The sequence below is a fragment of the Xenopus laevis genome, chromosome 3S (assembly GCF_017654675.1).
Source record: "Xenopus laevis strain J_2021 chromosome 3S, Xenopus_laevis_v10.1, whole genome shotgun sequence".
In the NCBI taxonomy this organism is placed as follows: domain Eukaryota; kingdom Metazoa; phylum Chordata; class Amphibia; order Anura; family Pipidae; genus Xenopus; species Xenopus laevis.
Genome location: NC_054376.1, coordinates 15,858,866 through 16,092,702, shown reverse-complemented (window position 1 = coordinate 16,092,702; position 233,837 = coordinate 15,858,866). Strand labels below are relative to the sequence as shown.

The window sequence follows — 233,837 nt, the reverse complement described above, 5'->3', positions numbered from 1 at the left end:
CTGGTTACGCACGGTTATGCAGTGCCGGGCCTGGCCCGGCACTGCAATAACCTACCTTGGGTCATAGGGTTTGAAGCAGTTAATCCTTTAGATGGGCCTGAAAAATTAAGGAAGAGATTATTCAATTTCCTGAATTGTGCTGATTTAGACAAGTAGAATCTGTTTATCTTGGAATTTTCTCTTGTAGCCATGAGATCCGTAGTTGGACCCCATTGATGAATCAGCAGTTGAAAGACTGACGGACTGAAAGACAATTCCCCAGGCATTACCAGTCAGTGGCTTAGAAAATCTGCTCTGATGTTGTTTGAACCCTTTATAAACACCGCCTGCGGCGTCTGCAGATGCATTTCTGCCCAACACAAGATTCTGAGCATTAGGAGTCCCTCCTTGTCTGTTCAGGTGAGCCACTACAGTGGTGTTGTCTGTTCTGATTTTTATTGCCTGGCCTCTGGTCAGGTGTACCGTTGCTTTGAGAGCCCTCCAAACAGCCAGGAGCTCCCGGTGATTGGAGGAGAGAGACGCCTCCTAAAGAGACCATGGGGGAAATTCACTAAGGTGCGAAATGGTGAACGCTGGCGAGAATTTGCCAGCATTAAGTAAGTTCGATATTTCACCTATTTACTAATGGGTGCTGGCGAAAATACGCTAGCGAATGAGATAGACTCTAGCGCAACTTCGCACTCTAACACCAGGCGAATTTTCACCAGGGCTAAAGAATGTTTTTACGCAAATTCACTAAAAAGTTGATTTTACTGAACGTTACCTCTGACGCCAGACTTGCCTTCGCCAGCTCAGACCTGGCGAAGTGCAATAGAGTAGATAGGACTTAAAAAAAAAAAGTCCCAAAAAAACGCTGGCGTCTTTTCCATTTTCATGGGTGATAGGCTGCAAAAGGGTGAAATTTTTTTTTTGAGTAACCTGCTTCCCCCCCACACATATGGCACATGACATAAACTATACTCTGGGCACATGTGAAGGGCAATAAAACATCTCTATTTGCATTTAGTAAGGTTCCCTAGGCTTGTGTAGTTTTATGTATTTTCTGTAACATATATACGTCCATTCAAAGGTTAAGTTCCCGCCGTATGCAAATTCGCTTTGCCTGGTGAATTTTCGCTAGCACAACTTCGCTACCTTTTGTTTCACTGGGCGCAACTTCACATTTTAGTGAAGTTGCGTAGCGCTGGCGAAAATTAGCAAGGTGAAGTGCAATGAAGCGATCGCTGGTGCAACTACGCCAGTTAGTGAATTTGCCCCAATGCTCCAAAGTTGCTCCCCACCCTTGCCTGCTGGCATCGGTGGTGAGAATGAGCCACCGCTCTATGACCCATGGAACTCCCTTGGATAAGTTGGGGTCTTTCCACCAACTGAGCGAGTGTCTCACATGAGAAGGTAGCATCATGGGATTGTTGAGAGAGCTCTCTGTGCCATCCCAAACTCTCAATATTGCTCTCTGAAGAAGCATCATGTGCAGTCTGGCCCAAGGCACCGCTTCTATAGTTGCTATCAATGCTCCCAGGGCTGACATGACCTCCCTGATCGAGACTTCCCTCTGCTGAGAGAGACTCGACAAGGCACTGCACAGGCTGACCTTCCTCAACTGAGGAAGGAAGGTACAAACTTGTTCTGAGTCCAGCAGGACTCCCAAGAACTGCTTCCTCTGAGACGGAACAAGATCTGACTTCTGGTTGCAACCTAGGGTCTCTAGACAGGAAATTGTTCTCCATAAATGCGAAGTAGACTGCTGTAATATGCTTTCAATAGCCAGTCATCCAGATAATGAACAATTGGAATGCCTTGGGTTCTTGGAAAGGCTACTACCACCACCAGGACTTTGGTGAAATGCGAGGGGATGCCGACAGCCCGATGAGCAGAGCCGCAAACTGATAATGAGTTGTCTTGTGCTGTTAGCAATTCTCAAGAACTGTTGATGTCCCTCCCAAATGGGAATATGGAGGTAGGCGTCCTGAAGATTGATTGTCACTATGAAATCTCCTTCATGCTAGATTGAGACTGCTGATCTAACCCTTTCCATCCTGAAATTAATCTTTTTCATGAAAGTATTTAAATAAATCAAATTGATTATAATTCAAAACTTGCCTGACAGTTTGGGGACCAAAAAAAATGAAGAATAGACTCCCTTTCTCACTTCACCTCGAGGAACAGGAAGTAAAACACAGGAATGCGCAAATTCTTTAATTCCCTTGAGAAGATATGTTCTCTTCACAAACACTCTGGGAATTCTTGTGCAAAGAAAACAAGGTTTTGGGTGAGAGGCCAACTCTAGCCTATACCCTTCCCTGATAATACTCAGAACCCAAGGATCGCTGATGATCCTTGTCCATTTGTGAAAAAAACAACGAAGTCTTCCGCCCACAAGTTGGCTTGAGAACTGATCCATTTTACGAGATTCTTCTGACATATTTCCTCTCCTCTGAGGTTTACCTGGCCTGCCATAGATGGAACGAAAAAAGGTCTTTTTCCCTCTCTCTAGGTCCTTTGGACTGATTTGATGGGCAAAAAAAATTCCTTTGGGGAAAAAAACTTTTATCCTGAGGCAGTTTTTTTCTCTCCTAGTTTAGAAACCAGAGCTTCCAACTTAATGATTTCCATTGAAGATTTCATATCTTCATGAGAGACCGCATCCTCCATATCCTGATCCAACTGAGTGAGCCATAGCCTAATAGATCGGATGACACAAGCTTTGGCCACTCCTGGCCTAAATCTTGAAAGCAGCATCCACCTTACGATCAATAGGATCTCTAAAACTGGCTCCATCCTCAACCAGAATAGTCGTCCTCTTTGCTAATCTGACCACTTTCACATCGACCTTAGGCGACTCCTTATCAAATGGAAATAATGCCTTTAATTTCCTTGGCAGCATCAATCTATTTTCAGGCTTCACCAATCTTTTTGAAATCATACTCAAAATCACCTCATGCACCAAAAATACTCTAAGTGATTTCTTACAACCCGAAAACATCATGTCCTGTTTGAGCGTGGTTTATCTTAAGATCCATTGAGGATCTGACAGTTTTAACAAGATAATCTATAGTTTCTACCACAAACACTACACAAATTATCAAGACTTCATGTATTTATGGCACCTCCACCTGGCTAGCAGCAGAAGTTCTTGCCTGTTGCTGGGATTGGGCAGATGCTCTAAACGTATCAAAGGTTGGTTGTATAGTAGACTTGAACCAGGACATGAACTCCGTCATAGATTCTGGCACTACTTTTAAAAATTATCCTTAAAACAATCTGGACAAATCCTCTAAGGAAAATCCCAAGAAAGCCTGGTCTTGCAGAGTGCATATCTTTTAGACCCCTCTCTATCCTGATCTCTAGCTTCAGAACTGGACGACATGACTATAAAACAGAAAAAATGGATGTATAAGTCTAACAATCTATACAGTCTAAGCTGCCCCAATAGCCAAGCCTAGCTAGCAGCAGAAGCACAAAGTTAATGCTTACCAGAACCAGTAATCTACATACAGCAGTCGCAGTTTAGGGAGGATATACCAGTAACTGAAATTTCCAACTTTTCAATTTGTCGGCTGTCACGTGACCTGCAGCTGCAACCCGGAATTGAAGAAAACCAAGTTTGCAAGCTAGCGTGAGTGCCGCACTAGCCTGTTCCACAGCCGCACAGATTTCTCAGCACTGGCTGGTGCCTGTATGAACTAACCCAGAACTAACTCCAAGATTCCGATCTCAGCCTGCTCTTCTGCTGCCTTTGGCTTTGGGTGGAGCCCTCCGCTACTCAGATGCCACCAGGACTTATAGACTAAGAACAAGGAAGAAAGTTCTGGGCAAGCATGAGAACCAAATGTATATGAATAGTAGGGATGTCGCGGACTGTTCGCCCGCGAACTAATTCGCGCGAACATCGACTGTTCGCGCCCGCCGAATGTTCGCGAACGTCGCGCGACGTTCGCCAATTTGGGTTCGCCTTAGCTGGCGCTTATTTTTGACCTCTCACCCCAGACCAGCAGATACATGGCAGCCAATCAGGAAGCTCTCCCTCCTGGACCACCCTCACACCCCCTGGACCACTCCCCTTCCATATATAAACTGAAGCCCTGCAGCGTTTTTTCATTCTGCCTGTGTGTGCTTGGAAGAGCTAGTGTAGGGAGAGAGCTGTTGAGTGATTTGAGGGACTGGCTAGTAATCTACTTGATACTGCTCTGTATTGTAGGGACAGAACTCTGCAGGGATTTGAGGGACATTTTAGGTTAGGTAGCTTTGCTGGCTAGTAATCTACCTTCTACTGCAGTGCTCTGTATGTAGCTGCTGTGGGCACTGCTTCTGATCTCTCATCTGCTGACTGCTGCCTGTAACCCAATAGTCCTTGTAAGGACTGCTTTTATTTTCTTTTTTGTTTTTTTTTACTTTGCTACTGTAAGAGCCCAGTGCTATTAGTCTAGCTGTGTTGGGGAGTGGGACTGGTGTGCTGCTCCTCCTAGTAGTTCACCACTACCAGCACCAACCAGAGTCAAAATTGTTACAAAGTATCTTATTTGCACCTGTTAGCTGTTCTGAGCTCTCTGCCAAAAGCTAATTAAGTTAGAAACTGTTTTTTTTTCTGGCTGTTCAGTTCAGAGAAAAGAGGGACTGGTGTGCTGCTCCTCCTAGTAGTTCACCACTACCAGCACCAACCAGAGTCAAAATTGTTACAAAGTATCTTATTTGCACCTGTTAGCTGTTCTGAGCTCTCTGCCAAAAGCTAATTAAGTTAGAAACTGTTTTTTTTCTGGCTGTTCAGTTCAGAGAAAAGATGGACTGGTGTGCTGCTCCTCCTAGTAGTTCACCACCACCAGCACCAACCAGAGTCAAAATTGTTACAAAGTATCTTATTTGTGCCTGTTAGCTGTTCTGAGCTCTCTGCCAAAAGCTAATTAAGTTAGAAACTGTTTTTTTTCTGGCTGTTCAGTGCAGAGAAAAGAGGGACTTTCCAGTACAAAAGAGGAACAGGGGGTTGAGTGGTCAAAAGAGGGACAGTTGGGAGGTATGCAAGTGCCACCTAGCTGTGTGAGCTTTTTCACATTCTGTCTAAATAACAATAATAATTCCGTGTCCGTAAACATCACCTGAGTGATGTTTTTACAGCAGCAATAATATATTCCGTATCCACTACTGTATATGTTGCCCTTGCAGGCATTGTTTGCCCAGTCTTTAACCAAGTGCCACCTAGCTGTGTGAGCTTTTTCACATTCCGTGTCCAGAAACATCACCTGAGTGACGTAGTGTGATTTCTGCCCTTTACAGCACAAAACGCAGCGCTGTGTCAACAATGTATTTTTCAGATACATTTTTGCCCTTGATCCCCCTCTGGCATGCCACTGTCCAGGTCGTTGCACCCTTTAAACAACTTTAAAATCATTTTTCTGGCCAGAAATGTCTTTTCTAGCTTTTAAAATTCGCCTTCCCATTGAAGTCTATGGGGTTTGCGACGTTCGCGAACCGTTCGCATTTTTGACGCAAGTTCGCGAATATGTTCGCGAACATTTTTTCCGCCGTTCGCTACATCCCTAATGAATAGGACAGAGGAGCAGTAGCATAGTCAGGAACAGGCCAGGTCGTACCACATAGGTAATGCAGTACCAAAGCGGAGATCAGAAGAGTGGTTGCAAAACGGGCAGAGGTCAGTACAGGCATAAAAAAATATTTTCCCGGATTGAAATGGAACCTTGTTTTTTTCAGAATGGGTGCCCTTGTATCTGTTGGACACAAGTGTTATAGAGATTATTATATGTTTTCCTTTTATTTTTATACATAGTTATCACTTCACGTCAGCCAGTGATTGGAGCATCAACAGATAAGGAAGCAAAGGGAGTCTCTGTTCTTCCAATTGTTTGTACTCTTTGCACAAATCATTAGAACAATGAAAAGGTGTCTGTGTGTGGCCCTGCCCTTGAGCTCGCTTTGTCAGGTTGGGCAATGAGCTGCTGGATCTGAGAGCATACAACTCTTCTTGCACTTCTTTATAGATTTTATGTATTTCAAAAGAATTCCATTTCAGGGCTGAGGACCAAAACAGCACTGCATATTTGATATAGGGCCTTAGCAGTGTTTTGTAATGAATGACACTCTACTTACGTGAATATATATGTCTTATAATAAAGGGCAAAAATTTGCAGGCCCTTTCTTCTGTTGAATGGCATTGCTTTCCACGGCTACATTTATTCATCCACAAGAACCCCCAGGTCCTTCTCCATCAATACTGAGCTGCTCTAGCTCATACAGGGGATATAGGTAGATAGGCTGGGTGAAAACGATTAGCAACTGCAGATACTATAAACTTCCTGGCAGTTTCCTTGTTCTATAAAGGGTTTAATGGCTTTTTATTTGCTTTATTTTTCTATAAATGTTCAGTAAACCAAAAAGATATAAGACCCTGAAGAAATACAGTATGTGTGGAAATTATCAAATCGTCTAAAAAAATTATAAACGAAAATACAGGCAAAGAATACAATTTCCAGAAACCCATTATCCAGAAAGCTCAGAGTTACGGGAAGGCCTTTCCCACAGACTCCATTTTCATGAAATAATTCAGATTTTTTAACTGAATTCCTTTTTCTCCATATTAATAAAACAGTGCCGTGTACCTTATCCCAACTAAGATATAATTAATCCTTATTGGAGGCAAATCCAGCCTATTGGGTTTATTTAATGTTTACATGATTTTCTAGTAGACTTAAGGTATGAAGATCCAAATTACAGAAAGATCCCTTATCTGGAAATCCCAGGTCCTGAGCATTCTGGATAATAGGTCCCATCTGTTTATTGACTTCACCAAATGATACCTTTTGAACACAACATTTTTAAAAGGAGTACATCTGTTTTACTCAATATTAAAAGCCATAAAGTGTGTGCTTGTCTCAAAAACCACTGGTCAGGATAGTGCAGGACTCGTCTTCCAATCATAGTTCTTTTTCTGTTTTCCCTCAGTTTCTTTTGACTGTATACTTTTTAAATAAAGTAAAACAATACATACATTAAAGAGTGATCCAAAATATGTCTTTAGTTTTTATCTGTTTAATGTTTATAATCATTATATAACACAAAGAGCCATAAACAGTGCTTAGTAATGTTATCAGTTGTGATTTGTGTTTGATTTTATCTGTTTTAATTGGTACTTAGTGGTCCTATGATTGAAAATTGCATACTACAGGTATGGGAAACGTTAAGTTTAAACTCTAGAAATCTCTGAATTGCATGAAGGCCACCTCCAATAGACTCCAATATAATAAAAAAAAAATTCCCTTTTCTTTGCAAAGCAGTACATTGTACTTGATCCCAACTAAGATATAATTAATTCCTTATTTGAGGCAAAACAATCCTATTTTGTTTATTTAATATTTACATTATTTTTAAGTAGACTACAGGTATGGAGATCCAAATTATGGAAAGATCTCATCTGGAAAAGCCCAGGTCCTGAGTATTCTGGATAACAGGTCCCATACTTGTAGAAAAAAATATTGTACTCCCTGTTGTACAATATTAAAGTTACTTATAGTCCAGGTCCTGTCAGGCTGTTGCTTCTAGCCTTTGCCAGAGGAATATACTTATGGGTAGGGTACCCCATTTGAGCATAATACTGTATTTGCTTGGATCAGGATACAGTATTAGGGGATGGGGATCAGAGTAGAAAAAAAACATTAAAAATAATGAAAAAACATCAGCAGAGAAAGTGGCACAAGTACCAAGGCCTGACATTGGTATTATCTTCTATTACATAATTTTCTGCTTGTGGGCTGAACGCTGCACATTTCTCAGTCCTTTGGCCCCCTTGGAATCTTTCCCTCAAAAAACTCAAGGTACATGACCCCAGAGCTCCAGAGTGTCAAATATCCACATTTGCTGCTCTTGCCTTCCTGATAACAGTTCAGGTTTTAATGGCAGCTGCAGCCTCATACATGTTAGGGTCTGACCACACGGGCAGATTTGGGGAGATTAGTTACCAGGCGACAAATCTCTTCTTCGCGGCGATTAATCTCCCCGATCTGCCTTCCCCTGTCTTCCGCTGGCTAAAATGTAAATCGCCTGGGGGCAGGCACATGGAATGCTTCGTTTTCTGAAGTTGCCTGCAATTGCCTCACGAGGAAACTTCGGACGACTTCGGAAAACGTCCCCAGGCAATTTTAATTTCAGCTGGCGGAAGGCAGGTGAAGGCAGATTGTGGAGATTAGACGCCGCAAAGAAGACTGGCGACTAATCTCCCCGAATCTGCCCGTGTGGCGAGACCCTTAGTGTTACATAGTTACATATTTAAGTTTGGCTGAAAAAGACCAAAGTCCATCAAGCTCACTCCTTCCAAATGAACGTCCATACATCCATACACTCACATAAACTTTATATACCAAGAGGATCGCTCCGGGGTGCTCAATGGAATAACCCTGGGCCGGTGCAGTTTTCTGCTGATAGAAGCACCGGCCCAGGGTTTCAGGTAAATAAATACATTCACTTGGGGGTGCCTAGCATTTGGCACCCCCAACTGTGAAACGGCTTTCCTTCTCTATTAAGCCCCTTTTAAAGGCATTAACAGAATCAGCCATCACAACATCATCCAGCAGTGCATTCCACAACCTCACTGTCCTCACTGTGAAGAACCACCTAAGTTGCTTCAAATGACATTTCCTTTCTTCTAGTCTGAAGGGGTGGCCTCTGGTGTTGTGATTCTCTTTATGCGTAAAAAGGTCCCCTGCTATTTATCTCTAATGTCCTGTAATGTACTCGTAAAGAGTAATCATGTCCCCTTGTAAGAGATTTTTTTCCCACCGTAAACAACCTCAAGTTGGCCAGTTTTTCTGTATCTTTCTGTATCTATTAGCAGCTTAGTTGCCTTTCTTTGGACCGTCTCTAATTCAGTGATATCCTGTTTGAGCACCAGAGATATATGTATATTCTAAATGAGGCCTTATTAGTGCTTTGTAAAGAGGAAGAATGACCCTCCCTTTCCTGCAAATCTATGCCCCATTCAATACATCTTAAAAAATTATTTGCCCTTGCCAGGCCCGGATTTGTGTAAAGGCCACCAAGGCCTGGGCCTAGGCTGGCAGGATTTTAGTGGGCGGCATGTTGCCCAACCACACCCGCATTGGTTCAGAAACAATGGGGGTAAGGAGATAAAATAGTTTTTTAAATGTCCTGTGCACCAATCCCCATTGCTCCGGTCCAGACTATGGAAATTTCCATGAATAAAAGGGAGGGGAAGGGGCAGTGAACATCAGAGGGTCTAGGGGTGCCTGGTTTTTAACTACGGCCCTGGCCCTTGCAGCTATATAGGATAGAAAATAACCACTGCATTTTTGTTTAAAACATAAAGTCTCCTTTAACTTATCCCAGCCCAGTATAAGCTTTCTGATATTTCAGATCTTCTGCAGTGTATCTTGGCCCCCCAAAAACAAAGTTATAATAAACCATATAACCTAACCACATATTTTGGGCATACTGACACCTGCAACGTTTGTTTTACTGGCGACAAAATGAGAACATATGAAATGAAATGACAGATGTGAAGTTCTGTCTCTGTTAGTAACATAAGAGACAACTTCCTGTTTTCTGGTACATTGTTTAGAAAAGAGAAGTTCAGAATGGGAAAACATTTCAGCAAATAAATACTTTCTGTGTTTCACTTTATCATGAAAAGAAAATTGAAGTTGTACGCAACTATCCAATATGCAGTAGTCAAAAAAGTTTAACAGTTCTTTCTATATGTATATTGAACATTGTTATTGGATACTGGCATGTTGCTTAGAATGATATTTTCTGGATACTGTTTTTTCTGTTCACCCTTAATATTCTTTCAAATAATTCCTACATCCAGATTAAACACTGCTAAGACAATTCAGACATCCCTGTTCTTTCCAAGCTCTAAAAATATCAGCCTGACCTTCACATTCTGTATTTCTGCTTTTATAATATAGTAACGTGGGAAATTAGCTCTACTTCAATTGATCACATTCCCATATGCTGGAGGCTTCAGTAAGATTCAGTTAGTTCCAGGACAGGCCTTTCATTCAATCAAAGGGGTTGTTTGCCTTTAAATTAACTTGCAGTTAGATGTAGAGAGAAATATTTTGAGATATTTTGCAATTGGTGGTAATTTTTTTGTGTTTTTAGTTTAAATTTAGCTTCAGTCTGCAATTTCAGCTGGTTGTTTAGGGTCCAAAATACTCTAGCAATAGGAGCAACCATGCATTGATTTAAATAAGAGACTGGAATATGAACAGGAAAGGGCCAAATAGAAAAAGTAGTCAGAAAAAGTAGCAATAACAATAGAATTATAGCCTTGCAGAGCATATGTTTTTTAGATGGGGTCATTTGAAAGCAGGAAAGAGTCAGAACAAAAGGCAAATAATTCAAAAACTATATAAAAAAGAAACAATGAAGGCCAATCAAAAAGTTGCTTAGAGTTCTATAACATGTTAAAGTTAACTTAAAAGTGAGCCACTCTTTAAAGGTTAAGTAGAGCCTGTTACTAAATTACAAAATATGAATTGGAGCATAAATAAATGGCATGGGGAGCATTAACTGCCAAGTTCCTTCTCCTAGCAAATTCTTCCCCATTTAAATGACAGGCCCAACACCATTTACAGTCAGGCACTTTTCAGGCTGTAATGCGAAAAATGCGCTCTCTGCGCTAGAAAAGCAGAATTTCAGATTTAATAACTGGAAATTCGGCTCTTAAAGTTACCAGGAACGGCTTTTTGCCACCCCTGGTAACTTCTGGGGAGCTGCTGTCTGAACATAGAAACAAAAATTTCACTTGCACTCGAAGGCTAATCAACATAGGGATATACCCTTACACTTTATTGGCAGAAAGGTGCACCGTTTCGGGGATATCCCCTTTGTCAAGCATACAATATTGTGAAAGAATTAGCAATTTAACACATCCACTAACTTTCACTATATTTTATGCTTGACAAAGGGGACATCCCCGAAACGTTGCACCTTTCTGCCAATAAAGTGTTAGGGTATTTGGAGGGTGCCGATCCCTCCTTCACCATGCGCTCAGGATCGAAGGCCAGGGTGTGCGAGCGGTTCTCTACATCGAGCTGCTGTCTGAGGCAGGTTATTGCCTCCACAATATTGTGTGGAAAACTTTATTTAATACAATTTTTTACGAAAGCATAATGACAAAAAAACCTAAGCAACAGTATCTGTATGTATATCATGAAATGTGAATTTAAAAAGAGGAGTCTATGCCATGTTCTAAATAATTTCAATGCTGAACATACTATTTGCTTGAGAGAAAATAATACTACTCCATGTTCCTAACTTCCTGGTTCATGCAAGCTATAAATGAATCCAGCTTATCTGTAAGCCAAAATGGTAGCAACAAACAAACAAAGAAATGGGGTTTGTTTATAGTGATGGGCGAATTTATTCGCTAGGCGCGAATTCGCGGTGAATTCCCAAAACAAATGCTCTGAAAGGCTACACATTTATTGTTATTGCTTCTTTTTATTACTCATATTTCTAGTCAGGCCTCTTTTGTTCATATTCCAGTCTCTTATTCATATCTATGCATGGTTGATAGGGTAATTTAAACCCTAGCAACCAGATTGCTGAAAAAATCTGGAGAGCTGTTGAATAAAAAGCTGAATAACTCAAAAGCCACAAATAATTAAAAAAAATTAAAACCAATTGCAAATTGTGTCAGAACATCATACTAAAAGTTGGTGCAAAGGGGAACAATCCCTTTAATATTTTTCCCTGCTAACTCTCCACCAGGGCCACCTCATTTGGAGGTAGATTTTCTTCGTTTACTGTTCTCTCTTTTTTTTTTTTAATGCTTTGATAAGGGACTCATAAAGAGGCTGGTGGACATAGTGGATAGAATGGGTTGGAAATCATGCTGCTGATGATTGGGGATACCTGATCTTTTTTTTTATATATGCGGGGATGGTATGTTCTGTAAATTTGGTAACTATGCCCTCATATTTTAAATTACTGTTTATTTTAGGAATAGTGAATGGAAATGGAATGCTGCTTATACAGGGCATTGATTTTATCTTTTAGATAAATCTAAGCACACAAATTTGACGTGGACACTATTAACCTGTTTATCTATGAGTAATTCACCTTCACACCCTGACCAACATGACTAAAATAGGACACCAATAAAAGAAGAAGAAACATTCCTAAAGCAAACACACAGTGGTCCATGTGCTTCACACACTATTGCAACACTTCAGGAAAGACTATTTAACAGCCCTGTATAATGCTATTAAAACAATTGAACATTTCCTTTTTGGAAGCTCAAGCATATAGATACAAATCTTTATGAGGGACTTTTTAATATTTGTACTCTTAAAATATTGCACATTACCCTACAGTAAAAATGTCATATAAACATTTTAACACTTTTCTGATTTGTAACAATATAATTGAAATCTTATATGAATGCATAGCTCATGAAAGGATCTCTGTACCTAAGGCTTGTGGTGCCCCATTCACATTAAACATCAATTGAAGTGAATTCTACATAATACCCATGGTAAGTCCCAACCAGCCAACAGCAACTACATTTTACAGAGGCAGCAACTCATCAAGGGAAGTGAAAAGTAGGCATGCACCAAAATAAACCCTGTATCTGGTTTGAGCACCAACATACTGGCTGAGACATCAACATGGAACTGTGATGCACTTGGGTTATTGGCAGGGCCCAATAACTTTTTCTGTGAAAATTGTAGTTGTGGTTTGTCGGAAGGGCACAATGATGTTGTACATGTGCCCTTCAGACTGATTACTGGCTGCCCAATGAACATGGGCACAATACCATTCATGGACCAAAAATCTCTCTGCAAACTTCTCAACTCAACAGAAAAAAATCCAAAAACCTGGGGAATACCATATAGTCAAAGGAGGCCAAGGGGGTCTAAAACAATGGAACTCCCAGGAAACCCAGGGAAATTTAGGCTTTCTACATAGGCCCGAGGCTAAACAGAGGCCTTGGGAGACTAATAGGAACAGGATCTCATCAACATATTAATGCAGTCTTTTCACAAGGGATTTTCTAATCTGTCTATTAGATATCTCAATGATTTTTAACCAGATATCAGTCTCAAACTGGAGAACAGTTTGAAGGGAGATAGATTTCCCCTTGGTTCATCTATTACTCCCATTTGTACAGCAGTCTTGAGTGGGTTAATTTCTCATCTGGGGATAATTAGACTCTTTGAAGGTACTATAACTCGGTGGAGTTTTACATTTATGTTTGCCTGGGAAGCCCAGTAGGGGGCCGGTAGTAAAGAGGGAAAATACCCAGTGTGTTAGTTACAGCTCAGGATTGGCAAGAATTTTGTTTTATTTTGTACCTGTTCACTCCCAGAATCATATATTGTGAATAATGAATTGGACATTAACCTCTATGGTAGGCAGGTAAGCTGAGGATCAACATAAAGTCACGGCATACAGGAACGCAGTTCATTTGCGTTTTAACATCACGTATTATGATTAAATTATGATTAAATACTTTCCACAGGACAGCCTTCCTGTGGAAAGTGAGCTCCAACATGCGAACTGGACCACTAAGCCAGCCAACCAAATCCTTCTCTCTCTCCCCCCCCACATATTAATTCAGGCACCAACCTTCAAAAAACCAACCGCATCAGGTAAAAGTTTAATATTGTTGCAGCATATACCCCATGCCTAACCTACATATAATCACTATAATAGGCAAAGGCCCCCTCATTGGAGATTTATTGAAGGTGCACCAATAACTGTCAGTGTCTGCAGTCTAAGGCCTATGGCACTCTCTGTGTTTTCTCAGCAATGAGAAAAAAGGAGAAACACTGTTTTAGGTCACAGGCTTACAGAAGGCTATGGAAAATGGTTTACTGTGGGGTCTGTAGAGGCAAATTACAACACTGGCTAACTTTGCCAAATTGAACTTCCTGATCCAGAACTGGAATTCTGCTTTCCATGGTGGCTACTGGCTTGTGCAACCTGTTCCTTCTCATCGTCACTTGAAAAGGAACTGAGAGAAATGTGCCAGGAATTTCAGATTTAGAGTATGATTTTTTTTGGCCACAACAACCTTTTCTTCTGTGTTTGCCAACCCTGATACAACTTCTTCTCATGCAAGTGAATCATCCATTTAAGGTGAAAGTGCTGTGCCTTATTACTGTGTTTTTTTCCCCGCTGAACTCTGTTGATGTCAAACATTCGTATATTTCATTAACCTCTAAGCCAAATACAGTTGAGGAAGTGCACACGTGAAGATAAACCAGTGCAGCCAATGCAGTCATCAATGGCCCATATCCAAGTATTGAGTTATTGAGTCTGTGCACACACAGGTGGGTGTAAGCTTGGGCTTGCAATGCATTTTAGAACTCATAAAACTGTGTCTTTGTTAGAGCTCTGAAATTCATATGGAAAGTCATGTGTGTATAACATGTAAAGAACAATGTTCTTGGCATACATTGACTCTCTATTAGGCTTGCTTTTAAAATATATATCCTGACTTAAATAAAACACTGTGGGGCTAACTGACTTAGAAAAATGGCAAATTATTTCAGTACCATTACCCATAGGAACCAATCAGAGCCTTGCATTTTTGTTAGATTTTGTAAATTGACTGAAATTAATTGATGATTTGGTAGCAAGGCAGACTTGTGCAACCCATGGCTTTATGAAGGCTAGATCATGTCCGATAAATGTGGTTGCTTTTTATGATGAGGTAAGTAAGATGCTGGACAGTGGGTGCAGTAGTTGTGATCTATTTGGATTTAGCCAATGTGTTGATATCATGCCCCTACAACAACTGCTTTCTAAACAAAGGTCTGTTGGTCTTAATGAAGTCATTTGCACATGGATAGGAAACTGGCTAAAGGAGGGTACAGAGGGTGGTTGTTAATGGTACATTCTCTACTTGGAGAAAGTTCTTAGTGGGGTCCTTCAGGGCTTGGTATTGGGTCCACTTTTTTTTAACTTGTTCATTAATGACTTAGGGGAGGGTATTGTAAGTAATGTATGCAGATGACACAAAACTATCCAGCCCAATTAATTCCAGATCTTGACAAACTGGCAATCTGGGCAGCTAAGTGGCAAATGAGATTCAATGTTGATAAGTGTAAAGTCCATAATGAAATAGGACCTATGATAATTGTAGACCTTTGTAGATAATAAACTTGGCTTTAGCAAGCAATGCCAGTCAGCAGCATCAAGGGCAAATAAGGTCTTGAGCTGTATTAAAAGGGGCATTGATTCAATGCAGGAAGGGGTCATTCTTCCACTTTATAGAGCACTGGTAAGGCCCCATCTAGAAATTTGCCGTACAGTTTTAGCCTCCAGTGCTTAAACAGGACATTATTGAATTAGAGAGGGTACAGAGAAGGGAAACTAAGATGCTAAAAGGTATGGAAAATCTTAGCTATGAGGAAAGACTGGCCAAATTGGGGATGTTCACGCTGGAGAAGAGGCGCTTAAGGGGTGATATTATAACTATGTATAAATATATAAGGGGATCATATAATAATCTCTCTAAAGCTTTATTTACCAGTAGGTCTTTCCAGCTGACACAAGGTCACCCATTCCAATTAGAAGAAAGGTGGTTCCGCCTAAATATTCGGAAGAGGTTTATTATAGTAATAGCTGTGAAGATGTGGAATTCTCTCCCTGAATCAGTGGCTGATACATTAGATAGCTTTAAGAAGGGTTGGATGGTGTTTAGTAAGTGAGGGAATACAGGGTTATGGAAGATAGCTCATAGTACAAGTTGATCTGGGGACTAGTCCGATTGTCATTTTGGAGTCAAGAAATTATTTTTTCCCCGTCTGAGGCAAGTTGAAGAGACTTCAAATGGAGTTTTTTTGCTTTCCTCTGGATCAACTAGAAGTTAGGGAGGTTAAAATAGAGTTAAAAGTTTGAACTTGATGGACGTGTGTCTTTTTTCAACCTAACTTACTGTAACTATGTAACCCACATTTGAGATGGGTCTGTAGCAGTCAATCAGCAGGCAGCCTTTTCTAGTCATCTGTTTAAATACAAACATATGATTGGTATGTTACACTGCACCCGGGAAAACTTTTTTAATAAAAAAACAAGGGGTTTGTTAGTAACAGTAGAGGCAGTAGAGCCGGCCAGAGAAGAGCAACTACAGGACTTCAGACCTATGCTCATCTCAGGCTGTGGAAAATAAAATGATGAAAATCCCAGTGGGAATATGAAGAATCACAAAACATGTGTGTCATGGCCCTAGCGGCATCTGTATACCTGGCAACTCTATATTTTCATACAAATGTCATCAGCGACATACAGTGGTGCTTGAAAGTTTGTGAACCCTTTAAAATGTTTTATATTTTTATATGAATGTGACCTAAAACATCATCTGATTTTCAAACAAGTCCTAAAAGTAGATGAAGAAATCCTAGTTAAACAAATGAAACAAAAATTATTATATATGTTCATGTATTTATTGAAAAACTTAATGATCCAATAACATATCTGTGAGTGGCAAAAGTAAGGGAATTGTTATCATATAATTTGAAGGTGAAAACAGAGTCTGGTGTTTTCAATCAATGGGATAACAATCAGGTGTGTGTGAGAGACCATGTTTTATTTAAAGAATAAGGATTCAGCAGTCTGATCACACAACACATTTGTGGATGTGTATCATCGAACAAAGGAGGTGTCTGAGGACTTCAGAAAAAGAGTTGATGCCCATAAAGCTGGAAAAGGTTACAAGACTATCTCTAAAGAGTTTAAACTCCACCAATCAACAGTCAGACACATAGGGGCAGATTCACTATGGGTCGAATTTCGAAGTTAAAAATACTTCGAAATTCGACCCTCGAATTGAAATCCTTCGACTTCGAATATCGAAGTCGAAGGATTTAGCGCTAATCCTGCGATCGATCGATCGAAGGATTTTTCGTTCGATCGAACGATTAAATCCTTCGAATCGAACGATTCGAACGATTTTAATCCAACGATCGAAGGAAAATCCTTCGATCAAAAAAAGGTTAGCAAGCCTATGGGGACCTTCCCCATAGGCTAACATTGACTTCGGTAGCTTTTAGCTGCCGAAGTAGGGGGTCGAAGTTTTTTTTAAAGGGGAAGTACTTCGACTATCGAATGGTCGAATAGTCGAAAGATTTTTCGTTCGATTCGTTCGATTTCGTTCGAATTCGAACGAATTTAACCAATTCGATGGTCGAAGTACCCAAAAAATACTTCGAAATTCGAATTTTTTTCATTCGAATCCTTCACTCGAGCTTAGTGAATCGGCCCCATAGTGTAGAAATGGAGGCAACTCAAGTTTGTTGTTACCCTACCCAGAAGTGGTCGACCATTAGCGATAACTCCAACCGCAAGGCATCTAATAGCCCAAGAGGTTACAAAGGAACCCAAGGTAAATTCTATGCAACTGAAGGCCTGTCATTGGCAAATGCTGATGTGCATGAGTCCACCATCAGGAAAACACTGAACAGCAATAGTGTGTAAAGCAACGTAGCAAGGAGAAAGCCATTGCTTCCCCCCCAAAGGGAATCGATGCGCAGGACTGATCAACAGTTGCCACAAACATTCAGTTGAGGTTATTGCTATACAAAAAGGTCACTCCAGAGAGAGAACAATCCACTTACTTTTGTCACTCTCAAATATGTTATTGGATTATTTACTTTTTTCAATAAATACATGACAAAATAAAATATTATTTTGTTTCATTTGTTTAACTAGGTTTTCTTCATTTACTTTTAGGACTTCTTTGAAAATTAGATGATGTTTTAGGTCACATTCATGTCAAAATATAATAGATTTGAAAGGGTCCACAAACTTTCAAGCATATGTATTTTTCATTGAACAAGCAAAAGAGAGCTGTGCATGTCCTTTTGATCATGTCTGATTACAAGTGTAATATTGAGCTATAATCTTCCTATGTTAGAAGGATGTATATAAAAAAAGGTGGACCAACCCTCCCTAATTTTTTACTTTACTATTGAGCTAACCAATTGGTTTATGCATGGTGGCTAAATTCCGACCCTAACAATCAGGCCAAGGTGCTTGAATTTGAAGCAGCAGTAATTTCATCCTTTGTGGCCAATCAGCTACACAGGGGTCTCCCCTCAATATATACCCTAACACCTGCCATGAAAACAGATACCCTAATTTTCAAACAAACAGTAGTGTCTGCCTGCAAGGATACAGGTACCTGGGCTAAATGATCCCTACTCTGGGGTAATAAAACTCTCCCACAGTTCCAGTCCCTTCCAGATGCCAGTGTCTGGGCCACAGCCGGAATTAATCATCGAGGGGATCTAGTAAGTGCAGGGGAATTCAAGCAGTTTGCCCAATTAAAAGAAAAATTTGGGTTAGATAATTACATGCTGTTTCGATTCTTCCAACTGCAGCATGCATTCTCTGCCCAATTTCCAGAAGGTGCCCCATCTATTACTCAATCCACCCTAGAAGGATATCTTCATAGGCCAGAACTCCCCAAACCTTAGATATACTATTTTGCTCCAAGGTAACTTTGACCCAATAAAACAAATATGTCATAAGTGGGCTCAGGAATTTCCATCCTTAGATGAAGGAACATGGAAAGATATTCTGGAACAAATACCAAAAACTAATATATCAGTAAGAGACCGCTATATACACACTAAGTTTCTTGATAGAGTTTACTTGACTCCACACAGACTGGCACAAATATACCAAGGGTATTCAGACATGTTTTAAATGTAATGCAGATAGTGGTACATATATGTATGTATTTTGGGTGCACCCAAAAATTCAATAATACTGGACTGTAATTCTTGCATTCATTAATACCTCTTTGGTGCTTCCAGAAATTTGGACACCTGAATTTTGCCTACTGGGACATTAGGAGGGACTTACTCTTCCACACAGTGGCAGATTGTGTTTACAGCAGCTTCTGCACTATGGAAAAAAGGCTATTTAGCTTACATGGAAAGCCCTGGAATCTCCTACCCTAGCATTCTGGATAAAAATCATCAATGACATACTACCAAGCCACAAACTGACATATATAACATGAGGATGCCTGGACAGGTTCTCTTCTTCTTTCTCTCTTTGACTTTCTTCCCTTCCTTTCTTCTTAATTTTCATGGTATGTTTAAAATCAATAAAAACAACCTTTCAAAAAAAAAAAAAAAAAAGATAGTCAATATGGCTGACACAGCATCAGTAAGCAAGATCACTGCAGAGCCCTTATGTATTTGTACTGAAGTTTGGGTTGGTCAGTGGAATAGTTTTCAACCCTTTTAATCCATCACATTTAGCAGGTACTGCTTCCATTAGTTCAATGAATAGCCAAGAAAATCCCTGGGGGTGCAGACCATATGGCTTCTAGGGGCCAACTGTGTATTTGGGGGAAGCTAAAACTAGTAATCTCTGTACCCCACAAAAGCATAGGTTGGAACAGATGAACAGCAGATTATATCATGCCTGTAAATGAATTAATGGTTCAGGGCTGGTACATGGATATCCCATTGTCACTGTTAGGATAATGAAGTGAATGAAGAGATAATAACAAACAGCACTTGTTCAGCAACGGCAATTATTAGATTTAATACTCTTACATCTTACAATTACTTTTCAGCTGCCAGGCTTAGAGGAACAGCCAATGGGACTGTGGCCTTGCAAGGAGCTGTCCAATCATGGATTTCATATGTGACTAAATTGTTTAAAAGGTTTTGCCTGTGTAAACAGTGTCAAGGTCAGAACGAGGATTCATTCCATCCATAAAATTTTATTGCCCCTACAATGCAATAAGCAATTTTTCCATAAACTCTACTTTTATGACTAGAGGCTAATGATTAAACCATGTGCGCTTATCAGTGCCATGGGTTCCCAGAGCTGCCCATTAGACTCAGGCATTTCCCATCACCTGTACAGAAAAAAAGGAACCCGGCTACCTTCCAACTTTCGTAATCTTTTGAGAAATGCAGTCCTTTCTCATTAAACAATGTGGGACATAGGGAACTTCAGAGTTACCGGCTCCATGCAGACTCATATTTACTGTCTGCAGGCTCCAGCTGTAATTCCGCACACTTAATGGAGTAGTTTTATATAGGTTATGTGAGTGAAAAACAATGCAGTGAGTATCAAAGAGAAATAGCCACGTTCTTTTTATAGAATTTTATTCTCATACAACTGAATTGGTTTGAACGAGGTCAAATATAATTTGAATTATAATCTGATGGTTGTCAACTGTCATCTAGTTTGCTTGGTTTGCATGTGTAAGGGCCCATGCAGTGCCAAATTTATACATTGGGGGCCCCAAGGCGAGGACTACTCTTTGCCCCCAGCATGCATGCACAAGTCTTATGTAGTTGGGTTCTCAGTACAGGGATTGGTGCACAGGAGATTGAAAGAGCTACACATCTCCTGCATTTCTTCAGTGCTTCCAAGCCCATTGCAATGTGGTTGGGTGGCATGCCTCCCTAGGCCCAGGACTTTGTGGCCTTTCCACAAATCTGGGTCTGGAGCGTCCATGGCACTGAACAATGGTGAAGTTTCGCTAGCGTTAATTTGGCAAGCATTGGCTAATTTGCATACAGCGGGAAGTTAAATTTCAATGGACGTATATGTTGCAGCAAATATATTACACTACACAAGCCCAGGGAACCTTCATAAAAGAAAATAGAGTTGTTATAATGCCCTACACATGAGCCCAGTGTCTAGTTTATGTGCCATATGTAAGGAAATGTAGGGGGGAAGCCGGGTACACTAAAAAAATTTACGATCTTTTGCAGCCTATCACCCTGAAAAACTGAAAATTCGCCATTGTTTTTTTGAGGAACTCCTATCTACTCTATTGCACTTCGTCTGGTCTGAGGTGGTGAAGGCAAGTCTTTCGCAAGAGGTAACATTCATTAAAATCCGTATCTTAGTGAATATGCGTAGTTATGTCCATTCGCCAGATCTTACGCCTGGGGTTAGAGTTCGAAGAAGCGCTAGAGTCTCCTTCGCTAGCGAATATACACCAGCACCCGTTAGTTAATCGGCAAAGTCCCAAAATGACGTCACGCTGGAGAATTTTCGCCAGCGTTTGTCACTTCGCCCTTTAGTAAATTTGCCCCAAAGAGTGGTGGTAAATGGAACATTGTCTAATTGGACCAGTGCTGTTAGTGAAGTTCCGCAGGACTCTGTACTTGATCCTTTGTTTTTCAACTTGTTTATTAATGACCTGGCGAAGGGCATTGAAAGTACTGTTTCTAGCTGCCCCCCCCCCGGAAAATGCCCCTCTTTACTTAACCCTCCATGCAGATTCTGTGCAGCCGAGTTCATGGGCACCATCTTCGGCTGCTTCGGTAATCTTCAGAATCAGACCGGCGAAACAGAATTTTTTTTTTTTTTTACATATAATTTTGAAATCTGACATGGGGCTAGACATATTGTCAGTTTCCCAGGTGCCCCCAGTCAACTAACTTGTGCTCTGATAAACTTCAGTCACTCTTTCCTGCTGTATTTCAAGTTGGAGTAATATCACTCCATCTCTTTCCCTGCCAGCAGCCTAAAAATAGAACAATGAGAAGGTAACCAGATAACAGCTCCCTGACACAAGATAACAGCTCATTGGTACATATATAGCACTCAACAGTAAAAATCCATGTCCCACTGTGACTCCTTCAGTTACATTGAGTAGGAGAAACAATAGCCTGCCTGAAAGTACTTCCATCCTGAAGTGCTGGCTGTTTCTGAAAGCACAAGATCAGACAAGATGACTGAGATGGCTGCCTACACATCCATATTACAACTGATAAAATATACTTCAGGAATAATGTTTAAAATGTTAGAGTGAATTATTTGCAGTGTAAACAATTTAATTTAGAAATAAAAACTAAACCATAAAAATCATGACAGTATCCCTTTAATTACAGATGCAAGAATACTAGTACTGTTAGTGCTGTGCCAATCATCTCATTGTTACCTAAAATAGATTTCTGGGTGCAGTTTTGCCTGCCAATATAACACTGTAATCAAACCTGAGATAGGTGGATATAGGGCTATTTAGGTATCTAGAGCCTTTTAAGTATCAAGTGTAAATAGAGCAGATAGGATTCTCATTGGAGGACCTTATTGCACCAGATGGGCTACTGGTTCTGAAGAATTTATTGTGCAATGTTGCAAATGTATGGTTGATGGACTGCAGACAGTTACTATCTGCTGCTTGCTGGTAATTGTAAGGGTCCGACTTTGTTAATGTAAAATTAGGCTCTTTTAGTATAGGGGACTAGTGATGGGCGAATAAATTCGGCAGGAACGAATTTGTGGCGAATAAGTTTGCGAAACTGCTGCGAAAATCCGTCGGCGTCAAAAAATTTTGAATGTGCGTCGGAAAAGTCGATCGCATCAAAACTTTAGTGTGCCACAACATTATTTGGACGCCCATTGACTTTGACTTTAATTCAAGTGAGCGGCAGAATTTTTCAGCGAACCGAAATGGGACAAATTCGCCCATTACTGTAGTGGACTTCACTTGCTCTTTCTAGATTATGGTACTTACCCACTGCATACCCTGCCTGCGTCTGAGAAGGAAGACAAGCTTTTATTAAATGTTGATGCTAGCATCATGGGTATCTGCGGGAGATTTTCCTCAAATATTTAGACATTTATTATGCGCCAAAAGCTGCTAAAAATCACAATTCAAAAATACTCCAGCTAAAAATCTGTTGAAATCACGTGGAAGTCAATGGCAGATGGTCCCTTTAACAATTGAAACATGTTTTTTACCTTCAGGATTCTCTATAGTTTCGGGCTGTTTGTGCTGGTTTTCATTTGATAACCCGATAAATTCAGGTTTGCTGAGAACAATTCGAAAAAAAGGTGCATGATTCGAACTGATGAATAATTGTGTCACGACTTTTTGTCACACAGATTTTATCGCTAAAAATTATTGGTAAAACATAGAACATTGGGAGACACCACTTCTATTGTGGAATACTACTAAAGCAGTAATGAGGGGAAACCTCATATCCCACATGGCCAAACATCGTAGAGAGGAACATGCTAAATTTCGCCAATTACTAAGTGCAGTTAAACAGACACATAGAGATTATATAGACACTCCAACGACAACCTCCAAGGAAAAGTATATGGAAGCTAAACAACTCCTGGAGACTTATGCCACATCCAAAGCCAAAAAGAATCTAGAATATACTAAGTACAAATTTTATAGGTGGGGGAACAAGACGGGGAAACTCCTAGCTGCCCTCATTAAACCCAGATCCAAAGTCAACCATATTCTTAAACTACAGGCATTGGATAACGGAATACCCGTTTGTACTCCTCAGGCTATCAGAACGACACTTGAGCAATATTTTAGAGATGTATACTCAGCAGAGGACCCTCCGGAGGACCTGATTGCTCATATCTTACATAAGGCCTCCTTATCGGAGATAACGCAGACCCAAAGAGATACGCTTAATGCGCCCATAACTGACGAAGAAGTCACTACCACAATTCGAAATTTGGCTAACAATAAATCCCCGGGTCCGGATGGCTACACTGCTGAGTATTATAAAATTCTGAGTCCCGCATGCCACTCGGCTATTGACAAATGTTTATAACGCCATATATCAGAAAGGGGACATTGCCAAAGAACAGATAGAGGCTTACACCACATTACTCCCCAAACCAAATAAGGACCCAACCCACTTAAACTCTTATCGCCCAATCTCCTTGTTGAATGTCGATCTGAAAATTTTGTCTAAGATTATAGCCCAAAGACTCCAATCTTTATTGCCTGATCTTTTAACGCACCACCAACTGGGCTTTGTCCGCCATCGACACTCGACAAAGGGAATTCGAGCAGCGATAGCAGCAACATTAATCTCCACGAAACACCAAAACACAAAGAATGTTCTTTTAAGCCTTGATGCGGAAAAGGCATTTGACAAAATCTTATGGCCTTTCCTGTTTCGAATTCTGCAACATAGAAACTTGGGTGACATCTTTGGAACATATATACACAACTTGTATACTAATGCCCAAACGAGGCTATTACTTAATGGAACCATCACAGATCCCATCAACATACATAGAGGCACAAGACAGGGATGCCCATTATCTCCCCTATTGTTTAATCTGACGTTAGACCCCCTTTTGAGAATCCTCCAAGACATGACGAGTTTCCACGGCATTAAAGTAGGAGACCATGAAACCAAAATCACAGCCTTTGCAGATGATCTCCTCCTATATATTGCAAATCCTAAACAGGCTTTACCACACATTCTTTCCGTGATCCATCAATACGGGCAAGCATCGGGATACTGCATCAATGTTGCCAAATCGGTGATTTTGCCGTTAGGAAATAAAGGGAAACCTCGCTGGGGTAACACATATGATTTTACGTGGACCAAGGACGAAATTACTTATCTGGTATACAAATACCGAAAAGGCCGAATGAACTCTACGCCCGTAATATAACTCGTTGTATAAGGGGAATTACGCAAGACATAAAAAACTGGCAAACTTATCACCTTTCTGCAATGGGGAGGGCTAATCTGCTCAAAATGGTGGCATTCCCCAAACTCTTATACAACCTTCAGAGTCTCCCCATCTTGGTACATGATAGGGATATCCAATCACTCTACAAACTGTTCAGACATTTCATATGGAATGGGAAAAAGGCGCGAATTAGTCTCAAAAAACTCCAACAAAACACATTAAATGGAGGCCTTAACTTCCCCAATATCAAACAATACAACATGGCAGCCACTATGAGACATTTAAAAGACTGGATCCATAACTCTGACATATATACTAATACCTACCAGGAACAACAGTTCATCCCGCAGACGAACCTACTATATATTCTACACATGCATAGAGCTGAACTTACAACTGACATTATAGACAATCCCTTATTATATTCCACTTGGCAAACCTGGAAGGGCTTGAGAAAACAGAGTTGCTTAAACAGTAATCACTCATTATACTTACCTCTTCTGTCCAATCCAGACTTCCGGAGTGGGCGGGCATTGACAATATATCAGGACTGGGGTAAAGAAGGGGTGACAACAATACGTCAATTAACAAAACAGGATACTCGCAAACCACTTACGTATGTACAATTACAAACCACATTTCCCTCCGTAGTGCATAATGTGTTTGCATTTTTACAAGCTCAGATGTATACTAGTAGGACTATCAGACTTCTAACGGATAAGGATTGGGATAACTCTTTGGATAGGTTTCTTTTACGGGTCAACTCCACCAAGGGAACCATATCGCAGAACTACAAATTTATGCAGGTTAATACTGACTATGACAGCATACCCAAAGGACCTAAACAATGGACTGTGGACATACCTGACCTAAGCATGGAAGTTATTTTTGGGATGTATAAACAACTATGGCGCACCCTACCCTCTAGCATCTATAGGGAAATGTTTTGAATTTGCTACACAGAACATATCTGACTCCAGAAATACTTTATAAAATGCAGCGAAGGGACAATAGCAATTGCCCGAAGTGTGGGCAACCCGGAGCTGACCTTATGCACTGTTTATGGTCTTGTCCATACATACGACGGTTCTGGAATCAGATAAGAGATTATGCAAATAGACACTTAGTGAATTTTGTCCCACTATCAGCAGCTTGGGCACTTTGGGGCATAACCCCCAACGCCCATACCAGAATTACAAGGGGTGCAAAAAGACTCTTATTAATCATAACAGCAGTAGCGAAAAAAACTATATTACAGGTTTGGATAACAAACTCCCCCCCCACTGTTAAGCTCTTCCTGGAGAAATTAGTGCGAGTTTTCTACATGGATTGGATAGAAGCATCTCTCAATAAAAACGCAATTGTCCAAAGGTTTTTCGAAACTTGGGAAACGTTTATTGACATAGTTCCACAAACAATAAGGCTTAGACTCCACGAGTGCTTTTTCTGCACGGAATGGTATATCACAAGGACAATACATGGAGACCCTCCAATTAATCTGTGACTAGCAGGGGCTTCCGGCATAGCAGCTTCAGAGACGAGACAAGACCTATAAAGAGAGAGAGAGAGTAACTGCAATGATCATCATTTTCTTTTCTGTTTATTTATCTGTTTTTTGTTTTTTTTTTCTCCTGGTTTATGATAAGGTTAAATTGCTACCCATATCCACAAGCTTGAGTACAGCAATCTGATTATCTATTTGATACTGCATTGTACACTTCACCATTCCTTTTATAGTTGCATTACTTGTACGGAAAAATCCGACTGTATGTTGCTTTATGTAATCGAGTTATGTATATTCTATGAATAGAAGGAATGCACATATATGTATGTGGATATGATTGATTTGTATTGACCAACTGCTCGAATAAAAAATGTTTCTTTAAAAAAAAAAAATTATTGGTAAAATTAAGGGCATTTAGGTGTGGGAGTTTGGACAAATTAAAAAAAAATTGAGAAACAGTTCAGTTTTAGTAAATAAAAATAGTGTGTAAATAATAAATGCATTGGCAAATGCCAGGGGGCTGCTATAAGATGCCATAGACAGTGATGAGCGAATTTCTCACGTTTTGCTTCATTCTATTAAAATTTTATTCATGGCAGCCTAGGTTCAATCCCATATCAGATCCCTGGGAACTTATGTAGTTTCCCTACACTTCTGGCACCAGCACTTACACATAATAGCACAGATGGGTGAAAAGCTGCAGAACTCGTTGCTGGTGGTTCAGGCAGCAGGGAAACAAATTCTTCAGATTTCATTCCTTTTTGGAGCAGCAGAAAAATAAAATAGTTCCCATTTATAATGTAAAACAGAGGATCTGGGGTCTCAAAAGCAGTGCCCCTATACCTAAATACACAAATATATCTCAGTCTCTGCTATACCAATATCACATACATTATATAATACAGTTTTTCTCAGGAGAAATGTTCCTCTGACCACAAAGGCTGCTTAATGAATAATGAATGTGGCTGCATAATGAATGACCAGGTGCCAGGGTCTGACTCAGCTGGCGACACACTATGAGAAAACGTGGTGGTTCCTGGCCCTCATGAGCTCCTGCAGGCTCAGACCCACTCCTCTACCTGCGCTGCTGCATCAAAGATTAGAGCAAAGAACAGGACTTAAGTGTAGCAGCATGCTCACACTCACTTGGGGAAAGGGGGCTTGTGGGTACTTAAGTCAGGAGGGGGTCCTGGAAATTGTGAAGTCGCAGCACCGGTGGGCACTGGTGCGGCTGTCATATTGCAAGTTAAGAAACTTGTATCAGGTGGCAGCAGCCCGCAGGTTACCAGGGGCAGCAAAAAATCACTGCTGGTAACTTAAAGGAGAACTAAACCCTAAAAATGAATGTGGCCAAAAATGGCTTATTTTATACACTGAACTTATTGCACCAGCCTAAAGTTTCAGCTTGTCAAAAGCAGCAATGATCCAGGACTTCATACTTGTCACAGGGGGTCACCATCTTGGAAAGTGTCTGTGACACTCACATGCTCAGTGGGCTCTGAGCAGCTGTTGGGAAGCTAAGCTTAGGGGTTGTCGCAAATTATCAAGCAGAAAATGAGAATGACCTGTAATATAAGCTGATGCTACAGCGCTGATTATTAAATTCTGATGCTAGTTGCAATGGTTTCTGTGCTGCCATGAAGTAATTATGTGTATTAATTACTAAACAGACTTATATTGTGACATTTCTATTCTATATGTACTGTATATTGTGAGTGGGTTCCTAAGTTCAGTAAGTTACAGCAGCACAGAGCATGTGCAGTGAATCAGCAGAAAAGAAGATGGGGAGCTACTGGGTCATCTTTAGCGACACAAATCTCTACTGCTAAAGGGCTGTGGTTGGATTTGGCTGGTACAGAAGCATTTTAAAGAATGAAGAACTGATGAAGCACATTAAAAGGGCATGTAAAGGCAAAAAATTAAATCACATTTTTACTTTCTTTAATGAAAAAAAAACTATCTCCAATATACTTTAATTAAAAAATGTGTACCGTTTTTATAAGAGTGTATGCAGTGAAATTCTCCATTCATTTACTTCTGTGGATAGGAATTGTCAGACGGTCCCTAACTGTTGAGCAGGGAAACAATCATACTTATGAAAAGCAGGGGGAGCCCCCACCTTAATTCCCAGCCATGCAGAACTCAAGCAGCTTTGTTTATGACAATCCCTAAGCAGCCCAGACCACACTGAGCATGTGCACAGTCTTAGTCTTGCAAAAATGTTTAACAAAGTTACAAGATGGTGACCACTGAAACCAACTTTGAAAGTATAAATTATTTGTTTGATTAGGCATGTGGTGCAGTAAGTTCATGTTTATATTTAGTATACAAAATAAAGCATTTCTAGCCTTATTCTATTTTAGACTTTACATGCCCTTTAACATTTTTCAGTAAGCAAAAAGATATTTAAAGGCATCAATATATTTTCCCTTTATATCTTTCTTAAAATTGGCAGCGTGGAAACAGTGTCATTGTGACTCATATTGCTCCCATAGATATGACCCATTGAACACATTTTTCTAAGAGGAAGAATCTTTGAGGGATATGATAAAAAGATTGGTATGAGATAACGAAGGAGCAAAGACTAGTAGGAAGCAAGTAGCAGGGCCGTGTGTACGTGTGCTGGAACATGTGGTGTGTTGCGAGCATTTGAACTCGTATGTAATCTATTAACCAACGCGTTTCCGTGGGAGTAGTGTCCTGGAGAGGGACAAGCAATATACTGATTCTGTAACACAAGGAAGAAATGTAGTAACAATAAAAAAAAAAAACACAAAATGGGTAAACAAGGAAATCCTTGGTTTATAGGGGAAAATACTATTCAGGGGATATATCCTGTCCTCTACAGGCAGCTTTAAATAGTGCAGTTAAACAAAAAAAACTAAATTTCTAATTTTCCCTATTTATTCTGATGATCTGCCCTCATCATGAGATGTCACTCCTGGTTCTTAGCGTTGCCACTTCCGTGTCAAAGTGGAGGGCTGGTTGAAAAACTGAAATTTGCATTTGGGTGGATTGGATAGCCAATGGCAGATGACTATCTATGGATCGGTGGGTTTTGTTCGCATTGTTGCATGGTGGGTCGGGCACAGGCCTACTGATCTAGACCCACACATGACTCTAGCTGATGTGTTTAAGGTCGACAAACTTTTTAAACTTTTCAATTGGTCACCTTTTTTTTATAGTTTTTGAATTATCTTCTGATACTTTACTGCTTTCAAATGGGGGTCACTGACCCCATCTGAATGCTCTGTAAAGGTGGCCACAGACTCAAAGATCCGCTCATTTGGTGAAGAAAAATGTCAGGACTCTCCGCACACGGCCCGAAAATCGTACGAATCCTCGATTTGTACGATAGGATCTTTGCGTCTATGGCCAGCTTAAGGCTACAAATGTATTTTTATCACTCATCTTTGTAATCAGGCGTCTTCCATTCATATTCCAGTCTCTATTCATTAAATGCTAGTTTGCTAGGGTAATATGGACCCTAGCAACCAGATTGCTGACATTGCAAACTGGAGAGCTGCTGAATAAAAAACAAAATAACTTGAAAACCACAAATAATAAAAAAAATAAAAAACAAAAGCAAATTTTCTCAGAATATCACTCTCTACATCTTACTAAAAGTTAATTCAAAAGAGATCAACCCCTTTAAAGCAACAGAATCCTGCAATAATAATTCTGCTTGCTCAACACATTTCTTCTATCCCCCAAACACCTAAACAGCATTGTATCTGCCCGTCTGATATTTTATTACAGTGTAAAATAAGAAAAAAGAAATTGCACAGTTATCTTCCTTCCATAGATAACAGATGGAGGATTTTCTATCACTCAAAGGGGAGTTCATTGTATGATGCAGACAGTAATATTCTAAGATCAACTGGCTATCAATTATTATTGGCTTAGCTTTATTAAATATATTTTGTTTTAGCAACCAGACAAAAGCTAGGAAGGCCAGAACAGAAGAGGAATAAGCAATGAAAAAGTGATAAACTAAACTTTTAAAGTCAGTTTGTCATTTGGTTGCTGGGCTCAGTGACTGCAACATCCAGATAGAATTGCGTCGGTTGTAGACTAGATGTAAGCAAATAAAAACCAAAAGACCTCTTTTGCTTAAAACTTCCGCTTTCAAGGAGATCTAAACCTTAAAAATTAATTTAGCTGGAAATGCTATATTTTATATATTGAGCCAGCCTTAAAGGAGAACTAAACCCTCCCAGAGAGAGTCTTCGTCCAGTAGCCCCCATTTGCCCCCCTCCGTGGTTCCATCCTGCATGGTCCACTATTTAGAAAAGTGTAGCAGAAAGTCGCACAGACCTCCCAATGCAGAATAGCGCAGATGGCTGAAAAAACTGAATATCGGGAGAAAGGGTCTGGCCCCACGGGGGCCCATGAGGCTGGTTTAGTAAGTGACAGCAGCACAGAGCATGTGCATTGAATCAGAAGAAAAAAAGATGGGGAGCTACTGGGATATCTTTGGAGTCACAAATCTTCCCTGCTAAAGGACTGTGGTTGCCTAGGGCTGGTATAGTACCCCAAACCCTAATAGACAACATTTCTAGCGTACTTCTTTAGTTAGGTTTTATTTGCCTTTTAGTATGGTTTTCATTCTTTGGAAAAAAGCATGGAAGAGTGTTATAGAAGTTTAATCTACAGTCACATGTAGCCATACATAGACTAAGTTTTGATAGGGGTTATGGTTTGGAGTAATTTCAGTCAAATGCTCATTGTGCACTTTAAATACATGGAGCTATACCATTATGACTTGCACTATTGAATATTGAGTATTAGCACAACATTTATATGTATAACTCATGATCAGGTGTGTCAAGATCAAATGGGCACTGTCTGAAACCCTTTGCAGTGGCACTGGCACCCAAGCATGGAAGATGCCAATTCTAGATTTATGATGACGACACTACCAGATTTATGGGGAGTGATGGGTAACAGGTGGGAAATGAGTACAAATTAAGGCTGCAGAACTGGGTGCAGATCTAGCATGGTCTTCTTGGCCTCTAGCTGATGGGGGGGGGGGTATGGGGTTATTTAGCTAATTAGTTAGAGTGGGGATGTTGGGAGTAGTATTGAACTATAAGAAATGGATGATGTGATAAAATACTAAAGTGTTAATTACCTGTTTTACATTTTGGTGAGGATGTTATTTTCCTAACAGGGATTTCCTGTCTTGCACTTTATAAGGGTTGTATAGGTATGGGGACTGTTATCTAGAATTCTCAGTACGTGAGGATTTCTGGATAATGGATCTTTCCATAATTTGGATCTTCATACTTTAAGTCTGCTAGAAAATCATGTAAACACTAAATAAAACCAATAGGCAGGTTTTGTTTCCTTAGTTGGGATCAAGTACAATGTACTGTTATTACTAAAGAGAAAAAGGAAATAATTTTTAAAAGTTTGGATTATTTTATTATAATTGAGTCTATGGGAAAGAGCCTTTCCATAATTCAGAGCATTCTGGATAACGGGTTTCCGGATAATGGATCCCATACTTGTACTGCATTATAGTAATTTGTGACTGCTGAACCCATGCGCTTGAGACTAAGGTCTGAGTACTTCGAAACGTAGTGCTGTTTGGGTCAGAGATTTGTTTTTAATACATGGGATTCTTTATCAATATGAAGTGAGTGCACTATGGCAGTGACAGTTTTATGTAGTACAGCATGTTTTTTAACTATTTGCTTATATATGGCCTTGGTCTTTATTTGAAAAGGTCAAATCTGCCGTATTTTCCTGCTGCAAGGTAATAGTGCTAAACATAATTCTACTGTGCATTCCACTTACCACTAAGCAAGTCCATGGATTGCGTTTGCACTTGCAATTTTATAGATATTTCTACAGAATAAAGATCATGGCTTAGGGTCAGGACACACAGGCAGATTTGGGGAGAGTAGTCGGATCGACCGAAGACAGCCGAAGTTTCCTCGTGAGGCAACTTCGGGCGACTTCGGAAAAGAATCGCTCGCAAGGAAGAAGAGGAGATTTGCTGCCAGGCGACTAAGCTCCCCGAATCTGTCTGTGTTTCCTGACCCTTAGAAGGTTTATTTTTAAGCTTGTCTGTTCCTAATTACTGAAAAGTGATCTGAGGCAGACATGGCAGCACATGGGGATACACAATTATGGAGCCTTACCATATATGTGTTCACACTGCCATCTTCTGGGAAAAGTGTTTTTTTTTTTTAACGCAAAATAATTCAGGATGAAGCAATGATATTTAACCTACCATTCTCCATTTTCAACCACAGGGCTTACACCCTCACAGCCAGAGTTACAAGAACCTTTTATTTAAAAAGACCTTTCTCTATTTGTGGTGGGTGAAAATGCCATAAAAATAGCAATGCGTTCTGAATTCTGCATCCAAAGGCAGTGCCCAGGTCTTGTGTTCACCTCCTACACAGACAACACTACAGATATTTATGGTCATTAAGTACAGGTATGGGACCCGTTATCTAGAATGCTCGGGACCTAGGGTAACAGGTCTTTCCGTAATTTGGATCACCAATTACTGTCCCAGAAGGCAGATCCTGTGGTTGTCGGGGAGGGGAGACTGTAATGTAGTGGGTCCAGTAGTGCCCCATTTACTGAGCAATGTCAGTATATCTTGGCAGCATTGGTCAACTTAGCAATGTTTGGGGGCCTTAAATTTAATTTGCTGTGGGGCTCTAGTTTCACCACTTTCTATGAACCTTCTATTTAGAAGTTCCCCTAGCCTTTAATCATGGTCCCCCCCACACCCCTTAAATTTCTACAAATATAAGAAATTATTGGCATGTTAGTCATTCAGTCATAGTTCCAAGAATATCTAGGACAGACAATACACGTTCAACCCAAATGTCACCTTCACTGACCTTCAAGCAGGACATTTAGGTGTATCTTGGAGAGTCAATGGCTATTGACTCCAATACTCCCCCTATCTGGACTTCAGACTGAGCTTTTGCATCACACCCTGGGGTTTATCGCTACCATTTGGAATCACTTAAACATGCTGCAATGAAAGGCAACATCTGTGATAAAACATGAAACCACCTGTTCTTTTGGAATCCATGAAGACAGGGACTATAGAAGTAGAATGTAATATGGACATTAAGAGGGTCCTGATTAATTGTTTAAGACCCAGACCCAGAGAACAGAAAGAGATTAAACAAACATTTCTTTAAACTACAATTACATTTATAATTCACTTAAAAATCATAGGAACATTTTAAATTAAGGAGAGGGAAAGGCAAATCACTGGTGCCAATGATTCTAGGTTGGCTCTCCTTTTCTTAAAAAAACACTGTACTGTTTTCTGAGTGTTGTGTCGCCATCGTCTTCTGCTGTCTCCCATTGTGCTTGAGCAGATGCATACAGCACTTCTTCCGAGATTTATATACTGTGCATGTGAACTCCTAGAACTGAGGCAGAAGATGGCAACATTGCTTGGCAAACAGTGCCCCTGGCTGTGCATGGCAGCTAGGGTAATTTGGACCCCAGAAAACCTGATTACTGAATAGTTTTTGAATTTTTCATCTGCCGCTTTCCAATTTTCAGAAACAGGTCATTGACCTCCAGCAGTCAAAATGCTATTGCTCTCTGAGGCTACCATTTTTTTGTAATTTTTATTTTTTATTACTTGTCTTTCTATTCAGTCCCTCTCATATTCATCTTCCAGTCTCTCAATCAATCAATCAGCTCAATCAGTCTATCTCTATTCAATCAACTGCCTGGTTGCTTAGGGTAGACTGGGCCTTAGCAAACTGGAGAGCTGCTGAACAAAAAGCTAGATAAATAAAAAAAAAGACAAGAACAGCAAATTGTCTCAGAATGGCACTGTGTGAATGGCACAAAGCGAATTTGAATGTGAATTACCCTTTAACATACATAACGCTGAATAATATTGCGTCCAAGTGTCTTTTTAGGAGTCCAGAAGAATGAACAAAACAGAGTCACCATTTCTATATTGCACAGAAACAAATTTATTTAGGATTGTGCCATTTATTGAAATCAAACATCAAGGATAAAATATACAGCCAGAAAATGCATCATTAGGATTTGTTTACCACAAAGTAATAAACCTGAACAAATACTTCTGCAACACGTTACACCGGTTAACGGTTTTAAGTCACTTACAAAAACGAAAGTTTCATCTTTTTTTTGTTATTTTGACTGCTTTTTATTTTTTTCATATTTTTTTAAGTGTAAAACAGAGTGGCTGTTGTGCTTTTGCCCCTCTACTGTTGGAAAGTCAATGCCTTTCAAAGACTGTTTCTCTGGCAAGTACTAAAAGCTTGTCACTAGTTCCAAGGAAATCTTGTTAGAGTGCCATTACCTTACCCATTGTCACAATCAGGGTTTAGTGGTTGTTACTGCTCTATAGAAACTATATACACATGCTGATGGGTAAAGGACAAAGAAAAGCATGACCACTGAGGGGGACCAATTTGTTAGACCTGCCAGCCCCAAGTAATTATAATCACTACATGGGATGCAGAGCTGATGCGTTTGTTTTGCTGAAAAATGCCACGTTGCCATCGTCTTTTTCCATGTGTGATAACCTAAACATAGAAGCAAAAAGCCATTGTTTGCCTCTACTGAGCCTGTGCACACAGCCTGGGACCACACAAAGGATCTATGAAGAGGAAGAAGATGGTGATGTGCCACTCCTACAATATTACCCCAGGCAAGTGCAAGTTTTCAGCAAACTAAAGCACCAGGCTAGAGTTACAAATGTGTATCCTCCAGTGATTATGTCTTTCCTTCTCTTTTAAAGGTATACTATCATCAAAGGAACCATTGCCAACAAATAAGCTGTTTTAGAAATTATAAATAACAATAATAATACATCTCCAGCACTATTATTAGGTATATTGCTCTTATCTAACATATAGAGACCACTGCAGTTTTGTTGCCAAATGTGAATATTACACTGTAATAATATATCAGAATGTTGAGCATAGTGTTTAGGAATTCCAAGCAAGAAAAAGAAATGTTTGAAAAGAGAAGATTGGGGGAAGGAAAATGCAGGGTGTGCACACAGCAGCATTAATAGGGCCACTGGATAGCTGAGCGAGATTCATTGAGCAATGTTGTTCAGCCATGATGTTTGTGTCCTGCCCTGAATTACTAGGTACAACTCCCAGCAAGCTTTAACCCATAATAAAATTTAGGAGAAGCAGAACAACTATAGAAGGTTTGTAACATTAAATAAAATTTGAAAGATCACTAATCCTGTCAATGTAGACTAAGAAGTGACTGCTTGATTTACTTTAAATATTTGTAGTAAAATGAAATTCAAATAGAATTAAGGTGACCTTACATTGGTTTATTCTGCAGCTTATTGGCCCATGTTTTGTGCCTTTAGGTGCAGGGGTGAGGTGATTTGAAATATTCGCCTCAGGCGGCAGTGCCCAGCAGGTTACCAAGGGCAACAAAAAAGACACGCCTGGTAACATTAAACCAGAAATTCTGCATTTCTAGGGGAGAGAGAACAATTGTGTTCTCTGCACTAGTGATGCTGACCCCCTGCCATGCTGGAAAGGTAAGCGCTGGGGAGAAGGGGGTGGGTTTGCAATAACCGCCTCAGGCAACGCCTGCCTTTGAAATCCACTACTTAGGAGGACCAAGACTTCATTCATTAGTGCGGTTTTGCCTTCCTGGTTAGTTATTTATACAGCTGCTCATTAATAAATGGTGATGGATTCAAGGGAATAATAGAAAAATGATCAACACAAGTATAGATTTTCTATTCATAATGCCAGAAACGTCCATGAGTTGGCAGCTTTTTGGTCCACATATCTTGCCCTTTGGAGGACCTGCCTAATATTTGGGCTAGATATATTTGGACAGGTTTAAAAACCCCACATTTTCAGTGTGTCTCAATAGATCCCCATTGTGATCCAATCTGTGGGTTGGGTTGTGCATTGGATCATTTTGATTTGTCCCATCATATTGGTGGCCAAATCAGGATCTACTCATTTGGTGACTTAGCTAAATAAATGCTTAATGTGTATGCCCAGCTTAAGCCCCAAGTTAGAAGAGATAAGGTGAGTTCAAGCAGAAACTAATGATTTGGATATAAATACCATCAATAATTGATTTGGGGTTGACACTGTAGATTATAAACGTGATTAATAATCAATACATATAAATAAAACATTCACTTTTCGCCAGGAACTAAAATATATTTAGCTATCCTTCCTATAGCATAAGTAATTGGCTGCTTGTGAGCCCTTTTTATTCTAGACTGTGTATTGTGCTTGAGAGATGTGTTAAAAAACAGAACAGCCACACAGCAAAATGTCCCAAGCAGGGCTTAGCTCTGAAACTGTAAGGATGTCCTTGTGTGGTTGAAAAGAAATGTGTCTGATATTTATTCAGTGGATACTGCATGCAGAGACAAACTATAACAAACCCATTTCATAGTCATTGACAGTTCCCTGGTGTTCAGGTAAAAGACCTATCATTAAGCCTCTTTAATATCTTAAAGCACCATCGGAACAGTCTTCAAATGCATTGCTCTGCAGCAGACGAGAGGTTATTTGCTGAAGCAGAGGTATAACACCATGTATTTTATTTGTTTATCAGTACAATATTCGGAAGACTATAAACAAGACATTCTGCAGACAAACCCTGTCCCCAAATGTATCCCCAAACAAGAGAATGCAAAACTGTCTAGCTTTAGAGATATTTGAAATAACCCATTAATGAGCAACAGAAAAAATATCATGCAAGCATTGCTTGGAATCTTCAGAACATAGAAAAAGCCTTGTCATCAATCAAAGCCAATTTCAGTATGAGTTTAAGTATACACAGACTGGAAAGGTCAGAAAATGTATTTGCCTGCAATACAAATTTTCCCACATCAGCTGGAAATGGCAGACACACAAAATAATAGAACCTGTCAGTTTCACTTCTATGATGAAGTTAAGAATTTCCCCAGACTCCGGCCATTGGCGTGATATCCAATCTACTAGATTACACAACCTCTCATCAGTAACGAATGGTGGCCAATCATATATAATTAGCAGTGACATATATTTCCAAGGCTAAATGGCAGTCATGGGTTCCAGCTGGTTAACAGGGAATATTAGAAACATGATCAACACAAGTAAAGACTTTCTGTTCACGGTTCCAGAAACTTCCATGACAACGATCAGTCAGAAAAAAAGTATTATATGTTGCCGTTTCAATACTCCATTGTCCATTTGTAAAACCTATTCACATATACCTTAATGCTTGATACCATTGCGTTTCATTACAAAAGCTTGAAGAAGCATCTTGAAGCCTGAAGATGATCCAACGATGAGAACTTGACTTTTTCAGTTCAACTAAAAACCTGCATATTTTTCTTCTCAAACAACAGAAGCGCAACTGCAAAAAGCATTCCTCTTTATAGTCCCAGCACTAAATGTTGGCAGGGCATTTAAAACAACTCCACTACTAAAAGCAAGAAAATACAGATAAGCACAAAATAATTTTTAGGAAAAATTTGGTTCCATGAAATGCAAGGATCATCATGTTATCTTTCATATAAATGCCATGACTATTTATAGCATCATAGCGCCTGGAACATAAACCCTTGGTAGAAATTTATACTTTGAGATCTGCAAATTCGGAAAAAAAGTAGATAACTGTCCCACACCAGGAAATCTTGAACCATTTATCATTTCATAAACTGTAGGTTGATATTTATACTTTGGGTTGTCAGTGAATAAGATAAAAAGAGAATAAAGAATAAATACAATGACTGCAGGAACCTACAAAATCCCTTTTAAACATAAAAACTGATGTTATTGGCTCAACACCAGGGTGATATTTGAAATATTCTAGATCAGGTCCAAATAGAGGTCCTCCAAGAGAAATGTATAGCCTCTGTCATGAACAAGATCTTCATAAACCTTTTGACATCATAAATTATCTGCAAATGGGATGAGAAAAACCCAGATAACTAGCCCACTCCAGGGCAAATCTTAGTCTTGATAGACTAGATTAGGTCAACCGTAGTTTGATATTTATACTTTGGGTTGTCCATGAATAAGATAAAAAGGGAATAAATACAGTTACAACAAGAACCTACAAAACTTAGAACCTTCTTAGAACCTCCTTTCAGTTTTCTGGCAAACAAACAACTATCAAACAGGCAGTAGCAAATTAACAATTGAAATAAATGAATCGGCAGTATTCCAGTCTTTCTGCAGAAGGGCACGTCGAGGAATACGCTGCTCCTCCCCACTTCACGAAGAAAAAAACCTCATTTTAACATTCTGCACTTAAGTTATTGTAAGAATCTTCTTTAAAACTTCTATAAAAAGCATGCATATAATAGATTTGCAATAGAAATACGTATTTTTTGTTTTTTTTGTTTAACACACGGATTATTTCCACAAAATATATATATATGTGTGTGTGTGTATATGTGTTTATTTTTATATTTATTATTACTCTAACTTGCATGTTCTCTCTCTGCATTGTTTTTTTTTCTTCTTTTGAACTTGTTTGTTGCTTTAGAATTACTTAGTGGTACTGTATATTTATGGCACTTTCACTGCAAAAAGAAATTTACATTCTAACAGGCGATGGTATGATGCCTGTAAAATATCTGATTAGAACAATTTTTATTCATCAAAAAAAAAAGAAGCAAAACCTGCAGCTCTGAGTGTTTCTGGCAACCTTAGTTAATGCCAAATAAAGTAGAACAAGTAACAGAGAGTTCATTTTTCTGGATAAGGGTGAACAGACTTCCCAGCTAAGAACAATATGAAAACGTTTCTTGAGGCCTTAACTTGTGCTTTTGGTTATCTTGTTGCTTCATCACACACACAGTCGGGATGTTTGTGGAGTAGCTTTTCCTTTGAAACCCATTACAGAACTGCTAACCGCTGAAGGCCTTTTTAGTATTTCAACAGATACATAATACTGATTAGTCAGTCGGTTCTGTAAAAGTCCTTCATAATTCTCTATAAACACCCCCAGATCTACTGTTGAGAAAACAAATTCAAAGGTCTGTGGGGTTGAATTGCTCATAAACAGCATAAATCAGTTTTCCCCATATTTTGTAAAATAGATTTTCAGAGAAGGCCTATCCCCCTCTCTCCCTGTTCTCTTAACAGTGGCATGACATTGCTTATACACAGTAGGCTTGCATACACTCACTCGAGTGCTATGTTGTAACTTGTACACAGCGGCCATGCCTACACTCGCACACATATGCTCATATCAGTGGGATGTTGTAGTTTGTACACAGTGGGCATGCATACACTCACACATATGTCTTCTTGTCAGTGGGGGGAACTTGAACACAATGGGCATGCATATACACTCTCACAACACATCTTCTATCAGTGGTATAACACAACCCTGACGCACATCTACATACTCTCAAATATTTTGAACATGTCAGACACCTGGTCCCTCATCGGCAAAGTCATGAATAAAAGCATGGCTGAACCAGTGCAATAAGAGCGGAGCAGAGAAAGAGAGGGGGGCCGGGCTTGCAGAAGATCAAAGTGGGCTTCCTCTTCTTGCTATATTAATGAAAGCCCTTGTTCTTTGCCAAAATTTCAGCTGCAAGAAAAATGAACAAGTCATCAGATTATTTCTGTTTAACACCTGGGGGCAGATTTATCAAAGGTCGAGGTGAAGTTTCGAAGTGAAAAACTTTGAATTTCGAGCTATTTTTTGTGTACTTCAACTAGGGAATAGTCATACTTCGATTCGAATTTGAAAAAACTTTGAAATTCGAAGGCTGAATTTTTTTGAAATACTGTCGCTTTAAAACTTCGACTTCAACCATTCGCCACCCAAAAGCTGCCAAAGTGCTGTTTTAGCCTATGGAGGCAATTGGGGGAGTTTGGGAGATCAAAGGTCGAAGTTAAAAAAACTTCGAATCGAAGTACGATCGTACGATTTGAAGTAAGATCGTATGTTTCAAAGTAGGCCGAATTTGGCCCACTTCGACCCAAAAAAAACTTCAACCTCCATTCGATTGGTCTTTTTTAATTCAAAGCTCAAAGTTTTTTTAACTTCGACCTTCGACCTTTGATACAGACCTTCAACCCTCTCAAACAGAGAGTTAAAGGGGCTATTCACCTTTAATCGTAAACTACTTTTTAAAGGAATAGTTCAGTGTGAAAATAAAAACTGGGTAAATAGATGTGCAAAATAAAAAATGTTTCTTATATAGTTAGTTAGCCAAAAATGTAATATATAAAGGCTGGAGTGAACAGATGTCTAATAAAACAGCCAGAATCCAACTTCCTGCTTTTCAGCCGTATAACTCTGAGTTAGTCAGCGACTTGAAGGGGAGCCACATGGTACATTTCTGTTCAGTGAGTTTGCAATTGATCCTCAGCATTCAGCTCAGATTCAAAAGCAACAGATATGATCCATGTGGCCCCCCCTCAAGTGTCTGATTGGTTACTGCCTGGTAACCAGGGTAACCAGTCAGTGTAAACCAAGAGAGCTGAAAAGCAGGAAGTTGGCTTCTGACTGACAAGTTATACATGAAATCACTCCAGCCTTTATACATTACATTTTTGGCTAACTAACTATATTAGAAACATTTTTTATTTTGCACAGCCTTTCTATTTACCCAGTTTTTATTTTTACACTGAACAATTCCTTTAATATGTCTTCATTTTAACTTTGTTATGGTTCTTTCAAGCTTTCAGATAGGGGTTGCTGACCCCCATCTAATAAAAAAAAAAAAAAAAAAAAATATATATATATATATATATATATATATATATATATATATATAATCCAAAAAATGAAGGAAGCACTCACGGCAAATTTTTCTTGAAAAAACTTTTTACTGGATCATGCAAACATCAACGCGTTTCGGTACCTCAAGGGACCGTCATCAGGATCACATCCTGATGACGGTCCCTTGAGGTACCGAAACGCGTTGATGTTTGCATGATCCAGTAAAAAGTTTTTTCAAGAAAAATTTGCCGTGAGTGCTTCCTTCATTTTTTGGATTGTATGCTTTACTTGGCTAGCACCCGGCCTCAGTGACTATTGGCGAAGGTGAGTGCCGGCTTCACATGCTTTTATATATATATATATATATATATATATATATATATATATATATATATATATATATATATATATATATTCCATGGAATGGGTGGCACTCCACTTCTGAACATCACCCAGTTGCACGGTTAAAGTTTAGTATAATTTCAAGAAGAACCAGCAACACAGGGTTATTTATATTAATGGAAAATGTTTATTTGGTAAGGCATGCATAGCCAATTACCATGCCATTATATATATATATATATATTTGAAGTATAGCACTCATCAGGAAAACTACTAGTAGGCTCAAGTGTCAGTGGACACCATTTGGCCTATTTATGGGACAAAATGGGAAAATAAGAGTACAAAAATATAGAAAGTAGATATAAAAAACTAGGAAAATAAAAAGGTTGAGTGAGGAGAGGAGGAATAATAGTTTGGAAAGTGGGCCCACGGTCTAAGGTTTTATGGACTATGGTGTAAGGTTTTCTGGTGGGCCCCTGGCATCCCAGTTCAACACTGAGTAAGGTCACGGTCAGTGTCTGAAATGTTCGGCTTTAAAGAAACAAAAACCTATGTCCATGTTTTTTTTAAGAAATGCCCAGTTTAGTTAATAGGACCAGTGATCCTATTAACTAAACTAGTTTTGTAAAAAGCATCTGAAGGGTTTATATATTACTTGCTATGGTTTAACTATCCTGCTGGGACAAAGGTCAAGCAACAACATGTTCCTAGAAGTTGTATATATGTTGACAGCCATACAAGCAACTTTTGTGAACAAGAAGCCTTGGCTGAACTAAACCTCCTGCATAATTCCCTTCTGAGCACACAGTTGCAAACCAGATACAATAAATACAGTCTAAGCTGTAGTTATTCAGATTTGGTCAGGAATTGTCAGCTATACTACTAGACCATATAAGGGCATAGTTTGTCTTAGAGATGGCAGGTTTTTCTGATGGGTCTGTCGCTTCATATTCAGCCTCTCAATGATGGCACCCAGTCTCTCAGGGGTCAAGATGTGCTTCACATCTAACATTACGTGCAGCTGGGGTCCCCAACCTTTTTAACCAGTGAGAGACATTAAAATGTAAAAAGAGATAGGGAGCTACACAAGCATGAATAATGTTCCTAGGTGGTACAAAATAATGGCTTTGATTTGCCATTTGGTAGCCCCAATGTGGACTACAAAATGGAAAATCACATCCCTTATTTGCACCACCCAGGGACATTATTCCTGTTTGTGATGCTTCCCATTTGAAAGTGGCCTATAGGAGGCTCTGTTTGGTAGTACACTTTTTTTTATGCAATCAAGACTTTCCTCCAGGAATTTCCAATAATTCTAAAATAATCACCTGCTTTGAGGCCACTGGGAGCAACATCCAAGTGGTTAGTGCGCAATATGTTGCTCACAAGCCACTGGTTGGGGATCACTGCCTTAAAGGGGTGGTTCACCTTCAAGAGAACAACTTTTAGTATGTTATAGAATGGCTAATTCTAAGCAAGTTTTCAATTTGTCTTCATTATTTATAGTTTTTTAATTATTTGCCGCCTTCTTCTGACTCTTTCCAAATTTCAAATGGGGGTCACTGACCCCATCAAAAAACAAATACTCTGTAAGACTACACATTTATTGTTATTGCTGCATTTTATTACCCAGATTTTTATTCAGGTCTCTCCTTCTCATATTCCAGTCTCTTATTCAAATCAGTGCATGGTTGCTAGGGTAATTTGGACCCTTGCAATCAGATTGCTGAAATTGCAAACTGGAGTGCTGCTTATGATAAATAAAAAGCTAAATAACTCTAAAACCACAAATAATAAAAGATGAAAACCTATTGCAAATTGTCTCAGGATATCTCTCTCTCTCTACATAATACTAAAAGTTAATTTAAAGGTGAACAACCCATTTAAACCAATGGAGTACACTGCAATGTTAGAGGTACAGTTTTTCCCAGCAATTATTTTCCAAAAGTAATAAAAAAAGTGATATGATGAACTAAAAACAATTGCTGTTTTGAAACATACAGGTGATTTTTAAAATTGTGTGAGATCTAAGTTTGGGCAGGAAGCACAAAAAGCACATAGATTGGAGTCTTCCAGCAAAACACAGTGGGGCTCATTTATCAACACTGGGCAAATTTGCCCATTGGCAGTTACCTACAGCAACAAATCAGTGATTTGTTTTTTAAAGCCAGCTGCAAGTAGAACAATGAATGCGGCAATTTGATTGGTTGCCATGGGTTACTGCTCATGGGCAAATTTGCCCATTGTTGATAAATGACCCCCACTAGGTCTTAGACTAGAAAAACACCAAATATGGTCATCATATGCCCAGTCACAACAAGAATATCATAGACTGAAATATAATATAATAAAGAAGACATGTAGAATCAAATAAGACTCTTACTGTGGGAGAACAGATGGAGCTCCTGACCGGTGGAAGTGCACATTTTGCCATTTCCCATCACGGCGGTGCCAGATACATGTCTCCTCTGACTGGGCAGTGCGAGGCACACCACTAGCATCCAGGTACTGGGTAATTCTGATGTAGGCAATACAGGCAGATTCATCCCCCATCAGGTGAATGTGTGGGTTCAAGATGGTAGTATGTAAAGGTTTATTGCTCCGTGACCACACTGAAAGAGATCCGAGGAATTTTGCTCTTATTTAAACTTTACAGAGACATAGTAATAGTGGGAGGCAAAATGCAAAACGGAACTCACAATTCTCAAAGTAGAAACGATGAAAGTCCAGCCCTTCTACTAGATTTCCCAATGCTTCTGGCTCAAACGCAGTCATTCCAGGGTCACACATTTTACTGGGATTTAAGACAAAGTTAAGCACATAAATTATATAAATACAATACATTTACAATTTGCTGTCAAGCAAAAAAGCATGGAGGAGCATGATATATGGGGATATCACAAAGGGACAATGTTAACTTGCTATAAGCATAACAACTGTCTTTTAAAATGTGTGTTCCTTTTTTCAGATTTCTTGAGTTGGGGTGGGGGGGGGATCAAGGGGATATCAGTGTAGTGAAGAATAAAGGAATCAATGTCCCTTGTTGAATGTTGTCCTTACGGAATATTTTTCTAGGGCTACAAGTAATATTACTTACGTGTAACATTCAAAATCTCCATTGCTAATAGCTTCTATCAGCTGCTCTGTCACTTTGATGATTTCCTGCTTTCTCACTGCAATTTCGAGACGGGGGAATTAAAAGCAGAAACAGTATGTTACGTATTGCTGTTAGTTTTTAATCCAGTTTGGGATTTTCCTTGCATTTCATACATAAGGAGTAGCATAGTCATAAGTGCAATACAGCCTACACATCATTATAATGTGGTATAACCAGTGATAAATAATCTCAAATCAAACCGCATGCTGGAACTGACATGTAATGGAGTTATCACACTAAACATTTCCTATATATGAACTAGTTATTCATATATAGGAAAATTATTATGTGGCCTCTCCATTGTGCAGTATTTTATGGGGCCACTCTTTAAGCTTTATTTTATCTAAATGTGGTTTATGTGGAGGATTCACAATTCAACCAAATCTACTGAAGTACAAAGAAGACGGAGACATGCAAATTATTGGGTGGGCCAAACAGAGCTCTCCTACACTTATTTGCCCAATTCAAGGAAAACCACCATGTGGATCCAACACACAGCTCAGATCCTAAACCTATTGAAATGCTCAGGACAGACTAGAGTTATATCTTACAAAAAGTACTTCCAAAGAGTTTTTACGAACAAATTATAGCAAAATATATTTTTAGGGTGTTATATACAGTATTAAAGGGGACCTGTCACCCTAAGAAATAATTCCAAATACTTTTCTATGGTGTTTATCAAACTGATAAAATGTTATTATACTATATGGAATAAAACTTTATTTTGTCTATAAAGCAAGCTTTGCATCATCCGAGCATCCTGTTTATGCTCCAGAACGGGAGACAATTAGACAGTAAGAAGGCAGAGGAAATATGAAAGGTGTAGTGATATCTCATAAGTACTTAATGGTAGGTGAAAGTAAATGCCTGCCTTGTAGGGGCAGGTAACATATGATTAACAGCTAAGATTTCTAAATGCCTTTATAACAGCTATGAGGGATGGGCGAATTTGACCCGTTTCGTCAAAAATTCGCCGCCGGCGAAATGACGCAGACGCCCATTAAAGTCTTTGGGCGTCAAAAATATTTTGTCGTGCGGCGAAATTGTTTTGACGCGCGCCTTTTTTGACGCACGCCGCCATACAAGTCTATGGGCGTCATTTTTTTGACGAACCTAGTCGAAAAAATTCGCCCATCCCTATAGGTACTTTAAAAATAATTTGGGTTTCATGTTAAATTTAAAACGGAAACAAGTGAAAAGAAGTAAAACCATTCACTACTTCAGTGGTATTTCAATAACTGGACTATCCACAGTCATTATCCTAATGAATTTACTAAGATAGTATGTATTGAATTAATGAATCATAAAATAAAATAGTGTCCTTGTTTCAAATAATATATTCAATAATCCCTTAAATCAATCATGAATTCATTCACCTTAATTTGTGTATTAATCGCTCTCAATAATATAAGGATTAGAACTTGATTCAATTCCCTTTAAAAAGTCAATTCATAAAAAATACTCATAATGAAAAAGTGGAAAAGGACAATAGAATAGAGGTGGAGCTGTCCCGGTTGCTACTAACTGATTTTTTTTTATCTAAACCCTAGATTTACGGATGACTCAATATCGTTGATTGACCCTTTATTTTAATAAAACACAATACAACATTTTGGATGAAAAAGGCCACAGCTTGTTTTTATTAAACTCACCAAGCTTAAGAAAAATTATCCACCCACATACCCACATTATTATTATAACAAATGCATAACATGAATAAGCTGTGACATTGTAAAACAATAGCCGCTTAAGGCTGCATAACATTCAACGGTAGCTTATAATGAATTAACATTACTCTTCATAACCAACCCGTTCTCCAGCCTAAGCTCCAGCCTCCACCTTAACACTCCAGCCCCCTTTTTGGCTACCCATTAGGGCAGCCCCACACCGCCAAATCTGCGACAACCTACCCCTTATCCTCCTTAATGGGCGGGCGGGAAACACTGCTTCCCTTGACTTCCAACAGGTAAGACTAATTTCTCCCGCACTTTCTCCCCCTCTTATAGTCTCCCTTGCCCCTCCTTTGCTCCACCTCGCCTACAATCCCCACAATGCACCACCAAACCATTCCTCAATTCGTATTCGTCCTTAAGTCATGCCTTACTCCGTTCCACCTGTCCCAGGGTTCCTCCATAGGCCTCTGGGAAACCACACGAGGGAGTAGGCAGGACATGGATGACTGTGGTAGCAATTGTTTACTTTTCCTAATTGTTGTAGTGAGAACTACCTCTTCTAAAAAAAAACACAAATCGACTGAGCCTTGGAAAGGAATATGATTCAGAGAATAAAATACACAATAAACAAATCTATAAACTTCTATTAGATTTAACCGTGGTCATATGACAATTTACAGGAGCTGATCAATCAGTGTGGTTTACAAGGACATCAATTCTTTTATTCTCTGAATCTTATTCTTTTCCAAAGCGCAGTTGATTTGTGGTTATAGGAGATGTAGTTCTCACTACAACAGTTAGGGAAGGTAAACAATTGTAAACACAGTCTTCTGTGTCCTGCTTTCTCCTTTGTGTGGTTTCCCAGGGCTTAGACAGAAAAAACTTAAATTACGGGGTTATTTATAGGTCAAATTTTATGTGAGTAATGTGAATTTTTTAAAAATAAATTTGATTTTATTCACAATTTGAATGGAATGTTATTTATTAGTCATGGATGAATTTATTCGCCAGGTGCGAATTTGCGCGATTCGCCACCAGCGAATAAATTCGCGAAACGCCCCCGAAAATTTGCCGGAAAAAATTCACCTGCATCAAAAAATTTTTTTGCTGGCGTCGAAAAAAAATGGCCGCCGGCATCAAAAGCGAATTTTTTGCCGTTTTGCGAATTTTCCGGCGAAGCTAAATGCCGCAAATTGCCCATCACTATTATTTATGAAAAAATTTGAATGTCATGAAAACTCAAATTGAATTTCAATCAAATTCTAATAGAGTTTTCCTCTGGAAAAAAAACTCAACTTTTGCAGTGGCAATTTATTTTGAAATAGTTCAAGGGACCTCTGCTATTGATTTCTATATGAACACAGCATATTTTAGGTGGAGAATATTCGAATTAGAACAGTTTCCAAGGTTGTTCCAATCTCAAATTTGAATTCAAATACAAGTTAGTGCTTTTAAATTCCAATTTGTGAGTTTTTACCAAAAAAAAAAAAACTTTTCAAAAATTCGAACTTTAGTAAATCTGCCCCTTAGTAGCAACCAGGATATCTCCACCTCTATTCTATTTTCCTTTTCCACTTTTTACAATATGGGTTTTTTTTATGAATTGACCTTTTAATAGGAATTGGATCAAGTGCTAATCCTTGTATAATGGTGAAAATTGTTAACACTTTATTAATAGTGGAGCTTGATAAAGGCCCCAATGTGGGCCGAAACGTTGGACACAGAAGTGATGTGTGAATAAAATAATTTGATTGAAAGATTTCTGGAGTGCTGGTCCATTCTGAAGGTTGTATACTACATTTGACAGAGCACCCATAATGGATTGTGAAAGGAAGAGTGCAGGTACTTTCAAAACAAATATATACTGTATATATATATATATATATATATATATATATATATATATATATATATATATATATATATATATATATATATATATATATATATATAATCCCATTGGTGGCCAATAAAAGGCCAACCAAGTTTGGGAGTTTTACTTTGAAAGCAGCAAGTACATTGCGGGTAAAACTTAGTCCCTTTGCAAAATGTATAGTGAAGCAATTGAATTCTTAATGAATTAGATTAAAGTTCAGTGTAGGACTGGCAATACCAGGGATGACTTTGACATAGTTGGCCAGTTTAAATATTATATTGCATTATAATAGCAATAAAAGCACTTTACTTAATTAATACACAGATTAAGGTGAATGAATTCATGAATGATTTAAGGGATTATTGAATATATTATCTGAAATAAGGAAACAGTTTTCTTTTATGATCAATTGATTCAATACAAGGAGTCCTCGAGTTAAACTGGCCATAGACGCAAAGATCCGATCGTACGAATCGTGGATTCGTACGATTTTCGGACCATGTGTGGAGAGTCCCGACATTTTTCGTCCGTCGTAGATCGGTCGTTTGGTCGATCGGACAGGTTAGAAAATTTCTGTCGCCTGCCGATAATATCTCTGCGTGTATTGCGATTTTCAGTGGGAGACTGTCACTAGTGTTGTCAGACATAAGTATCGTACGATTGCTGTCAGGGGCAGAACATTGGGTGATCTGTTCTTATTTGATCGGAATGGTAAAGACTTTGATCTGAATGGTTAGTGGAGGGTCGGGAGATGGGAAAGTCCAATCGTACGTTGATTCGTACGATCGGATCTTTGCGTCTATGGCCAGCTTTAGACACACGGCTTACATACAGCTCGTACTTACAGACGGGGCCAATTACCGTAACATACTATGGTTTGCTTGACTTTTATTAGCATTTAGCTTTAATAAACCACCTGCCCCAATCCCCTCTGGTGTGTGTTGCCGAGCACAGAAAGGTAAAAATAAATATGCACAGAAAGGTAAAAATAAATACTATGTTAAGACAGACATCACTCTAATTTGCATTTAATAAGAAAATGTATATGTGTCAACTTGCATATAAATTCACTTAAGAACAAACCTGAAGTCCCTATCTTGTATGTAACCGGGGGACTGCCTGTACATAATATCAATTCATAAAATCAATTATTAGGATAATAACTGTGGATAATCCAATTATTGAAATACAACTGAAATCGTGAGGTGTTATACTTCTTTTCACTTGTTAATTTGAATTTGTCATTTTACCCTATCACAACTAAGTGTGCTGTTAACAATACAAATGGGAGTGTTTCTTTTATTGTAATTTGAAAATAATTTTTATTTTACAGATTGTTTTGTCTGACAGGTCCCGTTTAATTCTATTTATGGGAGGCTATTGGTGGAGATGAGAAGATTTTCATAATAATATATTTAAAATGAGCAAACAATGAACTGTTTTGAAATGCTGCACCCACCATGCTGGCTTATTCAGACTATTTAACGTCAAAAATAACACTACACAATGCTTTGCCATGCAGTTTCAATCATCTTTTTTAAATTCCATACATGTTCATGTTTACTGTTATAATCATTATTTATACTTTATACCCATAAGACATCATAGATTTCTTTAATTTTAGAGTGTCTCATCATAGTCTTCCACCAAACATTAGTATTGTTTTTGTTTCAAAGTCTAAATGGTAGCTCATTACCAATAAAGACGGTAAATGCTTTCATTCAGTTTAGCCTAATAATTATTCTCCCAATATCAGTATTTCTCTCCCTATGGGAACTAAGTTCAGGATTCACAACCACATAATTATAGGTGAAAAAAAAAATATTTCTAAAGACAATTGTTGACTTCTAATTGTCTACCCCTGTAATATCTGGTGTCAATCTCCTGCAAGCCTAATGGCCACATGGTAAGTGTAAAGAAGGATGAGAACCTAAGGCAAGTGCTAATTGCACAGGTCAGGTCACAGGTGAGGGATCACCAGTGGTTAGTCTTCATACCATGCCATTCACAGACAAGACTGACAAGGAAGTTACACAGCACTCTGACCCCATGCACACAACCTGTTTGTGAAGGCTTTTTGGGTGCGATTGGATTTTCAAACCCTGATGCAATGTTCACAGTTTGAGCTGCCAAAGTGATAAATCTATGAAATCAACCATCAACAGATTTCCCTTCGGCATATTATTTGGCAATATATATTCAGATCACATAAGGGCAAATGATAAACACAGAATTATTGGTACAGGCACTTTCCTTTTTGGGTAACTGGTCCCCAAAACAAAATATTTTAGGGTTTGTCCCATCTTCTTACTTTGGTGAGATGTTTTGTTTTGCATAACAATATTAAAATTGTTCATTAAACAGGATCCCCAGTGCATCCTTTATGCTCCTAGGTCTCTTATTTGGTAGGTCTGCTTTACCCGAACCCCTGCTCTTTCATCCACAAACTTAGAGAAGTTTCTTTCAAATTTTGAATTGTAGGAAGAAAATGACAATGTGACCTAACTCAAGTCATTATGGAAATAGTTTTTAGCTCTAGGTCTCCTTTGCTGCCTATGAGTTACTCAACCATACCATTACTTCATAACAAGATTACTGATGTCAGATCGAAAGTCCTGTTATAATTCAAAGAGCACACCACATTGGAGGCAAGTGTCAACTTCCAAAAATATCTAGGACAACAAATTATTACTCATCCCATATCAACTACTGACTAACCTTCAGGCTTTGCCTCCTTTGCCAATTAGGAAGCCAACCCCACAGTTTGGAAATGTAGGCATTAGGGGCTCACATTAAACTACAATTAGGGGCTCAAACTAAACTACAATTTCCTGCTTTAGATTTCAGTGCCTGGCTACTGAGTTTCTGCTTGCCCTACTATAACTTACAGTATATGCCTATAAAAATTGACATCTACTAACAGCAGACCTGAGCAATTTAATTCAAAATTACCTTTAGTGTCTTCATCCTCAATGGTGGTGTTCGTACTCTCTGATGATTCCTGGGCAAAAACCAAAAGTAGGAATTTTTGTGTTATTTTAACAAAGTCAATCTACCCTGTTTCTTTATGCCAGTCACTTGTTCTGGAAGAACAATATCTATACATATTTGCTTATGGATTTCCCTCCAGTGCAATGTTCTGTCCATTCGTGGCTGCCACTTGCCAAGAGGAAAAAATATGTTAGGAACACTGATGGTGAGGAATGTGGAAATCATCAAACTTTTGCTGCTACCATTTGCATTTCCCCAGCAGGATAGAGATTTCAGATAGGAAAAAAATTGGTGCTAATATAGATTTTGGTGTACAGTGAAGATGAATTGTGGTATCTTTGTGTACATACAGTATATGTACAGGCCATATGGGAATTCAGATAGGATACCCAATGCTCCTATATATTAGCCTAGTACCAACTACACCTACTGACTGCGCACAGAGCTGTGGATACAAACACAGCTGCTCATTCCTCTGTGAGTCCATAGTTAGGCTGGCACAGTTCTGGGCACAAAGGCATTTAAGAGATTAGTGGGCACAGCAGTACCACTGGCTTTCTTTAGTTAGTGCCTTATACAGCCTTCGCCTTGGTAAGTGCTGTTGAGAGGACATAAAATGAATACTGTTTAGACTGGCACAGATTGGCAAAACCCACAAAAGCCTGCAGTTCTTGTGGTATTTTGATTCCAATACATTAATTATATAAACCTGTGATCCCCCAACCAGTGGCTCGTGAGCAACATGTTGCTCACCAACCCCTTGGATGTTGCTCTTAATGGCCTCAAAGCAGGTGATTATATTTTAATTTCTGTTTTGGAGGCAAATTTTATTTGCATAAGAAATAGGTGTGCTCCCAAACTGAGCCTTGTCCATACAGGTGATACTAGTAGCTAATCAGTAGCTATATATTTGGGACTCCCAGGAAACTTTTTTCCAGCTTTTCTCCAGCTTTTCATTTACATTTGAATATGGCTTACAGAAAAAAAGGTTGGGGACCCCCAATATAAATCATATATCCTTATCAACTTTGGCACATAATGACTCATTGTTTATAACAGTGGTCATTCCTATTGGTACACAGCAATAAATGATAATTGTGTCCTTTTTGGTAAATTATTTTAGTTTTTTTATAAAGTCTTTCAGGCTAGAGTGCCATGCAGGGTCATATGAAGAGGATGATGTCATTTAAGCACCTAACACCTTTGAGTTATCCACAAAATGGTACATTTAGGGAGTTATTTATCAAAATCCGAAAAGTTCTCACTATTTTCTGAAAACTACTCCAATCAAATCTGCATAGATTTTTCCCCCCTATTTATCAATACATTTTTCTGAAAATGTATTGTGAGGAAAAAAACTCACGAAAAAATCCAAAGCGTATAAATATTTTGGATTTGTCACCAAAACCGTTTGGCATCCGAAACCACAAAGTCTTCGGATTATTGAATGAAACCCAGAGCAGATCAGATATCAACGGGTCATCTGCCATCGACTTCTACATGAACTCGGCAGGTCTGGGTTGAAGTACTTTTTAATTTGGACTTTTAACACCATCGGGATTTACCAAATTTTGAAAAATTCGAGTTTTGTTTCTACAAAAACTGTTTTTTTTTCTCTTTAAAAGTCCAACCAGAAAAAAATTGGACTTTAATAAATAACCCCCTAAAAATACGGAAGACTCATATACTGGGTTTTCAAAGTATTTACTGAGGTTTTTAATCTGTTTTGTGTAATTGTATGATTTTATGCTTTATTAATCAGACATATGAGCCAAGTTATGCCATAGTCCAGTAATCTCTAGCAAGCCAATCAACAGTTGGGTCTAGTGTACTTTACCCTAAAAGCAAACACCAAATTGGATACTGCCACTAAGGAGTGATCATCTCCCTATACAGTTTGGATCAGATACAAAATAGACAGAAGGACAATTTATAAAATAATAGCCATTGACTGGCTCTTGCCAAAACATATGGTACAACATGGGGGCTCTGTGTATCCCTGTGCTTCTGTGCCAGACTGAACAGGCTCTATTCCTCTATGGGACGCAGAGGAACCAGCACTGAAAAAGACAAAACAAAGACTCACCATCAACTGGACACTGGAACTTGACTTTCTTTTCTGGAAAAACAAGGAGAACAGATAGGAGGAAGAGTGAGACATGCAGCCAGCAGCACAGTGACCATAGGGAGAAGCACAGGGGACAGCACACTGACCACAAGCAGTAGCACAGACAGCAGCAGCAGTACAGACAGCTGTAAACATAGAGAACAACACACACACAGAACACCAGTTAGATTGAGAAAAGAGCTAAAAGCAACAAGAATAGCAATTGATGGAGAAAAAAAGCGGGCACATGTAGCTAGAAGCATATGGATATGTGCTCATAGACTCCCTCAGGAAGCAGTATTCACACTGCGGCCTGTTGGTGAACTCACCAAGGGTAAGTGAGTCATTGAAGTTTTCCCAACACCTACCACCACTGCACAATCTGAAAATATTATCATCTATATGTCTATGTGGCTCATGAGTGCCTGCATAGATTTCCTGGTCAGGCTTCATGGATGAAATTGTGACTAGAGCTTTTTTTTATTTCAAATGTTTTTTTGGAAAACATTTGTTGGCCTAAATACACCACAATGCTTTGGAATATTATGTGACAAATGAAGGCAGTCTTAAATGGTGATATCAAGGGTCATTTAGACTCTTGGGTCATCATTTACTACAGCAAGCAGAAGTGCTGGGCACAAAAACAAACTGAATTGTCAGGGAAAAAACACAGCAGAATGCAACAATGTTTTTAACTTTGTCCTGTTGGGTTTTAACTCATTCTAACACTGGCTTTAGATAATATTGGTTTATATTTAATTGGGTAGTTTCCCTAATTTCAATCATACTTCCCCAACAGGCATATTGTCATCTTGTTTCAGCAGACCATTCTGCAATGGAATTGAATCTGTTTAAAATGAAAACTTCATCTTGAGATGCACCATGACTTTATTTTATTTTTAGAAAAATACAGATGAGATGGCAACCCTATGTTTTCATAGTGCACTGGCTGATAAAATTTCAGTTCACGCAGCTCAAATTCTATTATGGCCACCTTTATGTTACCTTGGGGGATCTTTTTGACAGACTATACTGTGATTCTATTGGATCACAATTGATTTGGTTGTACAGTGCATCAACGGTTTTAAGAGGAGCCACAACTCGCAGGGCCCATTGATCAGATACAATGAAGGTCAGCTGGTCTGTGGCCACCTTTGTCCAGTGGCACCTCAAATAAAATAATTAGAGCAATAATATGGTTAAGGAAATAGCTGAAGATCTGCTATTTAACCCATTTTTACAAAAAACTACTGAACACAAATAAAAAGCCCTGCTACACTTTTTATATCAGAGTTAACTGATTAATAACATTACAGAATGGTAATAAGTGGTCGCTTTAACTTATTTGACAATACCACTATGGCGAAAAGTATAGGACATATCCAGCATAGAAGAAATAATCTAGCCCCGGAGGCACATAATATATTAAAGGCAGTGGAATGTTGGGTGCCTTCTTTTTAAATTGCCTATAACTGTGGCACCAAAGTTCCAATGCACTTGTTTTATTGCTAATAATATTTTCTTGACTAGTGGTGACACAAGCACTCACAGACAAATTACAAGAGTAAAGGGAATTGTGTCAAGCTCATGGAGGTCATTGTCATTGTGCCATTGCCCTACAGGAAGAAGAAGGGGCAAAGAGAGACACTCATAAATTAAGAATGCAATCAAACATTCAAGCTAATGCTCAAAATAGTAAGACTATAATATAACAAATACAGAGTGACATACACACAAACATACATATCCAGAATAAAAAGGGAGCATAGATGTTATTTATTGAAAGATGCACCAGTACATAAGACTGGCAGTCCTCCAGTTGTTGGGAACATCTCCCCCTCCACATGCTGGGAGATGTAGTTGACAAGGAGTGGTGTAAGTTTCTTTAATAACAAATTATTTCATATGAATAGCGCAGGTCAGCAAACCCATAGACATGAAATAATATCCATATTTATAATATGATGTGCTGGATTGAAGCTTTTTAGGCGTAAAATGTTGTAGACATTTTCAAGGGAAAAAAAGAAGCTAGTTAGGCAAATGATTTGCTTCACAGTTTAAAAAAAAAAACAAAAAAAACAGCAATTGCAAAATAATATAGATATTGAAGGGATTCTAAGGGAGAACCCACTTTTTCTTAAAATTCTTTATGCTTTAATGTTGGAAAGACCATATTCGCCCCTGGTGGCTCATAGTACTCATTTAGACCTGTTTCCTATTAAACATGCATACAAGGTTAAAGGCGGAAATAGCAGCTAATTGACACGTGCACAATTAACAGAGAAATGAAACACAATGTGGAGTATGGAGAGGGAACATTATATAATACAGCTCTGATGCACATGTCCACATCTTCAAAAAGATTTTTTATTAAGTTGCAATGCGTCTGATGAACCAAAAAAATCTCTGAATATGTGTTACTCCGAGTCAGTGAATCCGGTGCCTTTACTGAGTTGGTGGAACATACAGACCGATTTGCTCCCTGATGTAAGTGAGACTTAAGGAAAAATCTGAACTACATTTCACACTTGCCTTAAATATATTTCATGTTGACATTGCTGGTTTATTTTTTTATTGAATTCACTTTGTAGATAAAAATCCTTATAGAAGAGAAATGTTGTCAAGTTTTTTTACAGACTGAGAAGAGACTCATCATCAACAGGGGCCAACATCAGCATCTAGATTAAGTAGGCATCTTATTTTGTGTATGAATGCGAAACTACATGTTACCTAACTAATATCTGGCTAGATATCAGGTAGGTCCAAAAACCTGAAGCCTGCTTAAGGCATTCATTCTTTCTAAAAAACCTTACCATTGGCCTGGAGGTCAAACAAGAAATTCTCTTTCCAAATATTGCTAGCTTTAAACGGAAATGATGCCAGGCCGAATTTGCGTCCAGTTAATGGCAAAGCACACTCACAATTGCGTCTGTTTTGACAAATCGGACACAGATGCAGCTCGTAAGAGTCAGAGGCAATACAGTTGCATCAGATTCAATGCAATGATTCAGGAATTCAGAGGAACAAACGGTGCATTATGTGAAAAAAAACATGGAGCCTGCATATGAAAAAGCACTTTGCTCACTGCATTGCTCACTGAGCCCTAAAATTACCTCTTTGAAGCAAAATGCAATAGCTCCAAAAACCAACATATATGTATATATATATATATATATATATATATATATATATATATATATATATATATATATATATATATATATATATATATATATTTATCTATACATATATATATATATATATATATATATATATATATATATATATATATATATATATATATATCTATATATATATATATATCTATATATATATATATATATATATATACATACACATACTGTATATATGAGCATTGGTAAGAGTATTAGAAAAAACATCAAGGTTAAAAGTGGGTAGTAGTAGTTCACCAGATCAGCAGAGGTGTGCAGGTTTGATGGCTATCAATTGCAATATGCTTATACATTAACCAATTGAAAAATTAACTCAACACATCCTGATACCTTGCCTACTTTTAGGACGCCATTCTTTACTCCAGCAAACTGAGGCTCTCCCATCTGAAGAACAGCTGGGTATTATGGTTGATTCTCCTGACCTCTATAAAGTTTTGGATCACATTCAATAGTTGTGGACTGCATACGGAAAGGATTTAAAATGATTCCATTTTCAAGAGTTCCATAAAATAATGAAAATTCTGAGCCAATAACATATGAGTCAGAAGCAGATTTGACCCTTAAAGGAGAACTATATTAAAACCCCCTACCCACCACCCTACATAGTCCTCCCCAGTCCCTGCTTTACCCATAGGTGATAACCCCTGAAAGTGCCCCTAAGACATTACTTAAAGGAATTGTTCAGTGTAAAACAAAAACTGGGTAAATAGATAGTCTGTGCAAAATAAAAAATGTTTCTAATATAGTTAGTTAGGCAAAAATGTAATGTATAAAGGCTGGAGTGACTGGATGTGTAACATAATAGCCAGAACTCTCTGCTTTTCAGCTCTTTTGGTTTACACTGACTGGTTACCCTGGTTACTAGGCAGTAACCAATCAGAGACTTGAAGGGGGGCACATGAGTCATATCTGTTGCTTTTGAATCTGAGCTGAATGCTGAGGATCAATTGCAAACTCACTGAACAGTTATGTCCCATGTGGCCCCCCTTCAAGTCGCTGACTAGCTCAGAGTTATAGAGCTGAAAAGCAGGAAGTAGTGTTCTGGCTATTATATAAGACATAAAGTCACTCCAGCCTTTATACATGACATTTTTGGATAACTAACTATATTAGAAACATTTTTTATTTTGCACAGCCTATCTATTTACACAGTTTTTATTTTCACACTGAACTATTCCTTTAAGTATAGGTGCAGTGTAAGCCAGCGGGGCTCATGGGCACCATCTTCCAGGTCTTTGGAAGATGGTGCCCATGTCATGAGTAATGAATTGGGGCACTTTTAGGGGTAATCACCTATGCGGGGGGAAGCAGAGAAGAGGGATTTTGTAGGGTAATTGTTTTTATTATTGGGGGTTTAAGAACTCCTTTAAGGGCAATGGCAAACATGAGGGCTCATTTCTGTTCACAAGCAGTGACAAAAAATGTGAAAAAGTGAAATTCGCAGAGCAATCACTATGTTTGCTTCCCATAATACAGTAATCCCCCCATCCCACAATTCCAGTGTTGTTTTAGTCACTATTGTGCTCGCACTTTCCCATAAATTGGATGTGATTGTGCTGAAAGTTATGCAAGTCTGGTTTCCATTATCTATGGGGTTTGGTGCAAGACTGACATATGTGTGACACAAGGGCGCTGAACCTATTGAGTCAGGGTGCTGAGGGTCCTGGTCTGGAATGGGAGGCAGGAAGGACTGAGTAGTGCACAACTATAGGTATTTATAAGAAGACCCAGAGGATTGAAAAAGTCAGAATCCTAAAATTCTGTCATCTCAAACCTACCCGAGGTTGTATATAACCTAAGTGCGAGAGGTCCCTATACTATTTGGAAGTTTCTGTGGTCTGCGCTGGAATTAGCCTGAAAATCCGGGGTTTTCAGGCAAAAATGCGAAAAATTCTGACTTTTTGCCTGATGAAGAGGTCTTGGTGCTTGTTAGCCAATATAGGTATCACTTCTACAATACTTTTTGTATTTGTTTGTTTTTTTTATTTGTTATTTTTACACAGATATAGAATGTATTCTTTTCTCGTGCAAAGATGAGCACTTTAGTGGAGTTTATAGGACTTTTATTGCAAAAAAATATTTTATTTGTAGATGGCAAACAGCCCGATATTATTGTTAAATATATATTTAATATTTCCATTTTCTAAAGAGGTATTAGTCAACTGATCGTAACTAGCTATGAGAGTAAGAGGCAAATTTACATTTTTACCAGACCCTACTTTTAGCTTCTCTGATCCAGTGTGTTTCCTGTTATACATAATGCACTTTATATCTGTTGATGAAACTGAGGCTATTTTGAGCAGGCATTGGCTTATAAGGATAAAGGAATGTGGGACATATGTTTAGCCAGCTCTAGTAAAGGAAATTCCTACTTTGTAAGTGCACAAGTGTTGGTTGCTGCTATTGCTGTCCCAGTCTGAGACGACCATTGTGTGATGTGTCACTTTGGCCTCAGTCCGCACACATAGGTTCTATAAAAAGTGACTCCGTATTCTACACGGACCATTAGAAACTCCCCCCTGACCTCCAGTCCCATTGGATTTGGCATATATCCCAGGAATCAGAAAAAACCTGATGTAAAATGTCACGACTCTTGGGAATGGTGTATATGAGTCACTGGAAGCAGCTCCTGTTGTTTGTGCAGGGTATAAAAACTGACTCCCAAATACATTATTTTTAACATGTTTTCATCTAAAAACACACAGCTTAGGCACACTCACTGTCTGGTAAAATAGGTTAATATATTTAGTGCTAAGCAGAAGCTTCAAAGGGGTGGTTCACCTTTAAGTCAACTTTAAAAATATAATAGAATGGCTATTTCTATGCAACTTTTGAATGTGTCTTTCTCACTCTTTCCAGCCTTCATATGAGGGTCACAGACCCCATAAAAAATGCTCTGGAAGGCTACAAATATATTACTCATATTTTTTTTCAGGTCTCTCCTATACATAGTCCAGTCTGCTGAATATAAAGCTAAATAACTCAGAATATTGATATCTGCATCATACTAAAAGTTCATTTAAATGTAAACAACCCTTTTCACCATAATCTAAACTATATTTTTCCATCTTGCGCTGATAATAGAAACTTAAGCTTATTTCTGCCTTATCTATTCAGGAACTCACCTGTATTCTCAGCCTGGTCTTTTTCAGCCAACAAAGAAGTACCTGAACTCAGCGTTGGAGCCTGGCATTAGTATCAATTAAAATGAGATTTTGGCTAGAAAACATGTATTTGAGTGGTTTCCATTAAAATTAATATCCTTTGTAGGATTGCAGTGTTTGTCTACCAATGAAAATTTGCCATGCACCATCAGCCTTAAAAAGCAAAACATCAGTACAGCATTGAGGAAACAAATGTTCCTTCTTGTTGTTTCTGCATTCATAGACACTGCATTGTGGTATAAGCTTCACTGCACACCAAAAAAGAGTGTGTACCATAATCTAGTTTAGAAGTCCCCTCTTTTTTAATGGTGGAATGCGGCAGGACAGAGAAAGTGCCAGAGGGTAGGGGCTATTCCCAGGCTAGCAGGCTGTGATCATACAGTTTGGCTTGTGCAGAAACCTGGGGTAAGGACCACCATGGGGCGCGCTGAGAGAAACCAGGGAGAACAGGGCAATGGGCTCTGGGCTCCTCCTTGGTGGATGATTTTAAAAAATTACAGCAGATAGCGGCATAGAACATATATGGCTCAAGCTTCGCTGCACACCATATTATAGCATGAAAAGAGACACTAATATATTAAGGTCTGCTCTAGAAGAAAATTAAGAGACATTAGGGGTTAGGAAACAGCAGGGGATGGAGGCCCTGTTTTTACCACTTGCATCCCCTGGTGCTGCCCTCTGCACCTTTAGCTGGATTTTAATCTGGCACAAGCAATATGTATTCATACACATAATCCAAAAATTGCTTTCCAGGTCAGAGTGAATTTGATGCCTTTTTTTGTGCAGGAAATGGAACATACAGATGGATTACATTACACCCATATTATGGTTATTGCCTTCCACTGCATTAGCTTGTTGGTGTGTTTTTCAATCTCACTTAATATGTAACTACATATAGTAGCTTTGCTATTGGCCTGTAACTGCTGCTGCCAACTCAAGCACCACATGTCTGGGTGATCTGAAGAAAGCAGAAAGAACCAAGCTTGCATTGCTTTGGCCTGCAGTGTTATGTCACATAAGAGGCAACACCAGGTTTTAGCTAAGTTGCATACAGGGACCATAAGCATATAGGAAGTGACACAGTAGCTTTGTGCCATAAAGGTAATAGTGGCCCTGAGCCCTAAGATCAATGAAAATGTCAGGTTTCTTAGGGGCTTTTTTATTGTAAATTAGAATAAACATTTTACATAAAATTGATATACATCTGAATTTCATGTGAGCCTGTAAGGAAAAGGGGTGCAGTAAATCCCATCACGGTGGCCAGTAACCTAAATAATGTAACTTATCCCATGCTACTATAATAATGCAATGTTAAGAGTAGTAAAATATAAATCACCATTGACCAGTGCAAAATGTGTGCATGAGGCTTTAGGGAAATTAGCCTATTTAAACGCAACTTCTACAAGCATAGTATTTTATGTATATCACTGGGTATAATATTTGCAGCCAATAGTGCTGTATGAAAAATAAACTACTGTCTTGCAAACTACTGTCTAGCAAACCACTGTCTAAAACAATTATTAAATATTCATCTAAATGCAGTAGATATAACAAGGATGCACCTAAACTTATTTTAAAACCTCTGTTTGCTGGGACAGAAATAGCACAAACAGGGGCAAAATATTACTTCAAATGAGTATCTAAGATACAATGTTTACCTACTTACAAAAACATCTTTTAAACCAGGCCATTTCATTGTTATTTAGCATGTAGGGAAAACAGTATCTCTTTGCAGCCTTTTTCTATCAGCACCTCTGGTATTTTTGCCAACTGGGAATGTATTCAGAAAATAAGGAGTGAAATGGCTGCCAATGTGCCAGAGAGCATTCAAGCAGAACATTTTGATAAAGAAATGAAATATTTTCTATAATTTTTTTGCTGTAGTTTTAACAGGAATGGAAAACTTCAGCACTACCGGTCTCAGCATCCAATGGCCAGCTGAGCATGCTGGGAGACTTAGTTCATGAGAGCTGAAAGGAGAAAAGGTTTATATCCCTGCTCCTGTATTCTTGTTACATTTCAATACATTATTATTATTATTCCAAAGTGCATCTTCTTACCTTGACTCCGTCATTCTTCTTGTTGCTTCCACTCTTGCCCCCTAGGAAGAGAAGGTAGGCGGTAAGAAGAACCAGGCCAGGAACCACCAGAACACATAATGTGAGGAGCAGCATAGTGAGGAGCAAAGATGGAATTATCCAAGAACTAGCTATAACGTGAGATGCACCCTCCCTGCATTAATGAGGTTTAGCACATCCAAAAGGAAATATCAAATGACTAGTTGACAGGTGTAATGCTCCCTAAATCCACAGTCCAGTCTTTTTCATTGAATGATGTTCCCTACCAAACTGTGTCTCTTTAGTGCCCTATACAAATATAGTTTTCTGTTTCTTATCTACTTTCCTGGCCCTTATCTTTAGTATTAGTTATTCTTGTTCTGCTCCTTGCACAGATTGCATTTCACTTGTTCTGGTAGCCTTTAATCACATCCACTGACACTCCTGAGAAGTCACTCTGACGTCCCTTGTGTCACTTGGTTCTGTTCATTAGGAGACTGTATCTTCTTCTGTCTAATCTGCTAATTCTCTTTCCCTGCAGTTCCACCTCGCTTGCTCTCTCTCTCTCTCTCTCTCTCTCTTTCACTCTGTCCTATCCTTCTCTAATTTTAGACCAATCATTTCTGTGGTCATTTGAAGCAAAGATTTTCTGAAGACAGCTGCACAAGTGCATGATAAACAGTTGTCCTCCAATGCCTTTTCCACTGACTCATACAAAGCTAAAGTCTGATTCAGCAGGTTCCTCAACTGCATTCAGGAAGCCCTCCAAGAGGCAAGTAAAAGAAAAATATAGCCTTTATCTAATTAGGCTTTTCCTTCCAACTATTTATCCTCATACAGACTGCATAGTCAATTGAAGAGCTTACTGTACTATAGCTCATTGTTGTTTCATGCCGTATTAACATAATAAAGACATTCTTCAAAGAGCCAGAATAGGCAACCTCCAACCCTATAGATGAACACTGTAGTTAAACTACAAGATCTATGTACAAAAGAATATCTGCAATATCTGTATTTATTAGATGCAGTTAATCACAACAGCCAATCAGTGCATAGGTAACATTAGTCTTAATAATTTAGGCAAACAATGGTGTATGTTTATTGTCTGTCAATCACAAGTTATAATGCCTTAGAAGGCTCTTGGACTCTCTTTGCATGGGAAATAACTGATAAAACCATTGAGGATAAAATGTTCTGGCTGCTGATAATTTGTCTAAATGAATGGATGCAAAGTGCCATTAAAATAAATTCTATCCAGTGAGATAGAAAGCCTTTGCTTGTATTGCTGTAATTTGGAGTTGATCCTTGGATAAAGCCACTTGTTTTGTCTTCCTTGTCTTAGCTAATATGAACAGTCAGGCATTGGATTAGCCTGTCACCACACACATCGCAGATTTTTGAGCAAAAAATCAGTCCCATTTGTTCCTGTCAGTAGACACACAAAATGGGTTTACAGCAGCTGGCCAAGTGACACTGGTGTTACTGAACTTTTACAGCTGGTTCTGTTTTGGTGATTCTGTAAAAATGATACATTAGCTTTAATGACTAATATTGATACCTATAATATGCTTTAAGGGGTAGTTCTCCTTTAAAATAACTTTTTAAAATAAAATAACTTTTTGCATGATAGGCAGTAATATTGAGAATATTATTTGCAATTTGTCTTTATTTACTATGGTTTTTAAAATTATTTTGCCTTTTGTGCAGCAGCTATTCAGTCTGGAATTTCAGGGGCTACCTGTGGCTAGTGTCCTATTCACCTTAGCAACCAATGATTGGAATAAGAGACTGGAAGAGGAATAGGAGAGGGCCTGAAAAGAAAGAGAAGTAATGAAAAGTAACAATAACAATAAAATCGTGAACCCCATTTGAAAGGAAGGTAGATCAGTAAATAACTATAATGGTTTATTGGGTTAATGATCTTATTATATCATGCCATTATCAAGTGAACAACATAATTTAAAGGGGTAGTAAACCTACTACCACTACAGCATGCCTTAACCTTCAAATGAAGGTTGAGGTGTGCTGGGAGCTCTAGTGTAGCAACATCAGGGTTGTATTCTTAAAACAATATTGCACAAAAAACTTTTCTGACACTTTCCCCAAATCTCTAAATGCAGCAACTGCTTTAAAAAGCCAAACAAACCCTCCAATGTGAATCCAAACCGATCTTTGTAAATCTGGCAGCACTGAAGTCAATGGGTGTTTTTTGGAGCAACATTTTTCACTTTTTTTTAACTATACATTAGAGTGGGGGGTACCTTTTTTTTACCTGTGTGCCACATTCAGATTTAAAAAGAGCCGGGGAGTCTGATTCATTACCTCCTTAATTGGCTATAAGTAAATATGATCCAAACCATGACAGATTTTGATAAAGAATGTTAAGTGCATGATATTTTAAAAGACAAGAGCTCATTCCTATGATTGCAAAATCTTGTTAACTGCCTGAGAAACCTACCTGAGAAATTCCGAGTTGCCAGCATTGTAGTCAAAATGGCCCCCTAAATTTACAGGAGAAAAAGAAAAATCTTATTAAGAAATTTTTGTGGTTATTCAGCAGGAATCTGCATGTTTCATACATATACACTATGGGGGTTATTTATTAAACTCCGATTTTTTTTTCTGGTCAGAGTTTTAAAGAGAAAAAAACACAAATTTTTAATAGAAAAAATATATATATATATTTGTGATTTATTAATCACATGCTGTTAAAAGTCAGAATAAAAAAGTACTCCATCTTAAAACTGCAGAGATCATGTAGAAGTTATTATCATCTGCGCTGGGTCAAATCCGAAAAAATCGTACAATTCAGATTTATTTTGACTATTTTTTTTTAGACTTTTGAGTTATTTTATTATTAAATAAGGTAAAAATGTGCACGGGAGTTTGGTTGAAGTGTTTTTATGAAAATAGTGAGAATTTTTGGGATTTTAGTAAATAACCTCCTATCAGTATACCTTGCAACCAGATTTTTTGAATGCCAGTAATGTAATATTGGTATCAATATGTCATGGTAAAAAAAAAAAAAATGAGGCAGCAGCAGACCCACAAGTGCCACTGGTCACTATGAAATTCTTAGCATTTAAAACTGAATTTTGATAGTAAATGTGAAGATGTGCTTCATTTGGCTGGCACAGTTAAGTCTATGTCATCATGCCCAGGCTGGGGGGCCAGGACTAAATTTGGCCATAGCACAATTACTTTAGTGTGGTAGAGGATTCGCTGATGGCCCACTGAGGATTTGAGCTTGTTAGCCCTTGTATGTGGCCAAGCAATTACACTCAGCGTTGGACTGGGGGGTCCTGGCCAAGCAGGGCTGCCACTGCAGGGGCCCCCACACACCCCCGGGCCAAGTTCAGGGGGCATCGCACACGATTTCAGTCGGGAAGCGGGTCTAGGTTGGCAGGTTCAACAAGGGCAGAGGACCACTGTGTTTTTTCCTGGTGTCCTGCACTGGCCCAGTCTGACCCTTATTACTCTTTTTTTTACCAGGGTAGAGCACCTATATTTTTTGTCATTGTTTCCATCTTTTTGTTATGAGCCCCTAGATGCAGTTGCATACATATAGAGGAAGCAGACCCTGCAGTCATGGGCAGAGCAGCCATCAGGGGGGGACAGGGGGGAGAGTTGTAGGGGGCCCCAAGGGTAAGGGCGGCCCCGGCCACGCCACACTTACTTGATTAGCCGGGCCCCCCATCTTTCTGAGAGCTGCTGACTTCAAGAAGGCATGGACGTTTAAGGGGCCCTGGCCACCAATTTTCTTATAATGTGGGGGAGGGCCCTGGCCACCAATTTTTATTTCTCATGTGGGGTCCTAGCCACCGATCTTTTTGAATGGGGGGGCCTGGTCACAAATGTTTTTTTATGGGGGGCCCTGACCACCAATATCTTTTTATTTTTTATTAACATGTGGGAACCCTAGCCACCAATATTTTTTTTGTTTTTTTACTGTGTGGTGGGAAGGGCGGACCTGTGGGTGGGGCTTGCAGTGGGCGCAGCCCAGGGGGCCCAGGAAATTTTGTTGTACGGGGCCCTGAGATTTCTAAAGGCGGTCCTGGTCATGGGGGGGGGACCCACATGGTCTGCTTCCTCTATCCCTGGCTATTATTCGAGATGCAAGGGTAGCTCACACAGGGAGGGAGCTTGCAGAGAGGGCTGGTGAGGGGATCAAGGGAGCAGGTGTGGAGTAGGGTGCTGCATTGTGCTCCAGGCCCCTCTGAACATTTTTTTGTGTGGCTGCCTTATGCACTGTAGTTATGCCACTTCCTGGATGTTATGTTCTCTGGTGAGTTCAAGTAGACCCAGTCTCATCATGGGCTAGTATGTACCTTCTGCCTTGCCTTGTTACTTGCCTATGCCATAGTACAGGTGTGTTCCTGTTTGACAGCCATCTGTCCAGCCTGTGTTTCAGTTCAGCTTACTAATTGACCCTCTCCAAACACTTGTTCAATGTGATAGAAGTAAATGGGGCTGGAGCTGAACATACTTTTTGCCTACTGTAACAAATTAGAACAACAGAACAATGGGAAGGTAACCAGATAGCAGCTCCCTAACAGCTGCATTGTTACAAATGAGGAACCAGTAAGTGAAGGTTTCTCTTCCCGGTTTGGCCGCAGCAGTTGAAAATTTTTAGGTGCGCAAGGAGGTGGTGGCCATGGCAAGTGACAGCAAGGAAGGCGAAGGTACCTCTACATGCAGTGTTCCATCTCCCAAGCAAGTGAATACCCTGTATGTACAAGCCCAAGTTGCTTCAGAGAGTTGCAGTTCTGCTGTGAGAAGTGGCAGTTCTGAGGCATGCTGGGAGCCAGGAAGGAAGTGCTGCAGGCTGTGAGGAAGCCATGGAGAGTGCTGAGACCACATGCTGTGTGGCTATAGAGGTGGCTGAGGTGGTGCTGAGAGAGAAGCCCAATAGAGATGTCGCGAACTGTTCGCCGGCAAACTTGTTCGCGCGAACATCGGGTGTTCGCGCTCGCCGGAAGTTCGCGAACGTCGCGCGACGTTCGCCATTTTGGGTTCGCCATTGTTGGCGTTTTTTTTTGCCCTCTCACCCCAGACCAGCAGGTACATGGCAGCCAATCAGGAAGCTCTCCCCTGGACCACTCCCCTTCCCTATAAAAACCGAAGCCCTGCAGCGTTTTTTCACTCTGCCTGTGTGTGCTGAAGAGATAGTGTAGGGAGAGAGCTGCTGCCTGTTAGTGATTTCAGGGACAGTTGAAAGTTTGCTGGCTAGTAATCGTTTTGATACTGCTCTGTTATTGGAGGGACAGAAGTCTGCAGGGGTTTGAGGGACATTTTAGCTTAGGTAGCTTTGCTGGCTAGTAATCTACCTTCTACTGCAGTGCTCTGTATGTAGCTGCAGTGGGCAGCTGTCCTGCTTCTGATCTCATCTGCTGACTGCTGCAATAACAGTAGTCCTTGTAAGGACTGCTTTTATTTATTTTTTTGTTGTTTTACTACTACTACTACTACTACTATAAGAGCCCAGTGCTATTAGTCTAGCAGTGTTGGGGAGTGGGACTGGTGTGCTAATCTGCTGCTCCTAGTAGTTCAGCAGCACCAACTTTAATTTTTTTTTTTTAATATTCATTTTTTTTTTATTTTACTTTTTTTTATTTTACTACCGCTGTAGTAGTGTATAAGTTGACCTTTTAGGCATTATTTGCCCTGTAGGCATTATTTGCACACTGTTTTCTTCAACCCGCCATCTAGCTGTGTGACCTTGTTCACATTCTGTCTAAATATCCATAATATTACCGTCTCCAGAAAAAACACCGGAGTTACTTTTTTCAAGCAGCCATAATATATTTTACATAATCCGTATCCACCGCTGTAGTAGTGTATACGTTGACCTTGTAGGCATTATTTGCACACTGTTTTCTTCAACCCGCCATCTAGCTGTGTGACCTTGTTCACATTCTGTCTAAATATCCATAATATTACCGTCTCCAGAAAAAACACCGGAGTGACTTTTTTCAAGCAGCCATAATATATTTTACGTAATCCGTATCCACCGCTGTAGTAGTGTATACGTTGACCTTGTAGGCATTATTTGCACAGTGTTTTCTTCAACCCGCCATCTAGCTGTGTGACCTTGTTCACATTCTGTCTAAATATCCATAATATTACCGTCTCCAGAAAAAACACCGGAGTGACTTTTTTCAAGCAGCCATAATATATTTTACGTAATCCGTATCCACCGCTGTAGTAGTGTATACGTTGACCTTGTAGGCATTATTTGCACACTGTTTTCTTCAACCCGCCATCTAGCTGTGTGACCTTGTTCACATTCTGTCTAAATATCCATAATATTACCGTCTCCAGAAAAAACACCGGAGTGACTTTTTTCAAGCAGCATTCATATATTTTACGTAATCCGTATCCACCGCTGTAGTAGTGTATACGTTGACCTTGTAGGCATTATTTGCACACTGTTTTCTTCAACCCGCCATCTAGCTGTGTGACCTTGTTCACATTCTGTCTAAATATCCATAATATTACCGTCTCCAGAAAAAACACCGGAGTGACTTTTTTCAAGCAGCATTCATATATTTTACGTAATCCGTATCCACCGCTGTAGTAGTGTATACGTTGACCTTGTAGGCATTATTTGCACACTGTTTTCTTCAACCCGCCATCTAGCTGTGTGAGCTTGTTCACATTTTGTCTAAATATTGATAATATTATCGTCTCTAGAAAAACCACTTGAGTTACTTTTTTTCAAGCAGCATTCATATATTTTACGTAATCCGTATCCACCGCTGTAGTAGTGTATACGTTGACCTTGTAGGCATTATTTGCACACTGTTTTCTTCAACCCGCCATCTAGCTGTGTGACCTTGTTCACATTCTGTCTAAATATCCATAATATTACCGTCTCCAGAAAAAACACCGGAGTGACTTTTTTCAAGCAGCATTCATATATTTTACGTAATCCGTATCCACCGCTGTAGTAGTGTATACGTTGACCTTGTAGGCATTATTTGCACACTGTTTTCTTCAACCCGCCATCTAGCTGTGTGTATTATCGTTTCCAGAAAAACCAACTGAGTTTTTGTTGTTGTTGTTGTTTTTTAAAAAATAATGCCAGGCAAAGGCAGGCCGCCACGCAGAGGCCGTGCTAGGGGCCGTGCTGCTATGCAATCCTGTGGCCCTAGCAAATTGCCCAGTTTTAAAAAGCCAATGACCCTGAACTCCCAAAATGCTGAAGAGGTAGTTGACTGGCTTACACAGCACACCCCATCCTCTACCGTTTCTAACTTTACCACAACATCCTCCTCATCCTCCACTGCTATGGCCACCCCACGTAACACTTCCTCCACCACCGGTGCCCCTTCTTCACTGGGGTCAGAGGAGTTATTTTCCCATGAGTTTCTTGAACTGAGTAATGCGCAACCATTATTGCCAGAAGAAGATGAAGGAGATGAGGACCTTACACCAGATTTAATTCTGGCAGAGAACACGACAGAGATGGACATAATGAGTGATGAGGAGGAGGTCCCCGCTGCTGCTTCCTTCTGTGATGTGTCAGAAGAAATTGATGCATCTGAGGAGAATGATGATGAGGAGATTGATGTTTTGTGGGTGCCTAGTAGAAGAGAGCAAGAGGAGGGTAGTTCAGATGGAGAGACGGAGAGTCAGAGAGGCAGTAGGAGAATAAGACTTAGAAGAAGCAGGGAGGACAGCCCGCAGGGATCAGTAGGGCAACAACATGTATCGGCACCTGTGTTCAGCCGGCCAACGCACCCGCCATTGCCGCCAATGCCGCCAACTTCTACTGTTACCGCCAGATCGCACACTTCCAAAAAGTCAGCAGTGTGGGATTTTTTTAATGTGTGTGCCTCTGACAAAAGCATTGTAATTTGCAATGAGTGCAGTCAGAAACTGAGCCTTGGTAAGCCCAACAGCCACATAGGTACAACTTCTATGCGAAGGCACATGAGCGGCAAGCACAAAGCACTTTGGGAGCAACACCTCAAAGGCAACAGGCAAACTAAAAGCCACACTCCTTCTGGTCCAGCATCTTACTGCTCTACCTCTGCTCTCCTTGACCCGTCTGAACCACCCTCCACTCCGCCTTCCACCTTGACCACCTGTTCCCATTCCCAGTCATCTGCCACCAGCCAAGTTTCTGTGAAGGCCATGTTTGAGCGTAAGAAGCCAATGTCTGACTGTCACCCCCTTGCCCGGCGTCTGACAGCTGGCTTGTCTGCACTCTTAGCCCGCCAGCTTTTACCATACCAGCTGGTGGACTCTGAGGCCTTCCGCAAATTTGTAGCAATTGGGACACCGCAGTGGAAGGTACCCAGCCGCAATTTTTTTTCTAAAAAGGGAATACCACACCTGTACCAACATGTGCAGAGCCAAGTTACCGCATCTCTGTCACTTAGTGTTGGGCCAAAGGTCCATATGACTACTGACGCATGGTCCTCCAAGCATGGTCAGGGCAGGTATGTCACCTACACTGCCCACTGGGTGAACTTGGTAATGGCTGGGAAGCAGGGAATGGGTAGCTCAACAACAACAGTGGAGTTGGTGTCACCGCCACGGATTGCACGCGGTTCTGCCACCACCTCTACTCCTCCATCGCTCTCTACCTCGTCTTCTTCTTCTTCTTACTCTGCTGCTGGGTCCTCCTTCTCCTCCTCCACACCTGTGCACCCCCAGCTCCCCCTAGGCTATTCGACGTGCCAGGTACGCCGTTGTCACGCTGTCTTGGGGATGACGTGCCTGGAAAGCAAAAACCATACCGGATCTGTACTCCTGTCATCTCTGCAGTCACAGGCCGATCGGTGGCTGACCCCACACCAACTGCAGATCGGAAAAGTGGTGTGTGACAATGGAAGCAATCTGTTGGCAGCGTTGAGACTAGGCAATTTAACACATGTGCCCTGCATGGCACATGTGTTAAATTTAATAGTCCAACGTTTTGTCTCCAAGTACCCAGGATTCCAGGACGTTCTCACCCAGTCCAGAAAGGTGTCGGCCCATTTCAGACGTTCCTACACAGCCATGGCACGCCTTGCTGACATTCAGCAGCGCTACAACATGCCAGTCAGGCGTTTGATTTCTGACAGCCAGACTCGCTGGAATTCAACGCTCCTTATGTTGGAACGTCTGCTGCAACAACAAAGGGCCGTCAACGAGTACCTTTTTGAACTGGGTGGTAGGACTGGATCTGCACAGCTGGGGATTTTTTTCCCCCGTTACTGGGTGCTTATGCGCGATGCCTGCAGGCTCATGCGACCTTTTGAAGAGGTGACAAATATGGTCAGTCGCACCGAAGGCACCATCAGCGACCTAATACCCTTCGCTTTATTCCTGGAGCGTGCCGTGCGACGAGTGACAGATGAGGCTGTAGACCAGCGTGACGAGGAGCTGGAAGCGCACGATTTCTGGTCGGAATCACCAGAACGAACCCAGGCACCTGCTGCAACGCAGGGAGAGGTGCCAGAAGTGGAGTCAGAGGAGGAAGGTGGCTTTGTGGAGGAGGAGGAGGAGGACCAACAGGAGCAGGCTTCCCAGGGGGCTAGTGGTGACCTTTTGGGGACCCCTGGTCTTGTACGTGGCTGGGGGGAGGAGACCGTGGATGATGCATTCCTTGATAATGAGGAAGCGGAGATGGATAGCTCTGCATCCAACCTTGTGAGAATGGGGTCTTTCATGCTGTCATGCCTGTTGAAGGACCCCCGTATCAAGAGGCTTAAGGAGAAGGACCTGTACTGGGTCGCAACGCTACTAGACCCTCGGTACAAGCATAAAGTGTCAGAAATGTTACCAACATACCACAAGTCCGAAAAGATGCGGCATTTACAAACCAGCCTGCAAACATGTTGTACAATGCTTTTAAGGGTGATGTCACTTCAGGAACTCATCAACATTCCAGGGGCAGAGGTGCCAGTAATCCTGCCACGAGCACACCTGCAAGGACAAAGCCCTTTGGCCAGTCTGTAACGTCAGACATGCAAATGTTTTTCTGTCCAAGGCAGCGCCACAACCCTTCTGGATCCACCCTCAAAGAACGCCTCGACCGGCAGGTAGCGGACTACCTGGCATTAACTGCAGATATCGACACTCTGAGGAGCGATGAACCCCTGGACTACTGGGTGCGCAGGCTTGATCTGTGGCCAGAGCTGTCACAATTTGCCATGAACCTCTTGTCTTGCCCAGCCTCAAGTGTGCTCTCAGAAAGGACCTTCAGTGCAGCAGGAGGGATTGTAACTGAGAAGAGAACTCGCCTAGGTCACAAAAGTGTCGATTACCTGACCTTTATTAAAATGAATGAGGGGTGGATCTCGGAGGGTTACTGCACGCCGGAAGACTTGTTCTGACTTCTATGCAGCTGTCCTTCTCTTCAAGCCTCATGACTCCACACACAGCTGTCCTTTAGCGTCCTCCTCCTCCCTCCGCCACCGTTACAAACTAGGGTGCAAACCCTACTGGTTTAATTTTTTCTGGCCTCTGTGCTTCAGTGGCTGCAACCAAAAAAACTGGGCAAACAATGTCTACAAGGTCAACGTATGGCAAAAAATGACTATTTTCAGCATTTATATGGCATATTTTTTCTGGCAACTGTGCTTCAGTGGCTGCGTCCAAAAAAATGCATATTTTCAGCATTTATATGGCATAATTTTTCTGGCCTCTGTGCTTCAGTGGCTGCAACCAAAAAAATGCATATTTTCAGCATTTATATGGCATAATTTTTCTGGCAACTGTGCTTCAGTGGCTGCGACCAAAAAAATGACTATTTTCAGCATTTATATGGCATATTTTTTCTGGCCTCTGTGCTTCAGTGGCTGCGGCCAAAAAAACTGGGCAAACAATGCCTACAAGGTCAACAATGCCTACAAGGTCAACGTATGGCAAAAAATGACTATTTTCAGCATTTATATGGCATATTTTTTCTGGCAACTGTGCTTCAGTGGCTGCAACCAAAAAAACTGGGCAAACAATGTCTACAAGGTCAACGTATGGCGAAAAATGACTATTTTCAGCATTTATATGGCATATTTTTTCTGGCAACTGTGCTTCAGTGGCTGCGTCCAAAAAAACTGGGCAAACAATGCCTACAAGGTCAACGTATGGCAGTTGTTTAAAGAGAACAGTAGATTACTAGCCAGCAAAGCTACCTAAGCTAAAATGTCCCTCAAATCCCTGCAGACTTCTGTCCCTCCAATACAGAGCAGTATCAAGCAGATTACTAGCCAGCAAACTTACTATCATCTGTCCCTGAAATCACTAACAGCTCTCCCCCTACACTATCTCTTCCAAGCACACACAGGCAGATTTTTCAGATACATTTTTGCCCTTGATCCCCCTCTGGCATGCCACTGTCCAGGTCGTTGCACCCTTTAAACAACTTTAAAATCATTTTTCTGGCCAGAAATTTTTTTTTTAGATGTTAAAGTTCGCCTTCCCATTGAAGTCTATGGGGTTCGCGAACCGTTCGCGAACCGCTCGCGTTTTTGCGCAAGTTCGCGAATATGTTCGCGAACTTTTTTTCCGACGTTCGCTACATCCCTAAAGCCCAATCCTACTGCTGCTGCAATGACCCAGGTAGGAGCAATACACCTGTGTGATCATGGGGGAGAGGAGGCTGCTGGACGCCCACAGCGTTTAGGGAGTGGAGAAGTGAAGTCTGTTTGGACTTATTCCCCGCGCCTCATTTAAACAAGTAATCACGTAGCCGCAGTAGGAATATTTGGGCACATGGTTAGTGAAATGATCGTCTATACTGCTGCCTGTGTGCTGAAGGTGTTAGCAATAGACATGTACTGGAACATAGTGACGCACCGCCCTCGAATACTTCTTTAGTTTACTGTACTGGAACGTCAGTACGTCTATTGCACCTTCAGCCCTAAAGAAGTATGTGAGAGTGGTGCATCACTATATGCCAGCATGTGTCTATTGCTAACACCTTCAGCACACAGGCAGCAGTGTATAAGTGGCAGATCATTTCACTAATGTGCCCAAATATTACTGCTACGTGATTCCTGATTGCACTGTGCTGGCAGGCCGCATTATTATTAATTTCATAATGGAGGCTGAGGGCCAGTGTACATTTGAAAAAGGACTGACTTTGGACATGCCTGCATTAAAGTCTTGGAAGAGAAAAGGAATATTTTTGAGGGAAGCATTAGTAACATGGTGGCTGGACTGAGTGCTCTTAAAGGGGCTGAGAGATCTAAAGCCTTAAGGAAAATAGTTTTCATGTCTAATGACTTGGATGACATTGAGAATAACATTACCAGGGTTATGGCAGTTATACAGCCCTGGAAAGAGGTTTGTGATAATCGCAAGAGATTCCAGGAAATGGAGGAAAATAAACTGAAAATGTTGCTTAAAGACTTTTCCTTTTCTCAAGAGACTGTGATTCCTGGGAGTGGCAATGTGGGGCTTTTGTGTGCGGATTCCCAGGTCCCAGAGACTGTTTCAGTGTCCAGCACTAATGCCAGTATAAATGATGTGTGTGATGAGTGTGGCTGGTGTGAGCATGCCCAGTGCATTTGTGCCTGGTGCCAGTGTTTCTGCAGTGAGTGTGCCTGTTGCCAGTGTGTCAGGTGTGCAGTGTGGTTGCAGGGAGTACTAACATGGCTACAGGGAGTACTAACATAGCTTCACCACTGACTAATAAAACTGTATGTGATGCTGCAGTAAGAGAGAACGTAGCTGGTAAAAGCAGTGTCACAGAGGGTGCAGGGAATCCTCCTGTAAATAGTGAGAGTGTAGGGACACAAGGGAGGAGAAGTGTTTGGGATAGGAAGAGACTGTTTAGGCAGAATGTCCTGAGGTGGGTGTAAGTCAGACAACTAGGAGGAAGAATGAGGTGAAAATTAAGTGGGTTAAGGAGAGGAGTGAGTTCCAGGGGCGTAGGTTTGTAGCCAGAAATCTCATCAAAGAGTCATTGTGCTTTACCCCTGCAGATTTGTTTGGGCTGGTAAGTGTCACAGACACTGAGTTCGATCTGAGCTTCAAACTGTCTCAGGGGCTGGATGAGTTCTGGTGCAAATATGAGGGTAAGAGAGAAGCCCCAGAGTGGAATGGGTTTAGTGTGATTCCAGTCTCCCGGCCTGAGACCAAAACTGTGACCATTATGTTTAAGACAGTGTGTGTCCCCCCAGAAGATGTTATGGTCTGGCTAAAGACTGGCTAAAGAGGCAATGCACTGTCCTGTCCCCCCCTTACCCCACTGTATGATGAGGAGGGTTTCTGGATAGGAGGGTGGAAGGTACAGATCAAACTGCACATGAATTTCCATGTTCATTACATTCATTATTCAAAACCTCTTCTTCCTCCACCCATGCGAGGGCACAGCTGAGAACATTATGAACATTATTCTGAGCCAAGATAGGGTTCCATATCTATACAACCATGTTTAGGGCTTTAATTATGCATTTTTATCACTATACTTCTTGTAGTCCGACCAGAGTATATTGACTTATCCACCTTACCTTTAGCTTTCGTCTAGCATTGAACTTCTTCAGGCAGTCTACTGTCTCCTGTCTGTGCATACACGAAGCAACTGTTGAACGGTGCTGAAAGAATAGAAAGAACAAAGAGAGAGGAAAAAAATGAGCAGTGGCAGGACACAAACAAGATCAATTTTTCTCTGGTTGATAAAGGGGTGACTCACTGAGATCCATGGATGCTTCAGTGCTTCCGCTGCAGTAATTCTTTTAGATGGGTTAATGGTGAGCATCTTGTTAATGAGATCTTTGGCCTCTGGAGTGACGGTGTCCCACTCTGGGGAAGGAAACTAATAAAGAACAAATAAGTTCTGCACAACAAGGTGAAAGCGCAGCTGGGAAATTCTAGAAACCCAAAGCTGAGATTTAAGAATAGATTCAGTGTAAGTGATCCATTGGTTTAGAGGCAAAACCTTATTTCCAATTATTAGGAAGGCTCTGAGGGTCAATACAAGTACAGCATATTAAAGTTAAGGAACGTGTGCCTATTTTTTCTTTTAATTTTTAGGAGCCAATATCTTGACATAACAACTCGTGGCTCCCCTTTCTGTCTTTGCACAGCATTTGCAATGGGCAGCTCTTATGTTGTGAATGTCGTGGGAGGATGTCACTGTGGTTTGTGGCCTCCAATGTCAACCACAATATAGAAAGCCACCACTGCTGTTGCTGGAGACAGGGAACAAGGTTTTCTATTAAATGTAATATTTAAAAAAAAATATTAATGTAAAATTAGAGAGATGGAAGTGTGGGCATTGTAAGAATTCATCAACGCCCCCCCCCCAGCCTTCACAAGATGTATAGATGTGGGCAGAGTCGGACTGGACCACCGGGAAAAAAACTTGGTGGACCCCACTGACCCAGGCCTGCTTGGGAGTATACTGGGATGGAGGGGGCTTTCAGCTAGGGCAAGAGGCCCAGGACTGTGTGTAGGCCCTTGAGGAGGCAGCCCTGGTGGGCCAGATGCCCCAGTCTGATGCTGGATGCTGGGAGAAAATCTAGGTTGCAGTTGGGGGAAGGGGGAGCTTGTTTATACAGCACTCATTAACTCTATTGAAAAAAAACTGTTCTGGCACTAAGACTCCCTTAGTGCTCTCTTAAGGAGCCCTTGTGCTCTGCTCCTCGTGCAACATTATCAATCGTCAGAACTCCACTGTACTAGCCTTTGGGTCCAATGTGGGCTGTGCCTCCTGCACATCCAAGCTTACATGTCCAGATGACATGCAAGTTAGGGGGCAGATGGGAGATGCCAATGTACCCCTGCCCATCCCTCTTATATTGAGAGCTGACAGCACAGCCAGAACTTGATTCAAGGGGCATCCCACATTACAGGTAAGGCAGCACTGTGTGCACCAACTGCAGCTTATTTTTGTACACTGCATGGTGCTTTGTAAATGACCCCTACAGCTTTCTGTGTCAGAATAATCAGAAATAATGCATCATAACCTTTGTATGTCTTAGCACTGCACCCTGGTCTGTAGCAATCAATTTATTGTGCTCTGGCAGTCCTTATTTACAAAATGGATTTTCACTGCGGTTTTTGCTTCATTGCCAAGGATGCTCTAATTCATTGAAATGTACTACCGGCTTAGTTGCAATATTTCACAGGCAGACAAGCACTACACCGGATTAAAAGGATGCATGTTCTATGAGACAGGCTGCAGCATTGGTAACATTCTCTCAGCCTTAATGGGTTTTGCCCAGTGGATGAGCATGGACAAATCCATTTCAAAAGTATGGGCAGCAAGTGAAAAGCGAAGGGATCAGTTTACTGAGGGGCAGACATTCATTTGTATGGAATCCAAGCTATTTTACTAGATGTCCTTAGTGTAGGGGAAATGTTTGCCATTCCACATGCCACACTTGAGTCTACTAATATGTTACAAAAACATTTGCAGACCTATCAGTAACATGTAATAAAATAGCCTTTCAGGCAAGGCTTGCATTCAAACTTTACAGTCCCTTTAACACTGGAGAAGATGCCTATTTTTTGCAAAGTAAATTTGCAATTTAACATTGAGCAGTTACCCCAAAAATGTAAGATCTATAGCACTGATACCCTGTAACTTGCAATGCAGTTGCGCCTCTACAGCACAGAAAGGATCCATTGCTTTCTGATGATGCTCTAGTTCATTGAGTTTCATTTGTTAAAGTATATAGCATGAATTAACATTGACCAAATATCGATGCTTTTTATTATATATTTTTATTATAAAAAAGGGCAAATAAATGATGTTTTATTTATACTATAAATATTGCCCCTCCTAACCATGTAACTAGTACATTTATGTTAAGGGTCATTTATGTTAAGTTATGATGGTCACAGTCATTGGCACTAATTAAAGGTATTTGGGTCAAAAGAAACTCCTTGCACTTGCATTTATGAGGTTGCCAAATGAGTGGATCTTTTCCCCCAAATGCCCATGTACGATGGCTGGAATAAAAGCTGTCAGATGGGCCATCAGAGGGCCCCTTACAAGGACAGATACTGTAAACTTCCTCGTTGGTTTAAAGGGCCTAAATTAGATCTAAATCAGATTAAATCTTTATGTACTCTGCACCACTCAGCTTCTCCTTGCTCCTGTTCGAAATGAAGCACCTATTTATGCAGAACTCTGGCGTTACCTGAAGGAGACAGGATTTTCAAGGTTCCCACAGTGGACTGAGTCAATGAATGTAGCACACTTGCACCTAAAGATTCAGATGCAGGCTTCATATTGAAAGCAAGCACTGTAAGTGATGACAAAGGCATCTGAGTTGTACCATCCCATTCCCCTAATTCCTGACTTTTCTTTAACTGACTTTTACTAGGAAGGAGAATCCATTTAAATACCATCTCCTGCTGTCACAGTTGCTCTGAGATATAACAGAAATTGTATCGGCATTAAAAACGATTCCCTTTGCACCTTCAGATATCTAACCTATATTTTCGCTCCAGTATGCAACCATACGAGAGTAAATGGAGTTAAAGTATAAATGGTATATAGGGACACTTACATCATAAGCACCGGCTTTGATTTGCTGGTATAGTCTGTGTTGATCTTCATCCCAAAAAGGAGGGTAACCAACAAGTAAAATGTACAGAATAACCCCTGGGCAAGATTAAGAGAGAATTCATTAGTCAATAAACAAATATTGCTTTGCCCTTTAACTACATGCTTTTATCTGCACCCACATTTAGAATATAATCAGAGACGAGCTTGCCATAAGGCAAGCTGAGAAATCTGCAGGAGGTGGCAGTGCCCGGTTACCGAGGGTAGAAGCACCCCATGTAATCTGCATGGCTAGGGATGTAGCGAACGGCGGAAAAAATGTTCGCGAACATATTCGCGAACTTGCGTCCAAAAATGCGAACGGTTCGCGAACGTCGCGAACCCCATAGACTTCAATGGGAAGGCGAATTTTAAAAGCTAGAAAAGACATTTCTGGCCAGAAAAATGATTTTAAAGTTGTTTAAAGGGTGCAACGACCTGGACAGTGGCATGCCAGAGGGGGATCAAGGGCAAAAATGTATCTGAAAAATACATTGTTGACACAGCGCTGCGTTTTGTGCTGTAAAGGGCAGAAATCACACTACGTCACTCAGGTGATGTTTCTGGACACGGAATGTGAAAAAGCTCACACAGCTAGGTGGCACTTGGTTAAAGACTGGGCAAACAATGCCTGCAAGGGCAACGTATACAGTAGTGGATACGGAATATATTATTGCTGCTGTAAAAACATCACTCAGGTGATGTTTACGGACACGGAATTATTATTGTTATTTAGACAGAATGTGAAAAAGCTCACACAGCTAGGTGGCACTTGCATACCTCCCAACTGTCCCTCTTTTGACCACTCAACCCCCTGTCCCTCTTTTGTACTGGAAAGTCCCTCTTTTCTCTGCACTGAACAGCCAGAAAAAAACCAGTTTCTAACTTAATTGGCTTTTGGCAGAGAGCTCAGAACAGCTAACAGGTGCAAATAAGATACTTTGTAACAATTTTGACTCTGGTTTGTGCTGGTAGTGGTGAACTACTAGGAGGAGCAGCACACCAGTCCCTCTTTTCTCTGAACTGAACAGCCAGAAAAAAAACAGTTTCTAACTTAATTAGCTTTTGGCAGAGAGCTCAGAACAGCTAACAGGTGCAAATAAGATACTTTGTAACAATTTTGACTCTGGTTGGTGCTGGTAGTGGTGAACTACTAGGAGGAGCAGCACACCAGTCCCACTCCCCAACACAGCTAGACTAATAGCACTGGGCTCTTATAGTAGCAAAGTAAAAAAACAAAAAGGAAAATAAAAGCAGTCCTTACAAGGACTATTGGGTTACAGGCAGCAGTCAGCAGATGAGATCAGAAGCAGTGCCCACAGCAGCTACATACAGAGCACTGCAGTAGAAGGTAGATTACTAGTCAGCAAAGCTAACTAACCTAAACTCACTGTCCCTCAAATCCCTGGAGAGTTCTGTCCCTACAATACAGAGCAGTATCAAGTAGATTACTAGCCAGCAAAGTTACTATCAACTGTCCCTCAAATCACTAAACAGCTCTCTCCCTACACTAGCTCTTCCAAGCACACACAGGCAGAATGAAAAAACGCTGCAGGGCTTCAGTTTATATATGGAAGGGGAGTGGTCCAGGGGGTGTGGGGGTGGTCCAGGAGGGAGAGCTTCCTGATTGGCTGCCATGTATCTGCTGGTCTGGGGTGAGAGGTCAAAAATAAGCGCCAGCTAAGGCGAACCCAAATTGGCGAACGTCGGCGGACGCGAACAGCCGATGTTCGCGCGAATTAGTTCGCGGGCGAACAGTCCGTGACATCCCTATGCAGGGCATTGCCTGGCTGAAGCATCCTAAATTTAATAGCAATATTTATGGTTCTGCATCAATGAAATGTAGCACTTGCAAAAACACATGAGTTACAGGATAAAAGTACAAAAGCGATGACTGGCATAACTTAAAACTATATACTTCACGCCTTCTTCTTCTTCTACTTATTATTATTATTACTATAATCAAAAAACACACACACTGGATTGGAACTGCGTAGCAGAATTATTTCAAAAGTGGTACTGCAGGTGATTTATTCATTTCTCAACAGCAATAAATAAGAAGTGATTTACCCCCTGTTTCTTTATAGCAATTTTATTCAAGACAGCTGCTCAGCAGATATGCATGTGTCCCATTAATATTATTTTAATCTTAGAAATATAATTGTTTTCTTTAAAAAAAAATGGTATGTCAGCAAATGTGTGTTCTGCAGAGCACAAGGGATGATTTCTCTTTTGCTAAAGGAGTAAAGAATTATTATGTCAGAATCATTTATACAGCAGAAACTTTACCACAGGCCCAGAGATCCACAGCCTTTCCATAGGGGTCTTTCCTTAGAACTTCAGGAGAGAGATAGCCGGGCGTTCCTGCGAAGCCTGTGAGAACCAGATTTGTGTCAGTCACTAAACCAAAACACTGTCATGACCCCTCAGTAGGGTTTTAGGGCAGAAGTGGGCAAAATTACAAATTACTGAACGTACTATTAAATAGCAGATATATGTAGTATTTATGGCAGTAATGGCCATCTCATTCTGCCACCCCTCATTTTTGCATAGACCCCAGGTTGGATACTCCTGGTTGTATGTGTTTTTTCCTCTCTCAACAAGAAGTCCTGAGTACTTGTTTATCTAATTTAATTCTAAAGAATTTCAACTGTTTTGCAAACATCATCTTCCCACCACACCTGATAAAAACACCATTGTTTTTATGCAACAAAAGTGAAAAAATATTCATCTCCATGCTCATTAGGTAAGAATCTGGTTAGCTCTATACCATTGCACTTACCAAACCAAGCCTGTTGTTCACCTTCCACCTCAATGGCCAGTCCAAAATCTGCCAGTTTGACGGCTGCTCCCTTTAGTTTTGAAGCCAATAGAAGGTTCTCTGGCTGTGCAAGGTACAAAACAGGAAAACAAAACAATGTGTAACTTCCTAACACAAATGAAATTGTACATTGCTGCAACAGTTTAAGTAGTGAAGAATAGGAAGATTTAATCTCTGACGAGCCTAACCGACCGATATCTGGGTGCAAATCGGACAGATGCTGATCAGGCTGGTTTAAAAGTCCTGTTGGGCGAGGCCACATCAGCTCATTGATATGCTCCTCATTTTGACAGTCTGTATCCCTGTCATTCTGATCAAGGTGGGCATATTGGGGACCACACCAAATGAGCAGATGTCTCAGTGTAGGGCCAGCTTTTCTTGTGTTCTACCAACTTTCTCTGCTGTGGAAGAACCCTATGGATTATTTATGTATTTTGGTAGAAGTGACATAAATATTGTATCCTGGTTACAGTCAAAGAAAGTATATCAGTGGCAGGGGTGACCTCATCACTAGTGCAATGAGCGTAATAGAGCTTTCTGCACTAGGGATTTCCAAGTTAAAACCTGCCCCCTCATGGCAGGAGTGGCCCTCATAAGTGGTGCTCTTTGGTGAAAGTATTTAATAGTACTGTGCACAGTAAAGTGCACACTGAATTACAGTAGTATTCCATGATTGGGAGTGGTGTGGGTTCACCATTACAGATAACAGATTATAGGTTATAGTCAACTAAAATATTCTGCTAACTTGGTTGTAGAAAGTGGTGGAAGCATAAGGGAATTCGAGTAATCTTCCTGTATAGTGGTAAGCCATGGTGAAAGAATAGAAGCATTTCTGTAGTTACCAATGTAAACAGTGAAATACAACAGGACAGTGACCCTAGGGTCAGTTGTTTTAGAGGAAATTTTGAGCTTGAGGTAATGGTTTCTCTGAAGGACGGAGACAAAAATGGAGCACAAAACAGTCTCCTTTCAAGGTTCTTGGGCTGCTGCTGCCAGGTGCAGCAGTCATAATGGTAGAAATGACTGTAGGTACAACATAGCGCATCTGAAGTATGGTTGGGGTAGAAAAGTGAATTTTGGGTAAAGAACAGAATGAATTGTAATGTGCGGTATATAAACATGTCATGGTAAAAGGATAGAGTGAAGTAGTATGTGATGCCACTACAGAAGTTGTACATACACCATGTTGAACATATTTGTGTAGTTGCATCCCGATGAAAGAACTGAGACAGTAACAATCTATTACTGCTATACAGGAAATGGATAAACATCATGCAGATATAGATGTACTGGCACGTGGTGAAACCATATAGAGAAATGGAGTGTGCTCTCAGCATGAGGAATGTGTAGGTGACATGATGAAAGAATGATGGAAAGTTGAGGTGTGGGTGCCCAAGGAGGAACAATAGAGAGACCCAGAGAATGACACACGGCACATTGGTGACCAGGGTGTTTGCATAGAGGCAACTGCTGGATTCATAGTGCTGCTACCCTTACCTTCAGATCTCTGTGCACTACTCCCATCTGGTGACAATGCAGAACTGCTTCTAAAATTTGCTGAATGCAATGACTGCAAGACAAAAAAAAGCAATAACAAGATATTAAATCACTCTTATAGACTACTTGACAATTTCTTCTCCAGAGGCGTTATACTGTATTCTTCTACATGTTTTGAACTTGGTTAATTAATAAAAGAAAAGCACAGCCAACTGATGAAGTAATAGCACAAGTGACACTATGCCCTGACTTTTCAAGGCAAATCCAGTACCCCAATGAATTAAAAAAGCTTACACTGTAAATTCCACTGACCCACTGACCATTGACCAGTGTATTGACTGACTTATTCAGCATTGGACTGGGCCACTAGGGCACCTGGATAAAACCCGGTGGGCTTTGCCACCCCCAGATAAGAGACCCCAAATGAGGTGGATGCAGAGGGATGTGCACCAGTGTGGGCCTTCGGGTGTGTCTGGGGTGATTGGCCCATTTGGTGGCAACCTCAGATGGGCCGGGACATGTGCTTATTAATGCATTAATTTAACTATTTTTTGAGCTTATTATAGAGTAACATCAACTTTTGTATATAGGGATATATTTACTTAACGATCTATTACATACATGATACGTCCAACTGAGCTCCCTATTGTTCTTGGTGATACATGTATTAGACCCAGGGTAATATGAGTTTAAAGGAGAACTAAAGGAGAACTAAACCCTAAAAGATAATATGGCTAAAAATGGCATCTTTTTTATACTGAACTTATTGCACTAGCCTAAAGTTTCAGCTTGTCAATAGCAACAATGATTGTCACGGGGGGTCACCATCTTGGAAAGTGATGCCCAGTGGGCTCTAAGCAGATGTTGAGAAGCTAAGCTTAGGGGACATTGCAAGCAGAAATTGAGGTTTGTCTGTAATATACAGTAAGCTGATGCTACAAAGTTGATTATTAAATGCTGATGCTAATTGCACAGGTTTCTGCACTGCCATATAGTAATTATCTATATTAATCACTAATCAGCCTTATGCTATGACATTTATATTCTACGTGGACTCTATATTATGCATTGGTCCCTAAGCTCAGTAAGTGACAACAGCACAGAGCATGATGGGGAGATGGGGAGCTACTGGGGCATCTTTGGAGGCACATATCTTTACTGCTAAAGGGCTATGATTGCCTTGGGCTGGTACAGAAACCTAAAACATAATGTACAACATTTGGAATCTACTTCTTTAGTTACACTTTAGTTATCCTTTAAATAATGTTGTTGTTTTCAATAGAAGTAAAAGTTATGTTTCTGTCCATGACCCAATTAAACTACAGTAATTGTTGGAGAGGTGCAATATTTCTCTCTGTGGTGGTCTGTATAGGCCCCCAACATTTCCGATGGCAGCCCAGTGACACTTATTGAGAAATAAGAGCTCAGAATCACTCACACAAGCAGCTACATCTCCAAACCTCACCTGAGGCTGTTTTTTGGACCATAGCTGCTCATGGTTCACTGCAGGATAGGAAATACAGCCCTAGTCCAATACTGGCTAAATTCTATGCAAATATGGAAATGGTTGACTTCAGTGGGTTAGCATGTTTGTATGTGAATGTCACAAACAGGGGCATAAATACAGAGGAAGCAGAGCATGCGGCTGCAGGAGGGGGCAGGAGGTATAGTGGCCCATGAGACCCTAATTCATAATTCAAAAAATATTGGTAAAACAGGTCAACCCCTAGACATTTTGGGGGCCTGATCAATTATTTTATATTTAGTTACACCACTGGTCACAAACCTGGCATCTGCTTCACTGTAATATTCTCTGGCAACAATATCCTCAAACAGCTCTCCTCCTGTAACCCTGTAAAGAAAAACAATATAGAGAGAGAACAAGTAAGGTTAAAGGGGAAGCATACCATTACATTAATGTTTAGTGTGCTATATAGAAACCTACTGTTTTCCAATTGGTTTCCATTACTTGTTTATTATTAGTATAATAATTAGCCTTCCAATTCTAGCTTCTACAAGCCAGAAGCTCGAAGAAATGTTGTTGATTATCAGGGTCACAGGATATATATATATATATATATATATATATATATATATATATATATATAGATAGATATATATATATATATAGATAGATATATATAGATATATATATAAATATTCAAATTGGCCAAGCACTCCCATGCTCTATTGTTTTTTTTTCTTTTTATCCTGGCACTCTTAGCTGGGTTTTAGTGCATATTAACGGTAATAGGCTAGGCCTTTTAGCAACTGAATATAGATGAGCTAATAAAATGGAAATCCTCTACTGCACTTAAAATTCATCCATCTGAGTACAGACAGTGATATCCCTGTATTATACATAGTCTATTATAGATTTTCTTTATGTTTAAGAAATGGATTGTTACAAAAGAAAACCTCTTTCTATAAGTGGGGTTAACCTTTCATTTTGGTAATGCTACTGACACAAATTAATTGCAACTGCATTAAAATACCCTAAGTTGCAATGTTGGACTGACCTGCTCTAGAACACAAGTATTAACCATTTTCTACCTATTTCCAGGTTTTGCTTGTGTATCATTTATTCCCAGTAGCGAGAAACATAGGACAGAGTTAGTTTAGGCAACTTTTACAAATAACTTTAAAATCCTTTATAGAGTGCACCTTGAAAGTTTCTTAGAATTGTTTTTTCTTTCATTATGCAAAAATCTTTTTAGGTGGGGAAACATTTAAGTTCTGCAGGGTGTCATGAGTGGGGCTTTCTCTGTTTTGTGCTGGTAAGACCTAAAAGCACATCACAGCATGTGTAACGAAGAAATCCCAGCCCCTGAAACACTACAGGAGAAATTTAAGACCTGTAATGAGTTTTTATGCTTTTAAATCACCTTTAATTTAGTTATACATATACTATATGAGGGATAATTTATTTCCCTAAAGCTTAATACAGGCCCAGTTCTACACTGTTTGTCAGGCCGCAGTCTGGTCTAAGTTAAATTCTGACCAGAGCAGAATATGGTATGGAAATTAGACTGTATAAATATCTCAAACAGCAAAAACTTACAGATCAAACACCAGGTAATGGTGCCCTTCTTCGGAAATGCTGTCATGAAGTCTTACTGTTAAAAGACAGAAGTTCATTATTAATACATGAATCTATTTATTATACTATACACTAAATGGCCACTGATATGTTCATTTCATTATCATTTCTATTATAAGACCCTCATTTGGCTCCCAACAGGCAACATTTAGACTGCAGATGACCCACATGTAAGGTCCTATTTTTTATTTAACATGCCAGTGTATTCTAATCTTTTTTTTAATTAAAGGGGAAATAGATGTTCCATAGCAGTGTTGTGTCACCCAGATGACGATAGATTACAACACCCATCAATGTGCAGCTTTATTCCACTCTCTGTTCTTGGTTTTATAAAACCATTGCTGAAGGCAATCTTAACACTTTGGGGAGAATGTAATAAAAGTTGCAAAGAGAAGAACAATTTGTCCACATAAGAATAAAATTCACATTTCACAAAGTCTTCCTTTGACTGTTATTGCATTGCGAATTTTAATTGTGCATTGGGCACTTTTAAGAAGTGCTTGAAGGTGTTATAATCTTTTGGACAAATGTAACAACTTTTTCAGTAAGATATTCTATTGCATTCACTGCACACTGGAGCAAACTATAAAATTTGCAATCTTTCTTCCACTGTCAGAAATGGCCATTAAACAGATTCTGGGTTTGCAAAAGTTTTATTACATTCACATAAAGGAAAATTTGTTTGCATAAAGGCATACATTTTCACCCTGCAACTATTTCTGTTGTTACCAAATTACATTTCATTACTCCAATAAACTTTTCCGGTGGATGCACCAATCATGATGCGGGGCAGCCTGAGAGATTATAGACTTGATGTTGTCAAATCCCAAACATGGTTAATTTAGAAGAGGTGTATGTTTTTTATTGTGCAGTGATGTGATCTTGGGGGTTGCTCTTTGCTAAATTTTCTTCTCAGCCTCTTACACTGGCAACAAGTAATTCAATAAGATTTTTATCCTTTTTTTATGGAATATCAACACAATCCAGATGTTTTATGCTATTCCCCAGTCTGACCCAATTACTCCCAGGCTGGTGCCCACACCGTTCCCACCAAAAAAAAGGGATGTTTGAAAGACCTGCACTTATGTCCAGACCTCTTCAAATCTCAGCATCCCAGCATCCCAGCAAACAATACGTTTGTAGGATTTTTTATGTAACCTTCAGAGCTACAAAAGCAAGAACCAGACTCATTGTAATGTAATTTTAGAATTACAAAGGTCATTACTAGTTAGAAATATTGGGCCAGGAGCTGTTTCATGCACAGAGGAGAAGGTCTATTCTGTTTTACATGGATTAACTTCCTTAGCCTTGCTTTAAATGGGATTTGATTTGAATTAAACTAAAGTGACATTTATCCTACAGGGTATTCCTTAAAATTTCCATTTTAAGAGCACAATTGGATTTTCTTCCCAGGATTCCTGGGAATTCCATAAAATTAATGGGAGGGTCTCCTGGCATATGAATCCTTTTCAAGTATATAGGAGACTGGCTTTATGTATCCAGTACCCTGTGAGCAAAGACTCCTCGCACAAGAGTTGCAAGCTAGATATTGTTCTCAGCTAAATAAACACTGTGCTTTATCAGCCTTAGTAGGTCCTTCATGACTGATATATGGCCAAAAACTGGCAGATATCATATGGACAGTTTAGGAAATCCTATCATTCAATGACCGCATTAGCTTGTTGATGCACTCATTTCCATAGGCCCCAATTATGATTTAATCACTGTCCAGGAGCCAGACAATTGGATAACCCTGATTTTGGCCACAGTGTTGCTGGTCAATTTAGGTAAATATCTGATCATTTGGCCAACACTTCGCCAAAAAAACAGATACATGAAGAATAGGCTGATTGGGTGAATGTCCTATGTCAAAGCTCTCTGTTAGCCATAGCACTCCCAAGGTTAGGACAACTACCATTCTAATGAAATCTGTAGGAATGTCTTGAGGTACCTGGGCTGTGCAGTGATGGGCGAATCTGACCCATTTCACTTCGCCAAAAATTCAGAAATGCCAAAAAGACGCCCGGTGTGGGGCTTCAAATTATTTTTTCTGCGCAACAATTTATTTCACCCATTGGAGTCTATGGCCCTTGGAGAAAAATTCACTAGTCCTGTCTATTACTTTGCTGCAGATATCTTAAATGAACACTAAACTTTACTTCTTGTACACATATGGATCACTTACTGGATCTCTGTGTTTCTAAATCTTCTTTGCTTTGGAGGCCTGCAAATTGCCCAAGCCTAGTACATGTAACCCATCCCTGGGTGTGCTATAGAATAATAGTAATGGTGTGATACAGGTGTATGCTGCTGACAGTGTACCCAGTATTGCTGCCACCATTTGGCCCAGTTTAATCCAGGGCGCAATGGGGGTGGGGCTGTGATGCTGTGGGGATGGGTTGTGATATGTGTTTTGATGTGACGATCGCCGCTTCAATCTTAGGGAATCCTGCCTGTTTTTGCTAATTTGGAGAACCAAGCAGTTTTGACTAGAGCAGCCCTGGGCTGTCTGGGTCAAAACCTGTACAGGTGGTAAGCCTAGTACTTAGTTACCCCTACACTAACCAGTGGATTCGCAAATTGCTTTCTGAATACATACCAACCAGATTGCAATAAACTGCAGGCTAGTTGCTTCTTCAAACAGCAAACTATGTTATTGAAACACAGGTAACTGATCTGTATCACAGCATTTAGACAGTGGAATCTTCAAGCACATTCAATTCATTCAGTGGACAACCTTCACACTTTTCAGATAGGTCCCTCTTAGGGGGTAGTACAACCTGTCTTGGTGATTCTTCCCCAGCACCAGGAATGCCACAGGGTATCTTGCTCCTTAGCTCAACCACTCGTGTCCCTGTTTGGCGGCTGGATCACCACAAGGGTGCTAAACCCAACTACTCTCCTTTGAGTGAATAGCTGTACAAACTATTACTACTGAACTAAAACTTTTCCAATCTCGATCTGACATGTGTTCAGACCCAATCCTGTACCCACCTGAGAATGTGTACTCTCCCTTTTATATTGTATACACTGCCACTGGCAAATACTGAATTACTGTTGCATCACTTTTACCCTGAAAGCTCACTAAAGACCGCCTTAGGTGTCCAAAGAAAAGGGGCAATTGCTTGAGAAATTATATCTAATTCTCAGGGTCTCTACATACAGAAGTAACAACACTGTCTGTGTGAGTTAACCTTTAAAAGAAAATACTAACCACTTACTATCGACTTATAAACAACTTACAGTATACTGTATAGAGAATAATTTAGACAGGTCATAAAAATCTAACATCAATTCTAATTTATATAGTGCTGGTACGTAAAGCTTTGCATTAATTTATAACAAACAGGGGTCTTACAATAATTTAACAAACAAGGGTTACTGAATAAAAATGGGGCCTGTTCAAAAGAGCTTACAATCCTTATACTAAGCATATTGCTGCTACATTTCAATTATTTCACTGTTTGCTATAAATACCCCAATTAAAGCTGTGGCTGATTACGTAACCGTGTTTCCACTATGCTTAGATGGTCTTTGTAAAACCCACCCCAGTACCATGGAAAACCCCTGACTGTGAGAGGAGGACAAGGTAGGAGGGAGATCCCATACATTGACAGGTTAATAACAGATTTAGAGACATTTAACAACAAAGGGAAATACTAGTTCATTTCTATCCTCTGACATCCAGTTGTATGCTGTGTGCCTGGTAATTAGCTTTCAGTGTTAATTGTGGTGTAATTCGTCCATCATGCCTACTACATTTACACAATGAAGAACCTAAATAAATCCCAAAGCAGCCACTGTGATTAGGAATTTTCAGCTATCAATGTACAATTTAGTTTGTTACATTCATTGGAACTTTGATTTTAGCTCCTTTTCTTCATTTAAGGATGGCTTACGGCATATTATCTTGATTCTTGGATTTTCCCACAAGACCTTTTTTAAAGTGTTGTATCACTTTTTCCATATAATTGTATGTTGAAAATAATTAAAACTAAACTATCCAAATTGATAAACTGGTTGAAGTTTTTCCAAATGTTTTTTTAAGCTTCTGCAGTCAGTGTATCATTGAAATGTGTTCACCTGCTCTAGCAAACGCCACATTATTTCTGGTGGGGAGGTTGAAAAAAAAACAGTAGAATTGGAAAGCAGCTAAATTTAATGAACCAGAAAAGCATTACTGCATTGACATATGATTTACAATACATTTCCATATAGGATATAGCAAGTAGGAGCTATAACACTATGGGGCCAATTCACTAACCGGCGAAAATTCGCCAGCGCTGGCTTCGCACACATCGCAACACTTCGCCAGGCGTAAATTCTCCTGGACAACGCTAATTCACGAAGATCCAAAGTTGCGTACAGGGTACCAAATGCTGGCAAAATTACGCCAGCCAAATTACGCTTAACAGTTCGAAGTTACGCTAGCGTTGGCTAATTAGTATATGGCGTGCAGTTAAAGTACAATGGCCGTTTATGCTGCAGCAAATACATTAAACTACACAAGGCCAGGGAACCTTAATAAAATAAAATAGCTTGTTATAATACCCTACACATTATAGTTTAGGTGCCAAATGTTAGCAAATGTAGGGGGGAAGGAGGGTGCCCCAAAAAAAAATTACGATCTTTTTCAGTCAATCACCCTTTAAAGAATTTTCAACTTTTTTTTTAGGAACTCGTATCTACTCTATTGCACTTCACCTGGTCTGAGGTGGCGAAGGCAAGTCTGGCGATAGAGGTTATGGTCAGTAAAATCAAAAACTGAATTTGCATAGTAACGCTCTTTCGCCAGACCGAAAATTCACCTGGTGTTAGAGTGCGAAGTTGCGCCAGAGTCTATCTCCTTGGCGAAATTACGCCATCGAAATTATGCCAGCTACCATTAGTACCAAACCAGAATGATCGGGACCTGGGTTTTTCCGGATAACAGATCTACTAGAAAATCATGTAAGCGTTAAATAAACCAAATAGGATGATTTTGCTTTTAGTAAGGATTAATCATATCTTAGTTTGGATCAAGTACAAGGTACTGTTTTATTATTACAGAAAAAAAGAAAATAATTTTTAAAAATTTGGATTGTTTAGTAGGGATGGGCGAATTTTTTTGCCAGGCGCGAATTCTCTGCAAATCTCCACGTTTCATGTTCCTGTGTCAAAGGTTTTTTTTTTGTTTTGTTTTTTGGCGCAGGCGACAGAATTTAGATGCTGTAGACAATTAATGGACGCCCATTGACTTTGACACCAGCGCCCATTTGAAAGCCAAAATCGCTGTTTCGCAAATTTTTCACCCGTTTCTCAAATTTTGCGGGACATTCATGAAATTTTTGTCGAAACGGGACAAATTCGCCCATCCCTATTGTTTAGATAATGGGCTTCTTGATAATGCATCCCCCACCTGTACTATGATTCCCACTCCAAAACTAGAAGTAAAGATATGAGATCATTATCCGGGAACCAATTATCCAGAAAGCTCCAAATTACAGAAAGCCCGTCTCCCATAGACTCCATTATATCCAAATAATCCAAATTTTAAAAAATTATTTCGTTTTTCTCTGTAATAATAAAACAGTACCTGTTACTTGATCCAAACTAAGATATGATTAATCCTTACTGAAAGCAAAATCATCCTATTTGGTTTATTTAATGCTTACATGATTTTATAGTAGAAGTTATGAAGATCCAAATTATGGAAAGATCCATTATCCGGAAAACCCCAGGTCCCAAGCATTCTGCATAGCAGGTCCCATACCTGTACAATTTACTCTTTGTTTGGCTGTTTTGGACCAATCTTATCTAAAGCTATGAGCAGGTCAGATCAACGGTGTAGTTACTGGTATCACTGGCATCTCTGTATGCTTCTCACATCCAGTGCTTTTAATAAAGCAAGCACTATCACAATGCATCAAACTACTATTACCGATGTGTAGTATTCAGCTGGCCTGGCAGAGGGCACTGCTGAATCACTTGTAAGGGGTCTCTAAATCTGTAAGCTAAGGGTAATTAAATTTAAATTCTCAAAATGAAATAAAGATTCCTTTCTTTTGTGAAGCAGTGTTGACTGGAGAAATCTTGGATAAAAGATAGACAAATATTTATAGAGAGATAAAGATATGCAGGTATAAATGCAAATATTTTGAGCAAGTAATAAAGCAAGTACCACCTGACATTTGAATATATATTTAGAATACACTTAAAAGCTTCTCGCTTTACTGTGCCAATGTGTCAACAGCAGCACAGTTGTGCTTTATGGCAGGGATTTTAGATTTCCATTTAGGATCATTGCAGTATTTTTACCCATTATTTAAAAGACTTATTTATGTTTGCTGTCCCACTAGCGGAATATGTCATTGGCTGATTTATCTGTAGACACAAAATAAAAAAAAAGGTAAATCAAACATATGCAATGAAATATACCTTCATACACATCTGCACTTTAAATGGGATTTTTATATTGGCTTGTAGTCTTTTTGACTGTTTGTATACAGGTCTGCCAACTGGCCAGTACACGTGACACTTGATGCCAATATTATTAGTAGGGAAGGAAAATAGAAAAGGAACCCCATTATTTTTGTCCAGGAAAAGTGCAACCCTACTTGTATCCAACATTAGATATGAATGCCTACAAAGGTACAGAGAAATCTCATCACTAGTTTGTAATAAAGATTAGTAATATGTGAGTTTCCACCTGCACCATTGCACCAAAAGAGTGTCGAAGTGGGTTCAGCTGGAAGGACAGTTAGGGGAAAATTCGGTAAGACTGCCTATTTGCTCTTCTAGATACTCCTGAAAGACCAGGCTGAAGGTCACTTAAGGTGATATAAGGGGTGAAAACCTATTTCCTCCCCTAGATATTCCTGGATCTATGTCCAAAAAACTACTGTATGTTATTAGCTAAGGAGCAGAGACGTAACTAGAGGGAGCGGGCCCTGGCGCGGGACGTGCAGCCGGGCCCCGCCCCCCTCCGTACAGCCGGAAACGGACGCATTACAACAGAGTGGCGTGAGCTGCCGGGGGCCCTGAGAGGGTGCGGGCCCTGGCCCAATCGCTCCCCTGGTAGTGACTGAAGGCAGGACCTCCAATGGGGTCTTGAACTGGAAACAAAATTATAAGGAACCAAATTATCCAAATATTAAACAAGTGTCTCAAGGATTTGGGTTAGTACTCTGCCTTTTTCAGCAACATTTGGCTGCATGCAAGTGCCTGGCAGAACCAAACCTGAATCTTTAAAATCACATGACTTTTCAAACAATTTTATTTTTGCATGGTTTTTTCCAACCCTTCCTAGCCCTAATTTTCATATGCAAATTTGGTTCAAGATTTGGCTGAATTCTTTATCAAAAAAATGGGATCCAGCCAAATCCCAAACTAGTGGATTTGTTTAATCGCTATTATTTATTTTACTATTATTTTATTATTTATTTTACAGTAAAAGAAGTAGGCACTACAGGATTTGTATGTATATAACCCCAACTCACTCCTTCCTAGTTCCCTGTCAGGTAACTGTCAGAAGAAGTCATCACTGTTACCTCTCTGAGATATCAAGAACTGACAACACTGGAGGACTGTCAGCTTACAAATTCAACATCCCAGGAGAAAAGATGTGTGCTGCTGACACATGTCCTCAGGGAATGGAATTAGAAGCAGGTGTTGTACCATCTGTTGGCTGCCTCCTGTACATGCAGAGACCAAGATGAATCTATCCTGAGGGCCAGGTTCTTGCAGTCACACTTTGAATGTACCAGGTTGCTCAAATCCCTGACATCAACACTTCTTCTACCCCAAAGATAGTTTTTTCAGTTCAGACTCTGATTTATGCAGAGACAATTCCCATGGTAACACTATAAATCAGTTTTATTAATCCTTACTAAATACACTGAAGTAGTGATGGACGAATTTATTCGCCAGGCGCGAATTCGCAGCGAATTTGCGCGATTCGCGGCAAATTTGCGTGATTCGCGCTGAGCGAATAAATTCGCGAAACGCCCGCGAAAATTCGCGGTAAAAAACGGGCGCCGGCGTCAAAAACGGGCGCCGGCGTCAAAAGCGAGACGCCGATGCCGTTTCGCGAATTTTTCGCCGTTCCGCGAATTTCGTGCGGAATTCGCAAATTTTTTGGCGAAGCGAAACGGCGCAAATTCGCCCATCACTACACTGAAGCCATTACCTATATTAAGGTAGAAAGAGAACAGAAAAACACTGTACTAAAGTGAAAACTGGCCCACCAAAGCTCAGAACTATTGTTGCTTTCAGAGCAATGGCCCATGGGGCAATATAGGCTGAAACTAAGGGGATATTGGCAGATTTTCAAAACTGAACTGAAGTACTGTCACAAATAGGGGGCTTTTAAAACCCCTTTGAGTTAACTAGAGGGAGAGTATGGTTACTTTCAGACCTTCTGGAGAAATGTTTATTAGTCATTGCCAATGCAGTCTGAAAAGCTATTATAAAAGTATAGTGGGCAAAATAGTTATTAAGCTGATTGATGCTCAATTGTGACAACAAACCCACCTAGTCCACACTTAGAATATCAACTTCTGATAAATCTCCTGAATATCAAGGTAGGGTGAAAAGTTTATCAACAGCAATATAATAAAATATCTAGTATCAACAAAATCACAATCACAGTACTCACAAGTTCAGAGTACTCACAGTGTCTGTTATTCTGTGGTCTCCATGTTTCCATGGTGAAGCTTAGGCTGCTCAGCTACTTTTTTAACCTCCAAATGCAGTTCAGCTTTGGTTCTAGATATGTACATGCTAATCTTCACTTAGGAAGCCTTGGATCAGTATCTACCCACAAGCCTGAGGAGATCCAGGAGAATAAACTAGACTACTTCTTTAGACTATTATTACGTTTTTATACACCATGTTGCTCACTGACCCATTCGATATTGCTCCCAGTGGCCTCAAAGCAGGTGCTTATTTTTGAATTCATGGTTTTCGAGGCATAAAGACTACTGTATGTTTGCATTCTGCTAGTCTTCTTGGTGTTAGCAAATAGCTAATCACAGCCAATATTTGTTACTACCTATGAGCATTCTTCATGCTTGTGTTTCACACCAACCCATTTTACATTTGAATGTGGCTCACTGATAATAAAGAAAGGGTTGAGGACCTCTGCCATAGGGGTTTGTCACTTGATTCTGTCTGCAACACAAGACTGAAATAAAGACATTACATTATTTTTGGTGCTGCCTGGAGCTAAGGCTGCCAGATCATTTGAAATCAGGGACATGTCTAATAAAGGCAAGGTATTTTCTACACTGATTGCAAACCGATATTTAAAGATAACTGCTTGACGAGTGTCTTTGACCCTAGGAAAATATTTTTACTCTAATCTTTTAAAGACAATTTAGTTTTAAAAAAACTTCTGGTCAGAGTTGCCCAAGCTTGGTATGTAAGTCAACATTTCATAAGGTGGAAGAGAGTGGGCCAACAGCAAAAGTGGTTCCAAAAACCCAAGGTTGTGCTGCTGAAGTCCTGCCAGTCTTGCTAACTACATTGGGCAGGATTATACTGAAACCAAGTAACGTTTCTTATTATTAGTTATACCCCACATATATATCATTTAATAAAGGAGGAGGATGGAAGTTTAGCTGTACAGTGTTGGACTGGCCCACCAGGATACCAGTAAAACTCCTGGTGGGCCCTCTTGTCATAACTGTTTGGCCTATTTGGAGTGCAACATCAACATGCAAAATGTTCCTGGAGGTGCTAAATACAGTAGGGGCTGTTATTGATCGGTAGCCCCTGAATTGACTGTCTACAGAAGGCAGTACACATGTTTTTTTATGCAATTAAAAGTCGCCTTCAAGCCAGGAATTAAAAAATAAGCATATGCTTGAAGGTCCACTGGGTGCAACATCCAATAGGATGGTGAGCAACATGTTGATCGTGAGCCACTGGTTGGGGATCCAGGATATTAATCTTACCCTAAATATAAATTACAGCTTAATGGTGGGTTCCTTCAATCCACTTCCCTTAGTAATTAGTGAACCTGAGCTGTTTCAAGCCCCAAGTATTTACTTCTTTTGGGAATGATAATTTCTCCTTGGATATTTTACTGCCCATTTGACTCTTTCAGCCTCCCACTGGTCCATTATGTATTATCCCACTCGCTGATTATTCAGATTCCAGAGAATGAAATGACAGCCTTTTAAATCTTTTCAGGCAAGAAAGTAGAAGAGAAAGTCTGTAGGAGAGAGGAAGAAAATGTACTGTATGTGGATGCCTCTGGGACAGAAAAAAATGGAATATCATTAAGTGTATGTAGGCCAAGTGATTTCAGCTTTGCACTGATTTCTTATTTCTACCACCCAAAAAGCAGTGTTGTGCTGCCATATCTGTTTTCTTTGTCTATGGGAGCCCTATAAGTGAATGCCACACTGATCCTACTAATAAGGTTACCAGCTTTTCAACTCTTTCTTGGAATATATTTTTTATGCCTGGGCTACTGATAAGGCGATATCCTTACCTACCAATTATTCTATAAACGATAGGTCATAAAACAGCTTTCCTTGGAACTATGCGTAACTGCAAATGACTTGGAACCTATATATAATAACCACACATTGCAAATATATAACTTCTTATGGACTTTAATATGGACCTCACAGAGAACAGATTAGGTGCCACAGAGAACATAGAGATCATGTTTAATAATATATAATGAGATATGGCCCACCATTATTTGTCTGCAAATTTGAACTGACTTTTATGAATGGGAACTGTCACATTGCTTGCTCTCTCTCTCTCTCTCTCTCTCTCTCTCTCTCTCTCTCTCTCTCTCTCTCTCTCTCTCTCTCTCTCTATATATATATATATATATATATATATATATATATATATCTCAATAGCATCTTCAATATTACACTTATAATGACAAAATCATTATAAGGGTAGTTCACCTTTAAGTTAATTTTTTGTATGTAATTAAATGCCTAATTCTAAGGGTTACTTGGACCCTAGCAACCAGATTTTTTGTAAAACACTTTTATACCATACCTCCCAACATTTTGGAAATAGAAAGAGGGACAAAAAGATTTTCAGCGAGGATCATGGTGAATTTTTTTTGACAAGGCCTGTTTTTGTGGCCATACCCCCTAATTACCATGTTCATTTTACAAAGTTATGAAAGTTTGAACACATTTCTGTAGTTTTTATATGTTATCACAGTTTTGCTAATGAATGTGAATTGCCTTTTAAGCTGCAAATCACAGTTTCTCCAAGAGACCTATTTATCTTAAATTGTTACAATTGCTTCTTTGCTTATCTTAAATTGTTTTAAAAGTATCTAAGTGTCTATTCTGGGCTCTCTACCACAAGCCAATTAAGTTAGAAATGTTTTTCTGGCTGTTCAGTGCAGGAAATCAAAGAGAAAGTAGGGACATTTCAGTAAAAAATGGGGGATTGTGGGTTGAGCAATCAAAATCGGGACTGTCTGTGAAAAACGGGACAGCTGGGAGGTATGTTATATCCAAGCACTGGCATTTACTAACAGCAAGTAAAGGGCAAGTGCAAAAATGAGTGCAAATGTTTGTCTACCCACGTTGCCTTAGTTGGAGCAGAATTTCAGCACTATTGCATACAACACATTCAATTGCAAATAATTCAAACGTTGTATCTGCTGATCCGAATTCCTCAGACTTTGCAGGCAATGGACACGTGTAGCGATTCATGTGGGCAACATGTGGATGTGCCATGGGTATTATTTTGCATGTGTAGGGGAATGATAGATGTAAATTCATTCTTCTAAGGATTGGTCAGTAAAGGGATCCATAGTTATTGGAGGGAGTAATTCTTCACTTCCTGGGTCAAAGCATGACCCATAGCTATATCAAGTTTGGCCATTAGGTGGCAGTGGGCTAAGAGGAAGCCATGTGTTTCTCGTGGATTCTTGCCAGAGGCTTTTGCCAAGGACTCTCCAAAGGGAAAAGAGTCACCAGTGGAGCCCTCATAAGTGCAGGACTAGGAAGGGGCAGCTAGATCCTGTCACATGTCTCTCTATGAGAGAGAGACCCAAATATAGGGTCACCTATATTAGCAACTCTTGGCTACACCGAGAAGTATTAGAAGAGATTCGATTCCCATGGGCATTTTGGCCTAGTCAGGAAACCACCAACAGATTACAGGGACTAGATTGCTTCCTACCTCGCCTAACCTATGTTCCACTTAAAGGAGAACTAAACCCTATAAATGAATGGGGATGAAAATGCCATGTTTTATATACTGAACTTATTGCACCAGCCTAAAGTTTCAGCTGCTTAATAACAGCAATGATCCAGGACTTCAAACTTGTCACAGGGGGTCAACATCTTGGAAAGTGTCTGTGACACTCACATGCTCAGTGGACCCTGAGCAGCTGTTGAGAAGCTCATCTTAGGGGTTGTCACTAATTTTCCAGCAGAAAATGAGGTTTGTCTGTAATATAAGCTGATGCTACAGGGCTGATTGTTAAATTCTGATGCTAATTGCACTGGTTTCTGTGCTGTAATGTAGTAATTATCTGTATTAATTACAAATCAGCCTTATATTGTGACATTTCTAATCTATGTGTACTGTATATTGTGAGTGGGTCCCTAAGCTCAGTCCCTAAGTGACAGCAGCACAGAGCATGTGCAGTGAATCAGCAGAATAGAAGATGGGGAGCTACTGGGGTATCTTTGGAGACACAGATCTTTACTGCTAAAGGGCTGTGGTTGCCATGGGCAGGTACAGAAGTACAAAACATAATGTACAACATTTCTAACCTACTTCTTTAGTTTTACTTTCCTTGTCCTTTAAGAGGTGCACCCAGAAGAAAAAGAGAAGTTCTGGATGGACTGTATGATACCTATCTCAGGCTCTGCTAATGGTCTTTATTGTAAATATGTACTGACTATGCAATGTTGGTACTCTTATTAAACGGCACTTGCTAACCAGCTGGGCAAAAACCTTTTTGCAATGATATCTTTATGGGCACAATGCTGCATAATGTGTGGCAAGGGATTTTTCTGCACCACCAGTAATCAATGGCCTTATAGTATATTTACTTTTTCATAAGTATGAATATAAATGAAACATAAAAACCATTAGTAAGTACCTGTTCTCAATTATATATTGGATAAAAAAGAAGCACTATTACATGCAGCAAATTAGAACGTTAATTCATATTCAACAATTTGTGATAATTCTGCCATATGGTACAGAAACCTTAAAGAAAAAACTGCCTGGTATGCTCCTATTCTCAATGATTGCTCCCTTGATCCATGGTTTATGCACGTTAGTAAGCAGCATTGCTTGTGCAAATATGTGTAAAACCCCTCTAGTAATCTGTTGCCTTGGCAACCACAATACAAGAAGCAGTTCTCGGGTCCCACATGAGGACAGGTTCCTTGTGTGCAGCTGAAAAGAGACAGATTGAGGCTGACAGGCTGCTTAGAAATAATATGAAAGATTAATAAATCCCTGACACTCAAGTTTCTTGGTGTGTCTGCATGGAAACATCATGCGCACATGACATGCTTGACAATATTTGGCATGTAGGAGAAGGAGCCGCAAGTATGGATAATTAGAATTAGGGTGACAATTTCTAGCCGTATTTTATGAATGCAAAAATACTGTAATTATAAAGCAGTGTACAAACATTTCATCCTTGAACATTCCCTATGCATCCTCATGATCTGTCGGGAGAGAAGAAGAGTCATATAAAATGAATTTCAATATTGATGACGTTATACCCTTTAGTTAGAGGGAGTTGTTGTGGATTAGAAATAAGAATCCATAGCTCGTAAGCCTTTTTGTACAGTATTAGAATGATTCATGAGATTTTTTGCAAATGTCTCATCCAGCTTAATCCAACCTAAAGTAGTGGTTTGTGATAATTTGGACATAGGACACCACAACTTCTAATATCCTGCTGACAGTCAAAATGCATTCTGGGAGTTGTGATGGCCTTACTTCTTATTACTCTGGTCCTAGCTGTTGTGCTTTACAGAATAATGCACCAAAAAACAACTCATGCAAGGAAATGACAGAGGTTATAATAATGGGGTTTCTGCAAACTGGCCTACAATTAAATCTAAGCTTATCTATCCTTAATGGAGAATAAAACTTGTCCTCCAACCCCAGGTCCATCCAACAGCTTACTTCCTGCTCTCTACTTGCACCACCAGTAATTCAACTGCTTAAAAAAATGAGAGCTGCACAGTGGAGTTAATGCAAGGGTGCCCAAAAGGTAGATCGGGATCTACCAGTAGACCTTTAGCTGGTGATCAGTAGATCTCAAGACACTGTCAACAAACAGCTTGTCTTTATCGATTTCTCCTCCCTTCGTCTTCCCTGCCTTCTACAGGAGATATAGCCAGGGAGGAGAAATCGAACGCCACACGATGGATCGTTGCCATGTCACTGTTTCTGAAGAGGAGCACAACTGCGCAAGCAGAGAGTCGGTAAGTTATTTCTTAATAAAACTTTACAAATTAAAAGTTAAAACTGTCTTGGTGGTTTTTTTTTCCGTTAAATAGAAACAATTTTTTTTTACATTTTTTTTTGTTATTGGTCCTTTAAAGGGCAACTAAAGTCTAAAATGGAATAATGTTAGAAATGCTGTATTATGTATACTAAATATAAACATGAACTTACTGCACCAGCAGCCTAATAAGACAAATGATTTATGCTTTCAAAGTTGGCGCAGGGGGCTGTCATCTTGTAACTTTGTTAGAAATTTCTGCAATATCAAGACTCGCACATGCTCAGTGTGGTCTGGGCTTCAGTTGGGAGGTTATGCTTAGGGATCGTCATAAATTATCAAAACAGCACAAGTCAAATAATATCTGCCATAGAAGCCAATACAGCAAGACTGATTAATAATCATAATATAGAGACTGCACTGCATGTCTGGATACAAATCTCTACAGGGAATCCAACAATGCTGCTCGGGTTCTGGGAAGTAAGGTGGGGGGGCTCCCCCTGCCATTTGAAAGTATGATCGTTTACCTGCACAGCAGTTGGGGACCATCTGACAATTCCTATCAACAGCAGTAAAAGAAGGGGGAATTGCACTGCATACAGTCAGGTTTATGATAAAAACTGTAGACATCTTTTAATTAAAGTATATTGGAGATAGATTTCTTTTTCATTAAAGAAAGTAAAAATGTGATTTTATATTTTTGCCTTTACATGCCCTTTAAGTAATATTATCCATGGAACAAAATGCTAACAATGCTTGTATGGATGTAGATCATAATGGGACAACAGCACTAAAAGTAGACCTCGCATTAGTAAATTATGGACACTCCTGCCTTAATGTTTTGGGTCCTCTGCTGTGGGAGATTGTCACAGAACCATGAGTAATTAAAGCCCACCCAGATCTGGCTTCAAATTCACATGTTCTCTGATGGTGCATACTCATACTCAACAACTGTAATACTAGTGACTGCAAACATATGGTGCATTTTTCCATAAATAGGTTTTAGATGCCAGTTTATTTTTTCTATTGATAAGCCTTGAAAATTTTAATTGAAAATGTGCCCTAAGGACAATGGCTCATGGGGGTGCTATGTTGCCTGGTTGGTACTACTTCTCCTGTGGATGGCAAAGAACCCCCCCAAAAAATACTTTTCCTTTGTGAGCGTGGTAGCCCAGCATAAGCATACAAATATGTGGAAGAATACATATTCACATGAACTGTTTTACATGCAGTGATTTGAATTCACACCGAGGGGAAGGTATTTATGGTTGCTTTGTTACATGGGGAGATTCAATTTCCCTCATGCAACAAAGCTAATGAACCTCCTCGTCCCCAGCTGTCCATTGTTTATGCACAACGCAATTTCCACACACTATATGCTGGACATTAAATCATACATAAGGCACCACATAGCAGACATGCGCATATGAAATAAACTACATTGATGTCGCAATCACAATTGATGCTTTTTGAGTGCGTTCAGTTCTTCATATTGTTCCTTCTGAACCATAAGCGTTTATCTCTCTTCCTGTATTATTGGGAAGAGAAAATACCCATAATACCATGGGATGTGAGCACCATCCATCTGTAAATTACGGAAGTTATTTGTAATTGTTCATTTAGATTACAGATGGGCTTCATACAGTGCCCAATAACCCATTACAGCACTAGAAATCTCCTACTGATGCTAATGTTGTTTTGTCAGATACAACAATACACTTATTTGAATTTGAAGAAAATGCAAAGTAGCCTTAATGCACAAGATATTATCCATGGGACCTTTAAATTAGGAGATACCAGATAACGCTGAATGCTATGGAAATCATCTCCCATTTAGTACAGATCAGAAGGTAAGTGTGCTCTGAGGTGTTGGCAAACAGACAATCACCTCTTCCTCAGGCCACAACCTACACTCACTGCCAATATTTACAATAAATAGAATTTGTATTTAAAATGTGTTCCTCCTATTCTTATTCATATTTTCTTTAAAAAATATTCATCTATCATTATTTTCTTTTATCCGCATTACTCCTGGGATTAGGGAAGTAAGAGAAGGAGTTCTGAGAGAATGATCCACACCCTTCCAATAATTCCTGCCTGGCTGAATATTAGAATAGCCAACCAATAGTTCATTAATTTTATTACAGGAAAACTATAACCCCCAACAATGTAGGTCTCTATTAAAAGATACTGAGTAAAACAGCTTATGTGTAAAACCCTGCTTCATGTACCATTATGATAATAATATACTTTTTTAGTACTATGTGCCATTGGGTAATCATAAATAGAAAATTGCCATTTTAAAAAATAAGGGCCGCCCCCTGAGATCGTACGATTCACTGTGCACACATACAAACCACATGTAAGGTCACATGAGCCAATTAACAGACAGAGTTCTGCCTTTTGCTTCCTCACTTCTTCCTGTTACAGTTAGTGTTGTAGTATTTCTGGCAGCACAGATATAGTCACGAAATGGTGGTTCAAGGCAAGAGATGTAAAAGGGCAATATTTATGTAAATATATATTCCAGTTTGGTAAGATTCTTTAATATGTCATTCAATTTGATATAAACTATCTGTTGCTTAAGTATTCATTTTGGGGGTATAGTTTTCCTTTAACTACCTTGTCCTTCCACAGTTGCTCTAAACGTGGAACAAACAGAACAGGATAAATGCTTTAAGTTTCATGGTTCTGAATTATTTACTAGAACAGAGGGCAAAATTCATAGATACAGTATTTAATATCTTAAAACAAAAATCATAATGCCTTTTCATTTCAGTAGATGACTTGGGACTATATTCCCAGATCTTCGAAACAAAGGACATCATTGAATGCAAGAGAGGTTACCACTGACCTATATTTGGATGCTTCAGGAGACGACAGATGCGAGCCTCACGTTCCAGCTTCTGGTGATCTGGGAGGAAACAAAAGCATTATTAGAGACTGCATGAATGCTCATACAAATTCAGTCTAGATGGCTGGATTGCCTTAGTAGTTATACTTGGAGTAGGTCAGAAGAGTCTTAGTATTCATTTAACACGTAATTAGAAAAGTGGACATTGTACAGTGGCCTAGTGCTTTAACAAAGACAGGCAAAGCAAAAACAGGTAAATAGTGGGCACTAATAATGCCAAACTCTTGCTCAAATAAGGTAGAAATCTGCTCCTTCTTTAATCGCTATAAGGAGTATACAGTAAATGATAGGTGTGCCCTAAACTAACTAGTTTTGCAATAAGGGCTTATGCCCTTATAATGAATGTATAACCTAAAACCAATTAAAAGACCAGCATCCTAAATAAAAGGATATCAAGTAGAAATAAATGTGTACAGAAACTCAATACTCATTCTTTTTTGTTGCCTCAAAAGCCATAACGCCATCCTGGGCGCACAGTTGGTAGAAGTCAAACTGGACATAAGCTAAGTAACAACACAAACAAAAACTATATAACAAACATGAACATTATCCATTAACCTCACTTACATAATCAACTCTCCTGAAGGCTAAGCATAGAATTGGCTACCCCTTTATGGTATGATTCATTTTCTTTTTTGTAGAGGGTCATGCTCTGTGTTCTCTGTCGTGACCAATTCAATGGAACAATTAATGCATATGAGAACTAGGAATGCACTGAACCAGGATTTGGTTCAGGATTCTGCTGAATCCAAGTGCTTGGCAGAACCAAATCTGAATCCTTAGAATCTAAGTTGTGAATTTTCATAACACAATTTGCATATGCAAATTAGAGGTAAGGTTTGGAATTAGGATGTATCTTTATTGTTGTTTTACTCTGTAAGTGGGTGCAACACCGGCAATTACAGCCAGATGTTTCAAAGATGTGAATGACTAGTAAATTTTATTATTGGCTGATGGACTATTTTTTTTCTCTTATTTGTTCATTGAATACAAAGAGACCACTTTAATGAAAAATTAAATTAGAGCTCACCACCGTTCACTAAAGTGAAATTTTGCCATTATCTCTTGAGAATCACATGCAGTGCACCTATTGATGCTAACACAAAGATGGTGGTAGTTGCAGGGTTCCCATAGTAGTCTGATTTAATCAACACAATTGCTTCAGGTGCATCTTCCCCTACCGGCCATAATTATAACAGAATTATGGGAAAAAACACTGTATTGTGGATAAAAAAATGGCGACTTGTGTCCATAATTGCACTTTGCACACTGCATTGCATAAATGATTCCTACTGCCCTTTATTGGTCAGGTTTTGTGAAAACACTTCAGTTTACTTATCTTTCCTCTTTAAACCGAATGTTGAAAACCCCAATATAATTTTGACCTAATCAAAAATGTGTCATAACATTCCCTGTCTTAAATGTCATTTCCCCAAAAGGGAGATGTACACATTATACAAGGAACAGAACAATGTTTTAAAAACCTTACCTATTAATATTTTTATCCAATGTAGTTACTTATGGAGTCAATTAATTTCATAAAAAGAAAACTGTGCATGAAAATACAATTTTAGCAGACTACTCTGCATGTGTCTTTTTAAGTGGCTAAGGCTCAGTCATAAACAACCATGGAAAGATGCTCTGCATTTTAATTGCAAATTGAACCAAATAAAAACCTTCAATTATAGCTGCTGGGAGACAACTGTCCACTTACTGTGAAATGCCAAATGCTGGACCTACACAGAAGAGCGAACAGCTTGCACAGCAGCAGTACATAAATGCGCCATCCAGATTTTCCCACCCAAACAGTCTCAGAAATTCACTGGAACAAAAGCACGGCCCTTGTAGCTCTATTTTCAGGCGGAAGCACATACAGGTTACATTTCCACTTGTGTAACCAAGTACCAGCTGGAAGGATTAGTGACTGTGGTTTCTATATAACACATTATGGATGCAAAGCCATACTGCTATGTTGGCACACGGCAGTATAGTAGCCTCTGAGGCACTAATAGGACATGCTTGCACTTGGAATAGACCACAATAGACCATCCCTCATTTTTAAAAATATCTTTTTATAGTCAATGCTATGGTTTGCTAGTTTAAACCAAATATCTGACTGGTTGCTAAGGGCTACTAGAACTGGAACTTTGAACTGCTTATTATATAACCCTCGTATGTCAAAGAGCACAGAGACAAAATATCATGACCATTCTCAAATCACTATCCATTAGGATTAACAAGAACAGTGCTTCTTATGTCACACGTGAGTTGATGAAAGGTGAATATTGGGAGTTTGCTGGCACATTGTATCAGACAGACAACTCACGATGATAGTGACTTTTACCAGTTGGCAGGAAAGAAAAAGCTCTTAGATGCCTGGATAAGCTGGAAAGTATTAGGCTGTCTACCAGACAAATAAGCATGCATCTTCCCAGTAATTGCAGTTACAGTATCTGTTGAAATGTTTTGATCCCTTAAAAAGTTGGGATAGCTACTGTATGAAAATAAGAAAATAAACACACTTATCGATCATGAAGAGATTTAGAGATGCCACCTTTGCCGGCGGCTAAACCCGGGGGCAGATAGCATTGGGGGTGGTGCAGTGATATTGGGGTGGGCATGATGACATCAGAGGGGGGCACAATGATGTTGTTACAGTTATGATGCTGGGGAGGGGTTATTGCACTACTTAGATTTCTGTCTAGTTTTCTCAATGCTTTTAACTGTACAGTAAGTTTTGAATGGACAACTGTTTTTCCAGTCTAGTTAAAAAACCACATGGATGACAACCCTATCTCAATTCTGCCTTGAATTATGGGTATGGTATCTATTATACAGAAATCAGTTATCCAGAAAGCTCTGAAATACAGCAATGCTAATTTAGAAAAACATTTTTTTAATAATAAGAAATGAACTGCCATGTTGAAGTGAGTATCTTCCTATATAATATTTTTTCATTTATTGGCCAGATCATTTTTTGTTTTACAAGGCTGAAAACAGTACAGAAAGTTGAGACCCCAACAGACTAGAAAAACTGAACTGTTTGGGTCAAAATCGAACAGGCTTCAACCCTAAGGAGTCTTGATCCATCCAGTTTCTCACACACACACAGATATATATAGAGGAGCTATGAATACTTTTCTATTCCTTCTGTTCCTTCTGTATAAGGAGGGTGCAATTGTGCTCTCTGCACTAGAAGAGCTGAATTTCCAGGTTAAAAAGTGGAAATCCGGCTCTTAGTTACCAGGAGCACCATTTTTGCCGCCCCTGGCAACTAGGGGGGCGCTTCTGCCTGAGGCGAGTGCCTCAACTCGCCTCATTGGTGGAGCACCCCTGTATGTAAAGCCAGTAGGGAACCCCATAAATGGTGGTAGCACACCAAAAAAAACAAATGGTTGCTGCTCACTACATGGATATCACTCAAATGTGAATAAAATTTGTCACATTAAAGGAGAACTAAAGCCTAACTAAATAAGTAGCTAGAAATGTTGTACATTATGTTTTGGGCTTCTGTACCAGCCCAAGGCAATCACCGCCCTTTAGCAGTAAAGATCTGTGCAGGCCTGGATTTGTGGAGAGGCCACCAAGCCCGAGCCTAGGGTGGCAGAATTTTAGGGGGCAGCATGCTGCCCAACCACACCCACATTGTTTCAGAAACACTGGGAAGGTGCAGGAGATACGATTGTTTTTTTCGCCCATTGCTCTGGTCTCTAGGATGAAAATTTGATTCAAATTTTGATCTAAAGGAAGGGGATGGAGCGATGAATGACTGGGCCTAGGGGTGCCTGCTATGTACATCCGGCCCTGGATCTGCGTCTCCAAAGATGCCCCAGTAGCTCCCCATCTTCTTTTCTGCTGATTCACTGCACATGCTCTGTGCTGCTGTCACTTACTGAGCTTAGGGACCCACTCATAATATAAAGTACATAGAATAGAAATATCACAATATAAGGCTGATTAATAATTAATACAGATAATTACTACATGACAGCACAAGAACCAATGCAACTAGCATCAGAATTCAATACTCAGGCTCATTTTCTGCTGGATAATTAGTGAGGAGCCCTAAGCTTAGCTTCTCAACAGCTCCTCAGGGCCCAATGAGCATGTGAGTGTCACAGACACTTTCCAAGATGGTGACCCCCTGTGAAAAGTTTGAAGTCCTGGATCATTGCTGCTATTGACAAGCTGAAACTTTATTGCTGGTTTCTATTAAGAGTATTAGTTGCTTTCATAATTTAGCTGCCCAGCCTACTAGTTTGTCAAGAATGAACTAGTTAATGCTTCAGACTGCAGGAAGGAAGGGGTTTTCTCCAGCCAATGATAAAGGAGACAGTCTGTGCCCTGCCCCCACAGCCAGGAACAGGAAGAGGAAGGGGCCTGGAACAGGAGGAGGAGAGACCAGCCAGCATGACTGGAAGATCTAGAGACTGGGGGTTTGTGTTCCAGCCTGCTGAGTGACCAGCCAGGGAGAGAGACTGCTATTAACCTGCAAGGGGAAAACACTGCAGTGTGCAGCCTGCTTTAAGCTGTGTGCTGCTGTTTACTGGAGGAAGTTTTGTTGTCAGGCACCCACTGTGATCCAGGAGTACAGCAGTCAGCCATCTTAATAAGGAGAAAGCCATAGTGTGGATGTTATTAACCCTTGTGCTACCAGTGTAAAGGGGACCCGTCACCTAAAAAAAAGTATTCCAAATCCTAATTTATCACATTAGTCAAGCAAAATGAACTTTAATTACACTATATAAATTATTTGAATCTTGTTTCCTTCAGTCTGGGAATTCATAATTATAGCAAGCAGGCAGGAGCCATTTTGTGGACACTGTGTTATTAAGACAAGCCTTGCATCATCTCAAAATCTTGTTTGTGCACCAGACTGGGGGACCTGATGTCCATCCACCAGCACTGGTTACACAATTAAATGGTAAAGAGTGCGGGGGAATGTGGGGAGAGCAGTGATATCTAAGAAGTGCTAAATGGAAAGTGAAAGTAATTCCCTGCCCCCCCTCTATGCCTAGGCACACTTCCAACAGTGTGGTTACATCACAGTTGCACAATTGCATCCAGTTGCACAGTTCAGCAGCAACCTAAAGTGGAATTTGCCATTCATTTAGACTGTTGTTCTATTTGCAACCCATCCAGTACTTTCAACCCATCGGTACACAACGGTTTCGGAACTTAGGTGTGCACAAAGGGGTTTGAAGGGTTTTACAGGGGCTGTTTTTGTTAAATTGTCATAGTTATTATTATTATTATTATTAACATGTATTTAGAGCCAACATATTGCGTAACACTGTAAAGTAATTTAAAGTTACTGTAGTGTATTATAGTCACTGCAGTGTTAGCAGAATACTAATTGTCATAATATTGTTCAATTTCTAACCAATCCTCTCTTACAGTTGTAGCTGTTTTAATAAAGTCAGGTTGTGCCTGTTGCACCGCCATCTTGTGTGCCTGGTTACTGGGGCCTTGGGGTGTCACCTGTTTGAGGAAAGCAGACTTATATATACTACTGCCAACACCTACGGTAATCTCCTTACTAGAAGGTTTTAAATGGCAAACTTCGTATAAATGGATAACTATAGATGTGGCATCTTTATTTTTCTGCATACCCCACACTAAAGGCTTACAAGCCATAACACATCATTTAAATGCACATAGTACGTATTCTCAATTATTGAAGTGTTTCGTTTTGGAAGCCATTGAATATTTAATCACTCATAATTTCTTTCTTTTTGAAGAAAAGTTTTTTCTACAAAAGTGTGGCACTGCAATGGGGGCAAAGTTTGCCCCTTCATTTGCCAATTTATACATGGGATGGTGGGAAGAAACCAAGATATATCACGATTCCAACCCATTCCAACAATACATCAACAATATACAATATAAGTTTTATGGTCGCTATATAGATGACCTAATATTGATTTGGTCAGGCAGCAGTGAACAATTTGCTCAATTTTCTAATTACATTAATGGGAATACTTTAAATCTCAAATTTACATGTGAAGTGCACCCAAATTCAATTTTTTTTTTGGATATATCACTCACCAGTACTTGACAGATGGTGACAACATCACTATATCGCTAAAAATGCACTGGCAATACCATACTAAAGGGATCTTCCTCTCATCCACCACACATCATTCGTAACATACCTACAGGGCAATTTTTGAAGATTAAGGCGATAGGCTTGTAATCAGGGGATATCACATGTCCAATTTTAACCCTTTAAGTGCCACAGAACGTAGAATCTACGTTCTGTGGATCAAAGGACCAAAGTGCCACAGATCGTAGATTCTACGTTCTGCAGCACTTCCGGGTCTGCGAGCGGAGGAGCGGCTGTTAGAGCCGCTCGCTCCGTTCCTTCACGATCCCCTGCCCCTAGACAACGAGCAGAGCAGGGGATTGTGTGGTCCCTGGGGCGCGATCGCCCAGGGGCCCCAAAGCAGCAGCAGGGACGTGTTTCCTATGCGTCCTGCTGCTGCCTGCACTTCACTTCCGCCCAGCTCCGCCCCCCCATGGCTGCTGACCGTTGGAGCTGGAGATCTGCTGCGTGGGACCCTTTATCAACGATCTGAAGCATCTACCCCAGGTAAGTGTAACATTTACACACACAAAAACACACAAACACACCAACACACACTTATTACAGTTATATACACTTACATTTACACTTACACACACTCACACATAGATTTTTGGGGATTGGGGGGTCACACACACTCACAGCACCCATGTACACTTGCACACGCGCACACGCGCAAATAACATGCAATTTACCCGTTGTGCACACGCATATGTACATATATGGCTTTGTGACTTTTTTTTTTTTTTTTTCTTATCGCATCGTCTCTTTTTGGGCTAAAAAAAATGTTTTATTGCCGTTCCGAATAGCGTATTCGCTAACCGTACTGTGCAATAGCTTTTGTATGTTATTTTGGTGGTTATATTGCAATTTTGGGTATTTTGGTGCATTTTTAGCCATTTTATTGAATTTTTAGCCATTTTATTGCATTTTCAGCTCTGCATTTGTGTTGTTCACTTGTTTCTGTCCATATAATCGATTTGGCCCAGCTAAAATATTCAAACGGTAATTCTGGTGGCCGATTACACTAGTGTGAGAAAAAAAAAGCATTGATTTTTGTGGTTTTATTAGTTTTTGGTGATTTATTTGCATTTCACACTGTTCTGTGTTATTTTATTTTGCCTATGTAAATTTTATCTACTATATATCCATTTGTGGGTCTCTGTGCGCCACATAGTTTGGTATATCTATGCACATTGGGCATCAAACTGTTTAGTAGACCCCTGTGTTTATATTTAGGATGCTTTATGCTGGTAATGATACATGGACAATACAATGCTGGAAAGTTGAAGCAATTTTCAGAATATTTTACCAAAACCGCCAAAAGCAAAAGCAAAGCCTTGCGACTCAGTAGTTTGGGGCAGAAAGGCATGGGTACCCATTTTAGATTCTGTAGAATGTGTACTTTCCAAAAATATATGGGTTTGGGGGGTAAACATATATTTCTGTGTTTTTACCCCACAAAAATGCAGTCAATGTGTTGATTTTTCATTAGCTGAAGTTACCCACAGGACAATTTGTATGCGCTAACTTCATTTTGGGGCCTCTAAATGCCATATACTTTGGTAAACCTATGCACAGTGGGCACCAAACTGTTTGGAGGACCCCTGGCAATCACAATTTGGGTGCTTTTTTGTGATACGTAATGATACATGGGCGATATGATGCTGGAAAGTTGAAGCATTGAGGCAATTTTCAGATATTTCACAAAAACCATCAATTTTGGGAAAGCCTTGCGACTCAGTAGTTTGGAGCAATAAGGCATGGGTACCCATTTTAGATTCTGTAGAATGTGTACTTTCCAAAAATGTATGGGTTTGGGGGGTAAACATATATTTCTGTGTTATTACCCCACAAAAATGCAGTCAATGTGTTGATCTTTCATTAGCTGAAGTTACCCACAGGACTATTTGTATGCGCTAACTTCATTTTGGGGCCTCTAACTGCCAGATACTTTGGTACACCTATGAACAATGGCCACCAAACTGTTCGGAGGAACCCTGGCAATCATATTTAGGGTGCTTTTTTTGGTGCGTAACGATACATGGGTGATATGGTGCTGAGAAGTTGAAGCTTTGAGGCAATTTTCAGATATTTCACCAAAACCGACAATTGTGGGAAAGCCGTGCGACTCAGTAGTTTGGAGCAGAAAGGCATGGGTACCCATTTTAGATCCGGTAGAATGTGTACTTTCCAAAAATATATGGGTATTGGGGGGTAAACATATATTTCTCTGTTTTTACCCCACAAAAATGCAGTCAATGTGTTGATTTTTCATTAGCTGAAGTTACCCACTGGATTGTTTGTATGTGCTAACTTCATTTTGGGGCCTCTAAATGCCAGATACTTTGGTAAACCTATGAACAATGGCCACCAAACTGTTCAGAGGAACCCTGGCAATCATATTTAGGGTGCTTTTTCTTGGTGCATAACGATACATGGGTGATATGGTGCTGAGAAGTTGAAGCTTTGAGGCAATTTTCAGATATTTCACCAAAACCGACAATTGTGGGAAAGCCTTGCGACTCAGTAGTTTGGAGCAGAAAGGCATGGGTACCCATTTTAGATTCTGTAGAATGTGTACTTTCCAAAAATATATGGGTTTTGGGGGGTAAACATATATTTCTGTGTTTTTACCCCACAAAAATGCAGTCAATGTGTTGATTTTTCATTAGATGAAGTTACCCACAGGACTATTTGTATGCGCTAACTTCATTTTGAGGCCTCTAAATGCCAGATACTTTGGTAAACCTATGAACAATGGCCACCAAAATGTTTGGAGGAACCCTGGCAATCATATTTAGGGTGCTTTTTCTTAGTACGTAATGATACATGGGTGATATGGTGCTGGGAAGTTGAAGGTTTGAGGCAATTTTCAGATATTTCACCAAAACCGACAATTTTGGGAAAGCCTTGCGACTCAGTAGTTTGGAGCAGAAAGGCATGGGTACCCATTTTAGATTCTGTAGAATGTGTACTTTCCAAAAATATATGGGTTTGGGGGGTAAACATATATTTCTGTGTTTTTACCCCACATAAAATGCAGTCAATGTGTTGATTTCTCAGTAGCTGAAGTAAAGTCCTGAACAATTTGGATGTGCTAACTTCATATTGGTGTCTCTAAATGCCAGATACTTTGGTAAACCTATGCATAATGAGTATCAAACTGTTCAGTGGACCCCTGGCAATCATATTTCAGGTGCTTTTCTTGGTACGTAATATAGTTTGGGATATGCGGAGCAGCAAAATAAAACCTTTGAAATGATTTTTCAAAATTTTGAATTTTATTTTGAAAAACCGCTATGTTCAGACAAGCTTTTCTGTTTGGTAGTTGGGAGTAGAGAGACATAGTTACCCATTTTGTAATTGGCAGAATGTGTACTTTTCAAAAATGTATGGTTTTCTGGGGTAAACCTATGGTTTCAGGATTTTTTGCCTTGGAATCTAAAGCATGCCGTTTTCTGCCTTAGTGCTTTCAAAATTCAGTAATATACTGCCGGGAGTTTTTGCTGTACAGAAGTCCTAAATCTCCCTAAAACTATACATATCTGGTATTGGCACGTTCGAGAGACATAAGGCTTTCCAAATCAGTTGGATTTTCATCTGTAAAATGAAATATTTTTCTGGTATAAATTGATATACGATGAAAAATGGTAATTTTTCTTTTTTTTTTTGGTATTTAGCACTATAAATTTTTTTGCACAGGTGGAAATACATGAAAACTCAGGCAGATTTAGAAAGCTCAGTTTCTACCGAAAAAAACAATGTATAGTTTTCCTAGGTAAACTATAGGTTTCCCCTCAGAAAATGCCCCTAAAGTGAGAGAGCACAAAATGCTTAAAAACGGCTGGCATTTCGCGTAACCAAAATGTGAAATTCTGCTGGCACTTAAAGGGTTAAAAGGGCTTTCTCTAGAGCATTGTATACTCAAAGAAATACTCTGTTCAAGAGATATAGAAATCAACAGAAAAACACCACTTCTACTCAAGAGAAAAAATCTAATACTGTCTCTTGTATCTTAATCTATAGTCTACAATACTTTGAGATAGTAAATATTATAAAAAAGAATTTAACTATACTAAAAACTGATCCTACATTAGATTTAATCTTGGAAGATGTTGCCAATTTGTCCCTAGGAAGTCTAGAACACTAAAAAACATTTTGTCCCTAAGCATGATTCATACTGAAGAAAAAAAAACAACATGGCTCACTTATAAAGGCTCTTACAAATGTGGCACTACACAGTGCATTACCTGCCGTTATGTAGTAGTGGGGAATACTTTCCTATCACACACCACAAAAGAGACGCACAGAATTAGGCAATATATTAACTGCAATACACGCAATGTAATATACCTTATCTCTTGCCTATTCTGTGGGAAACAATATGTGGGCCAAACAGGCAGAACTTTAAAAGAAAGTGTTGCATGTGATCGAAGTGTTGCATGTGAATTAAGTGTTAAGCAGCGTTAAAAACCTTAAGGCGTTGGTGTTTGCTGTGCATGCTGGGAGTGCTGGGTGCAAGGAGGGAGTAAGTGCAAATAACTGACTGCTGTGTGATATGTGAGATATCTGACTGAGACAAACAGCTTTTTCTTTTCTCTCTTTGGGGTAAACTAGTTGATACATTAAGTGCATTTACTTTCTTTTTGTGTTTTAGCTTTAGAGGTCTAAGGGGAACATAAAAAAAAAAAAAAGTTAATAAGGGTTTTTATTTACTGCTGGTAGCAAATAGCATTTTTTTTTTCTCCTTTCCCTCTTTCTTCTAATTAAGGGGGCGGGGTTAATCAGGTAAATTCTGAACAGGCTTTGAGTGCTCTGGTTGAAACCTTACACTTGTGAAGGCAAAGCGAGTGTGGGAGCTGCTTAGCGAGTGTTGCATGTGAATTAAGTGTTAAGCAGCGTTAAAAACCTTAAGGCGTTGGTGTTTGCTGTGCATGCTGGGAGTGCTGGGTGCAAGGAAGGAGTAAGTGCAAATAACTGACTGCTGTGTGATATGTGAGATATCTGACTGAGACAAACAGCTTTTTCTTTTCTCTCTTTGGGGTAAACTAGTTGATACATTAAGTGCATTTACTTTCTTTTTGTGTTTTAGCTTTAGAGGTCTAAGGGGAACATAAAAAAAAAAAAGTTAATAAGGGTTTTTATTTACTGCTGGTAGCAAATAGCATTTTTTTTTTCTCCTTTCCCTCTTTCTTCTAATTAAGGGGGAGGGGTTAATCAGGTAAATTCTGAACAGGCTTTGAGTGCTCTGGTTGAAACCTTACACTTGTGAAGGCAAAGCGAGTGTGGGAGCTGCTTAGCGAGTGTTGCATGTGAATTAAGTGTTAAGCAGCGTTAAAAACCTTAAGGCGTTTAAAACTGAAAAGGTGTTGGTGAGGAATTACATTTGGGAGACTGTAAGTACCCAGTGTAAATATGAGTGGGTTTGCTGGTATTACTCAGTGTGTGTCTTGTCACATGTATGTGGTGTTGGAGCAGCAGTTCCATGCAGTATTTACATGTGAGAGATGTCGGTGGGTTTTCATCTTGGAATCTGAGCTGCAGAATCTAAGGGGTGAACTTGCAGTACTGAGAGCATCGGCAAACGAGGGGGAGGAAAGGAGGCTCGCAGAGCAACCACTGGCAGGGGCTAGTGGAGTGGGGGGAGGAGAAGGGGCAGTGGAGGCTAATGAGGGAGGAAGGTTTGTGACAGTCAAGAGGGGAAGTAGGGGACAGAAGAGTAGGGGGGCTGGTCCACAGTTTGTCCAAAACAGCAAAGATGCTGGGGAGGAAAACTCCGAACTGGCGTGTATGGAGCAGGCTGACTATCGGAGCACCCCGGGAGGCAGTGGCTCTAATACGGGTGGTGGGGGGAGTGCAAGGAAGGAAAGGCAGGTTCTAGTTATAGGGGATTCAATTATTAGAAAGGTGGATAGGGTTATCTGTCGCAAGGCCCCTACATGCCGAACAGTCTGCTGCTTGCCTGGTGCTAGGGTTCGGCATGTGGTGGAACGAGTTGACAGATTATTGGGAGGGGCTGGGGAAGACCCAGCGGTCTTGGTACACATAGGTACCAATGACAAAGTTAGAGGAGGTGGTGAAGTCCTCAAAAATGATTTTAAAAAACTAGGTTCAAAGCTGAGGGCGAGGACTTCCAAGGTAATTTTCTCAGAGATATTACCTGAGCCACGAGCAACGCTAAGGAGACAGCGGGAGCGTAGGGAGATTAATGCGTGGCTAAAAGATTGGTGTAGGGAGGAGGGTTTTGGGTTTTTGGAGAACTGGGCTGATTTTTCAGTCGGCTACAGGCTCTTTGCTAGGGATGGGCTGCACCTCGATGATGGGGCAGCTGTTTTGGGAGAGAAGATGGCTAGAGGGTTGGAGGAGATTTTAAACTAGGTGTGGGGGGGGGAGGGTTCAGTAAAAGATTCAGTGGTAGACAGGTTAGATGAGATAGTGGGCAAAGAAAGGGAAAATGGGGGAGGAGATTTGGCTAGGGATACTGTTAAGGATAGGGAGGACCACATGTCATATGTTCAATATGGTGCCAGTATTAAATGTATGTTTACAAATGCAAGAAGTCTGACTGGTAAAATGGGAGAGCTGGAGCTGCTGGTGATGGAAGGAAAATATGATGTGATTGGTGTGGCCGAAACATGGCTGAATGAGTCGCATGACTGGGCAGTAAATATCAGTGGCTATACTTTGTTTCGGAGGGACAGAGGCAATAGAAAAGGAGGAGGGGTATGTCTGTATGTTAGGCAGGATTTAAAAGCTCATATAAAGGAGAAGGTTGTGTTAGAAAATGAGGGGCCAGAAGTCGTATGGGTGGAGTTCTTCACCAATTGTAAAGAATCCAGCAAATTAATTGTAGGAGTATGCTATAGACCCCCTAATGTAAGTGAGGAGGAAGAGACAAAGCTCATAATGCAAATAGAAAAGGCTGCTAGTTTAGGTAAAGTAATGATAATGGGGGATTTCAATTACCCAGATATTGACTGGAGCAACGGTACTGCTAGATCAGTTAATGGGAACAAGTTTATAAACTTATTGCACGACAATTTTTTAGCACAGGTTGTTGAGGAGCCTACCAGAAAAAATGCTATTCTTGATTTAGTGATCTCAAATGACCCAGAACTTATAGCAAATGTGCAAGTCATTGAACCCCTGGGTAATAGTGACCATAATGTTATATCTTTTAATGTCTGGTGCAAAAAACAAAAATATACTGGGGCAACAAAAACCATGAATTTTGCTAAAGCTAATTTTAGTGCCTTGAGGGCTGCCCTACAGAGCATTGATTGGGGCATTAGGTTTTCAGCTAAAAACACAGAACAGAAATGGTTGTCCTTTAAAATGATATTAAATCATTACTGTTCTCAATTTATTCCCTTAAGGACTAAACGTAGAAGCTCTAAGAATCATCCTGTGTGGCTTAATACAGAGGTAAAGATGTTAATGGGAAAGAAGAGAAAGGCATTTAAAAACTACAAATCTGTAGGGACAGAAGCTGCATTTAATGAATATAAACACTGTAATAAATGTTGTAAATCAGCAATCCGGAAGGCTAAGAAAAGAAATGAAGAGTTAATTGCGGTGGAGGTGAAAACTAACCCTAAAAAGTTTTTTAAATATATTAATAGTAAAAAGATGCAGGTTGAGAGTGTTGCTCCATTAAATAATGGTACCAGTATGGTTGTAACAGATACAGATAAGGCAAATGTGTTAAATCAGTTCTTTTCTTCAGTGTATACAATAGAGGAGTCTGGGTTCACAGGCTCACTTAATAACTGCACGAATGGTCCAGCTCAATCTAGTCAGTGGCTGACTCAGGATATGATTCAAAAAGCTTTAATACAAATTAATGTAAACAAGGCTCCAGGGCCTGATGGCATACACCCCCGGGTTCTAAGAGAGCTTAGTTCAGTTTTAGACCAGCCCTTATTTCTGATTTTCTCAGATTCACTGTCATCTGGTATGGTGCCTATGGATTGGAGAAAAGCTGATGTTATTCCAATATTTAAAAAGGGATTACGATCTCAGCCTGGCAATTATAGGCCAGTAAGCTTGACATCTGTGGTGGGCAAATTATTTGAAGGCTTGTTAAGGGATCACATTCAAAATTTTGTCCTAATGAATGGCATTATGAGCAACAATCAGCATGGCTTTATGAAGGATAGGTCATGTCAGACGAATTTGATTGCATTTTATGATGTGGTAAGTAAGATTCTGGATAGTGGGGGGGCAGTAGATGTGATCTATTTGGATTTTGCCAAAGCGTTTGATACTGTGCCCCACAAACGACTGCTTTCTAAACTAAGGTCTGTTGGGCTTAATGAAGTCGTTTGCACATGGATAGGAAACTGGCTACAGGATCGGGTACAGAGGGTGGTTGTTAATGGGACATTCTCTACTTGGAGTAAGGTTCTTAGTGGGGTCCCCCAGGGCTCAGTATTGGGTCCACTTTTATTTAACTTGTTCATTAATGACTTAGGGGAGGGTGTTGTAAGTAATGTATCAGTGTTTGCAGATGACACAAAATTATCCAGCCCAATTAATTCCATCCAGGATGTGGCATCCTTGCAACAGGATCTTGACAAACTGGCAATCTGGGCAGCTAAGTGGCAAATGAGATTCAATGTTGATAAATGTAAAGTCATGCACCTGGGATGTAAAAATATCCAAGCCACTTATACCCTTAATGGGACTGCACTAGGCAAATCCATTATGGAAAAGGACCTTGGAGTCCTTGTAGATGATAAACTTGACTGTAGCAAGCAATGCCAGTCAGCAGCATCAAGGGCAAATAAGGTCTTGAGCTGTATTAAAAGGGGCATAGAGTCACGGGAGGAGGGGGTCATTCTTCCACTGTATAGAGCACTTGTAAGGCCCCATCTAGAATATGCCGTACAGTTTTGGTCTCCATCACTCAAACAGGACATTATTGTATTATAGAGGGTACAGAGAAGGGCAACTAAGCTGGTAAAAGGTATTGAAAATCTTAGCTATGAGGAAAGACTGGCCAAATTGGGGATGTTCACGCTGGAGAAGAGGCGCTTAAGGGGTGATATGATGACTATGTATAAATATATAAGGGGTTCATATAACAATCTCTCTAATGCTTTATTTACCAGTAGGTCTTTCCAGCTGACACGAGGTCACCCATTCCGATTAGAAGAAAAGAGGTTCCGCCTAAATATTCGGAAGGGGTTTTTTACAGTGAGAGCTGTGAAGATGTGGAATTCTCTCCCTGAATCAGTTGTACAGGCTGATACATTAGATAGCTTTAAGAAGGGGTTGGATGGCTTTTTAGCAAGTAAGGGAATACAGGGTTATGGGAAATAGCTCATAGTCCAAGTTGATCCAGGGACTAGTCCGATTGCCATTTTGGAGTCAGGAAGGAATTTTTCCCCCTCTAAGGCAAATTGGAGAGGCTTCAGATGGGTTTTTTGCCTTCCTCTGGATCAAATGGCAGATAGGTAGTTAATAAACAAAAAAAAAAAAAAAAGGTTGAACTCGATGGACATGTGTCTTTTTTCAACCTTACTTACTATGTTACTATGTTACTATGTTACATTAAGGGCTAGTCCACACAAGGAGATTCAGGGAGAGTAACTTCGGGCGACTATAGAAAACTCATCGCCACATGTGCATTAGCGCAGGCAACTTTTCATTCTAGCCTATGGGGAAAAACGCTGAGGCAGTTCGGGGAGATAGTCGCTCAAAAGACGAGGAAATTAGTCGCCAGGCGACAAAATCTCCCCGAATCTCCTCGTGTGGCCTTACCCTAATGATATAAAGAATAAGAATGAAACTAATGTGGCTAAGCACTTCCAATTCTGCTGTGAAAATAGTTTCCGATTTTTTTCCATTAGAGGTATAGAAAAAGTTTCTTTGAACCAGAGAGGGGGGGACATCACTTAAACACTTTTACACCTAGAAACAAGGTGGATGTTTACATTAGGTACTAGGTATTAGGCATGAATAACTAATATGACGTGACGTGTTATTTCTAAAAAATCTGTCTGTTGCTGTTCTAGAAACATGTATAGTGACTTTCCACACATAGAGTGACTGAAAAATAATACTATTATATGGTTTATATATTACAGCCACTACATGTTTCTATCAACACGAAATATTTAAATATTTAATCTGTCCCTAGATAAAAGAAATATATATTATATGTTCTAACTTTAGCCAACAATGTGTCTATTCTCTGGCTATCTATATAAACATTGGTTGTATATCTCTGGTACATTTGTTGTACATTGTTTTACTGTTATTATTTTGTGTTATTCTGTATAAAGTTTTCTTTGTTTTGATTTGACTTCCAAGAGAGTCCCAAGATGGCGGCTAACCAACCCCACAAGGGTGAGTCTGACTAGAGTGAAGTTACATCAAATGTCTCCAATGATTATGCTTCTTATTCTACCATATGTGTCACTCTAGTATTCACAAAGCCAAATGGTTCTCTCTTGTTGGGGGAAGAAAAGCATGTAGCCTATGATTAAGTATCCTGTTGATACGAAACGTGTTAAGCTGTGTCCTAGTGCACTTCAATAAACACTTTTTAATTGAAAAGTCTGCCTGGAAGATTGGTTCTTGGAAGTGCCTGCTCAATTTCTCCATACGGTTATCCACTCCCTCAGCTGAAGGTTCGGGGCGGTGCACCTAGACCCCTTCCTTATACTGGTGAGTGTTTTCACTTTGAAACCTGAAAGATTTACTCCATCTACCCATCAGTGTTTTTGATTCTAATTCTATAGTTTTCCTTAAACTAACTTATTGTCAAGAAGTGGATCAAATGCCGAACTATGTGGCACCCAAGTCAATAATCCATTAATAATCCAGCACAGAGGAGTCTGGGAGGCTTTAATAGCCCTTAAACAAGCAATTGCCCGCAGCTGAATAGAGGGTGTGGATTGCTGGAAGATGGAGGCAGTGTTGTAGAAGATATTAGATTTCAGGCTGTCAACACAGGAGGAGCAGTGGCTGGAATGCAACAGGCCCCTGGATCAAAATCAGGGAGTTCTTAACACTATATATTGCCAGCTTACTGGAAGCTGCAAGGCTTTCTTCTGTAAATTATGTTTAAATGAATATAGCGATCACCCTCTAATACTTCCATATTCTGTTATTGATGTTTTGCATGATGACAGAAGATTACTTGCAAATACATCAAGTTCTGAAGCATACTTGACCTTAAAGTGGACCTGTCACCCAGACACAAAAATCTGTATAATAAAAGTCCTTTTCAAATTAAACATGAAATCCAATTTCTATTTTTTATTTAAGCATTCATAGCTGTTGTAAGCTCATTTAAAAATCTCAGCTGTCAATCATATATTGTCTGCCCCTCCTCTATGCCCGTGGCATAGAGGCGGGGCAGACAATTACTTTCACTTTCAATTCAGCACTTCTTAGATGTCACTGCTCCCCACACATTCCCCCAGTTCTCTTTACCATATAACTGTGTGGTCAGGGCATGGGGATGGACATCTGGTCCCCCATTCTGGTGCACAAACAAGATTCTGAGATGATACAAGGCTTTTCTTAATAACAGTGTCCACAAAATGGCTGCTGCTATAATTTTGAAATCCCAGACTGAAGGAAACAAGATTCAAATAATTTATATAGTGTAGTTAAAGTTAATTTTCCTTGACTAAACTGATAAAATAGGATTTTGAATAATTTTTTTGGGTGACGGGTCCCCTTTAATGGTTTTAGTTTGTGTTTTGCCTCTGAGAATGATTTATTCTTGCCATCTCATTTGCTGTGTCGGTTAAAAGAATGTCAATAGGACATAATCACAAAAAGGCTTACAAAGTGGAATCAAATTGCTCATCAAAGAATATCAAACATCTATCAAAGCTAATATTAGTAAAAAATGTTTTAGCTACTCGGAAATTAACTTGTTTTTATGTTAATTGGGGGGGGGGGGCATGCCATGGAAGGCCTACAGTATGGCACAAGAGCCACGAGTAACCTGTAAAATATAACCTTATACGGCTAGTGATGTCATCATTTGTAATTGGTGCTTATTGGTGTCACATGTCATGACTTACTGAAACTTAGTTCTACTTTTACATATAAGGATACTTAAAATTACCTAAAAGTTTCATAACCTGTATAAAAGCACTCGGTTTACAAACTTTTACTTTTATACAGTCATATGTTGCACAATATTTTCTATCCAGAGCAGTTATTTCATGACCTTTCTCACCAAGTTGTCAATAAAGTATGAAACGCTCAAGTTCCACCCATTTGAAATATGAGGCATTCTACATCTCAGTTAAAAAATTGGGCACAGGCCCCAGAGGGAAATGTGTCAACTGCCATTGGGCAGACAATAAGGACAGCGCTCCCTTAGCATTATGCATCTGCTGGCACGTGTTTATAAATGTGGATGAAAGGGGACAATATATTGTTGGGCACCTGGGTTCAACCTTATTGTATACATAGGGATGGTATTGAGGCTTGTGATGTTCATAATGATGCAGGTAAGAAGTACAGAGAGAGAAGTAAGCTTTACAGAGAGACAGTAACCTTTTTTTATGAATCTTATAAAATAATTTTTGTGATTTTTTTCAAATACAAGGACAAAAATGATTTGCAGTTGCGGGATATAGGTGGGCTCCAATATCGCCCCTTGATATGCAAATGCTTTTATGCTTCAGCAGGAGGAAAGAGATCTTTCACTTGGAATCATTCACCAATCACTCTATGATGTGGTGGCAATACATTGATGATGTGTTATTTTGGAGGGGGTGACATTTTGCAGCTCCATCAGGAACTTAATGAGCAATATCTCTTACACATTAAATATGGACTATTGTGTTCATACAGTTAATGGATGTGAAGGTGATTAAACAGAAGGAGGGGTTCACTACTGATCTCTATTTCAACCCTAAAGACAAAAAGATGTCATCATCTGGTATACAATAAAAATTCAGTTCCCATAAGTTCAGTTCCCACAGTTTTCCTGTGTTTGAGTTAACCTGAAAAGCACAAACACCAATATATTACATTTATGGTAAATATTTGGTACGGGGCTATCTCAGACTCATTTTAGACAGAGCAAAGAAACAGGTTAGTAAAACCTTGATTAGAAGCATGGATGGTCACCCTCAAATGTTTCCTTTGTTAGACAGTACCGAGGTGACAGCGGTGATGTTGCCTTTGTTTTGGGGAAGCATTTGGGGTATCTTTGGACTTTCTGCTAAAACCAAAGAATTTAGTCAGCTTATGCATTCGAAACCCAGGAACCAGGTAGCAATCAGATAGCTGCTGAAAGTCCGAATTGGAGTGCTGCTGAACATCAAGCTAAATTTAAAATAAATAAATAAATAAAAAGTAAAGGTAAACTGCAGATTGTTTAAGAATATTGCTGTTTACTCACACTCTAACAGCTCATTTTCTCAACCTGCTGTGTAACATTTTGCCCCCCAAGCTATGGGGAAAATGATCTAACAGATAAATATTGAAGTTGCATATGAAGTTGACCATACACGGGCAGATTTATGCTGCTGATTTGGGACCTTTAGACCAATTCTGCAGCTTATCTGCCCAACCGATATCTGACCAAATATCAGACAGATGATGATGTGCAAAAAGATTGGATTAGCCGGATATGGTCTGCCTTTGGTGGGCATATTGGGGGAAAGGTCTGCCCGTTTGACGACCTCTCCAAAGGAGTGGATCTTATAATGTATGGCACCTTCAGTCAGTGTGGTCCTTGAAGGAGTGGAGTGATCCCATGATAGATGCACCAATACTGGCCCAAGGGGGTTCAAACCAGTAACTGCAGCTAACTGGTGACCTTCAGCACTGCATTTGTTATTGAGCTCAGGCTCTCCCCAACCCTACATTGTATCAGTTGAGCTACTGAGGTAGTTCTACAATATCCAGGAGCTGAAAGTCACCTTTTATTGCTCTATTGTCAGACACAAAACCTTTGTTTGGTAAAATCCCTACTAACAATGAGGGTTGCAAATATCTTCTCTGAACAGTAAATAGGTACAGCTGCCAGGCAGGCTGCCAAACCTCCTATCACTGTCAGGTCTCCCCCGTTGCAGCCATTGTTCACCTGGCAAGGCCAATCTTACTCAGCTTTTTCTCGCTTCCCATCGTTGGTTCTTTTCTGCTGCTGTTGATTCACTCAGCGACTCTGAAATTAGTAAAGCTGCATCTTGCCTGCTGAGAACATGGATAGCTCACAGAGAAAGACGGGAAGGGAGTGTGTGGGGGGGGGGCTCTTCTTGCAGCAGCTGTGTCTGTTTTGCTAACTTTTATGGTTTCCACAATCCTCTCATCCTTTGGCACCCCATCCAATGTACTGTGAGATCCCTTTTTGGGTTTTCTCAATTACATATAATCCTTTGCTCATGGGACCACTCAGAAAAGTCTCTGGCATTGCTTTAGCACATAAAATCGATATTGAGTTTTGTACATATTGGGTAAAGAGAGGGCAGACATTTCAACCCTCCTAAATTTCCAGAAGTACAATTATGTAGCATTGGGTTTTGTTCTAGAATTGAATTTATAATGATTTACAATACAGGTATGGGACCTGTTATCCAGAAAACTCAGGAAATGGGGGTTTTCTGTAATTTGTATCCTCATACCTTAAGTCTACTAGTCTAGTCCAGTAGGATTGTTTTGCCTCTATTAAGGATTAATTATATCTTCATTTGGATCAAGTACAATGTACGGTTTTATTATTACAGAGAAAAATAAATATTTTTTTAAAAATTGGATTACGGGTATGGGATCCATTATCTGGAAATCCGTTATCCAGAAAGCTCCTAATTATGGATTGGCAGTTTTCCATAGACTCTTTTCAAAAATTATTTCCTTTTTCTCTGTAATAATAAAACAGTACCACGTACTTGACCCTAAGATATAATTAATCCTTAACTGGAAGCAAAACCAGCCGAATGGGTTTATTTAATGTTGAAATTATTTTCTAGTAGATGTAAGGTATGAAAGATCTAAATTTCGGAACGAGCCATTATCCAGAAAACCCCAGGTCCTGGATAACAGGTGCCAAACTTGTATTTGGATAATATGGAGTCTGTGGGAGATGGCCTTTCTGTAATTTTGGGGCTTTCTGCATAATGGGTTTCCAGATAATGGATCCCATACCTTTATATACATCCGCTTATATATGGATCAAATCTTAGGTTTGGGACAGCTATCGACCCAACTTTCAAGTTACAATGTCAAAAATGGAACTATAGGGGGGCGGGCCCTGGCGCAGGACGCGCAGCCGGCCCCCCTCCGTAAACCCGGAACTGGCCACTGAACATGCGGCGGGCGTACTGCCGGGGGGCCCTGAGGGGGTGCGGGCCCTGGCCCGCTCGCACCCCCTGCTCCCCCGGTAGTTCCGCCCCTGTACAATGTCTTTTTCTATGTATATTGCTGGATTCTCTTTGAATTTCCCAATTTCGCCGTCTGCTAATTTTTTCGCAAAACCGCTGTAAAAACTTGCTACTGAAAAAAAATTGCTGCAACAAAAAAGGAATCAAAATTATTCAATGCGATTCACAATTTTTTTTGTGTTTTGCGAATATTTTGGAGTTTTGCAAATTACTTAAAAAATGTATTTGAGTAACAAATAAGGTCTAGTACAATGTTTATAAAGTGCCCAATTAGATATTTTCATTCATGACAAAAGCTTGCACACATTATTGCACAAGTCAGCACCTGGAATTGGTGAACTCTTGGATCCTCACCAAACAAGCAGATCTTATAGTGTATGGTCACCTTTAGTTAGGTTTCAGGTGCAAATTACTGACAGGAGATGGGCCTGTTACTGCAGAAGAATAGGAAGGAGGGACTTAAATCAGGGATACTCCTAAAAATAGTGGCGGGTGTTGGTATTTATCTATTATCATTTAAGCTTTTCCTATAGATAAGCAGCTGCGGAGGGTCCATACACATGAATATGAAAGCCTTAGGCTAAGGGCACACTAGGCGATAGCGCCGCGATTTGACTCGCGGCGACTTTTCGCCGCGACTTTTAATCCGCAATCGCTGGGGAAACTTTGGCGCTGGCGTCTATGGGGAATCGCGTCAAATCGCCAGCGTAAAAACACACGCGGCGATCTTTTTTCTATTGTCGCTCGAAATCGCCTAGCGAGGCGATTTCGAGCGACAATAGAAAAAAGATCGCCGCGTGTGTTTTTACGCTCGCGATTCCCCATAGACGCCAGCACAAAAGTTTCCACAGCGATTGCGGATTAAAAGTCGCGGCGAAAAGTCGCCGCGAGTCAAATCGCGGCGCTATCGCCTAGTGTGCCCTTAGCCTAAAAATTGTCTGAAAGTCCAGCTTAAGTTTTTAATATGACATATTTTCTGATCTATATATATATATATATATATATATATATATATATATATATATATATATATATATATATATATATATATATATATATATATATATATATATATATATATATTGATTCAACATTGTTTTTCATGGGGAAAAGGATGTGACATACCTATGTAACTTCTTGATCAAATGATACTTCACTAGTAATTTATTATGACATTGCAGCTCATATTTCCCCTGCTGGGCTCCATAGGTGTCTTTGGGAAAGCCATAGACCATTTTGTATAAGTCAGATTGAGTGTAGACACATGTCCATTGCTGTATATACATTTGTTTTGTGTAAGTTTGCATTGGATTATGTTGCATGTTCATGTAGGAGATGTGAATGTGTTTATGTGTGCATGTGTATGTTTATGTGTGAGCTTGGGTGTGTTTATGCATTTGTGTACATTTGAGGTTAAACTATGTCTAACCTGTTTATGTACACCCCCATCCTTAACACTTTCAGGGTAAAATCCTAAAAAAGTCAGGAAGGAATTTTTTACTTTCACTGTAAAAAAGCCCAGAAGGAGATTGTACACCTTCCTCTGGATCACTATTGGCTCCCATAAAGCCATCTGTGGCTCCTTCCAAGGTGAATGTTATTGTGCAGATCTTTGGCATCGCTTAGGGCAGGGCTTGAGTTATTATGATAAATTTTGGCTAATAATAAAGTTCTCCTACCTGCAACAAAATCAGCCATAAACTTGTCTTTGTATTGTTCTTAACTATGTATGGTGAATGATGAAGGGGGCAAAGGAGCTTCAGCGCCCCATTCTGCTAAAGGTAAAGCAATTGTGTGACAGGGGTAATTAATTATTTTACGTGCTGATAAAATCATCAAATGAAGGCCAGTGTGGGGGCAAAACTGGTAACAACTGGGTTGTAAAACTGGTGGGGTATAGATGGTTATCTGTTAATCTAACCATTATCAATTGGAGCAGCACAAGCATGGAAAAAGTTCCTGGGGGTGCCAAAAAGGGCTGTGATTGGCCTACTTACACTGGCAGCCTACAGGATGCTCTGTTTGGCAGTACACCTGTTTTTTATTCAACTGTAACTTGCCTCCAATATTAGGTAATTAAAAAAAAGCACCTGCTTTAAGGGCGAGCAACAGCCTTGGGGTTGGTGGACAAGATGTTGCTCCCAAGCTACTTGTTGGGGATGTATCTGTCAGTATAACCACTTCAGCTCTCACTTTAAAAATCACTTTACCTTCTACTAACCTCAAACTGCTCGAGGTATTCCCCTTTCTTTAGGCTCTTTAAACACAGGTCTGGATTTACCCATGGGGGAGACACTAAACTGAAATGATGTGGCCTAAAATCACTTCCATGCATAGGGTCCCCATTTTGTTTAATTCATCTCTGCATTACTCCATGTCTGGTGGAGTTAGTGGCAGTTAAACTATGATGTATTATGTGCATAAAATATACACAAGTAATAACATGACCTATATTCTGATATATATTGTTTCAACATCACTTCCCAGTGGAAAATAATGTGAATCTGTAACTCCATGTTCAAATGACACTTCACTAGTAATTTATTATGACAGCACAGCTCATATCTCCCTGCTGGGCTTCTTAAGTGTCTTTGGGAAAGCCTTGTCGTACAACATTTTGCATAAGTCAAACACACACTTCAGAAATAGGACACACAAGATCCCTACATTAAAATCAAATCTAATTCTAGAGTAATGCAATGCATCTTGATATTGATGCTGGGATTTGGAAAATGCCCATAGTTCTGCATCATAAGTATATGAATTCACTGTAGAGGATAAATAGGTTAATTTGTGAATATTTCCATTTACAGAAGGTTTCAAGGTTTGGAAGGCAGGGCACATGCATATTGTTCATTTGGAATGGGCCTCCAACTGCAGAGGACACTAAGGGAAGGAGCCTTGACTGGGTAGGTACGGATTGTGTTTCTGGCTGGTCAGTGAGGCTGGTATGGAAGGATGATGCAAGGTATAAAGGGGAGTTGTTTTATGCATTTTTTAATTTAAGTTTAAATTTAGGCAATATTCTAGTATCTATTGATCGCATCTTCTTACTCTTGGCTCACATACAATGGCATGTATAGATTAGGGTCAACTCACCACAGTGTTTGACCTGTACCTATGCTCCTACTTGTAACATTCTTGACAGTATTTTAATACATAAGACAGTATATAAGCGGCAATACTGTGAATGGGATTTATATTCTCTCTTGCACTAAATGTGCCAAGTAATACATGGGTCAGACAGCATGATAACAAGATGATGATATTCTTGCAGTTATTTCTGGTTTACTTTGTTTTAAATTCCCTTTCCATCATGTCTACTAGTTAATGTTCTATGGTCATTAGTGGACCAAAAATTTAAATATTTCCCCCCAAATTTAGCCGTTCCTCAATAATGCCATGAGCACAAAACTTTTATGTTTATGCTGTATCCTATTTTTTTTTTTTTAAATAACGTTTATTTTTAATTTCTTATGGGATCTAAGATTTATCATGGTATCTTCAAGTTCCTGATGTTTTTCTCTTGGTATAGCTCTCCGCTTGTAGGTCTGCGGTCCAAAACTAAACACCTGTGGATTTTTCGCCGTTTCGCGAACTTCACAGAAAATGTATTCATTTTTTGGTGAAGCAAAATGGGACTAACCATGGTCAAAATATAAACATTGCTTCAACAACAGCAGGGCCAAATGAAATGCCAAAAATGTGCATGCCATTGAATATTGGTGTTATAAAACTACATTATATCTAACTTGCCATTTTTTGTTAAAATTAAATGCCTATGTCATTATCATTAGCTACTTTGTCCCCAGAGGAAATAATGCCTCCATTTGAGCCCAAGGTGGATATCTAATTCTGTTCCATCTTGAGTTTTTAAGGAGTTTATATGTTCTATGTGTAGATATGTTCTATGTGCATTTTCTACAGGTATTTAGGTTTCCTACTACCATTCTCCATTCCATACTCCTTCCATACTTTCCTTCCAACATCAGGCAGGTTGACTGGCTCATGATAAAACTGGTTCAACTGACACTTTTTTAACGCTCTGATAATTGTTTTTGAGCGATCGCTTGATTTTATAATATTATTTTATACTTGGAATTATTCCAAGTTTCTTTAAGACCGTATTGGTTTTGCTCTCTCATAACCTCTACTGCAATCAAAAGGCACTGTGGGATTTGTAGTTTTTTAGGGAAGATTAGAAAAATTAAAGAGCTAGCAAGGTAATTTTGAGACTACAGTCCCCAGTGACCTACTTTCTTCCTCTTGTGGGGTCCCAGAATTTAGAAAAATCGTAGGCAGTTAGTTCTTGGGGCTACCACTTTCATTTTCTACCCTTTTCTTCAATGCTTGTCTTCATGTGGACATATTGGTACGATTTTTTAATCAACGTTTTCACTTTCAAACACTTATCAGCCTTGGCTGAGGTGTGCAAACCAATTACAATTTATCATTTTAGTGGGGGTTCTTCCCCCCCCCCGTTCTTTATTCATTTCTGTTCAGCAAATGTTTGTAATGAATTCAGTCACATTTTTCTTTAATTAAATTGTGGTAATTCTGAATTACTTTATTACCCGGACTCGTGCAGGCACAATTATTAATTTCATTTATTTTGTTATTATAATCATGATTTTAGAATAAAATTTACACTAGCACTTTAATCAATTAATCGAAATCGTTTAAGTATTTTATATTCACTTAATTTAGTATATTATAAGTAATTTGTAATTATTACTTAACGGCACATAGTACCTAACAGGGTAATCACCTTCTGGATTCAGACACCATCACGTAATAACGAATCACAATTTGTTTTTTAAATATTTATTGAAATTATTCACAATCATTAGAAAATGAAGAACTGAACAATATAGATATTGGCAATCAACGTGGTATTAATAATTGGTCGGCAACTAGACAGAGAGGGGGTTTTACTCTTTTTTAACTTTAGCAAAACTGGTTCAATGTGAAACTGTAATGTCCACTTGGCCAGGGCCAGATGAAAATATGGAACAACTTCTTAAATAGTGCTGCTCCAAAGATCAGTTACAATTTGTTGAGTAGCATTTGTGCCACTAATATTTTGCTTTTTTACTGAAGTCGTGTTTAAAAGCATATACCAGATTAAACTGATTCATAGTACTAACCATTATAAATATAAGAGAGAGAGAGAGAGAGAGAGAGAAATGATTATTAAGTGTTGAATAATTCAATTAAAGCTGCAGGAGGCCTGTAGAGTATATATTGATCTGCCCTTGTGTAAAGGGAAGTGTTTAACATTTTCAGACAATCAAAAAAGTGAAAAGCTACTTGACAGACACTGGATCAGGATATAATACAGCCAAGTACATAAATAATAATCAAAGAATAGTGGATTATAAATAAGTGCTTGAGATAGCAAAAATATAAAAACATGATCGTTTTCCTTTAGAACTAGTAAAGGTTGATTATTTCTAGCTGGTTCTGTGCTATACTGCTAGCCCTGCATTTACTGGAAGAAGGGTAAATAAATTATATGGAAAGCTGCATTGAATTGTTTGATAAAAGCGAACTTACATTGCTATTCATGTTTAATTGTTGTGACAAATATGTATTGAGACATCTTTGCCTTCTACAGACACTTAATATTGCATTAGTTCAACATAATACTTTAACACCTATATTTGATTTTGACACTTTTGTGTTATTGTGTCAAGCAGAATAATGGTGTGAAAGGCAATCTGCATGATTTTTTATTGTCGCGTTTTTTTCCACTGGCAGGGAGAAGAGCATTTCTTCCTGGTAATCTGACTTGTATTAATCTTCTTCTTATCAAAACACAGTTGTCTAGACGCCAGTTAAATTTCCTGGCATCTCTTGAAAACTGCCACATACTGGAGCACAATCAATAACTGTGCCTGGAAAGCAGAGCATTAGATAGTTTACCATTAGGGGATTCTGTATAACTGTTGTTTCTTCCAAGTCTACCCCAACACGTGCTTTGCCTAAGGCAGTGCCAAGGATGCCTTTGTAGCATTTTATACATTTTATTAGACATACAGAACTGATGTACATGCCTATACATTAGCTATATGCAAGTTACAGTTCAGAACTGACCTATGAGCTTGTACAGATGGGTCAGCTACATGCTCACCAAATTAAACTGACTCAACTGGGTTGGAGAAAGTACAGACCAACATTTTTAAGGCCTAACATACAGCTGATAAATATACAATAATACAAAGGAGCAACGTTTTTTAGATATTTGTTTTAAATGTACAAAATCTGTGAATGCCAGTTTACCAGATTTGGCCACCTGGGTTAATAACTAGACCATAATGTGGACCTACAGAGACCTTCCAGAGAGGAACACATCATCACACTATTGGGAACCTCTATCACAGGATTTTAAAACCTGCCCAATGGAAATCTGGCTGCTATGGGACTGGATGATTATTTGCCAGTTGTATCTGGAGAGTAGTACATGGTTTTTATTGGTCTGTCTATAACCATGTTTAGATTTATGTCTCATTTTCTATTTCTGCAGGGCAGTAATCCTTCCAACCATTCCCCTTGTCTCTGTCCCTTGATATGAAGCACCTTCAGCATCTTGTGCTACTAAGTTCTTCAGGGGAAATAAAAGATAGAGCAAAGCAAATGTGGTACTTAAAGTGCTACTTAATCCCTATTTCTGCAGGAGAAATAAATAAAGAGAAACCAATTGCCTTTCTCAGCAACCTTGATTTTACCCTAGTGTGTATTTTTATGGGACAAGTTAGTCATTTTCATAAGGACTTTAGTCATTGGTACTGCAATCACATGAGACATCATATATAGAACAGGTCAGGAAACAACATGGCAGTGAGTTCCACTGTCCTATATTCTTGATATTCAAATAAGTCCATTAAATGAATGTACTTGTGTAAATGAAGAGAACAATTGCAGAGTTGTCAACCTTCTTGCAGAAATTTTTGCCCATCCAGTCACAACCTACCTATTCCCCCAGGTAAAAATGTATAAGACACGGAGCATCAGGAATAGTGAAAAATAAAATATGAACTTTAATAGTCCATTTTAAAATCGTTCCAGTATATATACGCATATAGAAAAATGGCTCTACCCTTTATGCGTTTCGTGGCATCTGCCACTTCATCAGAAGCAAACACCCAGCTCTGCCCAAGGGCAATGTATAAATCCAGGAAACTCCAGAAAAAAATACTGTAGCGTTGACAGCTTGGGGAACTGGCACTACTCCCCAGTGAATATATTAAATAAAGCAAAACTATATTTTTTAAGCCTTGTCCACCTAAGAGACATGTTTATGATCTTGGAAAATCAGAAACCTAGTGGGCAACCCATGGGTAACCCTATAACAACCAATCAGTGAGTTGGTAGAACAATGAAAACAACAAATATTGGTTGCCATGGGTTACTGGCAAAGGTGCAAGTTTGCCCAGTGTTTTTTAAATGAGCTTTAAAGTGTCTAAGACATGAGAACATTAAGTGACTTGCCAAAAGTCAGACCACAGGAACACTGCAAAATAAATACACCCAGCTACTCAGAAAAATAAACCCTTCACTATTATTATGAATTAGTCATTCTTTCACACAGTTTATTTTTGTTATCAAAATAGTAAGTAGACCGGGTCCCAGATTCTTTCAGCTATATTTGGTGGCCATGATTGCGGAGGACATAGTTTGCCCCTAAAATGTCAAAACCGTACTTGATCCTGTTTTAAGCATCCTAACTTGGCACTTCCTAAACTAAACATACTAGATAATAAAACACATATTTGTTTCACATATGGACCATCTTGGCCCTGGAAGATTCCATAATTGAGCCTGGGAAACTGGGAGATAAAGGTTTGTTTTCTTTGTTCACACTCACCTCTGGCAGAGAGCTTCTTTGTATTAATGATTTTTGCTGCATACTCCTGACCAGATAAAACTTTCACACATCTTCGTACAATGGAGAAAGCTCCCCTAGGAAAGAACATATAATATGGTCATTATTTTCTTTTATAAGGCCAATGGCACTAAAACTCAAATGAGAAGACTTATGATATCCTAATGCTCTAAAGTTTGGACCCTTATATAAGGTTAATGACCTATCACAGATGCAAGATTAGTAAAAGAAGAATGAAAAGAAGCATTTGATTAAATGGAATTTAGACAAAGCCCATTATATGAATTCTAGAAGACTTGCAGCAAGACAGGTATTGCTGATGCCATAAACCAACAGATGCTACCTGGCTTGGAAAGAACTGGGATTGATTATTGAACTGGGGCTTAACTTCAACAGACACATCACCAATTTGCTCATCAAAAAAGTGCTTCCTAGAAAGTTACCCTAAATGGCAGTGGCAAATCAAATTTCTTTATTTGATTGCGATTATGGATTTATTGCATTATTTCGTTTTCATTGCTATGCTTAATCTATGCATGCCGTGTAATGATCCACAGGCACACAATATTGAATTTAAGATTATTCATATCCTTAGTTCAGATAACGACTGTATACGCATAACAACTACTAGTTTGGATATTACCATTGGAGACCATCCATCTAATTACATATTGGGATTATCTTTTCATCATTGGAGCGTTTGGTCTATTCTTTATGGACATGTATGTTATGGACATGTATGTTATCTCATACAATAACATATAATCACTAGGGGGCCAATTCACTAACTTCGAGTGAAGGATTCAAAGTAAAAAAACATTGAATTTCGAAGGTTTTTTTGGGCTACTTCGACCATCGAATGGGCTACTATGACCTTCGACTACGACTTCAACTTCAACTTCGAATTGAAGGATTCGAAGTAAATATCGTTCGACTATTCGACCATTCGATAGTCGAAGTACTGTCTCTTTAAAAAATACTTCGACCCCCTAGTTCGCCATCTAAAAGCTACCGAAGTCAATGTTAGCCTATGGGGAAGGTCCCCGTAGGCTTGGCTAACTTTTTTTTATCGAAGGATATTCCTTCGATCGTTGGATTTAAATCCTTCGAATCGTTCGATTCGAAGGATTTAATCGATCGAACTATCTGCGCTAAATCCTTCGATTTTGATATTCGAAGGATTTCAATTCCTAGTCGAATATCGAGGGTTAATTAACCCTCGATATTCGACTCTTCGTGAATCAGCCCCTAGTTGTACTAGTGTATGCATATATATTATGCAGCGCTGCTTAATTTGAATTTTAATTGGTTTTAACTAAGATATCGGCATAGTGTTGAATAAATATTGCCTTTAACTTTACTATATGTACAGGTGTCATTCACTCCTAATTGAGCTAATTGGAACCACATGGGCAGGGGTAGAAGTCCCATTTTGTTGTATATAGAAACACTAATCACTCCTATCCTTAAAAAACATTTCCTTGATCCTAGCTCACCCACCAACTATCCTCCAGTTTCCTTTCTCCCTTTTGTAACCAAATTGTTGTAAAGGCTTGTTTACAAACACCTGGGACAGCATCTCACTTACAACTACCTTCTTGACTAGTGATGGGCGAATTTATTCGCCAGGCGCGAATTCGCGGCAAATTTGCGCGTTTCGCCGCCAGCGAATAAATTCGTGAATCGCCAGCGAAAATTCGCGTCAAAAAATTCGCCGGCGTCAAATTTTTTTTTTCGAAAAACGGACGCCGGCGCAAAAAACGGGCGACGGCGTCAAAAAAACGGTCGCCGGCGTCAAAAACGGGCGCCGGCGTCAAAAACGAGACACCGGTGCCGTTTCGCGAATTTCGCGCGAAATTCGCGAATTTTTCGGCGAATCGAAACGGCGCAAATTCACCCATCACTATTCTTGACCCCTGCAATCTGGATTCCACCCAACACAACTGAAACTGTACTCTCCAAAGTAACCAATGATCTTCTTCTGGCAAATTCTAAAGGTCACTTTTCCATACTCATCCTTCTAGATCTCCATGCAACCTTTGACACAGTTGGCCACCCACTCCTCGTAGACATTCTATACTCAGCTGGCATTTGTGACACTGCTCTTTTATGGTTATCTTTCTTATCATTCCTTTAAAGTTGCCTTCTCTAAATCAACTTATACTACTTTCCCTCTCTCTTTTGGAATTTCAAGGCTCTGTCTTCTCACTCTATACTACTTCACCTGAAAAATGTATTCAGTTGTTTGGACGTCATTATCATCTTTATGCTGATGACACCCAACTCTACTTGTCTACTCCTGACATCTCTCCTTCTGTCCTTTCCCAAGTTACAGAGTGCCTTTCTGCTGTCTCCTCCTGAATGTCTCAGCACCACCTGAAACTGAATCTTTCTTAAACATAATTTATTATATTTATTCCAAGATCTTCCTCCTTCCCTCAGATATCACTCACAGTTAATAACATCATAAGACCACACAAGCACACTCCCAAACTTTCAAACAAAACACTCCCTAAAGACCCACGTTTTTAGGGAAGCTAAAACTTCCTTGTTTTGTGACAAAAATTCACGCGATTTCTCTCCCCGTCCCTAATTTGCATATGCAAATTCGATTCGGATTTGGTTTGGCTCGGGCAGAAGGCCGAATCCTGGCTGAATCCCGAACCGAATCTTGGATTCGGTGCATCCCTAATAACCTCCATTTTATCCAAATAATCCAAATTTTAAGAATGATTTCCTTTTTTTCTCATAATAATAAAACAGTTCTTTGTACTTGATCCAAATGAAAATATAATCAATCTTCATTGGGTGCAAAACCAGCCTGATGGGTTTATTTAATGTTTACATGATCTTCTAGTAGACTTAAGGTATGAAGATCCAAATTATGGAAAGATATCTGGAAAACCCCAGCTTTCTGGATAACAGGTCCCATACCTATGTATATATATGGGCTGTGTAGGCTTACAATATTATTGTGCTAGTTAGAGAACGTCTTTTGTGAGCTGCCAGAATTTGTATGAAACAGAGCTAGGTCAATGCAGAAAGAAAATGTTTCAAACACCAAACAGAATTATAAAAGGAATATCATAGTGTAGCACATCACAGAGCCCACTGCAGCAATCTTGTAATTACAGTGACTGGGGTGCAATCCTTTGTTATAGTATTATCAGTTCACACCTACTTATAAATGAATATATGCTCATGAAGGCCATGCTTTGTACTGATTAATATATACTCATGTATTTATTGAAAAAGAAGTGCTACCTAAGCACACAGTAGGCAGAAGGAAGTTGTTAAACTAGAATAAATCATGCCAGTGACATTACTCTCAATGTGTTTAGCAATCTGTCCCATCACTTGCTTGAGTGAGCCATTAGGCATAACCAACAAAGAAATTCAAAAATACTGCAAAGCTGCCAATTGGCCTATATTTCCAGCAGTGCTGTTTTAGCCATGATGGAAGGTAACAGCTTAGCTATGATGCAAGGTAAGAAGCATGCCACAGCCACTCTGATAAATGTATACAAATTCCTATTATTTTTATCTGGAAATTCAACTCTTTAAATATATAGTTCATAGTAAAACTGGGTTGAAAAAAGACCAAAGTCCATCAAGTTCAACTCCTCCAAATATAACCTAGCACACATAAATATACATACTGACCATCCACATACTCACATTACCTATATATACCAATATCTGTATTAATTTTCGATTTTAGTATCACAATATCCTATGATATTATGCTTGTCCACGAAATCCAAGCCCCTCTTAAAGGCAACAGAATCAGCCATCACAACATCAGCGAGCAGGAAATTCCACAACCTCACTGTCCTCACTGTGAAGAACCAAGTACACTGCTTCAAGTTAAAGTTCTTTTTCTGTAGTGTAAAGGGGTGACCTCTGGTGCGGTGATCCCTTTTTTAAAAATTAAAAAAGATCTTCGGCTATCTATAATTCCCACTAATGTACTTATAAAAAGTAATCATGTCAACTTTGCAGGCGCCTTCTTCCAGAGAAAACAACCCCAACCTTGACAGTCTACCCTCATAATTTAATTCTTCGATCCCTCTAACCAGTTTAGTTGCACGTCTCTGCACTCTCTCCAGCTCATTTATATCCTTCTTATGGACTGGAGCCCCAAAACTGCACTGCATACTCATACCCCCATATGTAATAAAAGGCACTGAGTTTGCCCATAACAACCAATAAGATGTCTGCTTTTAAACAGGTGACCAGTAAATGCTACATATTGATTGATATAGGTTACTGCCCCTGGCCACACATAGGGGTAAATTTATCAAAGAGTGAAATTCCGCAGCACTCAATTCATTTCTATGGGATTTTGAAAGGCGTATTTATCAATCGTTGAAGTGAAAGTTCACCCTTTGATAAATACGCCTATAAAAATCCCATAGAAATGAATGGAGAGTGGCGGAATTTCACTCTAGTGGCGGAACTTCACTATTAACTTCACTCTTTGATAAATATACCCCATAGTGCCTTTTATTACATTACCTCCTGATTTATAGTATTTCATAGTAGCTAACTGCCCCTAAATGTGAGGGAAATAAATTGAAATATGACTGGTATGAAAAAAAAACTGATCAGTGACATAAACAAATGTTACTTGACCCCAAGCCTAAATCATTAATAATTAATAGGTGATTATGGCATTCTCCTAATTGTTTAATTATTGATACAAATATCCTGTAATCCCTTGAAGTGCACTGAGGCCACTTCTACTTGGGTGGAGCTCCACTTTGCCAACAGCAGTAAGATAAAGCTTTTAAAGATAGATGATATTTTTTTTCGTTGATATACCATATCTCATTATGGCAGAATGGATGTGTGTTATCTACTCATCTCCAAATAGGTCAGACTCTTTGGTCTGTTTCAACAAACTACTGTTCAAGAAGTGTTTAAGCTTTCAGAATTTTATACCAAACATGTAGTAGCTAGAATCAGGTGCCATTTAGTTCTGACTTCATTCATTCTAATATCAGATGACAGGAGCAATTGTATGGCCAGTTTTGAACCATACTGAAATAACATCTTAGGTTTAATAAGTAATAAAAACAGAATGGCCATTGTAAATGTTTACACTTGTGAAACTTATGGTATGATATTTCATTTCTATGGTATGATAATATGCTATGATTATGTAGGGACCTACATGATCTGTTAGGCTACTATAGAGTTAAATCCCTACCCTTGCTTTACTCTATTGTTATTGGATTAAGCCCCTGTAACATTTCATTTAGTACACCATTAGTTATTAGTCAAATAACTAATTTCCATTTCCTGCCACATTGCTATATAGTGTGTGTAGGGGGTGTGTGTGTGTAGGGGGTGGCCTCTTCTCTTTGGCCCCTGGTGTCTGTGCTAGGTGTTTCCCATTGAGCCTGAGATCACCAAGGCCCCAGTAAAGCCATTCGCCCCAAAGGGACCTGTACCTTTGGTGATTGAGTCTGGGAGCAGGAAACCCTGTGAACGAGGTTAGCTATCATTAGGGCAGATCTTTAATAGATTCTCTAGGAGAGTGAGATATATAGCATGAGCAGCTGTGTGCTCCATCAAGGATAGTTGCAGGAAGTAGCTTCCCAAAGGCTTCTTGTTTGCCTTTAGTGCAGGGACTCAGTGGATAGGGTGTTAGGCTTTAGACTTCGTCTCCCTAACTACTCCACTGGTGATCCTGATCCCCACAGAGGTATATCTGTCTTCTGGGAATTGATGCACACTTGACTACTATGGTTATGATAATATCAAAAATCAGTATGGGAAATGGCATAAAGAACATGGAAGAATTTTCTTTAGCCTTAAAAATAATCTGTTTTTTGATGGAAAAGTTCTCACTGCTGAGCTTCCCAGTCATTCCCATTCAAAAGAATGGACGTCACAGGTGCTTTTAAGCCAGTTTCAGGGCTTTGTGGGAAAAATAAGAGCTACTGATAAAGACTCCCACTCACACTGTTTTATTCTTGCAGCTTCCATTGTGGTGTTTACTGCATAATTTAAATACAGTACAGTTGTGCTGATTTCCCAATTATGTAAAAAAAATCAAAGACTTGGAATTTGGAAAACAAGTGCAAGCACGTAATGACTTTCTTTTTTAAGTAAAAAAATCAGAGATCGGACATTAAAAACTGTATTCTTTTGTCATCAGTAGGCTGGAATTCCGTGTGGCTGATGGACCATCTAAAATCTGATTAGCTTCCTCTGGTTTCTTCAGCTATATTTATGCTTTTCTATGTGCTTTTTTCACACATAGTAACCATGGTATTTGCATAGTCTCTCAGATCTCTGTATAGTTAGTTTAGTTTAGTATAGTTTATTAATTGATCCATTCTAGCTCTTCCCTACGTATGGTAAGTCCCATCAAGGGCTCAATGTCTCTTAAATATATCTTAAATATATCTTAAATATATCTATAAGGAAACACTTTAAACCACTTATTGAACCCACTAATTGTGTAACAATTAATTCTTCTCTTGTGCAACTACGAAGTTCTTTGTTTCCTTAACCATAATTCAGTATGTTTAGTGCACCCTAACCACCAAGGGTATTACTCTTCTCCTTTGTGAAATTTTCTCCACTCTCCACTTTTCAATCGATACTTATTCTTTGACTTTCTTACAGAACAGGTTTGCTCTCAGTTCTCTGTTGGTGCTAATTATGCATGCTTTGTGTAAAATCATTACAAACATTTTGGCTTAAACTTCAACGTTCAACCACAATCTGGAAGCTCTTTACACCTAGACAAGCCCTTGAAAAATCAGAATGCCTAGTTGATTTTTATCTGCTAGGTTTTAAACAAAGAAGGCATCAGCACTCTGATGTGATCCTCAAACAACAGCTTTCCATAGGACCCAATGAATGATCTGATTGTTGGCCCTAGAGCCAACAACTGCATTAGCCTGATTTAGCCTATGACATAGGGATGGCCAGCTCAGATCATGTCTGGATTCACTCATTTGCTGACCAAGGGTTAATTTGTCATAAATATGGAATTTTCTTAATTTTACCCAGTTTGTGCCCAGTTATACAACTTTCTATGGGGCAAATTCACTAAAGAGTGAAGCGGCTAATGCTAGCGCTAATTCGTAAGCGTGACGTCATTTCTTTACTTCGCCAATTTACTAACGAGTGCTGTAATAAATTCGCTAGCGAAGTGGACCTACTCTAGCGCTACTTCGCACCCTTACGGCAGGGGAAGTTGCGATATGGCTAAGGGTCGTAACTATGCTAATTCACTTGCGCATTTTACTGAACGTTACCTCTTGCACCAGACTTGCCTTCGCCACCACAGACCAGGCGAAGTGCAATAGAGTAGATAGGGCTTGCTTCAAAAAAAGTTGAAATTTTTTCTAAGTCCCACAAAAACGCTGGCGTCAATTACTTTTTTAAGGGTGATAGGCTGAAAAAGATCGTAAATTTTTTTGGGGGTACCCTCCTTCCCCCCTACATTTCCTAACATATGGCACATGTATAGGGCAATATAACAACTCTATTTTATTTTATGAAGGTTTCCCAGGCTTGTGTAGTGTAATGTATTTGCTGCTACATATATGTCCATTGTACTTTAACTTGGCGCTGTATGCAAATTAGGCATCGCTAGCGCAATTTCGCTACCTTTCACCTCCCTGAGCTCAACTTCGGATTTTAGTGAATTCACGGCGCCCTAGCAAAACTTCACATGGCGAAGTGCGGCAAAGGCGTTGCTAGCACATTTTTGGTGCTTAGTTAATTTGCCCCTATGAGTTATACGTGGGAGCTCTCATAAGGAAATCCATCCAAGCTAACACAATTGGGGGTAAAGTTATCAAAGAGTGAAGTTCCAAGACTAGAGTGAAATTCTGCAGTTCACAATTCATTTCTATGGGATTTTGAAAGGTATATTTATCAATGGGTGAAAGTGAAAGTTCACCCTTTGATAAATACGCCTTTAAAAATCCCATAGAAATGAATGGAAAGTGGCGGAATTTCACTGTAGTGGCGGAACTTCACTATTAACTTCACTCTTTGATGAATATACCCCTTGGAGAGAGCATAAACAACTTATGCACTTTCTTGTTCCAAGAATACAGTTATAAATAATAAAAAACCCAATTATAAATGAAAGAGCAAATTGTAACATGTTTGCTAGGCATCTGCCCTGTCCATCCAGTTACTTTTGCCATTAGTGTTAAGTTATAGACAACTGGACATGTCTGGTAGTAGTAAGTCACTGGAATTGTTAAGCAACATTCTAAATGTTTTACCATCACCTTAGTGGCTTCCACAGATTCAGTAGGAATTTTACTTTGCAAGTCCAGTTTTAGACTACTAGATGCTGTATATGGCAACAGGAATGAATGAAAAGATATTTAGGTATGGGATCTGTCAGGGCCGGAACTAGGGGTACTAGGGGAACTTTGTTCTTGATCCCGAATAGAATGAATCATTATTGCTGATAAAAGAATCCTATTGAATGTAATAAATGTTTAACTGATTTTTTAGTAGAGCTTAGGCATGGAGATCCAAATTACAATAAGATCCCTTATCTGGAAGACATCATGTCCCAAGCATTCTGCATAATAGGTCCCATACCTGTACTGTATTAGCAGGTGAAATGACAGAAGTACCTTTCCAACATTTTTTCCTTGTTTCTACTCCTTTATATTAGGCACCTGTCTAGCTTAACCAAGCCCTATTTCTGCAAGGAAAATGAAGGTAGAGCAAAATTAGCCTTTAAATATGTTATCTTTGTTTTTCCCCCTTGTATCCCACAATCAATTTTAAAGGCAATGACACATAGAAAAAGATGTATGTATTAAATGTAATACCACGTGATGAATTCATATTTTCTACTGCTTTTACCGGCAGCAAAGCACTAAAATGTATATCCAATCCAATGTAAACTTGCAGAATTGTTTGCCTCATCCCTAGTAATGCTGGGTCCGAACCAAGGAAATAAAATAAAAAAATACCAACAACTGTAGAAATCTGAAAAACATTTTGTGATTTAAAAAAGAAATCCTGCATGGAATACTTCTTTAAAAACTCAAACTCTAATGTTCAGTACAAAGAAAATTGCATTCTTTAAATTGAATAGAGTACATTTAAAAAAAGAAAGAAAGAAAGAAAAAGAAGCATTAAATGGTTTCCAACAGAGAAATCAAAATACATATGAAACCATCTACAATGTGTATGGGTATGTAGGATCTAGATCTTGGAAATGAAAGTGTTTTATAATTAAACATTTCAGTTGTTACCTTGGTAACCATCATGGGAATAAAAAGCTTGAACAAATTTCCATAATTTTTGGCTTTGTGCACCTTTGTAAAGAATAATTATTTTCTGTTGCTCCCTCTGAAAGCTTTCAACATAAATGTAGCCTAATGTGACACAGGACTCATTCTGTCTTTTAAGTTGCTGCAAGAGCATGTTAAAGAAGCCATTTAAAGGTCCCATGGCAATGGCCACTTTCTAATAGTTAGATGATGACCAATTTAGACCATCAGGGGGAGGTAAATTTAAGTGAAAATATTGTAACAACCATAACTTTGATTGCATGGGCTATCAATTCTTAAGTAAAGGGTAACTTATATATTTCATCAGATATTAGAAATGTATACTGTTGCCTTTTTTATGTTTTAATGAAGGGGAAGGAAAATCAAGAGGTAATTTACAATTTCTTGGCACTTTGCGCATTGCATTCTTATTTTCTCCTGGCCCTGGATTTCCCCTTGCATAGAATGCTTTCTTCATTAGGCCGCATATGTCACCCCCTGACGCTGCACTATCCTTTTAAGCCCCAGCTGCAACCCCCCCCCTCCCCACACACACACACATACCTTATTGGTTTTGTGGCTGCAATCGTTGTCATGAGGAGAGTTCAGGGGGCAGTGCCAAGTAAGGTCCACCAGATATTTTCCTGGTGTCCCACTGGTCCAGTCCGACCCTGTCTACAACCTGAACCCCAGGGTAAAATAAATGCCCACAATTTGACAAAAAGTAGGGCACTCATACAGAAAATAACTTTTTCATATTTAATATTACAAACGTATACATATATCATTATGGGTGCAAAGGTACACTCCATTTTTTTCTTAGGTCAATTCACAATGTGTCTGCTTTAACATATTTGCCCATCTGCGATGGTAAAGTAAATGTCCACTCCAAATAGATTTGGATTTTTCCTATAATAAACTTTAGGGGTCATTAAACACATAAACACTAGACACAAAGGGGCAAATTCACTAAGCGCCGAAGCGCCGAACGCTAGCGTTACTTCGCTAGCGTTTGTCATTTTCGTTACTGCGCAAATTCACTAACAAACGCTGGCGTAGTTTCGCTAGTGTTACTTCGCACCCTTATGCCTGGCGAAGTTTCGCTAGCAACGTAACTACACAAATTCACTAACGCGCGCAGTGTACTGAACGCTACCTTTTACGCTAGACTTCCTTCGCCACCTCAGACCTGGCGAAGCACAATAGAGTAGATAGGGATTGTTTCAAAAAAAGTCAAAATTTTTTCTAAGTCCCAAAAAACGCTGGCGTGTTTTCTACATTATGGGTGATAGGCTGAAAAAGATCGAAAAAATTTTTGGGGCTCCTCTCCTTCCCCCCTACATTTCCTGACTCATGGCAACTTACCTAGACAGTGGGCACATGTGTAGGGCAAAATAAAAATTTAATTTGATGAATTGAAGGTTTTCTAGGCATTTGTAGTGCTGATACGTATTCCTCCATTGAAATGTGAATTTGGCGCCCTATGCAAATTAGCCTTCGCTAGCGTAACTTCGCTTTACTTAGCGAATCAACGCTAGCGCAACTTCGCAACCTTATGCTACCCCTGTGCGCAACTTCGGATTTTAGTGAATTTGCGAAGCGCTGACGAAACTACGCCTGGCGAAGTGTTGCGAAGTGCGGCGAAGCATGGCGAAGTTGCGCCTGGCGAAACTACGATCGTTAGTGAATTTGCCCCAAAGTGCTAGAGTGCTACGGGGTGCAAGTGCGCACTCTTTAGGATTCACTTAGCAAGCTGTACTCTTTAATTCGGAGAGAGTAGCAGAGTGCAGCATTGGGAAGCAAACAGTGGGCTTTGTGTTCTGGTAATACAAGAAATGCAGTTTTATTTTTCAACAATGCTAGGACTGAGTACATATGCAGTTAGCATTCTTCAATACATTTATATTTATTGAGCTATTTTTCTAACAAAGCAATGTCATAATTAGAACTTGAGGTTAGTGCATTAAAATAAAAGCATGACAGAGAAAGATTTAACTGTGGAATCTGATGTTCAGTCATTTTAGATGTATTTAAGGGGTTAAATACTTTTGCAAGGCACTTTATGAGGAATGTGGAATTTATATGGCTGGTTAAAAGTAGATCATGTGCGGCATCCTTAAAAAATTATGAATATGAAGGTGGGGGAGGCAGAAACCATTTTCGTAGCTAAAATCTCTATTCCCCTCCATAAAACTTGTATTTTGTACTATATGCTCTGTAGTATACAATGGGATTCTTCAGAATGTATCTATCAACTGTGTATCCTGTGCTTGAATGGCTGCCTCCATGGCTACACAGCAGCTATAAACTATATAACTATAATTGCATTTCTGAAGCAAACACATCAGTTTTAACAGTGCAATACAGATGCTTTTTACCTTTCATTGTGCATACAGTATTTCATACCATGGAACCCATTCCTCTATGTCAAAGCTGACCTTATGTCATTCCATAGCACTCCCAGAATCTCTTATAGATAACTTTTACCTTTCAATGCACATAATTCTTACCTTCTTTTTTAAGATATACAGAGTGCTCCCATTTGAGCAATGTCACATTTCTAAGTGGTGCTGGCATTGTTTAACCTAGTTTATACTACTCAGCAGTTCATTGTTACTGTGTGGTTATGCTCTGCATATTCTTGGCATAATGATACTTGCTTCCTTGTCAAGAGGATCGACATTTATAAGGTTGTGTTACCAATGCAAACACCATTACATGCCAACAATTAGATACACAAAGGCATATTTTCAAAAACGAATTAGTAAGCACAAATATGTAAATGCCAGGAAGTTGTACACATGTTGAGTTACCCACTTTTGGTTTCTTTGTTTTACCTGCAGCTGGCTGTGAAAAAAGATAATCACTGGTTGGGTGATATGTCAGTGTAAAGAGTAATCACCCATTCATAACATGGGTGGCTTGAAGCTTCGTCTGCCTTGCACAGTATGAATGCCTTACTACCATAAAGCAAACTTCTACTGGTACCCACCATGTCTGCAGGATAAACACAATCTTTTGCTAAACAGCTGAGACATACTGTACTTGTGTAACAATTTGCGTGGTGTATGGGAACCACCAAAACAGAATAAAAGACCAGCTCCAAAAAAAAAGAAGAAACAATTCCCTGTCCATCTTATCTTATCATTTCGATTGTTTGGTGAATTCAGCACAGTCCCACTGGTGTGAACTATACTTTCCAGTATCCACCAGAGAATTATTGGGATCTCTTGTTAACAAAGCTTGCAATTTCTAATACAATACAATAAAATGGAATATAATATTTCTATTGCTGTTGACTGTGCCATCAATAAATAAAACAGAATTGGGTGTGTTTAGCTCTAACTGGAGGTGTAATGGCGACTGCTAGAGAGGAAGATCAGCAACTTCTGAAAGTTATTGAGCTATGACTTGTGTTTTAAACTTTAGAATTTAGTGCAGCTCTATATACTCCAATCATACCTCCCATACCTTCTTAGATTCCCCCACCATTCCAATAACGACATTCCATTCCAGCATTACAGTCCCACCCGAGACTTAATTGTAAGGCAGAAGTCTCTCATTAGTCAGCTGTTGGTGAACAAGTTGTCATTGTCATGTTGCATGTTAAAGGTGCAAGCAGCAATTAGTACTATAATAAAAGATATTCAAGGTTACAGTGACCACTTTATGATTAGTCACTAGCTCTCAAGGTTGCTGCTGCATATTCCATCTGTAGTGCATAGCACAAATACACGTGGGAGCTCAGGCACATTTATCGTAGCACAGCCAGATTTTAGCTCAATGCCCTGATTCTCATTGAATACTTTAATGTTTCCCTTCCACAGTATGTGTTTACTCCTTTTTACATTGATGGTAGGTAGTGCATGACTGATCTCATGATGTGACTGGCTATTTCAGTGTTTGTCACACAGTGGGGTTGGCTCCCTGGGGATGGTGAGGGTAATACAGTAGCTGGGTTGCCTAGTCTAAAGGACCTAGGTCTACTCCTATACAGGACTGGAAGCACAACTTTTAAGGTCAGTTGGTGTAAGATAAAACGCCTCATTTATGAAGCCAAGGACACAAGGTAGCCCTAGAATTAACACCAGCCTGGAGCTGCCAGCTAGTATTTTTGGGGTTCCCTTTGTGGGTTATATGCAATTGATTTGGAATGGCATTACTGACACCCGACACATTTGAAGTGGAGCTTACAAATGCAAGAAAATATTATGTGGCTGATATAGGAATATTTTAATATACAGGTATGGGATTTGAATGTTAAAAAATTATTTCCCTTTTCTCTGTTATAGTAAAACAGTACAGGTATGGAATCCACTATCTGGAAACTGATTATCCAGAAAGCGACGAATAACGGAAAGCCCATCTCCCATAGGCTCTATTTTATCCAAATGATCCAAATTTTTTACAATTATTTTCTTTTTCTCTGTAATAATAAAACAGTACCTTGTACTTGATCCAAATTAAGATATAATTGATCCTTATTGGAAGCAAAATCAGCCTAGTGGGTTTATTTATTTTTTGCATGATTTTCTAGTATACTGGTATGAAAATCCAAATTATTTTATTAGACTTACAGCATAGAGACCACAGAGGTATGGGATCTATCATCCAGAACCCTCTGTAAAACAGGAATGCCTTAATCCATGGGATCATATGTAATAATTTCCAGCCTCCCTCTTGATTAAACAATAAAATAGGGCCCTCAACCAATATAAATAAATATATCAATATATATATATATATATATACATATATATATATATATATATATATATATATATATATATATATATATATATATATATTGATATGAGCTGTTGAGGGCCCTTTAAACACAGTGTTAACCTGCATGTTCTGTGTGTATCATAAATATGAGCTGCCTTTCATTATTTTGTAACATTTCCATATTTCAGGTCTGATATGCAACACTTGCATGTGTATTTGCCAGAGTGCTTCATACTGCGTGTGTGTTTATGTGACTAATGTGTTTTCAGTATGTTTGTGTGCCAATGTTGGTTCTGTATTTAATTTCCAAGTATGTAATATTTTATGTGAACCAGTGCTTCCACTAATTGCTAGTAAGCTGAGTGTGCAAGAATGTTTCCTTTATAGAAACCATGTGTTTTATACATAGCATATAAATATTTGCTGCAACTAAGCAAATGTTTAATGAGGTTATTTTATTTTTTTTATTGGCTGTGCCTCACAAATATTCTTCAGTGCATGTATGGTCACCCACCTTAGAGGCAACTAGTGTTAGGAATAGGTATTTTGGAACCCACAGTTTAGAAAACGTAGAGGTTTTAACAAAACACTCAAAAAACAGTTTACAAACATTTTGAGCCAGATTCAATTAGTATCCTCCTTAACTGAGTTTTCCTGAGATATACCAGGTATATTTTCTCCACTGCAATTAATGTGGCCCTTTATCTGGTTCTGATTTTTTAAGATAGGCTCTAAGTTGCACCAGTAATTAACTTAAGTAATTAATCTTAGCCAATATGCCATTACAACTGTAATGCTGGATATTGAAAGTTGAACTGGGGACTTATGTGGATAACACGTTGTGTTACTTTAGGCAGTGGCTAATGTATTACCTTGCATTACAAAAGAACATGAAATCGAAGCATGAAACATGATTTTGCCTCTTTGTAGATCCTGGTAGGATAAGATCACAATAGCCTTGGATATTATGCTTGTTCAAGGAAACATCCAAGCCAATCTTAAATGCATCAGTAGAATGTACCATCACAACATCATCTGACAGGGCATTTTACAACCTTACTGTCCTCACTTTAATTATGAAAGTAATTAGGAAAAATACTGTATATTACAGGTACAGGTATGAGAATTATCCAGAATGCTTGGACTTGGGGTTTTCTTTTTTCCAAGATTTGGATATCCATACCATAAGTCTACTAAAAGACACCAAAATATAAACCCAATACAATTGTTTTGCCCCCAATATGGATTCATGTAGCTTACTTACCATCAAGTACAAGGTACAAGTACAAGCAAAAAATGAAATTATTTGTTTAGAGTGGACTCAATTGAAAATGGCCTTCCCATAATTCTGAGCTTTGTGGTTAATGGGTTTTCTGATAAGATATCCCAAACACAAGCTCAACTTTTTATTACATAATTGTAGTTGGAGGAGACGGTCAGATTATAATTGATGCTCCTGCACGTCGTCTATATACTTAGAGAAAATAAGTGCTCCCTTAAGAGGAAAGAAATGGGGATACAGAACAGACAAGCAGGAATTCAAGGGGCTGATCTAATGGTGTCTGAAAAGGCATCACTACCTCTGAGTAATTAAATCCATGAAATTAAATTCAGTGGATGAGTAATAGTCTCCCCATACAGTGAGTATGTTGAGTGGGTCTGTCGCAAGAATACAAGTCAATCACTTTTTTCATAAATTGCCTGGTAAAGGGTACCAATGGGTACATAAAGCAGCCTAAATAGATGGGGCTGATATTATGAAGGTGCTAAATGATTTTCAGATGCTCCCTTGCTGTCCTGATCAAATATTTCGAAACTAACTTAGAAGCTGGAAGTGTTGGAAATTTACAATTCTCTGTTTCCACTAACTGCTTTGATTTTATTTAGACACCCATTCATACACTTCAGAAGAACCTAGCTACATCCAAAATAAGATCTTAGGCTTTAAAAGTATTGTTAGCTAGCTACTTTGCAAGTGTGTCCTTGGCTGCTCAAGACTTTCCCCTAGGCTTCCTAATTTTTATGACCCTCATCCAGATTTATATTTTTAGAGAAGCCTTGACATACATTTCAGTGTCCTTTCCTATGAAATAACCTATATTCATGTTTTACATTTTGTTTCTTATTCACATGGCCGCTATCAGAAGAGGAAAAGAAGGACTGTGGTCCTGGGCCTGGTCAAATTTTGAACCAAGTGGTACCTAGCCAGGTAGCACAAAGTTATGTAAATTGCATAACTACCTGCTATCTGGCCAGGCTCCACTTGTGCAAAAAGTTGCTAAATACATAGAAGGTACTTATACCTAAAGTATCAAGTAATGATACAGAGCATTACAGTAGGGTTCATTTATTATAAATGCATTCACTAAGTATATGAGCTACATATTAAATGAATTATTTATATTATGATCTCATGGACACTTTATTGCACCAAATTATAATATATAGTAGAGACTTTTGACTGAGTGAGACCTTTTGCAATTATATCAAAAGGAAATAATGACTTGAAAATGTCAATTGAACCAGGGAACAAGGTTGTACTATATGCCTGCATTTCAGTAACCCATTGAGTTTCTGTCTATGAAAAGGCTTCTCAACAGCAGCAATGATCCAGGACTTCAAACTTGTCACAGGGGGTTACCATCTTGAAAAGTGTCTGCTCAGTGGGCTCTGAACAGATGCTTAGAAGCTAAGCTTAGGGGTTGTCACAAATTATCAAGCGCAAAATGAGGTTGGCCTGTAATTCAATCTAATGCTACAAGACTGATTATTAAATTCTGGTTTCACTGGTTTCTGAGCTGTCATGTAGTAAATATCTGTATAAATTACTAATCAGCCTTATATTGTTTTATTTTTTATTCTATGTGTACTGTATATTGTGAGTGGGTCCCTAAGCTCAGTAAGTAACAGCAGCACAGAGCATGTGAAGTACATCAGCAGAAAAGAAGATGGGGAACTACTGGGGCATCTTTGGAGACACAGATCTCCCATGCTAAAGGGCTGTGGTTGCCTTGGACTGGTACAGAAACCAAAAATATAATGTGTAGCATTTCTAGTCTAATTCTTTAGTTAAGTTTTACTTCTCCTGTAAAGGGGTGGTTCACTTTCATGCAACTAGTTGTTTCCAGATAGATCACCAGAAATAACGACTTTTTCCAATTACCTTCTATTATCTATGTGTCACCGTTTTACTAATATTGAAGAGTGAAGTATCATTTTTCACCTTGCCGACCCTGCACACTGTTCTAAATGGATACATTTAGTTGATACATTTATTATCATTGTCCCTGCTGAGCAGAATCTCTGGGTTTCATCACAGGCAGCAGTTAGAATTGGTACAATAATTGCTAATACTCCAGAGATGAACACAGAGTCAGCGCAGCAGAGCACACGGGTGACATCTTTCGACGATTTGGTACTGCTTGTGGCTTCTTCCTTCCCTTCATCAATTTGCTTTACTTTCAGCGCATGCGCAGTTGTATTGAACCAGATGATTGCTCAAACTGCGCATGCGGCAATATGGCGCTCACGTAAAAAAGAATACCGAAGCAATGAAGATGGCGCCCATGAGCTCCACTGTGCTGACTCTGCATGTGCGGTCAGTATTTCAAGAGGGGATATAGTTCAGGTGTAGTACTGTGCAGGTGGGGAGGCAGGGAGGGGGGCCAGTGGAGGGGGGGCAGTGGGGACTTTTGCCTAAAGGGGGATTTAGTTATCCTTTAAGGTGACTGGCAGGGGGTCTAAGGTCAGTACCGGGCTAAGTTGGCCGGACGTGTCTTTAGATTTGCTCTCTAGGCACATGCCTCTTCTGCCTACCCCTAGTTCCGGCCTTGTTTAAGGTGGCAGTCCTAGTGGGCCCCAGATACCGCTAGCCGACACTGTATCTGCCAGAACAACTGGCATGAGCTCCACTGTGCTGACTCTGCATGTGCGGTCAGTATTTCAAGAGGGGATATAGTTCCGGGGTAGTACTGTGCAGGTGGGGAGGCAGGGAGGGGGCCAGTGGAAGGGGGGCAGTGGGGACTTTTGCCTAAAGGGGGGTTTAGTTATCCTTTAAGGTGACTGGCAGGGGGTCTAAGGTCAGTACCGGGTTAGTTGGCCGGACGTGTCTTTACATTTGCTCTCTAGGCACATGCCTCTTCTGCCTACCCCTAGTTCCGGCCTTGCCTAAGGTGGCAGCCCTAGTGGGCCCCAGATACCCCTAGCCGACACTGTATCTGCCAGAACAACTTGCTCATCAAAAATATTTACACTTTTATTGTTTACTGAAAGAAAACATAAAACTGAAAATTAAACAATCTTTATTCTAATCTCAAACATTAAAGATTTATATCAAATGTTCTTTTGTCTTTTGAGTAGGCCTCCAGGCAGTTGGCTCATGGTCACATATATCAATATATCATTATATAATGTACTGGCATCTCAAATTTATATACATTTCTTTCATTTACCCTTTTAGCTATTTGGTTGGCAACCTTTCCTTATAATTGAAATTCTGGATGCTCCTTATTAAATTATTTATTACATATGCCATTCAGCTCCAGGTCGTGTTTATGCTCGAAACAATCCTTTACACTACAAGCCTTTAGCATATCAGCTTTAGGTTTGACTGGTGGAAGATAGAGATGGAATTCTGCAATACACAGATTTGTGTTTGTCAGTTGCAAACTCAACGATGCAACCTGTTTAAATCATAAAATATGTTCAGCAGTTTTTAGAGCAGAACTAATGCTCTTGTAAATCAAAAGAAACAGCTGAGGTGGTTCTGACCTCACATAAGGATGAACCCTTGACAGCTTTCATTGGAGCTAAGATGCACGTGCCCCTGCTGGGAGGAAATCCCAGGGAAGACCCAAACCGGATTTTACCTGCCACTTGTATTGGGAACGACTGTATCAGCTGGAGCCTACCACCAAGATAAGGGAAGTTTGGACTGCTTTTGATTGCTTTGATTTGCTACCAAGACCCTCACAAGGGGGAAGAAGCTAGCAATCAAGATATAGTGATTATCAACAGTGTTTCTGTTCCATAGGTGCACTTATTGTGCAATAATTTACAACTTGCACAATAAAAGTTTTGTAAAATGTTCTCCAAATGTATAATGCGGTAAAGCCCCGCTCCTGTGTCTTCAAATCTTCAAATATGTTCACCATCTTCAAATGAATAACCCTTTTTATATGGTTGCTTTGCTGCCTAGATTTGGTTGAGCAGTTCACCCAGGTTAGGATTGTCCACATATAGTCCTGATGGGGTGGAATTGGATGTCCTTGATCTGACATCTATTGGTGATGAATACTAAATTGCAGCAGGGACTGAAGGCAGAGAAATCAAGAATGCTACAGAGTACAAGCTTATCAGTGCCGATAATCACACCTAAATGAAGTATGTGAGGTTGGAACTTCATTGCTTGGCAACAAGTGAGAATTTTTTTTTTTTGCAAATAGCTTCACAGGTTTATTTTTCAGAGACTTGCTACATGCAATCATTTTATGGATTTTGAGTCATGTTTGTAAAAATAGGCCTGTGTGCGCTAAGTAAACTAAAATCCATGGGTGCCAAGACTGTTCTCAAGGGTCTTGACTTTTATCACTATATCACTATATAAAAGCAAACAGTTGTGTACCTACAATATTCAATGTGTTGGGTGGCTGAGCTTTAAAAGCTATTCCACCATGATACACAGAATTATATAACAGCCTCTGATTATGAAAAATTATCTATATAGCTATATAAAAAAAGCAGAAGAGTCTACATTTCTTTTCCTAATTTACATCAGAGCAAGACCATGTGCAGAACACTCGGCACAAATGATCAAGATGCTAATGACCCATCAGGATTCTCTGCAAAGTACCAATCTGATATCTTGGGAATGCTCTTTGGGGGGAGGGTTGGCTGCTTAGGAGAACAGCAAGGGGTCTCCCATTAAGGCTTTTTGTGCTGGATTTCATTACACTGCAGTGGGAGGGAAGAAACAATTGCAGAGCGATTCTTTTTAGCAAGGGGAGTATCAGATTTGGGTTACTCTGCCTGTAAAAACCTGACCCCCTTCCCTGTCACAGGGATCGATTAGAAACAGTCGCAAGGGGTTAACAATAAAGCTTTATCATGCCTAAAAGAATGCAAATATTGTTATAGCAAAGGGAACATTACTCTAAATCATTATCCTGCATTGGAGAAACTCCAAATCCATTAAGAGCAAAATGTTTTAACCCACAAGGGGCTCTCCATGAAATCCAGAAACCAATAAATGCCATGGACAATCTTTAAACAGAGCTAGAACCATCTTGAACAGTAGAGGAGTTTGTACCAAAATAAGCACTGACGGGTCCCATTTGCAGCCCAACCAGCAGCTCTTTAGCCATTATTGTCCTATAGCACTTGGGATTCCTTAATAAACTAAGGCAACAGCTGGAGGCTGCAGTTACAGCCTTGCTCACTCTTACCATCTTGCCTTACTATCCACCCACAATAGCACAAATCTGCAAAAGGAGCTTAAAACAATAACCACTCACATACTCAAATTATGACATATTTCCATTACTTAACCATTATTATGGCTTGACATTTGTTGCATTTTATGCACGTAGAACCCATCTATGCCTACTAATTAAAAAGAGAGGCACCTTTACTTTACTTTATGGAGGTAACAGGCAGGACATTTTGGCAAACCAATGTCCTGCCTGTTACCTCCATAAATGAAATTTGTTACAGAAAAAAACAATACTCCATTGACGAGCAATCAGCTGAAGGGGTTAAAGTGTCCTTGATGCTTAAGTGAGCCAATTGCTAGCGCTAAACATATGTCAGTGACAATTTCCTATAAGGAGCCATGAAAAGATAGGGCTAGCACATATGCGCAGATATGAATCACTGCTGCTAATGTCTTGCCATAATGAATACTATCAACCCAATGCACCATAAGCGATATGCTTAGGTTCCCCTTTTTATCTGCCTGCCTCCAGTAAATACAGCATGTTACCCAAACAGTTTCTCCTTTTTTCTTCGCTATGCCTGACAGTCCGACGCCAAATAATAGAGCTGCCTCGAGTTAAGTCTCTGTGCAGTGGGAGCACTTGTCTTGTAATGAAGACGCAGTGCCATACACAATATACAAATAGTGAAGAAAGGATGAAAGGATGGGATCTATTATTCTGAATACTTGGTACCTGTGGTTTTCTGGATAAGGGGTCTTTATGTAATTTGTAGTACCAATCCCTAAGGCTTCTAAATATTTAAAAGTGAAAGAAAAATATTAGACTTGTTTGCCTAGTAGGTATCAAGGTACTCTTCTTTTATTATTACAGAAGTAAAAGAAATCAGTTACACATTGTTTGCCAAGACAGGAATCTATGGGAAATGGCATTCCTGTATTTTGGAGCTTTCAGAATCATAGGTTTCCTAGATAATTGACCACATGCCTGTACTTTAAAGCCTACTCATCTATGCAACCAGTGTAAATCTAGATCCTATGTACATGCAACAGAGAATTCTATAGAGAAATCAGGAAGTTTCTATATTATAAAGCAGCTAATCAGTAAAGATGCGCTCTGTAGTTATGTTATGCAGAAATCACACACAACCTTCGTTTTTTTGTAAGCCATTTCTGCACAAATCAAGCATTACATTTTTTTCCCAATTGCAATGAATTGATTTCAATGGAAAAGAAAAATAAATCGAAAGTAATTTTTACAGCAAAGTCAGCAGTGACCTAGGATAAGAGGCAAAAGCTTGTGCAAACTCACTTTCCCAGCTCCTCGAAAAGTTGATATTCCTCACTGAATCGCGTGCAGGTAATCGTGGCCATTCCTGTTGCCCCCCAAGTTGCCTTGAGATCGGTGTGATAATGACAGTAGAGCAGAGAGGGTGGCTGTTCCACTTCTTTCCTTTAATCCCCTGGTTTTGTTGCTAAAGCTGTGCTTTTGTTTCCTTTTATACCATTAAATGGGGGGGGGGGCAAAGGTCCTTTTAAACTCCCCCCTTTGAATTTTTTCTCTGCCTCAGCTCTATTATTCTATTTCCCCTCTGCACAAATCTCTCACCCCCCTGTCTATATTCTATCTTTGTTTTTCTTGTCCTTCTCCCTCTCTGCCCTTCAATCGTTCTCTTTAGGCAGTAGATTTCAAGAAATGTTTCTATTAAATTATGTATCTTGCTTTTTTTTCCCCCTGGCTGTTCCCAGCGGTCACCTTTCCAGTGCTGCTTATCTGTCTCTAGCTGCTTCTGTATCCTTCAGTCTCTTCTCTTTTATATTTTGGTTTCTTTTTCTTTATATTCCCCTCTATCTTTCTTTGGCTGTGCTAGGTGCTCTCTGTTATCTTGAAGGTGAGGATGGCACAGGCTCTGACTGACAAGCCTGCAGATAAGTATGAAGCCAGTCTGTCCTCCCTTACCAGCCGTCGTCAGCATCCAGATTTCCATAGCAACCACCCTCTGATACGCCCTAACTCCTGTTGTCAGGGCAACTACTTCCCAAACATCTGACCCCCCCCTCCCAATTGCTTCTGACTTTTACAATCTCATATTATTGAACCTAAATGAATGATCTAGAACACTAAAAAGAACTGAACAAAGAAGAAAATCCAAATCTTATGATAACATCTCAGATCGATCAAAATAATTTTCCTGGATGGTGACCCCTTCTCTGCTTTGGCTGACATATCTCCATGGTAACTACAGTTTCTTAGTTCATCCCTAGGAAGACAAGATGCTGTTACCATGGCAACAGAAGCTGGTATTGTACAAAAGACAGGTATCAAATTGTTTCAGAGTAAATTTCATTCTGCAGGGTTGATTGCCGGGACAGAAATGTCCTTTTCAGGAATGTCAGACATCTCACAGCAGCTATCAAGCTTTGTATCGTTATATTGCAATAAATATACTTTTTGAAGGTCCATTGATACTCATCAAATCATGTCCACTTTTACACTGTTACAATATTTTAACTTTTACCTGGTGGCAAAATCACTTTTAAACTAGCTGTCAGAAAGATTATCTTCCTCCCTTTTATTAAATTATGTCCACAATAAATGTACATATTTGAAATAATGTCCTCCTGTCCCTACTTCCATGTGCGGTAACTACTCAATCCACCTTGTTCTCCCCAACCAGACTGTTTTATGACCCCTGGACAGATCCAGGTGGCATGTAAACCATTTACTAGAGTAGCTCTAGAGATCGCCATTCCCCCCATTTCTAATCATGCCTAAAATCAGTTAATGCCCATGACGACCCACCATAATTAAGATTCTCAGTTCGATCACCCATACCCTCACCCAACCTTACCTTTTCGGATTGTCCAGTGTATTAAGGGTGTGAAGTTTGTTGTTATGCATCAGGGTCAGACTGGGCTGGCAGGTCGCTGGGAAAAAACCCAGTGGGTCCCGCTTCCAGCCAGAGACCTGTCTGCCTCCTGACCACCTCCCCTTTGCCCAGATCATACTTGTAAAGAGGTATGTGACACTTGAAAGGGGTGCCAGAAGGGGATTGTGGCTGGAGCAGGGAGCCTGGACATGTGGAGGCCCCACACACCACAGTATATGTTATGGATTAATTCCAAGTACTCATGAGGCAACTTGCAGAGTTTCACTTTGTGGAAAATTTTGTAAACCTGTGAACTTTCACCAAAATGTATTGGAGTCAATGAAAAGGCAAACTGACATTGCGATTAATGTGTATTGACTCTAAATTAGCATATATATATTTCCCTAACTTGTTAGAGAAGCTCCCCATGTTACAATTGCTCTTCATTTAAAAAAAGCTCATATATTGCCAATTTCTTCCAAATACATGGCTCTTTAGATAGATGGAGGAGAGCTGGGGGAAGGATCTGATCCCATTGCTCGACATGGAAAGCAACTGAGTGCACCATATTGAAGCATACTGTGTAGTGAAAAGGTTTGCTCGTCCCCAGTAGCCAGTAGCGTAGAAGCACGGGGTAAGTAATCTACTTTACCTAAATCCTGGCATATAGCACATGTGGAAGTTAGTGCTAAAGTTTCTTTACCCACCATCACATGTTCCCCATTGAAACAACATGAAAACATGAAAACTATCCCATAATTGGGGAGAACATTAGAAAAATCTGAATTCTGTGCATGACTCATTAGCTCCTTGACTCTCGTGAAGTAGATGCTCTACAGTTGTAGTGAACACTGTGATATAATTTCTTTCTGGTGCTGTAATACTCAGAGAAAAACAAATAAACCAAGTTTTCACCCTACTGGTGTCTAAGGTATAGATTAACAATCTGATGAACTCTCTCTACATGAAGAGATTTTTACTGAATTAATGGGGTTGTTTACCTTTAAAGTAAACTTTAGTATGATGTAGAGCTGTGATCCCCAACCAGTGGCTCACGAGCTCCCTTGAATGTTGCTCCCAATGGCCTCAAAGCAGCTGCTTATTTTTTTTTCCTGGCTTGGAGGAAAGTTTTTGTTGAATAAAAAGCAGGTTTATGGCCATACAGAGACTCCTGTAGGACCCAACCATATCTTTTATTAAGCACCCCAGAAACATTTTTCATACTTGGGTTGCTCCCCAACTCTTTTTACATTTGACTGTGGTTCAAGGGTTAAAAAGGTTGGGGACCCCTGATGTAGAGAGTACAATTTGCAGTTGGTTTCCATTTTTTATTTGTGATTTTTAATTTATTTAGCTTTTTATTCAGCAGCTCTCCAGTTGCTACATTACCTTAGCAACCATGCACTGATTTAAAAAAAGAGACTGGAACATGAATAAGGGAGGACTGAACAGAAATATGAATAAAAAAGTAATGAAAAATGAATAAATGTGTAGCCTTACAGAGCATTTGTTTTTTAGATTAGGCAGATAATTAAAAACAAATGAAGGCCAATTGCAAAGTTGCTTAGAATTAGTCATTCTATAACATACTTAAAATTAATTTAGAGGTGAACCATCTCTTTCAGACATATTTTTCAGGGTTCACCATAGGGAACCTTCCTAGTTCTGTTTAGTTGTATTGGATTCCTAGAAAGTCTCCCTTGCGCCTTCACTAATAGAGTATCGGGGGAATGTAATAAAAATCGCTAACGGAAAAACTATTCGCAATGCGAAAAGTTATGCCTTTGCGCGAACAAATTTTGCTTTGTGCGAATTTAATATAGCTTTTGCGAGCCCGGAAACTGTTTAGCGACCACTTCCGACAGTGAAAGACCGTTTGCGAATTTTATAGTTTGCGCCAATGCGCAGTCAATGTAATAAAACTTCTTACTGAAAAAGTCGTTATGTTTGCTCCAAAAGATTACGACACCTTCAAGCACTTCTTATGAGTGCGCAATTAAAATTCGCAATGCGCAATTAAAATTCGCAATGCAATAACAGTTTAAGGAACAATATTACATTGCGAGATGTGGATTTTTAGTCTTATTGGTGCAAATTGTTTTGCTCTTTGCGACTTTTATTACATTCCCCTGTATGTGTGTAAAAATGCAGGTGCTAAGTGCCATGCTTTTTTGACTATTAAAGGAATTGTGCCTGATTTTCACAATAAACTGAATGGATTAGGGGTGGCAAATGGATGTCCCATGGCACACTCTTGCCTTGCACAAGGAAGAGGCAACTGGGATTCTTCCGTTTTTTACAGTATATATATGTAATACACAGGAACCACAAATATCCTGAAAATGTTAGTTTTAGGGTTTTTTATTTGTTATAACTGTTTTGCTAATGAAAGTGACATTGCCCTTTCAGCTGCAGGAGACCTAAATTAGAATGCAAAAGGAAGCACACAGTGTTGTCTTAATTAATAAAAAATTTGTAGAAAACCCCATATAGCCACAGACGTTTCAAAATTTGCCTGGAGAGCTATATTGCAGAAGATCCACCACTGTGATACTCTTTAAGATTCCCCCTTTCATATAATAATGTCAGTCCTTTGTCTTATAGTTTTTCCCAGTGATAGCCAGATTGTACAGCACATAGTTCCCAAAGTAAAGTAAAAGTCTGGAATTTTCTGGGACCAGGAAGGCTTCTCCAGTTGAGTCTGTAATCAGCTAGTAGATCAAACCTCACCAAAATCTGACGCCTTTCGCAGTCTCCCTTGACCGCTTACTCATGGTTTGTGGTAATCACACAAGTCCTTCTTTCCAATAGTGGAGGGGTATGGTATTAGTATACAATGTCTCTTTTTATCTTATCCCCAAAGGGACATGTTTATATTATTTGTTGCAATTGTATTTAAGTGCAGGTGCTGAGTGTTGTGAGATCTCTACCAAAAGCCTCTTATTTAGTTAAGTATCAGAAACTTTGTGGGAATAGATACTCATGCAACTTAAAAGTAAACAAAAAAAAATTAAATTTTTATTACAGCAAGTTAAAATATATTTACAAACAGACCCTCCCATTCATAAAAAAAAAACAATCATTATGGAGCAAAACACCTATTGCATGAACATTGGGCTGTCCCAATCAATCTTACTTTTCTAACAAGGTAAAGGGTTGTTGGTGGTCTGTACAGCTGAAAAGGAATTGAATGTCCTTCTTCCAATTAAGTTGCTCTGTGCCAACAACTCAATTGTGCCAGTAAATCAAAATAATAAAGGAACTCCAGAAGAATCTCTGCAAAACTTTTATTCCAGGTAGCGGTTACACACCTGAATTAAAAGTTTTGCAGAGATTCTGCTGGAGCTCTCCTTCCTTTATTATTTTGATTTACTGACTTAGTTTTCTAACAGGCCATCGCTAACTGCCTAATTATAAAATATCCATATTTTGGGGTAAATGAAAAAGGTTACACAAAACCCATATCATTCACAATGATTCACCATGCATGACCAAAGTATACATAATTCAAAGTATCCTAAACTCCTTGGTCATACAAAACAAGTCACGTCAAAAGTAAAATTCATACCTAGTGGCAAACATGTCTGTAAATTAAAAATCCAATAAACTTCCCATTTGTGTAATAGGGTTAAAATATCCCCCCCCCCCCCATACAGGTATGGGACCTCCAGAATGCTCAGAGTTTTCCAGAAAACAGATCTTTCCATAATTGGGATCTTCACTCCTTGAGTCTACTAGGAAATCATATAAACAGGCTGGTTTTGCTTCCAATAAGGATTAATTATATATCAGTTGGGATCCTATTTTAATATTAGTGTGCAACACCATTCAGAGATTGACACATAAGTAACAGCATGAACCAAGTGTTTCTTTTAACTGATTTGTGTATAATTTAAAACAACCTATACTATCAACAATGCAAGCTGTTTTCATTATCTATTTTGTTGAAGATAACACTTACAATGTATCTTGTTTTTAACTTGCTTTTACTTTGTACTTATATTGTGTAGAACATGAAAAGGATTTTAGTATAGCATAAAGATTTTAGTGTTGCAACAAGAATGTAATTTGAGTAGTTCAGCAACAGACTTAGCTCAGACGCTAATCAAGTGATACCACTACAGCAGTTGTTTTTCCCCCCAGTTAGTAGTTATAAGGCATCTACAAGGCCCTGGACTGGGCCAAAACGTCCTATGCTGTGTTATTTTCAATAAAAACTTTTTCATATTTTTAAGCCCTGAAAATGCTTATCTTCTTTGGATGGATGGAGATATTATATTGATTGTGCACCCAGGCAAACAAAAACTTTATTTGAGAATGCTGGCTCTTTGTTGGTTTTATATATATATATATATATATATATATATATTTAATATCAAAACAGGGGGGTTGTGGGAGCACTCTAAAGGCTTTAAAGTATATATATATATATATATATATAAGTATAATAAATGCTATTGCATATGTACCCAAAACAGGGGTTATTTTGTTACAAAGTTATGATCATAAAATTGATAAGCCACCATACCACGTCAAGGTAAACCCCGAATGGCGGTCCCTAACTTGTTTTATATTTTATGTGCATTTTAGCATTACCTGTAATCAATGTCCATTGAACGCTGTTTTTTCACTGAGGGCTAAATCCTCCCCAGCCAGCAATCAGGCTTTTAAAGGAGAGATATTCCCAAAACAAACGCCCAATTTTAAAAGCATAGGGTCACCACTAGTTTAAAGGGGGGGTATGGGGTGCTACAATCACTGAAGCTATGCCACAGCTCCTGGCTAAATATACAATATCAAAACAGGGGGGTTGTGGGAGCACTCTAAAGGCTTTAAAGTATATATATATATAAGTATAATAAATGCTATTGCATATGTACCCAAAACAGGGGTTATTTTGTTACAAAGTTATGATCATAAAATTGATAAACCACCATACCACGTCAAGGTAAACCCCAAATGGCGGTCCCTAACTTGTTTTATATTTTATGTGCATTTTAGCATTACCTGTAATCAATGTCCATTGAACGCTGTTTTTTCACTGAGGGCTAAATCCTCCCCAGCCAGCAATCAGGCTTTTAAAGGAGAGATATTCCCAAAACAAACGCCCAATTTTAAAAGCATAGGATCACCACTAGTTTAAAGGGGGGGTATGGGGTGCTACAACCACTGAAGCTATGCCACAGCTCCTGGCTAAATATACAATATCAAAACAGGGGGGTTGTGGGAGCACTCTAAAGGCTTTAAAGTATATATATATAATTATAATAAATGCTATTGCATATGTACCCAAAACAGGGGTTATTTTGTTACAAAGTTATGATCATAAAATTGATAAGCCACCATACCACGTCAAGGTAAACCCCGAATGGCGGTCCCTAACTTGTTTTATATTTTATGTGCATTTTAGCATTACCTGTAATCAATGTCCATTGAACGCTGTTTTTTCACTGAGAGCTAAATCCTCCCCAGCCAGCAATCAGGCTTTTAAAGGAGAGATATTCCCAAAACAAACGCCCAATTTTAAAAGCATAGGATCACCACTAGTTTAAAGGGGGGGGTATGGGGTGCTACAACCACTGAAGCTATGCCACAGCTCCTGGCTAAATATACAATATCAAAACAGGGGGGTTGTGGGAGCACTCTAAAGGCTTTAAAGTATATATATATAAGTATAATAAATGTTATTGCATATGTACCCAAAACAGGGGTTATTTTGTTACAAAGTTATGATCATAAAATTGATAAGCCACCATACCACGTCAAGGTAAACTCCGAATGGCGGTCCCTAACTTGTTTTATATTTTATGTGCATTTTAGCATTACCTGTAATCAATGTCCATTGAACGCTGTTTTTTCACTGAGGGCTAAATCCTCCCCAGCCAGCAATCAGGCTTTTAAAGGAGAGATTTTCCCAAAACTTTATCAAAACTTTGGGAATATCTCTGCTTTAAAAGCCTGATTGCTGGCTGGGGAGGATTTAGCCCTCAGTGAAAAAACAGCGTTCAACGGACATTGATTACAGGTAATGCTAAAATGCACATAAAATATAAAACAAGTTAGGGACCGCCATTCGGGGTTTACCTTGACGTGGTATGGTGGCTTGTCAATTTTATGATCATAACTTTGTAACAAAATAACCCCTGTTTTGGGTACATATGCAATAGCATTTATTATACTTATATATATACTTTAAAGCCTTTAGAGTGCTCCCACAACCCCCCTGTTTTGATATTGTATATATATATTTATATATATATATATATATATATATATATATATATATATATATATATATATATATATATATATATATATATATAGCCAATCGGATGGCTCTCCAACCTGTAACTGGGCTGGATGATGTCACAGACAGAAAAACAGGGGAATATATATATATATATATATATATGTATATATATATATATATATATATATATATATATATATATATTCCCCTGTTTTTATATATATATATTCCCCTGTTTTTCTGTCTTTGACATCATCCAGCCCAGTTACAGGTTGGAGAGCCATCCGATTGGCTGTGCACCCCCCCCCCCCCGTGCATCCTTGGGAGAGAGACAGAGCTTAAAGGAACAGTAAGACCAAAAACTGAAAGTGTTTTAAAGTAATGAACATATCATGTAGTGTTGCCCTGCACTGGTAAAACTGATGTGCTTGCTTCAGAAACACTACTATAGTTCATATAAGCAAGCTGCTGAGTAGCAATGGCAGAAATTGAAAAACGGCTATATGGCACAGGATAAATAATGGATAACAGATAGCATTATGTTCTACAGAGCTTATCTGCTATCTGCTTTGTAACTTGAGCCTTTTCTCCTTTGAATAGCTGTCCCCATAGCTACACAGCAGCTTATTTATATAAACAATAATAGTGTTTCTGAAGCAAACACAGCAGTTTTACCAGTGCAGGGCAACACTGCATTATATTTTTATCATTTTAAAACAATTTAATTTTTTGATGTTACTGGTCCTTTAACAGGGCCAGAACCAGCTGGTGTGAGACTGTCCAGTGTAGAAAAGCTGCTGCAACTCTGGGAGTACAGAGAGAGCCCATCCTGTTCTCTGCCAAGCTGCTAGAGACTCAGGAGGTGAAAGGTGTCACTGGTGAGATTGATCCTGCTGCAGAGCTGCCTGTAATCTCCAGTGTGACTGCCTCTGAGAGCATCCCAGTGAGTGAGCCACCCAAGGGAGGATACTGGCAAGGATACACATGTGGGGCCCCAATTTGAGGACAGGTCTTGTGCATTTACCTGCTACATGGGATCAGCTGCTAAGTTCCAAAGGGTGAGGTACTTTTGGGAAAGGTAGCACTACCTTGGGTATAAGAGCTCTGGGGAAGGGACATTCTATTTCAACTAAACTGCATACCTCCCAACTGTCCCATTTTTAGAAGGACAGTCCCCCTTTTGACAGCTCAACCTGCAATCCCTCATTTGTACTGGAAAGTCCAGTTTTTCTCTGCACTGAACAGCCAGAAAAAAAAACTAAGTTTCTAATTTAATTGGCTTTTGGCAGAGAGTCCAGAACAGCCACAACAGAAGATAAGATACATTTGTAACAATTCAAATATATATATATCTAGATAAGCAATCTAAATAAGCAAATAAGTAATTGTAACAATAAAAGATAACAGGTCCCTTGGGAAACAGCTTTAGGGTAAGGGCACACTTGGCAATTCAGGGAGATTTAGTCGCCTGGCCTGGTCGCCGCAAAGACAAGGCGATTAGAATCGCGCAGTGTGCCCTTACCCTAAAGGGCAATTCATCTTCATTAGCAAAACTGTAATAACTGAAAAAAACACAGAAATATATTCAAACTTTTATAACCTGTGAAATTTTGTAAAATGCACATGGTAATTACGGGGTATGGCCACACAAATGGGCGTGGTCAAAAAAATTTGCCACGCTACGCACGCCAACTTTTTTATCCCTCTTTTTATTTCCAAAATGTTGGGAGGTATGGAACTGTGTTGTTATTATACCCTTCGAAAGATTTTGATAATAAAAAGGACTGTGTTGGAGAAACCGTCAGGTACCTAATAGTGAGTTAGGTAGGTCCCACGTGTCCCCAGGCCCGGATTTGTGGTGAGGCCACAAAGGCCCGTGCCTAGGGCGGCAAGTCTGTAGGCAAGTCTGCACGCGCACACATGGATACAGAACAGGTGAAGGCTGAAATCCGGCCCTGCGTGTCCCCAGTGCAGGATTGCATTGTGTATTACATGGCCCAAGTTATTTTACTACTGTTTATATAAAGTGTGTGTGTGTGTGTGTGGTGTGCAGGGCTGCCATCAGAAATCACGGGGCCCCGCACAACAAAATTTCTGGGCCCCCCTCGCCCCCCTTCCCTAAGTATGAAGGCCACACAAGACACAGGCATTAAAACATTAAGTGCCCCCCTACAAGTTAAAAAAATAACTTTGGTGCCCAGGCCCCTCCTACAAGTTTTGGTGTCAGGTGGTGGTTAAAGAAAAAAAACATTTGTGGCCAGGGCCCCCACACATTTAAAAAATAAACAATGAGCCAGGGCCCCCACACATTAAAAAAAAAACAATTAGCCAGGCCCCCACACATTTTAAAAATAAACAATGAGCCAGGCCCCCACACATTTTAAAGATAAACAATGAGCCAGGGCCCCCACACATTTAAAAAAAAAAAAATTAGCCACGGCCACCACAATTAGCCAGGGCCCCCACGCATCTTTAAAAAAAATTAGCAAAGGGCCCCCACACATTTAAAAAAAAACAATTAGCCAGGGCCCCCACAGATTTTAAAAAAAAAAACAATTAGCCAGGGCCCCCACAGATTTAAAAAAAAAAAACAATTAGCCAGGGCCCCCCACACATTTTAAAAATAAACAATGAGCCAGGGCCCCCACACATTTAAAAAAAAAATAAAAAAAATTAGCCAGGGCCACCACACTTTTTTAAAAAAAAATAACAATTAGCCAGGGCCCCCACACATCTTTAAAAAAAAACTTGCAAAGGGCCCCACACATTTAAAAAATAAACAATGAGCCAGGCCCCCACACATTTTAAAGATAAACAATGAGCCAGGGCCCCCACACATTTAAAAAAAAAAAAATTAGCCACGGCCACCACACTTTTTTTAAAAAACAACAATTAGCCAGGGCCCCCACGCATCTTTAAAAAAAACTAGCAAAGGGCCCCCACACATTTAAAAAAAAACAATTAGCCAGGGCCCCCACACATTTAAAAAAAACACACATTTAAAAAAAAATAAAAAAAAAAATAGGCCCCCCACACATTTAAAAAAAACTATCAGCCAGGGCCCCCATACATTTAAAAAAAACACACATTTAAAAAAAAATAGCAAAGGCCCCCCACACATTTAAAAAAAACTATCAGCCAGGGCCCCCATACATTTAAAAAAAATAAATAAACAATTGGTCAGGGCCCCCACAAGTTAAAAGAAAAAAAAACTGCACGTACCTTAGCCAGGGAGTTCAGATCCCGGTATCTTCAGTTTCTTGTGCTCTGATTCGCCAGTGAAATGTAAGTCCCGGTAAACCCGCATGGTGATTGGTTAAAGTAGAGGGGAGGTTCAAACTTCTCCCAACCAATCCGCATGTGGCTTTACCGGGACTTACATTTAATGGCGAATCAGAACACAAGAAGCCAGTCATCGGAGCTCTGATGCAGGGGCCCGGCTGTGCAAGTAAATGCAAGTAAGTGCAAGTAAATGCAGCACGGCCGGGCCCCCCTTAACTCCCCAAACCACCAGGGCCCGGGACAACAGTCCCCCCTGTACCCCCCTGATGGCGGCCCTGGTGGTGTGTGTGTGTGTGTATATATATATATATATATATATACATATAGTTTGCAGTTTAAAATTAGGTTTTATAGATTTGTGTGAATAGTGGTGAGTCTGGAATCCACATTTATTGTTCCATTTTTGCTGCTGGTTTGTTTAAAAAGACTGAGCATGTTAAATATATTGGAGGAGGATAAGTAGTAAATTGCAAATAATATGACAAGCAGCAACAACCTGACACCTTATGTCAGAGGGTCCTCTTCTAAGAACATTCTGGCTGAGGAATAATTGGCGTGTATTGTGCCAATAGTGACATGATATAAGTCCCAGAAGATGTGTCACAGCAGGTGAACAGAATTTACATCTGAACTGATGGATCTGCAGCAGTGGCGTAACTAGATGTTACTGGTCCCCACAGCATATTAATTTTAGGGCCCCCAACATAACCAGAGGCTGTCCCTTTTTTACCAATATATGTTGAAATTGCTCATTATTTAGGTTCTCATTGGGCCCCCTGTACCTCCCGGGGCCCCCTGCAGCCACAGTGTCTGCTTCCTCTGTGGTTATGCCCCTGATCTGCAGAGGATAAGCACTGTTGTGTTGAAGCCTGTCTGTGTGTAGTCATTAAGAAAGAGTAATAAACTTGCATCAGGTGGCATAGGCAGTAGGGATGGGCGAATTTTTTCGCCTTGTTTTGCCGCAAAAATGACGCCCATAGACTTGTATGGCGGCGTGCATCAAAAAAAAAGATGTGCGTCAAAAAAAATTTCACCGCATGACTTTAATGGGCGTCTGCAACATTCCGCCAGCGCCGAATTTTTGGCGAAACGAAACGTGTCAAATTCACCCATCCCTAATAGGCAGCAATTACCCCCATGGAAACATGAAGAACTGAATTAGTTTTTTCTTTAAATGAGAAATTTCACCTAAATCTTCCCCATCTCAGACAGTGATGCATTCATCTTGGTGACTGCAGATCTCTAAAATATGTGTAGAGACCTGCAGCAATTTAGAAAGGCAAGGTGCCAAGTGCAAAAAATGGTGCACCCCACCTTCTTGTTGGAATATAACTCCTAATATTTCTCCTACTCATGCTATCATCTCCAGCACCCAGACCTGCTCCTTTTTTTTTTTAAACAGAGCTGTCAGAACGAGCGTCTCTGCAACAAGTTACAAAAATGTATTTACATGCATCACTAGATTTAGACATTGAATTGTTTTGATCACGGTTTTCACTCATCTGTTATCCCATCTTTATTATAAAAAAAACAATGCCAACTAACAACTGGTGATGAGCGAATCTGTCCCATTTAGCTGCGCCGCAAAAGTTGCCAAACTGAAACAGCAAAAAAATTTGCATAACGGCAAAAAATTCAATAGGCGACAGCATTTTTTTTACACATGCGTTTTTTTTTTCTCACTCCTGGGACCCCACTACCCGGGTAGGGGTAGCAGGGCCTTGACGGTGCATAGGAGTGTGCCGGCCCCGCCCACTTTTTTCCATGGCAGGCGGTGATTGGCTGGAGGGACCCTGGGCTCGCGGTTCCTGTAGGAGAAGAGGTGATACTTACATCCGTCGCGGGGACGTGGAGGCAGCAGGATGCAGCATCCCGCCCTCCCTCCCGTAGATGGGTGGTTTAAGTCGCAGTTGGCGGAGGGTACCTTTACAAGGACCCCCAGGGGAAGTTAAAAGGGGGTATTTCAAGTGAGTGGAAGTAGCAAGGTAGGCCTGGGTCCTCATGGGAATTTAGGCAGCCCGGTTTAGGGCTGGGGAGAATGGAACAGGAACCTACCTTTACAGTTGGGGTACAGCCACCCCACACCCATTTTCCTTCCCCCGGGTGGGGGAATAATGTTATGATGTTATAAAGGTTAAAGGTTTGTTATACAAACGGTTAGTAAAAGGTTAAAATGTTATACATGTTATTTATTCTTATTACTGTGTTAAAATAAACAACTGCGGCCATCTCTTTCCAAACCAGTGGTGTGTGTATGTAGTATTTGGGGATGGAAGGTATGTGCTTGGGGCGAAAGGGAAAGGTGCAGAATCGACGCTGCAACCGTCAAGATGCATTACAGTGAAAGGTCATTTATTTCTTGTGGCGACTTTTTTGTCTCTGCAACTTTTTTGTCTCTGCGACTTTTTTGCCTTGTCAACTTTTTGTCCAAATGTATCAATGGGCATTTTGTTTTATGGTGACTTTTGCAAAATGCGGAATTTCATCATGAGTTCATGCCTGGAGAAAAAATTCACTTATTACTACTTACAGCCCTATAAACTATAATTTCTAAGATTTATAATCTATCCCCTTTCAATGATTACACGTGACTAATCCTACCTGTCAATAGATTCAGGTAATTCTACTAAAACTATTGGCACACATGTCATTTTTATGCAAGTTGTGAAAAGGCTGGTCCCACCCTGAACCATCTTGTGTGTAGTAAAAACAAATTAGTACAATCGACCTGTCACTGTACACATAGTGTAGATGTGATTTTGACCCGAAATGCATTTTTAGTTGATATCTTTTGTGTGTACAATTCACTGAAAAACAAAAGAACTGCTCTTACAGCCAAACAGATGGCTCTGCTCTCAAGGCCAGGGTACTAGTGACCAAGGCCATCTTGAGAACAGAATCCATCCAGGGTTGCTCACTGGGGAATATGCATACATAGAATTTTATTCTCTTACAACTGTCACTACACACAGGAAAGGTCCAAGTGGGATTGGCAGAGAAAACAGCATTAGTTTACTTACTATAAAGGCAATGCTACATGGAGTCATTACAGGTATTTGTCACCCAGCCAATTAGCTGACACTTGAAAATGTTTACTAACATTGGAGATAAATATTTGGAGAGATTTCTGGAGATGTTGCCCATAGCAACCAATCAAATATTTGCTTTTGTTTTCTAACATATAGGTGGCTGTTTAAATGTAATTGCTGATTGGTTGCCATGTGCAATATCTCCAGAAATGTCTCCAGATATTTATCTCCAATGTTAGTAAACATGCATAGTCTCACAACATGTTGTGTCCCAAATAAAAGGAGTTGCAGTTTAATAGCACTGCAGGGCCAGGCCAGGCCATCTGGGCGCCCCAGGCACTCCAGCCAACCACATCGCCCCTCTGCCGAACGCCACTACATGAGTGCGCGCATGCATGCCTACACGAGTGGACACATGCATGCGCACTAAACCACCGCGTCACCCCCTCCTGGTGAACGTGCGCATGCGCGCTGACACACGGGTCACTCATTCACCTCATAGGCGCACAGCAACAAGCCCGATTCAGAGGCCCAGACTGGGGTAGGCAGTATTAGAAGGTACGTGCCTGGCGCCCCCCAAGCTTTGCGCCCTAGGCAAGTGCCTACTCTCCCTACCCGTAGTTCCGGCCCTGCTGCAGGGTCTGGGACATTATTTGGTTTTTACATACAGTATAGATGCACTCTTGTATGGGGAGGTATGGATCTAATTTAACACAAATATATGTCATGCAAGGTTGGACAGCTGTTTAAATTAATAGCTCTATGGGTGGGCCCCAAAATGCTCATAAGTGCTCCATGTTTATTTTATTAGTAATTATAACTTGGACTGTACAGTCACAGGTCAGACAAGTGTTGCAATGACAATGCAGTTGATTGCCCTGAAATCAAGGAAGAGCAATGCTCTCTAGTGTAATCAGGCAGCAGTTTAGTAGTCCAGGCTACAGTTGTAGAATCCATTAACTGAAAATCCATTATCCAGAAAGATCCAGATTACAGAAAGACCCCTCCCCCATATAGACTATTTAAATTAAATACATAAAAACAGTGCCTTGTACTTGATCCAAAGTAAGACAGGTGCCTATTCTGCCTACCCCTAGTTCCTGCCCTGATACTAGGGTTGCCACCTTTCAGGGCTGCGAAGTCCGTGGCAGGGGAGCAAGTCAGTGAAATCATGGCACAAATCGGTGACATTGTGGGGTGAGGTGGGTGATATCACAGTGCGGAGCTATGACGTGGTAATCAGCAATTAGTCATCCGTCACATCAATCCAAGAATCCTTCCCGTTTTTCTAAAAGGGGACCTGTCACCCTAAGAAATAATTCTATATTATTTTCTATCATGGTAGTTGAGCAAAATGAACTTTACTTACAATATATTTATGAATTAAAATTAGTTTCCTTTAGCCTTGGAATTACACAATCACAGCAAGATATACCTCAGGTATAGAGGCAGGGCATATAATATTTGATTGACAGCTCAGATATTTAAACACCTCTTTAACAGGCATGGATGTTTAAATATTTCATTTGCAAAGGACTTTCATTATGCAGCTTTTTTATGTGTAGGGGACAGGTCTGCTTTAATTTAAAAAACTGGGCAGGCAGTTTTAACCCAGGCAGTTTTGACCCAGGCAGCCCTTTCGAAAACTGAGCTTTTCGGGTCAAAACTGGACAGGCTGCAATTCTTCTTCTTCTTTCTTCAAAAAGCCGACTTTTTAGTTAAATTCTGGACTTTCACTCTAATGTGCATGCGCAGCCTCGCGAAGAAAGAAGAAACAGGAAGAGGATCGCTCCGTGGTGCTCACTGGAATAACCCCGGCCGGTGACGTTTTTTGCTGATAGGAGCACCGGCCCGGGGTTTCAGGCAAGTAAATACATTCACTTGGGGGTGCCTAACATTTGGCAGCCCCAAGTACTAAACGACTTTCCTTCTCCTTTTAACGAAAAGTACCAGAAACGTATTAAATCTTGTGCAATAATATGAAATTGTATAATAAAAAGGGAATAATTACATGATTATAGTATCCCTGTCTGAAGTCTCTGTGTGATAAACCTGTGTTGCACGCAGCAATCCTTTTAACAACAGTTCTGTGGTCACTGGATTAAGAGTTGTTTAATGTTTGAAAAACAAAAACCATCTTTATGAAACAAATTCTGAGAAACTGAGCAATGCCCTGGATTGTTACTTGTGAGACCAGCAAAATGGATACAGTCTTCCCGTTTCCCCTGGTGAGAGATCATTACTGTAAATACCACAACTATTGTTCCAAGTTCTAATTGTTCTGCGTAGTCTGTCCATTAGACTGAAAATTAAATTAAGATAGTAAATAGAGTCCAGCTGTCAATGCTCTGCAAAAACATTTCCAGAATTGGATCCCTCCCTCTGAAACAGCACAAAGTCTAACAAAAAATGCATTTCTCCTATATGGTACCCCCAACTGTGTTAGTCCACTAAACCTATTTGATGTTGTTAAGGGATCACATTCAAAATGTTGTCCTAGTAAATAGTATTATGAGCAGAAATCAGCTTGGCTTTATAAAGTCATATCAGACAAATTTTATTGATTTTGCCAAAACATTTGATACCGTGCCCCATAAACGACTGCTTTCTAAACGAAGGTCTGTTTTGATTAATGACTTAGTTTGCACATAGATAGGAAACTGGCTACAGGATCAGGTACAGAGGGTAGTTGTAAATGGGACATTCTCTGCTTGCAGTAACAAGTTTCGCCAATGATGGGGCACCATGATTGTTGACAGCAGTCCTATAAACAGCATATCTGTATACACACACACACATACATATAGTGTAATATATGCTTATAAATGATGCCACAAGGCAATGTAAACCAGTTGAATGAAAAAGAGTTGAATAACCATGATGCTTGCTGTGTCCAGACAAACTTATCCTAGACTTTCAGTTTGGGGTGTAACCATTTGGAATTTGTGCCACTTGTGGGCACTGAATTGTAGGCTATAGACATTGAAATCATCAGTTTTTTTTTTTAATTTTTATTTTTTATTGAGTTTTAATAAAGGAAAGAAAAATATAGAAAGGAAAAAAAAACAGTTCCACACAAGGTTTCAAATCAGTAAGGCATAAACATAATTCAGCTGGTAGTGTTGTTCTCTGATCGAATAAACAAATAATGTTCTAAGTTTCCAGCAGTATGCTTTGTCTCAGCTATAACTTAGATAAATTAGTGAAAAATAAACCTAAGCGCTATTGCTAGCAGAGAAATTGGTAACAAAATTACCTGTAAACTGTCCGCTGTCAGTGCCATTGAAGTCATACAGTTGGGGAGCTGTTATAAGTAAGAGTAACTGGGGATGTAGGGGGGGCAGACATAGCAAGAAAGTTAGCTACCATCAGAGAAGGCAGGTAGACCTGACTAATATACGCTAGAGTATGAATCAGCTCGTCCTAAAAGTTAAACCCCTGAATCACACATGTCAAAAAACAATAGTAAACAACACCTTTAGGCAGAGGAATGTAGGTTCAATCACTGACTTGGTTTGGCAAGAGCACTCCCATCACTTTTTAAAGCAGTGGAATCCAGATATTGTATCCAAAGGCGCCAGGTGGTCCAGTGTTTTAGAATATCTTTATGTGAGTCAGCATGGGTCTCCTCAAATTTGTGAATCTCTTCCATTTCTTGTATCCATTCAGCTCGTGTGGGGGAGACAGTACTTTGCCATTTGCGAGGGATTAATATTTTGGCTGCATTCAATGCAAACTGCATTAAGGACTTTTTATAAGAGTGCACAGAGACTGTATTGAAGTGTAAGAGTACTGTAACAGGGTCGTTGGGTATGTCTAGTTGCAGCTTAGTATTGCACACATCCAGGATTTGAGTCCAGAATGGCTGGATGTTTGGGCAGGCCCAGAAAATGTGTAGCATGGTGCCTGGGTGTTGTGATATCATCAGTTTTAATACATGACTCCCAAAGTATCACCTTTGAGTTCCATGACCTGTATAAAACAACTTTCAGCTTTGAACTTTAACTTCCACTAGTGCCCTTTTCGAAGTGAAGGTCTTTCTCATCATAGGTTTGTAAAAATTCTTGCAAACATGGTTTTGAGACATATCCTTTTTTTAAAGCATGCCGAGAGTTGTAGCCCAGCACCATCACAGTTGTATTCTTAATGCAATATTGCTTGATAAAAGCTTCATTATAATGCAAATGCTCCAATGAAAATCCCATCAGATTTTATTCCATTTTCTTAATTTATGCAACTGGAAGGCAAAGCTCCATGTCCTCCCTTCTTATAGCATTAAGCCAAAAATACACAATGATCTCCATATACAAAATAATGACAAGATGGCTGACTTTCTCTTACGAAACAAATTTCTAATATACAGTATATAGTGATGGGCGAATTTCTCCCATTTGGCTTCACCAAAAAATTTGCAAATTTCCTGTGAAACAGTGAAAAATCAGCAAAACTCGAAAATTGACGTTCGCATCTATAGTGTTGATGTGCAACGGTTTTTACACAAGCGACTTTTCAAAAATTTTTGACGCCAGTTAAATTTCGCTAATTTATTCACCCATCACTAAAAGTATATTCTACTTGGCAAAAGACTTCTCAGATTCTTGAACATGAAAGGACTTGCCACATAGTGAACTCAGTCCTTAGCTGCAGCAACAGCACTGAAAATATATTGAATATAAAAGTTTTCTTTTACTCCTCTACTATCAGGAGAGTAATAAATAAGACAGAAGAATACTCCTTCGGGTTGGTGAACTGCCGCAACTATTTAACAGAGGAAAACATTTCCTGTAGTATATAATTTTGTTTCAAATTTATGTTATTCATTTAGTCTATGCCATTTAAAGAAAATGTTTCCAATGACTGATAATAGACTCTCAAACTATTTTTGTTCTCCAACAGCCCCCTTTGTGTATTTTTGTGCTTAAGAATGACCAGACTTCCATGTGGCTGCATGACCCCCCCCCCCCCCACACACATACATTTCTCCATTTAATGTCAGCCTTATGCCTTTAAAAATGAGTGTTGATCTTGGAGCTCTTCCCCCTATAAAAGCTACAGATGGGGAGGATTTGCCTGTGAGACCAACGCTTTGGTCAGATCTGGTACTTTTCCCAAGAAATGCAACATGCAGGGAGGTGCCGCTATAGAAAATATGGGGCAGATTTACTTAAGGACGAAAATTTATTTGATATGAAATGCTCGCGCTGACGAATTAACGTTACTGAAACTGAAACGCTACTGAAACTGAAACGCGAGTAGTGAGTTTGCACCTGATGAAGTGGCGTGGAAAGTGGTGAAGCCTTTGCAGGTGAAAATTTGCCCTTTAGTTAATTTGCCCCAACATGGCTTTTACCACCACGGGTATTGCATTGATGTGATATGCACTTACGCCAATTAATTTATGCATAAAACAGGAGAACTCCTAACTTGGAAAGCACAATTTTTTTTTGCAGGAAAATTGAAGCAACACGTGCCTGCACATTCATTGCATTTTAATTATGAGGTTTAAGAGACAGGTCCTCTACAGGTTGCCAGCTCCGCTGTTCATGTTATACGGGTTTCCATAACACCTTGCATCTGTTGGGGACCATTCTAGTGGAACAAAGAGTTTCTTCTCAAGACAAGAGAAGCAGTGTGCAAAGTTAAAACACATGGCATTTTTCACAGTTATTTTGCTTCTTGCCCACCATGAATAATGAACCCTACTCTCTACATTTAAAAATAAAATCTCCATGTTTTAGTCTTTATATTTTCCTTTTCATTAAATCAAATATCATAACACAAATTAAATTCAAAACAGAATGTCCGGTGTGTAAAAAAAAAAAGTCATCAATTTACAAATAACGTCACTGAGAAATGACAGCAAGAAAAGACTTGCAGACCCGTCAGATCTGTCCAATTAGTTGCCTCTTTAAAGATCATGGATATTGCTTGCTTTAATTGGTTCTTAGAATAGTCTTCTGCTTCTCTCCATGTCATTATATTTCCTAAAACACAATTTGCTCTAATTGGTTCTTAGAATAACCTGCTTCTAATCATTTTCCAATTTTTGATTTCTGGACCGTTAAGGTAGAGACCTTTACTGTCTAACAATCAAAACCAAAAAAATGCTTAGAAGAATCATTGGGCTATTCTCAAGACCAATTAGAAATTAAACTGTAGCAAGATTTCTCAAAGATATTATTATCCTTCCTAAACAGACATATGCTGGTCCCAGATATGCCCAGGGCAGCACATGTTGGTGACAAATGGTTACGAATGCCAAGCAAACAATTTGTACGTGAATCACTAAACTGCACATGCAAAATTGGGTCAATATTCAGCAGCTTTTCTTAAAGTAAAATAATGTTTGCTGAAAACCCTTGTATGTCTTATTCCACCATTAAAGGCCCCCCAACCAGGGTCATCATCACAGAATGACTATCTCTACTAAATGGCCAGGATGGTCAAAATAGCATTTATTGAATCTTAGAGCAATAGACTGCATTATAAAAGCAACGGAAGTCAGGTTTAATGTAATTAATCTTACTATCTACTAATGCTTTCTTCAAACCACAATAGCCAAGTTTCAAGGACTTTTGATGCAAAGAAGCTAAGGAAGCTGCTAAACTAGAAAGGATTGTTCATGTAGACAAGATTTCACACACATTCTGAAAAGCAAGGATTTTTTTTAAATTAAACATTTTACACCTATAAATGTGTGAGAATCCATTAGGCTGATTCCGTGCACCACACCCATTGCCATTCATTAAAATGGGAAACACATGACAGTGCTGCAACTTTTTTTGAGCGCTGAAATGATTTAAAATTTTATTTTAATAAAGACCGGTTTCAATTCCAATTTTCTCATTCAAGTGAATGGGAGGCCAAAGTGGTGATGTCAGACATTTCTCTGCTCAAAACGATAGAGGATAACGCCTGTGTCTGTGAAAGCAAGTTTTAATAACAATAATTTCCCAGTTGAGCAAATGACTTACAGAAAATTTCCTGGCTTTGGAAGTATTCAGGTGCCTCCAGGTTTCAAATGGCACCTATACATATACTGTATAAACATCAATAAACATTATTAACTACTTAGAATTTTACAAATTTTACAATCTAATCTGCAGAAAAAAACCTTTTAGAATAAAAGTTTACCTTATACACTAAGGGGTACATTTACTAAGGGTCGAATTTCGAAGTGAAAAAAACTTCGAAATTCGACCATCGAATTGCAGTTATACGATTGTCGAAGTCAATGTTTTTTTTGATCGATATGGCCATTTGCGATCGAAGTAAAATCGTTCGTTCATTCGATCAATTAAATCCTTCGATTTGAGCGATTTAATCAATCTATCGAACGATTTTCAAAAAAAAAACTTTGACTTGTAAAAACTTCTAGGAGTTCCCCATAGGCTAAGATAGCAATTCGGCAGGTTTAAGGTGGCGAAGTGTCGAAGTCAAAGTTTTTTAAAGAGACTGTACTTAGATTTTCGAATGGTCGAATATTCTAAGTTTTTCCAATTCGAATTGAAGTCGAATTTGGCCTATTCCATGGTCGAAGTACCCAAAAATTACTTCGAAATTCTAAATTTTTGAATTCGGAAATTCACTTCGAATTTACTTCAACCCTTAGTAAATGTTTCTGTTTCAATGAATATAATAATATATACAAACCAAAAAAACACCAAAACTTGATTTATTATGTGTGCTTTTTTTTGGGAGAACTTCTGTTTCAATGAATATTGAAGACTTCCGAACCAAAAAAACACCAAAACTTGATTTATTATGTGTGGTTTTTTTTGGGAGAACTGCATTTCTTGTAGGAACTCAACTCACTCAAGAAATTCCCACTTGGATCTTCATTCACCGCCATACTTGCACCATGGCAGGCATTAAATTCACTTTATTCTTCTGTAAAACATTGTAGGTGCCTTTTACAGTCTGCGTGCAAACGATGGAAACATCATATCATAGTATCATAATTTTGGACAACAGTTATTTAGAACCTAAACCATTTTTTGCAATGTTCAAAGGGATTCTGTTTGCATTACAAATAATTAATTTTTCCATTTTAATTTTATTCTTGAACCAATAAATGTATTTTTTTAGTTGTGATATTGGTGTGTAAGCAGCCATCTCAGGTCATTGTACCTGATCGTATACTTTCAGAAAAAGCTGGCACTTCACAATGGAACTGCTTTCAGATAAGCTATTGTTTCTCCTACTTAGTGTAGGATGTGCGATCTGACTTGGGTGTTTTACTGTTGAGTGCTATTCTCATATCTTTAGGAATTGCTAAAGAATTTAGAATTTTAGCAATACATCTTGTTACCTTCCCATTATTCTGCTGATCGGCTGCTTGAGGGAAAGGGAGGGGGTGATTGCAGAGCACAGTCACATATTTAAGTGCTATTCTCATATCTTTAGCAATTGCTAAAGAATTTCGAATTTTAGCAATACATCTTGTTACCTTTCCATTATTCTGCTGATCGGCTGCTTGAGGGAAAGGGAGGGGGTGATTGCAGAGCACAGTCACATATTTAAAATATTTAAAAACTATTTTTTCTTTTGAAATATGGATTACAATGCAGGATTCTGCTGGAGGAGTGCTATTAATTGATGCATTCTTTCCCATGTGGGAAGAGGATGTAAAGGCAAAAAAAAAAAAAAAAATCCCATTTTTACTTTCTTTAATGAAAAAGAAATCTATCTCCAATATACTTTAATTAAAAAATGTCTTCAGTTTTTTATAAGAAACCTCTCCCCACCTTATTTCCCAGCAGTTTTGTTTGTTTCCCTGTAGAGCAGTCAGCAACTGTGTAGAGATTCATATTTTATTTTTGCCTTTACATCCCCTTTAATGTTTCCAACTTAAGATGGTGAATCCATGTGGCCAACTTTGAAAGCATAATTGATTTGTTTTATTAGGCTTCTGGTGCAGTAAGTTTATGTTTATGTTTAGTATACAAAATACAGCATTTCTAGCATTATTTTATTTTAGACTTTAGTCCCCCTTTAAACAGTATATCCTCATTATATGCAAAGTGATGATATATATATGAATATATTATAATCATAAATCAATTGAGTTATTACCGGTGTAAATTTAGTTGCAGCTGGGTAGAAAAAAAACCCTACATTTTATATGTGGAGCGTCTCTATACAAAAAATTTATTTAATGATAAGTAGGTCATCAATATAAAAAGCTTGCCATAAATTCCCAGCGGATATAAATACCTGAAGTTCTCTCTGTAATGGAAATAATTGTTGAAGATTTAAAAAGACTTATTTTTACATTTCAGAGGTGTCACTGGGTAACTTACCATTGCTTTTAATAAGATGTGACTGAATATAATATACAGAACTACAGATATTAACAATTTGTGTATATATATATATATATATATATATATATATATATATATATATATATATATATATATATATATATATATATATAGTAAAATATCATTAAATAATGGTTCTTGTGTAATAATTATAAATACATTTTAATGAAATCATCAAGCAGAAAATGTAATTTGTCTTGTCATAGAAGCTACCTAGTAAGTAAAGAAAAAATACACATGTCCATCAAGTTCAGCCTTTTAAGTCTATATATAATCTGCCCAACTGCTAGTTGATCCAGAGGAAGAAAAAAAACCCTTTTGAAGCCTCTCCAATTTGCCTCAGACGGGAAAAAAATCCTTCCTGACTCCAAGATGGCAACTAAATGTGTTTTTTCTTGTCGAGGTTTAATTCTTCTACAAATTGATTTATTCTGAATATAACTAATTAATATGGAAATCAGTATCACTGCCCATAGCCTTTAATGGGAATTGTAAGTCTCGATCCAGTTATTACTGGAATAACAAATGCTGAAGGCTCAAGCAATTTTGGTCAATAACACTCAAAAAGGTGATTGAACAATGATTAAATTAACCACAGTGTGTATCGTTGGCTGAGTGGGGAAAAAACACCACCATATAGACCATATACACGGAAATGGAGGGAACGCTGCCCACGCCCGAAGACACTTCAAACTGTGGATACAAGCTCGGGAGATTCGGATCCCGATGATAATACCTTATCCAGTGACACCCAACAAAAGAATGCAACAGATAAACCGGAGGGCAGACATGGTGATTTTTTAGACAGAGGTCTTATCAACACCAGACCACCTATACCCCCACCAGGAGGTCAAGGAAAAAGTATCCCACCAGGAGGGGTAAGAAGAAAAAGATTGCGGAAACAGTGAACACCCCGGTGTTCAATCTGTCGGCCCACTCCTTGACTGAAGCTGAAACTTCAGTCCTACGTAAAGGTTTGACTTCTGTCCCCACCACTAAATTTGATAGATTCAAATGGGAAGTTGCCTTTTTTCACTTCATCCACAAATTAAATCTAAGGGAAAACTTTGGTACAACAAATGTAGATAACCAGGTGACTGATGAACAATTGAAACTTAAAAGTAACTTTTGTCCACCAACACAAAATGTAGCCATTGAACTGTTTAAAAAAGGAATTGACAAGGACGTTGATACATTGACATACTGCAATTGACATACTGTGTAGTGATAAATCTTTGGTAATACGTCCTGCTGATAAGGGTGGAGGCATAGTCCTGTTAAATTATAGTGACTATTGAATGGAAATATTGACACAACTGACAGATATTTCAATATACAAAAAATTACAGGGTGACCCAGTCTGGACATTTAGGGCCAGAATAGACAAATTGTAACAAATGGCTCTCACCAATGGGTGGATTGATCAAAAATCGTTTGACTATTTGAAACAGAATCACCCAATTTGCCCTATTATGTATGTATTATGTATTTCTCCCAAAAATTCATACGAGTTTGACTGCTCCTCCTGGGCGGCCAATTGTGTCAGCCAGAGATGGTTTACTAGACCCATTGGGCATTTTTATAGATCGACTTTTACAACCAATAGTCTGCTTGACTACTTCATACTTGCTTGACACCCCACACTCCATACAATGTCTACGTGAATTTAATTGGCAACATAATGATCCCAAACTACTTGCCACCATAGATGTGGTTAGCCTTTACACCAGTATTCCACACCAGGATGGGTTGAACGCAGTTGAAAAATCCCTTATTGAGGACGCCAACTACAAACGGCCACCCATCTGTTTCGTTATTGAGCTATTACAGATGTGTCTCACATTTAATTATTTTAGATTTGAAATTAGCTTTTAGTTCAAGGATTTGTTTTAGTTTTAGGATTTGAGGGGCACACACCTGGTTAATTTTCTCAATTGTTTGGGTGCACCTCCCGCAGTGTCCTTCCCCACCGGAATACAGGAATCAGAGACTAAATGGGCAGCACTCCAGGATAAAGTTAAAAAATTGCCTTTATTTAACCAACAGCAGGGCAGCATAGCAACGTTTCAAGCCTCGCACGGCTCTTTTTCAAGCTAGCTTGAAAAATTTAAGACCACCAAGTTGAATTTGAAATCAAATTTGAGATTTATCACAGCTCAGTTCGAATTCAACTATTCGCCATGTAAAACCTGTCGAGTTCATGTAGAAGTCAGTGACAGAGGTCCGTTGAACCATTTGAAGATGTTAATTGCCTTCCTGACATTCGAGTTTTTTTTTCAGAGGAAACTCGATTGGAATTTGACATTCAAGTTTTTTCATAAATAACCTCCCGTTTGAGTTGTGAGTACATTTGGATTTATTAGAGTTAAAAAAATTCACATAACTTCAGAATTCGACTTATAAATAGCCCCCTTAGTGTTTGTGTCATTCTTTGTCTCTTTTCTTAACTTGGTTAGTATTTCTATGGTTGCTGGTTTATAGTGCATTTAAAATAAAGTCTTTCAGCAACCAATGTGACTGAGTAGTAAGACCATTGTGCACTTGCCCTTAGCTTAGGAGCTCTAGTGACAAAAACGGGAGCTTTTAAGCCCCAGCCAACTTACATACACCTGTGAATAATTTCCTTCCTACACTATCTATTAACATTCTAAGTTTGTAGTGCAGACAATGCGACTGAGTAATAAGACCATGGTGCACTTACCCTTAACTCAGGAGCTCAGCCCCAGCCAATTAACATACATCTATAGATAATTCCCTGTTTTAAAGGCTGAATGGCAGCTATAGGACATATTTGGCTACAATTTGTATACAAAACACAGAAAAAATCACCAGCACTCGGTCTAACCTACGCTGTGGCATTGACCAGCTGCTAGAAGCACTCTTGTGCCATCACTCAGTCTAACCCACAATCTGGAGTTGACCAGCCACTATAAACAATAAAAAGCAATGATAGCTATCTGTTGTTACAAGAGCTGGGTGCAGGGCTTTTATATAATGCATGCAAATAAGGTACAAATCCTTCTGTCCCACCCTGACTGTGATGCTTTTACTTTTTCATGTTTTTTAATATTTTTTTGCAGTTGCAGCTAGTGTTTTTCCACCTGGTCTCCAACTCTCACCGAAATACCTTTTCTACATTCTACAGCACATTTAACTGTGCACCAAATTATACTCTTGAGTCAAAAGCTTTTGACATTCTTTCAACATTTTCATGTGTCTAATTGCTTTTAGAAAGTTCTGGCAAGACTGAATTTTTATGGACCATTTTTTAAAATCCTAGTTCACTATGAAGCTGTTCTGTTCAAATTTAATGATTTTTTCAAAGTTTCACCATGAGGCAACGTATCTTGGTATAGTCAATTTGACAATAACAAGAGAATACTGGCTGCCAGAGGATGATGTTCCTGACTGTTACATTGTAATGGAAACCGATAATCCTCCCCAAGATGGCGACCAAGATGGCGTCCAAGATGGCGGCCTCCTGGATCCTGCTGGTCGCAGCACTATGACATCGGCGTCTTTACGCCCTCGGATTGGTCGCCGGCGTCGGAACTTTCTTCATTATTTATTAAACATATTTTTCGTCTCCATGGTTTTCCTGCTGAGATTGTCTCTGACCGTGGGTCCCAATTTGTTTCTAAGTTTTGGAGGTCCCTTTGTAAAGCCCTTAATATTTCCCTTCAGTTTTCTTCTTCATATCATCCCCAGTCTAATGGAGCGGCAGAAAGAGTTAACCAGGCTCTTGAACAGTTCCTCCGGTGTCATGTATCCCTGTGTCAGGATGATTGGGCTGACCTCCTTCCTTGGGCCGAATTTGCACATAATAATGCCTTGCACTCTTCTTCTGAAAAGTCTCCTTTTTTTGTGTTTATGGTCTAAACCCCTTGGCTTTTCCTCAAGATCTACTGCTCACAAATGTTCCTGCCGCCAACGATCAAGCTGCCCACATGTCGGCCATCTGGCAGGCTACTATTGTCAACTTGGAGAAGAGTTCTCTTGCACAGAAGAAGTTTGCTGACAAGAGAAGAGTTTCTTCCCCTCTATATGTTCCCGGTGACAAGGTCTGGCTGTCTACTCGCAATATTCGCCTCAAAGTTCCTTCACCTAAACTCGGTCCCAAGTTTATTGGTCCCTTCCCTATCACCGAGATCATCAATCCTGTGGCTGTGCGGTTGCAACTTCCTCCTGAGATGCGGATCCCCAATGCCTTCCATGTTTCTTTGCTTAAACCTGCAGTTTCTTCTTCTTCTTCCTCCCCAGCTCCTGTCATTGTGGATGGGCATCGAGAGTTCGAAGTAAAGAAGATATTGGACTCTCGGATTTCTAGAGGCACCTTGCAGTACCTCATTGAATGGAAGGGATTCGGTCCTGAGGAGTGCTCATGGGTAAGAAGCTCCGATGTCCATGCTCCTCTCTTGATCCAAAAATTTCATCGACAATTCCCTTCCAGCCCAGGTGGTCCTGAGGCCCCCCCTAAGGAAGGGGGTACTGTAATGGAAACCGATAATCCTCCCCAAGATGGCGACCAAGATGGCGTCCAAGATGGCGGCCTCCTGGATCCTGCTGGTTAGCAGCACTATGACATCGGCGTCTTTACACCCTCGGATTGGTCGCCGGCGTCGGAACGGACGCCGGCGTCAGAATGTGCGTTGGCGTCAGGACGCTGGCGTCAGTGCGTCTGCGTCATGACGTCAGTGCGTCCAAAATTGGCGCCAAACCCAGGCCTATTTAAAGCAGCTTCAGAGTCTCCTCAGTGCCCAATTATAGGTTTTCGCTTGCTGATTCCTGGGTGTGTTTCTTGTTGATTATCTTGTGTACCGACCTTGCCTGAACTCTCGTATTTGAACCTCGTCTGCCTGAACTGATTCTACTGCCTGTTTACGACTATTCTATTGCCTACTCCTTCTGTGCTGCGAACTCGGACTTTGTTACCTCCTCCTTGGTCCTTACTACCTCGGGGCCCTCGGGCCTTACATACATGAATTGTCAGTTTGGTAACAAATCTTTCTGTAAGAATCATGTTTTTATCTTTATCATTTTTGTCTTTATCATTATAGAAAGAATAGGTCAAGCATTGGACTGGAGGGGTCCAAGGTCCACCAGGGCTGCAACCTCAGCTCCCCCCCCCCCAGCCCAAGTTGTTGAGCTCCTCCATGAACTGACTACATATGAGCCGCCCCCACACGTGCACCTTGAATTTTCATTTGTGAGGCCAGGGGGAGTGCCTTTAGTCTCAGTTGATTAGTGGGTCTGGGTTGGCGAGCCTAAGGGTAAGGGCACACTCTAAGATTCGGGGAGATTTAGTCATCCGGCGACAAACTGCCTCTTCTTCGGCGGACTAATCTCCCCCCGAAAAGCCTTCCCCCCGGCTAGAATCTAAATCGCCATTGGGATGGAACTCTTCATTTCTGCTTCATCTTCCGAAGTCGCTCGAAGTTTCCTCATGAGGAGTTACTAAGGAGTCTGTGGAAATAAGAACTGTAACCGATCCCGCAATTGTGTGGATTTGAGGCCCAGAGTTCGGATCACTTAAGGAACTGAGTAACGACACAGAAGTGAGAGTGGGACAAATCAGAGCCATAAACACGCAGAAAGGAGTTGGAAGTAGGAGCGGTGGACAAGTGACACGGACAGATAAATATTTTATATATGCAAATGTTTTTATTGATCTTGTGAGTGTAACTTTTTATGTGGGGATTGTACAAAAACAAACTAAACTATTACACTCAGAAAAAAAATCCCTGCTATTGCGCTTTTTTATAATTATAGATTTTCGTCTGTGGAGAAGGAGAACTCTAAAAAGAAAACGGCAGACTGGGGATCTGTGAACGGGTGTTGATACTGGTTAACCTCCGAATCCAGGAGCGCCGCAAAGTTCTAAATTGGTGACCATCATATGAATGAAAGGTTTGTATGATTTTCAGACCGTGTGTGGATTGTCCCAACATTTTTCATTCCATGTCAGCTAACGATACACATGAACGATACTACATGTATTGCCTAACTGACACTGTCAATAGGTGACTGTTACTACTATTTGCCGGACATAAATTTCATTGATTGCTGTCACGGCTACAACAGCATCTGATTTGTTCATTTACTACTTTATTTAATCTGAATGGTTAGTGGCAGGATGGAAGATTGCGACGTACAATCGTTCATTGGATACATGGCTAAAATCTGCACATCTATGCCAGCTTAAGTTAGTATCTGTCAAAACGGATTTATTGAGCCTGCCTAGCTGTCACGATCGGCTCCCTTAATCCAGAACATGTTCTAAGCTCCCTGGTCATGACTCTGCTTCCGCCTGTAGCAGCCGCCTTTGGCGGAAGGAGCCTTCAGCTACTCAGATGCCACCAGGTCTTAATAAGAGAGGAACCAAGCAAGAGTTCTGGACAGGCAAAGGGGTACGGACGTTACCGAAAAGCGTAGTTAGGCAGGCCGGGGTTGGTACAAGCAGAGTTAAAGGATAGTCATGCAGGCAAGGGTCAATACCGGTAGAATTCAGAATAGTCAGGATTGGCAGAGTTCAGAATAGTCAGGCAAGCAAGGGTCAAAACAGGAATCATGACAGAAATCACACCCAGGATACTAACAAGGTAGACCTAAAAACGGGGAATGAGTTTGAGCTCAAAGCCACTTTAAATATTTGAATTTCGTACTACTCTGCATTGTGCATGGCATGTAAAACCCAGCAGTGCACGCCGCGTGTGCCTTATATACCGGCATTAGGCAGAAGAAGTACCACACGGCGAGTGTTCCTTACACTAGCTACTTGGGTCACCACATTTTCTGAAAAAAATACTGGCCTTCCTATGTATTTATCTGTTTTCCCTATTAATAACATTGGGATCAACCATCTTAAATATCTAAAATACTGGCCAGGTGGCAACCCTAGTCTTGAATATTAAAATGCATTAAATACAATACACAGTCGCTAAAATGATATTTTATTGATAATTAAATGTTCTGTATCTCTCTTATCTTCCTTTATCCAACAAATTTGTATCTGGTTGATAGGAACCTTTGTTAATGGGGGGCAGAGGGTGGTTCTAATCTCTCTCATTTACTAAAGATAAATTCATGCAAATAGTACAGATAAATCGACTTGGTGAGGGCTGTAATTAGCTTTTGTAATATAGTTTTAGATCAAGGAAGGTTAATTATGAGCTGTCCAATCCCAATGGAATTGATGTTTCAGATAAGGATGTTGGGGGATGGCTCAGAAGCGGAAGTATCACAGCATTTCTATTTCTCAAGCTACTAGAGGAAATGACTACCTCACAAAGGAGAATGGGAATGGGCAGAACCCAAAAACAAAGGATTAGGGAATTCTATTATTATTGGGTAGTCTGTCATCCTGAATTTGAATGCTAAACTATGTTCTCCTTGGTGGCATGAAGGCACATAATGGAAAGGGTGAACTGATGATTTAGAAGTTCTGGAATGACCTCACAGGAACAATGGATAGGTTAGAAAATCTGAGGACACTAAAGAATGATTCTATGGATTTTACATTTAAGGATGATCCAGTAAAATCATCTACTTATCGTTACATTGATGGTGTGCTAACAATTTTTCCTACAAAGTCTTCCCAACAGACAAGTTTAAAGATTTTTGCTGTGGAATGATGAAATCAGTCAGTGGCAATGTTCCCTCTAAGCTCTGCGCACATGCACACAAATGTTGAAGCCTTTTGTGTGAAAACACAACATTTTGCATTTATTCTTATTTTAAAAAATGCACACACAATTTTAAAATGGGGGCACAAAAGATTTTTTTTTTTGCGCACATAGCTGCGAAGGAATTAGAGGGAACATTGGTCAGTGGATGGGACAAACTGATAATCACCGTCAAACAATTGTTCGCTGTGCATACTTTTGGAGAAAGTAAACACATAAACAGATATGGTTACTATATGTTAGATCCTTGTAGCCAATGTGATACAACCAAAGTGTCTTCACATGTTGTTTACCATGCATAGGCGAATTGTTTAGCCGATAAGCAATTGTTTAGCCGATAAGCAACAAAATCTGCCCATGTTTGTCAGAGGCATTCCTGGGGTTGCTGCCACCTGAGGCTGCCCCCCTCTCCCACTCCGCACTGTGGAACAGGTCAAAGGGGGGCCGCATCCAGGTCTGGAGATAGGCCCTCGCATTTCAGTTACACAGAGGCCCAAACAGCAAACACAGAGGCCCAAACAGCCCCCAACCAGCTCAATAAATAGTGACTGTCTATGGCAACTTACAGCAGACCCTCTGGCAGAACCCACAAATTGCCAGTCCATGCCTGACCACATCGCTAGTGCAATGAGTGCTATAACACTCTCTACAAAAGCGGAGCCGAATTTCCAGTTTAAAATCCGGCTCTTAGAGTTACAGAAGTACTTTTTGCCTCCCCTGGTAAGTGGCCACTCACTGCCACTTGAGGCAAGGTTCTCATCTTGCCTCATGGCAGGAGCAGACCTGGTGTATGGCCAGTTGATATTACCTTGATAATGTTAGTGAGTTTTCTCTAACTTCACTATTTATATTTATAGTGGTAGTTGAGAGATCAACATGTTTGTATTTACCATGTTGAAGAATTATTTATTGAAAATACTTACTTTTCAAAGCATTTCCATTTCAACCATTTCTGATCCTTCCCAGCTATTTAAAACCAGTGATCACTCATATAAAGGTGGCCATACACAATAAGATCAGATCGTTTGGCAAGGTCGCCAAATAAGCAGATCTTTCCCTAATCCAGAAAAATCAAACCTCTTGATCAATATCTTGGCCACATATCAATTGGTAAGATCCATCAGAAGCCCCATACATGGGAGGATAAGCTGCCAAATCGGTCTAAAGGACCAATATTGGCAGCTTTAAGCTGCTTGTGTATGGCCACCTTTAGCCAAAGTCATCTATATCATCTTCATAGTATAAAACTATAAGATTTCAGTAGCATTACACTGTTAAAGTTTACTTTATGCTCTCAAATCTGTAACTGTGAGGACTCACCCTGGTGGTCTAGTGGTATCGAGGGGCCCCGCGGGGATGCCAGCCGCATTTCTGGTGGGAATGTCCGCAGTGCAGCCTTGATCCTCTTCCTCTGGTGTTCGGCTTTTCCTATGGTGCGTGTGGCGTGCACATCTGAGGTTTTACTAGTCCCGTATGATGACATCATCACACTTTTGGAGCAAAGTTTGAATATTTAAAGGGGCCTTGAGCCAAAACTCATTGCACGTTGTTAGGTCTAATTTGATTAGTCGATTAGAGTCGACACTAGGAGACTAGCACTAGTTCTGGATTCAGGGTGCCGTTCGTGACAGTAACTATTTCACTTTAAACTGATAAGAGTAGAAAACTCTTTTTTCCAGGTAAGAAAGGTTGAAAAGCCTGTTGACACTGTTCATAAATAGGGCATTGTACGTAGAGTTGATTTCTCCAGATTTATAAAAACAGATCAAGTCACATTGTTATATTGCAGTCTGAATGCCAGATATCACCGTAAAAACTTCAGAGTATTGATCAAGCTGTGCATTGATTTTAGGCAGCTGCAAAGCCTAGTATATAATTCTGCTAAAATCTACTTTTGCCATTAACGCTTTTTAATGCTGTTTCTTGCACAGCTTCTTGCCCTTTCCCCACTGACTTGAATGGGTGTATTGTTTTGTTAATCGGCTAAATCTCTTGTGAAAGAAGTAATGTTTTTAGGCATGTACTAAAATGTGCATCCTGCTACTTTGCAATGTGCATGCCTCCAATTATAACTCCTTAAGTGAGGATTAAAATCTCTCATTTTTGGATTTAAGGCAGTGCTATGTATGAGGATTGTTTTTGTTTGTTTAAAGAATGTTTTTTTCCTGTAATTAATGGTACTGGACTTTTCAGCTTCTTTCAGCCCATGTTGCCTTGTTCTATGGCTCTTCTGTTCAATTCTGTAAAGTCCTGCTCCTCTGTATTTTCATTTATATGTCCTGTACTGATGAGATTTAAAGGGATTCTGTTGTGGGAAAACATGTTCTTTTCAAAACTCATCAGTTAATAGTACTGCTCCAAAAGAATTCTGCACTGAAATCCTGTTTACAAAAGAGCAAAAGAATTTTTATTATATATGAAATCTGACATGGGGCTAGACTTTGGGGGTTATTTAACTCCGAATGCATGAATCACGAAAACATTTTGACTTTTTTTTATAGAAAATCTGACTTTTAAAAAATCATAAATTTTTCGGAATTTACTAAACCCCGAGGATGGAAAAGTCATAATCTGAAAATCCGGCATCTCAGATCTGTCAAGGTTGCATATAAGTCAATGGGAGAAGTCCCAATGATTTTTGATGTGTGCTGGGTTACCTGAAATACTCTGAAGTTTTCAGGTGAAAATTACAAAAAAAATGGGAAAATAGGATGGGAAAATCAGAAAAAAAAGTGACAATCTGATTTTTTTCTGACAAATGCAATAATTAATAAGCGTAAAATACCCGAGCGGATTTGATAACAGTTTTTAGCAGAAAATATTGAGATATATTCGGTCTTTGATAAATAACCCCCTTAATCTACAAGTTTGATTTATGGCTCTTAGTTTAAGGCTATAAAACCATTTTTGTTACGTTTACTCAGAGGTCACAAAAGCCGTCTGCATTTTATTACTCATAGCTTTTATGCCAGGGTTAAAATTTCTTAGTTTTGGTTTAACGGTATTACTCAGGTGCATAACTATAGTAGAAGAAAAGTCATGTTGCGGGGGGCCCAGGGGACTCAGGGGCCCAGGTTGCGGCGTCTGCTGCACAGAAAACCTCCAGCCCCAGCTACTATTTAAAACTACTGAAAATGTGTCTGTCCCCTGCATGAGGCAGGTGTGCAAGCAAGCAGATGGGGAGGTAGGTTTGGGTTGTTGTGCATGCTGCTAGTTATGCCACCAGTAGTGGTAATAGTATAATGCACAGTATTTGAACATCTTAGGGCCTGTTTAACAGACACAATGCAGTGTACAAAGCTCAAGAATGTAAAGTCAGATCAGATAAAGTCAGATGGTGTAGTTTGTTAATGCATCTACTTCAATGTATTTCTATAGGAAAAAATATTTGGTTCAGACACCATCATATTTGCTGTATTCCTATCCAACAGTAGTGGTACATTGGATGGAAACATTTCCATGTAGTTTACATATCATATAATTTTGTATCTGTCGCATTATATTTTGCCCCTTGCAACTGTATCCAACTTGTAGGAAGCGTTTAGTTGATCCAACACCATCCAAAAAAATCTTCCGTGGAGTTTAGCCCTTAACATAAGGTTTGTCATTCTAGATACATCTAGAAATCAGAAGGGTGAGATTTGGGGTGTGAGCTTGTTTTGCTTCCCTAGTGTATAATGTGGGGCAATGCCGCCATCAGGGGGGCACAGGGGGAGGACAATCCGCCTGGGCCCGATGGCTTCTATATGTTAAAGGGGGCCTGGCCGTGCTGCTTGCCTGGATAAGTCGGGCCCCTCAAGCTGCCGAAGTAGGAGCTGAGATGTGCCACAGAAGGAGCCGGGTTGTTCCGTAGTAGGAGCTTAGCCGTGCCGAAGTAAGAGCCGCTGCCAAAGTAGACCAAAGCCACAGAAAGGAGTAGAGGAAGGAAGAGGATGTAGGGGGCCCCAGAAAATGTTGTTGTACGGGGCCCCGCAAATTCGCATGGCGGCCCTGGGGGCAGTACATGAGAACTGAGTAGAAGTTAGAAAATATTTTTACAAGCATAAAAAGTAGAATGCAGGGCCAGGACTAGGGGTAGGCAGAAGAGGCACATGCCAAGGGCGCAATAATTTTGGGTGCTGGGCAGGTACCTCTTGAAGCCTACATGTGCACCTGCACATTTGCGCTAGCATGCAGGGGGGTGCGAGGTGGCCCATCGGGTTGCCTAGGGCTCCTGGTCAGTGTGGCCTACCCTGGTAGAAAGGCTGTTGTGCAGTGGAAGAGTGCAGGGGGACAGATTAGTAGGTCTCATAAGTAGAACTATCCTTAGGCCAATTAGTTCATAGGAATCGTTGCACTTCTAAGTGGGATGCAAAGGGTTAGTGTACGCTGCAGAACTATAGTGCAAAGAAAAGGTTAAAAAAGAGGTGAGGGAAGTGCTGGCGAGGTGGAAGAAAAGGCGGAGGAATGCAAGGAGTAAAGTGTGAGGGAGGTGTGAGTGAAAGAGGAGGGGGAGAGACCAGAGGAGCAAGGTGGAGGAGGCGATGGAGAAAGGGATGATCATTAACATTAAGTGCTTTATATTTTATTGCACCATTTCTATTGTCAAAAAAATTGTGTTTTGTGACTGAATTCTTTTTGATATGTCAACATTACAACTAAAGCAAGACAAAGAGATATTGAACACTGTCCCTGAAATGTGACACAGACATGCAGAACAACATAGTCATCCTCAGTACAAGCACATGTTAGTGGGAGTCTACAAAAAGTCCAGTGTCTGCAAAGGCAGGAGCATCTTACAACGGCAATACACGGCATTGACATATTGCAATTCATTCTCAAAGTCATTATGACTACAGCTATGGGATGCGCTATCCAGAAACCCATTATCCAGAAAGCTCTGAATCACAGGAAGACCATCTCCCATAGACACCATTATAATAGAAAAACTCCAATGTTTCAAATGTATTGTACAACAGGGGTGTCTAACCTTTTGGCTTCCCTGGGCCACATTGGAAGAATAAAACATTTCTGAGGCCACACTTGAAATACACATAAACACCAACACTAGCTTTTGATTTATTTTATTCTAAAAGAAAAGAGGGCAGCATTAACCTAGTGGGACTAATGTATCAATATCTGGTTCAAAGTAGATGCAATTCTCAATGAATTCTCAAGGTGTTCATCAGATAATTTGGTTCCAATTTTACTCTCAGTGTGCTTCTTTCTTGAAAAAAAGTTGCTCACAAATGTAGGTTCTGAAAAAAGCGATGACATGAATATTTCATAATTGTTAAAGGAGAAGGAAAGCTACCAAAGCAGTTTCTTGCCAATAGATGAGCCACAATAGTACAAGCTATAACACTATATTTATTCTGCAGAATGCTTTACCATACCTGAATAAACAGCTCTAGAAGCTTTCTATGTTTGTTTAGGATAGCAGCTTCCATATCAGCTTGATGTGACATCATTTCCTGCCTGAATTTCTCCCTGCTTGCTCATAGCTCTGGGCTCAGCTTACATCAGGAAAGGGAGGAGGGAGGGGGAGAGAGGAGCAAATGGAGCATGCTCAAGCCCCAGCCCTGGAGATTTAAGCTGAAAATAGGAAATCTGATACAGAAGTTCATGTGTACACAATAGAAGAAAGAAATGCAGTGTTTCTTTTGAGGGTTTAATGGTGTATTTATATAGACCTTTCTGTTAAAGCTTACTTCATTTTATCCTTTCCTTCTCCTTTAAGTGAGGGATATTTGTCCAGTAAAGGGACTTGATCAACTTTTTCTTTAAAGGGATCCTGTCATCAGAAAACATGTTTTTTTTCACAACGCATCAGTTAAAGTGCTTCTCCAGCAGAATTCTGCACTGAAATCCATTTCTCAAAAGAGCAAACATTGGCGGAAGTTCAAGCTGGCTCGCATTCATAACCATCCTGGATCGCATGTGGCCCGCGGGCCGTTTGTTGGACACCCCTGTTGTCCCAAGACATACCTTATCCTGATGGGTTTATTTACTGTTTATTTTTAAGTAGACTTAAAAGGGATGTTCACCTTCCAACACTTAGGGGCCGATTCACTAACTTCGAGTGAAGGATTCGAAGTAAAAAAAACTTTGAATTTCGAAGTATTTTTTGGGCTACTTCGACCATCGAATGGGCTACTACAACCTTCGACTATGACTACGACTTTGAATCGAAGGATTCGAACTAAAAATCGTTCGACCATTCGATAGTCGAAGTACTGTCTCTTTAAGAAAAAACTTCGACCCCCTTGTTCGCCATCTAAAAGCTACCGAACTCGATATTAGCCCATGGGGAAGGTCCCCATAGGCTTGGCTAACTTTTTTTGATCGAAGGATATTCCTTTGATCGTTGGATTAAAATCCTTTGAATCGTTGGATTCAAAGGATTTTATCGTTCGATCGAAGGAATAATCCTTCGATTGTTCGATCACACTATTTGCGCTAAAATCCATCGACTTCGATATTCAAAGTCGAAGGATTTTAATTCCCAGTCGAATATCGAGGGTTAATTAACCCTCGATATTCGACCCTTAGTGAATCGGCCCCTTATTTTCAGTTCAGTTGGTTTAAGAGCGTTCACCAGAAATACTTTTTTCAGTTGCATTATATTTTCTGTTTGCATCTGTTTTTTGTTATTGAAGATTAAAGTTTCATTTTTCACCTTCTCCAGTGTTTCTTATGCATCTTGAGGGGGGAGGGGGGGTTACCGATTTTGTAACTGTTCTAAATTGATACATTTAGTTGATACACTTCTTACATTTAGCCCCTTCATTAAAGGGGTTGTTCAACTTTGAGTTCACTTTTTGTATCATATAGAGAGTGATATTCTGAAACAATTTGCATTTGGTTTTAATTAATTATTAAAAATATATATATTTTAATTTTATTATTTGTGGTTGTTGAGTTATTTAGCTTTTATTCAGCAGCTCTTAGTATGCAATTTCAGGCATTGCTACGGTCCCAATTACCCTAGCAATGCATTGATTTGAATAAGAGGCTGGAATATGAATAGGAGAGGGTCTGAATAATAAGATGAGTAATAAAAAGTAGCAGTAGCCTTACAGAGCATTTGTTTTTAGGCTGGGTCAGTGACCCCCAATTGAAAGCTGGAAACAGTAACAAGAAGAAGGCAAGTAATTCAAAAACTAGAAAATATAATGAAGAACAATTGAAAAGTTGCTTAGAACTGGCCATTCTATAACATACTAAAAGTAAAAAACATTAAACTTTAGACTTCAATTTTGGAAAAAATTGTAAAAATAAAAAAGGGAAAGTCTTTCCGATGAACAATCTGAAAACTACTGAACTGAGTATGCAGATCCAAATTACAGAAAGATCCCTTATACAGAAAACCTCTGGCCCCCGGACATTCTGGATAACAAAACTGATCTTATGCAAAGCCTGCTGGGATCAGGAACCCCTAATTTCCTGACTAGAAAATAAATTATTTATTTTAAAAGATTATTAAATTAGTTAATTGTCTGCACTGTTGAGGACCCCTGTGAAGGAAAAACCGCAGCCTGCCAGAAAGCATTTCTCTCCTAAAGTGCAGGCACAAGTCACATGACCAGGGGCAGCTGGGAAATTGACAAAATGTCTAGCCCCATGTCAGATTTCAAAATTGAATATAAAAAAATCTGTTTGCTCTTTTGAGAAATGGATTTCAGTGCAGAATTCTGCTGGAGTAGCACTATTAACTGATTCATTTTGAAAAAAACATGTTTTCCGATGACAGGGTCCCTTTAAAGAAAGAAAAGATGGGGGGAAAAGGGAAATTTTTCACATAAATTTTGAAGATATATAGATAAAAATCTAATGTCAGAAGTGATGCAAGGAAGATAGTAACTTGCAGTTGCATGGGCACAAGGTTACACCTACTCATAGTTGCTGATGGTTTTTATGTCAATTACAGTAGCTTTATTTTATTCTGAGGGGTATCTTTAGCTAATACGATCGCTAGCAGAGTTAGGGGGGAGTGCAGCTGTGTGAAAATTGTGTATTATTTCATTATATCCCAGTTATTTTAACACCATCGGTAACTAGGATGGAAGGAACATACAGCTAGGCTATGTGTGTCTCCCTAGGGTGATCTCCCACTGCAATAATGATGTTATTCAGGCCTCCCAGCAAGTATATAAAAAGGCTCAAGGTGGTTTAAAAAAACACAAGCGTTTTCCCCTCAGCTTCTCAATTTTGTGAAATAATTTGAGACTGACTTGCTGATTTAACTGTCACCTTATATTATATAATATATGTATACATGCCCATGTATACTTGTCAGTTTCCCATTAATATTTAATCTTTAGATGTCTATGTAGTTATCCAAACTAGATACAGTATGTTTTATGGAGTAAGGCTGAATAACTTGTAGGGCTACAAAAGCCCAAAGGTATGCCTAAATATACCCTATGTACACCGTTCGACTGGGCCGGTGGGACACTGGAAAAAAACCTTGTGGGCCCAGCACTCATGGGCCCCACCAACACAGACCGACTCCCACTACCTGCCCCATTGCCACTCTGACACTGTCCCTTACCTTTCCTAGATCATAGCCATAAGGAAACAGGTACACAGGGAGTTAGGACTCCAGGTGGCCCTCCAGTCCAACTAAATCTATGTACCTGCAAATCTCTAGACGTGTTAGTTGAAAAGGTAATTATTTGTGCATTCTAGGCCACTGCAGTTTAATTGATAAAGTAGCTATAAGAGCATGGGCACCAGCCAATTACTGGAAGATGCTGTAAATATGGAGTAAGAAAAAGGATATTCCTTCTGTCTTTGGTCTGTTACGAGAGCTGTAATTCATACATGCCAAGTGTAGCGTTTATGTTGGTTAAGGGTTTATGTCACCTTGAAAGCATCTTATATTGGCGAATAATTCATTAGCAGTTTAGCAGACTCATCAGCAATTACTACCAGTTGCTATACAGGTCATCAGGCCCTTAATTTGCTGCACTTACAGATGCAAGTACAAGTGCAAAGGTAGTGTATCATAGTGGGTAAAATTTTGGGTTGCGGTTCGAGACACAGGCTGTGGGTTCGGGTCGGTAGGGGTCTTAGAAATCGGTTCCACGCAGGACTCTGCCACAACTGACTTGCTCAAAGTGAATTGGATGCTAATGCATATTACAGGTATGGAATCCATTTCATTTTTCCTCTGTACTAATAAAAAAACACCTTGTACTTGATCCAAACTAAGATTTAATTATTACTTACTGGTGGCAAAAGAATCCTATTGGGTTCAATAAATGTTTAAATCATTTTTTAGTAGACTTAAGGTATGGAGATTACGGAAGGACATCTTGAACTTATACATGAATCCCCCTGGCCCCGAGCATTCTGGATAACCAGTTCCATACCCATACTAAAATGCCACCGCTTTTGTACAATTAGTGGTAAAAAAGTGGTTGCTTATTTGTTTAAAAAAAAAAACACTGCACATAAACACTTGTGGATAAAAATATGATAACTAAGTAAGAATTTTACACATTGCACATGTTCATTAATCAGCCTCTCCATCACTTGCATAAAGCAAATAAAAGAATGGGATCCAGGTTGGATTACCAGCACAACCGCACTCTATATTTGGTGACGGGGTGGCGGGATTTCTACAACTGTGTTGGGGGGGGGATAACTGAACTAATAATAATATATATGTTTCAGTACTACAGCTTTGTCTTGGATGACAGCATAAGCAGTTACATATTCCTAGACTTTTCTGTTTAACAGTATAGCAACATTTCTAACTATACATACAACAATGGGATTTTTCCTAATGAAAAGCTTAGTGTGGCTGTTCCTTTATGATCAAGAAACAAGCCTATTTGTAGGTCAGCACGCAATGTAGAGAATGGCACTGCTTCCAGTACATTCCTCCGCAGAGGCTAATGGTACAAAAATAAGTTGTCAGTCGCAAGGGGAAAACAATTGTTCTGAGCCATGTCTCCCTAAGGGCCCTTGAAATCAAATCAGTGAAGGAGAGTGGAGAGAAGCCTCTACATCTCCTATGTTAGTCTAAGGCGACATCCAAGGAACTCAGTAAGCTACGCTGTAGAGCAGCACAGGGATAAAAAAGCACCAGAGATCCTTAACTATCTCTAATTGTCCTTTGTATTGTCCTTTGTATTGTCTGCTTCTTGTGTTTTTTTTCATGTTTATTTTCCTTTAAATAGTATCACAGGGTTGATATAAATACAAATAAAAAAACAAACTTTAGCTGTATCCAGGAAGCCCTTAGATGGTTGATGTCATTAGTTTATCCCCAGCATACAAGTACAAGCTAAATGCTTGTTGGTTAAGCACACCCTGACATTATTACTTTATTACTGCCAATAATGAATATGTGCAGAACATTCCAACCCAGCATATTTGTATTCCAGCTCTGATCTGCCATACTGTTTGACCCAGCTGAGAAAGACTGGAAATTTCTATTATGTTGTTGAGTCCGATGGTAGGAAATCTTTATTTCTTGCATCCTAGATTTGCGGACCTGCAGTGACAAAGACAATTTCTTTGTATTTGTATTTGCACTGGAAGGCTGCAGTGAAATGATTTAATCACCCATGATCCTCTGCATTTGAGTGCAGCTTTAGAAATCTACAACATGATCTGTTGTTCCGGTAATACATTTATTGATATATCAGTGCTGAAGCCATATGCCAGTGAATATAACAATTACTGCATGTAATCCACAATCCGCCCACCTTCCTCCAAGCCATAATGTGCTATATACATTGCTGTGTTCAACAGCAGGAACACGCTGTACAAAGAATGTATCACATGTGTCTATTCCATTACAGCTATAAGTAATTGCTACAGTAATATTTAATTTCATTATATATACAACATTTTAAATGCTTTTTATGTGGAACACAATACGCATGGAAAAAATTAAATGTTTTCTCTGGAATTGTCTTGCCTGTTTCTCCTGAATTCCTCATCTGTAAACAAAAAGCAAACAGAGGCAGAATTCCAGGATATGCTTTACTGAAAGCTGAAAATAGCAGCACCCATACAAATCATATTAAATCTGTTACATTTAGTGCAGTGTGGATGCTCAGTGGCAAGTGTTGCTGCTTTACCATCATAGGATTTGGGGTTTCATCCTGGCCAAGCACTTTTAAATTCTATCCTACTCTATCGTCATATTGTCAGGTTAGAGGGCCACTATCCTCCCTCTTAAAAAGGCTAAAAGATTTATCTACTAACCTAACAAAATCATCTATTAAAATCCAGATAACAGTGCGGGTGCACTAATTATAACATTTTTGGATCCTTACCAGCATGCAAGGTACCCCTCCATCTTGGGTCTGTCTATGCACTATCCTCCTTTTCATTACTTCCAGTCTTAAAGGAGCAGTAACATCAACAAATTAAATTGCTTTAAAGTAATACATGTAATACATATATAATGCAGTGTTGCTTTGCACTAGTAAAACTGCTGTGTTTGCTTCAGGAAACACTACTATTGTTTATATAAATAAGCTGCTGTGTAGCCATGGGGGTAGCCATTCAAAAGAGAAAAGGCTCAGGTTACACAGCAGATAAGCTCTGTAGAACATAATGTTATCTGTTATCCACTATTTAACCTGTGCCATATAGACTTTTTTCAATTTCTGCCATTGCTGCTCAGCAGCTTGTTTATATGAACTATAGCAGCGTTTCTGAAGCGAGCAGATCAGTTTTACTAGTGCAGGGCAACAGTACATGATTTTTTCATTACTTTAAAATACTTAAATTTTTTGGTGTTACTGTTCCTTTAAGGAAGTGATGTCACTGCAAGGTGCTATGCTTTTCCAAGGCAGTGAGGTGACCATAGATATGCAGATTTTATTCTTTGCGCGACATACGCTCATTCAGTTTAGTCTGACTGTCTGACTGCCATTAACCATTCAGATTTAAATGAATAGGATAAATAACAAATCAGGCCATTAATTGACAGACAGCAGTTGTAGAAATGGTTCATAGAACCACAATTAGCTAGCACTCGCCAAGTTTTTCAATCTCTTGTGAATTAATCAGGTTCAAGTTAATCGGTGTCCACTCCAACCGACTTTAAATATCCAAGAAATGTAGCAGACAGCACCATCCAAGGATACAATTAAAAAGCCTTTATGAGTTAATTTTTGGCTTCATAATCTGGACAGATACAATGTTTCAAGATTGATAAAGGGCCATTGTTTGGCTTGAAACATTGTATCTGTCCAGATTATGAACCCAAAAATAAACTAATAAAGGCTTTTTAATTGTATCCTTGGATGGTGCTGTCTGCTACATTTCTTGGACAGCAATTGTACAAAACTCATGCTCAACAAATAGTAGTGACAGTCACCCACTGATATCTTTAGATAGACAATACATGCAGAGATCTTATCGGTAGCCAATATAACCTGACTGATCGGCTGACCAGTTGCCATGCTATGAAAATTGTCAGGACATTCCACACACAATCTGAAAATCATGTGAATCAATTTTTCATATGACTGTATCTTTGAATCTATGGCCAGATGTAGACATGTATGGGGACGCTGTGTGCAATGTAGAGAGCCAGAGTTGACTGGACGCACAGTAGAAGTTTGGTGTTGGTTATCTAAAGTAGTTCCTGGCACACCTTTAATTTGTGCTAGGATTTAAACAGATAGTTTTGTAGTTTGAGGTTGCTTGTTCCATTTTTAATTAATTTGATGGGCACATTATATTGCATGTTCCACTGGGACAGGATAGTTTAACTTCTCTATAAAGATCTGCATAATATTTTGGTGACAATAGTAAAAATTACACATTATACTTTTTAAAACCATCTATATTGAAAAAAACCTCCATTATTTAATATTGAATTCAATTATTTCAGAACCAGGCAGTGGTTTGAATTTGAGATTAGAGGGGGAAATCACATAGAAATTAAAGTAAGTAACAAAGAAAATCATAAATTTAATCATGTGATGTAAAAAACTGCTTTTAGGATAAACTAGAAGAACAACTAAAGGTCAATGCAAGTCTCAGATAATGCCAATTAGTAACCGCCATTGACAAAAATCCCCAACCTGGAGTACGTGAGTGAACAGTGCTGTGTAAAGTATGCCAAGCAGGGGTGGATTAATGCACAGGCTACCTAGGCTATAGTCTAGGGGGCCAGTGGGATCAGGGGCTCACTTGGCTTTTATTCAATTCTTTTTTCTATCTTCTTTTTTTATACTTATTTTTATTTGTGCTGCTGAGTACAGTAGGGTACACCTGCTAGGAAAAGAAGGCAAGCAAGGTGTGTGCATGTACCCAGATGCATGCAGATCAAGTGATGTCACTCGTGCATGCCAAACCAACCCGGCACAGAGAGCTCAGGTAAACATGTGCCTGGATCTGCATGCATCCAGACCCAGCAGTAGACTAAAAGGGGAGCCTATGTGGATGTAGCCTAGGGTTCCCACATGTCATTAATCCTCCACTGATCCCAAGCCAGCACTTTTGTTAATATAAGAGGCTTGCAGGCTAAAAAAAGGTTAATGAATACTTTCATTGGTGCTGCCTAACAAATTGTCATCCCAAGTTGTCTTTTCTTGTCCTTGTAAAAAGTGAATGGGCCAGATTCTTGCCCATGACTTCTCACTTTTCACCTTTTTCCTCAGTGAATTGAATCTGGCCCAGGGTGACATAGTAAGTTAGGTTGCTAAAAGACACATCCATCAAGTTCAACCTTTAATTTAGTTCAAATACCAATCCCTACATCTCCTGATCCAACCAAAACTGTACCTTCTTTACAATGTCACCTTCCTCAATACATCCAACCCATATTTACCAAACTTACCAGTAGATGCTGCATTTCTCTACCTAGGCTTATACTCGAGTCAATAAGTTTTCCCAGTTTTCGTAGGTAAAATTAGGTACCTCGGCTTATACTTGGTCAGCTTGTACTCGAGTAAATATAGTATACTGTATAAGGTAACAACATTCTTCAAAATGTTCTAATAAACCCCCATTGTTACCGACGTCGGGCCTGATAAACTGTGAAAATTCTATTGAAGTACATTGGAAAACACTGGAATAGAATTTGGAGAATTTTTCTTTCTCCTTGAATTTAATCTTGTCCATGAGTTTTCATGTTATAAACCATGAGATAAATGTAATTTCATCCTTGAATCTGGCCCATTATGCACAACAATTCACCCTTTATATACCATATGATAGAGAATTACAATATCTCTATCATATCTCACGAAATTACATTTTAATAGAAAAGTTTTTTTGTGAATCACATCTCCAACCGAATCTCATCTATGATTTTTTCTCAATAAACTGTTGTTGCTTGGTATATAACTAAGAGATTCATTTTAGTACTATAGTTAACATATAACCTCCTTTGGGCCAAATTCGATTCAGTTAGAAAAAGTTATCTCGTGGTTTATCACATGAAAACAAGATTGAATTCAAGAGGAAAAAAAAATAGTTACATAAATAATGTATGTAACTGAAGCAAAACCAGGAAAGAAAAATAAAGAATGTACTGTTCAGTACTTTTGAAAGATTAAATTGTTATGATGCTATTGAGAAATGATCTAGAAACAGGTTGTAACCTGCTGTAACTTGTATTTTTGTTAAGGTGAACACCTTACCTTAGGCAGCTCTCACAGAGAGTAGTATTGCCCAAAATAGCACTTTTGCAGAAAGTTAGAACTTTAATGATGAATTTAAGTTAAAGGGCAAGAAGGGAGAACAGTACCCAGTACTAATGTATGGATCCCTCTGGCAGTTACAGGGCGATGCAGCATGGGGCAGTTGGTCAATTTGGCTTCAGGCTGTCCAGTGCTTAGCATTGCATCTAGGGACTTTTTCGCCTGTATAACTCTTCATCTAGAGCACAGCCTGGGACAGGCTAGTAGCAGGTCAAAAATGTGCAATTCTTATGTATTTATACCTCCATGGGGCACAAGCAAAGGGAACTTATGGAACAAAAATGTCACCCCGATAAAAATTCAGACTGAGACAAAAGTCAACATGACTTTATATAAGGAGTTTTCCTGCTAAGTCACATGTAAGACATCATAGTTTTCCTACTTTCACCTGCAGGACCCTTAGAATGTCTATTTTCCTTGCCCCCCCCACAAAAATTGATGGGTGCACTGCACACAGAACAGTCAGGATTATTCTTAAATTATTTGAGCTAGAACTGAAGGGCTTAAAGGCAAAGGAAAGACAAGGTTTTGTAAAAGGTAAGTGGTTACAAGAGTACCAGAACGAAATGCATGCAGGAGACTAGCAAACTCTTTGTATTGTACTCAGGATCCCAGCATTTAAGATTCAAATTTTTTTATGATTTAATCGAGTCTTTTCCCGCACCAGATTTTATTGAGTTTATTTATTGATATATAAAGTAATAATGTTGATGGGAGTTCGGTCAAAGTGGTTTTAATAATGAGAAATATTTAGATTTTAGTAATTAACCCCTCTTAGTGCTGGAACATCTGGCCTAAGATGGTTTGGGAAAAATCCCTCAATCAGGGGAACTGATTGCTATACCACTATTAAGTCATATAAGGAAAAAAGATTTTGTAATAGCATTTAATAATTAAAACTTAAAAGTTCACAGTAGAGTGGAATGCATATTTCAGATAAAGTGCTGTCCCTATACTGGCCAAAGAAAATGTGTATCTTTTATCTCCATGTAGGTCCCATGAACCAGGAATAGGCTGTGATTAGATGTAATAGGGATAGTCTAGCCCACTGACTTTAATGCATTAGGACAAAAAAAGTTGCCATTAGAAACACTCCCATTAACTTTAATGCATTTGGAGCAAGAAAAAATTATCAGGATTCATTTTTAATACTTAATGCCAATTATTTCTTTCAATATCATCATTCATGCCTCATTCCCCGGGCGGGTGACATGCCATGCTTTCTATTTATTTATATGAATAATGATGTATTCATTTTAATATCATTTTGCTATTTGTAGCACTGGTTTCTGATTAAACCTAATGTATATTTTATTGGCTCAATTAAGTTCAAACCTTATGTGGGTTGTGGATTCCGTCATTTAACTGTATAAGAGGAGAATAGGATTATGGGTAGTGATTTGTTGCACGTCAGAATTGGCGCGTGCATAAAAATTGGTGCGTGTCAAAATTATTCAGACGCCCATTGACTTTAATGCATTTGGACAAAAGAGTCACGCCTATAAAAATTGTCGCTCGTGCCAAAATTGTTGCACGTCAAAATAATTTTGACACCCACTGACACCCACCCACTGGTTTTGCAAATTTTTCACCGTTTCGCATATTTTTCCAGAGTTTTGCTCATTTTCCCATGAAGTAAAACGGGACAGATTCGCCCATCACAAATAATTTAAGCTTAAAATTTCACAGTAGAGGAGAATGCATATTTCAGATAAAGTCTTATATGCTGTCCCTATACTGGCCAAAGAAAATGTGTATATTTTATCTCCATGTCCCATAAACCAGGAAGAGGCTGTGATAAGATGTAATGGGGATAGTTTAGCTTTTAAATGCATTAAACACCTGTTTCTGTGGTTCTTGGCATGGCTTAAAGTGTTTTAGACCAAAGACAGCTAAGCTGCAGCATCAGTTATTAGATAAATTATAAAAGAAGACATAGGAAGAGACTGAAGGGCTCTGGGAATAGAATGATATTTATGGGACAAAGAGAAATACAGCATGGACTTCAATTACTAAGGGAAGTAGAAGGCATACAGTAAATAAGAGAGCACATTGCTGAAGGCATTTTTTGCCATGCCACTGTAGAATGTAGTGTAGACACTGCAGCCTCTAGCAGACCAATATCTGAGTGCCTGTTAACTGTGACTAAAGTGAAAGGTGCAATGTTAGGAGCACATATACTTAACTCATTTGCACTAAATTGCACACAAATGGAGAAGAATGTAAGAGGAGATCTATGACACTGATGCATGGCACCCCCATCCCCACATCATGCTTCATTGTGGGTGAATTACTGAATTACTGTTCACCCTTCACTGCGCGTATATAATAAAGTATAATATAAGTTTTGATTAAATGAAGGAGGGTTCTCATTAAATCAGGAAAAGTTTTTAATTGATGGTTGTTTTAAATGTCATATAGGAAAAAAGGCATGTATCATATATATAAACGTGCCAAGCATAATGTTAAAACGTCACCACTAATCTTAATGACAGAATGGTTGGTTTTATCAATGTGGCACTGAATCAATCAAGTATATTTCATATAGCCCATGTGGCTTTTCATTATATAAGATAACCAAACATTTTCTTGAGAGAACACTTTAGAGAACAGCTTCAAGGTCACATATGAATGGATGTGTGGGTCCTTTGGGTGGGAGATTTGAGATATGGACCCAATGAACCCACAATAAAAGACCATTCTAAACATAGTTGCATCAGGATTGTTGCATCAGGATGGCTGTCAGGATGTTGATTGTACATGTCTCTGTTGAGTGATATCAGCTCTGGAAGGCTGATCAATATCTGTACAGGAATTGGTTTTAAAGATAAATGTCAGATTTGTTTTCCATTTTACCTTATGCTAGGGTGTACACACATTATGTGACATTTCAGTTACTGTATTATACCAGGCCTGAAGATGAGACCTATTCTAGCTCAAATCTTGCTTTTGTTAATCTATTAAATTAACCGATAAAGGTATCACTTTGCTTTGGTCAATTGCTAACACAAAACAAGTTTCTGTTACTATAGTGTGGCATAGTTGCGGCCCAGTAAAACGGAACCTGGCTACACTACGTGATTAAAAGTATGTAGGGTAGGTATCTGTCTGGCCGAGGTCCAGGGCCCACCAGGGTTACCACCTCAGCCCTCCACCAGCCCACCCCCCTGTACCTACCTTGTTTTTTCTTCTCGAAGTGTCACATTTGGGGCCAGTAGCGGAGGTCAGGGATTAACATGGGGAGCAGGTCTGTGCTCACCAGGTATTGTTTTCCCGATGTCCCATTGGCTCACTCCAACCCTGTACGTGAAAAATTTTGCAGCGATAAAACGCCCATTGACTTTAATGCATTTGGAGAAAAAAAGTCACCATAAAAAAAAACCCCCATTGACTTTAATGCATTAGGACAAAAAAAGTCGCCATAAGAAAAAACTCCCAATGACTTTAATGCATTTGGAGTGAGAAAAATTGTCTTGCACGTAAAAATTGACGTTCGTAAAAACTCCCATTGACGTCAATGTCAATCAATGACAAAATTTTGTGAAGCTTCAACAGCTTCGATCATCACTAACCCTCTACTCTTCTGGGAAGGCTTTCCACTAAAAACACTGAGAGTGGAAGAAAGTGTTTAGTTTGGTATTTCTGGCATGTGCCATACACTATGCCATTTTATCAGAATTCATTTTTAATACTTAATGCCAATTATTTCTTTCAATATCATCGTTCATGCCTCATTCCCTGGGCGGGTGACATGCCATGCTTTCTATATATTTATATGAATAATGATGTATTCATTGTAATATCAGTTTGCTATTTGTAGCACTGGTTTTTGATTGAATCTAATGTATATTTGATTGGCTCAATTAAGTTCAAATCTTACGTGGGTTGTGGATTCCATCATTTTACTGTATAAGAGGAGAATAGAATTTATTCGCCAGGCATGGATTCACCGTGAAAAAATGAGAAAAAAAAATTGTCACATGTCGGGTGCTTGCATAAAAATTGTCGCATGTAAAAATTATTTGGACGCAGTGTCGGACTGGCCCAGCGGGACACCGGGAAAATACCCGGTGGGCCCCGACCCTTAATGGGCCCCCGCCGGGCCAGACACCTCTCCAGAGATCTGTAAAAAAAAAGTTTTCCTCCCGCAGCGCCATCGGCGCAGCGCCGATCAGCGCATGCGCCAGGCACCTAGGCGCCTTCACGCTGGTGCGCCGAGTGGCGCCTTTGTGTGCGCGCACTCGGTGCATCACAATGGGGGGCAGGGGGGGTCGGAAGGGGCCCTGGCCAGTAGTCCCGGTGGGCCCCGGGCCCCCCAGTCCGACCCTGTTTGGACGCCCATTGACTTTAATCCATTTGGACAAAAGAGTCACGCGTATAAAAATTGTCGCACCTCAACATAATTTTGACACCCATTGACTTGCCCATTTTTCAGTGAAGTGAGACAGGACAGGTGGATTAATTGTCAACTGGAACTGCAGAAAAAACTTTTTTTCTTTGGGGGCCCTAGTGTGGTCTTGTTTTGCCGCTGGCTATTAGAAATACAGTTAATTTAACATGAGTGGAAGTGATTAGATATAGTATTCTCACAATAAACTTTGCATTATCAAAATGTTGTTTGTTCTAGAGCCCAAAAGGAATAAGAAAATGAATCAGAACCAGCCTGGATGCTTTGACCTTAGATTAAGGGGTTGCTGTTTCCTCAAATACATTTTCCTGCAGAATTGTGTTCACTGCGAGGGAATAAGCTATGTCAGTGATTAATGGTATCGCTCTTCAACCTTGAGAGTTGTCATTATTATTGCCCGTTCCATTTATGGCACCAGGGCTGGAAATAGGGTTAGGTAGAAGAGGCTTCTGTCTAGGATACAGTAACTGGGGGCAGGGATGGCAGGTCTTTGTGCCTTAGTTTTACTTTACAACAGAGTGCTCTGTGGAAATATTGGCATTACCCCAACATGCAAAAGTAAATTTTACAAAAGTAACACATTAGATTTAATTAGAATTTAATAGTCAGCATTGTAGCATCAGCTTATTCTACAGACCAAGTTTAGCTTCTCAACCGCTGCTCAGAGCCTACTTAGCATGTGAGTGTCGCAGACAATAGTTTCAAGATGGTGACCCCCTGTGACAAATATGAAGTCCTGGATTGCTGCTATTGAGAAGTTGAAAGTTTAGGCTGGTGCAATAAGTTCAATATATAAAATATGGCATTTTAGCCACATTCATTTTTAGGGTTTAGTTCTCCTTTAAGCTGTGATTGTTGCAATATTGAAGTCGTCTTTTATAAACAGTCTGAAGGAAGCCTTACCCTGGTGGTCTAGTGGGCAGCGGGGTCCACCGCCGCGTCCTCGGCATGGGCGCCCGCTGCGCTGCTTCCTTCTCTCCTGTGCCGACTTCCTCTAAGGCGAGCGCCACGCCTACGTCCATATTTCAAAGGTGCAGTGCGCGGGCATGTGACGTCAGCGCGCAATGGCGCCAAATTCAAATATTTAAAAGGGGAATTTAGGTTGCAGCACACTGCCCGTTGTTAGGTTCTATTTAGAAGTTCCTGGGTGGTAATTCCTTTTGAATCCTGACTGATCTATTGTGTTTTGACCCTTGCCTGTCTGTGATTATTCTGACCTCTCCAATCCGACCTTTGCCTGTCCATCGACTATTCTACGCTCTCTATCCTTATTCCAGCCTGTCTGACCATTCTATCTGCTTGTGCTGGCCCGGCCTGCCTGTTCCTGGTGGTGTTCTTCCTTCCAGTATCCTGGAGAGACGATTGTGCCCCTTTGCTCGTCCAGAACCGTTAGCTTTGCTCCTCTCTCTGTTAAGACCTGGCAGCATCCAATTAGCCGAGGGCTCCTACTGAGTTGAAAGGCGGTGTTTAAAGTGAGAGCCGAGACCAGGGAGCTTAGCTTGGGTTCTGGATATAGGGTGCCGAACGTGACAGTCAAAATGTGGATATGTTTTAATGTGTTACATTCAGACAACAAGAACAAGAGAGTGCTCTTACACTTCCAGTTGTCATAATTGACACTTTAAAATTTGAATGCTGTCAATCCACAATCACAGCTCCACTGATGCAATATAATTGGTGGACCAGGATTTTTTCTTTTTGCCTGATGCACAACAGTTTTGGGTCAAAAAAGTACACAACAAAAAAGCCAATTTACGTGTACGTGATCAGTCACTGAAAATAATCCATGCTCTTCTATTACTTTATCAAATGTACAATGAACTGTCACAACCCATTTGTTCCTTGTAAAAAAGAATTAAATATGAAGACATTCAGTCTTTTCCAGGTGTCAGCACTACATCCATTTGCCAGGGGATATTCCCATTATCACCTACAGCTTACACACAATATTGTGAAACCTACTCAGTGCTATATCTGTGTTAGTCATTGATGATGCCCTGCAGCGGTGTCCTGTCCCAAAACCCAGTACACTAATAAGCATCTATTTTGAGTTTGAGAGAACTGTGTAGCTTTGGAGGATTGCCTGTATACTGTGCAATTTATCAGTCACTGCAAACTTGCCATGTCGGCATTCAATCCCTTCCTGCCATTACTTTATCGCCACTGTTTTGCCCTAAGTGGTATTAAAAAGACCAACAAACTTTTACTATATCTTTCATTGTGTTTTCCAATACATTTTCCAATATATATGGTTCAGAGCACATTGCAGAGTGATTCAATATTCATCTCCTTTACATAGAGAGTTTTACGGCACTGCTGCTTCATGAACACTCCCTCCCATCTGATGCCCACAAGGGCCTGTGTGTTCTTTTTAAATTGCCCCCACACAGACCCCACACATCCATCTCTACAACTACAGATGACATTTCTCACTAAAAGGATATCATAGAGAGATCTTCTATCTGTTCCCACTAGAGTGAATTCTGTCTTGTACTATATATTTTCACCCACTCCCTTTCAGCTGCATTGAAAGCCCCTGCACATTCACCACCCACGCCTGCTTTCTGCCTGTCTATCGCTGTGACTATGTGCATTGCGGCCTGCACCACTGTATTCTCACTGCTCACTAGCATACGGGAATGGCTGGAGCAGAGCTCCGCACTGGGGGTAGAGTAATTTAGAGATGTAGCTTGGAGGTTGTAATTGAATCATATAAAAAGTAATTGGATGATGTGGTTTAAAGATGGCTTGGGAGTCTCCTGCAGTAATTAAGATGTTTCCTAGCTTTAAATGAATTTGTTGAACATTGAACAACTTTTATTGTCTTGTGAATTTAACATCTTACTTTCCCATGAGGGATTTGGTAAATGTACTTTATATTTATGTTCCCGCTAGATTAGACAAATCATTGGTGTGCTGGGAGAAAAGGGTCCCTTAGGTAGAGAAGGAAGCAGTAAAAACACATAAATCCAGGATTTCCAGTCCTCTACTTGAAATATAGCTCTTTCTGAACCTGTGGGAGTTTTAGTTCAATATCTGGGATGATGGGTTCAAGCCCAATAAGTGTTCTATCTGCCACCAATATATCTTTGTTCCTCTGTGTTGTTTTCCTCCAGGTATTATGGTTTCTTCTCAAGAAATATCCCTGCAGTTTAACTGGCTTCCTTGTACATGTGTGTGCTATTGAAGTTAGATTGGGAGCTCCCACAGGCTAGGGACTGATGTGAATGATGGACACGGTCTTAAGTCAGTCAAGTGAAGCGAATTAGGCTGAACCCAAATAAATAAAGTATGATAATGACAACAACAATCACTGATAGTTTATCCATGATGTAAATACTATCCGTATCCAGTAATACAATATATTCTTTTTATTTTTGCAATAAATATTTTCTGTCCATGGTGGCAGGGTGGGGGATCCTGAGGTTTGGGCCCCATCGCTCTTGAAACAGTAGATGTTCGTATCCCCAAACTGTAAAATAAATAAATAAAATGCAGACAAAATGAATCCTTCTTTAAACTGTATTTCAAAAAAGGTAACTCATTTAGTAGCTTAGGTTAGATGGCTGCCCTTTCAATGTGTTATATACCAGATTTAAAAAAAAAAATTCATTGCAGCAAGATACAATGTTCATTTATTTGACACCCACACAGAATCCTAGCAGGATTTCAACTATTATTATTTGGATGTAATTATATGAATCTGCACCTATATACTAAACCAAGAGTTTCAAAACCAAAGCAGCTTATACTGTATATACTGTATATATACATGTATTTATTTACTTGTATTGTTTATACGAAAACAATATACATGGACATTTACTTTTGCACAGCTTAATGCAGTGTCATTTTGCATACATACTGTACTCGTATATTGGAAGCGCTACTTACATTTAATTTCTAAAGCTCTTAGGTAAATCCTTTATATAATAACAGTATTAGTCAAATCCTATGCCACAAGAACACTGTTATATAAAAATCGATTTTTATTTAATTTCTACAGGTATGGGGCCTGTTACCAGAATGCTTGGGACCTGGGGTTTTCTGGTTAAGTGGTCTTTCCATACCTTAAGTCTAATAAAATTATAATTTAAAATGAATCATACCGAATAGGATTGTTTTGGCTCTCATAAGAATTAATTATATCTTAATTGGAATGAAGTACAAGGTACAGTTTTATTATTACAGAGAAAATGAAATATGTTTTAAAATTCTTAATTATTTAATTAAAATGAAGTCTATGGGAGATGACTGTCCTGTAATGGGATTCTGGATAATGGATCCCATACATGTACTAATGTCTAATAATTAGAGAATTTATGGTCATGGTTTTAATTTTTAAATGAAAAGCCACTTTTTCTTGCTGAACCAGGGAATATTTTCATCCTACTGGTTTCCAGTCATAGTTAACTACTAGCTTTCCTTTCCTAAATTGCTAATGAATAGCTTTAATGCCTTTAAAAGTAAGGGACAGTTAAGGAACACAGATCATTCTGGTGCATGGTTTGATCCATATAATTTTGCTACCCATGTGATTTCCAGCTTTGGAGACATTCAGCAAAACTACCCCTCTAGGAATCTGAAAGGTTTATTGGTGTATCATGGATTTATTGCTTGGAAATGCTCAATGTTGAATAAGATGGAATTCACATGGGTGGCTCAATGCTCTGAATGGCCCCATATGCTAGTACCCTCAGTTTTCAGTGGCTGAATTTTGTTAAACGCCTTTAAACTGCAATTCCATTGGCACCACCAATTGTAGTGCAGAATATGTAAATGGATGAAAAATATTCTTTTACATTTCCCCAAAGATCAGCTGGTTACATTTTAGCCCCTTTTTTCAAGTGATCTGAAAACTTGAATTCAATCCCAACATACTAATTCGGCTGGACAGACTTTTTAGCCTCTGAGCTAGCAGTGAAAATATTGGTAAAATACTATATAGTCATTTGTGCCTACTGCCAACATCCACTTTGTGTGCACCATTTGGCCTTTAGAAATGCCAGTTCAGCTCAGTTCTAGTTGCACAGATGCCAAGTTTATAAGCCCCGTCCAGCCCCAAAACCAATGGAATTTTTCTATTCTTCTCTAAATACTCTGCATTATAACCACAGGTGCTTCAAGAATTACAACAAGATACTAACTACGCACTCATTAAAAGCATATCCTGTACTAAATAAATAGCAATGCCGAGATAATGATGCAGAGTTGCTTAAATTTTATTAAAATATCAGGAATCCTGGGGCATGAGCAGAGCCTTATCTCATATTGATGAGTAGGACGGGAGATGGCCAGTGATGTTTTGGAATTATTTTAACAAACAAGGGAAAGTTGTGCTCACCACTAATTTTTAAACCATTAAGTGGAGGTGCAATGAGGCTGTGACCCCAAAATTCATACAAATACAAGAGGTCCTCTGCACTCAACCCATTAACTGTATATTTAAGACACTAAGGGGCAGATTTACTAAGGGTCGAATATCGAGGGTTAATTAACCCTCGATATTCGACCAGGAACTAAAATCGTTCGACTTCGAATATCGAAGTCGAACGATTTAGCGCAAATCCTGCGATCGAACGATCGAAGGATTATTCGTTCGATCGAACGATTAAATCCTTCGAATCGAACGATTCGAAGGATTTTAATCCAACGATCGAAGGAATATCCTTCGATCAAAAAAACGCAGGCAAGCCTATGGGGACCTTCCCCATAGGCTAACATTGAGTTCGGTAGCTTTTAGCTGCCGAACTAGGGGGTCGAAGTTTTTCTTAAAGAGACAGTACTTCGATTATCGAATGGTCGAATAGTCGAACGATTTTTAGTTCGAATCGTTCGATTCGTAGTCGAAGTCGTAGTCGAAGGTCGAAGTAGCCCATTCGATGGTCGAAGTAGCCAAAAAAACACTTTGAAATTCGAAGTTTTGTTAATTCGAATCCTTCACTTGAGCTTTGTAAATGTGCCCCTAAGACATTTTATGCATACACCTACTAAAAATGCATATATTGCAATTTAATATTTAAGCTGGGAAACTATTCTATTACTTCAATATACATTTTATACAGGGACTATGTTTTACCTGCAACTTACTTGCTGCTTTTAAGGTTAAAACTCCCAAACTTGGTTGCCCTTTTATTGGCCACCACTGGGATTGCCTGACTATAGCTAGAAAGGCTGGGAGCTGCAACATGGAGCTAGCCACTGCTCCTGTATAAACTATAACAAACAAGGGAAAGTTGTGCCCAGCACTAATTTTTAAACCATTAAGCTGGCTGCAATGAGGGTGTGACCACAAAATTCATGCAGACAAATACAAGAGGTCCTCTGCACTCAACCCATTATCAATATATTTAAGACATTGAGGCTTTTTGTGCTGCACAAAATGTCTCAATGTCTTAAATATATTGATATCGGTTGCGTGCAAAGGATCTCTTGGAATAGATTTTGCTAGGGTCGCTGTGTCCCTTTAAAATACGTATAACTACACATTCTGCCTGAACTTCCACACAGATAGAGGTGACTTACACCTAAAAGAACAGGTGACTTGGAACTAAATATACCAGCCATGAATTAGAGCCATCATGGTGATTGACAGGCCTGCAAACCCAGATGCAGTAGCTTAAGGCATTATTATTACAGCCTGTGTAGTGCTCAGTTACATATGACTCTGTACAACTGCACAGATCATAAAAAATAGGACTTCCACAGGGATAGATAAATAAATATATCCTCTGTTATGCAGAGTAGTCAGTCTCTTGGTTTCAGCAGCAGAATAGATTTCCCTTATAGTGTTTTCCATTTGCTTCCACTATTTATCATTTCCTGCCTAACACTTCTAATGACCAGGATTGCGCAGAATTCTCAGGATGATTGCTGACCTAAATTCTCATGGCCAACACATTGCTCTTTCTTGAATCGTTTAAGGGCAGTGATCAAATGTTTTAGATTATGCTGCCCTTGAGCTGTGCTGTTGCAAATGCAAGCTCTACAGAAGCATCTTAATGGTTATTCATATTATCAAATTAAAAGTATATGCTATATGAACAAGTATTCATGGCATATTTCAATACATTCTTTAAAAATATCCAGCTTTATATTAAGTGTAGAATAAATATATTGATTTATTTTCTATTTATCCACAATTATATCCAAGTCCCTCATATGGGACATAGAGACAGGGTATCTGTGCCATTAGGGGTTTACTGCTGAGGGCATAGGGTGCAAATAGGGAAATTTGTGGCAGTGCAAACATGAGGTGGATTTTATATAGAGAAAAATGAGCCAGGGTGCTAATATTGCTGAGGCCTGACTGAGAATGGAACAGCCCTGTCAACAAATAGGTTGTCAACAAATAGTAGTATAAGTCTTTATTTTATGTTAAATATTTGGATCAACATGAAGGAATGAAGGATTTTATCCCACTAATATTTCTATAAAAAAAACTCCAGACTGAGTTGATAGCATACAGTATTTGCCTGTATATGGGACTAAAATGATTGATTAAATACATATCAGACAGGACCCATTCCTGTGGGGGTCTTGTATAGACCCCAATTAAGATATAATCTTTGGCCTCCATAGAGATCAATTCAAGCAAAGGTCTGCTTGTTTGGTAGATCTTAGATCTACTATGTTGAATGAGTATGTCACACTTATTGACTTTCCAACTAATTTTATAATGTCCAATTGCACAACAGTAGCAGTGAGTCGTTTGCACAGGAAAAGAACTCATTAGGTTGTAAGTGAATACTTACTAATAAAAAAAACTATACAAAATAACTGAAACCTATTATAATGTTTAACCCTAAAGGGAGCAGGCTGGTGGGGCATTGAACCAGGTAGTGGTATTGCCTAAATCAGCAAGACTTATGGCCCCAACTCTGACAAGAGTATAAATAATACACTGCCTCGGGTAGGTTTGTTGAAACAAATCCAGCTCTTATTTTTCTCTGATTAATAACTATGGCATCATGACTATGACGATTTTCATTCATCCAGGACTCAGCAAGTCCAGTTGTTTTAGAATAACTTATATTAGATAAACTATGGCATCATTTAGAATTAGTGTTGGGCAAATTTGCCCCTTTTCGCTTCGCCGGGGTTTCTGATTGATGTAGTTGTCAGGATAAAGTCCCCTGCTTTTTGCTTTGCATTTACGTTTAGAAAGCAAGTTTAGTTGGAGGCTTTTGGGAAAGTAATATAACTTGAATCAGTACAGTCACTCATCTTCTCTAGCCACCTGTTAAGTCAAGTGGTAGATGATAGCACAGCCCAAGCACAGAGATTTCAACCTAGCCACTTGTGATTTTCTTTTTCTTTTGCCACACATTTGCCACCCATATCAGGATTAGTTCTTCGGAGACTACACCTTGTACCGGCCAGACTATTCTGCATTCTTCCAAAACTATAGCTCCAGCTCCACCACCAAGGGTATAAAGATGGGTAATTCCTGAAAAAGAGAGGTCAATATGTTTTTCAGATAAATGCCCTGTTTTCATCCTGCAGGAGCAACTATTAGCTGCAATAACTTTAAGGACAATCTCAGATGTAGAATGAAAAAGCTATTTTTGAAAATAGCTTCAGAGAGAAACTTCCTTTTTTTAAATGTGATTAAAGCTTGAGCCCTTTTAGTTTATGAGTGTGTAGAAGTGTTTTTTACACTTGTACCTCACTTACATGAATTGAATCTGGCCCAATATCTCGTCTGGGCAATTGAATGTCCTACTTATAAAGTTTAGTTCGGCAAATTACTTGGTGGAACAGTGTTATATCGAAGCTACTTGCTCTGCTACTGTATGTCCATTCACATTGATTGGGAAATTAGGTTTCAGTTATATGCTCTGCTCTACCATTTAATACTTTTGTTCCACAAACAACACTTCTAGCACGTTGAAACCTTGTACATACGTGAATACATTTATATGTTGACTTACAACAATGTTTGTTGTATACAGCAAAAATTGAATTGAAAATTTTCACTTCAGTAGGTTTGATTGTGTTCCCTTCAGGTGACTTATCAAACGTCACTCAAGAAGATATTACTTTCTAGTCTTCAACTTTGTGGATTTCATCTCGCTGCTTTTGTTGCGAGTCTAAAATTCTCTAACTTTGAAACCATGTCATGTGACAGGGTCCCCAGGGAACATAATTTAATAATTCTTAGAAGTGCTTTCGATGGCAGCTCATATGCGATTTTGGATGTAATATAAAAAGTATGAGCGCTATTCTAGAATACTGTAAAAGTGAAATAGTGGAGAACTGGAGAAACAATAACTTGGGTTTATTTAATCACTTGCCATACAAGTGTTTATGAAGAATTTCTAGCCACTACTTTATTTTATTCAAAAGAGTATTTTTATAAGCGTGCACTCTCATATATACACAGATAAAGAGACAAACATACATGTGCGCATTTATAGAGCTGTATTGTCAACATGCATCTGGGTGGTGACCCACTGGTGCCTATATAGGAGAATAAATGTTTCGCCAATTCATTTCAAACCCCCACCCAGAAATCCACCCACCCTGTTCAGAAACACAGATGTTGTTCCAAAGTCCATATCTCACCCAGGAACTCAGAGAGAGATATATGTGTGGACCCCAAGACCAAAAGAGGGGCTCTTTGTATGGAAAATGTCCAGAGTTATTGTTTACATATTTGTGTAATAAATGATAGATAATATTTAGAGAAATAGGTATTGTTGTTGAAAAACAACTGAATGGAAAAATGGAGGGTTGTTATTTTTTTTTCCTTAGTTTATTTTCAAATTGTGGCACCAACCACAACTTTACACTGCTCCTCTTGATTTTCTCTTTTATTTCTTGGTTTGAATATGTACCTGCTGTATTTTGCTCTGTTGCTTTCATCCTTCTGTGATTTTCAACCCCATATTTACCCCCCCAACATCTCCTTCATCCATTTCCTTTATTTTTTACTTTCCCCTTATCCCTACATTTCCATCAATCCCATTTATACCCAGGGTCAGACAGGGGGGGCCCGGGGCCCACCGGAATAACTGTCTAGGCTCGGGCCCCCCTCCGCCCACCCCCCTACTGTGACACGCCGAGTGCGCAGACACAAAGGCGCCTGGGTGTTTGGTGCCTAGCACATGCGCAGAAGGTGCTGCAATGATGGCGCTGTGGGAAAATAACTTTTTGCAGAGATCTGGAGAGGGGTCTGGCCCGGCGGGGGCCCATTAAGTGTCGGGTCCGGCGGGGGCCCATTAAGGGCCAGTCCGACACTGTTTATACCCCTTTCCTGCTGCCCCCACTTTCCCTCTGTCTCAAACAAGGGTAGGCACACAGTTCTAGGTTTACTCCAGTGTAACAGACCAACAAACTCCTAAGACATGTAGAGAATGAATAGCTTATACAAAATCTTATTCATTAGTGAAAAGACTTCTGGCCTTTACTGAAGTTGAGAGCACCACAAAGGAACATGCAGTAGTACTAGATGAAATGAACACAGTTTGACTTTCAGGTTTGACTCAAAATGTTCTTCATTGTGTAATGCAAAACGTTGCAAAATGTTGGAAATCTTTGTAAGCTGGATTCAAATGAGTTTAGGTTAAGTCATATTGAATACAAAAAATTGCCATTTTTGGCAATGAGAATCAAGTTCATTTGTGCTCTATAAGTTTTCCCATACATGTCGGCCATACATGTCGGCTAGTGTTTTAGATTGCTTCAATTTATGAGATGACATTGGCCACATTATTTGGTCACTGGGGCTGAGAAATGTAACTTGTGTTACTTTCCGGTTGCTGCTCTTCAGAACATTTGGTGCAAAAATAGTTTTCCGCAACAAAGCAAAAGATACTCAAATCGGAAGAGAATTAAAGCTGTCGTGTACCTTTAAAAGTAGGACAAGATAAATCTGGCCTGTGTTACCCCGTTCAAGGTTCTGGTCTCTCAAAAAGTTTGTAAAAGTAATGTTCAATGAATCCAGTAGAAAGTGTATTAATTTCCTGTTATTTATATAGCACCAACATATATATCATTTACATCAGACTTTGTTTAGTGAGCTTACAATCTAAGGTCCCTAGATAAAATTGTGAAAGTAAAGTATGGGTGGAAACCAGAGTACAACGAAGAAAACTCCTTGCAGGCAGTGTCTAGGTTGGAATTAAACTCAGGAATCCAGGGCTGCAGGGAGTCACTGTATTTAGTATGGTTTCTAACATTCTTCTGTTCTTCTTTAATCTATTCCACCTAATGCTACAAATTAAGGCAAATATGGTGATGGGTGGGTGGATCCACCTTAGCATGATGATCTAATATCACTTGATATATAAATGCTTGAATAACAAATGCATTCGTCCCAAAAAACATAAGGGCACAGATACATTATATAATATAATGAATGGAAGGTTGGATGAACTATACAGCTACTGAGGAAAATGGAATCAGTCTAACTAAATAAGAGGATATTAGAGAAAAAAGGATACTAGTATGCCATTTATTTTAAAAATAAAATCTCTGCAGTGGCAAAAAGTTTTGTAACAGTTCACTTTGAAGGCATAGGAAGATGAGTTGATACCTGCAATCCCTATAAAAGGGCAGAAACCTGACTTTTGAAGCCTGCTTAAAGGAGACCTAAAGCTTAACTAAAGAAGTAGGCTAGAAATGTTGTACATTATGTGTTGGGCTTCTGTACCAGCCCAATGCAACCACAGCCCTTTAGCAGTGAAGATCTGTGTCTCCAAAGATGTCCCAGTAGCTCCCCATCTTCTTTTCTGCTGATTCACTGCACATGCTCTGTGCTGCTGTCACCTATTGAGCATAGGGTCCGACCCAAAATATACATTACACATAGAATAGTAATGCCACAATAATAATCATCTTAATACAGATGATTACTACATGGCAGCTCTGGGTGCACCTCCCTTCGGATGCGGAAGCCCCAGCGGCCCAAGTGGGATGCATGCCCTAGTGGAGTTACCCCCCCCACACACACACACCCTCGGTAGTTGTGTCACTGCAGACACTTTCCAAGATGGTGAACCCCTGTGACAAGTTTCTTCATAATTGCTGCTATTGAGAAGCATCTTGTTGTTTTATTTAAAAAAAAAAACAATATATCGCAAACAGCTTATTTTGAGGTATGCAATGAAAATTAGTTTTAGGTTATTTATTTAACCACGTTCATTCATCTGGCACTGAATAAAACTGATGTGTGTGACATTTCCTCTTGTTTCACTGAGACTTGCAGATTAAAATATCCTTTGTAGAGTTTTTCCTTCAGGCATACGGCATGGGCATTTTAATTTAATATGCCCTTTCATATCTGGAGCTCCTTTATATTCTGGCTAGGCGCATTCCATCAGTAATGTTTGGGGGGGAACTCCTGAATGTGAATCAACCGTAAGAACAGTTCAATGAATGTTGATAAATGTAAAGTCATGCACCTGGGATGTTAAAATATCCAAGCCACTTATACCCTTAATGGGACTGCATTAGGCAAATCCATAATGGAAAAGGGCCTTGGGGTCCTTGTAGACAAACAAATTGGCCATAGCAAGCAATACCAGTCAGAAGCATCAAGGGCAAATAGGCCTTGAGCTGTATTAAAAGGGAATAGATTCAGGTGAGGAGGAGGTTATTCTTCCACTGAGTAACACCCCTAATTATGCAATAAATATAATTAGCAACTCACCACAACAAAGAGCCTGGCTTTCTATATAGTTGCAGGGACAGTAACAGAACTACATTTCCAACATGCAGCAGAGCTCAGGACACTGCATGGGCCTTGGGACTACCAGGCAGTCAGGAGAAAGGGCACAGAATGCTTGGGATAGGTTGCCACCTTTTAAAAAAATCTCTACCGGCTGGTGGAGGGGGCGGGAATAAAAGGGCGGGTCGCGACATTGTGACGTCAAAGGAATATACTATGTCAAAATGAAATTTGGAAAGCGCACACCAATTAGCATGCTGAGGTGCTAATCCTAGGGGGGCTGCACAATCATAGCCTCCTGAAACATGTCATAGAAAAAGATATATCTATGGATTGCACACTCAGATTTATATAAACGAATCAAATTTTATTATATCATATTATTAAAAACGTACAAACATCATAGAAAAACCGACCCGTTTCAACCACCATGGTGGTCTTCATCAGGGGCAAAAAACTCCTCAATATAAGAAAAATCAAAAAGGCAGGATTTTTTTGGGGATTTTTCTATGATGTTTGTAAGTTTTTAATAATATGATATAATAAATTTTGATTCGTTTATATAAATCTGATTGTGCAATAGATATATCTTTTTCTGTGATGTCAAAGGAGGCGGGGCCACAGTGCGTGTTTGGACTCAAGCCAGCAGCAAAAAGGTTAGTTTTTACTAGGCTGGGTGCAGGCCACGGGCATTTGTTTGATGTATTACAAATGTACCACATTGCCTGTAAATTTGTAATACTGGCCCCCGCCTTGGCTGGTGTTTTACCGGCTAGGCCGGTAAAATACCGGCCAGGTGGGAACACTAGCTTGGGAGGAGGGACTGCCCTCTGACTTTGGGGTAAAGGAGAGAGCTGTGGGACAGCAGGGAACTAGAGACTTCTGTGTGTCTCCTGCTTTGGGACAGAGATCTGCCATACAGAGAGAAAGCCATCTGCAGAGATCCTGAACCGAGGGAAGCTGTCTGACTGTTTTCTGAGTAAGTCCCAAGCTGGAAGGCTGCACGGAGGTCCAGGTGATTACACTGCTGGAGGATAGAGCTTCCTGCATCATCTCTGCTCATTTCTGCTACTCAAGTGATCCAGTGATTTAGGCGCACAGACTGTGAGTAAACTGCCAACACCATATCCTATGGGAGAACTGTGTAATTATTAACCCATAGGAGTTAACCTAGCTGTTGCTGAACTATACCCTCTGCCAAGTGATTCTTCACCAGGAAGGATTGTGATTCTCACTAAGTGGCAAGAGTTATACAGCTGACCAGCAAATTAAAGGAACAGCACTATCAGTTACTGATTTGGAGAGGGCACAAATCATTTAGGACTGTGACAGGGGAGTTCATACAGCATTACAGTTGCTTTATACATTACAGTATATGATTGTGTTAAACTGCTATTGTTTTATAATATGCTGTTTGTTTAATATTGCTGGTTATATTCAGATCCCTGCTACTTGCTTCTCTCAATTAATACAAAGGGATCTTCTTGTTTAAACACCATTTATCTTGGCTCTTAAGAAGTGCTTGAAGATGTTGTAATCTTTTGGAGCAAACATAACGACTTTTTCATGAAGAAGTTTTATTACATTGACTGCTCATTGGCGCAAACTATAAAATTTGCAAACGGTCTTCCACTGTCGGAAGTGGTCGCTAAACAGTTTCCGGGTTCGCAAAAGCTATATTAAATTTGCGCAAAGCAAAATTTGTTCGCGCAAAGGCATAACTTTTTGCTTTGCGAATAGTTTTTCCGTTAGTGACTTTTATTACATGCCCCCCAAAATGTCATACGTTCTCTCCTTGTGTTCTAAAGAACTTATTACCTGTAGGAAAGCTTGTGCCTAGGAGTATTAACTCTTTGCGTATTAAAAGGTAAAGTTAAATAACTAGTACGACTAGCAGGAGAGCATACCACCCAACATTTTGGAAATAAAAAGTGGGACAAAAAAGTCTGTAGTTGTGGCCACCCCCTTTAATTACCATGTTCATTTTACAAAATTTGGCAGGTTACGAAACTTTGAACATGTTTCTGTGTTTTTTTTCAGTTATTACAGTTTTGCTAATGAAGGTGAATTGCCCTTTAAGTTGTGAGTCTAACATTTCCCAAGGGACCTATTATCTTATATTGTTAGACTTACTCATTTGCTTATCTTGAAATTGTTGCAAAAGTATCTCATCAGCTGATGTGGGTGTTCTGGGCTCTCTGCCAAAAGCCAAATAGATTAGAAACATTTTTTCTTTTTTTGGCCATTCAGTGCAGAGAAAAAGGGACTTTTCAGTACAAATGAGGGACTGCAGGTTGAGCTGTCAAAAGAGGGACTGTCCCTCTAAAAACGGGACAGTTGGGAGGTATGCAGGAGAGTGTTTGAATGTAATTTAACCCTTTGGCTGCTGGAGTATTTGAATTCGTAGAAACTAACCCACGACTACAGTGAGAGTGTTTATTACCTGTTATAGAGAGCAATGGTTTTCTTTGAATTTTTCATATCATTGGTTAATGATAGATGGTGGCAGTGAATGAATTATCTGGGTGTTGGTATGTTTTGGGGTGTCTGAAATTAGTCAAACCCGTTTGTAAGGTGACTGAATGGAACCCCTTGCAGTCACAACCAAGAATCACGTGTGACTGAGAGTGCTGTTTTTGTGACAATGTCAGCAAACAATATTCCGGAGGCATCACAACCTTAGCTCTGGCTTAGAAGTAGCCTAAATGGTGGGTGGTTATTAAACTGATAATGTATAGCTTACTGCCCAGCAGTACTATAACTGTCTCTAGGTAATGCAGTCATTCATAGAAAGTGAGTCCTGCTGGGATCATTGAATGCATTACACTGCTTGCGACATCATTTACTAGGACAACTGCTGTGCAAAGGTTTTTAGAGATAGGTCTAGGTCTGGAGTATTGTATAAGAAGTATATTTATGGTTTGACCCTTTAATGATTAGAGAAACAAATAACCCATTCCAGGAAATTGTTTTACTTTAATTCCACTGCAACAAAAAAAGGCATTCCTTTTTTTAAAAAAAATCTTTTTCCCCAGGCAGTCCTAATTTATATAACTTTTTTGCAATTTGTGTTTTTATTTTGCATGTGTTGGTATTAATATTTTTACTGTAGATTTCTATACATATAACCCATTTCTCCATAAGTCAGTGTCCAGTTACTGTAGGTTCCTAGCCTATCTACTTACTGTTTTCATCACCTTTAATGACCAATTAGCAGGTAGTATTTACAGAGCTGGAACAAGGGAAAAGAACAAGAAGCATCTTTCTGGGCCCCACAGCAAATTAATTTTAGGGCCCCCAACATATTCGGAAGTTGTCCTGTTTTACCAATACATACATTAAAATGCTCATTAATAAGTGACTCATGGGGCCCTCTATACCTCCTGCTTTCTCTGTAGTTACGCCCCTGTATGTTTGTACCTCTTCTGCCTAGTCCTTTCAATAATTGTCCTTGTAATTAATTTTAGTAAGCATCGTCTTGGGCATGGGGTAGTGGGTTTAGCATCTGATCTCTGTTACCTGTTTAAAGGAACATAACACCAAAAAATTAAAGTGTAACAAAGTAATTGATACACTTTAATTTTTTGGTGTTATGTTCCTTTAAAACAGGTAACCTGTAATCTTTTTAAAGGAACATAACACCAAAAAATTAAAGTGTATTAAAATAATTGAAATATAATGTACTGTTGCACTTCACTGGGAGAAGTTCTGTGTTTGCTTTAGAAACACCACTATAGTTTATATAAACAATCTGCTGTGTAGCCCTGGGGGCTGCCATTCAAGCTGGAAAAAGGGAGAAAGGGTTACACAGCAGCTTGGTTATATAAACTATAGTAAAGTTTCAGAGGCAAACACAGAACTTTTACCAGTGCAGGGCAACAGTACATTAAATTGTAATAACCTTGATACACTTTAATTTTTTGGTGTTACTGTTCCTTTAAATATTTAATTGGTTGTTATGGATACTGCACCTGTGCAAACTTTCTGTATTTATTACATATGGGAGATAGACAACCCTCTCCTCCTCGTATATAACAAAGAAAGTCTGGTGTTGTACATAGAGGTGGTTACATTTTAACCATTGCTTTTTTATCCTTGCTGAAAATGTATTACAATACAGGTATGGGATATGTTATCCTGGAACCCTTTATTATCCAGAGAGCTCAGAATTATGTGAAGGTCATCTTCCATAACCTTAAAATGATTTCTCTGTAATGTTAAAACAGTGCCTTGTACTTGATCCCAACTACAATAAAAATCAATCTTTGTTGAAGGCAAAACCATGCTATTAGGTTTATTTAATTAAATTATTTTAAGTAGACTTAAAGGAACAATAACACCTAAAAAATAAGTGTTTTTGAAGTAATGGCAATATAATGTACTGGTGCCCTGTACTGGTAAAACGGGTGTGTTTGCTTCAGAAATGCTACTATAGTTTATATAAACAAGCTGTTGTTGTAGCCATGGGGACAGCCATTCAAGCACAGGGTACACAATAAATAACAGATACATTCTGAAGAATCCCATTGTATACCACAGAGCTTATCTGTTATCTGATGTGTTTCCTGTGCATTTTCATCTTTGAATGGGTGTTCCATGGCTACACAGCAGTTTGTTAATATAAACTATAGTAGCATTTCTGCTTACAGAAAGATGCCTTATCCAAAAAAAAAAACCCATGTACTAAGCATTCTGGATAACAGGTCCCATACTTGTACTGCAAACAGAGTCTCACCTACTTTCATTGAGTCAATTGCTGTCACTTTCAGGTGCCTTCATATGCTTGTCATTGCATCAACATGAATGGGAGTCAGTTTGTGACTGTTTTTATACCCATTTTGAGCTGGGAAAAATGCCGCCATGCATGGCCTCAGACTAAAACCTTTTGGACTCAGCTGATGACCTGTGATGTTTTATTAAACATTATGATAACACAGTTAGTTATTGCCCTCAGTTCCAGTATAGACAGTCAAGAGTTTGTTCAGATTTTTCTGCTGGTTATGGATAACGTATTATTTCTCACAAGAACAAGCAATACAGTAAATTACTGGCTCACTATGACAGGTAATAAAGCTTTTAATTGCATGTGTATGTCCCAATCTGTCAGCAAGACATTTAGCAGTCATTATTACATGCCGTGCACAGTTCACACTCTTGTCAGTTAGATATTTGTGCTTAGATGACTTGGCCAATGGCCATGTGGATCGGAGTTATAAGAAATTCCCTCCTTCTCTGACTTTTTTAATTTTTGTAGTTGTAGTGGCCTATTTGTGAGAAAGCCAATATTGTATTTTGATCCTGCTCAAATCGTAGTGACAACATTTGCCTGAAATCATTAGGAATCACTTCCAACTTTATTGATTAGGGGTATGCCATGACGTGGCCTGATTATTTAAAAAAAGAAACATGCATTCTAGGGTAAGTGTAAGACTGCATATTTATATAAGGGAGCTACAGGATGTTTATATAGTGGTCTCTCTGTGGTGTTTATCCAAATGGCCTGTAGATGTCACTGTGCCCAGACTTATACTGTGCATACTTCCTGACAGCTTAAAAGTGAAAGTTACTGTTGTGTAATGGCTGCATGAGAGCCAGCTAATAAAGCACTGTTATACTCTCCTCATCCTCGGCTACCAAAAACATAACAAATTGGCGACAAGGATGGGTCTTCTAACTCTGCAGCAGCCTGCACCTTTTCTTCCAAACCCTGGTGAGCCTAGCATACCTTTTACTGCTTGGATCCGTATGTTTGAAAACGACATTATTGCTGCTGACCAAAGGGAGATTTCTGCTGCTAGAAAGCATGTTTTACTTATTCACTGCCTGGGAACAGAGGGACAGTGTATATTCTATACATTACCATTACCTGATGATACTTATGAATCTGCTCTTACTGCTATAAAGAACTTTTTTGTGCCAAGAGTAAATGTGGTTGGTGAAAGATATAAATTCCGCCAACATGGACAACGTAATGGCGAATCCACAGAACAATTTGTAGCAGCTTTGAGAGAGCTAGTTGTTAACTGTGAATTTGGGACTCTAACAGATGAAATGCTAAGAGACCAAATAGTGGAAAGAATAAACTCACCTCGAGTTAGAGAGAGACTGCTCCTAGAGCAGGATTTAACCCTCGCAAAGGCTATTACAGTTGCTAGCCAAATTGAAACAGCAGTGGCAGAGGCTAAAACTCTCAGTCAGGGAACTGCTGGGAATGTACAGATTGTGAATTCAGCACTGTGGCCTAATAATGCACAGTCACAGGCAAAATACAGTGCTAAGGAAAGGGATTCACCTACACTGCAAAACCGTGCAGCAAATACAAATAGAAAATACTGCTTTCGCTGTGGTTCAACACAACACACTGCAAATCATGTTACATGTCCTGCAAAAGCTAAACGGTGCCGCAAATGCACAAAAGTAGGATATTTTGCTAAGATCTGCCGTAGTTCTGCTAAAGATGTTCATGAAGTCACTACTACAAATGTTACAGTATCGAGTGTGGATAAAGCTGGTACATTTATTCCAGACAAGTTTATATGCAATGTCAGTGTCAGTACTGCTTCTGCTGACAAGGGACACTCCATTAACCTGATGCTTGATACAGGTTCAGCTGTTTCTATACTACCAAAGTATATTTTCTTAAAATACTTTGCAAAAGATCCACTTGTTGCACCTGACCTGAAACTGGTCAGTTACTTAAAGGATCCAATCCCTGTGCTTGGTTGCTTGCCAGTGACTGTACAATTTGAATCAAATACGGCAAAATTTGACTTTTACATTGTGAATAAGGGTACTGCTATACTTGGAAGGGATCTCTTTGCTGCATTAAACCTACAATTAGTTGATGGTCTCATTACTACAGCACCAGTGCCTGCCACACAGCCAGTGTCTAAAATTTCACCAAAAAGCAACACTTCGCTGGGCTGTGCAAAGAACCTTGTACATAAGAGACCAGATGTAAAACCAGTACCATTTCCTGATTCAGCATGGGAAAAACTTGCTGATATTTTCGGTCCTTTTGCAGATGACTATTACAGTAAATGGACCGAAATTGCATTTGTTTCTCATATAACATCAGCTACAGTAATAACATTTCTATCTAAGTAGAGAAGGTAATCCAAAGGAGTTAATATCAGACAATGGACCACAGTTTGTCTCATATGAGTTTGAATTCTTTCTGAGAGAGAGGAATATCGTGCATAGGAAATCTTCAGTGTATTACCCACAAGCCAATGGAGAAATCAAGCGAAGTCTGAAAGAAACACTACAGACAGCAAATCTAACTGGGAAATCTTGGAAAGTATTTACAACAGAGTTCCTACATAACTACAGAGCAACGCACCATGCAACAACCCAATCATCTCCAGCCTAATTATTATTTGGCAGACAGATGCACAGTAAGTTACTTGTTGCAGACATCAAACTTCCACAAAGTACTGTGCCTACAAAATCATCTACTACTGACATTGTGAAACGCCAACAAGCCAAATGCAAGACAGAAAACGTGGTGCAAGAGAAGTAAAGTTTCAGTCTGGATCTTTAGTCAGAATTAAAAAAACAGGAATACTGAAACAAGAACAATCTAAATTTACTACACCACTTGAAGTGAGACACCTGCTAGGACCATACACATATGAACTGTCTAATGGACACATATGGACTATGTGCCTGCTAGATATGACTTTGGAGAAGCTCCATTTGATGAAGGACATTTTCCTACTCCTGATGTCAACTACAATAGACCTGAAGAAAGTGAACCTATAAGGCGTACTGAGAGAATCAGAAAACTACCTGCATGGACCCAGGACTATGTGATGTGAATAATGTATATTATTGCTTTAAGATGCATTGTTGTTGTTTATTACATTTGCCCAAATGCTTTCCTACTATAGGGGAATATGTGGTGTTTATACAAATGGCCTGTAGATGTCACTGTGCCCAGACTTATACTGTACATACTTCCTGACAGCTTAAAAGTGAAAGTGAAAGTTACTGTGTGTAATGGCTGTCTGACTCTGCTAATAAAGCACTGTTATACTCTACTCATCCTTGGCTACCAGAAACATAACACTCTCCTCTTTGTTGCTCTGTATAAGTTATATAAGGGGGTGGAGGAGTCCCCAACCCTGGGAGCTAACAGGAAGGAATTGCTGCACAGGAAGCAGGGCTGGAACTAGGGGTAGGCAGAAGAGGCACGTGCCTAGAGTGCAAAGGCACATATCTCATAAACATCCTACCCCTAGTCCAGCAGGTGTTACCTCAGTGATAAGTGGGTGTGCTCTCTGAAGTCAAAGTGCTTTGCGCATGACTGTGTAGCGCCATCCTCTGTGCTCGGTTGCACACGTGCGTCCTCGGTTGTGCCCAGTTACACATGTGCATCCTCGGTTATGTGCTGTTGTGCACTGCTGCGGCCAAAGTGGCTGAGTTGTGTTGGCCTGGCCCAGCACTGACAGGAAGTGCTTCTGGGAGAGAGAAGAAGCACAGTGAAAGCAAGGTGCTGCAAGGTCTCACAGGGAACTGTGTATGTAAAGTCAGTAGGGAACCCCAGTGGCAGCAAAGCGCACTCTATTTAGTGTGCAGAAGGAAAGGGGGTCCTTGTCAGGGCTCTGAAGTGCAAATGCTCTTCTCAGGGCATGAAATCCAAAGGAAGTCCATCTCAGGACGCTGAAAAAACTGCCACAAAGTGGGGATTTCCCCTCTAGCAGCTTAGAGATAAAACCATTTGAAATATTGTATAAAGTTGGTCATGGATGGCAGTCTGTATGTATCAGGGTTATTTAAAGGTACAGGGTCCAGCAAATAAACCTATTGACCTTTCTACCACAGCATACTTCCCAACATTTGAAAAATATAAAGAGGGACATTAGCCCCTCTAAGCTCGGCAAACTTTTTTGGTCACACCCATTTTATGACCACACCCCATAATATCCATGTCCATTTTACAAAATTTGGCAGGTTATGAAAGAAACACATTTCTGGGAGTTTTAGGGCAACGTTTTATGTGACAGGAACTTTTCACGAGGGCAGCCCTTCCAAAAATCGGGCTGTCCTGGTGAAATCTGGACAGGTGGCAACCCTACTGGGCTGGTGGGACACTGGGAAAAAATCCGATAGGCCCCTGGCCGACCCAGACCCGCTATTAGCGCAGCTCCCTGAACTCCCTTCCAGCCCCCGGTTGCCGACACGAGCAGGAAAAAAAGGTAGGCCTGGAGGGTGGTTGTGTCGCTGGGGGGCCTGAGATGTCATCACCCCTGGGGCAGGAGGACCAGGGAAGCTTTGGGGGCCCCAATGTAGCAGCCCCGGTGGGCCCTGGTCCAACCCTGAGCATCAGTGCAGGAAATCAAAGAGAAATTTGGGACATTTCAATAGCAAAACTGAGACTGCAGGCTGAGCTGTCAAAATCAGGACTGTGCCGCAGAAAACAGGACAGTTCGGAGGTATGTCATGGCCCAGTCTGTCCTGACCCTGGGTAGGGGCACCCCAAATCATAGTGCACCTGCTCTCCCCTGTAGTGGAGACACTAGACTCCTGTAGCATCACAAAGAAGAAAATCAGTGCTGGATTCCCTGCAGTAGCAGAATAGGGCTACATTTATTTTCATAATTACTGTAACACCGTCGTTTGTTTTTATGCTTCAGAGCATTTCATTTTAACTTTTTTTTTAAATGCTACAATTAGCCAGAATATCTATTTTAGTGAATTCCCTAGGTCTCTGCTCCTTTTAGAAACAAAATGCATTTGTCCCAGGAGAAATGTAACACATTGCAGTGCTGCTGTGTTTGTAACCTTTAACATTTTACTCTACGGTATATGTGCGAGTCTATAGGGCTCGTTTACAAGCACTAAGAATGTGCAATTTCGTACACTATTTTTTTTAACACACAATGCAGCGTGTTTTACAATGTATCTTACCACTACTGGTGGTAGATCCAGAGTACCCCCACATCAAGAGGTGCACAGTGCGTGAATGAAGGCAGGCTGGACCCCGTGGCACAGGCCACATATTTGCTGAAGTACAGGTATAGAACCTGTTATCCATACTGCTCGGGACCTAGTTTTTTTTGTATAAGAGAGCTTTTTGTAATTTGGGTCTCCATACCTTAAAGGGATACTGTCATTTTGTCAAAATGTGTCAGTTAATAGTGCTACTCCAGCAGACTTCTGCACTGAAATCCAATTCTCAAAAGAGCAAACAGATTTTTTTATATTCAATTTTGAAATATGACATGGGGATAGACATATTGTCAGTTTCGCAGCTGCCCCAGTCATGTGACTTGTGCCTGCACTTTAGGATGGAACTACGTTCTGGCAGGCTGTTATTTCTTCTACTACTTAATGTAACTGAATCAGTCTCAGTGGGACTTGGCTTTTACTATTGATTGTTGTTCTTAGATCTACCAGGGAGCTGTTATGGGAGCTGCTATCTGATTACCTTCTCATTGTTCTTTTGTTAGGCTGCTGGGGGGGAGGGAGGGGTTTTTGATATCACTCCAACTTGCAGTACAACAGTAAAGAGTGACTCAAGTTTATCAGAGCTCAAGTCACATGACTGGAGGTAGCTGGGAAACTGGCAATATGTCTAGTCCCATGTCAGATTTCAAAATTGAATATAAAAAAATCTGTTTGCTCTTTTGAAAAATGGATTTCAGTGCAGAATTCTGCTGGAGCAGCACTATTAACTGATGCGTTTTGAAAAAAACATGTTTCTCCCTAAAATGATTTAATTATTAAATATGATTGTTTTGCCTCCAATAAGGATTGCTTATATCTTAGTTGAAATTAAGTACAAGTCTGCACTAGCTACACCTGTGAATGTTTTGTGCTGGTGCTGTGTTACTTTTTTTTTTTTGGTTGGTACAATGGAGCACTGGCCTGAATTGAAAACAATGATTGGATCCACTGGGGGTGCCTAATATATTGGCAAACAGGCTTTCCTTGTCCTTTAATGTCATTGAACTTAAACAGTCTATCCTGTCACATTGTTGTGACAGGATTTTTTACATAAAAAGATGCAAAAAAATGAAAAACGATGATGCACTAGCCCCCACCCACATATATTGGTTGTTTATTCATGTGCATTTGTTAATATACAAGCTGCAGCCTTTTTCACCCAATGTATCTCCTGTAGTTCAGTATGTTATTTTAATAAGGAGGGGAAACTTGGTGTTGTTTGGAGGGGCCCATCAAACTGAAGCTGCCCTTGTCAAGTGCTTAATTGTGATTTATTGCTTAGAAAAAAAAGACATACTCTGCATCAAAATGTTAATGTTTCAGACCTCAATGGGCCCTTTATCAAGCCATCGTCCATTGTGAGTGTTTAAATAGTGTAGCAATTAGAAGGAGAGGGAAAATGTGGGAATGGGTGAAGCATGACATTTTAACATTATGAGGTATGCCTTTTTTATGAGCCAATAAATCACAATTAAGCACTTTACATCTTGTCCAGTGTGCTCCAGTAACCTTGTACACTTTAAGACTACAGTGACCCTAGGTGAGATTGGGTATAGCACTCCAAATAATTTGTGGATATCTGCTCCATGTGTCTGCACATAGGCTGATGCTGTATCGGTCAGTGCAGATACAGGAAAGAGCAGATGGGTGTTCTTTGGCTGATGCACAATCCATTGTGCCATTAGCCTTAGAGATTTTTGACATGACTAGTTAATGCAGGGTAGCCATCCAGACTCAACAATTTTATGTATTTTTCACCATAATATTAGTTATAAGCAATTAATGTCAAAATGTTTATTATTATTATTATGTTGGCTTTGAAGAAGCCAACATACTGTTCTACTAGTTCAGCTCGTTCTTATTATGTTGGCTTTGAAGAAGCCAACATACTGTTCTACTAGTTCAGCTCGTTCTTATTCTTATTATTATTAGCGCCCCCCGGTTTTCTAAACGCTACTCCTCCTACAGTTTTGGGGGAACAAGCGCCAAACTTTCCACACCTATTCGCCTTATAGCAAAGTACGTTGCTTGTGCTTTAGTAAGCGATCCCACCCACTGCGCCCGTGCGGCGGACCACCGAAGACGCCGTTTTTCGTATTGACTTTGACAGGGAAAATTTTCAAATCGATGCCGCTCATACAGTTTTGAAGCTACACTCCCCAAACTCGGACCGCATATTGTTGGTGCCACCCCGAATAAAAATATGTATTTCGGGGGGGCACCCCAAAGTGGGCGGAGCTACTAACAGCCAATGAAATTTTAGCAATTTTCTAAACGCTACTCCTCTCAGAGTTTTAGGAATACAATTATGAAACTTTGCACACTTGTTCAGCTCATACCCGAATAGGTTGCTTGTGCTCTGTTAAGCAATCCCACCCTCCGTGGCCCTGTGGCGGCCCCCCAAAGACCCCATTTTTTCCCATAGACTTTCATTGGAAAATTTGAAACTTTTGCCACTCGTACAGCATTAAAGTTACACTCACCAAACTTGGGTCACTTAGTCATGGGGTCAACCTGAAAAGTTCTGTCACATTTTGGGGACTCCAAAAAGTGGGCGGAGCAACAAACAGCCAATCAGATTTTCACTATTGACTTCAATGAGAAAATGTCAAACACTGTCATTCCCACAGTGTTAAAGCCAGAGACCCAAAACTTGGCACCATGGGTCACTGGGGTTAAAATTTTGAAAAGTGGGCGGAGTCTACCACAGCCAATCAAATATTAGCCATTTGTTTCAATGGGAAAAGTTAAAACTGTTGCCGCTCTTAGATTGTTAATGGGAGGGTCTTCAAACTTGGCACAGTTGGTCACTGGAGGACCGGGATCAAAATCTGGAAAAGTGGGTGGAGCCAAAAACAACCAATCAGATTTCTTTGATGATTTAAATGTGAAAAATTAAAATTGCTGCCATTTGCACGTTATTGATGTCATGGACCTCAAATATCACAAATGTGGTCACTGGGTGTTTGCACTTCAAAGTTAGGAAAAGTGGGTGGAGCCACCAACAACCAATCAAAGGTCATTCATTGATTTTCAATAGAAAAACATAAAATTGCTGCCATTTTTACATGTTAAATGTAATGATTCCGAAACCTTAAAGTGTTAGTCACTTGGTGACTCTGGTTCAGAATTAGGAAAAAAAGGGGGCGGGGCAACAACAACCAATCGGATTTCAGCCATTGACCTTAAAGAAAAACGCCAAATTGCTGCTATTATGACGGCGTCAATGCCAAGTGTCCCAAACTCAGCACAATTACTCACTGGGTGACTGTGGTCAAAATGTAGGAAAAGTGGGTGGAGCCAATAACAGCCAATCAATTTTTACCTATTGACTTCAATGTAAAAGTTTCAAATACTGCCATTCTCACAGTTTTAAAGCCAGAGGCCCCAAACTTGGTACAGACCATGACTGGGTGACTGGGGTTAAAATTTGGAAAACTGGGTGGAGCTTAAAACAGCCAATCAAATGTTACCTATTGCTAATCAATGTCAATATATAAGTTGCTGCCATTCTTTCACAGTTAATGGCAGGGACATCAAACTTGGCACAGTCGGTCACAGGGGGACTGGGATTGAAATTTTAAAAGTGGGTGGAGCCAAAAACAGCCAATCGGGTTTTTGGATTGATTTTAATGGTGCAATTTGATCTGCTTCAATTTTCACAGTTTTAAACCAGATTCTACCAACTTTGTGTACTCTCTATGCACCAGGGGCGACTGGCCCCAACACCTCTTGCGTTTCAAAGCCAACATCTTGTGGTTTCTTCAGAAACGACACCATCTAGTTATTATTTATTACTCCTGGAAACAATATGGATAGTGCTTGTCTAGAACAATCCTTTTTTCCACGGTTTCCAACCTATGTGTTTTTACATGGTTTGCTTCAAAGAAGTTATGGCCTGTTTGTGAAGTATAAAGTTTTTTTCAGAATTCATAAATGATGTTGATGTGTTTTTAACTAAAAAGTGATGCATCTATGGTATAGGGTCTCCAAAAGTAAAGCAGTTACTCACCACATAGGGGAAGTGGCCAAGGTGCACCGCCCTGAGCCCTCAGCACGGGGAGCGGACAAACCGAAAACCAATTAGGAGCAGGCACTCAATGAAGGAAAACTTCCACCAGGACAACAGTTCAAAGTGAAGAAAGTTTATTGTGTCCACAGCCTAGGCATAAGAGTCCACATCGTAGGCTGTGGACACAATAAACTTTCTTCACTTTGAACTGTTGTCTTGGTGGAAGTTTTCCTTCATTGAGTGCCTGCTCCTAATTGGTTTTTGGTTTAACTAAACAGTGACGTAACTAAAATTGTTCTGTTAGTGTTGAAGCATTTTAATGCCTTCAGCATTGCTGATGATTTTTGCATTTCAGTACTTCAACCTCCTACAGGAAATAATGCATTTTAACAGTAAAAAAATGTCAGCCATTTGGTATCGGATCCATTAACTAGACACCCATTACCTAGAAAGTTCCTAATAACTGAAAAGCTGTCTCCCATAGGCTCCATTTTATCCAAATAAATCAAAATTTTAAAAATGATTCCCTTTTTCGCAATAATAATAAAACAGTGCCTTGTACTTGATCCAAACCAAAATATAATTAATACTTATTGGAGGCAAAACCAACCTATTAGGTTTATTTAATGTTTATGTGATTTTATTAGTAGACTTAACTGTTTTGTGTGGCACTGTTGCTTCACACTGATGTTTTAGGGTGCATTCTATCACCATTCAGGATGCTGTGGGATGCAGACACACAAAAGAACCAAGCTTAGTGCAACTCCCCCAGTGACTTGAACAGCTTTGCACTGTTTGCTGCAGTCTTTAATTATTATTCCCTAGTAGAAGATTGGTAAAGGTATGTTAAATTGGGTAAAACCTTAACTGAGAAAGTGGTGGTGGAGACGCAGTATTAAAACTAGTGCAAATTTGCATCAGTTTGGTTGATTACATTTTCTTAGTATATAGCAGTAGAGGGTAAGTTTACATGACCCAGACATTAAGGGGCAAATTCACTAAAGGGCTAATTTTCGCCACGAAGGCTTCGTCACACTTCGTCAGGCGCAAATTCGCTACCACTATGTTAATTCACTAAAATGTGAAGTTGAGTCTCTGTAGCCGAATGCTGGCGAAGTTAATTCGTCAGCGCGAGCATTTCATAGCGAACTTTTGCTAGCATTAATTTCTGCCTAACGAAACTTCGCTTAGGTCAATTTGAATAGGGCAGGTACATATAGGTCATATATACTGTGCGTGGGGAATTATCTATTCTGCCTGCAGCAGCCTGCCCTGCTGCAGGGTTCTGAAACTCCGGATCTGATCTCTGAGAGTCTGAAAGGGAGATATGGAGGGCCCTGGGGAAGTGAAGCAGCTGCCTGTGTGGCACTGTGGCTGACTCTGGAGTCTGAGTCTGACTCTGGAGTCGTAGTCTGGACTGTGCGACTGCATGGCGAATAGATAAGGAAAAGGAGAGGGCTCAGGCCGAGAGAGGAACACTAACAGGCACATCAATGTGCAGTAAAATAAACTGAACGCCAGAGTGTTGCTGATGTAGTACTAATGTGTCAGGGATATCAGGAATATACAGGGATATCTTTGCTGGATTTCTTCTTCAAGTCTTCAAATTTCTTCATCAAGACGGATTTCTTCTTCAAGTCAAGTCATCATTATCATTTATTTATATAGCGCCGACAAGAAACGCAGTGCTTTACCTTATTTATAACAAACAGGGAATAAATGGAGGATAACAAACAAGGGTTACAGAGTACGATAGTATTAGAGGGCCATAAAAATTTGAATTTACAAACTAAAGGTTAGGGTATAAATGAAACATTAGGATTTTAGAAACAATTTTGTGATTTACGATACAGCAATTATTGATTAATTAAGGTACATTGAATAAGCTTGTTTAAACAGGTGGGTCTTTAAGGAGCGATTGAAAGTTTGAAAAAAAGGAGAGAGTCTGACAGCTCGAGGCAGAGAGTTCCAGAGAAAAGCAGAAGCCCGAGAGAAGTCTTGTAGATGAGAATGGGCAGAAGTGATGAGAGGGAAAGCAAGGCGAAGATCAGAAGCAGAGCGAAGGTTGCGTGAAGGAGAGTATTTGGAGATCAGAGATGAAATATAGGGAGGGGCTTCATAATTAAGGGCCTTGAAAGTGAGTGTTAGTAATTTGAATTTGATTCTAGAGGAGATTGGAAGCCAGTGAAGGGACATGAATATGGGAGCAGCTGATGGCTTCACTGGCTTCCACATGCATATGGGAGCAGCTGATGTTGAGCGGTGAGATAGATGAATGAGTCTAGCGGCCGCATTTAGAACAGATTGGAGTTGTGAAAGGAGACTTGTTGGAATACCTGCGAGGAGTAGGTTGCAGTAATCAAGGCGGGAGATGATCAGAGACTGAATCAGTGTTTTAGTGGATTCTGAACTGAGATATGGTCGGATTTCTTCTTCAAGTCATCCATTCCCACAGGATAAGAAGCCTGGAAATAGGTAAGTAATTAATAGGAGAGCGGTTGCAAATTCAGCAATGTGTTTGATTCTAACAAGCTTTTTCCTGTACTGTTGAGATTTGTCATTGTTGGTAATGAGTCACAGGGTAGTGGTCAAGTGCAGATACACACTAAATTGGTTGACTTTTTTGAGCTTGAAGGAGAACTGCTGAAATTTTGTTTAAGAAAACCCTCCAGGTTATTAGTAGGTTGCATATAGAAAACAAAGTAATTGGCATATCTGCTGATAACACTGACACTAATTTTGGTGGATTGAAAAGAAAAAGAGTCAATAATGTTATTTCTAAAGTTAGAGAATCTCTTAAAAGATATGTTGTGGCGCTAGGCTGTGTGACACACATTGTGCATAACTCTGCACACCCCAGTTTTGGTATGATCCCTCTAGATATTCATGGTGTAGTTTCAAAGATTTCTTGTTATTTTCATATCTACACAGTTAGAGTTGAACGCCTCAAAGAATTTTGTGATTTTGTTGGGCAAGAGTGGAAGGAAGTTCTTAGCTCCAGCAACGCCAGGTGGTTATCTTTGTTGCCAGCCTTAAAAAGAATTCTTGCCTTTACCCAGCATTAAAATCTTTTTTCTTATCTGAAGACAAATGTCCAGTTGTCTTAAAGAGATGGTTCTCTGATCCTTGTACCAAGCTTTGGCTACAGTTTTCTAATGCAACCCTACCTCTTTTTCATGATGCTATTAAGGAGGTTGAAACACAAGAAGGAACTGCTGTTGAGTCTTCATTGATTGTAAGTGAATTTATCACATTGATAAAACCGAGTGTGTTTTACTAAAAAATGTACATGATTTGCAGTCATTGAGCAGACTGTTCACTTTTTTATGAGTAAATCAGATCTATTAGATATAGAGGATGATTTGTTTGATGAAATTAGCTGTTTAAAATGTTTTACAACAGATACAAAATTGCAGGAATGGAACTCTGATAATCTGTCAACTTGTGAGAAGTGGAGTCTGA

At 39.5% G+C, this 233,837-nt stretch overlaps 1 protein-coding gene across 6 annotated transcripts; it reads right to left on the bottom strand.

The window, feature by feature from the left end:
* Positions 1-33,882: 33,882 nt before the first annotated feature.
* Positions 33,883-154,232, bottom strand: LOC108712641 (calcium/calmodulin-dependent protein kinase type II subunit alpha). 6 transcript variants are annotated; one of them, XM_018254955.2, is made up of 20 exons: positions 153,542-154,232; positions 131,782-131,876; positions 102,405-102,464; positions 85,060-85,114; positions 83,785-83,850; positions 81,999-82,071; positions 80,463-80,565; positions 79,970-80,053; positions 77,646-77,740; positions 74,819-74,941; positions 74,637-74,720; positions 63,647-63,689; positions 61,192-61,232; positions 52,753-52,785; positions 50,628-50,676; positions 49,736-49,801; positions 44,067-44,142; positions 43,669-43,763; positions 43,353-43,581; positions 33,883-39,487 (listed from the first exon to the last, which is right to left on the bottom strand). In XM_018254955.2, the coding sequence occupies exons 1-20, from the start codon at positions 153,601-153,603 to the stop codon at positions 39,484-39,486; spliced, it is 1,536 nt and encodes a 511-aa protein (XP_018110444.1). In that variant the 5' UTR covers positions 153,604-154,232; the 3' UTR covers positions 33,883-39,483. The 6 variants fall into 6 exon arrangements, with proteins under 6 accessions (XP_018110444.1, XP_041443967.1, XP_018110446.1 ...); XM_041588033.1 differs by lacking the exon at positions 52,753-52,785 and having other exon boundaries at positions 50,628-50,688; XM_018254957.2 differs by lacking the exon at positions 49,736-49,801 and having other exon boundaries at positions 153,542-154,231.
* Between the last annotated feature and the right edge of the window lie 79,605 nt (positions 154,233-233,837).

Coding starts and splice junctions, on each gene's coding strand:
- LOC108712641 (XM_018254955.2), bottom strand. CDS start 153,603: ATGGCCACGATTACCTGCACGCGATTCAGTGAGGAATATCAACTTTTC. Junction 131,877..153,541: donor CTTTTCGAGGAGCTGGGAAA/GTGAGTTTGCAC, acceptor GTTCTTTCCTAG/GGGAGCTTTCTCCATTGTAC. Junction 74,721..74,818: donor TGAAGCATCCATGGATCTCA/GTGAGTCACCCC, acceptor CTATTCTTTCAG/CACCGTTCAACAGTTGCTTC.